Source organism: Felis catus, chromosome A2, assembly GCF_018350175.1.
Source record: "Felis catus isolate Fca126 chromosome A2, F.catus_Fca126_mat1.0, whole genome shotgun sequence".
Classification (NCBI taxonomy): Eukaryota; Metazoa; Chordata; class Mammalia; order Carnivora; family Felidae; genus Felis; species Felis catus.
In genome coordinates, this window is record NC_058369.1 from 105,472,846 (window position 1) to 105,694,599 (window position 221,754).

At 36.0% G+C, this 221,754-nt stretch overlaps 3 protein-coding genes across 8 annotated transcripts; 2 read left to right on the forward strand and 1 right to left on the reverse strand.

Annotated features, from left to right (window-relative positions):
• Positions 1-14,582: 14,582 nt before the first annotated feature.
• Positions 14,583-126,136, reverse strand: VWDE (von Willebrand factor D and EGF domains). Of its 6 annotated transcripts, none has more exons than XM_023250403.2 (31): positions 125,552-126,136; positions 83,105-83,289; positions 80,029-80,260; positions 70,315-70,380; positions 66,070-66,317; positions 65,424-65,513; positions 63,548-63,692; positions 60,495-60,712; positions 60,130-60,203; positions 58,435-58,705; positions 57,718-57,926; positions 56,334-57,295; positions 53,964-54,100; positions 50,143-50,298; positions 49,914-50,018; positions 47,962-48,076; positions 41,366-41,616; positions 40,082-40,301; positions 38,147-38,284; positions 34,159-34,299; positions 31,311-31,880; positions 29,850-29,945; positions 29,673-29,768; positions 28,582-28,677; positions 27,693-27,788; positions 26,357-26,452; positions 22,880-22,975; positions 22,680-22,775; positions 21,376-21,471; positions 18,755-18,858; positions 14,583-14,881 (listed from the first exon to the last, which is right to left on the reverse strand). In XM_023250403.2, the coding sequence occupies exons 2-31, from the start codon at positions 83,123-83,125 to the stop codon at positions 14,867-14,869; spliced, it is 5,256 nt and encodes a 1,751-aa protein (XP_023106171.2). In that variant the 5' UTR covers positions 83,126-83,289; positions 125,552-126,136; the 3' UTR covers positions 14,583-14,866. The 6 variants fall into 6 exon arrangements, with proteins under 6 accessions (XP_023106171.2, XP_044908364.1, XP_023106167.2 ...); XM_045052429.1 differs by lacking the exon at positions 125,552-126,136 and adding an exon at positions 98,413-99,771 and having other exon boundaries at positions 31,311-31,451; XM_023250399.2 differs by lacking the exon at positions 125,552-126,136 and adding an exon at positions 98,413-99,769.
• Positions 126,137-169,510: 43,374 nt separating this feature from the next.
• LOC101100954 (taste receptor type 2 member 7-like) lies at positions 169,511-170,425 on the forward strand. The gene has a single exon (XM_003982806.3). The coding sequence runs from the start codon at positions 169,511-169,513 to the stop codon at positions 170,423-170,425; it is 915 nt and encodes a 304-aa protein (XP_003982855.1).
• An 18,612-nt stretch (positions 170,426-189,037) lies between these two features.
• On the forward strand, positions 189,038-194,951 carry LOC123381251. Its single transcript, XM_045041845.1, has 4 exons — positions 189,038-189,490; positions 191,639-191,723; positions 193,154-193,296; positions 194,095-194,951. The coding sequence occupies exons 1-4, from the start codon at positions 189,062-189,064 to the stop codon at positions 194,215-194,217; spliced, it is 780 nt and encodes a 259-aa protein (XP_044897780.1). The 5' UTR covers positions 189,038-189,061; the 3' UTR covers positions 194,218-194,951.
• The last annotated feature ends 26,803 nt before the right edge of the window (positions 194,952-221,754 follow it).

Sequence of the window (221,754 nt, forward strand, 5' to 3'; positions counted from 1 at the left end):
GAGGGGGGGCGGGTTGCGGAGACTGAGTACCCTGAGGTCTCTTTCCTCCTAATGTTAGACGTACTGCTTCAACTTCGACTGTCCTGGCCCCATCAGAAGCTACAGGGCAGGGAGCCAAGGTGAGGCAATCTAAAGATCAATAACAGGGCACACAGTCAGGCAGATAATGACTAAGCACCAGAACAGATGGGTTAAAAGTCAGATTAGATAAAATTTAAAAGATAAGTAGTGATTTAGTGATAGGTTGGTAGAATTATCTGCTAGCACAGAGAGACAAGGATTTGGAAAATAAGAAATATTAGGTAACTGACATGAGGAATGTAATAGACAAATGTCTTATATTTCTAATGGGTATTCTAGAGGAAAGAATACAAATAATGGGGGGAGACAATATTAAAGGAGATGATAATAAAAGTAGTCATTTTCCAGTACTAATAGAAAACACATATATAGCATTTTCTCTGTGCTGGGCATTTGGCATTCATTTGTTAACTAATTTAATCATTATAACAATCTTCTGAGTAGGTACAGCATGAATCCATAGACGGGGAAACAATATTATCAATCAGTATAAATAAAAAATAAGCTGACATTCTGACACCTTGTAGTCAGACTACTGAATACCAACTAAAAAGAGAAAAAAAGGGAAAAGAGCCACAATAAAGTAACAACAATTAGATTAATAACAAATTTTAAGAACATTGGAATCCTAGTTCAATGTATAGAAAGAAAATAACTATGAACGTAGAATAAAGTATCCAGAAAAATTATTTTCAAGTATGAGGGAATCACAATAGTACTTTGAGATAAAAACAATGTTTACCATCAAGACTGTCACTAAAAGAGCTTCAAAATGATTGTACTTCAGGAGGAAGAAAATTGATTGCAAAAAGAAGGTCATGAGGCAAGACAGAATAGTAAGTAAATTGATAAACATTTAACTAAATTTAAGTAAATAACTGTCTTTATAAAGTAACAGTAATAACTTCTAATTTAGGATATAAAAGAGGATAAAATTAAAATACAACAATAACATGTAACTTGGAGTAAGAAAAAGTCTCTTATGTTTTTTGAAATGAGAGTGAAGAGTGATTTTTATTTTGTTCATCAATTGACAATTTCAAAGGCAATAATCAAAAGGATCAAAATATAACATATATTACTCCCAAGCCAGTTGAAGGGAAAAGATGAACCAAGAATCAAATAAAATAATATCTCAGTCAATTTAAAATAAAAAAAAGAAAGGGAGGGGGGAGAATAGTAAAAATGGGACAACTAGCAAAAAACAAAATGATAGAAATGTCAAAGTACTTCTTTCCAGTTGAAAGACTGACTAACTGTATTTTAAAAAAGAAATCCAGCTACACATTGAATTCAATTAGGCATAAAACCTAAGGAGAAAGAAAGGTTGAAAATATAGTAGAAAAAGATTAATCAGGAGGATTCCCCCCCCCCACCCCAGGAACATCCTTCTTTTAAAAAAAGATAGAGTAGCTATCAAAATAACATATAAGTAACCTTTAATAACCATTAAGCAAAAAGCATTATTAGGAATAAAGAAGTCAGAACATTTACTGGTTTATCAATAGCTGTGTGTCAACTTCTGTTATGGGCTTGTAAGTATTCACTTATTTAAACCTCATTTCAGGGGCGCCTGGGTGGCGCAGTTGGTTAAGCGTCCGACTTCAGCCAGGTCACGATCTCGCATTCCGGGAGTTCGAGCCCTGCGTCAGGCTCTGGGCTGATGGCTCAGAGCCTGGAGCCTGTTTCTGATTCTGTGTCTCCCTCTCTCTCTGCCCCTCCCCCGTTCATGCTCAGTCTCTCTCTGTCCCAAAAATAAATAAACGTTGAAAAAAAAAAATAAAAAAAATAAACCTCATTTCAATCCTGCCATGTAGGCATTATTTCTATTTCCATTTTTCAAGTGAGGAAATTAAGGGATACAGGTTAAGTCATTTGTTCAAGGTCACTCAGCTAATAAGAAGTAAGGTTAGGATTCAAATCCAGAGGGCAGTGTGTCTCCAGAGTCCATGCACTTACCACCATAACATGCTGCCTGATCAAAGGCTTACTATACTAGAACTTTCTAAGCATCTAATTTAATGGCTTCGAGAATATAAAGTCAAATTGATAAAGTTACAGGGAGAAGGAGACAACTACAAAAATGATAAAAAGAAATTTCAGTACTTTTCTAAATTAGAAAATTAAGCAGCTAAAAAACTTGTAAGGTGAAGACCTGAACAACACAAATTAAGAGTTTGCTTGAGCAGAAATTAATATACTTTGTACTCTTTATTAAAACTTTATACAAGGCAAGAATAAGATATGGGTTCTTTACTGCTGACTAACAAATCACTCTAAAGCATAGTATCTCAAAATAGCACACATTTATTATATTTTATTTCCTGTGGGTCAGGAATTTGAGTTTGGTTTACCTGAGTGCCTGTGTCTCCGGGTCTCTCTGAGGTTGCAATCAGGGTGATGCCTGGGGCTGTGGTCTCATCTCAAGGCTTGACTTGGGGATGATCCACTTCAAAATCACAGGTCATTGTCTGGGTTGTTGGACTGAAGGACTCGGTGCTGCCTGGCCTTTCTCATTCTTTACTACCTTTTCATAGGTAAACTGACCACATGGCAATTGGCTTTCCTCAGAGCAAGCCAAAGAACAAGGGGGGTGGGGTGGGCGAGAGGAGAGGGGGAAAGGGGAGAGAAAAGGAGGTAGGGAGAGAAGAGAAGCTATAGTTATTCTATAACCTAAGAAGTGACAGCCACTACTTCTCTCATATTGTGTTTGTAAAAAAGTGAATCATTAAGTGTAGCCCACCCTCAAAAGAAGGGGATTACATGAGGATATGAATACGAGAAAGTGGTAGCTACTGGCAGGCATCTTACAGGCTGCCTGGTACAGATAACAAATGAAATTCAGGGCAGTAGTTTGGGGCGGGGAGGAAGCAGGGTCACAAGAGGAGCACAGAAGTAGTTGCAATCATATTGACGTTGCATATTTCTGGACTGGATGATTGAGTTCTAGGTGTCCATTTTGGAACGTTTTATAACTTTAGACATATAATACTGTTTTCTTTTGCATGCATGAAGTATAACATATTTTTTTCAAAAAGAAAGGTACTGGTCATCTTTTGAAACAAAACAAATCTCTGCCTAGCTTATAGACTGACCTCTGACAATTTTAGTTTCTACTGAAAAGTAACTATTGTGTTTCATTTGATTAATCAGTCTTTGGGAAGGTTGCTCCATCTCTGCCTGCCTCATACTATATATATAAAATAAAAGAGCATTTTAATTCTACCTGTAAAGCAAAATGTTCATTAATTCATTTTAAAGTATCATTAAGTCATTCCTTTGAAGGTTCTAAAATTTTTACATGATAGGCACTCTACAACTTATCGGTATAAAACATTATTTTGTGGTGTATTTGCTCCCATAAACTTAGGCAAATGGGAGCTCTTTGGTTGCATTATTCAGGTAATAAGCTCAACTCTTAGCTGTAAATGTGACCCCTAAATATTAGAACTAATGCAAACAAAAGAACTTGGTTTCATCATTTTGATATGTAGCATATTTCTCTCCTGCCTAGCCCTTGCCTGATAGTATTAGAAATACAGTTTGATACATGAATCAAGCTAATAACATTAGCCTGTGACTGATTACCTGTCCAGTTTGGCCTCATATGAAAATTCTGAGCAATTAATTTTAATCTTATGATAAGACTCCTGGGACTGTAAACCATTCTCCCTAATTTAAATACAATGGTTTCCAAGTTAAATACATACGCAATAATGAATTAGCAAAATCTTTTCTCTGAAAAGAGTATAAGTACTATGGCTAAAATTTTATACAAAAAACATTACATTTTTAATTAATTTTTATTTACCCTTTTCAGTTGAAGAAAACTATATATTGGTTCTTTGATTTTCAATTCCTATTTCAAGAAAGCTGCATTGTTTGGGGCTAACTGGAGATTCTACAAAAATATAAATTACAAAAATAAGATCACTTATTTAATAAGATCACAAATAAGATAAAAATTTGGAGCAGTATAAATATATATGAAATAGTAAGTAAAATCTCACCCTCCAGCTTCTAATCCCACCTAAGAGGCAGCCAATTTTAAACATTTAATATTTTTCTTTTTAGAAATTTTGTTATTAAAAATATACATGTGTGTTTACACAGATGCAAACATATATGCATCTTAAATAAGAATGTACTATAATTACTGCCTGGAAATTTGCCTCCTCACCTTTTTCACTTGATATAACATAGCCACAAAATACAAGACACAGTTCTTCATGAATCAGTTTCATTGGGTGTATAGAAATTGTATAGATGAGTGTGTAATAATTTAACTTTTCATATTGATAGTCACTTAAAATAATATTTATTAATTTTTATTTTTTCATATTGGGAACTGTCCCACAATAAACATTTGGCAGTAGAATTATGCTAATAATTCAAATAAATTATCAGAAGAGTAAAATATCAGAGGGTATTATTTTAAACCTCCATGCAGTTTCTTAAATGGCCATATTTCTCAAAATTTTCACTGACTGCTCCCCATTTCATAGGACTACTCTTAAAATAGATGTGATAATCCTTAAATTTGATCCTCAATGAAAAGTTCACATCTTGATTTTAATTTTCATTTGTTAATTGTTATTATACATTAGCTAAGGTATCCATGATAGCATGCCAATTTCAACTACATGCACAGCTTAACAATAATAAAGCTAGTCTTAAATATTTTATCTGCTTTCGCATAAGAACTATAATATGGTAGTATAAGATTGTTTGCTCTTTTCTGACAGTTTTATGCCTATAATAAAGAACTTACTTTGCTTTTTAAAAAAATAATGAGTAGCAATCATCTTAATTAATTGCAATGCGGCTTTTACAAAAAGCTTGGAGCCTCATTAGTTAAAATCTCTCATGTATTATTTCCGGCATGAGTATTCTATCAGAAGTTACAAGCTGATTATTCATTTTGGTTTCAACCACTCTTGTCTTCTTAATATTCCCTAAGGGGTGGGGAGCCTACCAATTTGCTCTTTCTAGCAAGTTGTATCACTGGCGCTTAGTAATGGGGACTGACCAAGCCTGTAATCTGCCTGCCTGCATGTGTTGGTAAAGGATTTGTCAGTTTTAGTGGAAACTCAATATTTATTCACTTGGAAGAATATAATGGTGTTCAAAACAATTAGAAATAGGAATTTTCTCCTAATTGCTTGGCTTAACAGTGATAGGAAGGTTAGGTCATCCAAACAAAGCTCACAGGTAATGTGCTGTTTGGGATCTTTGTTTTCTCAATTCAGGTGGAGAAAAACACCAACGTATTCCTTGGCAGGCTCCCCCTTTTTAATGTGAATCTGACGTTGCAAGCTTTTTAGAATACATTATGCATCAGGACTTTATCGTTAACTGTAAACTGCCTTCTGTCCGCTCTAGCCCGCTGCCCTTCTTGATTCAACCATATGGCTCTAGAAAAATCCCACTCTTGCTCGGCAGAGCCAGGCACAAAGCCATATGCCAACCCTCAAAATGAGCAATTCAGGCTTTATGTTCTGGTAATGCAAATTTCCATTTCCTATAGCTATTTCTTCTTTTATGGGGAGACAGATGAAACTAAAATATTCTTTCAAAATACTGTCTGTGACTCATGTGACACATGATGGATTTTCTCTATAAAGGTACCCACATTTTCCACCAAGCTCTGCTGCTGTCTTGTGACTTTTTTTCCCCCTGGATTGAACCATTCTATTCTTCTATGTAGGCCACTGTGTAGGAAATGAAGTGGTCAGACTAAATATATCATCATTAATGCTTTATTCATTTCACTTGTAACGCTGCAGCAGGATGCATTTGTGACATTACACTGGAAATGGCTTCACTCTGATATGGAGAGATAAGTCAACTTCAAAGAAAGAGTTGACAATTACCACAAGAAGGGATTTGAAATAAAATCCTGTCCACTTTTACAGTGCTCAGAAATTGTCAATCAACAGTAAGAATGCATCAGCACTGAACACTGACATGACAAAAAGCAGTCAGCGTAGAGGGATGAGGCATCCTTCAGCTGCCAACTCTATTAACCAACATCAAGGCAGCCTCAAGGCCTTCTCTAGAAATGAGTGACAGGTCTTGATAGCTAAAAATACAACTTGGGACCATAGAATATGCAAACCCTACGAATCTCCTTTGGTTTGTAATCAGAGCCCTCAACCAAAAAAGGAACATCTCAGTGTAGGTAGCACTGAGCCAAAGCAGCCAAGGAAACAGATTACGATTGCGGGAACCTAGAATGAGAATTGAAATTAGATAATAACAGTATTTCTTGGCCACATTAAGAAGGATTACCACCAATTCCATGCTGAGGAAGACTGAAGTCTGATATCCAAAGCCACTCTATATATTTTGAGTATATATCTGAGGGAACTGAAAAATAAATTGGGATTATTCTCACTACAATATTTGCATCCAGTAAGGCTTATTACTTTTCTCAGATTCATAGTATGTCAGCTCAAAGATTCTTCAGGTGTTGTCATGTACAAGACACATAGCTGTGGGAACCCTACTTAATTCAGGCAAAATGATAATGCCAAGTAGGAGCCTTTTCAGCAAAGCACGCTTTACAAAGATTATTTTTTTTTTCTCTCAGGGTGTGCTATACATTGACTTATGATTCTTTGTTAATGACAAGGGGAAAAAGGGATAATTTTTAAATACTTGAAATCTGAATTGCTAGAGTTTTCCAACTTCAATGTATATATGAAAATAAAAGGTTCTCTTCTTACGCTAATACTACTCACAACCATTTTAATTCTAGTATAGATTGGGTAAACCACCAAGTCTTTGAATGAATTGTTAACTGCACTCAGGTAAGGGGCTATTATTATTGATTACCCACCAGGTGTAATGAAGACTTCAATGCTCACATGAAAGGCTGATGTTGTGTTACTAAAGAATTTCCATTTTGGAGAATGTCATGTTTACATTAAATATTTAATATGCTCTCTTACTGAAGTGGTCCTTCTGCATGTCTGGTGTGTTTCCTGGGAACTGAGGATCTGGCACCACCTGCAGGCAAAAATCTACAAAAGTTTTACAAAAGCCTTCCAACTGAGGCTCAAAGTGTTTCTCCAATGAAGAAGGCGGTCCTTACAGTAAAAATGTAAAGTGAAAATTCCATCTAGTTTGTCTTCCTTTTCTTTTATTCGCCCAGAGCATCCGCAGTGGTTATTTAAGAAGTACTCTGGTCTCAGACTTGGTATGCCACAGGCGACCACACCATGGCAGGCAGGGCCACAAGAGGCACAGCGACTAGCGTTCACAGTACTTTTAAAGGCTCAAGAAAATGTTTTAATTTCTTTTAAAATCAGAAGAAAAAATAAACTTCTAGGTCAAAGAAAATGTTTTAAAAAATAATATTAATATATTGGCCTTTTTAGCAACCCACCTGTAGAATATCATTTTATATATATTTAAGTGGAGGAAGGGGCCGGGAAGACATAAGGGCTTAGGGCCCACAGAGGTTTCCCTGGAAGACTGTTGCTCAGGGCTGGAGAACTGTTGAGTGAGGAGTAACTGCTCACAGATGAGCCAGCAGGAGCAATCAACTGAACCCTTGTCCACCACTTGGAACAGAGCCTGGCTCACACATGGCTCACAAATTTTAGTCATTATGAGCCTGATTTTAAAAACTTTTTAGTCTGGTTCTTACTAATTGTATGCCAGTCTTGATTTAAAAATTCACAGGCTCTTATTGTATCTTGTGTGCAACACACATACTGTTCCACCAATGCTTTCTTTTTTTAAAGTAAATTCTTTAATGAGGGAACAAGAAACACTAATATACAGTAATCCCTAGAAAACCGAAAACCCAAATAATGGAGTCTACCTATCGTCCTTTTCTCAGCTGGTTCCACTGATTTATTTTTAGCAACAAAAATAATAAATAAGAAATATGAATAGAAGAAATATAAATAAAAAAATAAAACCCATATATTTGCCATTTATTAGATGAGAGTCATTGTGAAAAATCATTTCTAAAAATTTCACTTTTGATTTAAAATCCCATGAAATAAATATTATTTACCTCTTATAAATGAAAGAATTAAATATAGAAGGAGGTGAGGCTCTCTGTGTGAGTCCATATCACTGGGGAGAGGTGGAGTGAGGATTTGGGGCTGAATTTAAAGTGAGTCTCCCCCAATTCTAAAGTCTCAGCTCAATGTCCTGTGGCTTCTCTGCCTTTAGTCTTATCTCTGCAAAGAGCTCTTTCTTATCAGACACCTTTCTAGATAAGGATGCATATTCCACAGCTAAAATAAAACAGGCTGCTAATTTATAAAGTCTTCTTGAAATATGTTCCTTTCAAAAATATTTTTGCTAGATGGGGCACCTGGGTGGCTCAGTTGGTTGAGTGTCCAACTTTGGCTCAGGTCATGATCTCACAGTTTGTGGGTTTGAGCCCCACATCAGGCTCCCTACTGTCAGTACAAAGCCACAGAACCCATTTTCAGATCCTCTGTCCCCTTCTCTCTCTGCCCCTCCCCGTCTCATGCACTCTCTCTCTCTCAAAAATAAATAACCATTAAAAAAAATATACCTATTTTTGGTGGATAAGTGAATAAATGAAAACGTCTTATTTTAACATGCATAGTTTTCTGTTATCAGACCATACTGTGAATTGAAAAGATACAGGGAAAGAGACGCCCAAATAGACTCCTTTATTGAAATTATCAGGTGGTCTTGAGCCATTAGAAGCCATTGAAAAATCTTGTTGTTGTTGTTGTTTTTTAATTTTTTTTCAACGTTTATTTATTTTTTGGGACAGAGAGAGACAGAGCATGAACGGGGGAGGGGCAGAGAGAGAGGGAGACACAGAATTGGAAACAGGATCCAGGCTCTGAGCCATCAGCCCAGAGCCTGACGCGGGGCTCGAACTCACGGACCGCGAGATCGTGACCTGGCTGACGCCGGACGCTTAACCGACTGCGCCACCCAGGCGCCCCATGTTGTTGTTGTTTTTTAAATAAGTGGTACTAGGAAGTTAAATAATAGGCCTAGGTTTCGGATAGATATGCATTCGAATAAAATCACTACAATACGTGAGCAGCAAGATCATGGACTATTCTGGTCTTTAGGATCTTCATCTGTAAAATGGGAAGAATCTCCCTATCTCAAAAGCTTTGTGAGGTCTAAATAATTAATATGGGTTAAAATCCCGTTAAAAACACGTTAAAATTGATGTGTTCAATACATTTTAGGTTTTTTTTTTTTTCTCAATTTGCCTGATAATTTGATAATCACATAATTGATCTACTTCAAATCAAGAAAACACTTCTAATTCTCATAGTGTGCTACTGAATAATTTACGAAAATAAAGTGGATGTTGACTGGAGATAATATCATACATAGCACTGTCCTTTAGCAGATATATTTGTTCATACCGGCTTTAGTTTACCTGCCTTAAATACATGAATTAAAAAAAAAAAACAGAAACAAATATAAGAAATCTTCCTTGACAACAATTTTTTGCCTAGAATTACCATAACTTCTTGAGAATAGGGGCCTATTCTGTCCTATTTACCTCAATTAATTTCAGCATCACAAAGATCAAATTCTGAAAACTCTGGCATACTGGGATCTTCCTGTACTCAGAAGTTATATGTCTACCTCAGAACATGAACTTCCTCATAGCCTAAACACAGGCAGCTCCACCCACAATATGACTTTTCTGGCTGTAATCATGCCTGTTTGCCCAGGGATGGACACTGGCTCAAGCCCTCTGACTGTTCATTACTTTCTGAGGTCTTTCTCACTCAAGATTTTTGAACTAAACAACATGGTTTCTAACCAATGGGTGGCTGCTATGGGAACTGAAAGATTGTCATGTAGATTTGGTGGCCATGTTGGATCCTGAGGTGGATCAATAAAGGACAGACAGCAATGGGTAGAGAGAAGTAGAGGTTGACAAAAAAGCCAAGAGGAGATAATCTATACAGCTTCAGTAAAAGAGTGGATCTCTTTTCTTAATTGCTTTCTGGTTCCCATTAAATCCAACTTCATGTCTTGCCTCACAGAAAGCTCTGTGAGATTTCTCTATATCCTTTTAGTAAGTCACCATTTTCATTGAGTTCAATCAAACTTAAACCTCAACTTGATGATTCGTACCTTAGAGAGGAGAGGCAGTTTTCACCAAACTGAGACAAGATAGAAAATGAAGGAAACTGAAAGCAGTTGTCCAATTTTCAACACCAGGGGTGGGTGGCAGTCCAGCATACTTGTCCACAGCAAACTCCAGAGCATTCCAGGCCATTGTGAACAGATGATTAGAAGACGCAGTGACAATGATGCTGTCCATTGTTTTCAACATCAAGAAAGGGTTATGTGAGGAGATCCTTGGGAGGCAAATTGAAAGCTAGGGGAAAAAACTGACAAAGTAATCAACAGGGTCAGTTCTTGCAGCCCATTTTCAGGATTAGAGGGCTGAGTTTTATGAAAAATTGAAGGTATTTAGGAAAAGGCTTTATGTTTCTTTTCTTTTTACATTTTTTGGTAATGTTTATTTATTTTTGAGAGAGAGAGAGTGAGAGCGGGGCAGGGCAGGGAGAGAGGAAGATACAGAATCTGAATCAAGCTCCAGGCTCTGAGCTGTCAGGACAGAGCCAATGAGGGGCTTGAACCCATGAACCATGAGATCATGACCTGAGCCGAAGTCAGATGCTTAACCGATTGAGCCACCCAGGCGTCCCATGTTTCTTATTCAGTATTAAATATTAGTGGCTTCGGCACAACTCTATTTTGCTGCTGTTTACAAATATACCATTTCATCCACTTCATCAGATGAATAAAAGTGTTGAGGATTTATGCAATGTTAAGACTGTCAGACTTTTCTTTTTCTAAAAACAAGAACTGACTTGATGTTTTCTGTATCATTGGCAAACAGCGACTGAGAAAATATCAGCTACAGGGCTATTCAAAGTCAATTACAGAAGAATTAATTAACACATTCCACGGAGGTCATCTACTAAGCTTTATATGAAGAGAGGGCTATTCCTCTTTTTTTTTTTAAATACAATCTTATAACTGCCTAGTATTTACTTCTTATTTATAGTTTATAACATTGTAGATACAATACAGTGTTTCTTTTTTAAGTTTTTTGTATTTATTGTTTTTTCCCTATTTAACATGTTTATTAATTTAGGTCACTCGATCTCATTTTAGAAATAACTGGCATACAGGGGCGCCTGGGTGGCGCAGTCGGTTAAGCGTCCGACTTCAGCCAGGTCACGATCTCGCGGTCCGTGAGTTCGAGCCCCGCGTCAGGCTCTGGGCTGATGGCTCAGAGCCTGGAGCCTGTTTCCGATTCTGTGTCTCCCTCTCTCTCTGCCCCTCCCCCGTTCATGCTCTGTCTCTCTCTGTCCCAAGAAAAATAAAATAAAAAACGTTGAAAAAAAAATTAAAAAAAAAATGAAATAACTGGCATACATACCCTAAGGAATGAATTATTAAAGTTGCACAAAGAAAAGCAAATTATTACATTCATTTAACTAATATAAATATACCTGGTTTAAACTCTAACACATAAATACTTTAAAAACAATTACATAATTTCAATGATATTTGTAAAATGTGTGTAATATATATATGTTCCATTATAGGCTCCAAATATTTCCAAATAGTTTGTCCTTGAAATCTAAAATTTTATTATGTATGCTGCAATTTGGATAAATTTTATAATTTGTGAATGTGAAAAATAAGATGTATTTAAAATTCTACCAAAAAGATTATGATACTTTAATATTTTAGAATAAAGGGCTGGTAGACATATTTTAAAATTTAGACAGAGAAGTTCATATTTTAAATACTGGACCAAAGAAAGGATAAGAATACTGGACAACTCAAAAATTTCATTTAAATATTAACATGAATAAACACAAAAAAGCCAAGCATATTAAATAAGGTCTACAATCTGAATTCTTTTTGGAGAATGATTTATAAGGCAAAAATTGAAAGGTACACATTTTAAAGTACTTTTGCTTAAATTGTCTAACAGTCATTATCTTCAAAGTATTATCCAAATGGATTTTGAATGAAACACTTTAAAGTTAATAAATGTGAAAATATCAACAAAAAGTAAGGAAAAATTAAATGTCTTCTCCATAAATTTATCAAATTACTCGCTTTTCTAAACTCAGATTATATTTCTAAAACGTTACTTTCATTTGCATGAGTCATTAGCTTTCATAAGAAGTGCTCTTATATAAAATCTGTAAACCATAACATTTCTTCATTATTAGCATGTACAGGCCCATTAAATCTATTATAAATGGATAGTCTACTGATTAATATTGTAATTGTAGCATGGGGTTCTTGGTGTGGATCTAGAAAATATTTATGAAAGATTTAAAAGTGTTAGTTTAGACATTTCAGAATAGATCCTTGAGTGATTATAACTTCTAGCCTTAAAAAGTATACACTGAAATTTAATTTAATAAGGCTATTGATAAAGTTGCTATGCTGTTACAGAGCAAAGGTGACAAAGAGACAAATATTAAAATTATATCTATTTTTATTACATCTATTTTTGTAGGAATTTCAATTCTAATTATTAAATTTTAAAAAGTATTTTTATCTAGAGTGCATTTTTCTTTGTGTATATATATATATATATATATATATATATATATATATATATATTTAATGTTTCTTTTGAGAAAGAGAGAGACAGACAAACCGACAGACAGCATGGGCGGGGGAGGGGCAGAGAGAAACAGAATCTGAAGCAGGCTCTAGGCTCTGAGCTGTCAGCACAAAGCCCGATGCCGGGCTCAAACTCACAAACTCTGAGATCATGACCTGAGTGGAAGTTAGATGCTTAACCGACTGAGCCACCCAGGACCCTTTCTAGTACTTACATTTTCATAAGAGTGTAAACATATAAGTACACACTAAGTGTCAAAGGTTTATTTTGCATTTATAACAATCTGTGTTTTTAATAATGAAATAAAATATAGTGAAACATTGTTTTCTTCAAAAATTCTTTAAACTACCTTTCAGCAAATATGAAATAAATTAAAATCTGTTTAATTCTGACATTGGATGCTATTACTTAAAAGGTTCTTCTTAACATTAGCATAATTTTATTCTAATAATGTCTTAGTCTTATAGTTTAAACATGGCTTAGGAACGCTCAGTATTTCCACTTAAAATAACAAAATGAGTTCTGTAAACTTGTATGATTTAAAATAAATATGTTCAAAGTAAAATAAAAGTATATTTGAAAAAGATAGTTTGAGGTCAAATCTGAGATAGGGAAGATTTATAACTGTATATAACCTATAATTATTTTATCTCAAAGACAAATGTTTCAATTATATGTATATACCTTGTTGACTTTACCCACTTCCCCAACAGTTAATGCCATTAAATTTTGCTTTCATCAAGGATTCACTTCTTTTTAAAAAAAAAATTTTTTTTTAACATTTATTTATTATTGAGAAACAGAGAGAGAGAGAGAGAGAGAGAGAGAGACAGAGACAGAGCATGAGCATGGGAGGGGCAGAGAGAGGGGGAGACAGAATCTGAACCAGGCTCCAGGCTCTGAGCTGTCAGCACAGAGCCTGGCGTAGGGCTCGAACCCATGAACCGTGAGATCATGATCTGAGCTGAAGTTGGAGGCTTGATTGACTGAGCCACCCAGGGACCCCTCTTTCATTATTTATAGAAAGACTTGATTTTGTGATCTTTTGTCTCTTGCTTCTACACCCACATAGATCATGGTACCAAAAGAATGGAAAGTGAAACAGACATCTTCATGTCCTTTTTACATCTAAACACAATGAGCAAGTAAATCTTCTAAAACCAGAATTTCATTATTCCTTTCAACTTGTCCAGAAATGGTACAGGTCAGAGAAGTAGAAAGACTGGAGGCGGAAAATAGGCAAAACTAAATATGGTGTTTTTATCACAGAAGAATGATGGCTTGATCTCTGGACTATGGTCCAAAGCCACAAGATGCAGGGTATATCTTTTGTTAGCTCACTGTTGTCTCCCTGGTACTACTGTCAGTTACTTCTAAGGCTAGGACTACATTTTCCAGAACCCCCTTCTCTGTGTGTTTCTGGGTTAGGGTTTGCCAGCGAGAAAAGCTTTCCAGAGAGAGAGAAGATGGAAGTGGGAAGTCACTTTTTTCAGAGGTGTTTGCAGCTAGATATTTGGATAGATAAAAGATTCACAGTGGCTTCCCAGCAAATTTTCTGTAATGACAGCTTGAGACAGTCAGTGGAGTTTCTGAAGATTGTCAAGTATTGCAGCAGCTCCAAGAAAGCTGAAATCTGCTTGGTGCTTTAGGCTAACATCTTCAAGAACAACCTCTCTGACCTTCAGCAGTTGCTTTCCCGACCTCTACCTCCTCCTGTCCCCACCCTTACCCCCAACCCTTCCAACAATCCTGAGATTTCCTAATTCTGCTTTAAATACTTTATATCTGGGTACATCACATGGTTTCTGTTATGCTGACTGATCCCTAATGATAAAGACACCAACCATCACAGTAAGAATTGGGAGATATTCAGTTTATTAGATAATGTGAATGTCTTGAATATCGGATGCATCATCTCAATACGTCAATATCAAATCACATTTCAAAGTCAATTCAAATGACCTGGATTTCTTCTTTGCTTTTCTCTAACAATGACCAGATAACAGCATTCTACATTTGATTAGTTTCTTCAGTCTTCAAAATAATTTTAAAAATGATGTTCAAATAAACTTCAAGTAGTTATCTTCAACTTTTTCTGAATAAAATTTCCATTCTTAAGACAGGCTTGTGATATACTTGATATTAATGGCGTTTTGTCTGTAGTAAGAAGTGGGAAACCAAGTTTCAATGAATACAGGAAAACCACTTGACCCTTATTCATTGTTTGCTACCTCTTCCTCTCTGACGTGATACATAAAGCTTTTGGTTCTACATTTGCTACTAGAGACCAAATACTGCTTTCATAAAACTGAGGTCTAATCCAGATCTTATTTATTTAATTCTTTTAATGTTTATTTATTTTTGAGAAAGAGAAAGAGCACAAGCAGGGGAGGGGCAGAGAGGGAGACACACAATCCAGAGCAGGCTCCAAGCTCTGAGCTGTCAGCACAGAGCCTGACACAGGGCTCAAACCCACGAACCGTGAGATTATGACCTGAGCCGAAGTTGGACATTTAACCGACTGAGCCACCCAGGTGCGCCCAGATTATATTTAAGTATCAAAATAGTTGTGACTAAATGGAGCTTGGATATTACTTGACTCCACCTTGAAGAAAAATTACATTCAAGAAACATCCCTGCTCAATAAAACCAAGCACGTTTTTTCCTGATACCCTTCAGGAAAAGACTGTTTTCAATGCGTTGCAATATTTCTCTCCAGTCTTTTTCCTCATCCTTTTCCTTCTCCATGGCTCTCTATTCCTCTATTCAATGTAATAACCAGTAACAAACTGACATAGTGTTTTCTACACACCAGGCACATATGTGAACATAGTTAGTCCTTTAACAACCCTATGATTAGGTGTTATTAGCACCATATGACAGATGAAGAAGCTGAGACTTAGAGGGGTTCAATATCTTGCTGAAGGTCACAGAGTGAACAAGTGGCAGGTCCAATGCTAAATGTAATTAGCAGCTGGGCAGCACATTCTGAGGCCTCTCAAAGCCACCTACCCCTCCTTAGCACCACTTTTGCCCATTTCTCCTTTCTTTGTATTCTTTGTTTCTGGCTAGTAATTCTCTGCTGTTGTTTTCATTGAAATTCTAGCAACCCAACCTAATCACTATCTTCCATTTCTTTTTTCCCCTCACTACCTCAGGATGCTTGAAGAAGGGCCAGGAAGGTAGGCCTGAAGGGAGCTGGGAGGAGCCAGGGAGGGTTCTGAATACCTAAAACGGTAGTTGTTTTATTATTTTTTTTCCTGCCTAAAAATTTGTTTTTTACCCTATGTTTTGGAGCCCAAGGAAAAATAAATAAGTAAGGAAGTAAATAAATAAATAAATAAAAGCAATGACACCAATGAACAACTGAATAAAGCTCAAGTGAGAATTGAAGTCAAGAATTTGGACGAACAGGTTATAGTATTCAGGACATGTGGTCCCTGAGCTAGTCTCATTTTATTTTCCTATTCCTTCTCCATGACTCTGTTCTTTCCTTCCTTAAAATGGCTCCAGGTGCAGTCTGAGAAGCGTCCCCATTAGAGGAGATGAAGATTATCTGAGGAAGGATTCAGGTAGTAAAGAAATAGATTAAAATAGATTACAGAGAAATCACCTAATTTAGTATGTCAAAGTGGAGTTGAAAGCTTTTGAGCTCATGGAACTTTCTGTGCCATAAAAATCTCAAATAAAATGAAATAATACATGTGTAAAAGCTCCCTTTGAACCAGGGAATTCACATTTTTATTGTTTTTATTGTTCTCAACAATAGCTGATCAAACAGGCACTCAATAGCTTTTGTTTTCTGGCTTTCAAACCACAGTACTGTTATGAACTTGTTTTTGTTTGTGTTTTCAAAATGGAGGCCATATCCAACCAGGATGGATACCAGTGCAAGGAGAAACACATGTGCACGTCCACTTTGCCTCTAAGCTAGACTGATCCAGTATCACGCTTCAAAAAGAAAATTCCTTATCATTTTTCAAATTACAGTACTCCAGGATACTCTGATACTCACAACCCTTGGGCTTTCTGAAGTGCTAAATAGCATATAATTGCTTTTAAAATTAAAACCAATACAGATTAGGGGCGCCTGGGTGGCTCAGTCGGTTAAGCATCTGGCTCTGGATTTTGGCCCCACGTCGGGACTGTGCTGACAGCGTGGAGTCTGCTTAGGATTCTCTCTTTCCCTCTCTCTCTCTGCCTCTCTTTTTCTCAAAATAAATAAATAAACATTAAACAAAAACCTAATACAGATTAACATTAAGAGATTTTTGAGAGCTCTGCTGCATTTGTGCGTATGTGTGTGTGTGTGTGTGTGTGAGAGAGAGGGAGAGAGAGAGAGAGAGAGAGAGCAAAAGAGAGAGATTAGCACTACCCTTGTACATGTAGGAATTAGGACTGAAAAATTCCTTGGCTTTTGATATTTAGAAATTTAAGATTGGAGACAAAATAAAATACAGTTTAATCTTAGCACAGATTTGATCACAGAAACTTTTAAAAAAGATGTTTATGTAGCACTAGCCTTCTAACGAAGTGTGGGGCAATTTCAGGAAAGTGAAAGTGTCTATTTTTCCTTTGCTTTCTTGATTTCTTAAGTAAAAATAAATCCTAATCCTAATGATATGAAGAGTTTTTTATTGCTTTCCCTGAAACAGATTTTAACAGGGAGCAAATAAAGAGCAAGAACTACTATCTAGGAAAAGAGTGAGGACAGATAAGGCTTTTTTGGCACATACATCCTCAAATCAGTGAAGCAGTGGATTTAAAAGTGGTGGATTTAAATAAACTGGAGGGAGGGGTGAGGGTAGTCTTTTTATCTAGTATTTGACCAAAATTTGTGGTGTCAAATACTGTGGTGTCAAATATTTGTGGTGTCTTCTTTCCTAAAGAAGACATCCAGATGGCCAACAGGCACATGAAAAGATGCTCAACGTCGCTCCTCATCAGGGAAATAAAAATCAAAACCACACTCAGATACCACCTCATGCCAGTCAGAGTGGCCAAAATGAACAAATCAGGAGACTAGAGATGCTGGAAAGGATGTGGAGAAACGGGAACCCTCTTGCACTGTTGGTGGGAATGCAAACTGGTGCAGCCGCTCTGGAAAACTGTGTGGAGGTTCCTCAAAAAATTAAAAATAGATCTACCCTATGACCCAGCAATAGCACTGCTAGGAATTTACTCAAGGGATACAGGAGTGCTGTTGCGTAGGGGCACTTGTACCCCAATGTTTATAACAGCACTCTCAACAATAGCCAAATTATGGCAAGAGCCTAAATGTCCATCAACTGACGAATGGATAAAGAAGATATGGTTTATATATACAATGGAATACTACTTGGCAATGAGAAAGAATGAAATATGGCCCTTTGTAGCAACGTGGATGGAGCCGGAGAGTGTTATGCTAAGTGAAATAAGTCACACAGAGAAAGACAGATACCATATGTTTTCCCTCATATGTAGATCCTGAGAAACTTAACAGAAGATCAGGGGGGAAGGGAAGGGGGAAAAAAAACAAGTTACAGAGAGGGAAGGAGGCAAACCATAAGAGACTCTTAAATACTGAGAACAAACTGAGGGTTGATGGGGGTGGGGGGGAGGGGAAAGTGGGTGATGGGCATTGAGGAGGGCACCTGTTCGGATGAGCACTGGGTGTTGTATGGAACCAATTTGACAATAAATTATATATAAAAAAATATTTGTGGTGTCTTAAGTCCATTTTGAGGAATATTATCCTCTTTCAGTTCCAGTGCCATAAAATAGAATAGTATTACACTTGAAAGTCATATCTACACATTGAAATCCTTTAAGTGAACATCAGAATTTTGAATAATAAGGTAACTCTACAATGACACAAAAACGATACTGTTTTTAGTTTCAGAGGCAAATAGTAAATCTCTGCATGTTTTTTATTTGGAAATCAATGAAAATCAAACAATAACACATAGATGTCAATTGCTAAGCAAAATATCTGAGTAGATAGCAGATAGCAATATCTAATATTTATTTTCCATTTAAAATTTAAAATACCTGTACTTTCTTTTCACATTTGGGTCCAGAATATCCATTGCGACAAGAACACACATTAGGAAATACACATCTGCCTCCATAAAGACACTTTTGTTTGCAAATTGCTGGAATATAAAAAAAACTACAATGACCATTCTTTGACACAAATGCTTGTGACATATTCTCTTCTGGTGGTCTGAAGCATGGTCATTAAGATTTTATGAATGACCAATGGTACTCCCATTCTTGTGCAGCCAAAACACACAGACACACATACTCACACACATCAAAAAACAAAACACCCAAAACTCAACACAACAGCTTCACAATTCTATAAAGATATTATTAAAGCAAACAAAATTTTCATCGGCTACCTTTTAAATTTTTTTTTTCAACGTTTATTTATTTATAGGACAGAGAGAGACAGAGCATGAACGGGGGAGGGGCAAAGAGAGAGGGAGACACAGAATCGGAAACAGGCTCCAGGCTCTGAGCCATCAGCCCAGAGCCTGACGCGGGGCTCGAACTCCCGGACCGCGAGATCGCGACCTGGCTGAAGTCGGACGCTTAATCGACTGCGCCACCCAGGCGCCCCACGGTTACCTTTTAAACAGTGGCTACATGTTTTTGTTTTCTTTAGAGAGGAGATTCAAATCAGTAATATAAGCATTCATAATTTGCTTAATAATTTAGCAAAGATTTAAAAGACACAATGCAGTACTGGCCAGTGTATAGAAAACTGACAATTTAATATGCTATCATTGCAAGTTTAATGTGAAACAACTGTATTAGAAACTTCCTAAAGATTTTTACACCAGCAATTTCTTCCTCAGAATCTCTCCTCATGAAATTTAAAAATACCTATATCTATCTCAATATAATTCAATATCAGTCTAGTTATCTATTATCTACCTAATATATCCACCTATGTTATCATCTATATACCTACCTACTTATAGAAAGAAAATGCTTATTATAGTAATAACTTGTAAATGACTACAATGTTCAACATAAGGGAAAAAGTCAAGTGAATTATATATCTATCTATATATTATATATATAGAATAGATATACATACAGTGGCATAGATTATATAATACTTCGTTCAAAGTTATGTGTTGAAGGACACAGAAAATGCTTTTAAGTCATAGTAAGTGAAAATATGTATAATATAAAATTACATACAATACAGTTATTTTTCATGAGAGAGGTATCTGCTTCCAGAGTTCATATTGAAAGCTTGCAAAATTCAAGAACAATATTCTCTTTGGTGGAAGTGCAGCATTCAAAGATTACGTTTTTATCAGTGATGCCATGTGTAGCTGGGCAGGCTGTGCAATACACAAAGCCCCACAGCTGAGGGAGTACTTTTCACACCACAGACATCATAGATTTGCATATTTGTTACACTAGCTCTCCAGCAGACGGCAGTCAGGCATCTTGGTCAAATAATGTCAATATATAGTTTCTGGAAGTTGGAAATTAAGTATTTTGAGGAAAGGGACTTTGAAAAATTCACACAGAAGTGCTGCAAGGTGCAAAAATAAAGTGCACATCTTCAGGCTGTACTCAGAGTACCTCAATCCACACTTACTGGAGCACGTTTCCACATTAACGTGCTTCTAATATCTCATCGTTCTCTTTCATGGTCCACAAAGACCTCTCTCCAGAATAAGCAGCCCAAATTAAGGGTGATGGCTCTTTTTTCTACCATTTTATCGCATATAACTCCCAATGAGAATTAGTGATTTTTGAGCACATATTTCTTAAGTACTAGAAGTGAATTCTTTGATAATATTTTCCTAAGATGAAAAATGTATAAATTGTAATAGCACTTACTAATAAAATACACTCTAAAAGTCATGAAAATTATATGTGAAATCTGTGATATATGGAAACAAGTGTGGTTCATAAGACATCAAAAAGCAGGGCAGGTATTTTTTGTAAAAACACATGGTCATTTTGCAACTGTATAATTTCAGTTTACAATACACTTGGATCACCAGTTTTAAGAGGATATAATTATTGATCAATTGAAAATATTTGGAGGGAGAGACTTCTAGTTTTTCTCATGAAGCTAATCTTTGTTAATATTTTAACATGTTATTTCAAGTTTTCATAAATTTCAATATTAGATCATTGATCTTCCTCAATACCCTGAGGTCCCATGAATGTAAAATTTTTAACTAAAACAAAAGGGAAATATATTAAAATACTAAAATCACAACAGGAATTTCTTTTGGATGGTAGAATGTGGGACAATTTAGTTTTTGGAACTTTTTCATAGTTTCCATGATTTTCATGAGTGGTATGTATCTTTCTCATAATCTGAAAAAATATTTAAAGTTTATGCTAAAAACCTTCTTCACACCTGAGAGAACTTCCAAGGCAGCCCAGAAACCATAATTTGGAGTTATCTGTGTCACACAAAATATTAACATATTTTACCAAATTTTCTTTTTTTAAATGGATATAACAATGAATGAAGATTTCCTTTTATTTCCAAAACCCTTTTTTTTTAATGCATAAGCATTATGGGATTTTTTTTTCTCTATGATTTCTCCTCACATTACACTTTGTTTAATAACTGAAACAGATTCAGGTTCAGAACATAGAGTAAAAAACAAATTTTGTAGGCTTACGTATTTGACACTGCACTCCTTCCCATGCGGTAGGACAGTGGCATATACTGGGAGCTATACATTCACCACCATTTTTACATTTCTGAAAGCAGATAGCTGCAAATAGAAATACAAACAAGTTAACAGTTTAATTTGCCAGTCAAGTACTCACATAAACCACAAAAAATTTCACTGAAGAAAAAAAAGAGAAACAGTTAAAAGTTAATGACTTAAAGGAGCTTTTCCCTTAACATTTTATCAAGAACATTTTCCAATGTCACTGCTGATTCTTGAATAAGGTGATTTTAATGGTTGTATAATGTTCCACTGATCGAATGCATCGTGATTTAACTTTTCCTCAATTTGTGGGACATTGGTGTTACGTCTTATTTTTCACCTTGACGAGCACATGATAATAGCTGCTAATTTTATAGAGTAATTTATAAAAAGGGGAAAAAGTGAAACGTTTGAATGAGGAGAGCTGTTATCAACTCTAAAACTAGCCAGAGTTGAAAGTAGTGTGACCCACCTTGGAAGGTTCTGAATTGGTTGGTCTGAGATGCAGTCATGGAATCTGTAATTTTCTTTTTAACGATTTATTTTTATTTTTAAGAGAGAGTGCACGTGAGTGGGGGAGGGGCAGAGAGAGAGAGGGGAACAGAAGATCTGAAGTGGGCTCTGTGCTGACAGTGGAGAGCTCGAGGTAGGGCTCGAACTCACAAACCGTGAGATCATGACCTCAGTCAAAGCTGGATGCTCAACCCAGCCACCCAGGTGCCCCAGAATCAGGAATTTTTTACACCTTCCCCTGACCCTTCCTTAGAGAGGGAGACAGGACTTAAAGAACTTGTCATTTATCGTGGCAATCACAGTGGACAGACTGGAAAATACAGCATATCCTCTTTCTCTGCTAGCCTGAAGAAATGAATTCAGAGCAGTTGGCATTTCACTCCAGTTCACAAAAAAATCCCCTAAAGTAGGAACAAAGAATCAAAAATAAAAACAAAACAAAACAAAGAAAATGCCCTGTGTAGTAAATTCTGCTTGATGTTCTCATGTGGATGTAGCATTTAAGAGTATTCCTCTTGGGGCTCCTGGGTGACTCAGATGGTTAAGTGTCCGACTTCGGCTCAGGTCATGATCTCACGGGTTTGTGAAGTTTGGGTTCCGCTTTGGGGTCTGTGCTGACAGCTCAGAGCCTGGAGCCTACTTCAGATTCTATGTCTCCCTCTCTCTCTGCACCTCTCCCCACTTATACTCTGTCTCTCTCTTTAACGTTTAAAGCAAATAAACATAAAAAATTTTTTTAAGAGTATTCTTCTTACGTGTGTTGCATTGTTTCCCTCTCCAACCAGAAGGACAAGAGCAAATGTTTGGTCCTACACATTTTCCTCCATTCATGCACATGGGATCACAGATACCTTAAGGTAAAAGCATGAAATATCAGCCCTCAAATGGCAATAGTTTAGCTATTTAATGTGTTTGCTTTACCTGTAGTCAAAAAACACATTTAGTGGTATCTTACTTTTTTGGCATCTCCTACCAGTGTATCCTTCACGACAGGTGCACACATTATTTCTCATGCAGCGGCCACCATTCTTACAGGGAGGGTGACAGATAGCTAAAAGAACACATGGCAGCAATCTGAGAATACTCCATATTCAATTATTATATATTACATATTGCATCATGTGCTTGTTATCTATGGGGCCATAAAGCAGAGAAATGTGCTATTAAAATAAAAGATCACATCTGCAAGTCATTAACACTATCCTTTCTAAATCATAAAAATCCAATGCTTATAGCTTTAAGCAGCTAGTGGATTAGCACAATTTGAAAGGTATTGATGAAGTATTCATAACAAATGGCATCGTTGATATTATAGTGCTTAAATCACAAACCTTATCTTATGATTCACCTTTCTTAGAAGTAAGAGTAAAATGATCCAGGCAGAACCAAGAAAGTGAGTTATAACCTAGCTCAAAATAAGAAATGCACCTATTCCTGTGGAAAATAGAAAAATCCCAACAATATATCATATGATTTTTAGAAAATAATTTTTAGTTGACTTTTGAATACCTAACTGAGGTCATAAAGGCAGAGCTTAGTATGTGACTTACTCCTAAAAAACTTAGTGAAAAATCCTTTTAACAATAAGTCCCTGGCTTTGTTAGGAATATTTATCAGATAACCTTGACTACATTGTACTAGTATCTTCTATGTATATGCTTCTGCTTCATGGAATTCAGAAGTTAATATTTATCATCTTTTATGAGAAGATTTACATTGCTTCATGTTTCTTGCAGATATGACAATAAATGCCTTTATTTAAAATAATAATACATAGGCAAACCTGCCTAAATAGAAATTTATTTTTTTCTATAAATGATAATTAAGTGGATTTTAGTTTGTATTTTAAAAACAAATGTCAAATTAACTGATTTTGGTAACAAGGCTATCGTAGACTAATTCCCAGTTTTGAATTAGATCCATCTTTAAGAGCTACTTTATTTCCAGTCTAAGAAAAGAAATCAACTAATTTCAAATGGATTCAAAACTGAAAATAATTTAGTATTTTATATATAAAAACAAAATAACTGAATGATTTTAGCAAATGGATAATTTCCACTCTTTTAGTTTGAACCTTTTCTGATTAATGCTTCAGTCTACTTTCTCTGGTGTTTATTTGGTACTTTTTATAAAAAGTACATTTTCTGCTTCCTAGTCTTAATACAACTTACGATTATTTCTAGTATTAGAAAAAAATGTATTTGTTCTATTGCAAAAACAGTAGGAAATACTTATGGTTAGAAATTTAAAACTAAAACAAAAATAAAAAACCAATATATAATGGGTAACCTTGCTATAATCAATACTCATCCATACCACAAAACTTGAGTGTAGAGATAAATACTACATTTACACAACAAAACATATGTAAATAAAGTAATATAAAGAGATTATATATTAATATAAAGGTTTGATCTTCTCCACATCTAGTCCCATTTTAGGAAAAGGAAGTTTAGGAGAAAATCCACCTACATATATACCTATATATTCTCTAGGCCTCACACAGATATTCCATGAGACTCCAAAGGGAGCTAAGTAATCTAGCCTCACCTACCATGTGGAATGGACTCATGACATTCAAGGATTTGAAGGATATAAAATGTATTTAAACAACTCTCCAGTGACACATTATAAGCCTTGATTATGAATGGAGTAGTTTAACTCTTTCGTTATGTCTCTAGTTCAATTTTTATCTTCCTCATTTGAAATCCTATAGAACACACAATATCTTGTGTGGATAAATACTTTATCCATTTTCTGCCTATTTTTATTCAGTGCCTTTGAATGTGTATACCATTTTCCCTTTCCACCATTTGGGCTCACAGAGGCTCATGAGAGGATGTGATCTGATAAGAATAAAGCTAATATTTTTTAATTTCTTCTGCATCTCCTGTAGCATTTCTTAAAAACAATTGTACTATTATTCATGGTAGCCAGCCATGCACTTACAGTATGTACGTCTCGCTCCTTATGGCAACTGTGTGGTTCAAATCTAAAAAGTCAGGAAGTATGATGCTGGAGACTTTGATTTCAAAATCCATGCCAGCTAGGAGGTTTTAGAGGCTAGCTAATTCCAAAACCTTTTAACATATGTTCAACAGATACTTTTTAGTTCAATACTTAATAATTTAGAGATTTCCTCCTTTCTCAGTAATACTGCTGGCACATAAGTTTTAGAGACATTTTCTCACTATATCTTACATCTACTGCAAGGAGCATGAGAGATATCAGCTTTTATATCCCTCTTAAATTCTGAGTCAAAACTATACCTGTAACTCAGAAATATGGGGTTAGACATAGTCACTTGGTTTTCAAGGTTTGCTTTAACGTGGTTTTTACATCTTCCCATTTCACAAAGTGGTTCCTTGAAGGAAATCTTAACTAGAGGAACTCATTTGCTACGCCTGTACTTCAGTGGTAGTTTGTTCTCTACCTCGTCTGCAACCTAAGAATCCCAGTCAACCTCCAAATAAAAGAAATTAAATCACTTCAAAGTATAACATGCCCAAAAAAGAATGTTTTAGGAATTAAATTAGGACAGCCTCTGACACGTTTTACTAAAAAATCTATTCTGCATTTTGCAAAAGTTCAAAGATACGAAGATGTGGAAAATACATTTTAAATTTCATTTATTGACATTAACTCATACCTACACTGTCAGCCTCAGGACATGCTCATTATTCTGAAAAAATCCATCACATTTCTATATCAGCGAAAGTATTGAAATAGCAGGCCACGAAGGGGGGAAACGATGCATCTGTATGACCTGATATCACCTTGCCCAATGCTGTGCATAGCTAACTTTTCACAAGTGTTTAATAAAACTAATGTTGAGAGATCATGAGGTAATAGTGGGCATTAGTGGACCATAAATCAAACATTTTTGCTGTGAGGGCAGAAAAAATGACACCATTGCACGCAATAGACTCCAAGAGAATTTTGCTTATTTGGTTCACACCTTGATCCTACAAAACTGCATGGACAAGTGCCAAAATTGGGAGCCTAATGTATAGTGAATAAATATAAGTATTTTATTTAAAATTTTTTAAATGTTTATTTATTTTTGAAAGAGACAGAGACAGAATGCGAGTGGGTTGGGGCAGAGGGAGAGGGAGGCACAGATTCTGAAGCAGGCTCCAGGCTCTGAGCTGTCAGCACAGAGCCTGACACGGGGCTCGAACTCACAAGCTGTGAGGTCATGACCTGAGCTGAAGTTGGATGCTCAACCGACTGAGACACCCAGGCACCCCAAATATAAATATTTTATATAATAACTCATACATTTTCAGGATCTGGTCATTAAGCAGCCACAACTGTAACATCACAAGAAAGAGAGAAAAAAATAGCACTGTCCCCTTTGAGACTTGTCTTGTGTTTACTCAGAGTTCTGTTTATGCCTTTCTCTTTGTATTCATAAAGAAAGAATAATTACCATTCTGACACTGCGCACCAAAGAATCCATTTGGACAGAAGCAAGTGTTTGGCTTATCACAGGAACCACCATTGAGGCAAACAGGGTCACACAAAGCTAATGAACAGCAGGGGGAAGAGAGACCATAAAAGTTTTATTATTTAAAAAATGAAAGCTGCACTGAAGTACAAAATGGTGCCTAATGAAATATTTTATTTTTACTGCAAGGAAAAGCCATAACCTATAATTAATTTGACTTTGCCAAACATAAGAGGAATAAAATAAGTGGATAATAGCTTTGAAAGTCTGTTCATTAAGTTTACAAACAATACCAAGCTAAGAATATGGAGGTTATGATTAGAATTCAGAATGCCCTCTGCAAGCTGAAAACAATGATGGGAAATTAGAAGACATTTCAGCAGCACTAACTGGACAGTCTGTAATCCACTCAAATACACTTCTTTAGGCCATCTCAATTCAAATAGGAACACTGTGCTCAAGTCCTAGCACACTTAAAAGCATTCTGCTTAGCTTCTTTACCTTTGTTCCCCTTTGAGAGGTACCCCTAATTCCATTTTCCAACTCAGACTTTACCATTCTCCAAAGTCTACCTCAATTATATCTTCTTCCAAACTGCACTTGCCAGAATGAATTTCTGTCTTCTCTGCTTCCAAGGAACTGTGCATTAATTACATTACTTATTATAATCCAACTTGTACCACAGTCATTTAAAATTATTGTATCCTGTGTCTTCTTCACTAATGACATGCTACTTGAAGTCAAAGCAAAAATCAAATTGATCTTTGTTTCCCCTTGGATCATGCTTCACACAAAGTTCGCAAGCTATAAACATTAAGTTAAACTTATGTTGAGAAAAGTCATTAGATCACAATGGATTAAATTAAACACAGATAACTGCAAACATTGCTGGCAAAAAATTAAGCCTGATACTCTGATAAAGAAATGGAATAGAGTGATGGTGTCGTTTAACTCAACTGCTTGAATGTTTCTTGAAACAGAATGTCTGTGTTGTGATAAAAAAAAACTTGAAAGAGATTGAAGATTGAGATGTAACACATATTTGTTTCTCTCCATTATAAGGCAAGTGTATGATAAGAATATAAAGGCATAAAAAACAAAAAAAGAAGTACTGGCTGGGCTAGATAACACTAAAGCTGAAATATACTCTATGGCCTGATACAGAAAGAAAAAGAATAAAAATAAAAGATACTTTTATTAAAACTTCATACTAATCTTGTCAGATTAGTTTAATGCTTTTGGGTGCTGGTTTAGGACACTGGTGCATTTAACATTTTTTTTTAACTGACTTATTCATTGAAAAAAATCCTGATTTTACCTGTACCACAAGTAGGTCCCGACCAGCCAGGCTTGCACTGGCAAATATCTGGTGTAAGACATTCACCTCCATTTTCACAGTGCCTGTTACAAATCACTAAGATCACAGAATAAAAATAAAAGCAAGCTAAATTAGGCTTGGAATTGGTCATGTTATTGGGTACTATCTAGGTAGCTCATAACTGCCAATCATATCCTCTAATGAATAAATTCAGAGAGAAAAATAAAAATAACCTATTCTTCGACTTTAAATGGTCTCCAATTGTCACATTCAGTTACTTTTTGGTAACAGAGTTGGGGAAAGAAGAAAATCATTGAGCTGAATGGTAAATAAGAGTTGGCTATTTAAGAAAATTATTAGTTACTAATGAAAATAGTTTTAGATATAAATAAACAAGATAAACTTATAGGCAAATCAACAAACTGGAATTCTTATTATCTCAAAGAAATGGTCATGGATAGGGTAAGGAGAGAGTTGTTTACAAGAACAAACTTCTTTATCTTAGTACTGGAATCCAGTGTTCCCAGTGGCATACAGAATAACAACTGTCATAATAAATCATGAATGTATGTTTGTTCGTTTTTTTAATGTTTATTTATTTTTGAGAGAGAGACAGAACGTGAGTGGTGGAGGGGCAGAGAAAGAGGGAGACACAGAATCCGAAGCAGGCTCCAGGCTCTGAGCTGTCAGCACAGAGCCTGACACGAGGCTCGAACTCATGAACTACAAGATCATGACCTGAGCTGAAGTCGAATGCTTAATCGACTGAGCCACCCAGGTGCCCCAGGAATGTATATTTTTTAGTGTTTGGGTTTATCTTAGTATTAAAGGCATCAACTATTAAAAGGAGCAGTTTCATTACATTAGGCTACAAGAGAGTTTTGCTTACTTGTTTCACACCTTGGTCCTACAAAACCATAAGGACAAGTGCAGAGATTTCCAGCCAAGCAGGTGCCACCATGTCGACAAGGTGGACTACAATGTTCTACAGACAAAAATTATGTTATTAAGTGAGATCCTAATTAAGAATATGTTTGTTTATATTTATGAATCATAGCCACAATAAACTGTTGTAAAAGCAATTTATAATAAACTCGGCTTGCTTTTAGTATGAAATTTAGTTCTGTGGGATTGACTATACAAGTTGATACTCTCAAAACACCAACAAATCATCATCATGTTTTGGTTTATAAAACTGTTGGTTAACTGAATGGAAATATACCATGTTAGGTTTCTTCTGCAAAGTGAGACACACACTCCTCCCCTAAAAATAGAATACTTCTATATTTCCATAATTATTTTCCTATGTAATCGATAATACATGTTTCTATTAGTTCACTCTGGATTTATTTTAATTTGTTATTTTGTACCTTGCCTTGCCATGGAAGTATTTAGTGTGGTTCTTAGATTATTAATATTTATTTGTACTGTCTATCAAAGTATATTCTTTAAAATATTAAAAATAACAAATGTGCTTCTTTAAAATATTTAAAAAATGTCATTTAATAAACTCCCCTCTTAAGATTTCAACCAAAGTAATAAAATTATGTGCCTATAGACATGTTTTTAAAAATCACTTTTTAGGATTCTTTTTACTACCTAATATCTTCTAATTATTTGGTATTTAGCACTTTCTTGGAGTCATGTTTGACAAGTCATTCAATAATCAGGTGTCCTTTACTTGAAGCTAAAATATATGTAGGGATATGGCACTTTAAAACCAAATATCCAAGATATTTCCGAAGACAATTTTACCAAGGACAAATAAGCTATTACTCTTTGGATTTCTAATGAAATTGAAGTTTTCAAAATCTTCAAATAAATTATTTTTGGAAAACATTAAAAAGCTTAGACATCCTCTCCAACATTAATGAATATATATCAGTAAAGACACAGTAAAACAGAATTATCTTTTTAAAAAAGCTTTAAAAAAGTGTTTTATCTTGGCTCTATTATTTGATTTTTAATTTGAATTATCACCTTCATCACAGGTTGCTCCAGCACGCCCTGGGGGACATTCACAAATGTTAGGCTTAATACATTTTCCGTGGTTTTTGCAATCAGGATGACATAGAGCTGTACAAAATAAAGCTCAGGTTTTAGAAATATCAATTATCAATTAAATTCATTATGCAAACTAACAAGTTTTATACCCACCAGTTTGGCAGTTAGAGCCAGCATAACCAGGTTTACATTTGCATATGTTTGGGGCAACACACTCCCTGCTTTTCCCACATGGGTGTCTACAAATGGCTGCAAAAATCAAAGGAGAAAGGATGAATTGTTGATACATGTTGCCCATAGACTTACGTGTAAGAAAAGTAAAAATCTCTGAAATTTGAAAATTTTGATGCTGCTTATTAAAGCAATAACCATTGCATTTATCCATAAAGTTATTTCCCCCCTTATATTTGTTTTACTATTAGAATGACTGAAGAACATGATTAATATGGTCAGAAATAAGTGTCATAGGTGGTAATTACTCCCTTTGCGAGGCCTGATGTTGAAGATGGCTGCTAACCAGAAATGGGATTCCAGTCTTTTCACAGAGGTCAATAAAGTTCCAGATACTGATCAGATAAATGCTGGTAAATGTCAGAAATAATCAGAATTTCAAAGAGCAAGATACTAGGACCACATCTTAAGTTTACAGGTTTGTATTCCTTAAGCTTCTTGAAGCGCTTGATATGTTCTAACTATTAGGCATTTAATGTTTTTCTGAGGTGACCAAAAAGTATGTGGTTGTTAATATGGAGTTTTATATTATGAACATATAAGTCCTGAAAGTCATTATTATCACTATTCCTACAAACAAACAAACAACGTACCTCTCAGTAATACCGACAACAAGGGAATATCCCAACAGCTCTATTGCTTAAGTTAGTCTCAAACAAATCAAAACACAAGCAACACAAAACAGTAATAACAAAATAACAACACAAAATAGCTTCAACAGTGTTAAAACTAAAAATTTGAGTTGCATCTAGGAAAACAATACTGATAATTATGAAAAGAAGTAAACGCTCCTTTCAAAATTAAAGTGATGCCCAACTTGTTTTTTCCTCAAGAGCTGGAAGAAATACAGAGAAACATAGTTTATGCAAATAAGCAAATATGCCAGAATTAGTAATTTAAAGTGCTAAATGCCCACTGTGAGATGAAAAGAACCCAGACAACAATGTTATTCACATCCTTATTTTATCTCTTTAGCTGCTTAATGCTAGGAAAGTCAGTTAGCCCTCTAAGGCCCTGTGTTCTCATCTGGATGATGGGAAAAATCACACTCAATACATGGAGTCTTTATGGATTATATGACATAATTGATACAGAATGTTTCTATAGACCTTGGAACACAGTAGATACCCAAAAACATATTTATACTATATTATATAGTTTATAGTACTATATAATAGAAACGTTCTTTCTAAAAATAATGCAGGAACACCCATGTTAATTTTTTTGAAATGTGAAGAGGGGATACACAATAAATAAATAAATAGAAATTGGTGAAATAAATGGAGTAAATAGAAATTAATACATAAAAAAGAATCTCTTCTTAATTACTTAAATGTGAACTAATTAGTTTTCTTTCTATCTTCTAAAGAATTTTCATACTACCTCTGCAATTGATACCATCTCCGTAATATCCAAAGGGGCATCGTCCACATCGGAAATGACCATCTGCGGTTGGCACACAGGAAACACCAAGAAAACAAGGCGATGCAGCACAAGTTGATATTTTGGTCCATCCAGGCTTTTCTGGCAAAACAGTGATGGCTCTAGTAACTGATGATGTAAACTCATCCTCAAATTGCATGTAACCTTGTGCAGACCTGTTGATTTGAGAATTATGCCCTCCTGCCTCTGTTTGGATGGTACTCTGTATAACATCCTTTGCTTTACCATGGGAACTGTTTGGGTTAATGCTTAAGGAACTTGGGTGTTTCACAGAAACTACCAGTTCCTCCAGACTGAGATTTGTAGTGATAGTATGATCTGCATGTTCAAAACCTGGTATCTGATGGGAAATAACTTTCTCTGAATTATTCATCTGAGAGGTAACTGCTTTTAATGAGAAGCGTGAGATGTCACTGGTTGTGTCCAAGAACTTTTTGACAGTAGCAGGACTGTGGGTAAAGTTCACACCAATCAGTGAATGATCTGTTGATGGTGGCGGAAATTTTATACCTAACAACCAAAAAAGAAAAGGAAATGTTAGTAACATTTATTAATGTTCTGCCCTTCCCACTATATTTAACATTAAGTAATTCATTCCTTCACATAATGTCTGGTGCATGTATACCATTACACTAGGAGCAATGTGGTAATAAGAAGTCATCATACAGTCCCTGCCTTCAAGGGATTTATAATCTTTTTGGATACACAGGAACATAGAATATTAAGCATTATAAAAGTTAAAGAACAATAAATAATAATTTTATTTAAGAGTTAGAAATAGCCAACAAACATTACTGACCACTTCATACACCGAAGCTCACAGCAAAGAAAGCATAGTGCTGTCAATAATGGACATGTGAGCAACTCATAATGATAATCTGAAGAAAATTTTTATTATATTTTACTTATTTATTTTATGTTAGTAGGCTTCATGCCCAGCATGGAGTCCAATGCAGGGCTTGAACTCACGACCCTGAGATTAAGACCTGAGCTGAGATCAAGAGTTAGATGCTTAACTAACTGAGTCACTCAGGTGCCCCAGAAAAATTTAATTTACACAAACATACTATGTATAATTTTAAACTAAGAAGTCTGAGATCTTGATGAGATAAACACATTTTTTTTTTGCAAAATATAAATGATTAAACTGGTGGAAGAAAAAATAGAGGAGTTGATAGAACAAGTACCATGAAAGGAAAAAAAATAATCCAAAGTCGCCCCCAAAAATGATGCCAGGAAGGATGATCTAATGGAAAAAAATTACCAAATAATCAAGGAAAGACTGTTTTACAAAACTCTTGCAATGCAGAGAAAGAGATGAAAATTTTAAAAACATTTGATGAAGTGGCATAATCGTCGAGTCAATATTATTTATTAAAATACATAAGCATTTAATGAAATACTAGCAAATCAAATGCAGCAGTGTGGTTACAGAGTACTACATCAGGATAAATAAACTTGTATCTCTACTAATTGAATTATATTACATAATTATATAATTACATTACATAATAAAGAATGCAGTGTAAAATAATGTTAAAAAATGATCTGATAGCATTTTCTGTTGAAAACATTCTAAAAAAGTTAGCCTAAGGAAACATTAACAGAAACTGCAGCAAGTAATAAATGCTGAAAAACTGATAAAATTTAAAAACTACTTCTAATTTAAAACTAAAGAGAATTCTGAGAAATCAACAAATAAAAGGAAAATTCTTCAACTGGATGAAGGATTTCTAGCAGAAGTCTACTGTGGTATCATACTTAATGGTGAAACATGAAAAGAATTTCCATTAAAACCATTAAGAAATAATTCCCTGCCTAAACACTTTGCACTGGAGGTCCCAGCCATTACAATGAGGACCCAAGTTTGAGAACTGAGACTCTATAGTCAGACTGCTCAGGTTCAAATCTCTCTTCTTTTACAACGTCTATCAGCCTGAACAGATAACCCATCTATGGCTCTGTACAGATTAGTAACTTCCACAAAATGGAAATAAGAACAGTTACTGTCTATAGCTATTGAAAGGACTGAATAATATATAAATAATATTTGTCTAGAGCTGATATGCTGTAAATACAGGCTAACTTGTAAATACTATTATAATGAGAAAGTAAGAGGAAGAGACAAATTGGCAAGCAGTATTGTCTATTTATAAAACCAATAAAGAGACCCAACTATAAAAATAGCGTAATATGAGTGTTTAGTAAGGCAATTGGATGTATGAATAAATTAAAATCAAGACAGCTTTCCTATGTTGCAGTAATCTACAATGATATTCTGCAAAACAAACAAGTGCAATGGTATCTCACAAGATGAATAGCTAATGTTACATAAGGCAAAGGCATAAAGAAAGCTATTGTAAAATCTGTAAGGCCTTTATACAGACAATCAGAATATTAACCAAATAAAACAAGACTTATAAAGACAGCAGAATGGAAAAGGAAAGGCTGTATGAAATAATGAGCTTCTTATTATTTTTAGAGTTTGAGCAGATGTTGGAAGACCAGGGAGTTATAAAATGTAACTTTAAAATGGTCACTTCCAACCATAAGCTTCTCTGAGATCACCTTAAATAACATTTGTTCATTATACAACATGAATCATTTTTCTAGAATATAAACCAAAGAAGTCAATGGATTAGCAAGAAAAAGAATAATTTGTAAACCACATTATATAATCTTAGGTGATCTTTATAAAAAAAATTCCTGAAATAAATAATGTTAGTGTTCTGGAAAATGAATGGGAGGTATTACTTGTCATTAGCTTTTAACTAAGACCATTACTTACTAGAGGCATTTTTGCTTGTTGAGTTAACACGCCTCTCTCTCTGCATGGCATTTTTATCATTCTCTTCCTTAGTTTCACTTTCATCAGAACTTGTAAGAACCACAGTATGTGTCGTAGATTTGTGTAAAAGCTGTGTTTCAACTGTAAATGTATGCGTGAAAAACAGATCAAACTATTGTAAATCCAAAACACTGTGAATGAGAACATACCATAAAAATGTCACTTGCGGGGAGCACCTGGGTAGTTCAGTTGGTTGAACATCCAACTCTTGATTTCTGCTCAGGTCATTATCTGAAGTCCTGCATAAGGCTCTGTGTTGAGTGTGGGGCCTGCTTAAGATTCTCTCTCTCTCTCTCTCTCTCTCTCTCTCTCTCTCTCTTCGTCTGCCCCCTCCCCTCTTTCAGCTCTCCCTCTTTCTCTGTCTCTCTCTCAAAAAAAAAAAAAAAGTCACCTGGATTGAACTCTTAGCAAATTAGATTACAGAACTAGCTTAAATTTCACCTCTTCAGCAAATCCTTGGGTTATGGATTGAATTGTGTACCCCCAAATTTATTTATGTTAAAGCCCTAACTCTAAATGTGACTATATTACCTTAAAGGAGGTAATTAAGCTTAAATGAAGTCATGAATGGGGCCCTAATCCACTAGGACTGGTGTCCTTTTAAGAAGAGCAGGAGACACAAGGGGCATTGCACATGTGAGACACAGTGAGAAGGTGGCCATATCTCAGCCAAGGAGAGAAGTCAGAAACCAACCTGATCTTGAATTTCCAGCCTCCAGAACACTGAGGAAACAAATTTCTGTTGTTGATGTCACCCTGCCTGTGCTATTCTGTTATGGCAGCCCGATCTGACTAACAGATATTCCTATAGTACCGCACTCACCCAACCACCCAACTTCATCTATCTGTGTTCTCCCACAGAGCTTTGTCCTTCACGCTATTGGTTTTTATGTGTCTCCTTCCTCTTCTCATTAGCAACCTCAAGAATAAGAACTGTGCTGCATTTACTTTAATGGTTAGTGACTCTGTTGCCTGCTATAAAACTAAGTAAACAATACCAACAATAAAAGAAATATTTTGTATTAACAAGCATCTTCCTAAAATACACAAATGCTTCTGACAGAGTTAAGAAACTTAATAGTCACTCATGTGTAATGGGATTTGGTTCAACTTGCTTTCCTCTTAAATTCCATTTGATACAGGTTTTATTCAGGGAATGAGTCTTTGTTTGCAAAAGGCAGATGTTAGATAACTTTAGTGTATGGAGTGAAGGGTGTGATATGGTTGAGTATTTGGAACTGGATATTGAGGGGGAAATGTGAGTGGCTGAGCTACTCATGAATTCCCCTTACCATCCAGCACTATACTCCTCAAGTCTGTTAGCTCCAGGACTAGATAGTCCCACCTCCATCTGAAGCACAAAGTAACATTACATCACTAATATATGTTTTTCATCAAAATGGGGTCTTATTCACTGGTGCAGCCACTCTAGAAAACAGAGTGGAGGTTAGTAAAAAATTTAAAAGTAGAACTACCCTATGGTCCAGCAATTGCATTACTAGGTATTTACCCAAAGGATACAAACATACAGATTCAAAGGGGGTACATGCACCCCAAGGTTCACAGAAGCATTGTCAACAATAGCCAAACTATGGAAAGAGCCCAAATGTCCATCAACTGATGAATGGATAAAGAAGATGTGGTGTATAAACACACACACACACACACACACACACACACACACACACACACACAGGAATATTACACAGCCATCAAAACGAATAAAATATTGCCATTTGCAACAACATGGATGGAGCTAGAGTATGTTATGCTAAGCGAAATAACTCAGAGAAAGATAAATACCGCATGATTTCACTCATAAATGGAATTTAAGAAAAAAAACAGATGAAAATATGAGAGTGGGGAAGAAAAGAATAAAGAGAGAGGGAAACAAACCATAAGAGACTCTTAAAGATAGAGAACAAACTGAGGGTGGATGGAGGGATATGGATGGAGTATGGGCTAGATGGGTGATGGGTATAAGGAAGGCATTTGTTATGATGAGTACTGGGTGTTGTATGTTAAGTGATGAATCACTGAATTCTACTCCTGAAATGAATATTGCACTGTATGTTAACTAATTAGAATTTAAATAAAATTTTGAAAAAAAAAGAAAATAAAGAAAAAATTATGTGGAAAAAAATGGCGTCTTCTTCACTTAATGATACCAAAATATAGTTCTTTCATACTGTCTTCTATAATTTGCTTTTCTCTTTTAAGCTTTTAAAATGTTGATATCCACCAATTTTTTGTCCTTCTTTCTCTTAGTGTTATCTTTGGGTAATTTCATCCATGACTGATGACCCTAAGACCTGTATCTTTAACTTAATCCTCCCTCCTAAATTCCACTTGGATATTCCATAGTCTTCTCAATCTCTATGTATCCAAACTGAACTCATTATCTTTCCCCTTGCAAATCACTTCTTCTTCATGTGTGTGTCTTAACTCAGCTGAGGCTGCCATTACAAAATACCATAGACTGGATGTCCTAAACAACACGAATTTATTTTCTTACTATTCTGCAGGTAGCAAGTTCAAGATCAAGATGAAGGGCCATTCAGTTCTTGGTGAGAGCTCTCTTCCTGGGTCCCAGACAGTCACTTTTTCCCTGTGTCCTCACAGGGCAGAGAGAGAGAGAGAGAGAGAGAGAGAGAGAGAGAGAGAGAGAGAAAATAAGCTCTCTGGTGTCTCCTCTTATGAGGATACTAATGCTATCGGATCCTAATCCTCCCTTATGACCTCATTATGACCTTAATTAATTCCTTACTCCAAATATAGCCACAGTGGGGGTTTGGAACCCAACCTATGAATTCTGAGGCCACACAATTCAGCGCATAGCAAAGTGAATGCCAATTCTACACACTCATTCATGTAAACTGAGCTTTTGGAATTTAGTAACTCTTTACCTCGCCATGCTAATCCCAATCATTGACCGTGGACAATCAGCTTGCTTCTTTGGTGTTTCTTTCAACCATGACCTCCTCACCCAAAGTCAGAGTATCTTCCCATCTTTCCTATTTTTTTTTCTTTTTTCTTTTGGTGGGGGGAAGAGGAGCAGAGAGAGAGAGAGAGAGAGAGAGAGAGAGAGAGAGAGAGACGGATAGATAGACAGAGATTAAGAATCCCAAGCAGTCTCCACACTCAGCGCAGAGCCCAATGTGGGGCATGATCCCAGGACTCTGGGATTGTGATCCAAGGCAAAATCAAGAGTCAGATGCTCAACTGACTGAGCCACCCAGGTGCCCTACATCTTTCCTATTTATTCGTAATATTCTCTTAGCTTTTCTTCCCACCTTCAGGCTTGCACAGTTTCTTACCCATAAGTGGTCCATCCACCATTATGCTCAAGTAGACTTCTCCGATATGAATCTTATTAAATTTCTCATAGTTTCTCAGTGATCTGGCCACTGGCTAGTTCTCTAGCTTCATTTCTTATAGCAGTTCCTCTTACCCTCTATATTTTAAGCACATTGAATTATTTATAGTGGCCAAGTGTGCTGTGATGTTACATATCTCTCCACCTTTGTTCATGATGTTTCTTCTGCCTAGAAAGCCTTTCTTTCTTTTGATTGGATACATCAGATTTAGCTGTAATGACACTCGCTTTTTAAAACTTTTCATTATCCCTCTAGGTAGACACAAGTCTCTGTGTAGTATTCCTATTATTCTCTACAGACACTTCTCACGAAAGACACAGAACACCATATGAACCTATGTGATTACATGTCATACTGGTATTACACTCAAACCTATTAGGTCAGAGGACATGTTTTACCTATTTTTGCATCCTCTGCATCCAGTTTAATGCATGACACTTAGTGAATACATACTGAATGAACACATGAGTAAAAGAGGTAATAGAACTGAGTGATTTTGATTAAGTAAATGTAGCAACAAATATTTCATGGCAGAAAATAGGGACTTTTACCATGACATATCTTTCCATCACCATAAAATCCTTTTGGACATGAACTGCAATGATAGGAGCCAAAGGTATTGAAGCACTCTGCTCCTGGAAAGCAAGGTCTGGATTGACACTCATCAACATCTTCCTGGCAATTTTTACCTAAACAAAATACAGATTGAGAGTTCCATTTATTTATTTTGAAAAACACTGTATATCCCATCAAGTGTTCCTTATTTTATTTCTTTTACTTAAAGTACTTTACTTCTACTTTACTTAAAGTATATTTACTTCTTTTACATAAACTCCAGAAAAACTGTCATACATTAAGAGGAATGCATGTATAAAGTCACCAATTAGAGGGGCACCTGGGTGGCTCAGTCAGTTGAGCATCCCACTTTGGCTCAGGTCATGATCTCGCGGTTTGTGAGTTCAAGCCCTACATCGGGTTCTGTGCTGACAGCTCAGAGCACAGAGCCTGCTCTCGATTCTTTGTCTCCCTCTCTCTCTGTTCCTCCCCCTCTCACACTCTGTCTCTCTCAAACATAAAATAAAACGTTAAAAAAAATTTTTAAGTCATTAATTAGATTCTATTTAACATTAAATAAGACCCTTCAAGTGCATAAGATTTTCCTTATAAAAAAGACAACAGAAGGCCCTTGGTACTCTAAGGCAAAAAATTACCATATCATAGCAGCAATTCTCACTTTGTTAAAAAAAACTCAATGATTTTTTTGTAAAAAAAGTTAGTAGGGGCGCCTGGGTGGTGCAGTCGGTTAAGCGTCCGACTTCAGCCAGGTCACGATCTCGCGGTCCGTGAGTTCGAGCCCCGCATCAGGCTCTGGGCTGATGGCTCGGAGCCTGGAGCCTGTTTCCGATTCTGTGTCTCCCTCTCTCTCTGCCCCTCCCCCGTTCATGCTCTGTCTCTCTCTGTCCCAAAAATAAATAAAAACATTGAAAAAAAAAAGTTAGTAGAATGATTGCTTAATTAGCTTAAGGACAGCTTATTCAGTGCGGTGACTGCATTAGCTGTGAAAACCCATGAAAATTTTACAGCATGTGAGGAAAGTCAGTATGTCCTCCATAAAGTTTTTTGAGATGAAGTGTTCTTTGAAATGTTTAAAATCTTAGTTGAATGAATATATTCAGTCATTTATGATGGTTGCTTCCATTACAGTAAGATCCACGAAGCACTCAACACGAATTGTTTCAAATGAAGTCTGTAGCACAACAGTCCCAACTGATAAAATTTTTATTTTAAAATGCTGAAGAAAATAATAAATGTCTTGCTTAGTTCAATTATAATGTTAAAGTAAATGCCTTCAAGTAAAATATAAGCTCAGTAACTGCATATTTACTTAACATTTATATCTGTTTAAATTAGAGGAAATATTGGTATGACTCTTAAAAAGCCTTGGGAAATTATAAGTCATTCATATACTTATTTGAGGTTTCTAGAATAAAATTTTTCAGGATAATTAACAAGTTAGCAAACATGCTAATATTTCCTTTCATTTCACTTTAACATTGTATCATGATCTTTTTAAGTTAATGAATTATCAAGTTTTCTTAAATGATAATGTTTATATTTCTCATGGCAAATTTCTTGATTTTTCCATGTTATATTTCAATAGTAATACATTTAAATATATTTCTACCTAGCAAATATAGACAGAAATGTTTAAGAACCTGCAAAGTACAATACAGACATAGAATACTGCCATTAAAATTATAAAAAATTGGTAAAATTGTAAGAGTATATGTAAGCAATGTACGATAATAGAAGGATATGAGTAGCAAATGTATTTGTGATGACTTTTACTAGATTTTAAAACATATATTAAAATCTTTAGGACGATACACATGCTTGAATAACCTGTATATTACTTGGAAAGCCAAGGAACTTTCCCTTCTAATTTGTTCACATACTAATTTCGTTCATGAAGAACCAAAACTTACCTTTGAGTTCAGGCGGACACACGCAAGAATAACTGTGAAAACCACTAATACATCTGCCAAGGCCACAGGGGTTTGATTGGCACTCGGTGACGTCCACTTCACAAAGACTTCCCTGAAAGCCAGGCAAGCAGACACACAGGTGCACTCCACTTCCTGGAGGAAATTTAATATCTGACACACATGATCCACCATTCAAGCAATCACAAGACTTCACAGTCACCTCCAAAAGAAACAAAAAGTAAATGCTTTATTCTTCAGTAAAATAATCTTCAGTTTATGCCTTAGAAATTGTGTTAGGCATGTACATTTAGGTGGAAGTAGGACCAGATCACAAGTTTTGAAAAGAAAAAAATATATATATATATATATTTAATGTAAAAGAGTATTTTAAAATATAGTTTAATAAGGTAACCTTGCCAATTTTCAAGAGCATAATCAAAATATAAATGCTATGGGTAATTTTTTTAAAATGTTACAAGATACAGGTGTCTGGGTGGCTCGGTCAGGTAAGTGTCCAACTTCAGCTCAGGTCATGATCTCGTGGTTCATGGGTTTGGGCCCTGTGTCGGGCTCTGTGCTGACAGCTCAGAGCCCGGAGCCTGCTTCGTGGATTCTGTCTCCCTCTCTCTCTGTCCCTCCCCTGCTCATACTCTGTCTCCCTCTCTCTCAAAAATAAATAAAACATTTAAAAAAACGTAAAATGTTACAATTTCTATGATGCAATTGGAACAACTGGAAAAAAATCCTTAAGGGGCAAAGCAGTTAGTCACATGACTTATCCCAGACTATAGGGAGTAAACAGTCATTTGAATTATCTGGTTAGCATGACATAATACACAATTGCCCTTCATACCATTACTTCTCTGGGAGTGTGTCTCAAATTTCAAGTGAATACAGGGCACAAAAACAGTATTAATAGCTCGTGACTGATAATATCAAAAGAATAGCCAATAAAAAATGACTTCACTTGAAGGAAAGGGTATAATTCTCAATCTTAGGTTTATCATAGATCTTTCAGACAGGTAGACATGAATGTATTCTTTACTTAAGTAAACTTAAGTACAGGAGCAAATGGTCTAGGAATTCGTCACATAGATCCGTGCTCTGGACTTGAGACTCTACCGAAGATTTTAAATTCTGACAAAAATAGCATTTTGGCAGTTTAATTTTCCACAAAATGTTGAATAATTTAGTTCCTCTTCATGAAGAATTCTATTTTAAATTTCAAATAGTTACTGATACTGTTAATTAATTCAGTGGCATTTACGTAATTATAAATATTACCATAATCGTGAGCCTAGTTTCAGCATTGCAGTCATCGGTAAAAAGTAGAGTGAATTGCTGTGGAGTTTGGGACTCTGCTTTCCACATAAGAAGTCCCGTAGAAGAAACATTTGCTCCCTCGGGACCCGAGTCCAAGGCAAAATGGATGTCAGAGCCTTCAGGATCGACAGCTGTGAACTGGAACACAAAGTTCTCCCCGAAAAATGTCTCTAATTTGTCTTGTGGCATTTGAATCAGTGGGGGTTGGTTGTCTGTCAAAGAGAAAACAATTACTTTGTACTTGTGTATAAAGAAAAAGGAAAAGGGAAAGTAAAGTATGATGCAAAGACCTCAGACTGAAACATTTTGATGAATTTCAAACTCCCCTAAAACTTCCATTACCTATGCTGGCTCTTTTTCTTTTTTCTTTTCTTTTCTTTTCTTTTCTTTTCTTTTCTTTTCTTTTCTTTTCTTTTCTTTTCTTTTCTTTTTATATTCTGAATAAATTCAATTGCATTCTTAGAAAATGTAAAAGTAACTGACAGGTGCAAGACTTCAAACTTTGCTACAAGGGTGTAACAGCACTTTGAACACAGCATAAAATACATAAACATAGCTGCATTTCCCAGACTGGATGCATCTCTTTTTCTGTCTGGAATTATTTCTTGGTGTTGACCAACTCATTGCTTGCTCTCTCACTCTCTCTTCTTCATCCTCTACCCTTTTCAGCTTTACTTTCCCCTCAACACCTCCTTTTATTTCCCCTTCACTCTCCATGACTGGATTGTTCATTTAACCCCCCCTCCCCACCAGACCTTATCTTCCTCACTGTACCTGCCTCTCCAGTAGGAACTGGAAGCCATATAAGTCACAGCCATCCTCTGCTCCTCAGAGGCATTTCCCACTGCCAAGCTCAAATAATGGAACGGTGGTTATTTCAGAGGACAGAGAAAGCTCCCTTTGCGCTCAAGTAATGCTTTAAAACACTCTTTTTATATTGTCATATTAAAAAATGTCCCCCTTCCTTGGCTTAACACATGGAGGTAGAGACTTTTTCATCACACTGGGCACAAACACTTTCTGCTTGCATCGACAAAGCACTGATGCCAAGAGAATGTGGTTCTGGCTCCCATTCTGCCATCATATATCTTTATACAATTTACTGGTTTTAATTTCCTCACCCCTCAATATGAGAAATTGGGATAGATGATTTTTCCAGCCTCCTTAAATCCTTGAACATTGCAAATCTATTATGAGTCAGTCATACTCAAGCCATTAAAAACATAGACACCAATTCAGAAGTTATATTGTGTTTCCCTTATCTTTTGCACTTAATTCTTCTCCAAATTTGTACTGTCTTCCCATAACACCCCATGAGTCTTGCACCTGAACAATAAATTATCTGAAAAATGGTCTAATACAGTAATGAAATTTGTATACACAAAATATAAATAGTGATGTTACAAAGCACTGTATAAATACAAGGTTTTATGATTCCTTAGCTAAAATTACATGGGGATAGGAGGAGGGAGTGATTATATCTTGTATTTTATAATGCCTGCTTGGTCTTTGGGATGAGGAAAGAGAATGAAGAAACAATTATACGGAATTATGTATAGCTGTAGTTAAGAAAGTGAAGACATTACAGCCCAGAAAGGAACGGCAGGAGATCTTCAAAGTGATGGACAGAAAAAATATGCAGCTGAGAATCCTTTATCCAGCAAATCTGTCATTTAAAATAGAAGGAGAGAGAAAGGTCTTCCCAAACAAACAAAAACTGAAGGAATTCGTCACCACTAAACCAGCCCTACAAGAGATCCTGAGGGGGATCCTGTGAGACAAAGTATCAGAGACATCGCTACAAGCATGAAACCTATGGACATCACAATGACTCTAAACCCATATCTTTCTATAATAACACTGAATGTAAACGGACTAAATGCACCAACCAAAAGACATAGGGTATCAGAATGGATAAAAAAACAAGACCCATCTATTTGCTGTCTACAAGAGACTCATTTTAGACCTGAGGACACCTTCAGATTGAGAGTGAGGGGATGGAGAACTATTTATCATGCCACTGGAAGTCAAAAGAAAGCTGGAGTAGCCATACTTATATCAGACAAACTAGACTTTAAATTAAAGGCTGTAACAAGAGATGAAGAAGGGCATTATATAATAATCACAGGGTCTATCCATCAGGAAGAGCTAACAATTATAAATGTCTACGTGCCAAATACGGGAGCCCCCAAATATATAAAACAATTACTCACAAACATAAGCAACCTTATTGATAAGAATGTGGTCATTGCAGGGGACTTTAACACTCCACTTACAGAAATGGATAGATCATCTAGACACATGGTCAATAAAGAAACAAGGGCCCTGAATGAGACATTGGATCAGATGGACTTGACAGACCTATTTAGAACTCTGTATCCCAAAGCAACAGAATATACTTTCTTCTCAAGTGCACATGAAACATTCTCCAAGATAGATCACATACTGGGTCACAAAACAGCCCTTCATAAGTATACAAGAATTGAAATCACACCATGCATACTTTCAGACCACAATGCTATGAAGTTTGAAATCAACCATAGGAAAACGTCTGGAAAACCTCCAAAGGCATGGAGGTTAAAGAACACCCTACTAAAGAATGAATGGGTCAACCAGGCAATTAGAGAAGAAATTAAAAAATATATGGAAACAAATTAAAATGAAAATACAACAATCCAAACGCTTTGGGATGCAGCGAAGGCAGTCCTGAGAGGAAAATACATTGCAATCCAGGCCTATCTCAAGAAACAAGAAAAATCCTAAATACAAAATCTAACAGCATACCTAAAGGAAATAGAAGCAGAACAGCAAAGACAGCCTAAATCCAGCAGAAGAAGAGAAATATAAAGACCAGAGCAGAAATAAACAAAATAGAATCTAAAAAAACTGTAGAGCAGATCAACGAAACCAAGAGTTGGTTTTTTGAAAAAATAAACAAAATTGATAAACCTCTAGCCAGGCTTCTCAAAAAGCAAAGGGAGATGACCCAAATAGATAAAATCATGAATGAAAATGGAATTATTACAACCAATCCCTCAGAGATATAAGCAATTATCAGGGAATACTAAGAAAAATTATATGCCAACAAACTGGACAATCTGGAAGAAATGGACAAATTCCTAAACACCCACACTCTTCCAAAACTCAATCAGGAGGAAATAGAAAGCTTGAACAGACCCATAATCAGCAAATAAATTGAATCAGTCATCAAAAATCTCCCAACAAATAAGAGTCCAGGACCAGATGGCTTCCCAGAGGAGTTCTACCAGATGTTTAAAGCAGAGATAATACCTACTTCTCAAGCTGTTCCAAAAAATAGAAAGGGAAGGAAAACTTCCAGACTCATTCTATGAAGCCAGTATTACTTTGATTCCTAAACCAGACAGAGACCCAGTAAAAAAAGAGAACTACAGGCCAATATCCCTGATGAATATGGATGCAAAAGTTCTCAATAAGATACTAGCAAATCGAATTCAACAGCATATAAAAAGAATTATTCACCATGATCAAGTGGGATTCATTCCTGGGATGCAGGGCTGGTTCAACATTCGCAAATCAATCAACGTGATCCATCACATTAATAAAAGAAAAGATAAGAACCATATGATCCTGTCAATCGATGCAGAAAAGGCCTTTGACAAAATTCAGCAAATTTTCTTAATAAAAACCCTAGAGAAAGTCGGGATAGAAGGAACATACTTAAACATCATAAAAGCCATTTATGAAAAGCCCACAGCTCACATCATCCTCAATGGGGAAAAACTGAGAGCTTTTTCCCTGAGATCAGGAACACGACAGGGATGTCCACTCTCACTGCTGTTGTTTAACATAGTGTTGGAAGTTCTAGCATCAGCAATCAGACATCAAAAGGAAATCAAAGGCATCAAAATTGGCAAAAATGAAGTTAAGCTTTCACTTTTTGCAGATGACATGATATTATACATGGAAAATCCAATAGAATCCACCAGAAGTCTGCTAGAACTGATACATGAATTTAGCAAAGTTGCAGATACAAAATCAGTGTACAGAAATCAGTTGCATTCTTATACACTAATAATGAAGCAACAGAAAAATAAAAAAACTGATCCCATTCACCATTGCACCAAGAAGCAAAAAATACCTAGGAATAAACCTAACCAAAGATGTAAAAGATCTGTATGCCGAAAACTATAGAAAGCTTATGAAGGAAATTGAAGAATATATAAAGAAATGGAAAGACATTCCCTGCTCATGGATTGGAAAAATAAATATTGTCAAAATGTCAATACTACCCAAAGCTATCTACACATTCAATGCAATCCCAATCAAAATTGCACCGGCATTCTTCTTGAAACTAGAACAAGCAATCCTAAAATTCATATGGAACCACAAGAGTCCCCGAGTAGCCAAAGTAATTGTGAAGAAGAAGACCAAAGCAGGAGGCATCAGAATCCCAGACTCTAGCCTCTACTACAAAGCTGTAATCCTCAAGACAGCATGGTATTGGAACAAAAACAGACACGTAGACCAATGGAATAGAATAGAAACCCAACAACTAGACCCACAAAAGTATGGCCAACTCATCTTTGACAAAGCAGGAAAGAATATCCAATGGGAAAAAGACAGTCTCTTTAACAAATGGTGCTGGGAGAACTGGACAGCAACATGCAGAAGATTGAAACTAGACCACTTTCTCACACCATTCACAAAAATAAACTCAAAATGGATAAAGGACCTGAATGTGAGACAGGAAACCATCAAAACCCTAGAGGAGAAAGCAGGAAAAGACATCTCTGACCTCAGCTGTAGCAATTTCTTACTTGACACATCCCCAAAGGCAAGGGAATTAAAAGCAAAAATGAACTACTGGGACCTTATGAAGATAAAAAGCTTCTGCACAGCAAAGGAAACAACCAACAAAACTAAAAGGCAACCGACGGAATGGGAAAAGATATTTGCAAATGACATATCGGACAAAGGGCTAGTATCCAAAATCTATAGAGAGCTCACCAAACTCCACACCCGAAAAACAAATAACCCAGTGAAGAAATGGGCAGAAAACATGAAAAGACACTTCTCTAAAGAAGACATCCGGATGACCAACAGGCATATGAAAAGATGCTCAACGTCGCTCCTCATCAGGGAAATACAAATCAAAACCACACTCAGATATCACCTCACGCCAGTCAGAGTGGCCAAAATGAACAAATCAGGAGACTATAGATGCTGGCGAGGATGTGGAGAAACGGGAACCCTCTTGCACTGTTGGTGGCAATGCAAACTGGTGCAGCCGCTCTGGAAAACAGTGTGGAGGTTCCTCAAAAAATTAAAAATAGACCTACCCTATGACCCAGCAATAGCACTGCTAGGAATTTACCCAAGGGATACAGGAGTACTGATGCATAGGGGCACTTGTACCCCAATGTTTATAGCAGCACTTTCAACAATAGCCAAATTATGGAAAGAGCCTAAATGTCCATCAACTGATGAATGGATAAAGAAATTGTGGTTTATATACACAATGGAGTACTACGTGGCAATGAGAAAGAATGAAATAGGGCCCTTTGTAGCAACATGGATGGAACTGGAGAGTGTGATGCTAAGTGAAATAAGCCATACAGAGAAAGACAGATACCATATGTTTTCACTCTTATGTGGATCCTGAGAAACTTAACAGAAAGTGAACTTAACAGAAAGGGGGAGGGGAAGGGAAAAAAAAAAAAAAGGTTAGAGTGGGAGACAGCCAAAGCATAAGAGACTCTTAAAAACTGAGAACAAACTGAGGGTTGATGGGGGGTGGGAGGGAGGGGCGGGTGGGTGATGGGTATTGAGGAGGGCACCTTTTGGGATGAGCACTGGGTGTTGTATGGAAACCAATTTGACAATAAACTTCATATATTGAAAAAAAAAAAAAGAAAGTGAAGACGTTATACGACACATAACTATGATTTGGGGTGGTTTTTGGGAGTGGAACAAAATATCCAGACATTATCTGTACCCACTATTATACTAATGAGGTCCCAGAATGGTAGGGCTGGAAGGCACTTAATAGATTATTGAATCCCGATAATCTCATTTAACAGGTGATGAATGCATAGCCTTTGGAATTTAAATAGCTAAATGCCTTGTCACAAAACAGTAAAGAAGGCTAAGAGCAGGATATAGAGCTTTACTTTTGGTCTGAAAGTAATGTCTTCTTTCCACTAAACCCGCCAACCTTCACTGATGGACGTTTTATGTGTTTACATAGTGGCCATTCTGTTGGTAGCTGTATGACTTGTACAAACTGTGTGTAGCTGAATTAATCATTCTGATTTCTTCCATTAATAATTCACATTTGCTTTCAGGATCAAATACTGAAAGGAAAATCCCATACCCTATTATAGTATAATCACGGAAATTACATAAAATAACATGTCATCTTATATTACGTTCAAGCAAAGTAAATCATGCAGTTAGGAAAGATGCTAAATAAAGCACAGTGTTCATCTTAAACACATTTACATAACTCGTGTCTTAAAAATCACTTAAAAATTATCTTGTAGAGGAAATATTTGTATTAATAAAGAATAACTTACTTTCTAAAAATGACCAAGTAAATTTTGAAATTTTTGGTCTACAAATCAAACAAGGGCTGGTAGGATTTTTATCTCCTTCAATGTAGCAGAGCCCATCGATAATGCAAACATTTTCCTAATGGAAGTTTTAAAAAGAGGAAAGCAATTAGGATATCGTTATAGTTAGTGTGTAGGAAAAAATGTACATAGAAAGATAGCATCATATATGTTGATCATTCCAGGGTAAGCATGTTATAAGTCTGTTTTGATTAGGAAACATTTTTTCATGTGTCCTAATCATAAATGTGTGTTAGAAAACAAATCATTTCCTTTTTGTGTAATTGCCCATGGAACTGATCAAGAGAGAAGGAATAAGAAAATACATATAGCTGTATCTCTGTGTAGAATTTTAGCTTATAAATAACATGGGAGACAATCTGTCTTTTCTTCTGGTCTTTCTTACTGCTAAGTCAGGCTGGAAGTGCTCTATTTATAAAGAAATGAAACAATTTTTCCCCTTGCTCATCTTACAGAAACACATTCGTTTATAGCTATTTTCCCTTCCTCTAGGATCCCACTATGTCCTCTGAACAGAGCATAACTGAACCAGAACCTTGGCATAATGATCCACACTTGACAATGGATATGCTTATACAAAATAGTGGAAAGAGAGGCTGATCTGCAAAAAAATAATTTTAAATGTAGCAATAATTTTCAACCTGGGAAGAAGACCAAATTTTGTTCAGCATATATAAGCTTTGCCCATTTAATGTAATCTCCTTTGATGTCACTTGGAACACTGCACAAAAATAAGAACAGAACAGTCGCAACAATGTAAAACAATTTTGAATTACAAAGTTTTAAAAGTACTTACTGTAAGACATGTGGAAACAGAATATTTAGGGGAAAATAAAAATCAAACAACTTTGTAAAAACAGAAACTTCTGGGGCACTTGGGTGGCTCAGTCTGTTGAGCATCTGAATTCAGCTCAGGTCATCTTGTGGTTTGAGTTCGAATCCCGCATTGGGCTTTGTGCTAGCAGCTCAGAATCTGGAGCCTGCTTCAGATTCTGTGTCTCCATCTCTTTCTGTCCCTCCCCTGCTTGTGCTCTGTTTCTCTCTCTCTCTTTCTCTCTCTCTCTCCCTCAAAAACTAAATAAAACATTAAAAAAATTAAAAAAATAATTTAAAAACCCCAGAAACTTTTTACTGACATGATCTAATTGCTAATCTCAAGGGAAAAAAAAAAGATTTAAAATTCAAAATAATGATACTTTTCATTTTTATCTACATAAATATTATTTTATATGCTTCTCGATTTTGAATAGCCAAGTAATATTACTGCCATGGTATGTATTAAATCAGCAACTGGCATATGAGAAAGATATGGTGATAAACCCAACAGACTGCACATAGATTAAGAGGGTGTGGCTGTGAGGATGCAGCTCAGGCTGGGGTGTTCTGTAATCTCTTAAGTAGATAATTGCATGGTTCAATGAATTTATTTGACACACACACACACACACACACACACACACACACACACACACAAACTCCCTATAAAAGTGGTAGCCTTACACATTTTACAAGCTCCATCAAAACGCATGTCATTTGCCACAAAGAAGATTAGGCGCGAGCAGAGAGACATCTAACTGGAAAATCTTTATTACTTTTTAAAAGGAATGTAGTAGGAGTTAAAATTCAATCTGAACCTCCCCTTTTAATTTTTTTTTTAAGAAATAAATAACCAGCCACTTGAAAACATTAGAGGTAGAAATCTCCTTGCCATTACACCAAGAGTTACTGGCAGAGTAACAATTTCAGTTAACCTCATATAAACTTGAGGAAGGCTTTTCTCTATTAGTATTTCTGATATGAAGGTGAAAAAAACTAATATGCCTTTAATATGCCAATAGCATGGGAAATGAAAATACTTACCATGTAAATGTGAAAATAAGTGAAAAGCTGCTTACCTTTATAGTACATGAGTCTTTTCCATAGAGACCGCAAAGTTGACAAGCCCCATCATAGATGATCATTATTTTGGGATTACTGAACCTGTAACCATCATTAGATACCTGTAAGATGTAGTTTTATAATAAGATAATTTGTTCTAAATGTGGCTTCATAAATTCATTATGAAATTTTAATACATAAATATTTACTTTATTAATAAATATGAGACTATCTTTTCTTTTTTACCTTTAACTGCCACTTCGCAATTGGCTTCTCACCCATCAGATCTAAGGTATCAGACTGCTGAACATCAGGGGGCAGCTGACAATCAATAGTTCTGCTATTTTGAAAAACAATATGCGCGTAGACAGCTTTTCCAAGGACCCATTTACTGCTATTATACTAAAGGCATAATAAGAAAGCAATTAACTTCTGTTTAATTATGGAAATTCCTTGCTAATAAACTACATATAATCAAAATATAAATCTTAAAAAATGCATGGCTGGTATAATGGAATATATTATGAATGAAGTAATAAAACTGACATCAATAGTGAATTTTATCCAGAATAATGAAAACCATATATACCTTAATTAGACGTAAACTGGTTCTAATGCCTCATGCATTTCTTATAGGTGTAAATCAAAGAAGTTATCAATATTGGTCATGTATAATGAATCGCCAAGTAATGAGTTTTGTAGCAAGAGGAAACACATTTGACTATGTAGCTGACACACAGTGGTTTGATTTTCTGCCCAGAAACTCTCTCATTTCTTCTGCAAAAGTTCTTAAACTTCTACTTTTACTTGAAATTACTGTTTCGGTCCTCCATCCATATGGTTCTCAGGACCTTCTCATGTTTTTACATGACCCATCTTCCTGGCTATGCTTGATTGCTCTGGGGGTGTATCTAAGCTGAGTCAATGCTTTGATTATTTGGAATGTTTCAACTTTATACCAGAGGGGATACTGGGCCAGTATGCTTCTGGTAGCTTCACATGCAAGATAAAAAGTAATGGAGATGTGGGTAGCTGTATTTTTCACTATGTGTAGGAGGCTAGTATATAGTAAAAGGGAAAAATGAAGCCCACAGAGAAAAACAGAACTGAGACAGACAGATACACACACACACACACACACACACACACCCACACAAATTCAGATATACTGAGTCTTCGTGGTGTTCAAGTCCCAAATTCAAGTTGTTCCTGAGAATTCAGCAATTACATTCTTACCCTGATTTTGTGAAAAACACACTACCTTAATAATAAATCCTATTTTTGATTAAGGTAATTCAAATGAATCTATATAACTTGAAACTAAATTCTAACTGGTTTACTCTATTTAATAACTCAGTGGCATATCATATTTAATCTACACTTAAAGTATAATTTTTTAGTATTAAAATGTATTGGTATTAAATGTATTAAATTACTAAATGTACTAAATACATTTAGTATTAAAATGTATTTAGTATTAAAATGATCTAAAGAGGAAAAGCCAGAAGAATTTTCTAGGTACTAGTAACTACATAGAAAGCTAAAAGGATATATTTTATTGCCAATATTTTGACCTAGATTTTTCTTTTAAGTTTATAACTGTATAATGTTTTCAATTGCTCAGAAATGGTCAAGGACCATGTTGATGCTTCAATATTGTGAGTCTGCAGGAGAAGGGAAGGAAGGTAAGAACATGCTCATCTGTGGCTAGCGGGAAGTATCTTAAGATCTGAAGATTGAAGGAGTAGGCCACAGTACAAATCTCCATGTTTGAGGGGGGTATGTATAGTCTGGCCAAACAGATCAGTGGTTTCCCTCTAGCGGAGGGTGACTGACAACAGTGTCTCAGAGCAGTCATGATAAGGACACTTAGATGGATACAGGGTTTTGTGTATTGAAACAAGATTCCAGCCAAGTCCAGAAATCATTTCCCCTCCTGTTTGGAGAAGCCAACCCCAAATAAGGAATAAACGGAGTTATATTTATTTTCCATTCATCAATATTTTGAGAGTACCTACATGTGCTGAGAATTTCCTGATGAAGAAAGATCACAGAGGAAAGGACAGACAAAACAATTTTAATACTGCTATAACCAAGATTCAAGTTAAGTTCAGTGAAAGAGAAAGAATCCATTGTGTCTATCACGGTCAAGGGAGGCTTTTCTCCCTGAAAGTAGAAGAGGAGACTGCCGTTTGGACACCTGGAGCAGAACTGGAGAGACTACACTTCAGTGAGGCTGGAGGGAGTAGCAAGTGAAAAGGGAGGGATGCATGAGACAGCATGAGATTTTAGTATAGTGTATGCAGGCGGTTCAAGGTTACAAAAATAGACAGGAGCTGGATCACAAAGGACCATTCATTTCTAGGAAAGCTACTTGAATTTAATCTTACAAGTATTTAAAAACTGGATTCTGTAAAGTTCTGGCTGCTTTTCGGAGAGGCAGAGAGTGAAAGAAAGGATTGGGTGCTTGGATCTCCAGATAAAAACGTGTAAAATTATTATTGCAAAAGTAGAAAAGAGCAGCCATAATATGCTACCTTTCATGTAATAAAAGAAGGGATTCATCTGTTCCTTTAGCAAAAGAAATGCAGTAAGGACAAACCAGAAAATAATGAGAGTGGATACCTCCAGGGATAGATGGGAATGGAATGGAAAGAAAGGGTAATGGACAGAGCAGTATAGATGAAAAGACAGTGATATTTTTCTGTGTGTATCTTCCGTACGGCACCAACTCTCAGAACCATGATTTTTTTTGCTTACTTTCCAAATAAATAAATAACTAAAATCAACTAAACTGTGGAGGAAATTTAAAGCGGAATACAAATATTCAAAAATAAACTGAATGGTATTACAAATGAAATAAACATCCTGAACGGGATGCAAAAAATATAAGTAAGTTTGGCGCTGGCTAGTGAACATATATATTTTCTTTCTCTAGTTCTGTATAGTGTGTTAGAGAATTTCATAGTGTGCTCTTTATTTGTCAGATTTTTAGAAAAAGTCGTATGAGAATAAATATCACAGTAAATAATACATCTGAAAGTAAGTACAAAATGTACTTTCCAAGAGAATACAAACCTATAAAACTTTTTGGCAAATAACTTAATTGTACTGTGATGTCATTTGATTTATTCTGCCACAAACAGTATAATGTCTAGTCTCTTGAGGAATACTGAAGTGAATAAAATTATGCATACATTCCATTTTCCATTGTGTGTCTTATTTTTTCATTGGGATTAAAATATTTCATGGCTCATTTAGAAAAGCTCTACTCAAAAAATCCTGAAATAAGAATATTTTTCTTGTATAATTCTTTGAAAAAGACAGACACAAAAGTTATTTCCTCCTTAAATTCTCAATCCCAGGATCACATTTAGCTTTAGCAATTTAGAGAAAAAGTATAAAGAATGCTAAAATGTGATTTTCTGTTTTAAGTTTTCAGCTTACCCCAGTATTTTCAAAGGGATTTCCTTAAAATAAAAATCCACTTGAATAAAGAAAAGGAAGACCAATGATTGATGATAAATAATCATCAAAATAAGATATAGCTTGATATAGCAATGTTCAAACTGAGTGATTACGTCTGTCGTTTGTAGCCCCAAGAAAGAAAAACACTATTTTTATTTTGAAATCCATAGTAAGGGAAATATAAAGGATGAGTGCAATTAATCTTCACTTTTTGTTTGGTAAAAGGGAATTGTTCATATCTCTACATCCCCTAAGTCATACAGATTTGTCTTGGGTAAAAATGATCTCTATTTGTTGTGGTTTTACATTTTAATAAATGCAGAAGCTTACATATCAAGCTTAATATTACTTTAATTTCTTATTATGACTGGAATATGAGCCAATACTGCAATAAAAATTATAGAAAATATTTTAATATGGTTAATGAATAGGAAAGAAACTTTAAGGTTAAGCAATGTAACCATATTCTAATTGAGCTCTCTGTGGATTTGACATCCTTTGGGATTATGTTGTTAACTGATAGACCAAATTAATCCAAGAAAAAATTAATCTTAATAACTCATAAACTTAATTGTTCTTCAACACTATAATTAACATACCTGCAGTTTAGTAACTTCACATTTAGTTGAAGGTAATTCTTTGAAGCCTTGACCAAACACTCTCACTGTCATACAATTATATTTTCGAATATTACAGAATCCAGCATTCCCAAGTCCTAAAATTTCAGGAGCCTTGTCTTTGGACAAAAATGATAAAACAAATCCATAAAAATAAACTAATTATTTGCAAGGTCCAAATTAAAAGCATATGGAAAATAATATTTTGAAGTCTAACCAAATATAAGTACCTTAATTAAACTATTAAATATTAAGAGTAACCTGGTATTTAAAAAAGTGTCACTTACCATCAAGCCAATAACAACAGCATTAAAGATACTACCAGTGCCCAAATACACAGATTTAATTGATGTTTTAATAATGTTTAATACCAATTATTTACAAGTATTAGCAAATTACTACTACAATGGTCTGTGTTTTGCTTTTGCCATTTTGGTTTGTGCCGTAGAGGTGGGTTATAGAAAAATACTTCTGCAATAAAATAGTGTAATTAGCAATGTAACGTATTAATATTTTTAAAAAATCTTAATTTAAACAGGAATTATCAAAATTTTATGAAAATGAAAATGTTATTAATGTTTTTATTTATTATTGCTATCTTACATGCCATGATAATCTTAAGTGTACTTTCAATCACAGGAGAAAAAAATTCTCCTAGTAGTCAGAGTTAACTGATTTTCACAGTTATATCTTTGGTTCTGGTCTTGGTAAGATCACACATCATCTGTACCAGCAAGATCTGGTTGTCAAAATAGATAAATGCAGCATATGAAAGTAACTGAGTCCTCTAAGTACTGGCAAAATGTAAGTGAATATAACTTTACTAGCAGGAGAATATAAAATCATAAATTGTATACTCAGAACACTAAAAATGCTTATGGAAATTAAAAAAAAATTTGTTTACTCTTTCATATTCAACAAATGTTTACTGAAGAATGTTCAGTACTTTTCCAGATGTTATTCTAGGTACTGAATACTAGGTTTCTTTATGTAAAGAGAACAAGTTCCTGCCTTCATATAATTTACATTCTAATATGGGAGGACAAAAAATAAATAAATAAATATAAAGTGTATCACACAAATGTTTTCAAGACTATGGAGAAAACATATGTACTAACTATATTAAGTGAGATAAAGACTATGTGATTGTGTGAAGAAAACTACTTTATTTTGAAAGACTTTGGAAGAAGTCTGAAATAATACAATATTTGAACAGAGAAGGAAGTTGATCAGGAATCTATGAATTGGAAGAATGCTCCCGTGAAAGGGAAAGTAAATTCAAAGGTCCTGAGGTGGGAGCAGGCTTGGCCTCTTTGACAAACAGCAAAGCAACCACTTAAGAACACTGGGGAGCAGTGAACTACGGAGAGAATGGTAGATGAGTTCAGTGAGAGAGGAGGCTCAGACTGCATAGGGTCTTCTAGACCATGGTAGGGAATGTGGATTTTACTCGGAAGGAGAGAGAGAGAGCCATTAGAGGCATTTAAGCAAGAGTTCTGTGATCTCACTATCATTTCAAAGGGATCTCTTTGGCTGTTATATGCAAAATAAACTTTGAGAGAATCTATAATAATCCAGGTGAGATATAATAGTAGCTTGGACTAAGTTATTGCAGGGAAAGAGATGAAATTCTTCACATCTAGAGCTGGATTTGCTACTAAAACATGAGGCATGAAAAAAAAAATGAGAAGCCAAAATGACTACAAGTTTTTAACATGAACAATCAGAGGAGTGAAGTTTACATTTACTGAGATGGAAAAGGGCAGGATGGTGGGGGTAGAAGGAAAATTGGGAGTTACTGGTTTAATAGCTAATGAAATCCAATTGACTTTTAGAAATTTCTTTCTCTTATATACTGAGATACAAAATAGTTTGTGCCACGTAGATGGGTTAGAGAAAATATTAAGCAAATTGGTATAATTAGTAAAATATTATAAACACAGTACTCAAAATACAATGAATGTGAGTTCTAGAGAAATAATGATTCTCTACCAGTAGAGGGATGAACTGTATGCAAAGGCCCTGAGGTCAAGAGAACCTAGTGTTACAGAAACCAAAGTGGGTGGAGTAAAATAAGTGAGGGTTTTAGTTGTAGGGGATGAGTTTGAAGATATATGGTGTGCCTGAACATATTGTGCTTTATAGGCTATTATCAGTACCCCAGCTTTCACTATAAGTAAGATGAGACACTTTGGAAGAATTATTACTAATAGTATTGCTTAATATAATTTACATTCTTTTCCCAACATAATCTGAAGGAACCCTGTCAAAATACAGAAGGTAAAAGAGAACAAATAAGTTTTCATAATCAAATAACATACACAGTATCAAAGTTGGAGGGTACTTACTAACCATGGGAATCACTGCAATCATAGGAACTAAAGCCTGGGGAACATACACATCCCCATTCCATACACTGCCCATTGCCACTGCATAAATTGGGGCATTTTAGCACTGAGAGAACGTCTTCAATTGACTTGCCATATTCTTCGGTGTTGTATTTCCCCTCTTCCAAAATTCTCCTTTCACATTCATTTTCTAAAAGAGCCACAGCTGCTTCTGTCCAGCTAAGATCATCTTTTAGGAGAACATCCTTAATGCACATATCTATAGCGCTGTCTAGGCTCTTGCCCAGAAAGGCAAGACAGTGTCTTCCTATGCTGGAGTTACCAAGAGTCTGCTGGCACAGTGCCAAGGTGCTGTATTCAGTGAGTCCAGAGGGTGTGGGCCACGTAGGGACAAACTCTTGGTGGACATCCTCAGAATGGTCCTCAGGGAAGAAATAAGTGAATTCTTCTAGGTCACTTTGGCTGAGACTTCGTAAAGCAAACATAGGAAGAAACTCATAATTTATGTTTTGCCGTTTCCATCTGTTTTGTGGATCCCACCTCATCTCTTGGCTGCGGCTACCCTGGTCCTGGGTCTGTTTCCCATTGTCCGAAGTGTTTGGTGTCTCTTGTTTTTCATTTCCAGGATGTGTTTGTAAATCTAAGTCCAGTTTGGTTAGGTTCACGTGCTTTTTTTCTTGAGGAAAGAAATTCAAATTACTTTCTTCAAATGCATACTCATTTATCCCTCTGGTAAGAGCTTCTGAATTAATATATTCAGAGGTGACATCTAGTTCTGGTATCAGGAAAGAGAATTTGACATGTTTGAGATCTCTGCAACCTGAAACAATCTCTGGTTGAGAGACACTGTCCAGGTGATCAGAAGGATATAATGAATTAGTCAGTGAGCAGCTACAATAGGATTGTTTTCCAGGTGATGGTGGAGAAATTGGCATTGTGTCAAACATGCTTTTCCCTGGCAAAATCCTTCCAAGTGCAAAAGAGAAAAGAATAGTAATTTGGACAAGAACATTTTTTTCTCAGTAATGTGTTGAAAAACAAACAAACAAAAAAAACCCAAAAACAAAAACCCGCAGAATACTGTGTCACCATTCATTTATTTATTTTTATTTTTTTTTAATGTTTATTTCTTATTGAGAGACAGAGAGAAACAGAGCATGAGCATGGGAGGGGCACAGAGAGGGGGAGACACAGAATCCAAAGCAGGCTCCAGGCTCCGAGCTGTCAGCACAGAGCCCAATGAGGGGCTAGAACTCACAAAACGCGAGATCATGACCTGAGATGAAATCAGATGCTTTAGTGACTGAGCCACCCAGGCGACCCCATGTCACCCTCACTTAAACTCTAACGTGAATACAATAACAAATGAAAATAATTTACTTTCTTACCTCCATTCATTAATAAAAGCAACACAATCATTAAAAGTTGAACTAATTTTGGTTCCATTTTTATTATGGAAATCATTTTCTGGGTTTTCATCAAAGGTGCCACAAAGTCCCAAAGTGTTTCTATAGTCTAAGCTAGGGGCTCGGATTGTTAAACTCATGCCCCACTCACTAAGATCAGCACGGATAAATGCTCCAGAAGAAAACCAGATCTGCAATACAGAAATAAATCAACTGCATTAAGAGTTGGTATAAAATAACACATTAAATACATTAAATACAAAACAGTGTGTTGAATTTATTTATATATGTTCAATATATCTTGATGCAAGAATAAAACTCTGTATTTCTAACTATTCCTGAATATTTATTCTTAACTATATATTTAATCCCTAATATATGATTTATTAGGCACTGTGAAAAAAATTTTTTAGGAATAACTTACCAAGTTAGCATATTGAAATCTTAAAATAAGGCTGCTTAGATTTGACAAAGACTTAACTATGTTGTGTCTAAATGTGTACGGAAAATTGAAAAAAGGTATTATTCCTTCTTAGATCCTTCCCCTAAAGCTTTATTTAGGGGGAAAAAAAACCCTAATGCAAAAAAAAAAAAAAGATAACTCTTAATTTAATAGAGATGAAAACAAGTTCAGAAATCAATCCAAAATCTGTAGGAAAAAAAGGAAAAATACTTTCAACCGTGAAGAATCATACATACTGTGACTTTTCTTCCTAAGTAAGATTCACTTATCTTGATATTGCTGGTTGCATCTTGGCTCTTTACAGATAAATATGGCTGTGATTCATGTAGCTGGCCACTGCACATATCAAAAGTAACTATATCACCTTCTTCTTTGGCAACAAACCCACAGTTACAGGACACAGGATAGTGAAGGCTTCCACAGTCCCACTGGCGTACATGGACTTCAAAATCACGTGACATACTCTTATAAAGCACAAATGTTCCAGTCTTGAAATTATCATATACCCTGGCATTAATAAAAATCAACTGCATTAAGAATTGGTATAAAATACCACAATAATACGTTAAGCACAAACAATGTGTGTTAAACTTATTTATAAATTTACTTACTTATTATAAGTTTACTCAGATACACTATGCATTTTACTTATTAATCATGCATATCTCTCTTTTGCTTTATAGAAGTAAGCTGCATGAGAGAGGGCACGTTTGTTTTATGCCCTGCCACACCCCCAGCATTTAGAACAGGGATTGTCACTCCTTGCACAATTAATCTTGTTGAATTATAGCTGATTAAATCAATCTCACTATTCTTGGAGGTTTTTCCACTAAAATTTTTAAGTTTTCATCATAACCATAAAGGATTCTTGAAGGTGGGATCAATTTCTACAACTTTCTAATACTTATTCAAACTTTCGGAGTACCACTTGCTATGGAGGATTTCTATCTCTATTTGTTCATATTGAATAATTTTACGGACAATGATGACATTAAAAATATCTTAAAAAGAAGGGTGCCTCGGTGGCTCAGTCAGTTAAGTGTCTGACTGCAGCTCAGGTCTGAATGCACCATTTATGAGTTCGAGGCCCACACTGGGCTCTGTGCTGACAGGTCAGAGCCTGGAGCCCACTTCAGATTCTGTGTCTTCCACTCTCTCTGCCCCTCCACATTCGCACTCTGTGTGTCTCTCTCTCTCAAAAATAAATACCCTCCCCCCAAAAAATTAAAAAAAAAGATCTTAAAAAGAATAAATTACCTTATATCATGAAGAAAATTTTGACTCACCAAAGAGGTGTTCTTAAAATTTTCTTAGGGACATCTTAAAATCACATATTCCCCAGAAGAGTATAAACTGAGTTTAAATCCTTATAGGCAGATATCAATAGCAAGATAGCTTAGATTACTTTTTGGCCATCTAGCCCATTTTATTTGCATTCTAGAAGCAGATATTTAGGTATTTATGATAGCCACAATAGTTTTCCCCCTCAGTATCATTGTCATGAATTAGAAGTGTTTAGTTTTTTAGAAGTGTTTAGCTTTTTAAATAATTATGTGTTAGTTTAATCATCTTGCCTAAACCAAAAAGATTATTTCAGTATCTTGCAGAAATGCAATATAGTAAATATCTCTAGAGCAAATATTTTAATCATTATTAAAAATAACTGAATGATCAAATTAAAATGACTATTCATATTTGTAAGAATCTTCATTTTTACAAATACAGACTCACTTCAAATCTGTATATTTGCCAAAGGCTAAAGTTTAAGGCAAAAACATTTCACACAAATAAATCAGTATTTTGAAACAAGCCAGTGTTATCTATACATGCCTTCCTTTCTAATCTTTCAGTGAATAGGACTAGGAACAAAACAACAGCAAATTCCAAAAGAAGCAAAAACTATTAAAAGAAAAAAACTTTCAGGAAATTACCTGCCATCAAATGTAATTATATGTGGGTCAGTAAATGAATAGCAGTAAGCAGTTGGGACATCCTTTACTTTGATCTTAAAAGCAAAGATATTTTTGGTAAATATTATCATTAATTGTATTTAGTGACATACAATAAATAGCTTAGCAATCTCAATGAATTTTCAAATAATTGCTTTTATCATAGTTATAGAAAACTGAATCATTTAAAATGGAAAAAAACTTATTAAGTACTTTTGAAATGAAACGTTTATGAGATGTATTGCTCAAATAAATATATCTTTTTTAAAGCTTCAATTGTGAAGCTTCAATCATTTAAAGCTTCAATAAAGCTTTTTTAAAGCTTCAAATTACAAAAATTTGTCAACCTGGATGCTGTCTGGAATGTATCTGTTCCACAGGAAATCCTCATTAACTATAGGTTCCACTACAATGTTTGTGATTCTATCTCCGTCTCGAGAAAAATCTGTTACAGCAGTGTAGGACACAAAAGCATGGTTACAGGATCCATTAGCACAGGATGATGGCTGGTGAAGGTCCACGTGACAGGAAGACAGTGCCAAGTTTAAGCCTAGCTGTTCTGTACCTATTTTGTGAAAAAATACATTGAGAATTTTTGTAAGGAAATATACCAACAAAAGCATGTAATAACTTTATTAACATGGAAAATTGAATCGAGATATTATTCTCATTTTCTCTTATTTAAAAAATATGGTTGTAATTTTGTCTGAATGTGTAAATTTTGTCTAAAGGTATTGAACTCTATTTGATTTTTATAAGTAATTAATCAACTTCAATATATATGTATGCATAGTACTATTTTCAATAAGGTTATAAATCCATATGCACCTTCATAAAATTCAAAGCAATATATAAAATTTATTGTTTGTGCAAAAAAATCATAATTTCACCACCAAAAAGCAAAGTTTGATGTCTTTCTGCCTAACAATTGTGCCTTGGGTCCAGATATATCTGTAATATTTCATAGGGTTTGTACTCATGTTCTATCCATCGTTGAGTGATAGCAATGATTATTAGTACAGATGATTATTGGATCATCAACTTAAAAACAGAAAAATTAAAATAAATTAAGTAATTCCACACAAGTAATAAACTCTCTATTGCTTTATATCTCCCAAATGTCTCAATATATCCAGAACCTTGAGAAGCTTCCTTTCCTATGGAAAAAAGGACAGAAAACAATAATTTAGAAAAAAAAAATAGTAACAGAAGAGAGAAAGGAACTTCAGGAATTTGTGTAAGTAAACAAAAAGGATAGATTATTTCAAAAACCGGTAACAAGGGAAGTCTGCTATCATATCTTATTAGTAATTACAAAATCCTTCTGAGATCTAGAAAAAAGTAGCTGTTGGGGTGCCTGGGTGGCTCAGTCGGTTAAGCATCCGACTTCGGCTCAGGTCATGATCTCGCGGTCCGTGAGTTCGAGCCCCGCGTCGGGCTCTGTGCTGACAGCTCAGAGCCTGGAGCCTGTTTCGGATTCTGTGTCTCCCTCTCTCTCTGACCCTCCCCCATTCATGCTGTGTCTCTCTTTGTCTCAAAAATAAATAAACGTTAAAAAAAATTAAAAAAAAAAAAAGAAAAAAGAAAAAAGTAGCTGTTGTTGAAAACTTTCTATCGTCTTTTCTTCCACACATGATTTTCAGGTGTAAAATTATATTGGTCTGATGTAGGACACTGCACTAGATTCAAAATTACTGAAAAAAAAGTATCTCTTTATGCATTTTTTCCCATGGAAATGCATACTGTTATTATGCACATAAAAAATAACAGAAACATCCAAATTTTTAGCTGGCTCCCTAAAGTCACTGTGGAATATATCTGGCTTGGATATAACCCCTGACATCATTTCCCCTGGTCCATGGTATGAGGGCCAAGCATTGCTCTCTGTAAGCCTGTGAAAAAGCAGCATAGTAGTTGTGGAAATACACTAAGAGATATCCACTTGAGCTCTGTGGAAGTAGATATGTAATGAAAATACACTTAAAAAAGGTAAGATGAAGCAAATCCAGAATGAAATCCAGAAATTCTTCTCCAGAAAAAAAGGGAAATTATTTTTAACTGACAAATAGCAGGGACATGCAAACTCCTAAAATGTAGATATATATTGTTTTTGTATTATTATAATAATGGCTTTCTTGCTGCAAGAATTGAGAGCACACAAATATAGTTTAAAGTATACTTGCAGCTGAAGAAAATCTCTGCCTGACACAAGTTTGAAAAGGGTCATATTAACATCATCCTCTTCCTATTCTCCCCCATAAGCTGTAGTAAAATTTACCAAATATACTTTTCACACGTAGTTTGAAGTAAAATTATGTCAAACAGTCTGAGAGAGAGGGTTTAACTGCATATTTCTGTGCTGAATTTCAAAACACAGTGTTGCTCACAATGCTCCTGAAATCTGAATGAGTGGCTGGGCATTTATTATCTAAGCCTGTTTACTGTCGCCTGTCTTGAGACAGCATCTCCCAATGCTTCTCTCTATTTGTACGTCCATCTCTTTTCTGGGTGTATCATTCCCATGGGACTCTCTCTTCAAACATTTTTATCCTTTGCTTCTCTGATTTAATTAGGTATAATAGAGACCTGAAGACCTAGACACATCGTATTTGGTGTATTTATTACATAAAATTTTATGTCCTATGGTGAAAAGGTATGTAAACAGAATCTCTCTTAAAAGTCATATTCTAATTTATATATCTCTTATGTGCTTTGGTTTCTACCTCAGAGTCTTAGGGGGAGAAACAGAATTCAACTAAACCCAATCACCGCCATCCATGCTTTGTCCTCTCATAATCTATCGTGTCCTTTGGGAGAATTTCATCTCTCCCTATATGGCTGTGACAGTGACATATGTGCAGCCATGCATCACACAATCTATGTAATTTGTAATTTAAATAGAATTTTATAACAAAAGGTCTCAAACACAAGCTTACATTAAGGAGAGAAGTATAAAGACTGTATTAGGAGACCCATGTTGCATAAGCTTGAATTTATGTTAATATAACATATCATACCTCCCTAGTTAGGGATATTTGGAAAATCTTAAAGAGCAGTTTGTCTCTCCATCTCTGAAAACAAAGCAAAGAAAAAAGTGAGTGGGAGGACGCGAATGAAAAGGAGGAAGAAAAAGATGATGATGAGGAGTTGTTCATCACTGTTTTTTTTTTTTTAATACATGCTATGAGCTCAGGAGGGATAAATGTGAATTACAACATAGACTGTTTTGACAGTCAATAATATGGACCCATATCATTAATATGGCTGAGCTATAATTTGGTGTAAACACACAACATAATTCATTATATGCATACTCTCCAGTGACTTTTTCTAGAAGAAAAAAAAGCATTAATTATTATTTGAAATCCAGTAATAAAATTAAGTGAATTTAGTGTATTACCTTGATCAACAGTTTTCAGTTTTAATGAGATTTTGCATTCCTGGTCAAGCTCACTGAATTCAGAACAAATGACAGGTACTGTGCTCTCTATCTTCAGGCGATATTCTTTCCCATCTTCTGATATAGTGCTTAATTCAGGGTGTAACTGGTATAAGAAAATATGTAGTCATATCAAAATAGAATTTATTCCTAAGATAAAATTTTACAAGAGCATTCTTCTTAACAGCTCCTATTTTGCTAAATAAGCTGGGAGTATTAACTTAAGCCCTGAAATTTTCAATTTAATAAGATCAATTAAAACCAAATCTTTAAAAACATTAGCACATAGCAGAGTACACGGAGTCACTGTACTGCCCTGAGCTGAGGGATAATTTGGTTCCCCAACATGGTAGGCAGTCTGGTAGGAGTCTGCCTTGATGATTCTGGTTCTGGGATGGGCACTGGGGAATGGGCACAGACAGAGAGAAGCCTATATTCTTTCATTTGTTTAACATTTACTGACTCACAAATGAGTGTGTTTATTCTGAGAGATTAATATCACCCTTAACATAAGTTAGAAATCTAAGTATTTTTGCATATATAAATCAAAATATCATTGTCACCTCAAATATCTCAAGCTTATGTTGCAGCCTCTGTCTTCCTTAGTTGGATTACTAACTACTGAAGTCTAGGACTGGTCCCATCCCAGTTCATGGGCCAATCCTTTTTTGAGGCAGGAAGTTTTTACTCCGTCTGAATTCTTGGCTAGCTCCCTACTAGCCTAATTAGAAACATCCCCTGGGGGCTGACCAATGACCCGGATGTTTTTTGTTGAGCGTTCACCAATGGAGATCCAAAGGTTCTGCCTCCCTGAGGTATGAACTCTTCTCTCCTCCTACTGTGATTATACTCTTCTGACAACATGGTTACTCTTCTCACTCCTTCCTTGGTTCCTACTGTGTATAAATGGACTTTCTCCAGACCAGTTTTTGTCTTGGCTCTCACAATCTATTATGAGTCCTATTCACACAATCTATTGACTGTCTCATCTTGTCCTTGAACTAGAGATGAGTCCAGGTCAAACTCCAGTCCTGTGGCTGAGACCACAGGGGGTGTACAGTGCCTGTCTGCCTAGACCTCATGATATTGCCCCATTCATTCCACCACTTCTGGATTCCCTGGATGACTGCTCATCTGCTGTAATAGCAGCAGATCCTGTGCTTGGACCTCCCATGATACCAGCAGTGACCACAGACATTGCCTTGTGTAGTTACCTCCATCTTCACAGTTCATAGAGCCCAGATTTCTGGGTCAATTTTACTCTAGTCAGAGGCTCCAGTACCTGACCTGGTACTTGTCTTCCGACCTGCATGCTAACTAAATATCAATAATCTAACTTTTAGACATGTGATAGAATGAATTATGGGAATAAAGCTTTCATTTTTAATTTTTTAAGTTAATTATTTTGACAGAGAGAGAGAAAGAGAGAGCAAAAATTCGGGAGGGACAGAGAGAAAGAGAGGGAGAGAGAATTCTAAGCAGGCTCTACAATGTCAGTGGAGAGCCCAATGCGGGGCTCCAGTTCATGAAGTGTAAGATCATGACCTGAGCCAAAGTCAGACATTTAACTGACGAGCTACCCAAGTGCCCCACTTTTATTCTAATTTGAGCTATTTCTCAAAAAATATGCAAGTATATTCCAATTTTAGTTCATTAACAGGGGCCCTCGAACAGTGTTGTGTATTAGAATTATTTGGGTAATTTTTCAAAAATATAGACTCTCGAATCTCAGTGTTCAGTCTGTGATGAGGTCTTGGAACCAGCATCCACAGATCACAGTATAGAAAACACAGTGATAGAGAAGTAATCTTTCTGATCCATCCCCGTGGCTACATACCTTAATGCCTGCAAAAAATTCTTGGCTTTCGATGGCTAAGCTTTGTACATGTGGATTCTCCAACAAAAAGATGGAAGCACTACAGAATATCTATGAACACAGTTATGAATAATCATTTAGCAATGCAATTATGGAGAAAATATGTGTAAACTATTGTAACTAAGTACTTAACTTATAGTAGATTGTGCATAAAAGATAATAAGAAGCTAAACAATTTGAAAACTTGCTTGAAAATCGAGAAAAATTCCACAATTTAAAAATATTACCTATTCAAACCTCAACATAAATCAAAGTGTTGTAGACTTTGTATTTAAGATATATTTAAAAGTGGATAAGTGACATCATCATTAAAAAAATAAAAATATTTTTCAAGAATAAAAACATATCATTTTAAAACCAGAAAGAGGCATCAAGTTATAAGGGTTCATTGATAATTCAGCAAATGGTAACAGCAGATATTCATATGTAGTCATTAAGATACTGACTCATCCAATATCATTTGAGTTGGCACAATTGCCAAGGAAAAAAGAAAAAGAAAAACATTAGTGCTTGGTATTCTGGGGATGAAGGTATTTTTAGGATATGTTAAAAAACTCATTTTTTAAAATCGATACATTCACAAAAAGAAAAAAAAATGTGAACATACCCTATCTCCGAGTCTGAGATTTATTCCATCCAGCTCTAAAAGAGAGAATGCCTGAACTGTGGTCTCTTGCTTCAGCTCCTCTTTGATTTCTTGAGAAGAAAGCCTAGACCAAGTTATGAGAAATCCCACCGAAGTGCTTGTAGGGGAAACATCAAAAGCACACCTACAGAAAAGCCTGGATTCAATCAGCTCCACCACAACTTCTGGCCTTCCTGGGGGTGGTGGTGGCACTGAGACAAACCGCTGACCTGAGGGGAAAAAATGCATAATCTGTCATCAATCAGGCATCTTAAAGAATGGATAATGACAAGCAGAAAGCTCATGGAGACTGCGGCTCAGGGATTTATATTAAGAAAAGTAAAATACATTCAGAAAGATAACTATTATCTAGCAATCAGCAAAGCAGCACATTTTTATTTTTGACCCAATAATCACAGAAATATTGATAGCAGAGAAACTTATCAGCTCATCAAGCTTATATTAATGTACTTTGGATGTGTCTACCCTTGAAAAAAGTCTAGCTCTGAGCATAAAAGTAATTCACCTCCTTCGAAGTGATTTATGAAAGATTTCCCTTTCTAAAAGATTGAACAAAGAGATAAAATTAAGGTTTTTTTACGTTATAATTTCTTGCTTAAAAAATAGTCATTTATAGGGGTGCCTGGGTGGCTCAGTCGGTTGAATGTCCAGCTTCGTTCTGCTCAGGTCATGATCTTGCGGTTTGTGAGTTCCAGCCCCGCATCGGGCTCTGTGCTGACAGCTTAGAGCCTGGAGCCTGCTTCGGATTCTGTCTTCCTCTCTCTCTGCCCCTCCCCTGCTTCCTCTCTCTCTCTCTCAAAAATAAACATTTAAAAATAAAAAAAAAGTCAATATAATGTAAACTCAAAAGGCTTACTATTTTCCTCTTATAACTCAACCCATCATTACTCTGGGTTGAAAGAGCAGCTCATTACGGGACTGATTAAACTGTTGAGTGAAATACATCAGGGGTTAAACAACAGTCTTACTCTTTTCATTTTTCTGATGTTAAAAATGTTTGAAATTTTCTCTAGGAACTTGGGAAGATTTTGCAATTTTCATCTCTGGTCATTCGTAAGATTAAATTTAGGGATCTAAAATGTTTCTAAATGAGTTTTTTAAATTTCCTTTGTTTTAGAAAAGAGAAAAATATCTAAGTGATAAATTTTACTAGATTTAAAACATGTGCTAAAATGTACAAATTTTTTTTAGGATATACATGGTCATTTTACAATAGTTGCAAAAGTAATTTTTTTAGTCCTCTCATAGATTTTTGAAAACTCTGAGGGATTCTAACCTAAATATAAGGGAAAAAATAACCTTGTGTATTTTAAGATGTTTTAACTTGCTATTTTGTTAGATATTCAATTACAAAATCCGAGCAGCAAATGAATTTTTTTCGAATTAATCTGAGTAATAAATATTGTTTTGTTTTGTTTTTTGAGAGAGAGAGAAAGAGAAAGAGAGAGAGAGAGAACACGCAAGCAGGGAAGGGGCAGAGAGAGTACCAAGCAGGGTCTGTGTTGTCAGCACAGAGCCTAACTCGGGGCTCGATTTCACAAACTATGAGGCCATGACCTGAGCCAAAATCAAGAGTTGGATGATTAACTGAGCCACCCAGGCACTTCTAATCTAAGTAACAAATACCTTGCCAAACATCTTAAACATGAGGTCAAATCATTATGTTCACATTTGAAAGAAACAATAGACTACTCTTTAGTACATTGGTTTTTTTTTAAATTTTTTTTTCAATGTTTTTTATTTATTTTTGGGACAGAGAGAGACAGAGCATGAACGGGGGAGGGGCAGAGAGAGAGGGAGACACAGAATCGGAAACAGGCTCCAGGCTCTGAGCCATCAGCCCAGAGCCTGACGCGGGGCTCGAACTCACGGACCGCGAGATCGTGACTTGGCTGAAGTCGGATGCTTAAATGACTGCGCCACCCAGGCGCCCCAAGTACATTGGTTTTTAAAAAAATTATATATGAGGGAAAATTTCCTCTTACATAAATTAGGAAAAAGAAGTTCAACTTATTTCCAAACAGGGAAGAACTATCTATGGAAATGATTATTTAGAGTAAGAGATGACAGATAACTGAAAAGAAAATAATTCATGAAAATTAAAATTTTGAATCACTATTTTAAATGGCATCAACTATCTGGGTGAAAAAACAGATCATTGCTCACAACAATGTAGACGAAAGAAACTTTGTCAACATATATTTAAAAGAAAAGTTTGCAAAAACAAGAGATAAATTATTTCTGCTTGTACCTTTTTGTCAATTCTGATATTAACAGTTGCTGGATATGTTAACATATTCTCTACTTTATCCTGAAGCTGTTGACTTTTGATCCAATATTTCCATTCAAGGGTTATCTCCCCAGATTGTGTATGATCTTGTATAGCATTTTTTTCCAATAATTGCATAAGCCTTCTGTACAACATACATACATAGCTTAAATTTATTGCTTATTCAGAAAAGAAAAGCGATTTCACTATAATATATGTATATGAGAAAGATAATCCAAACCTATTATGCAGGTTATATATAAAGTATAACAAATATACTTTATGTTTAATATTACTGTTATTAGGGATATTGTTTTGTTCTCTTAAGAACTTAAATCACAGTGTTTAATTAAACTGAGACTTTCAGATAAAATAATAACTTGTTTAAAGAACAGTAGAAAAAGGAGCTGGAAAATCCATTTACAATTGGAATAGAACATAGAAAAACAACTCAGAGGGATTTACTTTGAGTGCTATTTTGTTTTTTGAGAGAGAGTGCAAGTGAGGAAAGGGCAGAGAGCAAGGGGGAAGAAGACTATTAAGCAGCTTCCACGCCCAGCATAGAGCCCATGTTGGGGTTTGACCTCCCAACTGTGAGATCATGATCTGAGCCAAAATCAAGAGTCAAATCCTTAACTGACAGAGCCACCCAGGCACCCCTTATTTTGAGCATTATTATAAGGGTAGTTTTCAAAAGCAAAACATATTAATTTTTAGAACTGGTATCTAAATATTATATAATCTATCCTAATTTGTTTTTTGTCATTATGGTTTATTTTATCAAACACTTTAGTTAATTATATGTCAACAATCCCATATTCATTTATCATATTCTCATACCATCATCAATATACTTGACCAATATATCCCACAAAAACGCTAAGGTTTCAATAATAATTTTAATCTCTTCTCATCCTTTAAGTAAATATCATAAATTTATTAGATGATCTATTTAGAGTTATTTTAAGAAATATTGACATAGGATATTTTTAGTTTGTAAACAATTTCTAAAAATTTAATTTAGAAAATACAAAAAATACAGATTTGAAGGAGGAGAAAAATTACGAGTACCATTAACATTTTTGGTGTTTATCTTTCAAGAGTTATTTGGTATAAATGCAATCGCTTTCAGAAAATAAAAATGAGATTGTGCTACATATTTTGATTTCTTAACTACAGTATTCTATTAATATTTACTAATATCAAAGAATGTATTCCTGAATTTTAATATTGTTTATAGAATATTTTATCATGGGTACACCAAAAATACTGAATCATCAGCAGTTATTGTATATTTGCAATTTAGTTTTTCATATTATTAGAAAAATGCTGTTTTAAAGAGAGTACTTACATGCTTCTTTAAATATTTCTATAAGCTAGACTTTTGAAAATGGAATTGTTGAGGACAAATATACGTGCATTTTTAATATTGTTGCGATATGCTGCCAAATATTTCCCCATATAAGAATTCTACCAGTATCTGTAGGGTATGACATGCCCAACTCCATATATTTGCTAATTCCAGAACTATTTCTTACTGGCAGGATAAAGTGATTTTTATTTTTGATAGTCACGAGACTGAGGTGAAGTCAAATAGCATAACTAACATCTAAGTAAGTTACAGAACATAAAAACCCTTTGAAATGGGGGCACCTGGGTGGCTCAGTCAGTTAAGTGTCCAACTCTTGACTTCAGCTCAGGTCATGATCTCACAATTTGTGAGACTGAGCCCTGAATCAGGTTCTTGGCTGACAGCACGGAGCTTGCTTGGGATTCTCTCTCTCCCTCTTTCTCTCTGCCCCTCCCCCTGCTCATGCTTGTGCGCTCTCTCTCTCTCTCTCTCTCTCTCTCTCTCTCTCTCAAGAGAAATGAATAAACAAAACAACTTTGAAATTGTAAGTTTATAAATTGTTAAAAAAATAAAATTTGATACTTACGAACACAGTCACCACTAATTTCAATTTCATCAGGGTCACATGGGTGTAATTTTGCATCAGAAATAGCTGCAAAAGGTTAAGGTTTGTATATTTATTCAGTTGAGCATAAAGATTTAAATACATACATAAATATCTGAAATGACAATTCCTCGGAGAAGTATGTTTCAATAGACTAAGACTTACTTATTCTCATTTTTATTTATAATAAAATTTTCCCTTTTCAGGATGAGATCAAATAGAGATAATTTAGAATCATATTTTAAAACAACTAAAGCTTTCATGTCTTGTTTCCTAAATTTTAGTCTACACTATTAAGTAATGAAACTAAAATTTACATAAATTTATACAACAATTGGTTTGAACCACTTCTGTGGAACTTGTTTCCCCTATAATCATGTGCAGGGTTACAGAAATGAGTTGACAGCTGTCATGGTAATAACTATAACCCAATGCCAAACTGGGTTCATTGGAACAAAGGTAACTACTCGAAAAAAGACAGGCTCATCAGATTGCTTCTTGGAAGAATTTAGAATTTAAACTGAGAGACAAGGACTTGAGAGCAGAGTCAAGTCAATGATGACATTCTACAGGAATGTGTATAGACTCTTGTTGCTAACCTCATGGGAGGTGCTCTAATGCTTACATCTTCTGAGGCCTTCTTATTTAACTCTTTCTCAGATTCAATGACACATCCTAAAATCCTTAGAGTTCATGATTTTTAAACATTATTTCAACTTGTTTTCTGTTATTTGTAACTCAAACTAATGATTCATTGTGAGTTATACCTTTTTAAAAAATTTTTTTAACGTTTATTTATTATTGAGAGACAGAGACAGAGCATGAGCATGGGAGGGACAGGGAGAGAGGAGGAGACACAGAATCAGAAGCAGGCTCCAGGCTCTGAGCTGTTAGCAAAGAGCCCGACACAGGGCTTGAACTCACAAACCGTGAGATCCTGACCTGAGCTGAAGTCCGACACTTAACCGACTGAGCCACACAGGCACCCCTTTTGTGAGTTATATTTTTATACGCATTTTGATCACAGTTCATTTTTTTAAATTTGTGTATAAACGATTTGTTGAAACTACTGTCCTTTTTCTAAAGAATTGACTATATTTAGTGTTGAAAATCAGTTGATTATACGTGTGTTGATTTATTTCTGGGCTCTGTTCTTATCCACTGATCTATCTTGATGCAAACATAACACTTTACAGATTAACTTTAGAATAAATCTGAAAGTCACTATAAATTGCCCAACTCTTTTCCTGATCAAGGTAGTTTGGGGTATTGTAGATATTTTGAATTTCCATATAAATTTTAGGAAAATTTGTCAATCTCCAAAAAAAAAAAAAAAGCTTGCTGAGATATTGACTAGGACTGTTTTAGAGCTATAAATTACCTTGAGAATTGGTTTCTTAACATTGATCTTTGTTCCATAAACATGGTTTATCTCTCCATTATTTTAAATTTTCCAATTTTTCTCAGCAAAGTTTTACTGTTTTCACTTTATAGGTCTTGTGCATCTTTTTCCATATTTATTCCTAAGTATTTCATATAGTTGGTACTATAATTAGTATTTTTAGATAAAATTCCTGCTAGTACGTATGTAAAGAAATACAAATGATTTTTATATGTTTATCTTTTTTCTTTCAGTATTACTTCTTACTAGCTCCAATAGCTATTTTGTAGATTCCACTGGATTTTCTAAATAGATGATCATACCATCTGCATTTATATGTATGACGGATATAGTTTTCTTGAATGTCTGTGTCTTGCTTTTACTTTGAGAGTATTATTGGCTCTACAGAAGTTTTTTGGTCCCTACTATTCATTTTTCTGGAAAAGTTATGTAAAATTGGTATTATTTCCTCCTTTATTATTTGGAAGAATTCCCAAACCATCTGGGCCAGGGTTCTTGTTTGTTTGTTTTATTTTATCTGTGGAATGGATTTTAACTAAAAATACAATTTGTTTAACAATTATAGGGCCATTGAAATTATTTTTTCTTTTGAATGAGCTCTAGTATCCGTGTATTTCAAGAAATTTGTCTACTTCATTTAAGTTGTCAAATGTATTGGCAGTTATTCATAATAATTCTTTATTCTTATAATTCTTTTAATATCTGGAGAGTCTGTATTTTATCACCTCTCTTATTCCTGATATTGGAAACTTCTGCCTTTACTTTTTTCATTTTGTGTATTATTCCATTGATTTTCACTCTGATCGTTATTTCCTTTATGCTTACTTTGGGTCTCATTTGTGCTGCTTCTAGTTTCTTAACATATAAACTGAGTTTGTTTTTTTTTTTTTTTACAGATCCCACAGATCTGTAAACTCTCTTGTTTTCACAGTATATTTAGTGGGTTTTTTTTTTTTTACTAACATCAAACTTTTTTTTATATTCTAATTCCCTTACTCTAGGGCCTAGCATGTAATCTATCTTGGTAAATGTTTCTGGTGCACTTGTAAAGAATATGGGTTGTTCTGTCATCTGTGGAATCTTCTCTAAATGTCATTTAGATCAAGTTGATTGATAGAATCTTTCCACTCTCCTCCATTTTTTTTGTTTTTGTTTCTATGTGCTCAATTATTGACTGATGAGTGTTAATCTCCAACATGAACCATAAATTTGTCTATTTCTTCTTAAAGATCTGTAAGTTTTGCTTCCTGTATTTTGAATTCTGTTATTAGGTACATAAGTATTTAGAACCATTTTATCCTGTTCTTCAATTGATCCTTTTATCTTTAGGAAATGACCCTTTGTCTTCTAGGTGATATTCTTTGTTCAATAATTTACTTTGTCTGATATGTACAATGCCACTCTAGATTTCTTGTCATTTGTGGTACCTAAGTCAATCCTTTTCTTTCCTCATATTTATAACCTCATTTTTCTTTATGTTTAATATGGGCTTCTCTGGGCAGCCTATAGTTATAGATGGGTGTTGCTTTTATTATCCAATCTGAAAATTTCTGACTTTCAATTGGGGTGTTTAGATCACATATATTTAATATAATTATTGATATTCTAGGGTTTGAATCTATCATGTTGCTATTTTCTATTTGTCCTTTTGGCACTTTTCACCTGTTTCTGTATCTCTAAAAGGTGTATTTTGTGTATCTTATCTATTTTATTGGCTATTAGATACACACACATATTTTAGTGGGTGCTGTAGGGTATATAGTATATGTCCTCAACTTCTCATGGCCTACTTCCAATTGATATAATGCCTCTTTGTATAGCATAAGGACCTAATAACCACCTTGTTAAGTACAAACATGGAAAATATGAAAAAACATTTTCCAATGAACTTTTCTCAGTAAATAACATATATAAATCTTTTTTTTTTTTTTTTTAATTTTTTTTCGACATTTATTTATTTTTGGGACAGAGAGAGACAGAGCATGAACGGGGGAGGGGCAAAGAGAGAGGGAGACACAGAATCAGAAACAGGCTCCAGGCTCTGAGCCATCAGCCCAGAGCCCGACGCGGGGCTCGAACTCACGGACCGCGAGATCGTGACCTGGCTGAAGTCGGACGCTCAACCGACTGCGCCACCCAGGCGCCCCAAAATCTTTTTGCTTGAATGGCATTGATTATAAGTATAATCTTGAATTAACATTTCTTGTTTTCTTTGCCTTATAGAAATTGTAGATAAATTGTATGAAAATTATATGTAAGTTATAAAAAAACAAAAGTCATAAGAATATATTATTAAAATGGTGACAATTTTCTTTAATTTGTGCTGTTTTTGATAATGTTCAAAAATTTTTTTAATATTTGTTTATTTTTGACAGAGAGAGACACACACACAGAGCATTAGCAGGGGGAGGGGCAGTGAGAAAGACACACACACACAGAATCTGATGTAGGATCCAGGCTCCGAGCTGTCAGCACAGAGCCCAACACAGGGCTGTAAGAACTCATGAACTGTGAGATCATGACCTGAGCCAAAGGTGGACGCTTAACCAACTGAGCCACCCAGGCACCCCTGTTTTGATGATTTTTAAGCTAAATATACCTGATGGATTGTTGCCTATCCAATAGCCTATTAGCTGGTGACAGAAATATGTCCAAGTAAAAAAGGAGATTTCACAGATTGCCTCTGAAGACAGAGATAAGCCAAAGAATTCTTCTGAAGTAGTTGTGATAAAACTTCTTCCAAATAAGCTCCTTAAGGGGAGGTAAGTTCCAGTTAGCACAAGCTCTCTTTTTATCCTTTGGGCTTCCCCTTTTATCCTGTCTAAAATGCACATAAAGAGCAAAAACTGGACCTTCATCTCGTCACTGTGAAGAAAAAGCCTAGAGACTCACAGAGACCTCAGCCTGACATTGTAAATGGCCAAGTCATCATCAGCCCAGAACATCTGCTTCAGATTCTTGGTAAGCAAGAGAAAAAGACACTTAAGAGGATTATGTGATTCATTTCTGTTTGCTATCCAGGAATTCTAATTCAAGTTTAAATAGTATTTCAAGGTAAGCTTTTATTGGCACATCAGAGAAGATAATTCATGTGTATATCGATTAATAACTTATATACAAAAAGTAAAAAATAACAATCTTCTCCCAGAAATTCTCTTTACTTAAAACCAGTAGGAGGACATGAATATGAAGAATAAAAGAAATACTTTTGAATATTCAAACTTGAGAAAATGAATGGGCGGGAATGACATTAATAGGACATTTTTTTTAAGTATTAACAGCATGTCAAAAAATGCAAATTATATGTATTGAGTTTTTAAATTCAATGTAAACAATATTTTTTTTAAATTTTTTTTTCAACGTTTTTTATTTATTTTTGGGACACAGAGAGACAGAGCATGAACGGGGGAGGGGCAGAGAGAGAGGGAGACACAGAATCAGAAACAGGCTCCAGGCTCTGAGCCATCAGCCCAGAGCCCGACGTGGGGTTGGAACTCACGGACCGCGAGATCGTGACCTGGCTGAAGTCGGACGCTCAACTGACTGCGCCACCCAGGCGCCCCTCTAAACAATATTTTTGTCTAAGTGATTGCTTTTATGATATTCCGTGGTATAAAAGTTCTGTTTTCATTTTTAATAGTAATCAATATTTCTTAAAAAATAATGTAGATATGTTGTTGTTTTTTTTCCCATTGAAATACCTATACAATTTTCCACAAATACTTGGTAATATTATTAGAGATTTTGTAAAAATTAACTATTTTGATGACAAGAATACTGAAAAATACTAAAAAGACATTTTTCAAATCTCTCACCTTGGCTACTCAAGATGCATTTCTCTGGATTCTCTCCTTCCTAATGGATAACATTAGCTCTATTAACTGAGCAGTTGCTGTCCTTCCTGAACATACTGCTATCAACCAGGTTTAGCTGGCTAGCAGCTGTGTAAGAAATGTGAAGACTTACTGGCTAAAGCTCTCAGGATAATTCTCTTAAGACTTCTCAAAGCACAGACTAAAATGAGAGTTCCCTAACTAGCAGACCCTGCTGCCTTTCCAGCCTATGTCTTGTAATACTCTGCTCACTCTTTGCGACCCAACATCTCTGTGCTACTTTCACTCTTGGGAGCAACACCACACTTATTGCCTTAAGGCCTTTTACGTGCTGTTGTTGTTGTTGTCTGGGATGTTGTTCCCCACACTTTTTATCTGACCCAGGACTGTTTACCCTCAAACTCTCAATGTCAATGCCCTTTTCTCAGAAGAGGCTTTCTTCTGTGGTTCCTCATTATAAATTTCACCCTCCTTCACCTTTGGTATTCTCATCTACAGCAACTTTTTTTTCTAATTTTCATTTTAGAGAGAGAAAACATGAGTGGGGGAGAGGAGCAGAAGGGGAGAGAGGGAGGGAGGGAGGGAGGGAGGGAGGGAGAGAGAGAGAGAGAGAGAGAGAGAGAGAGAATCCCAAGCAGGATCCACACTCAGCACAGAGCCCAATGTGGGGCTTGATCCCATGATCGTGGGACCATGATCTGGGTCAAGACCAAGAATTGGACACTCAACCCACTGAGCCTCCCAGGCGCACCTATAGCAACTTTTAATCTTCTCATTCACACCACTCATTGCAATTTGTGGTTCCATGTATATTCCTAGCCATTGTTTTGCCATATCTCTTATTTGTAGTTTTTTTTGTTTTTTGTTTTTGGATAATCTAACAACCTCAAGATGAAAATATTCATAGCTATTACTAATACGATTGTCACTGTTTGCTAAATCAAGTGTTTGGCCTAGTTTAAGAGCACTAATCCAGAACAGTATCTCCTAGCATTTTCAGTCTCCTACATATGGAGGAATCCAGATAACATAGTAGAGGGATATTGGTTTCCTCCCATAATTTGGTCACATATCAGCAAACTTTCTCCATCCCCAACCAAGAATAAATCCCTCAATTATCAGCTTCATTCCTGTCTAAGCAGTCCAAGTAAAAAATCACCATTATGGGGGCGCCTGGGTGGCGCAGTCGGTTAAGCGTCCGACTTCAGCCAGGTCACGATCTCACGGTCTGTGAGTTCGAGCCCCGCGTCGGGCTCTGGGCTGATGGCTCAGAGCCTGGAGCCTGTTTCTGATTCTGTGTCTCCCTCTCTCTCTGCCCGTCCCCCGTTCATGCTCTGTCTCTCTCTGTCCCAAAAATAAATAAAAACGTTGAAGAAAAAAAAAATTAAAAAAAAATCACCATTATGTAGCTTCTTTCCATTTTGAGCTCCTTGTATCTGAGGAGTTGGGTCACTAGTTCTATTAAACACTTCTATTAATGTGCATTTATTGTGTCCTTACTTGGTACTGGGCATGAGGTCATGAGACCTTGATATAAAGGGTACATTGTCTTCAAAGAGTTCACAGTCATAATTGAGCACAGAGAAAAAAAACCCAAAAAACTCATTAAGTTCAATTATCTATTGTGAGCTCCATGATGGTGTATTATGGGAACTACCCTCTTCTCCAACATCCTTAGTCAACAACATGGTCAGTGGCAGGCTCATGAATCTGCTGTGCATTTTATGTCTGTATATCTCATGTCCTCTCTTAGATAACAAGCCAAAACAGAACGGTTCATTCCTTTCTCTCCCCAACTAATGTTTTGCTTTCCTATCTCAGCTGCTCAAGCAAAAAACCTAGGCCTTGTCCTTGGTTCCTTTCTTTCCACCTTCTCTCATATCTAATGCATGAGCTCTGCCTCCAAAAGACATCCGAACTCAATAACCTCTTTTCTTTGCCACTAGTCTAAACCATTTCCTCCTTCTCCAAACTTTGAGCCACCACTGTCTTTCCACAGCCTCTTCAATGGAGTCTTTTAAATACAATCTTTTAAATCTTTTAAAAAAATCTTTTAAATACAAAGTTTATTTAATTTATTTATTTTGGCGGGGCAAGGGGAGAGAGAGAGAGAGAGAGAGAGGTAGAGAGGTAGAGAGAGAGAAAGAGAGAGAGAGAGAGAGAGAGAGAGAGAGAGAGAGAGAACCCTAAGTAGGCGCTGTGCTGAAAGCACAGAGCCCAATGTGGGGCTCAAACTCACAACCGTGTGATCATGACCTGAGCTGAGATCAAGAGTCGGATGCTTAACCGACTGAGCCACCTAGGTGTCCCAGTTAGGACTCTATTCTTAAATAAACTGAAAAGTCTATTTGGATTTTACCAGTTTCTGCTAACATTCTTTTCTGTTCCAGTATTCAATCCAGGATATCATCATATTGCATTATTCATCATGTTTCCCTAATCTTTTCCAATCTCTGACAGTTTTTTCACTCTCTCATGACTCTCCATGATTCTGACACTTTTGAAGAGTATTTTTCACAGGTGTTTTGTATAATATTTCTCACTTTGGATTTGTATGAATTTTCTCATGATTATACTGGGGTTATGGCTTTTAGGGAAGAACACCACAAAGGAGAAGTACATCTTATTGCATGTTATCAGCAGGTAACTGATATCAACATACATTATCACTCATGATATTAACCTTGATCACTTGATTAATACAGTGCCTACTACGTTTCTCCCTTATAAAATCACTGTATTTTCCTTTCTATACACTATTATTTGGGAACAAGTCACTAAATACTGCTCACAATCAAAATGAAAGGAATTAGGCCCCATATTCTATGTGGGATACTAACTACAAATATTTGCAATTCTTCTTTAAGGAAGGTTTGTCTCCTTTCTTCCATCAATTTATTTCTCTAATCATGTCTTTTTTTTTTTTAGTTTTTTTTTCAACGTTTATTTATTTTTGGGACAGAGAGAGACAGAGCATGAACGGGCGAGGGGCAGAGAGAGAGGGAGACACAGAATCGGAAACAGGCTCCAGGCTCTGAGCCATCAGCCCAGAGCCTGACGCGGGGCTCGAACTCACGGACCACGAGATTGTGACCTGGCTGAAGTCGGACGCTTAACCGACTGCGCCACCCAGGCGCCCCTCTCTAATCATGTCTTGATGTAGTAGGGACTCGTGGATATTTATTTTATTCTTTGAGTCATATCCAGTTTATTTTTCTATGTCTGAGGCACTCCATTAGAATGTGAGTTCCATGAGGGAAGATATCTCATTTGTCTTGTTCATTACCATAACCCTAAGGCCTAAAATAATTTCTGGCAAAGGATAAACATTCAATCAATATTAATGAATGAAAGACCAAATAACTTAAAACACATTTGCATGATATCTTTTTGTGTGGAATAAGCTTAGGAATTCCCTGAGCTTGCACACATGGGTTAACAAGGCATAAAGTAATAGGAAGCCACAGAATGAAAGCATCAAAGACTAGGTAAACAGGGAAAAGGCCCCCAGTATATGACAAAGGTATAGGAATAGGAAATTTCAGGATGAAAACATCCAAGATGAGCTAAACAAGATTAGGTATTCAGGGTGGAAGCAGCCCCCAACATAGTACAATAGCAGAAAGTTGCTTTCACAAGAAGGAAGGACCAAAATAGGTAAATAGGTAAAGAGGGCTATGGATGGCAGCAGGGCAAAGTTGCCCAGAGTGGAGCTAATTAGCAAAAGAAAGGTGCCTTGTTGACCCTGATGGTAGCACGCTCTTTCTGTCTTATTCCCTAGGCTAGCTAAGATAAACAGACTCATGCCTGCCGTAAACAACCATCTGCCTGGCACCAGGACTTTGTTTTGTATTGACCCAAACCCCTAACGCCACATATATTCAAAAGCCCCTTTCCCTCACACCCATGAGTTAATGTTCATGGTTTCATGGTCTCTTTGTGCATGTCCATCAAGCTTGTAAGCCTTCTGATCCTAATAAAAATGAGCAAGGACCCTTACTCGCGTCTCGTCTCTTCCTCGACATTAGCCTCTCTCGCATTTCAATCCTGCGTCGGCTCTCTTGCTGGACAAGAGAGAACTCCAGACCCAGAGTCTACGACATCTTTCACTCACCATCCTCATCCTTTAATTAAAAAGGGTGAAAGGGCATGAGGAAACCAAAGAAGTTTTAACAAACTCAATCATTATGTTCAATGGGAGGAATGGCAAGAAATCTACTTTGATACTTTCACATCAGCAAATATTTCTGATATTAGCTCACTTAAAATCTTGGCAAAAAATCCTAAACAGATTTGGCCAATTTAAACCAGAAATTTAGCTTCACTCTAGCAATAGTGGCAGACCAAGACTCAGTGAGATTTGTATTATCTCAACACAACCTATCCAGAGAATGGCCCAAACAGAGCAACACACACAGTTCTGTGACTAGTAGTTCATGGATATTACTCATGTTTTCTTACCTTCTGCACAATATCCCATACATCCTTGAGTGGGCTGTAGTAAGTACACAAAAAATTTTCCACAGTTTCTTACAGACACTGGGATTTGAAAAAGACAGCAGTCTTTTGTAGCGTTAAACAAAAAATGCCATGTGGCACAAGCTGTCAGTTGCTTGATCTCTCCAGGTGAAGGCAGTGTCTCTGAATCTCTCAGGGATAGCCAGATGGGGGCCTGTGTTCCACAGTGATTCATCTTTTGCAATAGAGAAAACAAAAGTTGAAAATCCAAGTTATTTTCACATGTGATAGATAAATCAACTTCGCATTTTTTTTCTGAACCACCTTTAAAATATTAAGTTATCATTTAAAAAAATCTAATAACTTGTACCTGTACTATAAAAGTAACTTTATGGAATATTAAATTTAAGGTAGATTGCTCATAATTAATATAACCTTACTCAATTTAAATTTATTCTGTGTTACTTTTGTATTATGAACAAGAGAAATTCAGTATCAGATAACTTACTATCATAGCAATATTATTTTAAGGTAAGATAGGTGAATCTGAAGTTATCTTAATACAGAGCAAAAAGATAAACTCACCTTGGAGATTTCTTCTGAAATTACTAAATATAGTATATGTAAGAAGTTAATGCATGGTTCAAGAGGTATCAAAAATCAGGGGAGAAGGAAAGAACTGTTCACAATTTGGTGATGAAACAACTGGTTGGTGATTTGGGGAAAGAAAGGAAGTTAAAGCCTCACTTGAAGCCAATTAGCAAAATCGCTTCCAGATGGAAAATGGAATTAAACAGAAAACTAATCCAGGAAAAATAAGAAGAAACTATATATGACTTGGGAAGGACCCAGGCACTTGCTAAATGCATGACCTTGGGACAGGAACTCAACATCCATCTTTTCCTTTTGTTCTAGGTGGATTGCAGAATGTACCACACTGTACTATGGTGAGCTATAAACATAATTATGTACACAACATAATTTCTACATAGCAATGGCTCAGTAATTATTAGCCAGATTATAGCACTCAGTATTATTATTATCCCCATGCTTAATAGCAAAGGAAATCATAAAGGAAAAGACTAATAGTTGTGTTTAAATAATAATTTTAAAAATATAAGACAAATAAGAATTTAATAGGAAATATTATTTAATAGGATTATATTGTCACATTATTATACTTATTTTATTTTAATGATATATTATTACCCACTTAAAAACTAAGATCACGGGGCGCCTGGGTGGCGCAGTCGGTTAAGCGTCCGACTTCAGCCAGGTCACGATCTCGCGGTCCATGAGTTCGAGCCCCGCATCAGGCTCTGGGCTGATGGCTCAGAGCCTGGAGCCTGTTTCCGATTCTGTGTCTCCCTCTCTCTCTGCCCCTCCCCCGTTCATGCTCTGTCTCTCTCTGTCCCAAAAAAAATAAATAAACAACGTTGAAAAAAAAAAAAAAAAAAAAAAACTAAGATCACAAGGGCACCTGGGTGGCTCAGTAGGTCAAGCATTTGATTCTTGGTTTTGGCTCAGTTCATGATCTTGCAGTTCATGAAACTGAGCCCCGTGTCAGGCTTTGCACTGACAGCACTGAGCCTGCTTGGGATTCTCTCCCTCTCTCTCTTCCCCTCCTCTGCGGTCTCCTTCTCTCTCCTCTCTCTCAAAACAAATAAATATTATTAGAAAAGGTACTTTTATCTACTGCTACTGAAGTACTTTTATCTACTGAAATGAAATATTAGCATTATATTTTCTAAAAACAATTATATGTATCAAAAAGATACTAACCTCCACTAATTTTACTTATAAAAATAATCTTACTAAATACACTAGTGATAGAATATTATGTTCAAAATTAATTTTAAAGAATATTCAACAGCATAGGAAAATGTTAATGCTTTAATGGTACTTGAAAAAAGCATGTTATGCAATTTAACATGTAGCATGAAACTTAAGGAACAATATGAAAAGAGGGAATGATAGAAAAATGTGAATGGAGGTATGACTGTGTGGGTGGATGATGAATGAATGAATGTTATTCTATTAAATGTCTCTTATTTTCTAAGTTTTCTGTAGTGCACATAAATTACTTTAAACATTATAACAGACATTTATTTACACAGACATGTATTATCCTGTAGAGTTAAAAAAAAAAAAAAGATCACTTCTCCAGTTCGATGCTGCAAAGCCTTGGTTCAAGTAGGAGATGAAAGAGTGGGGGCAGAGAACACTTCCTCATGGGGGCACAGACCCAGCGGAATCATCTCATCTTTACATTTGTGTCAGGTTCTAGATTCAACTATAGTTAGTTCAGCCAAAGAAAAAGAATGCAAATATTTAAGGATGTAGTGAATTTCCTGTAATTTCTTCAAATTTTACTTTTAAATTCTGATTTTTTTTTGTTTATCACAAACAAAATGCCACAAAAGTGACAAGCAAATAAACAAAAAGGAAAAAATAAGATAGCCACAATGTCACCACTTAAAATTAAATATTGTTAAAATTTGGATATTTTTACTGAGGTTTTTTACATTGTGTGTTTAAAAGGGAAAATAATTCTTGTTTCCGCATAATTCACAAAAGGTGAGTAACAATAAGGGGAATGAACCTTCTATTTAAGACTGACAAGAAATGAAGTACTTGGAATACACATTATTTTACTGTTAGCAGGTTACTTGTGTGTGGTTCAGGACATGAGCTCCGGGAACTGGTGGTCTGTGATCAAAACTTAGGTGTTTGGGTAGCTGGGTAACTCTAGTAGGAGTGTTTCGCCTAAGAATCTATGTTTCCTGTGCTATATGATGGAAATAATGATGACAGGTTACATTGTAGAGCCATTGTAAAAACTACATAAGATATTATAGGTAAAAACCCTTGGTGGACTGCATGAGCATAACATTAACCATTGCTATTACTATTACCATGAGAACAGGGAACATGGAAATACCTCTTTGGATTAACTCAATCTTGATACACAAGCAAAATAATATTTTAGAGTGAGAAATAAACTGGTTGTAACAAGATTCGACCCTCATGAAAACATACATAAGGAAAAGCACATGTAGTTCTTAGTGAGTTGAAATACCTCAACACATTTGGTTGGCATCTCAGCAGGTTTGTCAAAGATGAGAAACCGATACCATCCGGGAGACAGGGAACGGTCACACACCAGGTTTTGAAAGGGAGAATGCTGGAGTTGCAACGAGTCAAAATGCACACTTCGGTAAGGGCTCTGAAGAATCTGGTGCCCCCCAGGAGAGCACTCCTGAGCTAGGAGGGAAAAGACAGTATCTTAAGTACGCGTTTCCTTCATTAACATGGGTTAGTCCTCAATTAAAATTGATTCTTTCCCCAAATTAAACAAATAATCCACAACTGCACATAAGGACCATCAGAAATGTTAGGGTCTCTTAGTGAGTCAAAGATGACTTCCACTTTTCATAAAGGCAATAATCCAGTCAGCAAACTGTAGGATGTGCTTTTGAGGTACTTGAGCTTCAAGACTTTTATTTCCATTTAATTTGGACAGTCAATATTGTTATCACTGTTGACATAGGTTTTTGTTTTTGTTGTTGTTTTTGTTTCATTCTTTCCGTCTGAAGTTACAGCCCCTATAAGCCTCCTCTTGAGGATGGCCTTCCAAGTTTGAATGCCATTACTGACCCTCCATGACCTGCTTTCCTTCCCAGTAACTATAGGTCCCCCAATATCCATCTCTACCAAGTCCTGAAAGGCAACAAAGTAAATTAAGCTTTTAATGCTAATCTAATTTTTGCAAAATGCCCTCCTACTGAAGCTTCCTGCATTCTTCAGTACAGGAAAGAAGATAAAGTTGTCAAGCTTTTTTCTTTCTTTTCTTTCTTCCTTTTTTTTTTAAAGATAAAGTATTGGAATACCTTTTTACTACCAAACACAGGAAAAGGAATGGGGTTCAGGGGTACAGTTTTGAAGGAGAAAAAGAAGAGTTCCGTAGTTTTTTGGGGAAGTTGTCTTAGCAGCACTTGGCCTGGGAGATACTTCTGTGAAACCCACAGAGGCAGAACATCGGGCTCCTCTTCCCATCAAGAAGAGAGAAGCAGGGGCGCCTGGGTGGTTCAGTCGGTTAAGCGACCAACTTTGGCTCAAGTCATGATCTCGTGGTCCGTGACTTTGAGCCCCGTGTTGGGCTCTGTGCGAACTGCTCAGAGCCTGGAGCCTGTTTCAGATTCTGTGTCTCCCTCTCTCTCTGACCCTCCCCCGTTCATGCTCTGTCAAAAAAATAAATAAAAGTTAATTTTTTTTTTTAATAAAAAAAGAGAGAAGCAGATATCAGAAGAAGAGACGTCCTAGAAATATGACTCTTGTTTGAGCTTCCTGTACTCTCGCATGATAGGGAGCAGAGAACTGCCCTTATTTGGGTACCAGAGTTTCTTGTTGACACAGTAGGTAGAAAATCTCCAAATATTAGCTATTACATACACTGAAGGAAAGCACTATAATAAAGATAATATCCATGAAATTGAAACGGGAAAGAAAAATCCAATCATTACTAAGGTACCTCACTGTGGGACAAATTTATCTAACTGAACAAAACTCTCAAACATATATACATAATTTTAGGTTACAGAGGCGTTTTCAATCAAAATCAATTTCTGAACTTAAGGGCATAAACTAGAAATACTAATTTGCAAGTAGATATCATAAATGTAGCGTATACAATTTTTTATTATGATTTTTTGCTGTTCATTTTGTCGTTTGTAGATATTACAATTAAATTGCACAAAATGTAGTGTTCTTAAAGAATTTTTAGAGTAAAAAAATTTAGGAATAAGCACAAAAGTTTCCTCTTCCTTTTATCTCTTGCTATACCAGTTTTAAATTTCCCAAGAAGAATGTAATCCAAAAAGCTCTATTGACTTTAATGATCTCAATCTGTCAACACTGGATAAATATTTCATAAAATGTGTATGGATGGAACTCAGGGGATGTGCTATCATTTCATCTAATTTTGAAATAACTCTAAGGTCCTATCAATACCAGAACACTGTACCTGGTTAGAAACTAAGGAAATATTTAAAAAGAGATTCTTAGTGAGGTATGCATGAATTATTGAGATGTTTTCTCTGTTCTCTTTCCTGCAGTAGAATTTTGTGTTCAAAAAAGTCACTAAGTCCATCTTTATTCTGTGTGGTATTTCTTCTTCCTAAGTGCTTCTGTAGCTCTCACATTTTCTCTAATTTTACACTCTCAATAACTGTTTTCTAGTCCAAAGCTGAAGATGTAATAAATACAGTAACAATCACAGTGTAACATCAGCAATACCAAAGAACTATATAATATCTACACAGAAATTGTTAGACCTGTATTTATTTTTATTTAATATTTATTTTAGAGGAAAATTCTTAAATCATATAAATAATAACAGCCCATATTTTTTATATTGATCATTTCAGTTTTTTCTAAAAAATCTACTTGTCTTTTTAAAAATGTTCACGGTCTCTGTAGAAAATTTTTAAATCTTATTAGTAATGAACAAGCCACACTCTTAAAAATCTCATGACAGCCTTAACTTTAGAATGCAGTACACAATTAACAAAGTGAGAATTATAAGGATAGTTTTGGTTTCCATTTGGAAATGTGGGGACTCAGCTCCTCAAATACTAATAGTTCTACAAGCCCATCTCACTTATTCATGACGTGAATGATGTGCTAAGCTTTCTAGCAAACTTCCAACAAAACTTTTCCCTCATAAAAAAGTACATATAAAATATTCACTTAAATTTACATATCCATTTATTTGAATCCCAATAGGATTCAAATAAGTGAGACAGCATATAATAGGATTTAATAGGATATAATACCTGGATTTCAAATACTATAGGAGAATGTGTCAAGTTATAAAGGACACATAATGATACAGTATAAAAAAAAAACTTTTCTAGTTTTATTTGTACATAAAAGGTAACCTGTACTAGATTGTTTTCTAGTTTAACACAATGGCCAGGATTCTTTAAGATTCATAATTGGTAGACAAAAAATTTGTTAAGAAACTAGATAAATCACTGTATTTTTAAGAGATGAATAGGCTTAATGCCTGAAAACAGGGACTTCATAATATTTGAGTTTATAATTAAAAAACCTTTGGTATATTGCCCTATGGGAATTTCAAATATTTGTAAATTTTTGAAAATCTGCTAGCTTCCCTAAAGCTTCTGATATTCAAAATAGAACTGTGAGTTCTGCAACAACACAAAAGGCTGAAAAACAAGGTCAGAGAGTGTCTAGTTTGCTAAATCTCTTTACCTTGCCCTGCTTTGTATGTCAACAGGCAAACTGAATGCTTCTTGTAAAGAATACAAATAGATTGAAAGTAAAAGTATGGGCAATATCATGCAAACAGCAACCACAAGAAAACTAGATTGTCTGTATTAATATCAGACAAAAAAAATCTTTAAAAATATTACCAGAAATAAGGAGGGGCATTTTGTAATGATGAAAGGTTCAATCCATGTGGAAGATATTCAATTACGAATACACACACACACACACACACACACACGCACACACACCCCTAATAAGAGAGCGTGAAAATATATCAAGTTAAACCTGATAGAAATGGGAAAAAATACATACTTCAACAGTAGTAGTTGGGGACTTCAATATTCCGCTTTCAATATGAATATAAAACTGGGCAGAAGATAACAAAGAAATAGAGCTAGAGCTGTACTATAAACCAACTTGACCTAAAAGACATCTATAGGACATACCTGTCAAAACCAGCAAATATAAGTTCTTCTGAAGTACATATGGAACATTGTCCTGGATGGACAATAAACTACACCACAAGATAAACCTCAATAAATTAAAAAAAAAACCACACAAGTCATGCAAAATATGTTCTCTGACCATAATGGAATGAAATTGTGAAACAGCAAAAATAAATTTAATTAGCTTACAAATACGTGTAAATTAAACAACCCAGATAATTGATGACTCAAAAAAGAAATTAAGAAGGAAATGACAAAATACACTGAAAAGATTAAAACAGATACAGTATATTTATGCGATGCTGTCAAAGTAGTACTTAGAGGGAAATTTATAGACATATATCCTTACATTAGATAAGAATAACATCTCAATGTAATAAACTAACCATGTACCTTAAGACACTGGAAAAAGAAGAGCATACTACATCTAAAGGAAGCAGAATGAAGGAAATTTTAAAGATTAGAGAGGAAATTAATGAAATTGAGAATAGAAAAACAATGGAGAAAGTCAATGATATCAAAAGCTGGTTCTCTGAAAAAAATCAACACAACTGGCATATCTCTAACTAGACTGAGAACAAAAAGACTCAGTTACCAGAATTTGAAATGAAGTAAGAGACAGCACTACAGATCTTATTAAGGAATATTATTACAGACAGGTATATGTCAATAAATTAGGTAACTTAGATGAGATTGGAAAGTTCCTAAAAAGACACAAACACCAAAACTTACTCAAGAGAAATAAGCAATCCAAATAGATTTGTATCATGTAGAATACTGAGTAAAAAAAAAAAAAAATACAACACAACACACACAATAAAGACCAGATTCAGATGGCATCAATGCTGCATTCTACCAAACATTTAAGGAATAAACCATTTCTTCAGAAACACTTCTAAATAATATATAAGGATGGATTACTAGGGGCACCTGGGTGGCTCAGTCAGTTGAGCATCCAAGTCTTGATTTCGGCTCAAGTCATGATCACAGGGTCGTGGGACTGAGCCCCGAATCCTGTTCCATGCTGAGTGTGGAGTCTACTTAGGATTCTCTCTCTCTCTCTCTCTCTCTCTCTCTCTTTCTCTCTCTCTCTCTTTCCCTCTCACCCTCTGCCTCTCTCCCCTGCTTGCACTCTCTCTATCTCTATATATAATAAAGTTCAAAAAATTAAAAAAAAATTAAAAGGATGGAACACTTCCAGACTCATTCTAGAGCCCAGTATTACTGACACCAAAACCAGAAAAAAGGTATCACAAGAAAAGAAGACTCCAGACCTATGTATCTTTTGAATATGGATGCAAATGTCCCCAGCAAAATATTGGCAACATGAATCTAGAAATTAGACAAAGAATTATAAACCATGACCAAGTGGAATTTCAACCAGGTGTGCAAGGTTGATTTAACATCCAAAAACTAATCAACATAATATTCCATATTGATATAATAAAAAAATAAAAATCCATAAGTGATTTTCAATATCCAGAAAAACTCATTTGAGATAAATCTAACACTCTTTATATGTGTGTGTGTGTGTGTGTGTATACACACATACATAAAAAGACTAGGAGTAGAATGTAACTTCTCCACCTGATAAAGACAATCTACAAAAAACCCTACAGGTTACATCATACTTGAAGAAATACTGGATGCTTTCTCATAAGATCAGGAATGCCTGCTCTCACTGCTTCTATTCAACATGGTATTTCAGGTTCTAACTCTGACAACTAGGAAAGATAAATAAACAAAAGGAATCCAGATTGAAAAAGAAGAAGTAAAACTATCTCTATTCACATATGACATGATTTTTTATGTAAAAATTCCTAACAAACCCACACATACAAAAATTATAATGAACACATTTAGAAAGATTTCAGGATACAAAATCAAGATACAAAATTTAATTATACTCCTACACATGTGCAAAGAATAGACTGAAAATGCAATTTAAAAAATGATTTGAGGGTGCCTGGGTGGCTCACTCAGTTAAGCATCTGACTCCTGATTTTGGCTCAGGTCATGATCTCACAGTTTGTGAGATTGAGCCCTACATTGGGCCCCACTTTGGGCTCTGTGCTGACAGTGTGGAGCCTGCTTGGGATTCTCTCTCTCCCTCTCTATCTGTCCCTTCCCCTCTCACGTGCATGCATGTTCTCATTCTCTCAAAATAAATAAACTTTAAAATAATGATTTCACTTACATAGCTTCAAAAGAACAAATTACTTTGGGATAAATTTAATAAAAAAGTGTAAATTTAAATATCACAAAACATTGTTGAAATAAATTAGAAATCTATGTAAATGGAAATAGATCCACATTCTTAGATCATAAGATTTAATGTTGTTAAGATTGCAATCTGCCCCAAATTAACAAGAAGGTTCATCCTATCAGAATCCCTATCAGAATACCATGTGACTCCTTTGTAGAAATTGGCAAACTAATTCGAAATTCATTTGGAATTCCAAGGGACCCAGAATAGCTAAACCATTTCTTAAAAAAGAAAGACAAAATAGGAGGAATTATATTTTCCTATTTTATAATTTACTACAAAACATCAGCAATCAAAATAGCATCATGGTGACTAAGGATAAGTATAGATCGGGTGCCTGGGTGGCCCAGTCCATTGAGCATCTGACCTCAGCTCAGGTCATGACCTCACGTTCTGTGGGTTCAAGCCCCGTGTCAGGCTCTGTGCTGACAGCTCAGAACCTGGAGCCTGCACCAGATTCTGTGTCTCCCTCTCTCTCTGCTCCTCCCCTGCTCATGCTCTGACTCTCTCTCTCTCAAAAATAAATAAACATTAAAAAAAAAAAAGGATAAGCACAGATCAGTGAATAATACGGAGAGTCCAGAAATAAACCCATGTATGTATCTATGGTTTTCAACTGATTTTCAGCCTAGGTGCTAAGGTCATTTCATGGGAAATAACAGTCTTTTTCAACAAATGGTGCTGGGAAAATTGGATATTCACATGTAAAATAATAACCTTGGACCCTTATGTTGTGCCATATATAAAAATTAACTCAAAATGTATAATCAAAGACCTAAATACAAGATATAAACCTATAAAACTCTTAGAAAAAACATTGGGGTAAATCTCCATGACTTTAGATTTGGCAATAGATTCCAAGAAATAACAACAAAAAACAAGCAACAAAAGAAATGATAGATAAATTGGATTTCATTAAAATTAAAAACTCCCATGCTTCAAAGACATCATCAAGAAAGTGAAAAGACAAGTCAGAGAATGGGGAAAAATTGCAAATCACATATCTAGTAAGATAATTGTATTTATAATACATAAGTAACTCATACAACTCACCGGCAAAGCATCTGAGTAGTATTTCTTCAAAGAAGACATACTGGTACCAATAAACACATGAAAAAATGCTTGCCATCATTAGCCACCAGGAAAACACAAATCAAACCACAAAGAAATGTCACTTCATACGAAATAAGATGGCTAAAATCAAAATCTCAATGTCAACTGGGATGTGGATGCATTAGAACCCTCACACACTTCTATGAGACTATAAAACATGCAGCCACTTTGGAACTAGCTGTTCCTCAAAAGGTTAAACAGAATTACTCCATGATCCAGTAATTCCAGTAATAAACATGCTTCTAGGTATATCCATGCCTAAGAGAAATGAAAACAGGTGTGCACCCAAAAGCTTGTACCAGGATGTTCACAGTAGCATTACATATAATGGCCCAAAGGTGGGGGTGCCCAGGTGGCTCAGTCAGTTAAGCCACCGACTCTCGATTTTGGCTCAGGTCACGATCTCACAGTTCGAGAGTTTGAGTCCCCCTAGTCAGGCTCTATGTTGATGATGCAGAGCCTGCTTGGGATTCTCTCTCTCCCTCTCTCTCTCTCTGCTCCCCCCCCCCCACAAAATAAATAAATAAAAACTTAAAAACGTGGCCCAAAGGTGTAAACACCCCAAATGTTCATCAACTGATGAATGTACAATGTAAATACTTAGAGTGGAAAATTACTCCACCATAAAAAGAGATGAAGTACTAAATACAGTACAATATGGGAAGAAGCGGCAAGATGGCGGCTTAGGAGGACGCTGGGCTCACCGCGCGTCCTGCTGATCACTTAGATTCCACCTACACCTGCCTAAATAACCCAGAAAACCGCCAGAGGATTAGCAGAACGGAGTCGCCGGAGCCAAACGCAGACGAGAGGCCCACGGAAGAGGGTAGGAAGGGCTGCGAGGCGGTGCGCGCTCCACGGACTGGCGGGAGGGAGCCGGGGCGGAGGGGCGGCTCGCCGGCCAAGCAGAGCCCCCGAGTCTGGCTGGCAAAAGCGGAGGGGCCTGACGGACTGTGTTCCCACAACAAGCGCGACTTAGCGTCTGGGAGGTCATAAGTTAACAGCTCTGCTCGGAAAGCGGGAAGGCTGGAGGACAAAGGGAGGGAGAGCTGCTGAGCCCCCTGACAACAGAGCTCAGCTTGGTGGGGAACAAAGGCGCTCGCCAGCGCCATCTCCCCCGCCCACCCCCCAGCCAAAATCCCAAAGAGAACCAGTTCCTGCCAGGGAACTTGCTCGCTCTGCGCAAACACTCAACTCTGTGCTTCTGCGGAGCCAAACCTCCGGCAGCGGATCTGACTCCCTCCCGCTGCCACAGGGCCCCTCCTGAAGAGGATCACCTAAGGAGAAGCGATCTAAGCCTGCCCCTCCTGCCCCCGTGCACCTTGCCTACCCACCCCAGCTAATACGCCAGATCCCCAGCATCACAAGCCTGGCAGTGTGCAAGTAGCCCAGACGGGCCACACCACCCCACAGTGAATCCCGCCCCTAGGAGAGGGGAAGAGAAGGCACACACCAGTCTGACCGTGGCCCCAGCGGTGGGCTGGGGGCAGACATCAGGTCTGACTGCGGCCCCGCCCACCAACTCCAGTTATACACCACAACACAGGGGAAGTGCCCTGCAGGTCCTCACCACGCCAGGGACTATCCAAAATGACCAAGCGGAAGAATTCCCCTCAGAAGAATCTCCAGGAAATAACAACAGCTAATGAACTGATCAAAAAGGATTTAAATAATATAACAGAAAGTGAATTTAGAATAATAGTCATAAAATTAATCGCTGGGCTTGAAAACAGTATACAGGACAGCAGAGAATCTCTTGCTACAGAGATCAAGGGACTAAGGAACAGTCACGAGGAGCTGAAAAACGCTTTAAACGAAATGCATAACAAAATGGAAACCACCACAGCTCGGCTTGAAGAGGCAGAGGAGAGAATAGGTGAACTAGAGGATAAAGTTATGGAAAAAGAGGAAGCTGAGAAAAAGAGAGATAAAAAAATCCAGGAGTATGAGGGGAAAATTAGAGAACTAAGTGATACACTAAAAAGAAATAATATACGCATAATTGGTATCCCAGAGGAGGAAGAGAGAGGGAAAGGTGCTGAAGGGGTACTTGAAGAAATAATAGCTGAGAACTTCCCTGAACTGGGGAAGGAAAAAGGCATTGAAATCCAAGAGGCACAGAGAACTCCCTTCAGACGTAACTTGAATCGATCTTCTGCACGACATATCATAGTGAAACTGGCAAAATACAAGGATAAAGAGAAAATTCTGAAAGCAGCAAGGGGTAAACGTGCCCTCACATATAAAGGGAGACCTATAAGACTCGTGACTGATCTCTCTTTTGAAACTTGGCAAGCCAGAAAGAATTGGCACGAGATTTTCAGGGTGCTAGACAGAAAAAATATGCAGCCGAGAATCCTTTACCCAGCAAGTCTGTCATTTAGAATAGAAGGAGAGATAAAGGTTTTCCCAAACAAACAAAAACTGAAGGAATTTGTCACCACTAAACCAGCCCTACAAGAGATCCTAAGGGGGACCCTGTGAGACAAAGTCCCAGAGACATCACTACAAGCATAAAACATACAGACATCACAATGACTCTCAACCCGTATCTTTCTATAATAACACTGAATGTAAATGGATTAAATGCACCAACCAAAAGACATAGGGTATCAGAATGGATAAAAAAACAAGACCCATCTATTTGCTGTCTACAAGAGACTCATTTTAGACCTGAGGACACCTTTAGATTGAGAGTGAGGGGATGGAGAACTATTTATCATGCGACTGGAAGCCAAAAGAAAGCTGGAGTAGCCATACTTATATCAGACAAACTAGACTTTAAATTAAAGGCTGTAACAAGAGATGAAGAAGGACATTATATAATAGTTACAGGGTCTATCCATCAGGAAGAGCTAACAATTATAAATGTCTATGCGCCGAATACCGGAGCCCCCAAATATATAAAACAATTACTCATAAACATAAGCAACCTTATTGATAAGAATGTGGTAATTGCAGGGGACTTTAACACCCCACTTACAGAAATGGACAGATCATCTAGACACACGGTCAATAAAGAAACAAGGGCCCTGAATGAGACATTGGATCAGATGGACTTGACAGATATATTTAGAACGCTGCATCCCAAAGCAACAGAATATACTTTCTTCTCGAGTGCACATGGAACATTCTCCAAGATAGATCATATACTGGGTCACAAAACAGCCCTTCATAAGTTTACAAGAATTGAAATTATACCATGCATACTTTCAGACCACAATGCTATGAAGCTTGAAATCAACCACAGGAAAAAGTCTGGAAAACCTCCAAAGGCATGGAGGTTAAAGAACACCCTACTAACGAATGAGTGGGTCAACCAGGCAATTAGAGAAGAAATTAAAAAATATATGGAAACAAACGAAAATGAAAATACAACAATCCAAACGCTTTGGGACGCAGCGAAGGCAGTCCTGAGAGGAAAATACATTGCAATCCAGGCCTATCTCAAGAAACAAGAAAAATCCCAAATACAAAATCTAACAGCACACCTAAAGGAACTAGAAGCAGAACAGCAAAGGCAGCCTAAACCCAGCAGAAGAAGAGAAATCATAAAGATCAGAGCAGAAATAAACAATATAGAATCTAAAAAAACTGTAGAGCAGATCAACGAAACCAAGAGTTGGTTTTTTGAAAAAATAAACAAAATTGACAAACCTCTAGCCAGGCTTCTCAAAAAGAAAAGGGAAATGACCCAAATAGACAAAATCATGAATGAAAATGGAATTATTACAACCAATCCCTCAGAGATACAAACAATTATCAGGGAATACTATGAAAAATTATATGCCAACAAATTGGACAACCTGGAAGAAATGGACAAATTCCTGAACACCCACACTCTTCCAAAATTCAATCAGGAGGAAATAGAAAGCTTGAACAGACCCATAACCAGCGAAGAAATTGAATCGGTTATCAAAAATCTCCCAACAAATAAGAGTCCAGGACCAGATGGCTTCCCAGGGGAGTTCTACCAGACGTTTAAAGCAGAGATAATACCTATCCTTCTCAAGCTATTCCAAGAAATAGAAAGGGAAGGAAAACTTCCAGACTCATTCTATGAAGCCAGTATTACTTTGATTCCTAAACCAGACAGAGACCCAGTAAAAAAAGAGAACTACAGGCCAATATCCCTGATGAATATGGATGCAAAAATTCTCAATAAGATACTAGCAAATCGAATTCAACGGCATATAAAAAGAATTATTCACCATGATCAAGTGGGATTCATTCCTGGGATGCAGGGCTGGTTCAACATTCGCAAATCAATCAACGTGATACATCACATTAACAAAAAAAAAGAGAAGAACCATATGATCCTGTCAATCGATGCAGAAAAGGCCTTTGACAAAATCCAGCACCCTTTCTTAATAAAAACCCTTGAGAAAGTCGGGATAGAAGGAACATACTTAAAGATCATAAAAGCCATTTATGAAAAGCCCACAGCTAACATCATCCTCAACGGGGAAAAACTGAGAGCTTTTTCCCTGAGATCAGGAACACGACAAGGATGCCCACTCTCACCGCTGCTGTTTAACATAGTGCTGGAAGTTCTAGCATCAGCAATCAGACAACAAAAGGAAATCAAAGGCATCAAAATTGGCAAAGACGAAGTCAAGCTTTCGCTTTTTGCAGATGACATGATATTATACATGGAAAATCCGATAGACTCCACCAAAAGTCTACTAGAACTGATACATGAATTCAGCAAAGTTGCAGGATACAAAATCAATGTACAGAAATCAGTTGCATTCTTATACACTAACAATGAAGCAACAGAAAGACAAATAAAGAAACTGATCCCATTCACAATTGCACCAAGAAGCATAAAATACCTAGGAATAAATCTAACCAAAGATGTAAAGGATCTGTATGCTGAAAACTATAGAAAGCTTATGAAGGAAATTGAAGAAGATTTAAAGAAATGGAAAGACATTCCCTGCTCATGGATTGGAAAAATAAATATTGTCAAAATGTCAATACTACCCAAAGCTATCTACACATTCAATGCAATCCCAATCAAAATTGCACCAGCATTCTTCTCGAAACTAGAACAAGCAATCCTAAAATTCATATGGAACCACAAAAGGCCCAGAATAGCCAAAGGAATTTTGAAGAAGAAGACCAAAGCAGGAGGCATCACAATCCCAGACTTTAGCCTCTACTACAAAGCTGTCATCATCAAGACAGCGTGGTATTGGCACAGTAACAGACACATAGACCAATGGAATAGAATAGAAACCCCAGAACTAGACCCACAAACGTATGGCCAACTCATCTTTGACAAAGCAGGACAGAACATCCAATGGAAAAAAGACAGCCTCTTTAACAAATGGTGCTGGGAGAACTGGACAGCAACATGCAGAAGGTTGAAACTAGACCACTTTCTCACACCATTCACAAAAATAAACTCAAAATGGATAAAGGACCTGAATGTGAGACAGGAAACCATCAAAACCTTAGAGGAGAAAGCAGGAAAAGACCTCTCTGACCTCAGCCGTAGCAATCTCTTACTCGACACATCCCCAAAGGCAAGGGAATTAAAAGCAAAAGTGAATTACTGGGACCTTATGAAGATAAAAAGCTTCTGCACAGCAAAGGAAACAACCAACAAAACTAAAAGGCAACCAACGGAATGGGAAAAGATATTTGCAAATGACATATCGGACAAAGGGCTAGTATCCAAAATCTATAAAGAGCTCACCAAACTCCACACCCGAAAAACAAATAACCCAGTGAAGAAATGGGCAGAAAACATGAATAGACACTTCTCTAAAGAAGACATCCGGATGGCCAACAGGCACATGAAAAGATGTTCAGCGTCGCTCCTTATCAGGGAAATACAAATCAAAACCACACTCAGGTATCACCTCACGCCAGTCAGAGTGGCCAAAATGAACAAATCAGGAGACTCTAGATGCTGGAGAGGATGTGGAGAAACGGGAACCCTCTTGCACTGTTGGTGGGAATGCAAATTGGTGCAGCCGCTCTGGAAAGCAGTGTGGAGGTTCCTCAGAAAATTAAAAATAGACCTACCCTATGACCCAGCAATAGCACTGCTAGGAATTTATCCAAGGGATACAGGAGTACTGATGCATAGGGCCACTTGTACCCCAATGTTCATAGCAGCACTCTCAACAATAGCCAAATTATGGAAAGAGCCTAAATGTCCATCAACTGATGAATGGATAAAGAAATTGTGGTTTATATACACAATGGAATATTACGTGGCAATGAGAAAAAATGAAATATGGCCTTTTGTAGCAACGTGGATGGAACTGGAGAGTGTGATGCTAAGTGAAATAAGCCATACAGAGAAAGACAGATACCATATGGTTTCACTCTTATGTGGACCCTGAGAAATTAACAGGAACCCATGGGGGAGGGGAAGGAAAAAAAAAAAAAAAACAGGTTAGAGTGGGAGAGAGCCAAAGCATAAGAGACTCTTAAAAACTGAGAACAAACTGGGGGTTGATGGGGGGTGGGAGGGAGGAGAGGGTGGGTGATGGGTATTGAGGAGGGCACCTTTTGGGATGAGCACTGGGTGTTGTATGGAAACTAATTTGTCAATAAATTTCATATAAAAAAAAATAAATAAATAAATGCTTGCGCCCTTAAAAAAAAAAAAAATAAAAAAAAAAAATAAATACAGTACAATATGAATGAACCTTGAAAACATAAAGCTAGGTGAAAATAGTCAGTCACAAAAGGCAGGCTGCTGTATGATTCCACTTATTAAAATGTCCAGGATAGGCAGATCCATAGAACAGAAAGTAGATCAGAGATTGCCTATGGTTGCAAAGGTGAGACGGTAATGGAGGGAAGAGGGGACAGAAAGCTGGAGTACAGTATCTCTTTTTCAGATGATAAAAATGTCCTATAACTGACGGCAGTGGTTGCACATATCTGTGAATATACTAAAAAGCAGACCACTGCATACTGCAGTAACTGCTGCACTCTGTAAATGAGTGACTTATATGGTACAATAAACTGTATTTCAATAAAGCTGTTTGAAAAAAATAATATTTTCTATTCCTCTCTCCTTCCATCTTTATTAGATATAAAAAACTTATCAACTTTACCAACATATGAACTTAGAACTTGGTAAGGGTTAATATTTGCCCTCAGTAGGGAAATTATAAAGCTATTATATAAAGGCAACAAGGGGTTTTGTGCTGTATGGCAAACATTGAAGCAGATACTCTCTATAAATATTAGTCATTTTTCTGGAAATATTTTATCTAACTATAATAAATGCATATTTAATGCTTTTTATGTTTAACAGTTCTTCATGAAAATCTAGTGAATCTGAAAGCAAACGAAAGAAGGTACAGACTAATGACACCTTGTTAAAGTATCATTTCAGGAAATAATATATTGGGTTTTAATATTCTTTTTAAAATTTTACATGGGAAAGTGCTTTCTCTCCCCCCTCCTCTTTTTACAAAGCAAATTCACCTTAGTAACATACATTGAGATCAACAAGATGATAAGACTAAATTATACCCTAAGCAATTACAAATGTATTTTTTTTCAAGGGGCAGATATACACAGATCAGATTTCTGAAAACATATAAGGAAATTTACAATATAATAAGTCACTTTCATTTAATATTCCCAACTATCCGCCCACAAAAAGCAATCAGGAAGACCTAACTAATGTTTTAACTTCCCTGTATTCTAAACTGTCCTCTTTTTAATGGATTAAAGATGCAGGAGTGGTGCTATTTTCTTCGTAGAGATCTCTTCTACAGCAGCAAGAGGGATTGTAACAGATATACTAAAATATCATACACAGAACTTAACGTATTGATTTATTGTAGAGATAAAATGTTCATCAATTACTTATTTCCAGCGGTGGGGTGGGAGTGCAGTAGATGTCCAGCAGTTTGGAACTTAACTCTTTGCGGGTAATTCGGCTCCACTTGCCAATAGGATGCTGGCAAATCCAGCAAAAGTTTCTTACAGTAGACACCTTAAAGAGCAGGATATCAGCAGGAAACAGAACCGACGAACACTAACAGGACTGAGGGTCCTAGAGCGGGAGAAGAGGAGGCGACAAACTCCTGAGCACGAAGAAATCACACAGAGCCGAAGGGCTGCAAACGGACCAAAGAGGGCAGAAGGGCAGGGCAGAGGTCGGTGAGGGTCAAGTATCAGATGCGGCCATAGGATGCACAAGGACGCTCCAGTGTCATCCAGGAAGTCAGCCCCCTTCTCCCTAAGGTCCGAGTGGCGCCCCAGCGCTCCCTTCCGCCTGAACCCTACCTCGCCAACCTTGTCCCGGGGCCAGGAGCATAAGCGCCAGCGCCAGAGCCCAGACTCGGCCAAGCATCGCTGCCGCCGCACTTGGGGTCCCAGGCGTCGCAGGGCCCGGGCCGTGGGTGTAAGCAGGCTGCGGACACCTCAGCCCTCCTATCACAGAACTTTCTCAATCCGTTCCTGCTCAGTCTTCAGGGACGCTGCATGTCCCCGCTTGGGGGAATCAGCTGTCCTTTCCTGGGACACAAGCGAGAGTCTTCCGCGCAGCCCCTCGGCGGCGACTCTCCTCCCACAGAAGCCCCGCCCGTCCATCGGAAAGCCACGCCCACCTTTTCCCGGGGAGACCAGGTCCTGCAGGGTCCAGGCTGTAGCACACCCACCACCTTGGATCTCAAAGGCAGTCGTACATCCAGGGCAAGCTCACGGGATATAGCTTGGCACCTCGAGTCTCACTGTCTTAACAACGCTTTAAGAAAAACTGATAATCCTAGAAATTGTTCAGATGGATCTCCAATAAAAGCAGCTTTGTGAGGTTCTGTTGGAAGGGGCAGTGCCCGTGGTTATCCCTGTAGATGGATTCTTAACCTCGCAATTGCGGGTGCTGGTTTGCCCCGAGAGGAGCATATGCTTCTCAGAAATTGCTCCTGTCACCTCAGGCCTCATTGATGAAGGATGGGAGGAGGGAGTGGAGATTAATGGCACAACACTGGTAGCTCTCTTCCTCTGCTTTTAAGACAGTTGTGAGAAGTGGGAGGGAGGACATGGAGACTTTCAAACATGTGGAGTTAGCCATTGTAATTGCTGGTGATCCCCAAATTTTTTTCAGGTGCTCAGTGGTGACCCAGTGACTCAGGATATGGTCAACATATGGTCCCATGATTCCCAAGGTTGCCTTGTGGATGGTGTCCAATGTGAAGTTATCTTCACATGCCTGGTTGGTTCTGCAGAGGGAGCAGGCCCCCACCTTTAAAAAAAGGAACAACTGATATTTTTAGGTAGGCTCCACACGCAGTACTCACAATGCTGAGCTCAAGACCCCAGCTGAGATCAACTGGACACTTAAATGACTGAGATACTCAGGCACCCTGATTCTGCATCCTTCTATGTCATTAAATGAAACCTCACTTTCCTAGGTTTTCTTTGGAAGTCTCCTTTCTCTCAAGAACCTTATCTATCACCTGGCACTTTGTCTTCAGAGCTGGTATTTGAGAGGAAAGAAGACACTGGATAACAGAAGGTAGTTCCAAGGTCCTGATGGGCTCCAGGATTCAGGCCACAGTACCACCTATAGATCTGGAGGACTGAGGCTTGGATGAGGCATGGTGGTAAAGGCAGAAGATGTCCAAATGCATAAAGAAGTTATTTTAAAAATAGTTTATATTTTTTTTTATTTGAAAGAGAAATTACAATTAAAAATTTTTAACTTTGTTTCCAAAGTGTAAGTATTAACTCATTTTGGGAGAAAAAACATCTTTGTTATGCAACGTGTAGCCCCCTTTTACATGCAATGAAGACATCCAATGTAAAACAAAAATGAAATACAACTTTTTGGTGGGGTTGGACAGATGATTTTCATCTTTGGGCCTAATTATGGAAGAATAAGGTGAGCAGAATGAAAACCCTGAGATATTTTTTTTAAATTTTTTTTCCACATTTTTATTTATTTTTGGGACAGAGAGAGACAAAGCATGAATGGGGGAGGGTCAGAGAGAGAGGGAGACACAGAATCGGAAACAGGCTCCAGGCTCTGAGCCATCAGCCCAGAGCCTGACGTGGGGCTTGAACTCACGGACCGCGAGATTGTGACCTGGCTGAAGTCGGACGCTTAACCGACTGCGCCACCCAGGCGCCCCAACCCTGAGATATTTTTAACGTATGTCTTTTTGCTTCAGCTTATAAAGCCCTAATAAAACTGAAACAGAAAAGTAAACATCAACTGTCTCAGACTATTTGTGAAATAACCAGGAATAAAGTAAAGGCTATAATCAAGATTTAATTACAATAGGCTTTTTATAATTTATTTTTGTCCAGCAATATGTGCAGAAATACAACCAACTTTTATACTTTCTTGGAGGACATTACTTACCTAATTTCCAACAAACCCTGATTACACAATTTAAAGTACAGTGGGTCCTATTTTTCCCTTCAGGTTTTGACTTATGAATACTATTTGATGAGTTTACAATAGGCTTGTTAACAAAGAACCAATTTTCCTTGATGTATGTGAGTTAAAATGGGAACAAAAGTGCTCTTAAAATGTTTTTCAAATCTCAATGGAACATTTACTTGAACTGGTGTGGTTCTGGAAAAATATACCAAATAATAATTAGTTATAAGATTGTGGAAAAAACTAAAAGGTAATAAAAATAATGTTTTCATATGTATCTGGCGAAGTACATCAAAACTGGTATAAGATTCAAATATTTTTAACTTTATTTTTGAAAAGGAGAAAAAAAACAATGGATATATGGTACCCTTACTGTAAATATCGATGGCGCTAGTAAAATGCAATAGATATCACCAAGAGACAGAAATAATACAGAATGTCCGAGGAAAGATGAAATGAAGCCAAGGGTTAATAAGTACAATATAACCAGAATGAAGAAAAAAGCCCACCAACAGAAACTTTCAAATGATGATTTTTTTTTTTAAAGAAAATAACTCTGCTCTTGTCAGGTTCTTTTGCAAAATGATGATGGGCTTGTCTGGGTAAAACCCCCCAAATTCAGGGGGCAGAAAGACACAGCTATTAAGTGCACAAACCTTAGGGTCAGGACACCTGGATTGTAATCCTAGATCTGCTACCTATTTACTGGCTGTGTAACTTGGACATCACACTTAATCTCTTTTAACCTCATTTTTCTGTACAGTGGGAATGATGATAATAATACCTACTCCACAGAGTTTAAGAAACTAAAGTGTATATATGTGTGAGGAATGGTCTGGAGGATGAGTCTGAAGAGAAAGCACTTAGATTCTGGCACAGAGTAACTAAAATGAATGTACATTATAATTTATGGTTAATAAAACAAAGGTGCAATACCACATAATTATACTTTTTCTTATATCTTGTTATTATATAAAGGTGCATAGTTTCTCAGTGTTACCTTATGCCAGTGTACAGGATAATTTGGAGTAAACTTACTGAAAATACACATTTATAGCTCGTATGAATTCCTTGGCCAGTATGTATTTTACTAAATAAAAGAGTCTGGCTCTTTCCCAGATACATCTATCTATCTATCTATCTATCTATCTATCTATCTATCTATCTAGCCAGGGAGAGGGTTAACAGGAAATAGCATCAGGGGGAGATAATGGCATCCCAAATCAATACTTGAGCTTCATAAATTAGTATCTTGGCTTTGGCTCTCAGTTTATATTCAGGAAGTTATTGCTCCCAAAGAGACACACCAAATGGAACAGACATTTTGCTCCCAGCAACAGCAAATCCTTTCTTAATGAGGAATGAACTAGAGACTTGAAACAGTAAAGAAAATTTATTGAGAACATCCATTAACTGTGAATTTTATAATGTTTATTATGGCACGCCTCTAGGGAATAAGGTGGAAAGGCTGGGAGAGGGGAGCTGACTGCCTGGCATGAATACTGGTTATAAGAATCAATCTTTTCACGTCTATGTTTGAAGCAGCATTACTCATAACAGCTAAAACACGGATGAAATCCAAGTATCCACTGATGGATGAATGGTAAGCAATGTATGGAATATGAATACAATGGAATATTATTCACTTTTAAAAAGGAAAGAGGGGCGCCTGGGTGGCGCAGTCGGTTAAGCGTCCGACTTCAGCCAGGTCAGGATCTTGCGGTCCGTGAGTTCGAGCCCCGCGTTGGGCTCTGGGCTGATGGCTCAGAGCCTGGAGCCTGTTTCCGATTCTGTGTCTCCCTCTCTCTCTGCCCCTCCCCCATTCATGCTCTGTCTCTGTCCCAAAAATAAATAAACGTTGAAAACAAAATTAAAAAAAAATAAATAAATAAAAAGGAAAGAAATTCTGATACAATATAAACATGGATGAACTCTGAAGACATTATGCTAAGAGAAATAAACCAGTTAAAAGGATAAATACTGTATGATTCCACATATGTGAAGTACCCAGAGCAGTGAAGTTCATAGAGACAGAAAACAGAATGGTGGTTCCCAAGGGCTGAGGGCGGGGGCAGGGGCAATGGGGAGTTACTATTTAACGATTACAGAGTTTCAATTTGGAAAGATAAACTTCTAGAGATGGACAGTTATACCTGTTGCACAATACTGTGAATGTACTTATGCTACTGAACTGTATATTTAAAAATAGTTAAAATGACAACTTTATGTTATATATATTTTGCCACAATAGGGAAAATTAAATAAAATGAATGAATCTTTCACCCATCAGCCAGAAAGCAAGCCCTTTATTTAAACAGATCTCAACATTACCAGCTCCAAGGACATTTCTTGAAATGTTCCGTAGAGTAGAAATGGCTTAAACTGTGATTAAGTTTACAGAACATAAACTCACAGAGGTTAACAAATTGATTACACGTCAATCAGTCATGCAAAACCACATAAATTGAGACATGGTAGCATAAGATTTACCAGCTAAGCAGTTTTCCTATCTTGTTGATCAGTAAACAGAATTCAGAGAAATTACTTTTCAAAGATTTCTTTCATTTTTATGAAATGAAAGCAACTTTTATGAATAGCTATTTTAATAAAGAAATTAACTTATTTCAACATAATATGTTCCATAATGTGATGTACAAAATGAAATTGGAATACTAAAGTTCCTTTGAAGGGAGTTGGAAAAGGTGTATATTATCCCTTTCAATAGCCATTCATATACATAAGTAATAGTTTGGATCAGAAGTATATATTATAAAATGCCTTTATAACCGAAATGTCTGCCTAGTAAACGTCATGATTATACTTGAATGTTATTTAGATTCTTCTATAAGACTTAAATAAAATGTTGTAGCAGGTGGGCAAGCTATGTAACATTTCTATTTTTGTTTATATGATTTATGATTACCATCCCTTTCTAAATCATGAAGCATTTTGAGCCTCACAATTATAACTTGTAACATGTAATTAAATTCTGTAACTACAGAGGAAACATTTGATAATATTGGAGAAGGAATTTCATTATTTAGGAAATGGATAGTTTGATTTATGAACAAAATCTAATAAATGTCAGTAAATTTAGTTTTTGCCCAACTGTCCCACTGACCCTAATCCAATCTGAAATAAGCCAGGATTTTATAAAATACAAAATGATTTTTTTTTACCATAGCTCTATTGAGATGTACTTTACATAATATTCACCTGTTTTTACTGTATAAAACATAACCGCACAACATCACCACAGTCTAATTTCTGAACATTTCCATAGCTCTAAAGATAGACCTCATCTCAACTTGTGGTTGTTCTCCATTCAAACCTCAAATTTTAAGCAACAACAAATCTCCTTTCTGTTTCTATACATTTGCCTTTTTTTGGGACATTCTATAAAAATGGAGAATATGTGTACTTTTGTAACTGGGTTCTTTCACTTTTTGAGATTATCTTTGTTGTAGTTTTATCAGCACTTTATTCCTTTTTATTGACAAATGATATTCCATTGTATGGATACAGTCTATTTTGGGTAGCCATCAATTGACATTTTGGGTTGTTTCCACTTTTTGGTCATTGCAAAAAATGCTGCCATGAACACTTGAGTGTAAGTCTGTGTGGGTACCTATATGCTCACTATTTTAGATGGAGTTGTAGGAATGGAATTGCTGGGTCATATGATTAATCTATGTTTCCTTTTAAAGAAATTTCCATATTGTTCTCCAGACAAGCTTGTTTTAAGAGTGAAAGCAAATTTGTAATCACATGTGTGTTCTCAGCTTATATATGTTTTTCTCCAAAATAAAAATCCCTCAGAGATTGATCAAAAAATTAAGTCTCTTGGCTTTTTACATAACTTAGTTTTGAAACTTTACTGGTAAAATTGTTATAATACCTTAAGTCATGATTTAAAAAACAAAACCAATTACTTAAAAAAAATGTCAAAGCATTTTATTTGATATTAGATGGGGTAAAGTAAAACCTCGTAAAGATTTATTCATATAAAATTGGGATAAGTTTTGAAGTCAATCTCCGAAAGGTTCTCAGGTTCTTATATTGCCAATATTTCTAAAAATTTTAGCAGTTTTTTTCATGAGTGATTTGTTTATCAGCAACCCTTTGAGATTTCAATTAGACTGAAATTTAGATTTTAATTTCAATTAGAATGCTGAAAATGTTAGAAGAAAAAAATTAAGTTTCTGGATTTCCTGACATTTTAGGTACTGGGAAATTAAATCTTATGCATACATATGAATTCTCATGACATGGGAAAAAAGAACAAATGTTATTATATTAGACCAAATTTGATTCAAAATTGGGATCTGATACTTTCTTTTTTTAATTTTTCTAAAATTTATTTATTGAGAGAGAGAGAGAGAAAGCATGAGAGAGGGGCAGAAAGAGAGGGAGAGAGAGAAAAATCTGAAGCAGGCTCTGCACTGTGAGCATGGAGCCTGACATGGGGCTCAAACCCACGAACAGTGAGATCATGACCCGAGCTGAAACCAAAAGTCAGATACTTAACCGACTGAGCCACCCAGGTGCCCCAAGATCTGATACTTTAAAAGCTGTAGGGCTTTGGGCAAGTTTTTTGATAGCTCATAAAATGTATTTCTTGATTTGTGAAGTGAGGCTCATAACCCCAAGACTTCCTAGACAGAGAGGGCTCCAATAATTTCTAATTGACGGCTACATTCGCCCCACAACTTCCTAATGTTTTGCATTTGGTGACTTGGTTGCAGCTGATTGGACCAGTGATCCCTGCTTAAGGGACCTGGCATCACAAGTCTGTCCAGTGAAAATCTCCATGTCACTGCCAATTCTCTGAACCCATCATGTCCACACCTTTAGAGAACTGAAATTCTCGACATGAGAAGTCAGCTACCAGGACTCCATTGCTCAGAGAGCTAGTGTATTGTACTGAGAAGGCAGAACAAGGTGAGGCATGGTGAATACCTCAGATTCTGGGATGAGAATGCCTCATTTGGAAAACTGTCTTGCCAATTCCGATCTAGGCAAGTCTGGATAAGATACTTATCTTTTCCTCTGTTTCTTTATCTATAAAATGGACTCAATAATAAGAGTATTTGCCTAATAAAGTTATTCTGTGGATTAAACCAAACAATATATGAGGAATGTTAGCACATAAGGGGTATTGAACATGCTCTACAAATGGCTGAGGCTCTTGTTATTGTCAATATTGTCATTTCTCATGTAGTCTATCAATGCAACCCCATTACCTTAGCACATCTAGTCACTGCAGCCTGAAGAAGATAAAATTACAGGAAATTGTCAGGGAACTTAGAGACTGCCTATGGCCTTCATAAATCCTCACTCTCTCCATCCGATTTTGCTCCTATGCTACATTTTTATAATTTAGTCGAGACAAAACCTCTAGTAAATTTTTCTGAGCTTGAAGGTTGGGCAAGAGTCCCTTTCCTACCATATGCTCCTGTGACTACTTTGTTACAGTGATGCCTGGATTTAAATGTGACGTTAAGCGTGTTACTTAAACTATCTGGAAAATGGAAATAATATTGTTGTGTTTATCACTGTGATGGTATAAACATTAAATAAATTGCAAGTACATATTTACATATAATATTTAGCATAATTCCTGTCAAATACTAAATAATTGACAGAGCTACTCTGTGTATATTTCTAGGTTATTTATAAGCATGATTACTGAAATATCCTATTCAGTATTTTGTGATGGAGTAAATGTGCCAATCGGAATATGAAATCTAAGTGGAGAGGGACACTGTCTTGGCCATCACTTAATGTTAGCAAACTTTTGTAATGACTTAGTCCCAATTGACCTGGAACCACTCTGCTCTATGGGTGCTGCCAAGATTTTGCCTAGATTTGGCACACTTTTTCTGTAAAGGGACAGATAGTAAATATTTTCAGACAATATGGTCTCTGTTGACACTACTTTCCCATCACTGTAGAGTGAGAACAGTCATAGATGATACGTAAATTGTCGGGTATGGCTGTGTTACAGTAAAACTTTATCCCCCAAAACACACTGCAATCAGATTTGAGCTGATTGCAGATAGTTCACAGATCGCTCACAGTTAGAAGATTGTATGTATTGTTATCTACTCACCTTGCACATAGTGAATTTCTTTCTTCCTTAATTTTTAAGTATATGATCTTGCTTTTTGTTTTCTTGGAGCATTTTAAGCCTACCTTAGAATTTCTATATTTTCTTACTTTATACTAATAAAGATAGTAAAAAAAAAAGATATTCTAGTTATATCTGAATAAAAGTTACCTATTTTAGAACTGGAAAAGTCATCAAGATCAATGATTTTTAAGCTTATTTTAAGACAATTTGTCAAAAAAAAAAGTATGTATCAAAGGCTTTGATTAAAGATGGAATGGAAGTCTTGAAGCCCTACCCAGAAGCTCTCCAAGGACAGTTTGGGAAACATGGCTTGAAGTCAGGGTACACACCCAGAATTCCACAGAGGCAGAGCAGGAGAGATAAATACGTGACAGTGGTTCAGTGCAAGACAAGTGGGGGAGGCAGGAGTAGGGCATGAAGTATGCACTGATTAAAGAAGCAACAGCTGCTAATACCAGCTGATTGTTGTACTAACAGAATTTGGATCTGTTTTGCTGGATAAACTCTTTTTTCTAAAAAGTCAAATTTTTTTTTGCTCAGGATCAAGGTTCTCATTTTATGGGTAAGAATATGGAAGATCTGAAATCATGACTCAGGTAAAGCTGGCATATATTCTTTGACTTCAGTGTCCAAATGCATTTTTCACTAACACTTTGTGATTTGGGAAGAGAACTGGGCTGATCATGTAGTGGGTAAGAGCAGACTTTGCAGCTGGGCAGATTTGTTCTAGAAAGCCCAGCTCTGGATCCTATGATATCTCATTCTTCATTTGTAACATAAAGGGATAAGTGCATACTTCCCAGGGTCATAGTGAGGCTTAAATGGGATAGTGAGTACAAAGCACTGAGTCCCATTTCTGGCATACAGGAAGCACTTGATTAACGGTGCTAGTATTAAAATTTAGAAGGTAGTGAAATTTTTGATGAGTTAGTGTGAAAATATAGGTCTAATTCATTGGTTAAGTGTAACTATTCCCATATACGCATTTTTATCTTTCTGAGTCAATAGACTAAATGTCTCTAAAAATTATTACACAATCAGAATTGCTTAGTTATGTTAATTTTCTTTTTTTTAAAAGCTTCTCGCATTAAAAGTTTTTAATGTTTTTTTTATTTTTGAGAAAGAAAGAGACAGAGCATGACTGGGTGAGGGGAAGAGAGAGAGGGAGACACAGATTCTGAAGCAGGTTCCAGTCTCTGAGCTGTCAGCACAGAGCTGGATGCAGGGCTTGACCCTATGAACCACGAGATCATGACCTGAACCGAATTTGGACACTTAACTGACTGAGCCACCCAGGCTCCCCTAGCTACATTAGTTTTTAATAAAGAAAGCAACTACAACAAGGTGAGTGCTTTTGGGAGTTCCCAAAGGCGGATGGAAAGAGACTCCAGGCCTCCACATATGTAACATTGACAATTCACGTGCAACCAAAGTGGTTCAGGGGAACTTATCTGTCAAGTGTCAGTGAAAAATGAACTATCTCAGTTTCATGTTTAATGTTGTAATGCTTAATCTAGATGAGAAAGGGACTACACCTCAAAATAAGCAGACACATGACTATATTTCACCACAAAAGGAGACTGAAAAGAACTGTCATGTTGAGGGAACATATGGCTTCTTGTAAATTATGTCATGTTGAACAATGGTTTTAATGAGAGACTTCCAATAAAATAAATGCCTTTGAAAAGACCTCTTTCTTCCCCTTTAACTACCAAAGAAAATCCCCAGTCTTGCTTCAGGGAACTGAATTTCCTGTTTGTTATTTCTTAGAGCTACAAGCTGTTTTTATGGAATGGCAATTCCAACTTCAGGCAGTAATGAAAAAGGCCTATACCACCAAAGCACTGTAATAAAAGGATTTTGTGGATGAGAGAGGACATTATCTGAATTAAATAAAGGTTTCAAAAAACAAATCACCATGTTCATGTTTCATTTCCTAAAATCAAGTATATAGCTCACCATTAGAAGCAGGATATAAAACAAGAAGACCCCCAGGAGTCCTTGGCAGAACATTCTCTTTTTATGGTACTCTTTAAACCTAATTATTTAAACAGTGATCAGCTCGCTTAAATAAATTATCATGACCTATTCGTAATGATAATCACTCGAAACAATAGAACAGAGTAAGTATCAAACCAACAGCACAGTTGTGTTTTATAATCTAGTTCTATGAAAAATTCCTAAGAAATCAAAATGGTAATATTTATTACATTTTTCATTTAAATAAATTCTTACATTGGCTGTGATTTCTTGGGTACTGTAGCAGAAACGGATATGAATAATACCTGGGCCACTTAAAAAGAGTGATAAAGCTGTGCCCATCAAGTAGCAGGTCTGGAAACAAATGACACTGTGATGTTGTTAAGTAAGGAAGGATTTAATGGAGGAACTGGATGCTCCTGAAATCATTTCAAAGGCTGAGAAAAAGACTCCAGTCTGGGTCCCAGGAATCTGGCAGCACAAAGATCTGCCCTGATAAGGTGGCTTGTACCTCTGCCATTGTCAGAAATGTGAGTAATCACGAGGATACCTTGGAAATACCAACTTTAAGGACCCATTGCCTTCTAAACAAAGGAGCACAAACACTCCTCCAAATAGCCAAAATGTTGACAAATGGAAAATGGAACTCTGACCACTAGGCTCACTATAATGCCCCTAAACACTCAAGAAACTGAAGATGGGGCGCCAGAATTAAGCACTGCTACAGAAAAGCTGTTTGGGAGGTCCTTTGAAGGTAAAACTGTTTTTGAGACATGATGTTTTCCCCAGGGTTGGCTCAGTGCCTGAGACATCACAGGCAATACAAACACGCCTAATTAAATTAGTTCTAGCAAAACTATTAATTGTATTGATGTGGAATGGAAGGTCAAGATTCTTAGTGGACAAAATTATACAGCAGGCTCATGAGAAAAATTCAGAATAAGCCTCAAACCTGGGCTCCAGTGCTCAGAGCAGCCTGTTGAGAGGTTGAGAGGTCTGGCTTCAGATGCGTGACTACCTACCTACATACACACTAAACTTGCTTTGTCTTCTCAGTTAAGTTGTCCCCTTCAAATACTTAATAGAAAATCTTCATTTATGTATGTGATCTTTGCAAACTGGCATTGTTTCTAGGCCCTGTTAGGCCTAGAAAATATTCAATAATTGAATATATTTTCAAGAATCTGTTATTTTTTTTAAGTTACAGTATAGTCACTTCCAAACCACACTTTCTGAGCTTGAGACCATTCAGAATACAGATTTTTTTTTTTTTTTACTGACTAGTCATGTAAAATTTCAATTATAGTTTAAGTAAGTGGCAAATCAATAAATTAAATTAAAATATAATACTTGGAATGTCTAATTCTAGAGAGTTTAATTAGAGCTAGACTGCACATGAATATATGAAAAATGATTTAAGTGTATATAAAACTATGATCTTCATTGTGGATATGAAGCAACATTTTTTAAAGTCAGCCCTCTAAAATAACCTAAAAATGTGTTCTGGATAGTTAAATATACTAAAATTATAAGGGAAATTCTTCAAAAGAATGGAGAGTGACTCTACTCATGAACTTGTGTTATGTAATTATACAGAATTACTTATAAATATATTATGAAGTAATAATCTTAAAAACAAAGGAGAAATAATATTAAATACATAAGAGAATTTGAGAAGCAAGAAGTAGGACATTTCAAATATTTGGGGAAATAGTTTTTAAGCTTATTTAAGATGAAGAGTAATTTATTCAAGGTTAATTGCTTGTGACAATGACTATGGTTGAAGGAGGTGTGGGAGTTCTGGAGTCCTACCCACTACCTATGCAGAGAGCAGTTTGGAAAACATGACATAAGGGCAGGATAGATACTCAGATATCAACACAGGCAGTGAACGAAATGTAAATGGGCGACTTCTGTTCAGTGCAAGGTAATGAAAAGTGGTAGGAATTAGGAAGTCAAAAGTGCATTACCAATTTAAAGGGAGCAGCGCATCCCAACCGGCTGTTGCACTGAGGGAATGTGGCCCTATTTTGCAAGATGGCTTGTTTTTTTAAGAAAAACTAAAAATATTTTCTTTTTACTCTTTTCTTTTTGTTATTTATAGTATTTTAATTTTTGACCTGCAATTAATTTTAAAAATTAGACACAACAAAGAACAGCTTTTGAGTCAGCTGCCAGTTAGCAATTTGTACTCAAGAGGGTATAGATAACAGAATGGAGAGTCAGAAATCTTCATGACTTGGGGCCCCTGGGCGGCTCAGTTGGTTGAGTGTCTGACTCTTGATCTCAGCTCAGGTCATGATCTCGCAGTTCATGACACTGAGCTCTGCATCAGGCTCTGTGCTGACAGCATGGAGCCTGCTTGGGATTTTTTTCTGTCTCCCTCTCTCTCTCTCTCTCCTCCCTCCTCTCTGCCTCTTCCCAATTCACTCACTCTCAGTCTCTAAATAAATAAACAAACAAACAAACAAACATTAAAAAAAGTTAAATCTTCTTGACTTGAGGAAGTCTGGCATATAGTCCTATGACCTCAGGATCCAAATGATAGTTCAAGAACACATTATTTTTTATGAGAAGAGGTTTGAACTAATCCTGCAGCAGTTAAGAGCATGGATTTTGTAACTGGACAGAACTTTCCACAATTCCAGCTCTGGATTCTATTGTGCCTCAGTTTGCCTATTTCTAACATAATGTTTATAAATGCGTACTTCACAGGGCTGTGGTGACGACGAAATGGGATAGTAAGTGGAGAGCATTATCCCCACCCCTGTATACAGTAGTCACTTGATAAACTGAGCTATTACTAAATTCTAGATAGAAATAAAAAATTGAGTGTGAGTCAGTGAGAAAAAAGAAACTACAGATCTAATCAGCTTCACTGGGTAAGCATGAACAGAAATATACCTGTTTTTCCCTTGGGTCTAAAGGATACATTTCTCCAGAACTTACTGCATAGATCAGAAATATATGATCATGTATTCTTTTGCAATAAAACAAACACCTACCCATAGGTTTATGTGGATCTTTCTAAAAAGAGATGGGATGAGACTACAGTTCACCACACAGATAACACTGAACATTCAAGTACACAAAAGTCATACGTGAGAACCCATCTAGCAGGTAACAAATGACATTGAATGTCTCAGCTTCACTCTTCCTATTCACACCTGTTTAATGCAGAGCAAGAGGAAACTGCAGTTCAAAATGAGCAAGCAAATGAATGTAATACTCTACAAGAGTATTAAAAAAATATTGAGGAAACATGGTACTTATTATAAATAATATCATTGAACAGGGCTTTAATTATACATTTTCAATGAAATGAAGCATTTGAATAGACCTCTTTCTTCCCCTTTAACTACCAAAGAAAACTCCCAGAACTCCATAAAGGCACTAATACATAGGCTGACTATATGTCTTATATTAACTAGTGTTAGTTTTTATTTATTATATTATATTAAGTACTATTAGTTCATATTAATTGAATGTTCCATGTTCCATTATAGTACATTATTTCATATTAATTTTTGAAAATTATCATCAAATACATTAAAAATACAATGTATGATCTATTCTGTATGCTGAATTTTACATGAAGACTTTCTGGAAAGGAACCTTGTGTTTTGGGGGTTTTATTTTAGATTTTATTTTTAAGTAATCTCTACACCCAATGTGGGCTTGAACTCACAACCCTGAGATCAAGAGTCACAAACTCTTCCAACTGAGCCAGCCAGGCACCCCAAGAACCTTATATTTTATCAAAATTTTTTTACAAGAGTCTAAAATAGAGTACAGCAAGAAAGTCTCAAAGTGCCCTCCTGTTCTTTATCTAACTCTTTCCTGAAAGGTATCTTGCTATGCTGATTCTTATTTGATGATGTTGTTAACTTCCTTCCTTGGCCCATTGTTCTTACTTTCTGTGTGTTGGTAGTATTTTTGCACTATCCATCAATTCTCATGGTTTATCTATTTTTCTTGTGCACTGAATTACAAATGTGTTTCTCTAGTCCTGACTTTTTGCCTGAGCTTTGGTTTCATATAATCAGAATCTGCCTCCAACTGACCAAGACTTAGCTCATTTATAATGTACGCATTCGTCATGGTCTGTGTGCTGTGGGTAACTAACTGTGTTACTAACTGTGTGTAACTAACTCCTCAGCCTCAGCTCCTCATACTTCTTGCTTCTCACTTCGACACCTGGTTCAGTAAAACTGAACTCTGTTCTAATCTGAAGTACATTTGTTTTTATCTAGTGGCATTGAGACTTTACCCGTTTCGAGTTTTAACTCACCACCCACTAAGCTCTACGCTCCTTGAGGAGCAAAGCCTTATTATTCACCTTTGAAATCCCAATGCCTAACTTAGTATTTAATACTTATGATAAAAACATTGTCGAATTGAATAGGACCAACTAAAATTTATCTATTTCAAACCTACATCTGAATTCACAGCTCCAGTGCCTACTGAAAGTTTACTGGGGTATCCTAAAGGAAAAGTGTTAATACTCTATTCTATCCATAGGTGGTATAATACTCTACTCATAAAACTAAGGAAACAAAGGTGTAAATGGGCTTTAGGTACAATTGAGCACAAAGATTAAATTTATAATTTTTAAACTAAAAATTAAGTCTACCCTAAGACTTAATTATATAAAGACTTTTAAATTATATTTATATCTATTACATACATATAACTATAATTATATTTAAGACTTTACATATATAATTTAAGTCTATTTTATATATAAAATAGTAACTGTATAAACTTTCATTTGCCGCAAATTGTAAGCAAGGAGAAAAGAAGACAGTCTATTAAAGTGGGAGCTCTTTGAAGTGAAGTTTTTCTGTCTTAAATAGTCAAGATACCTAGGGTTACCTACAACATTTCATTGTCTTACATTTTCCAGCCTTTTCATTTTCATATAAACTTTGTGCTAGTTTTACCCAGACCATGTGATGGTCTTTCCCCACAACGGTTAAGGAAAAATAAAAGTTCAGTACAGACAGCTCAAATCCCTCTTTTAAAAAAAAATCACATTCTGTGGGTAATGTATAACAAGGATACACAGCATTAGATGTGAAAATTTGACTTTTTTTCATGCTGATATAATTATTTTAATGTAAACACAATTTCTCCCTAGATCTAATTTATAGGAATAAACATTATTTATTTAGCTATGACCTTAAAGTAGCAAGTGGCTTATTAAATGAAATGTTATAGTACGAAATCATTAAAAACCAAAATTGTTTATTACTAAAGTTATCAAATAATATGGCATTCACATTTTATCTGGGTTTTCCAGTTTATCAAGGCTTACTGAAAATACCTGTTTTTGTAAAAATCTTCCTACATGGTTAAAAGAAATTTTTTCTAGTCCTCAAAATTATTATTTCCCAAATAAGAAAATTTTTTGACACAGCCTGGAGCCTGCTTCGGATTCTCTGTCTCCCTTTCTCTCTGTCTCCCTTTCTCTCTGTCTCCCTTTCTCTTTCCCTTTGCGCTGTCTTTCCCTCTGTCTCAAAAATAAATAAACATTAAAATTAAAAAAAAATCACAACCAAAAGTTCCACAAGATTTCACCTTTGCTTTCTTTCTTAGGTAACCAATTTTACCATGTTTTATATGTCATTCTATATACTCACATACACTTAAAATCACACATACACAGACACACACACACACACACACACACACACATTTATAGGCACAAGGGAGGCTTGGGGGTTACTGGTTTTGTTTTTACAAACTGAGGTTATGCTGTTTCAGCTATGCAACTTGTGTTCTTCCTGAAAACATATGCTGTGCATTCCTCCATGTCCATATGTATAGATCTAACTCTAATTTTAATAGCCACATGGTGAACACATCACAGTATATTCAACATTCCTCTTTCCATGAATAATCAAGTTGATTTCAGCATTTTGATGCTCCCTACCCAAAATGCTGCCATAAAAATCTCTTCCAGATACACTTAATGTGGACTTTTTATATCTCTGGAATTTATATTTAAATGAGGAAGTGCTCACTCAAGGGTATATTTACAATTTTTGTCTCATTTTGTCAGTGAATTCCTCAGAAAGCAATAATAATTTGTACTTCAAACAATGCATGAAAGTTGCCCTTCTTCACATTCATGGCAGGATCAGATAGTATACTTTTTAACTTTTGTCAACGTTTTAACTTTTACATTATCAATTAATGATAATATCCCATTGTTGCTTCATTTGTACATTCTCAATCACTGGAAAGGATGAGCATCTTTTCATATTTATGCATCATTTAGATTTATTAATCTATTATTTCTTTGATGTTAACTCTTTTTTATAATGAGTTGTCTTTTCTTATCAATTTTAATACCTATAGGAATATTACTGATATTCAATTTTTTTGTATTGTCCTTCAATTATCCACATATGAGGCAATTTTTTTCCTTCCTTCTCTCATTTGTTCTTTGAATACTAAAACTTTAAACATCAGGGGACACAAAGACTGACACAATTCAGGCTATTATGGTGGAAAATATTACTACCTTTCTGAGTGTACTTCACTTACACCTTGTAGGTAGTTCATTTAGTCCAGGATATGCAGTCAACTCCATTTATACTCTATGAGGGAAAAAGGAGGTTTTGGAGAGAAAATAGACAAGGTGGGTAAAACAACTCACAAAGAATACCCTAGACTACTAATTTATATTTCCATATTTTTGCTGATTTATACATATATTAAAGTGTATAAATCTTAAATGTACAGTTTGATAAACTTTTACAAATGAAACATGCCGGTGTAACTGCCACTAAGTTTCAAATGTAGAACATTATCATATCCCAGGAGCCTCCCTCATGCCTCCTCTCAATCACTACCCTGCCAAAATAAAGTACTATTCTGATTTCTCTAAATATAGATTAGTTTTGGCCCGTTTTGAATTTTATTCAAATGGAATCATTCAGTACGTACTCTCTTCAGTCTTGCTTCTCTCATTTAACATCATATTGGTGAGATTTACCAATGTATCGACAGAAGTTCATTAGATTAGAAATCCATGTGTGAATAAACCACAACTTAATTAGAATTCTTCCGATGACTGGAATTTGGGTTGTTTCTCACAATCTTTGCTTAATTAAAGTATTATGTCATTTACACTGAATGAAATTTCTTATCTTTTTGTTTAAATCTCCCAAATTACTATTTGTTTTATGGTTTTCCTCATCTCTTTGTTGTCCCTTTTTTCCCTCCTTTTCTTTCTTTTGGAATAATGAAGTTATTTTTCAATATGACATCTCCTTTGTTTATAGTTATATATTCTTTTACTATTACTTTATAGGTTATCCTAGAGATAAAACGTTCTCTCTTCTTTTTTTCTCTTTCCTTCCCTTCCTTCCTTCCTTGCTTCCTCTCTCTCTCTCTCTCTCTCTCTCTCTCTCTCTCTCTCTCTTTCGGACAAAATAAAGAATACATTGTTATTTTTTAATGTGGCTTAAATACAGATTTTCCTCTCTCCTGGGTAAAAGATTAGCTGTGTGTTAAAATAACAGAACTACCACATAAGTGATTATGACAAATAAAACCAGCTACAAAAATTAGAAATGAAAGACAGACATCTGCTTTCCTTAAAATGTCTAAAATGATAAAAGATAGTTTAAATAATAAACAACTTTGAAAAAGATACAATGTTTTCAAGTCCACTGATACAGATGAAATACACTTTACTTGGAATCCACCATTTTCAATGATGGCAGAATAGGACATTATTTGTTCCACTCTATTATTACAATAGGGCATCTTTTTAAATAATAGCTTGTATTTGTAACTTATCAGCAATAATACAGTCAATATTTTTGGCTATATGCCAATGGAAGGAAGAAGAAGTAAAAAAAAATCCTCTAAGACAGTAACCTAGAAATCACAAATAACTCCTCTGGAATGCACTGTATTATTCTGACTTTAAAACGTAGCAGAAAATGTACCTACCTAAAAAAAAAAAAAAATCTGCAACTGATGAAATCATAGAAATATGTGTGCTCTAATGCAACATGGCAGAAAGCTCCCTAACTTTATATGGGATGTACTATCCCTTAATCAGCACTGGAAAAGTTAAGTGTCCTTTACCTGGTCAACTTAAAGGAGAGGGGTCCTCATTTTAAACTATGCTGACACAGTGCTCTCCCCAGCAGCCATGTCTACTCTGTTCAAAAATATTATCAAGTTTGTGATTTCTGGTCTCCAGGAAAGACCAGGATGATTGTGAAAATCAGTTACCATTATAGGAGACGCCTGACATAGCAATAAAAACCAGGTCACAAACTGTTTCTGCCAAAAACCACTTGCAGAAACCTGGTTAAAATCACTAAGTGGATCACCTTTATTCAAAAGCAAAACTATTATACCTTTAAAAAACATACAGTTGGATTAAGCCTGAACTTCCAGCCTGTGAAAAGAGGCTATCAAGCTAGTGTGAAATGCAGAGAATGCCACTGACCTCAACAGAGGACCCTGAGGAAAAGAAACATTGTTAAACAAGTGGGAAGCCTCTCAGGCTCTCAAGGCTTCTGAAGCCCAGAACAAGAGGGTTACACGTGAAATTCTAATACAACAATGGTGCTGGTGGACATGGGGTTCTCTTAAAGAATAATATGAAACTAGATGAAAGTAGATACCAGAATTGCATCTATTCTTATGCTTTCGTGTAGCAGATAAGACAAGGAAAAGGTCACAGTCTAAGTGGAGCCTAGTTCTAGCAATTTTAACATGGCGTACAGTATTAACATACCCCTCACACTTACTTTAAAAGAATATCTGCACTGAAATAAGAAAGCAGATGTAAAAGAAGTAACAAAGCACCAGGAATTCTGGTGCTACAGAGAAGAGGATGGGAGAACAGGAAGCTTCATGACTTGAGTAAGGCACAGTTGGGTAGCATAAGTTCTGTGACTTCTTGTCCTGGAGTCACAGTTTTGGGTTCTGTTTGGGTCTCAGCTTCCTTATTCATAAGAGAAGGAAGTAAACTGTGTTTCATAGTCTTGTGATGCGAATTAGGTGAGGTGACTAATGGGATGCACTGAGCCCCATTTCTTACATACGTTAATCGCAATAAATAAAGGTATTAATAAATTTTAGATCCAATGAAAATTGGATGTAAGTTAGTGAATACAGAGAAAGTACAGGCCACACTACCTCACTGGGTAAGTATGACTGTGGACATGTATTTTTTTTTTTTACCAGCACTTAAAAGGCAATATTACTTAATTATATAAACCATATTAACTAATATTAATTATATTTGCTATATTAACTACTATTAGTCAATATTGAATGCACATCCTATTAAAACACATTATTATATATTAATTTTGCATTCTGAAGTTATCTTCAAATAAATAAAAGTATAATCCACGATTTGTTTTTTATGCAGCTTTTTGCATAAAGATTTTCTGGAAAGAAACCTTACATTTTTTTTTCTATCTTCTTAAAAGGATTCTGTAACACAAGATCCTCTGGAAATGCCCTTGGTGTATTCTATTTTTTCGTTACCAAAACTATTTCCCAAAAGATTTCTTGCTTCTCTCCTGACTCTTAATCAGTGGTGTGGTTAACTTCCTCCCTTGGCCCATTTTTCTTCTCACTTCGCCTGTTTGCCATTCTTTTTTTAAATGTTTGTTTATTTTTGAGAGAGAGTGGGGCGGGGGAGGGGCAGAGAGAGAGGGAGAGGATCCCAAGCAGGCTCCACACTGTCGGCATGTTGGTCTCTATCCCATCAACCATGAGATCATGACCTGAGCTAAAATCAAGAGTCGAATGCTCAACCAACTGATCCCCCCAAGGTGCCCTGACTGTTTACTGTTCTTACATGACTCATATACAGTCCTAGCTTATCTACTGTTCTCATCCACTGACTCACAAATGTGTTTCTCTAATCCTGACATTTTTCCTGAGCTTCAGATTGATATAATCGACATCTCCTCCCAAAATGACCAAGACAAAACTCAGCTATAACACACATTTCTCAGCGTCCATCACTCACACTTCCTGCTTCACACACATTATGAAAACTGATCTCTGCTCTTGTCACAAGCACATTTGCTTTTGTCTCATGGAGTTGAAATTTTCTCTCTCGAGATTTATCTTACACACTAGGCTACAAGCTCCTGGTGATCAGAGCCTTTTTTAATTAATCTTTGAAAGTCCAGTACCTAACTCAGTATTTAATATCAATAACAGAATCATTGTTGACCTGAATTACAATATCCTGGTAAAAACTGTAATTCTTTATTCTTATCAATCTAAGGAAGCAAGCTGCTAAAATGAGGGAGGAATGGTTTAAATGTGTCTTAGATATAACTTACCGCACAGGTTAAAATAATTTTTTATATAAAACTTAGTCTTTATGTGAACAGAAGCTGAATAAGCTTTTATTTACCACAAGTATTAAGCAAAAAGAAGAGCTCAAACTCGGAGCTCTCTAAAGTGTGTTTCTCTTATTACTCAGGATCCCCAAATCACCTACAAAACCTCATTATCTCGCTGTTTCCAAGGCTGCCTTTTAGTATAAACTCAGAGCCAGTATCAGTGCCCATACATGATCAGAAGAGGTTTCCCAAACTTTTAATTCATTGGAGAGTTAAAATCCCTGCTTTTACCACACTATCTAGATAATCTATAATAAGAATACACAGCATTTGGAATAGGTAAAAAGCTGACTTTTTTCCCTGACGTTGAGCAAATATAATTAATATAACTATTAATTATATTTATAATTATATTATATTTAATATGAATATTAATTATAATTCTACTATAATTAAATATAAATATAATATAAATATATACTCAAATATAATACTTATTATATTTAATATAAATACTGCATTTACATTAAATTTATTTGAATAGTTAATTATTAATAAATAGTTAATTAATTTAATAATTTATATTAAATATAATTAATACAAATGTAATATTTTTGGCCTAAGAATCCATTTTAACACAATGAATCAGTGTCTACATAGATATGATCATAAAGTAGTAAAGTGATTCACGAAATGAAATATCATATCATCAACTTCTTAAAGACCACAGTTGTTCTTCACTAAAGTTATCAAAGACAATATTGCATCCACATTACATCTGGGTTTCCTAATTTATCGACTTCCTGAAAACACCATTTGTTTTGTGAAACAAAACAAAACCAATTCTTACATCATTTAAAATGATCTGGTCTTTAAAATGATTGCTTACCAAGTAAGAAATTTCTGTTACCCTGCAAACAGTTAAGCTCGGGGGATTAGTGTGTCATGGGCAGTGGATATTTCCTTATAAAAGAAATCTATGTGTAGGCTTTCTTCTTTGATGGTACCTGAGCAAAATTGTGAATCTGGTTAAATTTATTTTGGTAACTGATCTCTATCCCCTGACAGACGAAACAAAACAGAAAACCTTCTCTTTGGCCAGCCCTGAAGGCTTTATCTTCATTGCAAATAGCTTTTTCTTGAGTATTCATCAATTAATTTCTAACAAAATATACAAATACAGATTATGTACTCTGAAATATTTGTATCATAAGATGTCTCTATGAAAACAAAAATACTACAGGATTTTATCTTTCTTTTATTTCTTAGGTTATCCATTAGTACCATGTCTTCTACATATTCATACACTCTCATAGAAACCACACACACACACACACACACACACAGGCACATGAGAAAAACTTTTGGGAGTTTCTATTTTTGTTTCTACAAAATTGACATCACACTATAGTTATCTATGCAAACTGTTTTCTCCACTAAAACATATAATATCCATTCCTCCATGTGCTTACACAATATTCCACATTGTGGACCTATCACAGCCTATTCAATATTCCTTTCTCAATGGATAATGAAACTGATTGCTCCCTCACGCAAAATGCTGCCATATAGATCTCTTACAAATACCACTTTATGGGCATTTTAGTCTGTGCTACTATATATATACACACACATGCAGAAAGATTAGAAAGAGATTCATACAAAGGATTGGCTCACTCAATTATGAGTCTGGGAAGTTGCACAATCTGTAGGCTACAAGATGAAGGCCTAGAAAAGCTGGTGGTATAGTTTCAGTCCATAGTCAAGGGTGGGAGAACCAGGAGGACCCATGTCCCAGGGCAGAAGACACAGTGGTATCATTAGGTATATATTACTCATTTTACAGATGCAGATACTGAAACTCTGGGAGGGTATGACATACCCAAGGAATAGCATTTTCTAAGTGCCAGACCTAACAACAGAACACAGAACTTCTGGCTCCTAACTCAGCACTTTCCACAATACCACATTGTGCTACCATTTAAAATAAAACCAAACCAACTTTCTTGTTGGCCTACACTAATAATTTATATTTTTATAAACATTTCTATTAAGTATACATAAAGAATATACATTTTAAATGTACAGCTGGATGATTTTTTTCAAGGTAAACATACCTGTATTACCACCACCTGGTTCAAATTTATAACATGATCACCTCCCAGAGCCTCCCTTATGATCCTGCCAAAGCTAAATCGCTCTTCTGATTTCTTTCCCTGTTTGTTATTTATTTTGTGATTTTGAACACTATGCACATGAAATAGTTCATTATGCACGTACTTCTGCATTGTTTCTCTCAACATTATATTGGTAAACTTTATCTATTATAATGCATTACAGCATAGAATTTCATCATGTGAACTGACCATAATTTAAGTGTCTATTATTTTATTGATGGGTAAGTAGGCTGCTGTCTGACAATCTTTTCCTCATAATTGGAATATTTATACCACTTACATATAATGAAACTACTGACAGTTTTTTATTTAAATCTATCAAATTGGTATTTGTTTGCTAATTTTTCATCTTGTATTTTTTCCTAATTTTTCTTTCCACCATCAGAACCAGGAAGCTATCCTTCAAGACACTTTCCCCTGAGTTACTAAAGTAAGTTCTCACTTCTCATTGATTTATTAACACCTCAGTTATATGTAATAGGAGCCTAATTGTTATTGTCAAATCTACTTTATATTCAAAGTAATGTTTGGAAGTAGATTCTTGTATTAACCAAGTCACAAATAACCATATTCTTACTTTTGATTTATTTTCATTACAATTGTAGTCCATAAAGAATCTTGATGCTTATTCTTTTCATTAAGCCCACAAACCAACAATGTTTAAAGAAATCTCACTATAAGAAATCCACACAACCTAGAGAGTAAGAGAGCTAAGTAGAAAAACAACACTTACTAAAGGTGAAGATCAAGGATAATGGTGGAGTTTTAGAATAACAGTAATAAGATGGTGATAAGCATTCTTTTTGTCTAAAGATAGACTGGCTAACCTAATTTAGCCTGCAAAAACTCCATATATATCATTTGTTTTGCTCAAATTGGATTGGGCACATCCTGGATAGTTATAAGATTTGGTAAATTAACCATTTTAATCATTTAATCAGCCAACAACCATTTACTGAAACTACTGGGTTCCTATGATTCTAGCCCCTCCCCATCATCAACACACTATATGAATTTGAGATGTTTCTTATATCTAAAATTGTCCCAGTTTCTTTCCAGTTCCTATTCCATTTAAATCTGTAAATAGGCTCTATCATGATATAATGCTAACAGCAGCAACAACAGCAACACAAATTAAAACTCCAAAACCATCAATATCAAAATTTTCAATAGTCACATGTATCATTTTGCTTTCTTCACTTAGATATACACTGGCCTGAAAACAGAGTACTTGGAGAATTTGCATTGCTTTGCTTTTTCCCAATTCATGTATAATTTCCTCCGGAACTAACATACAACAGGTGCTTATACACAAGTTGAATTAATAAATGCATTTTGTTGATTTAGTTATTCATGAAGACATGAATGCAAACTCTGAATGTACAAAACAGAATACCATGAAGAATCATAAAGAAAAAAGTTTATCAAACATAGTGCTACCTACAAAAACAAGTAAGTTCAAAACCAAAACCACCGTCACTTTGTTCTGATAAGACCAGATAAGATTCTTCAGTTAAGTTTGAGAAAATTTTACATATCAAAAACTTCATGATATATAATGTAAATTAAAAAAGTTCAAAGTCTGCTTTAAGTTTTAGGAAACTCTATTTAAAATGATATAAATAAATGAATGCCAAAGTAAAATTCCTTTGCAGCATTAAATATACTCCACTTTTCATCATATAATACAGTGCAAAGTACAACTCTTTTTGATAACTGTAGTTATCAAAAAAAATCCCAATATGGAATACAACAAAAATAGCTCTTTAAATGTATATTCTATTACCAATGGCACCCAAGTTTAAACATATGAGATTGGAAATGAAAGAAAACGCTTTTGTTGTTGATAGTACAAAATCATCTAGAATATTTTTTTAAAGATGAACAAAAAGACTCATTTGCCACATAATATTTTGTGCTAATTCCACTCATTTTCTGATGTAAAGCATCAGATCTTGGATATTTTCACTTCACTTTTGCAGTGGTGGGTGTGTACAAGAGAGGAGAAAAACAGATGAAGATTACTTTCAAATCTCTGTTAGTTCTGCCTATGTTTGAATGAATTCCAAAGTAGTATTGGTTCGTAAACTAAGAGACTGTGATGATTGCAAATACTTAATAACATCATATATTCTTGTTGGGCTATCTGTTCAAAAAACCCATGAGAAACACACAATAAGGAAAGGACACTATTACCCCCTTACATGTGGACAAACAAAATCTTAAGTGAACATACATAAGAGAATGTTCCCCAGTGCTTCCTGTATGTCTACAGAATATGTCTCACAATTAGAAATATGTTAACTATTTTAACAAAATCCTCATCTTTTGACTTATAGTTAATTACTCTCTACAGCTTCTCCTGCAGAACAGATGTAAAATAGCTTAGTCCCCATACAAATGTTTTCGTATGGTCTGAGTTGGGATTTCAATGAAAACTGACTCTATTTTATTTCATTTTGATATTAAAATGCAGTATCAGCTGTAATTCTATGATAATATTCTAGTAAAGAAACTATGACAATATGAAAAGGCATTGGCTCCATTATTGCTTGCATATACCATGCAACTAAGGTGTTCTCTAATGTCACGTCTCAAAGATAAATCTTCTATATTTCTGATGCTAGTGAGTTGGGTTTTTTTAAGTTTATTTATTTACTTTTGAAAGAGAGAGAGAGAGAGCTCTCATGTATGCCGGGGAAGGGCAGAGACAGAGGGAGAGAGATTGGATCCCAAGCAGGCTCCACATTATCAGTGTGCAGCCCAACGCAGAGCTTGAACTCACGATCTGTGAGATCATGACTTGGGCTGAAATCAAGAGATGGAAGCTTAATCGACTGAACCACCCAGGCGCCCCTGGTCCTAGCGACTTGTAAATGACTCAACCATGCTTCAACTGAAACTATATTCCAGTTTAATAAAGATTAATTATTTTAATGCCCTTATAGTGCTTACTAAATATGAAAGATATTCCATAAACATTCCTTTCCTCTCACTTCCCCTTATGTCTCTACTCGATTAAACAAAAGGGTATTATCCACTTCACTTTTATAGGAGCTTAGAACCTGGTAAGTGATAACATTTGTCCTAGAGAGATGTCGTTACTATTTATGTGAAGGCTGATAACGAGATGTAGTTAGAGTAAAAATTGAAATACCTTTCCTTATTAAATTTTGGACAAGTTTTAAAAAAAATATTTCATCTAAACAAAATTAATGCACAATTTACTATATTATATGTGTGTATTTTTAAAAGATGTGCATGAAGACATGGTAAATCCCTGGTACATTTGCAAAAAGGAGGCGCCAACCAATGATACCTGGAACACTGAACCCTGTGACAATGCTTGCCTGAAGTAGAGAGACGACAAGGCTACTGAAGGCTCAAAAAAGGATATGTGGTCTACAGTAAAAATATTATAAATTTTGAAGTCTCTTGCCTTTTTAAAGGTTGGTCAAGCATTTCCTTACAAAATATTTTGTGTATTTACAGTAAATACATATTTTACGTATTACATAAATCCACTTGTAAACATTCTTTTTGAAGACATGGTATTTCTGCTGGAGAAAAATGGAAAGCACTTACACTCAGGTGTGTTATTTTTGGACATACCTAATAAATTGAGTCTAATGCTCATTTTTAAATCGTGTGGTGGGTGAGATAATAGCTCCTCATTTTTACAAATCGAACCAGCCAAAATAAAACGGACGAAATTCAGTACGACATAAAAAGACAAAATCCTAAACGGCTATTAAGTCTTCCACGTGACCTTTTTAAAGTTGTAGAGAGTTGTACGTCCCATATATAACAGATGTAGTTTTTGTGAAACATAAGGGTATTTGGAAGATAAGAAAAAAAGTACGTTTCCTTTAAAATTCCTGTCTGTATAAGTATTGAACAGTACCCGGGATGGCTAATGAATACTGTTCCTGTTTTAACAGCACTGTGTATTAAGCTACGCTTTCTTTGCCTAAATTAAAGCAGTTGGGGGTCTAGAGTCTTCCCTCAATGGAGATCTAATTTACAGCAGTAGCAAAAGGGATCCTAACAGACTCAGCGTCTGATTCTCCTGTTTGCTAAGCACAATTTCCTGCCGCTAGGATGCTTCAGAACCGGGTTGAAGTTTCTCAAAGACGCTTAAAGAGATTTTAAGGAGCGAGGATATCAGCGGGTAGAATGCAGGCCAGCGAGCAGGACACAACTGCGGCCAGTACGCACAGGGAAACTAAAACCACCGGGAGCAAAGTGACCACGGCAAAGTCAGGGGAGGGGCCGGGTGACGGCCGGTCACGACCAACCACAACATCCTGCCGTACATTAAGATGACCCGTGACACTCGTCCTGTCACCTGACAGGCCCCCACGTCCACACCACCCGACGGCGTGCGCCCCACTCAGCCCCCTACCTCTCCGACCTTGCTCATGACCTGGCCCAGGTTCAGCCGCTCGCTACTGCGGCGGCGGGCGGACTTCCCAGCTGTTCTGCTACGTTTTGGGTGGGACGCGGGTCCCGGCTCGCGCCTCTGCCACCCCTGGGCGCGGAGAGCTACGTCCGCCTGCGCGGGGTCCTGCGTGGTTCCTGCCCAGGAGGTCACGCAGGTGGGGGAGCGGCGCAGCCCGCAGCGCGCGCGCCAATCCCTCCTGCTGTTTCCCGCCCTCGCATCCCCTGGGCGCGCGCAACCAGAGGGAAGGCTCGCCCCTGGGGCTTGGCAGGCGCACCTCGCCAAGCGCAGTTGTTTGAGGAGGGCGTAGTAGTTCTAGAAACTGCAGAGAGGAACTTCCAATTGATGTGGCCCCGGATGGTTCCGTTGGAAGGGGCAGTGCCCCTGATTGTCCCAGCAGACAGATCCTCCAGTCAATCCTCTGTGCCGGATTGCTTACGAAAACCAAGCTTCTCAGAAGAAGCTTCTGCCACCTTCCTTCTCAGTGAGGCAGTGAAGGCTCAGGTTGCAACAGCAGCATTCTCTCCTTTCCCTGCAGCTTTCACAGGATTAATGAAAGGAACAGCCTAACTCATGCTTCAAACACGCGGCACTAGTGACCACTGTATGACGCTGAGTCCAGAGTTCTTTCAGCATAACCTCTCTGCTGGCTCCGTACCAGGAAAACCAAATGCCGATGGAACAGCTGCCCCATGGTCCCCAGATCCAGTAGGCCCATCCCTCCCTTGATTCACAGACCTGCTTCAAAATTCGCTTTTCCATGATTTCCTGTCTTAGGAATGATTCCCTCGCTTCCTCTCAACTGGAAGCCTGGTCCTATTCATTTTGTTCTATAGCCACCAATCCCCGAAAAATATCTATCTGCTCCTTTAACAAAACTCAATTCCATCCATCTTCTTCCTTTATTCCTGACACTTCTTGTGCAGACAGCCATCACCTCTCTTCTGTGTTATCGACAATATGTCTTCTTGCTTTCTTGTTTGCCTGTATTTCTACTTAAATCTGTCAATTAACCCAATGTCCTTTGCATAAGTTCCCGTTCAAAAGATAAGCTGCAAGAGTCTTCACCATGGACTCCCCTCCATCCTTATTTGTTCTTTTTCTCTTATCAGCATGTACCCACCCCCGACACACACACCTCATACAACAGCTTACAATTTCCTGATATGACCAGCCTCATTTCTTTCATATAATAGGTCCCTGACCTGAAAGTAAGTTTTTCTGTTTCTTCTCCTTCTTCTCCTTCTTCTTCTTCTTCTTCTTCTTCTTCTTCTTCTTCTTCTTCTTCTTCTTCTTCTTCTTCTTCTCTTCCTCCTCCTCCTCCTCCTCCTCCTCCTCCTCCTCCTCCTCCTCCTCCTCCTCCTCCTCCTCCTCTTCCTCCTCCTTCTACCTGGCTATGACCTACTCAGCTTTAACTTTCACCTGAGGCATCACTTTTTCCAGTGTTTCCTTAAACCACCAAGAAAGACTCCCATAGTTCCATGTACTAAATATTCTATGTTCTTCTCTGCTTGAAAATTTCCCATTTCCTCATCTGCCTATCCTACCAAATTGGAAGATCCTTGAAGTTAAGGATTGTCTGGGTCAACATGTTATCTCCAGAGGATTGCTGAGTAAATGAGACATTGATGACGCTCGAAAAGTACTTGCCTGATTAAATTGAACCTGGTAACACTGTGAATTGTGCTGATGAGGGAAGGTAGGTCAAGGGTCTGAGAGAACACAGTTATTAAGTAGGTTCATGGGAGAGTTAGGAATAGGCCCATTGTTGGTGTCAGAAGATGGTTTCTTCTGCAACATCAGCTGCGAGACTCAGCTTTGATATATGACGTTGTTAAATAACCTGTTTAAAAACTCAGCTGCTTTGTCCTCTCACTTTTTTCACCTACATATATTTAAAACCCAAGCTGATACATAATCACTGCCAATTGGCTCTACCTGCCCCACCAAGTTGTTGGAGGAGAGCATCAAGAGGACCGGACCTCTGCTTGACTTGAGAGCTGCACCTGTCTCCTCATCTCTTCCTCTGTCCGTGGAATGTGTGATCTACCCACCATTCCCATAGCTGGGGCTGTTTCAAGGACACAACCTGGAGAGCGTAGTGTGTTATTGATACCATATGGATGTTATATGTGACTGAATCCAATGAAGGCCTCTGCATAAACTTTTAAGATTCTAGCAGGTACATGCAGAGATCTACTTGTCTTGCAGCCGCCCAACACAAGTCTTGTTCCCTTGCTTATTAAACCTCCCAATCTGGAGTGGTCTGCCTCTGTCTTTATTCCCTCTTTGCCCTCATTGCACAAGGGCCAATTTATGATCCAACGCTCAGTAATTAATCATATACAAAATCCACCATTGTTTTTCAAGTCGCTGTATAATTCCAGTTATATACTTGCTTAGCATGATATAACTCAGTGGTATTATATTTAGACTACAGAATATCAGATGATGGCGAGGTCTTGTGTTTGGATTAGGAAACTGAGATTGATGTACACCATTTTCTATAATTACACTGTATTAGATTGTGACACCAAAATGTGCTACATGTCCTCACATGGCCATACCCTTGTTCACACTGTTTTCTTTGCCTAAACTGACTTGCCCACTATTTATTACTGACAAGATCCTCTTCATGATTCAGCTGAAATAAATCCAGCGATAAAGGCATTGTAAATTCCATGCCAGGAAAAGTAAGTCATCTCCAGAGTGTCACATTCATTGCTCTCTATGCCCCTTCATTGTTGCACCCATTAATCTTCATCCATACTTGCATAGTAATTGTCAGGCTGTATTTTAATAAACTTTATATGTCTCTCTCCAACATTAAAAATGATTTATTTCTTGCAAATAAGCGACACTGGCAGGCTGTGTTTGGAAAGAATGTTGCCGAACAGGTAGCACTAGAGCCATAAAGCAAATATGGCATTTTTATAAGGATTAATCTCAGTTCCACTGTGCTGTGTGAAAGTAGACAGATTCAAATGGCTACACACTGTTAGATTTCATTTACGTGTCAGTACTGCAATGACGGTACTATCTGGTCAGAGAGCAGATTAGCAGTTGCCAGGGGCAGGAGCGGGGAGATCTGTTGAATTTCAATGAACAAGAGGTACATTTTGGGGTGAGATACCTGCTTTATATCTTGCGAGAGAGGTAGGTACACACAGAACATGTTTTGAAAATACTCAGAGCTCTACACAAAGAGGGTACATTAAGTATATGGAGGTTGTTATTTTAGAAGGAAAAATATAAAAGCGTTGGGCAGCAGTCACATTGGTGATTCATGCCCATAAACCAAAATTTTATTTGTAGTCCAGCTTCCCAGCACTGCAAGGGGTGAGGAGGTTAAGGAAGATTTGATCCCAATTGGCTTTCTCTTGGTTAAGGTGCTGTAACAGGGAGAGGACTTTGTGCTCACACAGTCACTGTGTACTTTGGATTTACTTACAATTATGTGTGTCGTATGTGGCATTTACAAGCTTCATACAATTTTAAAAATCTAAGCCCCAAATAATTTCTTTCTTAAATATCAACCCATGAAAAACTACATCCCAAGTTCAGTGTAATGTGGAACAAATCAAGAGCAAATTCTGAGATAACATGCGTAACTGTAAATTTTGAGTAGCTCACAGAATTCAGTAAACATAGCAGCAACTGATGTATCAATGTATTGTTTCTCGCCTGAAATGACTAAGTGAGAGATGGGATAGCATGCCCTAATTCCTAACAAGTCCAGAAAATGATGGGAGGCTGGTGTGGGAGGGCTAAATAAGAAAATGTACCATCAATACAACAAAGTCATTTGTGTGTGTGTGTGACAGGAGTTTTTTGGAAAACAGGGGAGGTCTTGTTTGTTTGTTTGTTTGTTTGTTTGTTTTTGTGGGTACAATACCATGGTGTCATCAGGGAGCCCTACACTGTTGGAAAGTTTCACCAGGGAGGGATTTTCAGCTCTGCTGCGCACATCCTGCAACAGACATTGGCTTAGCCATGATGGATCCATAGGTCCTCCCAGCTTGCTACTGCTTCACAGCCATTTTGGGGGCACTGGAAACTTTCTTCAAGGTGATCTTAGTTTTTATGCCTAGACCTGCCCTACAATCATTCCCTAAAAGTCTCTGCCCTTACCTATCGTTCTTCTCCCTTTTCTAAATCAAGAGGAGCCTGGTTAGGGTATGCACACGTCTTTGTGTTTGTACAGAGTGATAACTGAAGGAGAATATACTGTTCTCACCTTCTTTTTCCCCAAGATACTTTATTCACTCTCCAAATTCCCTCCTCCAAGATTTAAGCTTTTCAAAATAAAAAGCTAGAACATACTGGACAAATTTCTTGTTATCTTCCTGTTGTATCTAGTCGCTCAGAGATTATACAAAGAGCCTAGTTCAAGGAAAGAAAATTTCCCCCAAATGAAGGAAACAAAGATTAACATCTTAAAATATTATATTTTCATAAATATTGACAAGTTAAAATATCTAAAAACAAGTCTAAAAATAAACAGGCAGCACATGGATAAAAAAGTTCTAAAGAATATATAAAAGGAGTCTTTTTTCTTTTAATGTTTATTTATCTTTGAGGGAGAGAGAGAGAGAGACAGGGTGTGAGTGGGGGAGGGGCAGAGAAGGAGGGAGGCAGAGAATCTGAAGCAGGCTCCAGGACCTGAGCTACCAGCACAGAGCTTGATGAGGGGCTCAAACTCACAGACTGGGAGGTCAAGACCTGAGCCAAGGTTGGATGCTTAACCTACTGAGCCACCCAGATGCCCCTGTAAGGGAGGTCTTACTTTAATATATATGTTTGCTCTCCTGTGGATGTGAGCCAACTTCTCTAAACTGGTCTATAAAATTATTACTAAACCAATAAACAACTTAATATATTTTGCTGGGACTCAGGGGGGAAAACTCAATCAAATGACAATGGATGCATCTGCAAAAGATAAGCATATCTTAAAAATGAAGAAAATTCTTAAAGAGAATGAAAAAACAAAACCCTAACAAGTTTTTCTAGGATTTTGTTGTTGTTTTGTGGGTGTTTTTTTTTGAGGGGGAAGGAAGAGGAGGTTCTGTTACCTTTAAACCAATCATTAAATTAAATATTAAGTAACTTTTACAGATCTTGATCTTATATAGAAACAGACTTTAATGTTTCAAGTATCTCCAGCTGGTCATGTCAAACCTCAATTATCATTAAAATAATTGTCAACCAATTTATTCCTTTAAAAATACAGTACTTATACAATAGAATTCTAGAAGGTCCAATGGAATGCAAATAATATATTAATAAGAATTATATTTCAACCATTTATATTTGGAAATCACTCTCTTAGGAATTATATAAAATTTTGAAAGATAACATGCATCATCAGCTACACTCAAAGGAACTCAACCCTGGGGCACCTGGATGGCTTAATTGGTTAAGCATCCGACTTCAACTCAGATCATAATCTCAGAGTTCGTGAGTTCAAGCCCTGCATCGGACTCTGTGCTAACAGCTCAGAGCCCGGAGCCTGCTTCAGATTCTGTGTCTCCCTCTCTCTCTGCCTATTCCCTACTCATACTGTGTCTCTCTGTCTCTCTCAAAAATAAATAAACTTAAAAAAAAAAAAAGAGCCGGACCAACTGAGTCACCCAGGTGCCCCCACCTAATCATATTATTAAGAGCTGAGGCTCTTGACATTGATTGCGTTTGTTTAAATGTGATCTTAAGTATGTTACAAAAAAAAACCTAAGCCTCATTTTATCCTCTTAAAAATGGAAATAATATATAATCACTTATCATTAAGTTAGTATAAAATTTAAATAAAAAGATGCATATACAATGTTGAGCGTAATACCTAGTTAATACTAATTAACAGTGATTCCTACCGTACTGTTGTTGTTGGGTCATTATTACATACATGGTGAATGGAATATCTTTTTCTATTGTTGGTGACAGAGTAAACATGCTAATTAGAATATAAGATCTAAGAGGACACAGAATCTGTGTTAGTCAACACTTAGCCGAGGATTTCTAAGTACTCCCTAACTGAGATAGAATCTTTCCACCTGATAGGTAATGTCCAGCTTTTGCTGTAGGTTTGGCAAACTTTTTCTGTAAAGGAGAAGGTAGTAAACATTTTTGGTTTTACTTACTAGTCTTTTGCAGAAACTACTTATCTCTGCTGTTGTGAGGCAAAAGCAGTCATACACAATCTGTAAACAAATGGGTATAGCTATGTTACAGTAAAATTTTATTTACAGGTACAGAACAGCTTCATTGGGCATACTAGCCACAGTTTGCTAACACATTCCTTGGAGATTACTGTAATAATTGTCCACATGTCTTCCGTAGACTGCCTGGCTGTCTCCTTAATTTTACCTATATGGTCTTATTTTTTATTATATTGAAATTCATATCAAATCTATTGGAGAAATCATCTAGGTCAGTGTGTGTCTACAGCTTTTGTTGAAGATGAAGTGGGAGTCCTGAGTTACCTTCCCTAGTTCTGGGACAGCTGCCAACTGGCAAGGACACGTCCTTAGTAGAGTAGACTTTGAAATGAATCCTCCGTCAGGTCTTAGAAAAATCTGGTGTCATATTACACTTGTTTACACTTTTCTGGCAAATTAGCCTACATAGTCTGTTTCCTATATGTGGCTATGTTGTTTTATGAGACAGCATTTTTAGTTCTTAAAAGTAAATATTAATGTAAAATATTAATTTAATATAAAATATAATATATTTATTTTCCACACAGAAGTCTACCTTGCAAATTGAGACTCAAAATATAACATCCTTTACTAAACTATGCTTTTTCTTTGTTTCCAAGTTTCATTTCTGTACTTGAAAATATAAAACTACAGTAACAAGGATGGAACTATTTGTTGATATTGCTTTATGTTCCATAACTGATTGTATGAATGATATTAAATTCCACAAGTTGATAGTGATTATATTTTTTATACTGTACTATTTGTTAACATTATATATTCTATTTAAAATTATTTTGTATTGATTTTACATTTTGAATTTATTTAAAAGAAGTAAAATAAGCACAATACCTATTTTATTCTTTGTTCTTTATGCAAGTTTTTTGTATTCTTCTGGGAAAGCATCCATACATTTTTATCAAACATTTTTAAAGAATCCTGTGACACAGGAAAAAAAAAATAAAAATCCCTTTTCAGTGCCCTAGGAGTCTTCTGGTTATACCCTTATAAATTATCTCCTGGCAGGTTTTTTTTGCCCTTCTCTCTCTTTTTTTTTTAACATTAATTTATTATTTATTTATTTATTATTTTAAAGAGAGTGAGTGCACTCATGCGTAGGGGAGACAGGCAGAGGGAGAGAGAGAGACAGGGGTGGAGAGACAGAGAAAGAGAATCTTAGTCAGGCTCCCTGCTCAGCAAGGATTTGGATGTAGGGTTTGATGCCACGACTCCAGGATCATGACCTGAGCCGAAATCAAGAATTGGACACTCAACTGACTGAGCCACCCAGGAGCCCAACTCTTCTGACTCTTAATACATGTGCTCCTGACTCTTCTCTTTGCCTCATTGTTTGTCTCACTTTGTCCATAGTATTATTTCATGATTCATTCTGTCATGGTTTATCTATTATTCATGTCCACTGGCTCATAAATGTGAATATCCACTCCTGAACTTTTGTCTGAGCTTCAGATTCATATGATCAGCATCTCCATCCAACATCTCTAGGATTTAACTATTTTATATCACTCAGCACGCACACACACACACACACACACACACACACACATGTTGTATTAATTTACATGAAATATTTTTCTACCTTAAAACACAGTTTTCCATGATCTGGACTTTGTCATTAGGCAAAGACGTAAGTCTCACCCTCTACTCCTCACAATTTCTACTTCATCTTACACATTATCAAAATTGAACTCTGCTATTTTCCCATAGTACATTTTCTTCTATCTCATGGTATTGAAATTATGTCTTTTTCTAGGTTTATCGGTCAAGTAGCTACTATAAGCTCCTTGACAATCAAAGCCTTATTTATATATGAATGTCCAGTGCATAATTTGATGTTTAATATTGATATTAAATATTATTTGAACTGAATTGAACTTAACTAAAATGTACGAAACTCAAATGTGCATTTGATATTCACTATTGGACAGTGGGAAGTCTTCATGCAGACTGTCATACTCTACTCTTATCCATAGGTGGCAGCAAGCCTCTAAAATTAGGGGGAAATGGTCTGTGCATAGATTCAGTTGATCACAAGATAAAATGGCATACTCTATATTTTGGCCTTTACATGAAAAACAACTATGTAAACTTTAATTTTACAGAAACACTAAGAAGAGAACACAATCTATTAAGCTCCTTGAAGTGAGTGTTTTCCTGTCTTAATTACTCATTACCTCCAGAGTCATTTACAAAACCTCATTGTCTCACTCCTTCCAGCTTATTCTATGTAGAGTCTGTCATGCATGCCTCTACATTTTTGTTCGTTAGGCATTGAGCAAAACTATGAAGTGGATTAATTTCTTTTTGTAACAATATTTTCCCTTGACTTAAGAACCTCTCTTTCTGACTATTCCTCAAGTATTTATTATTCATTCCCTAATGAATGTACTCATCAATTAATTTGTAATTAAATATTACTTACATATTCTGAAAAATTTATACCATTGTGCAAGACAATCTTTAAAAGATTAATAACAAAAATTAGCAAAGTTTTTCCATCCTTCTATTTTCTAGGTAACCAATTATAACTACATGGTATGTATCCTTCTCCATACTTAATACTTACAGAAATACACATACACACATGCATGCACACATAATATTTAGGGTAGTTCTGGTTTTGTTTTTATAAAAGTGAGCTTATGTTGTTAATATATGTATATATATATAATATTTTTTTTACCTGGAAACAGATCATGTACATTTGATCAGGTCCATATGTATATATTGAATTATTTTTAATAAATTCAAACTATTCCACAATGCATACATATCAAAATATAGAAAATATTTATGGATAACTAAGTTGATATCAGCTTTTAATAATGCCTCCCCTCAAAATACTCCTCTATAGATATTTTATAATTTACTCTTAGAAATGGTCCTTTTGTCTCTGTGAAAACCATATATGAATAGGAACGCAAAAGTACTCATATATTTAATGTTATTGATATTACCAAAAAATGCCTGAAAAGCAAAAGTAATTAATATTCCCAACAGCATTATAAAAGCCATTTCTGAAAAACTCATAGCTAATATCATACTCATTGGTGAAAGACTGAAAGGTTTCTCCCTAAGAGCAGGAGCAAGACAAGACGCCTGCTTTCACTGCTGTGATGTACTGGTAGCTTTATCAGGAGCAATTAGACAACGAAAGGAAATAAAAGACATCCAAATTGGAAAGGAAAAAGTAAAACTATCTCAATTTGCAGGTGATATGATCCTGTATATAGAAATTCTCAATGGGGCGTCTGGGTGGCTCAGTTGTTAAGCGTCCGGCTTCGGCTTAGGTCATGATCTCACGGTTTGCAAGTTTGAGCCTTGCATCGGACTCTGGACTGACAGCTCAGAGCCTGGAGCCTGTTTCAGATTCTGTGTCTCCCTCTTTCTCTGCCCTTCCCCCACTCATGCTCTGTCTGTCTGTCTGTCTCTCTCTCAAAAATAAATAAGCATTAAAAAAAATTAAAAAAAAAGAAATTCTCAAAGAATTCACGAGAAAGCTACTAAAGCTAATAAATGAATTCAGCAACATTGCAGGGTGCAAGATTAACACACACACACACACACACACACACACACACACACACACACGAACAATTGTTTCTAAATACTTGCAGTGAACAATCCCAAAAGGAAACTAATGAAGCAAATCTATGTACACAGCATCTAAAAGAATTAAATACCTAGGAATAAATTTATCAAGAGAGTGTAAGACTAGTACACTGAAAACTAAAAAATATTACTGACAGAAATTAAAGAGACTCTAAATAAATGGAATACATCTCATGAATAGGGAGACTTAATATCATTAAGATGTCAGTATTAGCCAAAGTAATCTATAGATTCAATGCAATCCCTATCAAAATTTCAGCAAGCTTTTTCCATAAATGGAGAAGTGGATTCTTAGATTGATATGGGTAATCAAAATATTTTATTTTATTTTTTTATATGAAATTTATTGACAAATTGGTTTCCATACAACACCCAGTGCTCATCCCAAAAGGTGATACCCTCCTCCTCAATACCCATCACCCACCCTCTCTTCCCTCCCACCCCCCATCAACCCTCAGTTTGTTCTCAGTTTTCAACAGTCTCTTATGCTTTGGCTCTCTCCCACTCTAACCTCTTTTTTTTTTTTCCTTCCCCTCCCCCATGGGTTCCTGTTAAGTTTCTCAGGATCCACATAAGAGTGAAACCATATGGTATCTGTCTTTCTCTGTATGGCTTATTTCACTTAGCATCACACTCTCCAGTTCCATCCATGTTGCTACAAAAGGCCATATTTCATTTTTTCTCATTGCCACGTAATATTCCATTGTGTATATAAACCACAATTTCTTTATCCATTCATCAGTTGATGGACATTTAGGCTCTTTCCATAATTTGGCTATTGTTGAGAGTGCTGCTATGAACATTGGGGTACAAGTGGCCCTATGCATCAGTACTCCTGTATCCCTTGGGTAAATTCCTAGCAGTGCTATTGCTGGGTCATAGGGTAGGTCTGTTTTTAATTTTCTGAGGAACCTCCACACTGCTTTCCAGAGCGGCTGCACCAATTTGCATTGCCACCAACAGTGCAAGAGGGTTCCCGTTTTTCCACACCCTCTCCAGCATCTACAGTCTCCTGATTTGTTCATTTTGGCCACTCTGACTGGCGTGAGGTGATACCTGAGTGTGGTTTTGATTTGTATTTCCCTGATAAGGAGCGACGCTGAACATCTTTTCATGTGCCTGTTGGCCATCCGGATGTCTTCTTTAGAGAAGTGTCTATTCATGTTTTCTGCCCATTTCTTCACTGGGTTATTTGTTTTATGGGTGTGGAGTTTGGTGAGCTCTTTATAGATTTTGGATACTAGCCCTTTGTCCGATATGTCATTTGCGAATATCTTTTCCCATTCCGTTGGTTGCCCTTTAGTTTTGTTGGTTGTTTCCTTTGCTGTGCAGAAGCTTTTTATCTTCATAAGGTCCCACTAATTCACTTTTGCTTTTAATTCCCTTGCTTTTGGGGATGTGTCGAGTAAGAGATTGCTACGGCTGAGGTCAGAGAGGTCTTTTCCTGCTTTCTCCTCTAAGGTTTTGATGGTTTCCTGTCTCACATTTAGGTCCTTTATCCATTTTGAGTTTATTTTTGTGAATGGTGTGAGAAAGTGGTCTAGTTTCAACCTTCTGCATGTTGCTGTCCAGTTCTCCCAGCACCATTTGTTAAAGAGGCTGTCTTTTTTCCATTGGATGTTCTTTCCTGCTTTGTCAAAGATGAGTTGGCCATACGTTTGTGGGTCTAGTTCTGGGGTTTCTATTATGTTCCATTGGTCTATGTGTCTGTTTTTGTGCCAATACCATGCTGTCTTGATGATGACAGCTTTGTAGTAGAGGCTAAAGTCTGGGATTGTGATGCCTCCTGCTTTGGTCTTCTTCTTCAAAATTCCTTTGGCTATTCGGGGCCTTTTGTGGTTCCATATGAATTTTAGGATGGCTTGTTCTAGTTTTGAGAAGAATGCTGGCGCAATTTTGATTGGGATTGCATTGAATGTGTAGATAGCTTTGGGTAGTATTGACATTTTGACAATATTTATTTTTCCAATCCATGAGCAGGGAATGTCTTTCCATTTCTTTAAATCTTCTTCAATTTCCTTCATAAGCTTTCTATAGTTTTCAGCATACAGATCCTTTACATCTTTGGTTAGATTTATTCCTAGGTATTTTATGCTTCTTGGTGCAATTGTGAATGGGATCAGTTTCTTTATTTGTCTTTCTGTTGCTTCATTGTTAGTGTATAAGAATGCAACTGATTTCTGTACATTGATTTTGTATCCTGCAACTTTGCTGAATTCCTGTATCAGTTCTAGCAGACTTTTGGTGGAGTCTATCGGATTTTCCATGTATAATATCATGTCATCTGCAAAAAGCGAAAGCTTGACTTCATCTTTGCCAATTTTGATGCCTTTGATTTCCTTTTGTTGTCTGATTGCTGATGCTAGAACTTCCAGCACTATGTTAAACAGCAGCGGTGAGAGTGGGCATCCTTGTCGTGTTCCTGATCTCAAGGAAAAAGCTCTCAGTTTTTCCCCGTTGAGGATGATGTTAGCTGTGGGCTTTTCATAAATGGCTTTTATGATCTTTAAGTATGTTCCTTCTATCCCGACTTTCTCAAGGGTTTTTATTAAGAAAGGGTGCTGGATTTTGTCAAAGGCCTTTTCTGCATCGATTGACAGGATCATATGGTTCTTCTCTTTTTTTTTGTTAATGTGATGTATCACGTTGATTGATTTGCGAATGTTGAACCAGCCCTGCATCCCAGGAATGAATCCCACTTGATCGTGGTGAATAATTCTTTTTATATGCCATTGAATTCAATTTGCTAGTATCTTATTGAGAACTTTTGCATCCATATTCATCAGGGATATTGGCCTGGAGTTCTCTTTTTTTACTGGGTCTCTGTCTGGTTTAGGAATCAAAGTAATACTGGCTTCATAGAATGAGTCTGGAAGTTTTCCTTCCCTTTCTATTTCTTGGAATAGCTTGAGAAGGATAGGTATTATCTCTGCTTTAAACGTCTGGTAGAACTCCCCTGGGAAGCCATCTGGTCCTGGACTCTTATTTGTTGGGAGATTTTGGATAACCGATTCAATTTCTTCGCTGGTTATGGGTCTTTTCAAGCTTTCTATTTCCTCCTGATTGAGTTTTGGAAGAGTGTGGGTGTTCAGGAATTTGTCCATTTCTTCCAGGTTGTCCAATTTGTTGGCATATAATTTTTCATAGTATTCCCTGATAATTGTTTGTATCTCTGAGGGATTGGTTGTAATAATTCCATTTGCATTCATGATTTTATCTATTTGGGTCATCTCCCTTTGCTTTTTGAGAAGCCTGGCTAGAGGTTTATCAATTTTGTTTATTTTTTCAAAAAACCAACTCTTGGGTTCTTTGACCTGCTCTACAGTTTTTTTAGATTCTATATTGTTTATTTCTGCTCTGGTCTTTATATTTCTCTTCTTCTGCTGGATTTAGGCTGTCTTTGCTGTTCTGCTTCTATTTCCTTTAGGTATGCTGTTAGATTTTGTATTTAGGACTTTTCTTGTTTCTTGAGATAGGCCTGGATTGCAATGTATTTTCCTCTCAGGACTGCCTTCGCTGCATCCCAAAGCGTTTGGATTGTTGTATTTTCATTTCAATTTGTTTCCATATATTTTTTAATTTCTTCTCTAATTGCCTGGTTGACCCATTCATTCTTTAGTAGGGTGTTCTTTAACCTCCATGCCTTTGGAGGTTTTCCAGACGTTTTCCTATGGTTGATTTCAAACTTCATAGCATTGTGGTCTGAAAGTATGCATGGTGTGATTTCAATTCTTGTATACTTATGAAGGGCTGTTTTGTGACCCAGTATATGATCTATCTTGGAGAATGTTCCATGTGCACTCGAGAAGAAAGTATATTCTGTTGCTTTGGGATGCAGAGTTCTAAATAGGTCTTTCAAGTCCATCTGCTCCAATGTCTCATTCAGGGCCCTTGTTTGTTTATTGACCATGTGTCTAGATGATCTATCCATTTCTGTAAGTGGAGTGTTAAAGTCCCCTGCAATGACCACATTCTTATCAATAAGGTTGCTTATGTTTGTGAGTAATTGTTTTATATATTTGGGGGCTCCGGTATTCGGCGCATAGACATTTATAATTGTTAGCTCTTCCTGATGGATAGACCCTGTAACTATTATATAATGTCCTTCTTCATCTCTTGTTACAGCCTTTAATTTAAAGTCTAGTTTGTCTGATATAAGTATGGCTACTCCAGCTTTCTTTTGGCTTCCAGTCGCATGATAAATAGTTCTCCATCCCCTCACTCTCAATCTAAAGGTGTCCTCAGGTCTAAAATGAGTCTCTTGTAGACAGCAAATAGATGGGTCTTGTTTTTTTATCCATTCTGATACCCTATGTCTTTTGGTTGGCGCATTTAATCCATTTACATTCAGTGTTATTATAGAAAGATATGGGTTTAGAGTCATTGTGATGTCTGTATGTTTTATGCTTGTAGTGATGTCTCTGGGACTTTGTCTCACAGGGTCCCCCTTAGGATCTCTTGTAGGGCTGGTTTAGTGGTGACAAATTCCTTCAGTTTTTGTTTGTTTGGGAAGACCTTTATCTCTCCTTCTATTCTAAATGACAGACTTGCTGGATAAAGGATTCTCGGCTGCATATTTTTTCTGTCTAGCACCCTGAAAATCTCGTGCCAATTCTTTCTGGCCTGCCAAGTTTCAAAAGAGAGATCAGTCACGAGTCTTATAGGTCTCCCTTTATATGTGAGGGCACGTTTACCCCTTGCTGCTTTCAGAATTTTCTCTTTATCCTTGTATTTTGCCAGTTTCACTATGATATGTCGTGCAGAAGATCGATTCAAGTTACGTCTGAAGGGAGTTCTCTGTGCCTCTTGGATTTCAATGCCTTTTTCCTTCCCCAGTTCAGGGAAGTTCTCAGCTATGATTTCTTCAAGTACCCCTTCAGCACCTTTCCCTCTCTCTTCCTCCTCTGGGATACCAATTATGCGTATATTATTTCTTTTTAGTGTATCACTTAGTTCTCTAATTTTCCCCTCATACTCCTGGATTTTTTTTATCTCTCTTTTTCTCCGCTTCCTCTTTTTCCATAACTTTATCTTCTAGTTCACCTATTCTCTCCTCTGCCTCTTCAAGCCGAGCTGTGGTGGTTTCCATTTTGTTATTCATTTCGTTTAAAGCGTTTTTCAGCTCCTCGTGACTGTTCCTTAGTCCCTTGATCTCTGTAGCAAGAGATTCTCTGCTGTCCTCTATACTGTTTTCAAGCCCAGAGATTAATTTTATGACTATTATTCTAAATTCACTTTCTGTTATATTATTTAAATCCTTTTTGACCAGCTCATTAGCTGTTGTTATTTCCTGGAGATTCTTCTGAGGGGAATTCTTCCGCTTGGTCATTTTGGATAGTCCCTGGCGTGGTGAGGACCTGCAGGGCACTTCCCCTGTGCTGTGGTGTATAACTGGAGTCGGTGGGCGGGGCCGCAGTCAGACCTGATGTCTGCCACCAGCCCACCGCTGGGGCCACAGTCAGACTGGTGTGTGCCTTCTCTTCCCCTCTCCTAGGGGCGGGATTCACTGTGGGGTGGGTGGCCTGTCTGGGCTACTTGCACACTGCCAGGCTTGTGATGCTGGGGATCTGGCGTATTAGCTGGGGTGGGTAGGCAAGGTGCACGGGGGCAGGAGGGGCAGGCTTAGATCGCTTCTCCTTAGGTGATCCTCTTCAGGAGGGGCCCTGTGGCAGCGGGAGGGAGTCAGATCCGCTGCCGGAGGTTTGGCTCCACAGAAGCACAGAGTTGGGTGTTTGCGCAGAGCGAGCAAGTTCCCTGGCAGGAACTGGTTCTCTTTGGGATTTTGGCTGGGGGATGGGCGGGGGAGATGGCGCCGGTGAGCGCCTTTGTTCCCCACCAAACTGAGCTCTGTCGTCAGGGGGCTCAGCAGCTCTCCCTCCCTTTGTCCTCCAGCCTTCCCACTTTCCGAGCAGAGCTTTTAACTTATGACCTCCCAGACGCTAAGTCGCGCTTGTTGTCGGAACACAGTCCGTCAGGCCCCTCCGCTTTTGCCAGCCAGACTCGGGGGCTCTGCTTGGCCGGCGAGCCGCCCCTCCGCCCCGGCTCCCTCCCACCAGTCCGTGGAGCGCGCACCGCCTCGCCGCCCTTCCTACCCTCTTCCGTGGGCCTCTAGTCTGCGTTTGGCTCCGGCGACTCCGTTCTGCTAATCCTCTGGCGGTTTTCTGGGTTATTTAGGCAGGTGTAGGTGGAATCTAAGTGATCAGCAGGATGCACGGTGAGCCCAGCGTCCTCCTAAGCCGCCGTCTTGCCGCTTCCTCCAATCAAAATATTTTAAAATAAAGAGCAAACTTGGAGGACTCACAACTCAATTTCAAAACTTACTGCAAAGCTACAGTAATAAAAATAGTATGTAGTGGCATTAGAATAGACAGAGAGCAATGGAATTGAATTGAGAGTTCAGCAATATACCGACACACTTACAGTCAATTAATTTTTGACAAAGTTGCAAAGTCCATTCAATAGGGAAAGAACAGTCTTGTCAACCAATAATGCTGAGACAACTGGACATGCAAAGGAATTAGATTGGGCCTCTACTTCACACCGTCTATCAAAATTAATTCAAAGTGGATCAACAACCTAACTATAAGAGCTAAAACTACAAAACTCTTAGAGGAACACAGAGAGGTAGATCTTCAAGATCTTCAATTGAGCAATAAATTCTTAGGTACGACACCAAAAGCATGAGCAACAAAAGTGAAGAAGAGATTAATTGGACTTCGTGAAAATTAAAAAACTTCATGTCTCAAAAAACATTATCAAGGAAGTGAAAATACAACCTACAGAATGGGAGGAAATATTTGGATATCATATATCTGATAAAGGTTTGATATTCAAATTATAAAAATGACCCTTACAACTTAACAACAAAAAGATGGCCCAGTTAGAAGGCAAAGAATTTGAATAAACATTGCACCAAAGAAGATATGCAAATATGCAGTAAGTCAATAATTGAAAAGATGTTCAACAATATCAGTTGTGAGGAAAATACAATAAAGAGCACAATGAGATATCACTTCATACCTACTAAGATACCTATAGTAATCATTTGTAAAAACCTGAAAAGCAACAGAGAACAACTGTTTCTGAGAACATGGAGAAATTTGAAATCCTTGTTCATTGCTGATGGGTGTGTAAATGGTGGAGCCATTGTGAAAAGCAGTTTGGTGATTCATCAAAAAGCTAAAAAGAGAATTGCCACATGACCTAGCAATTCTCTTCCTAAGCATACACTCCAAAGAATTGAAAACAGGGACTGAGCACATATGTGTATGTCAATGTTCGTTGCAGCATATTTACAAGAGCGAAAAGGTGGAAATGATCCAAGTGTCCATTGACAAATGAATGTGGTATGTGCATAAAATGGAATGTTTTTCAGCCATAAAGAAATGAAGTTTTGATCAACGCTACAACATGAATGAACTTTGACGGCTTTATGTTAAGTGTAATAAGCCAGACCCCAAAAAACAATTACATAATTCCACTTATATGTAATATCTAATATAGGCATGTTCATAGATTTAGAAAGTAGGGGTTAGATGGAAGAGGTTATAACAGTTAGTGCTTAATGATTGTAGAGTTTCTGTTTAGGGTGATAAAAGCTTTAGAAATCAAGAGTGGTGATGGTTGCACAACACTATGAATGTAATTAATGTCATGAATTGTACACTTAAAAATGGCAAAAAAAAATGCATGAGCCTTTCCGTTTCTTCACATTAATGACAACACTGAAGAGAAAAACTTATTAACTATCAACAATCTGATGGGTGAATAATGATATTGCTTCAATTTGCACTTCTCCAACCAGTGGTGAGAGAAAATATTTTTTCATATTTACTGACCACATGTGTTTCCTCATCTATGATTTTTCCTTCATATGTTTTCTTTATATTTTTTGCCCATGTTTTTTATTTATTTATTTTTGTGGGGGGAAGGACAGAGAGAGAGAGGAATAGTCGGAGAATCCCCAGGCTTTGCCCTGTCATAGCAGAGCCCAACATGGGGCTCAAAACCACGGACTGTGAAATCATGAGCCAAAATCAAGAAATTAAGGGTCGGATGCTCAACTGAGCCACCTAGGTACCCCTGTTCTGCCCTCTTTTTATATTTGTTTTCTTATCAGTTTGTAAGAACTCTTGTAATATTATGAGTGTCAAGATAATCTCCCCTATGTATCACAATATTTTTTTTCTCTTCATTTATTTTTCCTTTGAAACACAAACCTTTAAAAGTCAATGAACATACTCCATACAGCTATGGATAGAAGTTGAGAGCGTTCTTAATACTAGTTTCCCAAAAAGATAACATTAGATAGATGATAGATAGATAGAGTATATAGACATAGTTTGTATATATATAAGTATAGGTACAGGTATATGTAGGTATAGGTATGGGTATGGGTATAGGTATAGAAAAAGATATATTTTGGGTGCAATGAAGAAAGGAGCATGGTGTCAGCAGCCTATTTCCTTAATCTTAGACTCTTTTCATGGAAGTCGTTGAAGGCTGTCTTTTGGATTTGACTGATTACAAAAACGGCATAATTGATCTCTCCATGGCTACGTCTTCTAGTACTTCAGGGCACCCTGCTTTCGTTTATAGTTCAAATGGAGAGCCAAAATGTTCGGTCCTTACGTGGAACTACAATAATTGTCATGTTCAATGCAAGTGTCCCAGTCAGGCCCTGAGGATCAGTCTTCTCCCTCTGCTCCCAAAATCTGTTCCCACCACCCAAAGCAGGAAGCTCCTCTTCATGGAAGGATATTCTACACAATTTTTGTACCAAAATCTAGGTACTGTTTCTAACTAATTGAATAGTATTGTTGTTGGCAAAGGTACTTGTTAGTAATTTGTAGAATTAAATTTTTGTATAACAAGTCAGGTCATAAGTAACCTGATTGTTACTTTTGATTTGTTTCCATTATAGATGCCACCTATAAAGAAACTTGATGTTTTTACCCTTTTTTATAAGTCTCCAAAGAAATCACAAACAAAAAAACTTTCCCATAATAAATAATCTATACTGGCTAGAGAGTGAAGATGCCACCAAGTAAAACATAATAGTTTACTAAAGAGGAAGATCAAGGATGATGAAGAAGGTGGGAACAACAGCAATCTGATGGTGATGAGCCTTCTCTTCCCTAAAAGAGGAGAGTGGCACAGAATATTTTATGCTGTTAAAGTTCCATAGATAGTATTTGTTTGATTCCAATAGAAACTTCATATTTGTGATAGTGTCTTTGCTAATAGTGAGTACATACTGGATAATCATACTTGTCAAATAATCAATTTTCATCTTTTATTTAGTCAATAAACATTTGCTGAGATTATGGAATCCTAGGATTCTACTCTTTCTCCAATATCAGCATAGTGTATGAATTGGGAAATTTTATATCCACAAAATTGATAAATTTCTTCTGCCTCCTTTGATACTTGACGAGGTAGTGAGGCTCTGTAATAACCAGCATTGTAAACAACAGCAGCACTGTAGCAATAACAACAACATAATTCTCACTCAGCACTTTTTTTTTTCCTTTCTTAACACTGTTTGAAAGAACAATGTATTAACATTATTTATTTGAATAAATCAGCATTAAACTTTTCCTTCTGACATATGAGTTAACATTGCCAATCATTTTACTAAGAAATACCTAATGCAGTGATATCACCTCTCACTGGTTTGTATATACAATTTGAATAGTTATATGTTTATGGTCATTATTTAATAACATGATTGTATTCATATTGCTTAAATCATAAAATAAAAATGAAGTTTTTCTGAAGAAAAAAATGAAGTCTGAGAATGTTTCAAATGGAACAGGGTAAGAAGAAAACAGCTTCGCATCTTTGTGTGCATTTGTGTGTGTGGTGTCAACTGACTCCTGTAAATACTTTTGGTTTTATTTTATTTTTTTTTTAATTTTTTTTCAACGTTTATTTATTTTTGGGACAGAGAGAGACAGAGCATGAGCGGGCGAGGGGCAGAGAGAGAGGGAGACACAGAATCAGAAATAGGCTCCAGACTCTGAGCCATCAGCCCAGAGCCCGACGCGGGGCTCGAACTCACAGACCGCCAGATCGTGACCTGGCTGAAGTCGGACGCTTAAACGACTGCGCCACCCAGGCTCCCCAATACTTTTGGTTTTAAATGCAGCATGTTAACTTATAGACCTGGTATCTGACTTTTGTATGACATACTCTAATTTATTTTATACCATACAGCTCATTTTATCATTCGTTAAAATCCGGCATGCGATAAATCACCTCTGGTTATTGTATTACTTGTGGATCAGTGATATTACTTGTGGATCAGCAATCACTCATTCATTTTTTTATTAATTTTTTTAATAATTTTTTTAACGTTTATTTATTTTTGAGACAGAGAGAGACAGAGCATGAACCGGGGAGGGTCAGAGAGAGAGAGGGAGACACAGAATCGGAAACAGGCTCCAGGCTCTGAGCTGTCAGCACAGAGCCCGACGGGGGGCTTGAACTCACGGACCACGGGATCATGACCTGAGCCGAAGTCGGCCACTTAACCGACTGAGCCACCCAGGCGCCCCAATCACTCATTCATTTAAAAACATTTCATTCAGTCAATAGTTTCCACAAAGAAGTTTCAATGAGTAAGTTTAATGTCTATTCTTTAGATAGAAATAATAAATGTAATTAGTTAACCTATCCTCAGTTTTTTAAATTTTGCTTTATTTTTAGTTAATACCTATATATTTTGAGAACAGCAAAGGGAAGCTTGCGTATGTATGTATGTATGTATGTATGTATTTTTTAATTTATTTTGAGGGAGAGAGAGAGAGACAGAGGGAGACAGAGAGAGCAGAGGAGGGGCAGAGAGAGAAGGAGAGAGAGAGAATCCCAAGCAGGCTCCTCACTGTCAGCACAGAGCTCTACTGGAGGCTTGAACTTATGAACGATGAGATTATGACCTGAGCCTAAATCAAGAGTTGGATGTTTAACCAACTGAGTTACCCAGGTGCTCTGCCCGACCATAAGTAACAATATTATATTAAGGTTTACACTTATGTAGAATAACATCATTTATTTTCCCTTTTCTTATTGGCTTACTTTGCTTTTAACAATAATAGAAATACAAATTTTAAATAAATATTTTGGAAAGTCCAATATAATTTTAAGGGCTAGAAAATATGATTTATAATGTCGACAGCCAGAGGCAACCACTGTTGCCATATTGTCTTTATTCACTTCCTTTTTTATATCCCCCTTTTTACATCATGCTTTGTCCCTCAGCATACAACAATTGTCTGTAATATTCTTTTGTTCCAAATTGGTAGAGTCGGAGTAGGCAGCCTTCTCATGTGGTGGCTGGATTATCTCAGAGCAAGTATCCCAAGAGAAGCAGGTGAAAGCTGAATGGCTTTTTCTGACCTAGCTCGGAAGTCACATAGTGTTATTTTTACTGTTAACGATAGAAGCCACCATAAACTTCTGTACATTCAAGGCAAGAGCCGAGACCCCCACCTATCAGTTGTAAGAGAATAAAAAAAATTTGTTTTGATTTAAAACTACTACAATACAATAAGACACAACTGTAAAGCAAAACCATAACTGGCTTTATTTTAATACAAGAAAATATAAACACTTCTACAATGGAAAAGCCTAAGCTGTTTGTCATCTTATTTCACTAAGAGCTCATTTCACTAAGAGCTCATATATTTAGTATGTGAGGATTTTTATAAACTTTCCTAATAAAATTGGAGGTCATGGTAGCAATGCCGAAAAGGGAACAGATTTTAGAGATACTTTAAGGGCAAAAATTTGAAATGTTGCTCCTTATATTGTTCTGAATGACAGCTAAAATTACTGAGAATTTGCTTTGTGCCAGGTAATTTCAAATATAATGATATGTGTTACCTCATATAGGTTTCCTAAGATACTTGAAAACATTGTGAGACTGTGGAATATTCCGTAATGGAATGAATTGGATCTGACACGTTTATTTTCTAGAGATGTCCATTATATATCAAGAGAAAAAGGAAACTCAACAGTTATATATACACTATGTGTATGCATATATAATATATATAATAGAAACATGTCTAAGGATACTTATCAAATTGTTAAACTTGGTACCTTAAGGAGTTGAGATTGGAGTAAAGAAAAGCACTTAATTTTTTTATAGAATTGTTAGATCAAATTGTTAGAACACACATACATTGCTTCTATAATAATAAAACAAAATTAATGTATTTTTTTTGAGGGAAAGAATTGAGACAAAGGAAAATTGAAAGTAAGAAATGTAAAAGGAAGCCAGGAGTCTAACCAGGGAGACATGCAAGACTTTCAAGCCAGAGTACAAGGTGCTTTAAGAACCTGACGGAAGGAATGTTAGATCCTGCTGTGTTTTCCTTCCTTTCTTTCTTTCTTTCTTTCTTTCTTTCTTTCTTTCTTTCTTGTTAAATTTTTATTTTATATTTGAGAGATACAGAGAGATAGAGCATGAACAGAGGAGGGGCAGAGAGATGGAGACAATCTGAAACAGGTTCCAGTCTCACAGAGCCTGACGCAGAAGTCGAACCCACGAACCGTGAGATCATGACCTGAGCCGAAGTCCGACACTTAACCGACTGAGCCACCCAGGCACTCTGATTCTGCTGTGTTCTCAAGAAGAAGTTCTGGACAAAAGCATGGTGAAGGAGCCCACTTGCACAAAGACATGGAGAAAAAAACCCTGAGAACTAAGAAAGCTGGCCAGGTTCAGTTTTGTAGAGGCAAAATGTCACTGAGCAAGAGAATGGCAAGTAAAGACACTGGATAAGCTGGGATGAACCCAGTTGTGAAGGCTTTGCATTTGGGCAGAATAATTTTTTTGAAATATTATGCTAACTTCTCTGTCCTCCCTCCGATATTTTTGCCTTTTATCTTTAGACTTTAAGTACATAGTTTTCTCTATGTTCATTGCTTTAAGGAGAATTCTGAGACACAAAGCTAGAATATACTGAGAATCTCAGCTTTTGCTTTAATTTTACAAATTCACAGGAGAATTTAGCAAATTACAATTCAGAATGAAAAATCTGTACTTCATGGATAGAATGATACCCTTGTACCTATGTACTTCATGCAAAAAATATTCCATGTGGCCGGAGAGGAAAAAAAGGTGGGTAATGACACATGCACAGAGAACGTGGGTTAGAGAGCTGGTCATGTTCTCTGTCATCATTCCAATGGTGAAGCAGGACTAGAGAAGCAAATACCTTATGACTGATTATTATTTTTATATTAACATTTCTTTTATCTTGTCAAATCACAAAGTTATTACAATTAGAATGACATCTTCTCTTGCCTGAAGCGGCAGTCTTGTTCTCATGTAATTAATATGCACTCTCCATTTCATTCTCAAAAATGCCATGGTTGGAGCAATAACTTATACAGTCACTCTAATTATAACCAACACATATCAAAGCCACTCTCTACTTTGTGTGCTGCCACTCTTCCTTCTCCAATTTTCTCATTTTCAAAAGCGTTTGAAGCATCTTTGTTAATAAAGATACAATAATATAAAAAGGTGAATATGTTGAGTGTGAACACCCGAAGATATGAAGTACAATGAAGCCAAGAAACAAGTCAACACACAAGTGAATAACACACAGTTCTGTGTGGTTCATGCATCTAAATCATGAACACGTTTTTGTGTCAAAATCAGCAACAGGATTCATAGTATGGGTAAGATAAGAAAGCAATAGCTCAGTGCAGGACATCAACAGGAAACACGTGGGGGACTGAAGTAAGCTAATGGAAGTGAAAAAGTTTGACGGTTAGATGTTATCAAATTTTTGCTGGACGCATGCTTTAAACCATGCATGTCACCAAGGTGAAAAAAGCCAAGTTCTAGACCTCATGAAACTTAGGTTCTATGAGCAGAAACAAAGTCATTCCATTTTATTTAACAAGAAAGGTAATGAAACTGGTGCTAGTTTTAGGTTGAGGTGGCAGGAGGCACAATTTGTCAGATTCAAGAATAAAATATAAAATATGGGGAGGATAAGGTGGTTGAATATCCTTTAAACAAACTAATACTCTCTGGAAATGAAAGACTCAATTAAGCATTGAGCAATCTGTAACTTAAAACAGTATTTTGGACATACACATTTACAATGAACCTGCAAGTGATTATGATTCTCCACTTTGATTTTATATACTTATTAACTTTTACATTTAACTTTAACTCAAAAGAGCTATATTTTTATTAAGATCTAAGTATACCTGTTTAAACTAGAAAACTGAAAGTATGAGGAAAGAAATTGCCAAGTAATTACCAATAAAAATATTTAATGTAAAAAAGTTTAATGTACATCTTTTCAGTTTTTGTGTGTGTGTGGCTACATACCTTTAACACCACTAGGTTACTATTCATGTGCTTTGTAGGCCACTTTTTTATTTTGTGATTTATTTTTATTTTAATAGAGAGAACTATGTATCATGCCCTTATTTGATTGCATACTCCTGTATCATTGTGTGGATTGTATGGATGTATTTGTTGATTTTTTTTTAATCATCTTTTAGGATAAGAGCTATTTCAAATTTTTGTCATTTAATAGCTGTACTTTAGCATTTAGCATGAAGAATTTTAGAACCTGGTTGTATTGTGTTTGAAATGACATAAAAGATTGTTACAAGCAGAAACCCTACTAAGTCAATGGCCAGGATATTTGGAAATAAAATTTCTCCTTTTAAAGAAGGAAATTAAGCATTAGAATTTTGGGGAGCTGAAAATGTTTGACTCGTCTGGCTTTGGCTCAGGTTGTGATCTTGTGGTTTGTGAGTTTGAGCCCCACATCGGGCTCTGTGTTGACAGCTCAGAGCCTGGAGCCTGCTTGGGATTGAGTCTTCCTCTCTCTCTGCTCTTCCCCCACTCATGCTCTCTCTCTCTCTCTCTCTCTCTCTCAAAAATAAATAAACATTAAAAAATTTTTTAATGTACACTAAGCTAATAAAAACAAATTTTAGTATACATTGCTTACTGCATAGTCACAAACTGTCAACAGATTTGACTTTTTTAATGTTTGTTGAGAATGTAACAGTTCATTTAATTCTAGAGGTTATAAACAGACACAATTATTCAAATTCTAAGATACATGTTAAGTTGAATCATATATCTGTTATATGCATCAAATGCATTTTATGTCATTTCAACTCTTTTTTCTTCTCAAATTTTAACAGCTAATGGTTATATGAAATATAAAGGTGAGCAGAGACAATGGCACCTAAACTTTTTTTTTTTGGTAGCTTGAAAACTGTGTTTTGGGGAAATTACAAACAGATCCTGTCACCTGGGATAGAGGCAGTGTTTTGTCTTTTACATAAGTACTTTATTCTAAGAAGGATCCCTTTGTTAGGGCCTTTTAGTAGCTGCTATTACTTCCTCATTGTTCTGGGGGAGTCATAGTGTGGTACCAAGTATTAAATCAGTGCAAGGACAGCTCATATCCTGAAATGATCAGTTTTCTTCTGGGAGAGAATCTTAGCCATGTATTTTCCCACAGCGTATCAGGGATCATCTTCAGTCCAGACTGGAGCAAAGAGTGCTCTTGGAGGAATAGGATCGAATTTGGAATGGAGCATCATACCATGGGGACGAGACTGTCTGTGCCGCATTAATGTTACATTTTATCTTCACATTCTACCCAGGTCTCTGTAGACTTCTTTGAAGTTTTACTAAAATAGGCTATGTATTTCTTAGATTTTGTCATTCATTCATTTGCCAGAATTAACTGCACATGGCCTGGATGCCAGCTGTCCTGCCATCCTCTGGCTCCTGCATCCGTGCACTCCCCGGAACCCAAATCTTAGCTTCTGTTCAATACCTCCCCAGAGGAATGCAGAGGCATCAAGCCTGTACATCAAGCCAGAGACTTTTCTTAACATTCTCACACCGGAGCAAAAAGAAGGAGGTTATCATGGGCATTTTATAATAAAATAACTGAGCTTTTATTTGTCCTTCTGGGTCCTCCATCCATCCTGTAACCCCTTCTAGAGTTTTCCTCGAGAAAGTAAGTTCCTGAACCTATAATAAAATCCTTCCTGCTAAATGCTTGAAATCCAGGCGGAGCAGGCTTCTGAGGGCTCAATTTGAATCCCAAAGCAGGTTTACTAAATCATCTCCTCCACCAAGAACAAAGAGAAGCTGTCCCTTCAAGGGATCTTGCTACCAACAGTTAAGAATGTTCTCCCGACATGTGAGTAGGATTTAAACCCCACTATGAAAATAACCATAATGTTTGATGAAGGCAGAAAACAAGGGAAAGAAGAGACGTGAAGAGATAGTTCTATTGTATCTGGAAGGTGGTCTGTCTTTTGTGGAGATGTGGAGGAATGTGAATTTAGCAGCACCTCCCCAGAGATGGGCCTTTGTCTCAGTCTGCTCAAGCTGCTATAACAAAATACCATATGCTGGGTGGTTTAAACAATAAACATTTGTTTCTAACAATTCTGGAAGCTGAGAAGTCCAAGATCAAGTTTCCGACAGATCCTGTGTCTGGTGAAGGCCCTCTTCCTGGTTTGCGGATGGCTGCCTTCTTTTTGCTGTACCCTCACATGGCAAAGAGAGAGCAAATTCTCTGTGTCTGCTTGTTAAGTGTGTTAATCTCATCATAAGGGCCCTGCTTCATGATCTCATCTAGACCTAATCACCTCCAAAGCTGCACCTCTGAAAAGCACCACATTGGGGCCTAGGATTTCAACATACAAAAAGGGAACACATTTAGTCCATAACAACTTTTAACCTCAATCATCCCTCACTGTCCTCCACAGAAAGTCCCTTTGGATGAGGAAGGGCCAAAGAAGGACATGGGGAGAGGAAGATTCCTCAGGTAGTCAGTCCAATGTTTCTCCACTGACTGCTCAGATAGGGTAAGAGATTCAAGATAATTTACAAGAAATAAGCTGTGTTTCCTTCAGAAAACCATGCTTTGTAACACTGAATATTTAGCTCACGTTGTATGATTTTTTTCAGGGCTTTTTTTCATACATTTTAAAAATTAACACTGTAATATGAATGAATTATTTGGATAATTCTAGGGCCTGGCATGTAATATTCCATAATCTAAATTTAAGATCAATTTGAACTGAATTTATGGCAACAAAGATAATTTTCACTTTGTGCTTAAGCCAAGTCCTTTAAAATAAAACCTTAATTAAAAAAAATAAAACCACACTTACAATGTATAAAATAAACATAAGCAATGTCAAAAGAATATGTATTTTAAAAATAAAAAGGAGAGGGGCGCCTGGATTGCTCAGTCGGTTAAGAATCCGACTCTTGATTTCAGCTCAAGTCATGATCTCGCAGTTTGGGAGATTGAGCCCTGCGTCAGACTCTGGGCTGACAGTTTAGAGATTGCTTGGTATTCTCTCTCTCCCTCTCTCTCTGCCCCTCCCGCACTCGCTCGCGCTCTCTCTCTCTCTCTCTCTCTCTCTCTCTCTCTCTCCCCCCTCTCTCTCTCAAAATAAATAAATAAACATTAAAGAGAGAGAGAAACCAAGAAACAGACTCTTAGCTATAGAGAACATATTGATGGTTACCAGAGAGGAAGTGGCTGGTGAGATGGTGAAATAGGTGATTAAGATTAAGAGTACACTTATCATTATAAGAACTGGGTAATTGCCGAATCACTGAACTGATTCGAATTGCTGAATTCGAATTGCCGAATCAATTGCACACCTGAACCTAATATAAGACTGTGTGTTAACTCTACTGGAATTAAAAACCTAAGAGGAAAAAAAATATGTATTTTTAAAACCACCCATCATACTACCATACAAAGATGACTCACTATAACAATGTTGACACAAACTTTCTTCTTTGGAAGGAATGGTGACAAGGCACAGAATTTCAAAACAAAAAAGAAATCTATTTTCCTGAAGGCTAATTGTAGTGCCAGCATCAAGAAACAAGTTAGAAAGCCATAAGAAAGGGGTGGCTGGATGGCTCAGTTGGTTGAGCATCCAACATTGGCTCAGGTCGTAATCTCACGGTTCATGAGTTCGAGCCCCGCATTGGGATCTCTGCTGCCAGCACAGAGCCCACTTCAGATCCTCTGTCCCCCTGTCTCTCTGCCCCTGCCCCGCTTACTCTCTCACTGTCTCTCAAAAATAAATAAACCTTGAGGAAAAAAAAGAAAGCCATAAGAAAAAGGTCACTGAGAAAAAAAGAAAAAGATAAAGGTCACTGGACTGCTTCTTCCTTCTTGAAGATTCTCTGGCCCAGAGTTCTTTATAACTTTCTCAGGTAAGGGTGGAACTAGGTTTAATGAGACCTAAAGTTTATATAATCTGGGCCCTCTTTAAAAAATAATACAAATTTATGCATACAAAATCAGACACAAGTGAATATTTTTTAGAAAACAAAAATCAGAATACATTACATATTTTAAAAAGCTGGCAAATACTATAAACATCACAAAATGCAAATAAAATGCATATTTTTAGTAATAACGGCCTCACACATCTCTATAATTCTACTTTCTACATTTTTTAGCTGCATACTCTTTAACTGCTTCCTCACATGAAACGATGTTATAGTAGTTTCTGTAAAGAGAACGGGAAGGTAATTCAATCATCTAGCATAGTTGAACAAATCTTTTATTAATGCTAATAATTTAGAAAATTTTCTTTTAGATTCACAGCTCATCATTAGTGCTTTCATGTAAAGTTTTAGAGTTGTTGTTTCCTTCATTTATAAGCTGTAAGGTTTGAACACATTTCCATAGACTAGCACTTGAGTATGTATATTTCAAGACCAATTTTTTTTCTCCATTTCTCTTCTAGGGTCAGATGCTGTTGGACATGTTTATGGAGTAAGATGCCTCTGTCTCAGGTGTTTACATCCTTGTGGTATGACACCAGCCTAATTGGCATGATGGATGACAGAAAGCCATTCCTACACAGAGACAACTAGCAATGGCATAACTATTCATGCTAGAGACTGTGAATCTCGTTAGCTACGTGCTATTTAACTCAATTGCAATGTATCCCCAACTCAGCTTCCTCTCAGACAGATCTCAAAACTTTCTTCAATTGTTCCAACCCCATTTACCCTGAGGAACGCATAAAAAAGGCAAAGTGAATAGAGAACAGTCTTAACTGCTTTCAGATAAAATACTTTACTTTTTCAAAAGTTATAAAAGCATATAATTGTTCCCAATGCTACAGATCCCGTGTAAGGCCCTGGAAGTAGATGACCAGTCATATATTAAGAAGCCCAGAAGCTTCTGCTTCAATGGCTTCCTGGTAGATCCACCTCTGCCTGGAGAGTTGTGTTTGGTTTTACCAAAAGTTAGTTTCCTAAAATTTCTTTCTTACCCAAAGTGGAGAACTCCTCATAGACATAAAACTGTGTCGCATAAGGCATTCACAAAGTTTCATAAACATTTATTCAGCTAAGTAGATCTCTTTTCATACCAAAAGTTACATCAGTATTTCAGAGTATTGGACTAATAAGTTTAATACTGAATTTAAATTATGGTTATGTGTTTATAGTATGGTGGCAAACAACAATAATAGTTAATTCACCTATAATAATGTTTCCTTATATTTATATGATATTTTAAACTTTTCAATGTACATTTCCATAAAGCACTATGGCTATTAACTAGATTCACTGTCACCGGTAAAAATCTAGATAATACATGTAAATAGGGATTAGTAAAAAGATCTGTCGTCTCACTTATTTACATAGAACAAAACCTGTATTTACCTACAGTACAATAATTTAATGTGTAAGCAGACACAACAGGAACTACAATCCCTCCCCCATGTAAATATGTGCCGTTCTGTATATACAAACCACCTCTACAACAAAATGAAGATTAGATAAGTGGGATTAAAAACCATAGTTCATGATTTTATGTATAAACTATGTCAGTTAAGCATTTCAAGTATTATTTGGAGACTTAAAAATTAGCCATCTCTTTTATTACATTGTATATTTAGTGATCTTATAACCCAGTTACTATTAATGATACTATTATAACTTGCTTAAGTGACAATTCATGTCAATAATCAAAAGTGTGTCAGTTAACCAGGAAAGAAACCCAGAATATCACTTGAACTGGGGGAGCAATAAATCAGCTGTGCTATACCGCTTGTTGAATATGGTAAATGTTCTGAACCGACCTTATATGACACCAAAATCCCGTTTTTTATAATCAAAATGTGAATATGATTGTGTCTGGATGATTTCGTGCAGAAAAAATTGATTTAAGAAAGTATGCCATAAAAACCAGTCTTAGTATTCACAACTGATGCTTTTTAAAGACTTTCTTTTTAATACACCAAAGAAAAGAGTATAACATGTCATTCAACTAACACTAAATTAACCAGGGTCTTATCAGTTTATTTAAAATTAAAATTAAACTTGAATATAAGCAAATACACTTCTGACCCAAGGAATTTTTCAATGACCTACCACTGATTTTGGCTCACATTTTCATTGAACTTTATTTATTGAAATTTTTGTAAAGATAAATCCCACAAATAAATGACCAAAGATCTCTTTATCACTATGCCCAACATGTTAAAATCCAGTTATTTTAAAAGTTAACTATTATGACCTCCTAATATTTATATTGGGTTTTCCTTGAGATAAGGATCTTAATCTGTGTCTATAATTAGTGAATCATGCTGAACTTCTGTCAAACCTCTGAAATTATATCCATAATTTTTGGGGGGAGTAGTGATATTTTTAAAGGAAGGTAGTTCATAGAGTTCATCAGACTCTTAAAATGGTCTGTGACCCACAAAGTTTCAATACTTAGGTGATATCACTGTCGGCTGGAATATAAGAAAGTGAAAAACTAGAATCTAAGAAAGTCACTGGAGTGTTTTGAGTGTCTGTATCCAACTGGGTTTTCATATTTATAAGTTAATTTTATGTATAGTTATTGTTTATTTCATTCAAGATAGATCCCCCTCTTCCTTCCCAGCAAACCAAGCATGTATCTTAAATGAAGTATACAGAATCACTCACTTGGTATTTTTGAAAATTACTAAAATCTAAGGCTATATATTATTTTTCAGTTCCAAATAATTGTGTAACAAGAACTGTAATTTATGTTAAAAGTAAAGAAAAAGGAGTCCCAAAAAGGTTCACTCATTTTGTCATACTTAATATAATAGGCTACTTAAAAAATGGGAAATAAACATTACTTTTTCTTTCTGTGTTGTGTTTGTGTCATTTGCTAAAGAGCCTGGGGCACCTGGGTGACTCACTCAGTTAAGCTCTGACTCTTGATTTCGGCTCAGGTCATGATCTCATAATCTTGAGAGAGATCAGGCCTGTGTTGGGCCCACCAGTGGGCTCAACGTTGGGCTCCGCACTGGGTGTGGAGTCTGCTTAAGATTCTCTTTCTCCCTCTCCCTGGGCCCCTTGTGTGTGCAAGCTTTCCCTTTCTCTTGAAAAATAAAAGAATAAAATAAAATTAAGTTAAATTAAAGTAAATTAAATTAAAGTAAAGTAAAATAAAGCAAAATCAAGAGCCTACATAAATACATAGTCCGCCTTTGTTCTTTCAACTTAATGTTCCATCACTCTGTTACAGAGTTACTAAAAAGCCATTATAATTTGCTTTTTATCCTATTTCAAGCACATTAATTGCTGGTGTCCATTTATATTTAAGTTGTTAAAATGGGCAATTGAAAACCTTCCAATATATAGAGGCAAGATTTCATATTTTAAGATATTATTTTTAGAAATTTATTTTAGAAACAAAAACTTTCTGTGTTGCATGTTAATTTCCCTAATTGAAGAGGGTACTCCCTTTCATTATTATTTTGCTTTTTTGGTTTGTTTTGCTTTATTTGCTACTCCTAAATGTGTAAAACACCTTTGTCCTTTTTTTCCCCTGAGGGCCATATTTGCCTTCTAAGCAGCTTTGTATAGAAGTTGCAATATATATAATGCATACAAGAGAGTTGTAATATAGGTATAATATATTATATATTTGTGATATATATTTACTTGAGTATAAATATTTATACATATAACTTATTTTTATATGATTAATATATATAAATATTTTTAATAAATTTTTATATATGTTTTTCTCTGAAGAAAGTAAAAATATGTATTTTATTCATATTTCCGTTAAAAATTTAAATCAGAATAGCCAGAATTTGAACAAAGTACACACAGTCTTTTTGTTTACGAACAACAGAATAATCTATTGGGTCTACCAGGTTCTTCCGTGTTAGTAATAGTATCCTTAGATGGTTTCATTCATCAGTCACTCATTTTCTGAGTTAATTAATTTGAGATAAAAAATTGCAGCTTTTAAAAAACTTATCAGTCTCAAGGGTTTCTTTCATACTCACCAGATTTCCAATGTACTCTGAGCTCTATCTTTAGTGGTGTTTTTAAAGGTATCGTAAAAGATTAAAAAGCAAAGCTTAATAGGTAAATTAAAGAGTTATTGTTAGAACTGCTTTTACAAATAATGCAACACGTTCATCTTCTGTCAAATAAATATGTAATGACTTATAGCTACATGTATAGAATTAAGTTTGCCTTTCTAATTAAGAAACTGTTTAAAGCATAAAGATAAAAGGAAGTTCCCATATCCTTCAATTAAAATAAAAATATGAACAGGCAATGGATATAAAATGAGTCACAGAAGAGAACAGTTAAGTGGGTAACACATATATCTAAGAAAATTCAACCACACTTACACTAAAAATGAAAATAAAAATTAAAAGTCATTTCACTATCAACTTAGAAACCATCTTTAGAAAAACCACAAAATGCTGATAGATGTACAGTAAACAGAAACAATCATATCCTCCTGATGGGATATAAACCGGTACAGTTTCTCTGAAAACAATGTAGATCATGAGCGTAGAAATAGTCACAAACTTTGATACACTTCTATATCCCAATCCAAACAGGTAATCAGAAATAAAATCAAACACTTGCATGCAAAAATATTCTATTTAATATTACTTACATAACCAAAAATTGGGAATGATACAAATATCTAATAAATTAAGAATAATTAATTATTGTATGACTGTACTATGAAATTTTATTTACCTATTGGAGATTATGTTTTGAAAAACTATTCTGCAAAAAGGTAAATGCTCACAATATAATGGGAACAGAAGCTGCTGTATCAGTGAGTCAATTTATCAGTTATTTTTGTTTTTATTTTATGTTATTATTTTTTAGTTGTTATATTAACAACTGTATAATAGAGTGACTCAACAATTCTGTACATTACTCAGTGCTCATTACCATTATACTCTTAATCCCTTTTACTTATTTTACCTATCCCCTACCCACTTCCCACTCACACGGAACTCCTTTTATACTAAGTGTATATAGAATGATTATAGAAACGTCATTCTTTTCAAAAGAGAAACAATGTTAAATAATTGAAAGTTTATGCAATTATGATTCTAGACTCAGATTAATCAGAATCTATATTTGACCAAAAAAAAAAAAGTTTAACTATCAAAGAGCTTACATTTTTAGAACTATGACTAGCCTTGACTGAAAATCTTGGTTTTCATTTAGAATACTGTCAGCTAGGAACAAAACAAAACAAGAAAAAACAAAACAAAACCAACCAAGCAAAAAAAAAAAAAAGTTCTTTTAACCAATGCCAAAATACAGAGAAGATTCATTCATAAGTAATTTGTCACTATCAGTGATCACTCAGGAGACAGAGCAGAGTAGAAGGGAACTAGTTTAAACTCAACATGGGTGCCTGGGTGGCTCAGCTGGTTGAGAGTCTGACTTCAGCTCAGGTCATGATCTCCCATTTTGTGAGTTTGAGCCCTGTGTCAGGCTCTGTGCTGACAGCCCAGAGCCTGGAGCCTGATTTGGATTCTGTGTCTCCCTTGCTCTCTGCACCTCCCCCACTTATGTTCTGTCAATCTCGCTCTCAAAATTAAACATTAAAAAAAATTTTTTTTTAAATAAAATAGACTCTACAAAGCAGGAAGACATGTTGATAGCAGTTCACATGAAGTTACTCGCTGACTTACATAAAGGGCATAACCAGGTTTAGATGCTTATTTCATAAGCTAAGGTGGTACCAACCATAATCTAAAATATTACATTGTATTTAGAACTTTGCAAAACTATGTTCTGACCACAGGAATGAAATTTTAAAAACTAATAACCATATTATTAATAAAAAATGATAGAGAAAGAAACTTGGCTTTCGCTTTCGTACAGGAATCTGTGTAATAAAATCCATAGTTATATTGAGTTATGTTTTTAACATATACTCTTAAACCTCCTAGAAAGAATAGGGTCACTTCAAAATTTGAATCATATTTATTAGGTTGATCATTGATAACTACTGAGTGATTTGATCGAGCACTCAGGGATACATTAATTTTCAAGATTTACAGTGAATAGATATGTGCTCTCCTTCACTTGGAGACAGAACTGCTTTACCACAGATACATAAATAAAAGTCTCAAGAATATTCCCCATTTCCTTTACTTATTACCAGTGATTGCAGCGGGTTAAGAGAATCTGAATACAGACATTTAAAGGAAGCACCCCACCTCTAACCCAATGAAAAAATTCAATGCCAAAAATCCAGTTATCAAAATTTAAAAGCAACTAGAGTTACCCTATTTCCTAGAAGCCATATTATATTTCCAAGGGGTAGAACCAGCAAGACGGCACTAAGTAAGTACACATATTGCCACACACACACATGCAAAAATGTACACTGCATGTAATCTGGAGCAAGAAAAAATTTCTACTTTCATCACTATTTTTTAGATGTCACAGTCCTAAATATAAGAGGTTGATATTTCAGGTTCAGAAGAAATATGTCTCTTAGGAGTGCTGACATTTTTACATGTGGATACCTTTTGAGAAAAAAACTCAATTTGAACACACTGCTGGGAACACAATCTATTTTTTCCCCCCTGAGGCCCACCTGATCACGTCATATGTAAACCAAGGAAGTGTTGCACTAGTTTTTCTCCATTTGTGAAAGAATTGCTTCATATGACCTTCTGAAAGGCCCATATGTTGCCACTTGGCTACATCAGGAGTTCTTTGGAAATGTCAGTGTCACTAAAATTGAGCATGAAACTCTTTAGTTTCTACTAATGTTGTCTCAAGGTAACATCAGCTAGATCTCCAACAAGAAAAAAATATCATTTGATTAACTTTTCAAAACCTGTCAAAAACAAAGGACATGGAAAAAAAAGGAGAGAAATCGATCTTGATTATGAACAGCCCAAACAATCAGATGAAAGCTAGGGGCATGTGGATAGCTCAGTTGGTTAAAGGTCTGACTCTGGCTCTCATGGTTCATGGAAACAAGCCCTGTGTTGCCGTCTGTGCTGAGAGCACGGAGCCTGCTTGGGATTCTCTCTCTCTCTCTCTCTCTCTCTCTCTCTCTCTCTGCCCCTCTTCCACTCATGGTCTGTCTCTTTCTCAAAACAAATAAAAAAGTACTAAAAAAAAAAAAAAGAAAGCTAAAAGAGATAAATGGTGCTGTTGGAGTTATAACTCATTGCTAATTGGTTTATAGCTACTACAAATCATTCCTTTCAATCATTTATCTTTGAAAAGATCAGGAAAATAATAACAAATGGGTCATTCTTCAACAAATTGCTGTCTCGTTTCATTTTGAGTCCAGAGTGCTTCTGGAAATATAAAGATATCCAGGGTCTTACGTTGGAATGTGGTCACTTTGAATATGGAATGGGTATTGAAAATTAAGAGCAGCGAAGAAAGGACAGACCACAACCAAAATATCTAAACACTGTTTGTTTATTCAAATTTATTGAAACAATTTGGTCTTCAAAATGCACTAAAAAATAGCAGCCTTTCATGATTTGGGGGTTGTTATTATGTGTTCTAAGCCACAATTTGGAGTTACATTCTTTTTACAGTTCACATTATGAAATGGCTCAACTGTGAAGAAAATGTGGTTTGGTATACCTAAAAAGTACCAGTTGGTGTATATGGAGATCACAATTTATTTCTACTCTTTCATGGATTGTCTGATTAAATTTAGGTAAGTTATCTAACATTGGAAAATGACAGTTTCCCATCTCTACAGTAGAGATATTTCTTTCTTTCTTCTACAAATATCGAACAGTTTTAATAAGTTAAATGAGCTTTTAGCACTCAGTATGTGGCTAAAAAATGTATCACTCAATTATCCTCCATTTGCTTATTCTCTCATAAATTATTTTATGAAGGTCTCAATCCGGGGGAGAACACTTATGCTATTGCCATAATTTGTGCTGTCAGCTACTTTTCCTCATGCGTGTCACTATGTAATGTTAGGCATCTGAAAGTGGGCTACAGTCCATTTCAGGATGGAAAGGATGGAGATATAATAGAAGGCATGTTTTACTGTTACTTGGACTGCATTGTAAATACTTCTCTCTGACTCTTAGACAACTTTTCTTGTTCGGTCTACTTCTGTTATTATTTAACATTTACTCAATTGCAATGAAAACAATTAAAATGTCCCTCCCCCAGATTTATCATTGTTCCATTATCTTTTTTTACTAAAAAATTTTAAATATTTATTTTTGAGAGAGAGTGAGAGAGAGAGAGAGAAAGAGAGAGCACGAATGGGGAAGAGAGAGAGAGAGAGGGAGACACAGAATCCGAAGCTGGCTCCAGACTCTGAGCTGTTAGCACAGAGCCTGATGCAGGGCTCAAACCCACAAACAGTGAGATCATGACCTGAGCTGAAGTCAGATGCTTAACCAACTGAGCCACCTGGGTGCCCCCTCTTTGCTCTATTATCTTAGACACATATCTGTCATATTCAGCCAATTCATAACCACTAGTTTATACTTCATGTTTTTTTGCAATTTTCAAAAGCATTGCATCCTTAATTTCCTATTGGTTTAAACTGTCCAGTGGAATAATGAAAGTTAAATTTTAGTGATATGGTAAGAAAATAATGAAGTCCTTAATTATTCCTTATAGTGTCTCTTTGAGAAACTAAGCTCTTCTCTACCTCATCATTCAGTGATAATCTGAGATAAAAATTATAATTTCACACAGGAAGGCCTTCAAAGCAGAATGACAATAAGCATTAGAATATTAGTTGGGGTGGAGTGTGCTGACAAGAGTTGGCTCACAAGCAGGACTTTAATTCAATACAGTCATCAGTGGATCATGAAATCCTATTCTTTGTCTGTCCTAGAGGGACATATGCAAAGGTAATTACACTGTTTCATGGTTTTGGCAGAAGATGATCCTGAAAATGTTGACAAAATCAAACTTGTGGCCATTCATTTTTTTCCATACACTTGTTTTGACTAAGAGGAAATATAAGCCCAGAAAATTGAACTGACCTGATAAGCTCTGCCTATTTTTGCTCATTTAAACCTGCAATAAGCCTACTAATCTAGAGGACTTCAAAATATTTTTCTCTGTAAAATGGGCATGGTTGTGGTGGGATCTGATTTCTTTTTTTTTTTTTTTAATACTTATTTATTTTTGAGAGAGAAAGAGAAAGAGAGGGAGAGAGAGAGAGACAGAGAAACAGAACATGAGAAGGGGAGGACAGGGAAAAAGAGAGACACAGAATCTGAAGCAGGATCCAGGCTCCAGGCTATCAGCACAGAGGCTGATGTGGGGCTCCAACCCACAAACTGAGATCATGACCCGAGATGAAGCCGGATGCTTAACCAACTAAGCCACCCAGGTGCCTCTGATTTCTTTCTTCTACCAATAAGGTTTTTATGAGTCCTGGGAGTTCTATAACTTTCCAATGAATGGAGCTGTGTCTCATTTTCCACAAAAATATCAATAACTATTTATTGAATACTTATTATTAGATTCTATTTGCTGTTTTCCATCTCAGTTCTATAGTATACCGTGGGATATGCTAATAATTCCAACTCCATAGCTTCATCACTTTACTGATGTGCTCTTAAACAAATGGATTATATTCAATTTTTTTCCCATTAGTGTATATGTGTAAAGAAAAATGGTGGCTGTTAAACTGTGATTCTCCAGCTAATTTCATATGTATTATTTTTTAAAATATTTTTTAAACAAATTTTTTTAACGTTTATTTATTTTTGAGACAGAGAGAGACAGAGCATGAACGGGGGAGGGGCAGAGAGAGAGGGAGACACAGAACTGGAAGCAGGCTCCAGGCTCTGAGCCATCAGCCCAGAGCCCGACGCAGGGCTCGAACTCACGGACCGTGAGATCGTGACCTGAGCTGAAGTCGGACGCTCAACCGACTGAGCCACCCAGGCACCCCTAAAATATTTTTATTATTATGTTTATTTATTTTGAGAAGAGAGAGAGAGAGAGAATGTGGGGGAGGGGCAGAGAGAGAAGGAGACAGAATCCGAAGCAGGCTCCAGGCTCTGAGCTATCAGCACAGAGCCCCATGCAGGGCTCGAGCCCACTAGTGTGAGATCATGACCTGACACGAGGTTGGATGCTCAACTGACTGGGCCACCCAGGTGCCCTTATATGTATTCTTTAATAATTTTGGTGAAGCAAAGTATTCCAATCACAATATATGTAGTGTGTTGGTTGACCACATGCTCTCCAGACAGAGACAGAACACCTGTATTCAAATTTTTATCATACTGTCCTGAAGCTTCAGTCTTGGAACTTCACTGTGTTCCTCAAATGAGGCAGTTCCATAATTTTCCGGTAAGAATTAAATGACAGTAAGTTTATAGAAGAACATCTAAAATACATTTTAAGAATAAAATCAGTGTTTACTAATATCGCAAAGCAACTGATACATTATTGTCAAATCTGAGTACAATTAGAAAATTTACTCAATTTCCATTGTGTAAATTTGATGTCTATTTTTTTTTTTCAGAGAATTACCCCGTGAGTGTAGTATAACACATAAGGACATAATTTTGGCAGCTTGGATCATGAGCCTGATGCTCACACTCCTAGGGTCCTCCTTCACTCTCCTGATACTTAATATCCTAGAAACTTGAGGAGGGAATTCAGAGAATAAACTTAATAATAAGTTTAATAATAAATCAATTTGTCTCCAAATTCAAAATTCATATAACCTATGGGAATACTGAAATCAACTCAACATAAAAGAAAAACTACATTGAACATACGTGAAGGTATATTGAATGGATTTTAAGCCATTGTTTCTCCAGTGATTGGAATCTGGTCTCAGCAAGGATGCAGTGGCCCAAATGCTGCCAATGCACGAACAAGGTCCACACATGAACATGGGTTCTAAACGCCTAGACTCCTTTCATTTCCTGTAACCGCATCATGACAACAAGATAGACGATAAGTAAAATTTTGTGTCAGTTCTTTACAGAAGGCCAAAAAACATTTTGATTTTTTTTTTACAGAAATAAGACAATTCAATGCATGAATTTGGACCAATAAAGATTCAATATTTAGAGCCAATGCTCTGCAAAATTTCAATATCAAAGCAAGAGTAATGGAAAAATTATAAACAAAAATATTTTCAACTAAAGTAATGAAAAGAAACTTAATCTTCTTAGGTAAAGCACCCACCTTAAACACTAGAAAGTACTAGCAATTCATTGTGCTTCTTGAAAAAACTCAGACATTTATACAGTTATAAACAAGGAGAACCAAATAAGCTGATCTCTGTTCATGGGAAATACCCAGTCACAGTGTCAACATTTAAAGTTCATTCTAATTTTTCAAGCCATTTGTGAACACCTTCTTAGAATCCAGTGACTCTCACCACATTGTTCAAAGCAAAGCAAAGAGAGAGACAAAAAACTCCATGGGAGGTGTACCAATTCTCAAGGTTCATGTGAGCCTTTAGAATATATATTGAGTGAAAGACGTCTAAACTGAAATTTGTTTAATAAATTACAAAAATTCAATGTCTCTTGGCAGCTATTGTTATTTCTCTTTGAAAACAAATTTATTTTTAAGTAAAACTTTCAAAGATTATTTAATTTGAAAATCATCTCTTCCCATTTGGCCACTGCTTTTCCCAGACCTCTGAACAAGCCTATGAATTATTAATTTCAAGACTGTCTCACTCACCTTTAACTTTTCCGAGATCTGAGGAGGAGCTCTTCACCAAAATTTTCTTCCAAAATGGATTCAATAAAGGCAAATGCAAAACAGTCCACATATGACAGGAAAATCACAAATGCAAATACTAACCAGGTAAATTGTGGCTGAATGTCAATTATACCTTTAGAATAGTTCTTGAAAAATTCAAGCTTTCTCTTCAACTAAGTAATGTATTTAGGGAAGCAAATGAGAGCTAGATTCCAGGATTTCAGAATGCGATAAGTTCTGGGTAAATTCAAATCACACAGCAGAATCGTATAACTCACAGCGTCTGCCACCAGCTGCACCTGTATGAATGTGACAAATGGAAGGTTGTTTGAAACTAACTCAGCAAAAAACGTGAAATCACTTGGACACTCAAGAGGAACAGTTTATAGCTTATGCATTGCGTATTTGTCTAAGAAAACAGATTCAAAATAATTGTTTTAAATGTTTTGTGTGATTTCATATTTTAAGGTTTTACTTACCTATAGCATTTGTGTCTTCTGAAGTAGCTGTTATAAATGCAGTTTTAAAAATGAAATGCTTTGGGGCTCCTGGGTGTCTCAGTCAGTTAAGCATCTGACTCTTGGCTTCAACTCAGGTCATGATCTCACGGTTCATGAGATCTGGGCTGACAGCACAGAGCCTGCTTGGGATGCTCTCTCTCCCTCCCTCTCTCTGCCCCTCCCCTGTTTACACACACACTCTCTCTCTCCCTCAAAATAAATAAATAAACATTTAAAAAATAAAGTGCTTCGGGGCGCCTGGGTGGCGCAGTCGGTTAAGCGTCCAACTTCAGCCAGGTCACGATCTCGTGGTCCGGGAGTTCGAGCCCCGCTTCGGGCTCTGGGCTGATGGCTCAGAGCCTGGAGCCTGTTTCCGATTCTGTGTCTCCCTCTCTCTCTGCCCCTCCCCCGTTCATGCTCTGTCTCTCTCTGTCCCAAAAATAAATAAACGTTGAAAAAATATTAAAAAAAATAAAAATAAAAAAAATAAAGTGCTTCTTAAAAAGTATTGTTACAATTATAATTAATCTTTATTGTAAGAAATTAATCTGATTACAATTAATTTGTTTTTTTTTTGGCTAATAACAGTTTCCATATATTGCTCCATATTTTATTACCCTAGTTTATCACTCGAAAATGAAGAAAATAATGTTATTGCTGTCTCCCCAGATGCTGATTATCATGGTGAAGATATTTGAAATACAAAAAGATCCCCATTGCTGCACTAGAATAGGATGTATTTCAGGTATATTCATATATCTTTTCTGTAATGCCTTGTACCAATATAGGCAAGAGGGAATAAACATTTATGATAATAAAAAAAATTCCCCAATAGTCAGTATATCTTAAGATTTTCAGTCTAACATTGCACAGTTAATAATTTGTCATGTAAATATCAATTGGCTGGTTATGTATATGCTAAATTGTTCTACACCATTTTCTCAGTCACCTTTAATTCAACAAGCTCACTGAATGAAACACAATTATTAAAAAATTTTTAAAGAATTCCTGGAAATGGAAGACTATAATTGATTTGATTTCTAGTTTAACTAAGAACTAGATTCTGTAGAAGTAAACAGAAAACTCAGTTATCAGATCCTTTTAAATGCTTCATTCAATACATACAATCAAGTCCCAGAGATGTAACTTAGGACACAAAACTGTAAACTGTACAAATTTCATTTTCTTTTCCTCATGTCAATCATGACACTAGTCTAGAGTTTTAGACTTGAGATGACACTTTTTCACCTGTACCTAGAACTGGGAATAGACTCCTGGAGGCCATGGGGCTGGCTAATACCATTCACTGGGCAAAGTCAAAGTTTGTAGACAAGGAGGATGGCAAGTCCAGAGACCAGAGGCAAAATTGATGTACAGGTCACAAAACAAGCATTTTAGAAAAGTTAGAGATGGGATAAGTCTTGCTGCATTTTTAACAGCTATGATGTGTAGAAGATAGGTGGAGAAGGTGATGAAGCTCTCAGGGGAATGTTTCAGACGTAGCACTGACATTTACCTTCATGGCTAGTGAATGTACATTCTAGCACTGACCTTAAGAGGCTTTAAAAAAACATGAATGGGTGTGGACAATGGGTGGCAAATCCAGTTATTTCCTTTTTGAATTTTTAATACTCTTAAGTATATATATATATATATATATATATATACACACACATATATATATATATATATACACACACACATACACACACATTAAAAAAATTTTTGTTCAGAGATGTCTGGGTGGCTCAGTCAGCTGAGTGTCCTACTCTTGATTTTGGTTCAGGTCCTAAACCCAGGGTCATGAGATCAAGCCCTGTGTTGGGCTCCACGATGACCATGGAACCTGCTTACAATTCTCTCTCTCTCTCTCTCTCTCTCTCTCTCTCTCTCTCCCCCATTCTTCCCCTCTCTCTCACTCCTGCTCTCTCTCTCTCTCTAAAATAAAAAAAAAATCAATTCATTTAACTAAAAAAAAAAAATTCACCCATTTGTCCCACTTGCTACTCCTTGCCTTTTGCAACAACCAATTTGTTCTCTGTATCTATGAGCTTGATTTTGTTTTTTTTGTTTGTTTGTTTTGGGAGGGGTTATTTGTTTGTTTTTAGATTCTACGTATAAGAGAGATTATACAGTATTTGTCTTTTCCTGTCTGACTTATTTCACTTAGCATAATGCCCTAAATGTCCATTCATGCTGTTGCAAATGAAAAAATTTCATTATTTTCTATTGGTGAATAATATGTGTGTGTGCGTGTGTGTGTGTGATGTATCACAATTTCTTTATCCATTCATCCATTGATGGACACTTAGGCTGTTGCCATATCTTTTATAAATAATGCTTCAATGAATATGGGGGTGCATATGTCTTTCTGAGTTAGTGTTTTTGTTTTCTTCAGATAAATACCCAAAAGTGGAAATGCTGAATCATATGGTAGTTTTACTTTTAATTTTTTGAATAATCTCTACACTGTTTTCCATAGTGGTTGTACCAATATAAATTTCCACCATCAGTGAATAAGGGTTCCCTTTGTTCCACAACTTTGCCAGCCCTTGTCATTTCTTGTCATTTAGATAGCAGCCATCCTAACATGAGATATCTCATTGTGGTTTTTATTTGCATTTCCCTGATAATTAATGATTTGCTCATCTATATGTCTTCTTTAGAAAAATGTCTATTCAGACCTTCTGCCCATTTTTTAATCAAATTGGGTGGTTTTTTTTTTTTTTTTGCTTTGGTTTTTGGGATTTAGCACATGTAATGTATTTATAATTCAGTAAGATTATGTGAACATCTCTTTGTAATAATAGATTCAATAACTTTTTCAAATGATACTCTTTAACAGGAGCATTAGATGACGTCAGCATGAGAATTTTATCCTGGTTATGCACTACTTTTATTACTGCAGTTTGCTGAAGCTCGGGTCAGAATTCTACAAATAAAACTTTAAAAATATGACAGCTCATTTAAGGGAATGAAGGATTCTTCATTTCAGGAAATAATTTTCAAGTCTAGAGAAGAAATTGCCTTTGTGGGGTGGGGGGAGTAGGGAGCGGGGAGGAGGACATTTTGTAAAGTGTCTTAGAATTATTATTAGGAAAAAAAAGTGTATTGGGGAAAGAGGCATGTCTGAGGTTGGATACTTGTGGCAATAATAAAAATAGTTGTCTGTCTTGAGGATGTATCATTTGTCATTTGGGAAAAATAAAAGGCAAAAAGGAAATAACAGTACGCTAAATAAAATATATTTATAATCATATTTTTCAGCAAAATTGAAAACGAATGAGAACTGATGAATGCCAATATGGCATTTTTCCCCAGGATGTAATTGGAAGACCCAACCTTCATTCAAATTTTTGGATTTGCATTGGCAGTTTCTTGTGAAGAGCACCAGATTCAAAAAGTAGTCCCTCTGATTTTCTTCCTTCCGGTAAAAATCTAGTGCAAGAGTCTACTTATGATCCAGGAATTGGCAGAAGGTCAGATTTCTCAGTGCTCTATGTTCCTATCTGCAAGATCATCCGGTGGAGGTATTTAACACCTCCACAAGAAAAAGCTAAGATTTATGGTAGGGAACATGGCCTCCTCTTTGTCAGCGATTCCTCACCTTATCATCATGTCAGCAGAATTTATCACAGGGATTACAGTAAATGGATTTCTTGTAATCATCAACGGTAAAGAATTGATCAAAAGCAGAAAGCTAACACCAATGCAACTCCTTTGCATATGTATAGGGATATCGAGATTTGGTTTGTTGATGGTGTTAATGGTACAAAGTTTTTTCTCTGTGTTCTTTCCACTCTTTTATAGGGTAAAAATTTATGGTGCATCAATGTTGTTCTTTTGGATGTTTTTTAGCTCTGTCAGTCTTTGGTTTGCCACCTGCCTTTCTGTGTTTTACTGCCTCAAGATATCAGGCTTCACTCAATCCTATTTTCTTTGGCTGAAATTCAGGATCTCAAAGTTAATGCCTTGGCTGCTTCTGGGAAGCCTGTTGGCCTCCATGAGCATTGCCGCTGTGTCTTTGGATGTAGGTTACCCTAAAAACATGAACAATAATGATTTCCTCAAGAATGCCACGCTGAAGAAGACTGAGCTCAAGATAGGGCCAATTAATGGAGTGCTTCTTGTCAACTTGGCATTACTATTTCCACTAGCCATATTTGTGATGTGTACTTTTATGTTATTCATTTCTCTCTATAGGCACACTCATCGGATGCAAAACAGATCTCATGGTGTTAGAAATGCCAGCACAGAAGCCCATATAAATGCATTAAAAACAGTGATAACATTCTTTTGCTTCTTTATTTCTTATTTTGCTGCCTTCATGGCCAATATGACATTCAGTATTCCTTACGGAAGTCAGTGCTTCTTTGTGGTAAAGGACATAATGGCAGCATTTCCCTCTGGACATTCAGTTATAATCATATTGAATAATTCTAAATTCCAACAACCATTCAGGAGACTTCTCTGCCTCAAAAAGAATCAATGAAATACAAACAATCCTGAAAAAGAAGAAAGGTTCAATGAAGAGCAGAAGCAATGTTGAATATTGTGTATTTGTTTGACGTGGATTCGATAGACTTACATTTTGTTTTTGTTTACTTATGTATTTTGTGTGCTCTCTTTCTGGCAATTTCCTTCTCCTCTTCTACCCCCAGGACATGTGAAGCACTAATTTTGATGTTGGATGGATAGGATATTTTTTCCCCAGGGACTGTATACTTAAAACATATATGAATACATATATACATAAAATATATAAGTATTATGATACTAATACATTCAAATAATTAACATTTTCAGTAGAGTGGCAGTTGTATAAAAAAAATCAGAGAAGTAAAAAGACTTCATTTGGTTAACCAAAGTAGTTCTGTTATCTGTTTACTCAGGTCACTGAGAATCTTCTGTTTTAGATGAGCAAAATCACATTGATTTAGGCTAAGACATGTAACAGTATAACCAATTTGTCTGTTTGGTTAAACATAACTATTTTTCAAAGAGCATCATTAGTGTAACTATTGTTAAAATTCAAATTATATATTGAAAGTTTCTGTATGTCATGGCAATGAACCCAGATATGCAGATTAAAGTCTAACTTTGCTTTTGATACCAGTTACTAGTTCAAATTGGTAAATGAGAAGATGCAAATAGAGCTAGCATTTATGTGCATATACACATACAATCCATGGTCTCCATCTCTTACAAGATGAAGAAATATTTTCTCATCCCTTGAAGTGTTAAACTCCTGCCCAGAGAGAATAGGAGTGAGGTTGTTGACATTGAAGTCTCGGTAGGAAAATGTTTAGCTGATGTCTTAACCCCTTAACTGGTGCGTCAATTTCTTCCAGCTGGAAATATTGCCCAGGGTATGGCATCAGCAAAAGACTTGAAGATCTAAGGTAAAAGTTTTGAAACATGTTGGTAGAGTTGAGTGATTCTGCTCTATAAAGATCTTAAACAGTCTTGCGTTAGGAAAGAAAAATAATTTTTGTCATATTTTACATCTCACGATATCTATTTTGAATTTGTGAAACCCTCACTGACACCTAAACAAACAAATAAAAAGAATTGTAGTTACTTTTATTTGTAAATAAACTGTGATTAGGTGACTTAGAAGTTGCAAGGATGAAAACAAAAAAAAACAAACCTAGATGTGTGTGTACATGGATTTTTTTTTAATGTTATAAAATATTTTTACACACAATCGTTTGCTTCATTCTCAGAACATTGTATAAAATAGGCAGGGCAATTATCTCAATTTCTGCATGCAGAAGTAAGGTTTGAAGAGGTCGTTACACATACCTAAAGTCCATCAGCTATACTCACTGGAGACATTGGAACTCAAATGTGGCTCTTATGTCTCTAAAGCCAGTGTTCTCTTATTTGGTTTTCTTCCCATTCTTATTTATAGAACTTTAGATCTTGAAATTTATGATAAAAAACAATCAATGTTCAACCTATAATCAATGATATCCTATGACCTTTCTGTATTATGTTCTTAAACAGTCAACTTAAAAATATTTCAAAATCTCTGAATTATTCTATTATTTGGTCAAATCCTTTATTTTTTATATTTATCTCATATTTGGTTTGCTAATAGTCTGAAGTGATCTGAACATAGGTCCCCCAATTTACAATTTAGTATCACTTGACTCCAGGAAATTACCATGCCAGGCTCACTCGTTATGAGTCAGGTAAAACTAAAGTCTCCCCTGGGAAAAACTGGATTCACTGTGTTTACAGCCTGAGTTCAGGACAATTGGGTAACTGGAACCTACTCCTTAGGTTATTCAACAACCTGTGCATCATCCTGGAGAAGCCCCATGGCCCCTTGTTCTAAGGCCAAGCTGAAAGTCTCACTAGTGCCAGTGCCTGAATTACATAGGTAGTCATGACAGATATTTCCATATTGAGGTCTGATACCATTGGGCCACTTATATCCTCTACTATGTTCATTTATTTTTTTCATTTAAAAATAATTTTAATAATTGTTTTTTAACTTGTAAAATAATACATAGCTAATGTAGAAAATTGGAAAAATAAGAAATGTAAGAAGTGAACCTGATAGAATCCCATGTCAAATTTTCATATACATTCTTCCAGCATTTGACATCCATGTATATACATATGCAAATACCACTATACATGTATGTGATGTAATTTATGACATTATGGAGATTGTGCTGTGTATATACTTTATGCTATATTTTGATGTAAATCACATGTGTGAAATTTTGCATTTGTAACAACTTCATAATGTTTCATTTTATGGATGTAATTTTGTTTCTTGTTTTTAATTTTTTTAATGTTTATTTACTTATTTTTGAGAGACAGACAGAGTGCAAATGGGGGAGGGGCAGAGAGAAAGGGAGACACAGGATCTGAAGCAGGCTCCAGGCTCTCAGCTGTCAGCACAGAGCTTGATGCGGGGCTCACAATCATGAACCGTGAGATCACAACCTGAGCCAAAGTCGGATGCTTTACTAATTGAGACACCCAGGTGCCCCTGTAATTTTGTTTTTAACCATTCATGTATCATTAATTTGTATTTCCATTAACAAAGAGAACAGTAGAGTTGAAAATAAAGTTTACATTACTGAAGAAAATGAAAAGGAGAGCGCTCAAACAAAAAATGAAATTAAAAATCTACAATTAAAGAACAAGGAGAACCTTTTGTTATTGTTACTATCTATACTCTTGTTATTATCATTATTATCACTAGTTATAGTAACCTAATTGGTACTAATGCCTTGAAAAATTTTGGCACGAGAATTCCTTGACATAGGTCTATGGGCATGGGAGCCCTTGGAATGAGCCTATTGGCATGGGAAACTTGTAATGATGCCATGGGCTGGGAATTCCTTGGGTTGGGGCTGTGGCATGGCAGGCATTTCAGGATTTCATCAAGTCTATATGAAAAGGCACCAATGCATTTATAAGGAATTCCAGTAATCAGGTAATTAAACTTTTATTCCAGAATTGCTTTATTTTTGGTGTATATTATCTCACTGATCGTCTCAACCCGGTAGAGAGTATTATTATCTGTAGTAAATATGAGGAAATCTAAACTTGGAAAGACAAAAGAATAGGTTACTTATCTAGACCCAAATCAGGCCTTCTAAATCTAAATTCCTAATTTTTTTCTAAACATAACTGTGCGTCAAAGTTGCCTGGTGACTATTTTTAAATTGTGGATTTCCAGGCTTATCCTAGACTTGCTGACTATAGTCTCTGGGGATGGAGCCCAAAAATCTATATAGTAACCATGTAGGCGATTGTGATGTAACTTGTTTACTGACTAGGGTTTGTGGTCCACCACATTACAGAATATTAATGCTACTAATGGAAGCCTTAAAAATATATTTATGTCAATGTAAAGTCTTTCTTGGGAGAAAAATTTTAAGGCATTTAAAAGACATTCTTTTCCTTCACAAAATATTCAAGTTATAGCTCAACTTTCATTTAGAATTTTTTGGTTGAAAGGGACTGATTCACATTTTAGTCACCTACTGTACGAAGGGACCTGCGGAATGCACATGAAATGATAAAGAAGAAACACTGTCATGAAATCCAAAAATAAAAGTGAAGCCAGCTGAGTAAAAGGAAACTCTATAGACAGAGCTCAACAGCCATAATTTGTGGAATCTCTTCTAATGCTCATCCAATATTATGAGTCAACCTCTCCCTGCACACCTACTTTTCCTTCTCTCACTATATATGGTTGAAAAAAAATACTTTTTTTCTGCTTATACGTAACTCCTACTTCATCATAAATACAACTAACTCTACTATTCTGGACCTTGACTGTACCTCATGACTTCTTTCTATTTTATACTTGAACACATACTGGCGTGTGTGATTTGATTTATTTCCCTCAATTCAAATTTTTCTAGGGTGTATCTGATTACACATCTGTCATTGTTGTCAGGCTATCATTAGGTTCCCTGGCATATCTAGGTACTGGCTATACTTGGGTCAGGGGTCCAAATCTGAACCAATCAGACTCAATCTGGAAGGTAAAGCCACTGGTCTACCTAGGGCTCCCTGTAGCTTCAGCTGGGCTGTGAGCAGGGAAGTTTCTCTGAAAGCATCTTGGTGTATCGGGCACCATGATTATTATGAATCCTTATGCTTCCATAATACCTCATTTTTCAGGACTCAGATAAGGCAAGGGATACCCACAGATCCCATGAAGACTTTTCAAGTCATTGAGAACTTAAAACCCACAAATAAGAATTTGATCTATCTTCCCTGTGGATATTTGATCTTTCTTTCCCATAGAAATTTTATGTCAAAGAAGACTTTTGATATATGTGGATGAGGTCTTTTACAATACGAGACTAAATGTACACTGCTCAGTAAATAAGTAAATATTAAGAGTCAATTATGTAGGCACACTGAAAGGTCCACGTGTTTGCATGTTTATAGTTCTTAGGCACATCACAGCTGTTTCAAATCAGAAAATGAGTTTGAGAACATCTGTGTTTGTTCTATTTCTTCTGGCTTCTTCCTCAATAGACACAGGTCCTTGTTACTCATCTCAACACTAGACAATGTATATTTCTTTTTTTTTTTTTAATTTTGTTTTTCAACGTTTATTTATTTTTGGGACAGAGAGAGACAGAGCATGAACGGGGGAGGGGCAGAGAGAGAGGGAGACACAGAATCGGAAACAGGCTCCAGGCTCTGAGCCATCAGCCCAGAGCCCGACGCGGGGCTCGAACTCACGGACCGCGAGATCGTGACCTGGCTGAAGTCGGACGCTTAACCGACTGCGCCACCCAGGTGCCCCTAGACAATGTATATTTAATTAATCAATAAAAAGTTTTAGTTTTAACCATTGGAAATAAGTTACCAGAAAGAAGGCTTTTCCAAGTTAATCCTGCTAATCCTGTACTTATTCTCTGGCACTACTTAAATAGTTACATTTTTTAAAATTAAAGTCTTCCTCCCAGGGATGCCTGGGTAGCTCAGTCAGTTAAGCGTCCGACTTCGGCTCAAGTCATGTTCTCACGGTTCATGGGTTTGAACCCCATGTCAGGCTCAGCACCGACAGCTTGGAGCCTAGAGCCTGCTTTGGATTCTGTGTCTCCGTCTCTCTCCCTCTCCCTCTCCCTCTCCCTCTCCCTCTCCCTCTCCCTCTCCCTCTCCCTCTCCCTCTCTCTCCTCCTCTCCCACTTGTGTGCTCTCTCTCTGTCAAAAATAATTAAATAAACATTAAAAAAAGTCTTCCTCCCATATACCCACACATATTTACCCAAACTTTTGAAATAATAAGAATTGCAAAATCTTGTATGAGAATTCCTTCCATTTTATAAGACAAGATTCCTGGATTCTACTGAAGGGATAAATAGGAAAATTACCAATAACTTTCACATAAGTAATTTCAGGATTAAAAGAGGTAATACAAATTTCTCTGGGGTTATGAACAGGCTATTGACACCTACTAGTGGCACCTAATATGATATGATATATTGTTTTCAGAAGGAGATAATCTGATAATAGCACGGATTAGCTCTATATCAGTTGGTTGGCCCCTGATTTCATGGAGAAAAGAGTAGATCAATTTCAATAAGGATGTGCGCTCTGGCAAATTATTTCTCCATGTGTTTGACTTGAATGGGATGATCTCAGTATGATGTCCAGGGACAATGGGAAATAGAAGTATCTTATACTAACTTTGCAGATTTTGTCTGGGGTTCTGCTGTGTGTCACAGATTCCTCAGTACAGAGGCTCCCTGACACATGGAAAATAACAGCCAATTTCATGCTTCAAGTTAAGGGGAGTTAGTCATTAATGGAATTCTTATAACGTTGTGTTATGAGGCCATGTTATATGGGAAAGATGAATGTAAGAAAATATTTAATTTCTAACTCAGGGAAATTATAACAACAGATGCCTTACAGTGTCACTGAGCACACAGCATTTTATGCTCAAAATACATAAGTTACATTAATAAATGCTCTTTCAGTGTATGCCAAATATTGTTCTCTAATTTCCCTAAGGGTATATATTTTTACAGAGGTGATAAAGACAATGGAAATGACACTCCATGGAATTAATGGGAATTAGGAAGGATGGGGCTTTATTGACCCAGTTTTCTATGTGATGATTCTGAACTTTCCAATTTGTTTGCATTTTCAGAGACCCTGGTGGTTGCGATTTGTTTTACTAATTAGTTTAAGAAGTTGCAAAGTCTGTGCTTATGTCCCTTTTTAAAAATCTTACTTCCCCATCATGGTCTACTAGAGTGTTTTCAATACCTAGCTTCATGGAAGTAAAATAAAATGACAATTCTTTTTCCTTAAACCATCTTTAAATTATTAATAAGTTTTGGTTTTGCTTTTCAAATATATACTAAGTTTTCTAAGAAATTTCTGTAGCTCTGCCAGTATTCTCGAGTGTTGTACTACATGTGCTATAATGTGTTAAAGCTTCTATAATAATTTTAGTTATGAAACATGTTTTAAAAAAGCAAGGATTTGCTACCGTACAAAAGCAATTTTAGAATCTACACCAATAATTCCCTCACTATTCTCTAAAGCAGAGCTTCTCAAATTTAAGCAGACAACTGAATCACCTGGGGGGTTTGTTAAAACACAGTTTGCTGCATCCCACCTCCAGAGTTTCTGACTTACTAGAGTTAGAGCCTGAGGATTAGCATTTTTTTCTTCTTTTGAGAGAGAGAGAGAGAGAGAGAGCAGGCACACACGTGTGCAAGCTGGGGGGGGAGGGGCACAGGGAGAGGGAGAGAGAGAGAATCTTAAGCAGGCTAAGTGCCCAGCGCAGAACCCAATGCAGGGCTCCATGTTGTGGCCGTGAGATCATGACCTGAGCCAAAATCAAGAATCAGACGCTTAACCGACTGAGCCACCCGGGTGCCCCAAGAATCAGCATTTCTAACAAGTTTCCAAAAGGTGCTCATGCTGGTGGTTGGGGACCACACTTTGGGAACTAAGGATTGAGAGTCAGTATATTGTAAAGGCTATGAACCTGGCCTCTGAAGCCAAATTGGATGGGTTTTCATCGTGAGCCATCTGATTACTAGTTGTGTAATCTTGAGCAAGTCATTAGACCCGTTCCTTCAGTGTGTCCTTATCTGTCAAATGAGCTAATACCAGTACGTATTTCTAAAGCTTTCTGTGAGATTGAGTGTGTTAACAAGTGTAGAACACCGAGGACAATGTCTAGCATAACAGCAAAGACCTTGTATGTCCAGATATTTAATAAGTCAAGAAAATAATTTAATTTCCACTATGTGGAAGGCATGAAGATTATTTCTTAAATAGAATTTTCTATTGTTTTGAAATTGGACAAATAGAACTAAAATTCTATAATGATTCTTTGAGAAAAGAGGTAAAGTATGCTTTAGTTTAGAATGACAAACAAGGTTAGTATTTTGATTTGGCATAAAGGTAGGAAAGTAATTTTGGCCTCTATAAAAAGCAGTAGGCTGACTGATGTGGTAAAACAGGAAGTAGTAACCACCAGAGGGAGGAACCACAAAAGTCAATAGCTCCTGAAGATGGGAGTGAAGGAAGATATCAAGAGGCTGAGGGGTATGATAGAAAGCCGGATGAGAAGGCAGTGTTCGCCATCTTGCTGGGTTCTCGTTTCAGCTGTGGGGTACTGTTGTGTATTGTAGATACTTGACCTGGTAATTAAATATGGAATCAGGTTAGTCCTTCTTTGAAACATCACTCCTACTTCATCAAGGGATCATGTTTCTATTGGTGTGATTTGAACATAGATGACTGATGGAGAAAGTCTTTAACTATAGTAAATTTGAGAGGCCCTTTAGAAGAAAGGAAAACAAACAAACAAACCAAAACACAAATCAACAGACAAGCTTTGAACATAAATAATACCAACCCAGGCATTCTTGGGCTTAGGGTAGTACAGCCAATGTAGGCACAGCGTGAAGGCCTCCCATATAGTTAGAGTTACTTTATTCATACATGGCCCTGTGTTGGAAATAAACTTACCATGGATGTATCTTCATTTCTGGTAGTGATCAGAAAGCACCACTTCCCTACAGCAATAACTAATCATGTTAGAAAATCTATTCTAAAATTTACTGAGGTTCTGTGGTACAACAAGCATGGCTGTCTTAAAATGCCCTTGAGAGCTCACCTTGATCTACCTGGAAAATGAGACAATTAGCATAAGGAGGCTCCTCCCTCCTCCTAACAGGAGGGGTTGCTTCCAATCTCAGCTTCCCACTAGATCCTTAGTATTTTTCTCAAAAAATAGGAATGCAATTTTGCACACACCTCCAGAGCCATCAGATGCTGAGCATCTGTCTTTCCTGGACAATCCTGTGAACAGCTGGCATCCAAATTCAGTAAGGCTGGTGCCCAGATAATTTGTTAGTCAGTTTTCTCTGGCCCCACCCCCTTTGATGAAGTTGCTCTCAGACTTGCTCTGCAAAAGATAAGAGCAGTAGGAGGAACTCCTATCACCCAGAATGTTCACTCGCAGTGTGTCTAAGATCAGGCCCTGGCCCTCATCATCTCTCTAGAGGATACTAGGGGATCAGAAAACTCAAGTCCTCTTTTCCTCCGATCTTTGCTTGTCTAGTTTTTACCCTAATAAAATCCATTCCCCAATCCACACTGTGTGACATGTCAGGCGGCGAACACACAGAAGCCTGCCTTGCACTACTGAGTCGGGGGTAAACTCAGGCATGTCTCATCTCCAGGATCTACTTTTTTTTTTTTTTTTTTAATTTTTTAAATGTTTATTTACTTTTGAGAGAGAGAGCGGGGGTGGGGGGAGGGGCAGAGAGAGAGGGAGACACATAATCGGAAGAAGGTTCCAGGCTCTGAGCTGTCTGTACAAAGCCCAAAGGGGAGCTCAAACTCACATACCATGAGATCAGGACCTGGGCCAAAGCTGGTCGTCAACCGACTGAGCCACCCAGGCACCACCCTTCCAGTTTCTACTCTTATACAACCTTGTCGCTTAAGGTTTCAAAAGATGCCACCTCGTTTCCTACTGCCGGTTCTCCCATTGTTCTTAAATGTAATGCATTTAAGTCTTATGGACCTGAATTCATGTAAATAACTATGTTATTTTATTATCTCCTCATCTCTCTCAAGCTGTAATTCTTTCCTATTCATGTTTGTTATTTTCAGTGTGGAAATTATTCCCTTTGATAAAGAAAGGAGATGAAATAAAAGCTAATCTGTTTAGCTACCTTATGGTATCGGTTAAGATAATTTTTTTCCTGCCCAAGTGAAGAAATTCCCTCATTCTTATTTTCTTATTCTGAGCATAATTTAAAACCTATTTTACTTCCTTCTTAATTTATAGTGTATTTTGAACTGCAGTTACTAGTTATGTGACAAGATTATTATTCCAGTGGATTTTAATATTATTCATTTGTATAAACATATGTTATTCTGGTAACTTCTTTACCAGAATACCACTTTACAAGTGTGCATATTCCTTGGTACCTGGAAACATGAAAGTGAGAGTGTGGAGGTTTTACTTTGCCATAACATGTTACCTCCCTAAATTTATGGAGGCCCTGCAACAGATTCTCGGACAGCCCACAGATACTCATGTGCAGTAAAATTTTATTATAAACTCAAAATTATCTACCAAAGAATAGATTTTTGGACGGTCCCACACATAACTCAAGACACTTAACTATGAGATAATATTTCCCACTCAGAATATTCTGGAAAGGTGCTCATGAAAGCATTAAATAGAATTCCAGTAGTTTGTATGCTGTTTGCCCATCCAAACCACCTTCCTTTTCTCTCCTTTTTATTAACAAGGATCAGAATTGATCTTAGTTGCTCTAAGAAATCTTTGGAGATGTTCTCAAACTTCCACGATCTATCCTCATTAGTTTTTCATGAGAGTAACTGTCAGGACTGATCTCTTGACATTTAGTACTTTGTTTTGTGATGTGTTCTCATAGGTTGTATGTTTTCTAGCTATTATTATTTTCTTGAAACCTGGGGACACACTGTATGTATTTTGGCAACTAATATTAGTAAACTAAACACAAATAGACACACCTGAACATATATTTTTGAGAAAGAATCATGCATCTCTATGCAAGAAAGAGAAAGAAAATTAGGTAGCATAAAGATAGGTTAATTTTATTTCCAAAATTGTAGAAAATTTAGTACGTTCAATTCTACTGTCATTTTCATAAAAATAAAAAAAAAAACAGTAAAATGGAACACTGGGAAAAACAATACAGGCAAATTGATCTTTGTGGCTTAGGTTATAAATGGAGATAAAATTGTAAGTAACACACTGCCACCCAGTGGCAAACTTTCACTCTAAATAAAATAATGGTTTATAAAGTCAAAAGACTCCAGCCATTAGGAGTCATTGGTCAGGAAATTTAACATCCCATTAGAAAAATTTGAAGGAAAGAGAAGTTAACACTCAGATCATAGGGAATTTCAAACTAAATGAGAGTATATATCTAGTCCAAATCAAGCAAACAAATTTAAAAAAAAGTAAAAATAAAATTATAAGCTAATTGGAAACTTGAATTTTGCCTAGATACTCAATATCAGTGAATTGTTATTCATATTTTTGGATATCGTAGTGGTGCTGGGCTTACGCTTTAAAAATAAAATCATTTTTATCTTTTAGAGTGAACATTCCAATGTAATCACTGATAAAATGATGCAATACATCAAATTAATATGCAGAATGGAAGGAGATACATTGGAGCTATATGTGAATCAGTTTGGGTTATAAATTGAAACTTTTTAAAGCTGACTTATGGTTCCATGGTGATTCACTACACAATTCTATTTCTGTACATGTTTGAAATTTTTCTATAACATTTTTTTTTCAAATTTCCCCAGACATTTATTACCATTAAGTATAGGATTTGATTAATAAAAACAGAGAGATTTCTCCATAAATTATTTCACAGAAATCAGTAGGTTAGGTCATGAGTTAGGAAGAACTTCTAATCTTTGTTTGCCTTAGAAATGAACATTGAGGAGATTAACTGGAACCTTCTTAAGCCCAAGCTAAAAAGAGAGTTGAAACAACTGCTCAAATCATGTTTGTATCAAGTGTCAAACTCACGTTGACTTATAAAACAGATTACCAAACAAATAACAAAAGGTGAATTGTAAAGACTTATTATTTAGTAAACTGCACTGGAGTGCAATTAATTTGTCTCTCTCTTCTCTCAATATTTACTAAGTTTTGGGCTTCCAAATATGCTGATTTTCCAGACTTTCAAAAAAGAGCAAGGGAGTTGTTGCCTTGTTGCTAGGTTTTAGACAACAATTAGAGGTCCCACTTTCACTTTTTTTTCCTACTCTGACTTGAGTCCTTTAGGAAATTAATTCAGTTTCTTAGCAACCCAGATGGTTAAAACTTAAACACACTTCGGGTTGTTTTGTAAAGCAAAGGCTAGTTTCCCTTATAAACTATGTGTTTGTTTAGTCCTGCTTGGCTTTGCAGAAAAGATTTGCTGAGACATACTGCCCTAGAAATTTTTACAAAAAACTCTCAGTTTCAAATGGTGAGTGAAGTTGTTGATTTTCTAATGAATGCTCCTGCTTTCTTTTTATTTTTACTCTAGTTTGTCAATTTGACTAGCTCTTTGAAATATATGTATTTTATATGAAATAGATGAATTTATTCATGAAAGAAACAATTTCTTTATATATAACATTGTAGAAGAGAAATTATGAAAAATACAGTAAGAAGGAGAAAGCCAAGCAGGAAGAAAGTGCTGAATTTTTTTAATGAATTTATAAATATGCACAAATTTGTGGTTCCCTGTGCTCTTAATAGCACACTATTTTACAATGCTTTTTTGTATGTTGGCAGCATTTATGTGTCAGATATATATCTAGATCAATCTATTTATTTATCTATTACCTCAAATACTTAATATTACAAAATTAAACTCAGATATGTAAGCAAAAGAAGATTGCATTTCCATACATTTGCTAACCAAAGAAATGTATTTCTTTTTAATTAGCAGCTCATTAAAAACAGATAAAAATACTTTGTGACTCTCCAGTTGAAAATATTTGAGGGATAAATTTAAATGAAAGTTGATATTTTTATATTGCCATTACTATTAACAAGTTTTCCATTATTAGGAAAAATTATGATTAGATATTCGGGGTTTTAGATACAGTTTTCAAAACGGAATCGAAAATTTTCAGATTTTGGCTAACACAGAGCACCTATTATTCTTCTTATCATTGGACCACATAAAATTTGCATTTTTGTAAGATTGAAAAATGGTTGAATAACAGCAATTTCACACGGCTCAACTCAACATGTGCTGAACCCTATGTAGGATTTGTAAACCTAGAAATCCTTGTCTCAACACTTTTATAATCTAATTTTGAGGCAGATTTTGTTTTTTGGGTCTTTTTTTAGGTTTATTTATTTATTTATTTATTTATTTATTTAGAGAGCAAGAGCGTTCATGAATGGGAGAGGGGCAGAGAAAGAGGAAGAGAGAGAATCCCAAGCAGGCTCTGTACTGACAGCAGGACTCGACCCCATGAACAGAACAGTCAGATCATGACCTGAGCTGAGATTAAGAATCAGACACTTAATTGACTGAGCCACCCAGGTGCCTCTGGGGGCAGATATTGTAAGTAATTAATTTTAATACAAGATACAAGGAAAAATGCAGTTTCAAGCTCCATTGCTCTTCAGAAGGAGGGATGAATCCTATAGGGGGATCTGGGAATGCTTTTATTGGAAATGGCATTTAAACTGGTCCTTCATAGATAAGAATAATTTCATAGATGAACAGTAACTGTGCTTACTAAATTCAATTAAGCTATTCGTTTACTTTCAGTGAGACATCTTGTCCAAAATATAGATTCTGTAATATCAACATTTACCATCAAACATTTGACTGAATAAGAATATTGCTAGTTTATTTTTTCTGAATTCCTCAACCACACATCTCATAACTTTATATTTCATAGGTTATAGTTTTTTTTTCCATTTAAAGTAAGTGTGATGATGTGATATCACCATCTCAGACTTCAATCATTTGACTAGATCTCCAGATGATTTCCTTCTTCTGGCATACCTAGGGTCTAAAACGATAACATGCTAATACATGAATTGTGTACTATAAAAACCTAATGTTGTATACATATTATTCAAATGAATAGTATTTAATACTAAATAAATAAACACAAGACAAAATGAAGCATGGTAAAAACTGGACAGAATTTATTACCATTTAAAATATGATGAATAACAATTTTCTGGTAGTCAGGAAGCCCGGAGACATATAGAGACAGAGGCATGTATCAGAGGCAACAAGGTGACTGATGAGCGCGTCTACTCCCAGCTACCTAGTCAAAAAGAGATCTAGATCAGCACTACGTTCCCCAACCACAGCCTCTGATTTTGATGGCTGTCGAGCTTTCTTACTGCCAAGATACTTTTTTTTTTTTAATCAATTAGACTTCCAGGGTCTTGACCTATTTTTATTCTTCCAGTTTATGATTGTCCTGGCATCAATTTCTTTCCAACTGTGTGTCCTGGTGAGATAAATTCCCTATCTCACTCATTGACATCCTCAACCTCAATGTCTTTTCATTCTAACAGTTTACAAAACCCTGATTATGAATCAGTTCCCTTGTGCAGCCAGAATTCTGAGCCCTGTAAGAGATAGCTACATGCACCATTTTCTCCAAGGCTAAGGCTTCAGTGCTCCTCAGAAGTTAAAATATATATTTTTACAGAAATTTGTAGGGTCATGAGTGAGGCAAGAGTGTAATTTAAAAAAAAAAAAAGCCATGTACCTGGAACAAATTAACCATTTGACTGGTAAGGACTTGATTTTCATCAACTTTAGTGACTTCAGAAGAGTCCAACGTAAACACCAAACATGTAAGCTGATTAAACTCCCTGAAAAATAAACCAAATAATTCATATTTTCTTTGTAGCTCATTATCTTCCAGTAGATTACTGTACATGTGAAGTCAAACTACAATCTAACTGTGATTTGGTGAAAATAAAATCTGAATAAGGAGAATTAATTAAGTGGTTTTTATGTTAAAGAGCCCAGCTTATGAGAAATCATGCATATCAATCTCCTAAGTATAGAGAGCTGTGATAACAGAAATAAAAATTTCAAGTGTGGGCCAGAGTACTCTTCTCTCCAAAAGATTCTTGAATGGGGACAGTCAACCTTCAAACTCACCTCCACCTCTTTTTAAATGTATTTTATTTACAAATCTCTTAAAATTCTATGCAGACATTCGTATTATTTACAGTATAACACAAAAGCATGATATTACAGTTTTTTTTATTTTACTACCCTTTATATTTTAGGCATTGCTCAGAGAATAATATTCCTACATCCTTATTTCCACATACTTGGTTAATTAATGTGGTATTTTGATAATTTAAGTTTAATTTATTTTACAATAATTTTATAGAGAATGTTAAGAGGCTCCCTATTTATAAAATTTGTTTTATTTTCACTGTATTATTTATCAACAGAACAAAACATGTTTTGAGTATTTGGGGAACTTGTAACTTTCTTACTCATGTAATGAACATTATTCTCCCTCTTTTTTTTTGTTTGTTTCTGTTCAGTTATTTTTTGATTATAGTAAGAACAATTAAAATGAGATATACCATCTTAACAATTTTTTTATTTTTTATTTTTTAAGTGTATTTAGTTATTTTGAGAGAGAGGAAGAGTGAGAGTGATAGGAGAGGGGAAGAGAGAGGGAGAGAGAAAATCCCAAGCAGGCTTTGCACTGTCAGCACAGAATCCAACGCTGGGCTCGAACTCATGAACTATGAGATCAAGACCTGAGCTGAAATCAAGAGTCTGATGCTTAACTGACTGAGCCACCCAGGTGCCCCAACAATTTTTTTAAGTGCATAATACAGAGTTGTTACTGTAGGCAAAATGCTGTGCACTATATCTCCAGAACTTACTCATCTTGCATAACTGAAACTTTATACCTGTTGAACAGCATTTCTCCATTTCACCTCCCCCCCCCCAACCCACCCAGATCCTAGCAAGCACCACTCTACTTTCTGTTTCTGAGTTTGACTCTTTTAGATTTCTCATGTAAATGGAATCATCCGATATTTGTCCTTTTGTGACTGGCATATGTCACATAGCATAACGTCCTCCAAGTTCACCCACGTTGTTGCATATGGCAGTATTGCCATCTTTTTAAAGCTGCATAATATTCCATTTTGTGTATGAGCCACATGGATAGAGATATTCATTCATCCATCAGTGGACTTCTGGATTGCTTCCATATCTTAACTATTGTGAATAATACCGCAATAAATATGAGAGTGCAGGTATCTCTTTGAGATCTTGATTTTAATTCTTTTGGGTAGACACCCAGAAGTGTCATTACTGGATCATTGGCATTTCTGTTTTGAATTTCTTGAGGAGCCTTCACACTGTTCTCCATAGTGGCCACACCATTTTGCATTGTCACCAATAGTGTAAACATGTTCCAATGTCTCCATATCAACACAAATACTTAATGCCTTTTTATAATTGTTATTATAGACATACTAACGTGTGAGATGTTATCCTGTGGTTTGACTTGCATTTCCCTGATGATTAATGATACTGAGAATCTTTTCCTGTGCCTGTTTTCCATTTGTATAACTTCTTTGGAGAAATGTCTCTTCAAGTATTTAGCTCAATTTTTAATCAGATTATTTGTTTTTATTGGTATTGAAGTGTAGGAGTTCCTTACATATTTTGGATTTTAATCCCTTATCAGATAAAGAGTTTGCTTTCAAAATTTAACTAGACTCACTTAGGTAACACCTGTGGTTTTTTTTTTTTTTTTTTGGTAAAAGTTTCTTTTGTGTATATTAAAATTTATTCAACCTGGTTTAATAGTAAATTTGTCTTTTTCTAACTGAGATAAAATTCACTACTTACCAATCTGAAGTGTACAATTTAGTGGTTTTTAGTATATTCACAACCTTGTGAAACCATCATTACTATCTAATTCCAGAACATGTCCCTCTCCCCCCACAAAAAATCTTGTACCTGCTGGAAGTCAATCTCAATTCTCTCTTCCCATATCCTCTGGCAAAAAATAAAAGATTTTTTTTACTTTAAGTCCCTGAGTTTGTGATAATTTGTTATAAAGCAATATTGCAGATAAGTTGACTTCGCCACAGGTCTATAATTACTGTTATATAATGCACGTATATTTTATTTAAATCTATTTATTATGATGATCTTTTTCTATGTACTGTTCCTCCTTTTACATTTCTCACCCTGATTAAGTAATTTTCCATTATCATTGATATGTTCGAATTTCTTACTGTGACATGAGAGACCTTTGCTAAAATAACCCCAAATGATTTTTCTTTTTAAAACTTTTTCACGTTTTTATGTATTTATTTTGAAGGAGAGAGAGGGAAAGAGAGAGAGCAGGGAAAAGACAGAGAGAGGGAGAGAAAGAATCCCAAGCAGACCCCGTGCTGCCAGTGCAGAGCCTGATGTGGGGCTGGAACCCACAAACTATGAGATCATCACTTGAGCTGAAACCAAAAGTTGAAAGCTTAGCCATCTGAGCCACCCAGGTACCCCCTACATGATTTTTCCAGCTTTCTATATCATACTATTTTCCACTGTCTCCTCACATACGTAGGCTAAATTCCTGCCACATTGTGCTTCTTGCTTTTCTCTCAATGTGCCAGTCATTTTAAAAAGTAAAAATATTTATGTTAGAATTTGAAAAGCAATTCATCATTTTATTTTACAGAATATTTATTATTAATTTGTAAAAGTTGACATTTTCAATGTATCTTCAAAGTTAATTTCTCTTCATTTACAACTTTATCTTACTGCACATTAGCATTTAGAATTCTGAAGATCCTCTGTTTAATGTTATTGTCAAACAATATAAACTGTAGCACAAGAGAAGGAAATTCATACCACCTCATTTTCCCATTCCCAAGAACCAGTCTTGTTATATCATTTCCACCTAACCAAATATAATTTAATTGGTATGTATCCCTGTTTCCAAGGAGATTTCAAATTCATTGGCATTTTCCAGTAACATATTGACAAACACATTAAATCCTAGAAATGTGCCATTACTTTCCTTGCCCTGGTCAGCCAAAAGCAAATCCACCATTCCCATCCAGAGTCTAGTAACAATAGCTACAATGCACTTGCGGAGGTTTAGGTGGCCATAGGTATCCCAGAAATAGCTTACAACAAATTTTACCTTCTGTGCCTTGATGAAATGTTGTTTACTTCCTTCACAACCTGGAATATTTTTACTTATTCTTCAAGATTAGTCCAAATGACTTCCTGTGAGGTCACTTCTGTTTTCCTGATAGAGTTAGCCCTTCATTCTCCTTGCTTCTCACAGCACTATTCCAATATCTATCACATGAATAGGTTTTATGTTTTTGTTTTCATGTCTTTCTTCCAAATAGCCTCTCATTTATTTAAGGACATTGATTTTAAGTTAATTATCTTTGGTTTCCTAGCCCTAGCCCAATGAGTGCTGGGACAAGGGTGCTGAATAGATGTTTGCAGTAGCCATGATGCTTCCCTCCCCTCTCTAACACATGCACCCATCATTTATTTATTTTTTATTAATTAATTAATTTTTAAATTTACATCCAAGTTAGTTAGCATATAGTGTAACAATGATTGCAGGAATAAATTCCTTAATGCCCCTTACCCATTTAACCCATTCCCCCTCCCACAACCCCTCAAGCAACACTCTGTTTGTTTTCTGTATTTAAGAGTTTCTTATGTTTTGTCCTCCTCCCTGTTTTTATATTACTTTTTCTTCCCTTCCCTTATGTTCATGTGTTTTGTATCTTAAATTCCTCAGATGAGTGAAGTCATACAATATTTGTCTTTCTCTGACTAATTTCGTTTAGCATAATACTCTCTAGTTCCATCCATGTAGTTGCAAATGGCAAGATTTCATTCTTTGTGATTGCCGAGTAATACTCCATTGTATATGTATACCACATCTTCTTTATCCATTCATCCATTGATGGACGACATTTGGGCTCTTTCCATACTTTGGCTATTCTCAATAGCACTGCTATAAACATTGGGGTGCATGTGCCCATTCGAAACAGCACACTTGTATCCCTTGGATAAATACCTGGTAGTTCAATTGCTGGGTTGTAACATAGTTCTATTTTTAATTTTTTGAGGAACCTGCATACTGTTTTCCAGAGTGGTTGCACCAGTTTGCATTCCCACCAGCAGTGCAAAAGAGATCCTCTTTCTCTGCATCCTCGCCAACATCTGTTGTTGCCTGAGTTGTTCATGTTAGCCATTCTGACAGGGGTGAGGTGGTATCTCATTGTAGTTTTGATTTGTATTTCCCTGATGATGAGTGATATTGAGCATGTTTTCATGTGTCTGTTAGCCATCTGGATGTCTTCTTTGGAGATGTGTCTATTCATGTCTTTTACCCATTTCTTCACTAGATTATTTGTTTTTTGATGCACCCGTCATTTCTGAGTTTGTTTCTTGTTTCATAAATCTTTCAGAAATTACATTGGCCTGGAGAAAATATATTCAATATCCCATTGTTATAGTGGTAAACCTCAGCATTGGTATGTCTGTTGCAGATTCCTATATGTGAAAACACTCTTCACCTAATGTACCTTGACTCCCAGAAAGGCAACAGAAGCAGAGATGTCACACACAAAGAGTTTGGAGTATCGCACACAAGACCTCAACTCCAAATGGAAGAAAAAGTCCTGCAACCACCACAATCTGAAATGAAAGTCAACATATGGGAAATAAAGTCTCCTGATTTCAGTTACAAACTGTATACATCTTTGAGATTTCCAGAAAAACCATCAAGGATTATTAAGGAAAAACAAGGGAGGGAAAAAAAAGTTAATTTCCCAGAAACAATGCTTCACCTGCCCAGCATAAGGAATCATCCCAAGAAGGCCATATCTCCAGAGTTTATAACTACATTCCCACATATGGATTCAAATGAAGTGAAGTTAATGTTTGTGAAGAGTGGAAAGTATCCAAATGGTGTATACCTCAATCCAAAACCACACGACTTTCGACAGGTACAAAAAGCATTTGAATCAAGAAAACAAAACAGATAAGGAGAAATACATATTATTTTTTACTCATTTCTTAATTATGACTACTATTACATGAGCAAAAAGGTATGTACATATAATATGTGTAAGTCTGCATCTTGATTTCCCAAGAAACAATACAGTTCAAATTCAGCAATAAGTGACAGAAGAGAGAGGTAGGACCCTGGTTAATGTTTCTGATGTGGTTTTATCTATCACGTAGATGGCCTTTCTTAGTTTTGAGAATAGTTCGGGCTTAGATGTGATTGGAGAACAGATCTCAATTGCCAGTTTACAATCTAGAAGTAATAGAATCAATTCATGGAATGAATCGATGAATAAATAAAAATTGACAAAGGCAGTATTATATTACTTTCATTAATCTTTCCAGTGCTTAATAATCTAAATAATATGTGGGCCAGAATTAGATTCCTAATTAAAATGATGGCGGGCAACATATATTTAAGGAGATTCAAATGATTCAAAATGTTGTTCCTCTAGAATATGAATATATTTTATCCTTAGGTCTATAATTTAACACATAAATATGACTCTTGCTTAGTAATGAGAGAAGCAATAGGACTGATAAAACAAACAAGAAAAATAGCTACAAAAAAGAATAAATTTATTCCAGTGGAAAATATAAGAAAATATAACTTGCCCTCTGGGATCAGTTTATCTATCCTTGCTCTCTAACTTTCTAATAATTTTGGACAAGTTATTAAGCCTCTTATTTATAACATGGGGTAACAATACTTCATATTATATGGCTCTTTTAAGTAATGAAGGAGACAATTATACATAAAGTGCTTACAACAGGGTCTTCGAGGTCTGTTGAGGCATTCAATGAATGTTAACTGTTAGGAGCTCTTAGGATAAAAGCTAGAAGATTCAAGAAGCCTTGATCTATAACCTTCTTTACTCATTTAAAGCATGTAAATCTTTCTATTTGCAGTAAATGGAGTATATTATTTTTGGTCGCAAATGTCATTGCTTTATTCAAAAATTGTACTAGTTACGGTTGCAATTATAAGACATGAATAAGTAAAGTTCAAGGAATGGGAGACATTCTAATTTTCGCTGAATTAATTTGTTTTTATGAAAAAGTGAATTGGAGACAGTGCAATATAAACTGCAACCACCAGATGTCAGTATAATGTTTTTTAAACTAACAGTGCTTCAATTGTATTTGACTGAAGAGTGAAAATCTTGTATCAGGATTTCTGTTGAGACTTTGAATATTTTCCTATTTGCCTGGGGCAGAACCTAGAGTCATTCACTAGGATGACTCTAACTTCTGCTCGATCTCATCTTTTTATGCCACAATGATTCAGCTTTCAAACAGAGACGTTTGTGGTATTTTATTTAATTTTAGCTTCTGGAAGTATACAGATGCTATTTCAGATCATATTAGTTCATTTAAACCGTCTTTAAAAAGGACTTTGTGGTATAGTTTGCTGAAAACAACCAGTAATTACTCTATTCCAGTCTCAGCAAATTCTTTTAGCTTTGTTAAATATTACGTCCTTGAAATAAACTTAGCTCCAGAAATAAAACATGTAACCTTATTGGCATTTAAGATTAAATGCAAATTTCGATTAGATTCCTTTAATTTCATGCTGTTTAAAATGTTATTTCTGGGGGCGCCTGGGTGGCGCAGTCGGTGAAGCGTGCGACTTCAGCCAGGTCACGATCTCGCGGTCCGTGAGTTTGAGCCCCGCGTCAGGCTCTGGGCTGATGGCTCAGAGCCTGGAGCCTGTTTCCGATTCTGTGTCTCCCTCTCTCTCTGCCCCTCCCCCGTTCATGCTCTGTCTCTCTCTGTCCCAAAAATAAATAAACGTTGAAAAAAAAATTTTTTTTAAATAAAAAAAATAAAAAAAATAAAATGTTATTTCTGATTTATTCACATGAGGATATTTGAAGTACTCTGTTCTACTATAAAATGAATTGGTTATACAGTATCTTGAATTGGATTATTCTTTCAGATGTTCATACACAAGTTTTAAATGCTATAACAAAATCATCAAAATTGCATTTTACCAGTGAAATAATTAATACTTGTAAAAATCACATTCCAAATGTAATGTTAGTAATAAACAGTATTTATGTTTAATCTTCTCTTTACATATCTAGTATCAACATAATTTACCAAACTTTGTGACAACTTTTGAAAGGGACCCTTTTGGATTAAAATTTAAGTCCAGACACTTAAGTACAGGTAAGTCATTATCATGAAGTTATGAACACAGCAAAAAACAAACTTTCTGCGTTATATCTTAATACTAAATCTTGTAAAAACATATCACTAAAATGGTGTTTTTAACCTATCACCTTTAATAATATGGTAATTTTTTTAAATGCCCACTTAATTAATGGAAACAATGCACTTTGTTATCTACAACTTTGAATATGCTGTTGAAGATTGAGTTTTTAAGTCAAAGTGTTTTGTATAGAGAACCAATAGAGTAAGTGCTTCGGAGTATAGACCAAGAAGCAAGCTGCATAGCTTTGAATCTTGTCTTCACTATCCCCAAGTTACCTAAACTGTCTATTTATTGGTTTACCCATCTATAAATGGGAATGGCAATAACTGAATCTCTATCATGGAATTATTGTGAGCATTAAATCTATCATACATATTTCGATCATATATAATGTTTACATAGCACATGTTGTCGTGTACATGGTAAATACATACAAATACACACTTTATTACTGTGGTGCCATGTGAATAGTGCTTGTCTAGAGTTAACTTGTATTATCCAGTGTTACGTATTTGGACAAGAGTGATAATACATGCATGCTATATTTACATACTGTAGTTATATATCAGTTAAAAAAAACAATATGATCTTAATGGTGGTTGTCTGTGAGTAATGGGAAAATGGTTGAATTTTATTTTCTTCTTTTAAAAATTGGAATCAAGTATTTAAACAAAAATTTTTAATATTTATTTATTTTTGAGAGAGAGAGAGACAGAGCATGAGCAGGGGAGGAGCAGAGAGACAGAGAGAGAGTCATAATCTGAAGCAGGCTCCAGGCTCCAAGCTGTCAGCACAGAGCCCGACATGGGGCTAGAACTCATGAACCATGAAATCATGACCTGAGCCGAAGTCAGACACTTAATGACTGAGCCACCCAGGCACCCCTAGAATCAAGTAGTTTTACAATTATGAAGTTAAGATAATTTATTTCTAAATGACGTACATGTTTTAGCATAGATTATATTGATAAGTCTTGTCTGTGTGTGTAATTACAATGGGACACGTCAACTTTTCTTACTATGTATATAAGTCACTATGGAAAAAAATGCCAAGGAAACTTTATAAGACCCAGACTCTGATATCAAGAAATTTGTAAGTAAAATTAAAGGTAGAATGCAAAATATGCCATTCAAATCACAAAGCACTACTGAGAAGTTTAAAAAGAGATTTCCAGGGAAATAAAAGGTGGCATTAGAATTAGAGTTTGAAGAACATTAATTCCTGTAGAAATGGTGGGCAGGATAAGCAACATTTTATTTAGATCTGCATTATAAATTGTCCATCACTTTGTCGCTCCTAGGCCCTGATTTCCTACTATATTCTGAGAGATATGAACAAAGACCTATGTAATTATTATGTTTCTCATTTGTCTCCATATCTCTAGTACATGGGTGTCAGTCGCTGAAAGATGATAAACAGAAGAACAATATAGAAAGATTTATCACTTACAAGCCTCATGAATGCACCTGGGACCCACAGCTAATTTTACCAAAAGCCCCATGGCCCATTCAATCAGCTTCATACACGGTGAGCGTGACTCTTTTTTTTTTAAAGTTTATTTATTTTTGAGACAGAGAGAGACAGAGCATGAACGGGGGAGGGGCAGAGAGAGAGGGAGACACAGAATCCGAAGCAGGCTCCAGGCTCTGAGCTGTCAGCACAGAGCCTGACGTGGGGCTTGAACTCAGGAGCCGTGAGATCATGACGTGAGTCGAAGTCGGACACTCAACTGACTGAGCCACCCAGGCGCCCCATGAGCATGACTCTTTTTCTACAGCTGTTGGGAAATGTCTCCAACACTGTTATTAATGATTGCCTTGATGTAGGAATTTTTAATTTATTGTTAGCGTATATAGTGAAAGATATTCTTGTTTTGTAAAGTAAAGAAGAACTATCTCTGCTTTTTCTTAAAAAGCAAACAGGGAAATATCTAGAATTTTGGATTTCTTTTCTTAGTACAAAGATAGTTGGTAGGGTGGATTGAGGCCTGCACATTGTGAAGAATTTTCCCCAAGTTTACTCCCACCTCATTTGGAGCAGCCCATTGAGTGAATTGCACTCAAGTAAGAAGGCCTGACAAGAAGACTTTGTCATACAGTCATTGCAAGATGTTGAGAAAACAAACGTTTACCGGGGCTCAAATTCCACCCTGGACAAGTAAGGCTGCTTTGTATCCCTGTACAACCAAAAACAGCAAGATGTGCATGTGGCACACAGAGCAAGCTTTTAAAGCAAAGATCATTACATAGCAATTTTAAAAAGATAAACAATTAAAGTCAGTACATGTTTGTTTTCACTAACTTCCTTTGTGTAATCTTCCTTAAGAGACACAGAAGGCAACGAGATGTGTACAGTGCATTTATGGATCGTGTGGAAGAGAAGTTTACCCAAACATGCAAGAACAGGTGGGCAAACACTTCAAGCTTTGTTGCTGAACACTTACATTAACTTGTTAGAGTTGCTGCTCAAATGATCCTTTCAATAATACGTTCTTTATCCCATAGAAGCTCTATCACAAGAACTATAAATGAAATATTTGCTTGATGATTAAACCATTTTAAGTGGAGTCTGAAAGAATCCAATTCCTTGATCCAAGATGAATTATTATTTCTCCCAGGTTCAGTGGAATCCTGGAAAACTGTCAGTGACTGTGTCTGTCCATATCCCTTCAGACTTTATTATTCTAGATCATTTCTGCCCACATGCCAATAGTTAGCATCTGCACCTCCTTGCCCAAGGCTCTCCCTGGCTGCGGTCAGAAGTGCTGGGGGTTAATATCTCCCAGCTGCAGCCCTCAGGTAATAGTGGAGGCGATTGTTTTATGCTGCTCCCCAGCGTCCTCCAGGTGGCTAACCTCCAGTTGTTCTGTAGCTACTTCACTCTGTTGGCTTCCTTCCTATCTCACTGGCCCATGTGCTTACCTTGCCACCATTTTACCTTCATCTGAAGACCACCTCTGGTAGGACCAGAGTTTTGGCTAAGCATCTGCTTCTGGGGAAACCTAAATCATGACACCCTAAGGCAGTAGTGTAATGATCTTAGAAGGCAGAAAGCCTGGCTTTGAATCCCAGCCTGGCTACATGATCTTGGACCGATTATGCAACCACACTCAACCTCAGTTCTTCACCTGTAAAATTTGAATAATATATGCTGTCCCAGATGCAGACAAGGGGGTGGTCACCTTATAGCTGACTCACCTTATAGCTTCCCTTACCTCTCTTTATTAGCTTGTAAATATCATCTATGGGAAAGAGGTGGGAGGGCAGATTAATAGAATGGATAGAGTTTGGGTTTGAGATTTGGTCAAAATGGATTCAAATTCTAACCAAATCACCTATAAATATAATCTTGGATGATCTGCTTAAGTTTTCTGAATCAATCTTTCTTAGGTTTTAGGAGAATTAAGTGAAATAGTATATATAAACTACTGGTAAAGACCCTCATATCTTTTGGATTCACTTATTATTGATTATTATTGTTAATGATAATATAGAGATAGGGCTTTGCACAACCATAGAAAAATTACTTAATTGTCTATGTCTCAGTTTTCTCATCTGTAAAATGACAATACTAAAAGCACAAATTTCATAAAGTTGTTGAAAAGTCAAAACTTTGTAAAACACATGGAACATGGTAATGACACTGAGTGATTACTATGTTAAGCATTTGATTAATAAAAATTAAAAAACTATGCATCTTGCCTGTGTAAAACAAGTTTCCAGGAACTAGTCAAGAGTTGACTGAAAATTAAGAGAGGAAAAGGAGTTGTGGGTGGAAAGGAGAGAGAGAGAGAGAAAGGCTCTTTAGTAAGATAAACCTATGGACTTATGTATATGCAAGGAACCCAGAGAATGAACAGTCAGCAGACAGCTATCTCTAAGAGGAACAGATTACAGATGAATATATAAAGAGATCAGTGTCCAGAAAAGTGTGTTCAAATGGACAAGACTTTATTTTATGTTTATATGTGGTAGATATGAGATCACTCCATGAATGACGTAGGATGTGGACTTATTCTTACAAAGTTTACAAAGTGGTTGTTTCAAATTGCAAAGATCCTGCTGTGCATGAGTGTAGACCACCATAGCAATAGCAGGGTCTTCTCCTCTATAGATGATTTTTTACTTGAGCTTAGTAATTAGGGGCCCCATGCTAACTGCTGTCTTAGTCAAATACAGGCTCCACTTACAAAGGAAATGACAGGGCAGTCCATCACCACGTTACTTAAATCAGTTTCAGAAAATCATAGACTCCTGCTAACTGCATCATTATAAACTAAGTGGCTTCATTCTTCACAAGAATTTCACCCTTCCTAGCTGCCACTGGGAAGCATCTTCTCTTAACTTGAAGAGCAAATCTACCTCGATATCCCACAGGTTTCTCAAAATTAAAGAAAATAATAATCTGAAATTATAGTCCCCTCTTATTTTTTTTTTTTATATACTTAGCATATTGAACCCTGTGATGGTTCAAACAAATGACTTTATTTTTCTCAAACATGACTTTCAAATGTGCTGTGTTGGGTCTTTATCTCTTCACCTTGAGAACATCTTTGGCAGATCCTATAGATTTTCAATAATTTTATTTGTACCAGGAATGTGTTTTCTGTAATTCCAGCTCACATTAAGCCATGAAAAAGCTCAGGCTATAATAAAAGGTATATGCGATTCCTGCAGTACCTGGGTGGCCCAGTTGGTTAAGTGTCTGGCTCTTGATTTCAGCTCAGGTCATGAATTCACAGTTTGTGTAACTGAGCCCCACATCAGGCTCTGTGCTGATAGCACAGAGTCTGCTTGGGACTCTCTCTCTTTGCCCCTTCCCTACTCTCTCTCTCTCTCTCAAAAAAAATAAATAAACATTAAAAAAAGGTATATATGATTTCTTAACCTCATACCATGCATAAAGAAATTAATTCATATGGATTATAGATCCAAATGTGAAAGGAAAAAAAATAATGCTTCTAAAATAAATTTTGGGAAAATAAGTGATATCTTAAACAGGACCAAAAAAAGGGGGTGGGGAGTTATCCATAAAGAAAAAAACTTATGAAATGCTCAACTTAAGCATTAAAACTCTAAACTTTCATTCATCAAATGACATGAATAGGAATGAAAGGCAGCTATAGAACTCATGCAAATAAATATGAAATAGACAAGCAGTTCAAGAGAAAATAGTAGGGGGTTCACAGAAGAGGATATCTAAATGACTAGACTTATGAAGATGTGCTCATCTTCATTGGGACTGGTACTTTGGAAAACTATTTGGCAATATATTCTAAAGTTGAATGTGTGTATAACACATGACATGACATTTCATTCTTAGTGTATTTATCTAAGACATATACACAGTATATATGCGTGTACTTTTAGATATGTACAGGAATATTCATAGCAAAATTATTTGTTATAATCTTCAAACTAGAAACAAGCCTAATGCCAATAAATAGTAGAATGGATGAAGTGTGGTATATTTACACAAAGGATTACCCAACAGCAAAGAAAATGAACAGAGTGTTACTATTTGCATCTACGTGGATGAGTTTCACAAACATACTGATGAGTAAAAAAAAAAAAAGATAGATGCATTATATACCTTATATAGTTATTCCATTTTATAGAAAAAAAAAAAAAACCACTTGCCTATGTGTAAGAAATCAAGAAGTTGATTTCCTTTGACTCAAAGGGACGGAGTGCAATGAGGAGTTTCTGGGCCCTGGAAATGTAACAATTCCTGACCCAGGTGGTGGCAATGTAGACGTATTCCATTTGTGATATTTCACAGAAATACACATTTAATATGCATACACTATGCCGCATAATATAAAACTTTAATAAAAAGTTAACAAGGGGAAGTTTTCTTCTAATTGCCTTAAATTTCACAAATAAATAAATAATAAGGCCTCATCTGTTCTAGATTAAAACTTTAATCTCACAACTAGTTTGTTCTCCTCACCTCAACCAAAGCCTACCCTGTGGCTCAGGGCTTTACAGTGATGAAAGGAACATCATGTCTTTTTTCTCTTTCTACACTTCTCCCATCACACACCATTGCCTCTTGGTCTGCCTTTTATCTGCAAGGCGTTGGTGCCCAAAGGAGAAGTGGGAAAGGCAAAGGTAGCAACAGGGACAAAAACCTCAGGTAGGAGAGACAGTTGTAAGCAGACAGTGACATTGCCTGTATGGCAGATGTCCACACAGTTACTTGCTTGTGGAGCCCATTTTGGGCATGCGTCTTTGTCCTACATGGGGACCTCATTCTGTACAGTCCTTTGATAGGGACTGAACTTCAGCATCTCACTATCAGCAGTCCACCCCACTACTTCTTACAGGTAGACCCACGTCTTGTCCAGACAGCCTTCTTGGTAGGGCTACCCACAAGATGGCTGGAGCCTAGCTTTCTCATGAGTCTTGTGTGTTCAGGGAACACTCCATACAGCCCACCAAATGCGAGCATGTGGATGGCCCCATATTGTCCTTTCTCCTTTCCCTGATACTGTGAGCCACCCTTCTTTTAATCTCTAGGTAAGAAGTACGCACCCTTCTCTATGATCAAATGCATACCTTCTGAAACCTCCTGGGGCTATAGACAAAACTACCCCTCCTCCAGGAATTCCCATACTGCCTTCTGCTGAAGGACACCGCAGTGGTGTCTGCATTTTCTGAAGCTCAGCAAGAAGCCACCCATACATACCTGCAGGCTTCCTCCTCTTATAGGCAACCACCGTCTCTATTCGCCATAAATGGTAATGCTGAGAATTTCTGAATTGGCTTTGAAGGGTTCACTATCTTTCCTTTCTCACAGGAATAAGAATGTGTACTCTACAATGCTTCCCCCCAAGGATAATGATGCCTACTTAAAGAAAAAAAAAACCATACATTTAGAGTTTTAATCATTTATTTACTTAATGAGGATGAAGTAGAAAGTGACAGTATGAGACAAGGAAAATATACCTTTTAAAAAGTCCTGTGGGAATATGTCTTCTAGCAGTCTGTTTCCTTGTGTTTTCAGCTTTGGGGATTTTGTCTCATTTCAAGACAACAGGAAAGATACCATTTCTACCTGATTAACACTTGTGTTCCTTGCCTCACTGAGCTCCTACCCTTCTTGTCTAAGTGAGAAGCCTTGGGCACACTCTTCTCAAACTCCTCACATGGCTTCGGCCATTTCCTAGGAATCTTCCTGTCAATATTTTTCCTCTAGCCCTTCCTTCCCACCTGTTTTATTTCAATACCCCCATCCATTCAGAGGCAAACACCACCCAGAGCATATATATATCTAGCATAGCTTTTATCACACGCTTGTGGGTGATGTAGTGCTCTTTTCCCCAACGAGGTAATAAACAACTTCACAGCCAGGCTTTTGCCTGATTTTATTTTGTAGGTGAGTACCTGGAGTGTGGTACTTATAAAGCTTTGCTTAATGAGAGAATAGAAGACAGTGGTTGAGGTTCATTGTGAAGCATTGATACAGATTACCGGAAATTGGAGATAAAATTGCTCATTCTAACGCCCTTCAGTTTCACCCTAAAGCTGCTGATGGAAGGGAGCTATTTAGCTGTGATACATGGTGTATTTAGGAGTCCCTGACTTTTGCATTGTTTCGTCGTCTTTTACAAATCAAACTCGGCAATGTGCAATCACTTTCATAGGCACAGCACTCAGTTCCCTCCAGAGCACATGGTGATTACTTAGGTATCTTTATTGTCCTCATTATCATTCTAATTTTGTGAACTAGGAAACCAAAGTCCTCATTAGGAATGGAATATTCGCAGCACTTATTCACCATGAGGCTCTAAAACACAATGAGTTTCAGATCTCAGTGGCATATGCATACTTTCTGATAAATAACCAAAAATAAACTTACATGACCAACGTGGTGTAGTTCTCATTCCTGATCAGAGTTGTGATCATGCTCAAAGATTCCTATTGTTATCATGTTGTTCTGAGCTTGGTTTCAGATGAATGGCTTTATAATAAGACAAGAGGACTGAACATACCATGCACGGCATTTGCAGTCAAGTTTCTGGTCCTGGGAGTGTCATACCTGGTAAACTTCACCCATTTATAGAAGCTGATTCAGGAAATTCTGGTCTCACACTAGAGCTTCCTGAAATCTCTCCTGAATGAGGGAGATTCACCTTCTGTGCGTTTCCTTTTGAGACCATCAATGGATTTTGATATCATGCTGGATTCTACAGAAATAGACACTCTCCCAAAGTCATAAGAAAGTTCTAAATCTACAAGTTTTTCAAACTGAAGTTGCTTAACTTGAAATTGCTTTGTTGCAACATAGATAAGAATACTGTTATCAGACTTGTGATTTGTGAAGGTAAGATCTTGCACCTATGAGTGAAAAGTTGATAAAACTTAGATCTTCTGTTAATGCCCAGAGTTCAAGAGATGCTCTAGCCTTGGGTTAAGCTAAGAAGAGACAGGTAAATAAGAATAATCCCTACTAAATTTGACCACCAAGCTTCTCTAAGGCAGACACTGTAAATTTTATTTGCATCCTTCACAGTAATAAGAATTCCCTATACATAGCATATATTTTCTTAAAAGATGAATATTATATCTTTTGTGGGGATACAGTTGGTTAAAGGTAAAAATTTTTAACCTAAAAAAATAGGGAAAATGTAGCAATAAGAATTGAAATAGTTCACATAAATTGGGTACTTTTCTAGTGGGATATTACCCAAAGAAAAAAATTGAAGATAAATTTGTGCCATGGCATTTTTTTCTAAAATTTAAATTGTTTCCAGAAGTACATTTTATTTTCAGAAATCTTGAGATGCCAGATGGCCTGTAATGGCAATTATTTCTTAAAAAAAAAAAACCACAAAAACTCAAGAATTATACGTAGAAACTTTGTGTCCATTTTTACAAAGTAGCATGGGCTAACACAATAAAAATTTACTTTGCATATTTATGGCATATTGAATGACAATCTGAATCTTTATTTTTCAGTTTTTTCAATATATATTTGAAGTTTATTTACAAATGAGAAAAAAACATGTCCTTCTTGAAGATCATCAGGCTTGGGGAATTTATAGTTCTGGGAGCGGGGGGGAGACTTTCTTTTAACATATTAAAATAATTTTCTAAAATTTTGTTTAAAAGTTCTGTGGGAAAGAAAAAAATGATCTGAAATCTCTTTGTTTCTGATCAAGATTTGATAGTTTTCATTTTAAATAAAAAATGAAAAGGGTAGAACCTCATGCCACTCACATTTTTATCAAATGAATTGCCCTGTCTCCTTTCCAATTTCACTGTGGAAACTGATTGGAATGAAGTCAAATATGGATTTAATAGCTCTGTTTACATAAGCAACATTAGGTGGAAAGATGAGGCAATGAGTTACATCATTTCCCCAAGGATGTTCTGAATAATTCAAGTTCCCTGGAATTGTAGTAGGTAATCTATGAAAAGAAAATGTATTCTTTAGAAAAATAGATGTAGCAGATACTGGATTAAATACATCAAGCAGGTGAATTTACTCAGGACATGTGAGTAGAAAGGTGAAAATGCTCTTGGATTCATTTCTTGGCCCCAATCTCTTTCTTATTTATATGCACCCTTGGTGATCCCATCCATGCTTGTGACTTTAAATGTCACCTACATGCCTAATACTTCCTAATGTATATCCCTAGCCCTGGCATCTTTCTCCTCAACTCCAGACAGACTACTCGACATCTCCCCAAGATATCTAATAGTCCTCCCAATCTTACCATTGTTAGAACTGAGCCCTGCTTTTCTTGCTCACTTCCCTTACAGTCTTGCCTAACTCATTAAAGAGCAACTCCATTCTCCCACTTGCAAGGGAAAAAATAAAAATAAAAATAAAACAGTCTCTCTCCCCCTGTCTCTAGCCTGTATTTCACACCATGTATCAACAAATCCCATCCTTTATACTTTCCATTATACTATGACCTCAACTCTTCTGCGCCATCTCTAGTAAATACATGGTCAAGATCCCCATTATCTTTGGCTAAATTATTGTAATATTCTCCTGTCTGAGAGTATCCTGGAGGCCCACCCTTACCTTAGTATATTCTCAACAGAATAGTGGAGTTGTATGACTCTTATAAAATGCAATTCCTGATATGTCTTTTTTCTGCTTAAAACCCTCCAGTGTCTTTTACATCTTAAACCAAAGTTCTTTCAATATCCTACATGGTCTTTTGCTATCTTGTCCTGGTTGCTTGACTGAGCTTATCCACTACTGTCTTCATTTACCCTTCTCCAGCCATTAGGGTCTCCCTACTAACAGGAAAGGTGAGGATTTTGTCAGTGATCACTGCTGTGGCCCTGTGCCAAGTATAGTAGCTGCTGTATAGCAGATGCCCATTAAAACTGTGTTGAATGAATGACTTCACTGGAATAATCTGAAAGCTGAATAAGGCATGGATGACCTAGTTGTTGATTCCCACTCATAGAAGCCAATGAAGCTAAAGGTATTCACCAGGAGCTGAAGAGTGCTGAAGTATGCATACGTTCTATTTACCTTTTCTCTTCTAGCTTACAGTACGTGAAAAATAACTTTGATTTCTAAATTAATATCTTTGTGGAGTAGTATGTGCTTACATTGCTTTGTTATCTGTCAAGAATGTTGAAATTGTAAGATTCCTGTTCATTGTACTTGAAATGGAAATACCATCCCTTGAGGTAAGAAATGAAGCTTTTAGGGAAAATGCATGCACATAAATGATTGCGAAGTCTTTTCATCATAGCCAGAAAAACATAGGCTCAGCGTTAAGTCTTGCTGAGCACGTTAATGATTAAATGCTCAAAGATGCATGAGAGAAGTGGTCTAATTAACATAAATCTCTATGATACTGGGTTTACATCCTTGCAGGCAAGGGATAAAGGTCACACCATAAATTCCTAGTTAGATTTCTCTTTGCGAGTTGTTTGTGAATTCTGAGTTGTAAAGCGACTTTCAAAACAATGTTAAATTGTGTCATAGCTGAATTTTAAGAAAAACATTATGCAATTAATTCACAAGAGAAAGATTGTAAAAGCCAAACTAATTCAAAGATGTTAAGCATAATAAGAACTTTTTTCTATCAAAGTATAATTTTCAGAAAGTTAAAAATGACTTTCAATCTCTTCTGAACCATATCTATTAAATCATTAGAGGTTTACTAATTCACTAATGAAGGTGTAAAGAACATGACAAAGCTGGTTAAAAGATCATTATAAGATTCTGGGTACTTACACACATGTTTTAAAAATGTTGTAATAAGATTCCTAAGTAATTTACAAAACTGCATCCTTCAGGGCAATAAATTCATAATGTGTGGGGTTATGTTTTCTACCAGAGAAATCATTTGCACTCCTAGTGGAACTAAATCTACCAGTTAACGTGTATCTTCACAGAGGCCAGGACTTAGTTAATAGTAAAGAGTGACTCACACAAGGCTCTATTCTGTAGATCAGCACAATCCACTAGAGATAAAATACTAGCCACATAAGTAATTTAAAAATTTCCGGTAGGCACATTGAAAAAAAAGAAAAATGAAAAATACTAAAAAATTATTTTCAGTGTTTATTTTTGAGAGAGAGGGAGAGAGAGAGAGAGAGAGAAAGAGAGAGAGTAGGGGAGGGGCAGAGGGAGAGAGAGGGAGGCACAGAATTGGAAGCAGGATCCTGGCTCTGAGCTGTCAGCACAGAGCCCAACGAGGGGCTTGAACTCGGGAGCCGTGATATCATGACCTGAGCCAAAGTCAGATGCTTAATTGACTGGGCCACCCAGGCACCCCAAAAATATTTTTACTAATAAACTTTAGGTAACCTAATAAATGAAAAAACTATTTATCAATTTAACACATAAATGACAAATTATTAATGAGATATTTTACATTCTTTTTTTCTCACTAAGTCTTCAAAATTTGGTGTTCATTTTATACTTAGAGCGCATCACCTCTGACTAGCCATATTGTGAGAGCTCAGTAACCACACATGGTTACCCTATTAGACAGGGTAGTTTTAGATTATTTAAATAATCATTGGACAGACTTGTTAAACAGTGCCCTAGGATCATGTTGAAAGGTTGTGCTATACTTCTTTAGCTTTATTTCCAAGTTTTACTTAACGTTTCCAACCAGGAATTCTAGTCTTTTTCACTGGCTCCCAGGACATTGAATGATAGCAAATAGAATTTTTCTATAGCACGTAAATGTGTCTTTAAAAGTTATTTTAAAGGCATTTTTGTTTATGATATATATCACGTTGCTTAAGCTTTTAGCTAATGAGTCTTTAAGTTTTAATTGACCTATTCTAACAAAATCTATCATGGCACAGAAAATTAAGCTGCATAGAGGGTTACTCTGAGCCAACTACGTTAAATATCTTATATTAGTTACCTAATGTAAGTCTCACAAAAATTCTTTAACCTATTATTACCATTTTAGAGATGTGGAAGCTAGAAGAGAGTTTATGTAACTTGTTAAAGGCCACGCAGTTTTTAAGGAGGAACTGGAAATAAAACCCAGGCTTCCTAACTGCAAAGACTGAACTATTAACCACTATGCTATACACAGGGATGACTTCAAAATTAATTATTTCAAACCATATTAATTAGATACTAAACACTTGCTAAGCAAATTAAAATTAAGGATACATCATTTTTTCTTTACACACGCAAAAAGTTTTTTCCTGTTTTTCCAAAATGAGTAGGAAGAACCTATACAAAAAAACACACAAAGTTTCTGCAATTATAGGAACATACTATTTCTTTACTCTAAAAAATCAATTATGTTGTTTACCTGAAATTAATGTAACACTGCGTTAACTCTATGTCAATAAAAATAAGTTAAAAATTAATAAGGGAAAGAAGTTGTTCATATTAAATTTTCTGTAGTGGAGTAAAATCCAATGCCTTTGTTCTCTCTCATTCCTACTTTATAGGTTTGGTTTGTAAATTGCTCTTATTTCATAGGAAGAAAGCATAAGGGGGTGATTCTGTTCTCATTATCACAGAATACAATTTGGAAGACCTTTTAAATTGAAATGGAAATAGAAAATTGAGATAGAACTGGAACTAGGGAAAAAGGGCCTTGCTTAATGATTTTTAAAGGCAAAGTTCTTGAGAAAATGTGGCCAACAGAAATAAAATGTGGCCTCGTAACAAGAGTTTGGCATTTTTTTCTCTTTTTCTATTTTTTGGTTCAACTTGTATAAACTAGAAATTAGTACTGTTCCTTGAATCTGTGGTAGGAATTACCTATAAATTTCTACTTGTCTGGTGCTTTGTTAGACAGAAAGCTCCCAACTATTAATACAATATATTTAGTGGCTATTAATGTATTCAAGTTGCTTTTCCACCTTTTATTAATTTTGTCACATTACATTTTTATGTTGTTTGTCCATTTAACTTAGTTTTTCTAATGGGTTGTTAAATCGTTACTTACAGCACAATTTGATAAGTTTCAACATTTTTTTTTTATACCTTTAGTTATTTCACTTACTTCATTCTGTGTTTTGTTTGCTTCCATTTCCCAAATCACTTTTTTAAATGTATGTCTAGCTTACTGGTATTTAGGGGGGACAAAAACAGCTTTCAGTTTTGCAAATCATATCTTTGTCTCCCATGTCATTCAATGACATTATCTTTATTATCTTCATGATCTTCTTGTTTCATATTTTGTTGGTGTTTGTTTATTCTGTTAATCTTTTTCTATCTTCTTTATTTGAAGGCTTATATCATATATGTATACTCTTTGAAGTTTTAATTTTTTTTTACTTTCTAAATAGTGTTTTCAAAACCATACATTTACCTTTGTTCATCACTGTGTTAGCTCTGAATTATCTCCTAGGATGAGAGGTACACATTCTGTAACAGTTCCTTATGTTTTCTTAGATCCATTTGCTGTATTGGTCTGTTTTTTTTTCTTTTTTTTTCCCAAATACTTGTCTCTTCACAGGGAAAATTTGCTCAATAACTTAAATTTGATATATAGTTATTCATTTCATTCAAGATTCCTACGGAGGCAAAATACTATGCTTCTTTTCTAGAGTTGTGATTTTCCTTGGTAATTTGGCTGTTACATTACTTAGCTTTCTCAAAGAGTGAGGAACAAAATATAAAGGTTTAAAATTCAGAAAAAAATTTAAAAATTAAAATCACATGAAAGGGATACATTCTTTCTAAGGGCCATGCAGATTATAGATTGAACTACCACTAGTCTTCCCAGATTTAATGTTAAATCTCATAATTTTCAACTACTATTTTAAATAATAAAAGGGAATTTTAAAATGAAAAATCATGTTCAATATACTAATTCTGTTTAAAAATAACTTATGTGTACATATAAAGATTAAAAATAAAGGGGTGCCTGGGTGGGTCAGTTGGTTAAGCGGCCGACTTTGGCTCAGGTCATGATCTCACGGTCCGTTACTTCGAGCCCCGCGTCTGGCTCTGTGCTGACAGCTCAGAGCCTGGAGCCTGTTTCGGATTCTGTGTCTCCCTCTCTCTGACCCTCCCCCGTTCGTGCTCTGTCTCTCTCTGTCTCAAAAATAAATAAACGTTTAAAAAAATTAAAAAAAATATATAAATAAAGTGATTATATCAGAATGGAACGTTTCTTTATATTTTTATGTATTATCTAAGTTTCCTTCAATTTTTATGTGTTACTTTAGTAAGTAGAAAAGAAACAATAAATGCTAATAAAGTAATGCTAATTAAAACCATGTTAAAAATCTTTCCTCTGAAAACAAACTTGTACCACAGATTATCCTTTTGAGATTATTGTCAAGTGTGCCAATATATGTATATTTTAGGAATCAAATTGCATATTTTCTTGCTTGAGCCTGGCCTTACACACAGAATATTAAAATTTTTATTTTCAGAAGAAGGGTGGAGCCAGACCAAAAGTTGAAGAAACTCTCTCAGTGCTTTGAAAATCTGTATTTGTTAAAAAAGGTGCAAAAATCATTCCTATCTATCTGAAATAATTCTGTAAACCCTGTGATTTCAGGGAAGGGAAAAAATATCTAGAAGAGGAAGATAAACATGAAAATAGTACCAGCCAAATTGCTTAAGACAGACCCATGTGGCAGGAAATGTCATGGCAAGAGGCAGTCGGGCCAGTTAAAGCAATTATCAGACCAACCATCAAGTCTAACATTCACATCAAATTACTGTAGGCTGAGCCAAGCTTTTTGGTTTTCTTTTTGGGGGACTTAGTCATCTGAATGGCAAGATGCGACTATGGATGGAGTAATATTTAAAGTCTTATCCATCTCTCAATTTCTAGCTTGGATTTCACATGTATTTCACTATGAGGAAATTGGCTCCCAATATATATAAAGCTCTATACTCACACCACCCTGTATCAAAGTATTTTATATGCAGACTAAATACCTAAAGAGTAAAAATGAAGCTATAAATTGGATAGAAGACAATATGAGAGAATATTGTCAATTTGGAAAGGCCCACTTAAAAAAAAATCTAGACACAACAACCAACATGCTGGGATAAAATATTTGTAACACCTACATGAGAAAATGAGTTAATACTATGAACATACACAATGATTAAAGAAAGATGAGAAAAAGAACCCACACAAAATAAAATATATAAATAAGATAAAAATAAAAGTTATAGAATACCTATAGGCAGTCAAAAATTATTTTTAAAAATGTGCTCAACTTCACTGTTAACCAGGAAATGCAAATTAAAACCAAATGCAATATAATTTCATACCCATTGGATTTGCAATTCTTAAATTAATAGCATTAAGTGCTGAGTAGGGCCTGTGAAAATGAATAGTCTTTCATTTTCATGAATTTTCATTTTCATTTCATTTTCATGAATGGCTTTTAGAAAAATAAAATGGGCATGATATACTTGAATAATACTGTAAAGTATCTATCAAATTTTTAAAATAGAAATATAATTTGATCCATCATTGTCACTTCTATGAATGTATTCTTCAGAAATAGTGTATTCATATGTGAAGTTGAATATAAAAACCTGTAGCTTTAAGTATTATTTGTAAAGCAAAAAGCCTAGAAAGAAAAACTAAAGGTACACCAATGTAAGTTTAGTACATCAATATAATGTGCTATAAGACAGCAATTTTTATTTTTTAATTTAACTAATTAATTAAGTAAGTATTTTTGAGAGAGAGAGAGAGAGAGAGCACGTGAGTGAGCAAGGGGCAAAGAGAGGGAGAGACAATCCCTTCAGGAGCAAAGAGAGAGGGAGAGAGAGGCAGAGAGAGCGCAGAGCCTGGAGTGGGGCTTGAACCCATGAACTGTGAGATCATGACCTGAACCGAAGTTGGATGCCTACGGACTGAGCCACCCAGGCGCCCCAAGACAGCAATTTTTAAATGAGATAAATCTTTTTTACTTCCTTAAAAAAAATTAGTGTATGTTAAGCAAAAATTGCAGGGTAAAACCAAAAGGCGTTTGGTTCACATATGCATATTTATATGTATGTGTGTGCATGTGTGTATATATGTATTTATATGTATCCTTATAACAATGATGATGATGATATTGATGATGATATAGCTAACATGTAGTAGGCACTTACTTTGCACTAAGTCCTATCCTAAACACGTTACATGGATTGACTCAACTAATCCTCAGAACTACCCTACCAGCTAGGGATTAGTATCTCCCCATTGTGAAAAACCACAAACAACTTACCTAAGACACATAGTAGGTGACAGAACTAAAAGTGATTTCAACAGTTTGTCTCCAGAATCTGCATCTCTTAAACTTTTCATTGAAATTCTCTAAACAGGTCCAGCCTGAAAAAGAACAGCAAACCATCCAGCCTGGTTAGTGTTGTCAAGCTCTCAGAATTCCAGGGATCCTAGATTTTCCTCTGAGCCATCCAGGAGCATGTGGAGAACTCTTGTGATTTTTGTAAAGACCTAGGCTCCTTTTCTTCTCCAACAATAGGTAGTTGGGTTCTACCTTGGAAGTATATACTTGGAAGTATATATACTTGGAAGTATATACTTGGAAGTATATACTTGGAATTTATACTTCTAGGGAATAAAACGGAAAGTCAATGAGTATAATACATTAAGTTCCTATTAGATAAAGAATAGCTTTGGGGGAAAATACTGGCACTTGTCTGATGAGAAGCATTTTATTGGAGACACAGTAATATTGATTTAATTCTGAGGTAGGTGGGAATATTAATAATTAAGAATTGAAAGCACTGAGGAAAAATGTTCTATATTTGAGTACATTTGCACGACAGTGGTGAGCAAGGGATGAGCCTGTTCACATTCTTAAAGTCAGACAATTGCATTAACAATCGATAAAGGCTCAAGTATAACCTGCTGCTTATATTTCTCTTCGTGAAGGTTTTGAGCAATCGAGTGACTATCCAAACAAAACAAAGCATTAAATGATGTCATTGTCAGGGTTATGTGGAGATTATCAAGCACTTATTTTAGAAAAAAGGAGCAGTGATTTCCAAGGCTAATTCAAACCAGATGCAATTTGAAAGTCTAAGTATTTTCCATTGAGCAAACTGTCTCTTTCAGGGAATTTCAGGGCAATGCAGAATCATTCAACTGTGCAGATATATGCTGCAGTTTTGCCTCATTCTGTACAATAAATGTGTTTTTTTAAACTTCTTTTCAAAGCAATTATTTTGCCAGTCGTACATATCCATTGCTGTGTATTTTACATGAAATGTAAATGTTATCCCAGAGCCAATAAGAATTAATGTTTACCAGGCACATTCTATATATGTTCTAGTTACTTGTCACGTACCTTGCAAGCACAATCTCATTTAACCTTCACAACAGTGTGCATATGGACTTCATATACATGTGTTCAGCATATATTCATTATCACCATTTTACAGATGGAGATGTTGAGGAGGTCACTGAGTTTGGCCACGCTGTTGTAAATGGAGCCTCTGGAAATCAAACCCAAGTGTTTTTTTTTTCCTTTTTTAATGCAAAGTCCATATTCCAAACCACTATACTCAGTGCCTCTAAGAGTTATAACCAGGGGAGGAAATGGCCTTCAAGTGTCTTTTCATCTCTAATTTTATCTGGAATATCAACTTTACTAAACTACCTCCTAGACTACTATAAAGTATTTCACGTATTTGATTGTCTATAAAATTTGACACACATGCACAAAAATGGCTTTTTATTCTTCTCTTTAAGTTGAAGAATCTCTTTTCTGTGTTTTCTAGGATAGGACATAAAACTTAAAGCAAAGATAACTGTCATTTTTTTAATGACTGTAGAGGAACATTCAATCTTTTCACTGGTTGCAATACAAAGTAAAAATACTCAAATGTCAGAGTAGTTTCCTTTTATGGAGCTAGAACTTTAAACTTTAAAATTACCATTTCATCAAAAAACTTTAAAATTTTTCTTAACAGATGGACAGAGCACTTTCTGCAGAAAACATTCACTTTTATAGTCTCATAATCCCAAGAGGGAAAAGTGAAGGCTATGCAACTTGGTCATCCAAATGACACAAAAAACTTAACTTCCTGATGACCTACTGAAAGATGTGATCCTTTTCTAAAGAATGATCTTGGTTTACCTGATATGACAAGTGAAAGAAGCCAGCTAGGTACCTTGTCATATTGGGAAGCCTGTGTGGCACAGACCTCCAGAGCTGTTGTCAGCCTTTCGACATTTTCCTTCAGATTTTAGTACTCATAATTTAAAATGTTTGAATTGTCATAAACTTCAAAATACGTGTTACTGATTTTCAACTTGTATTTTAATATAGAAAATCCTCCTTAAAGCAAATGACGGGGGGGGGGGGGGGGCTGGGCGGCTCAGTCGGTTAGGTGTCTGATTCTTGGTTTCGGCTCAGGTCATGATCTGTGGTTCGTGGGTTTGAACCCCGCACCAGGCTCTGCACTGACAGTGTCAGTGTCTCCCTCTCTCCCTGCCCCTTCCCCACTCGCTCTTTCTGTCTCTCTCTCAAAAATAAAAAAAAAAAAATAAACTTAAAAAAAAAATAAATACAATGACTTGGTTTAAACTGTGTGAATAACATTAACAATTTCATTCACTAATCTCCTTTTGGGTTAATTGTTTTCTGTAGTGTGTTTTGGAAATTGCAAAAAAAAAAAAAAAAAAAAATTCCAAACCAAGCCCAAGAAACCTTTCTCTTACTTTACAAGGTTACTTGATTATAATAAATATTCATTACTTCCCAGTTTAATTTGGGGGTTGCTCAGTGAGATGGAAAGCAAGATCTGTAGACACAAACTCAGAGAGGAAGAAAACTCGCCAATGGTTATTACCACACATAAGGAAAAGCAGCCCACACCTGCCAGTTGTTTCGGAAATGAGAGACAAGTGTCAGGCCATACCTCTTCCTGAATGTGGCTGGCCTTTTGGATGGCATCATAAACTCTTCCAAATGCATCCAGCCACACAGCTCTAGGAGCTTCATTCATCTCATAAGTATTTCAGAAGGCATTTATAGCAAAATCATTTCTAAAACCACACAAAGCCCAAGATTATTATTTTTTAAGAAAAACATTTTAAAATGGAGAATTGTAATCTTACACAAAAGTTCACCTAATAGTGAACCCCTATATGCAGTCACTCGACATCAACAACTAGTATCACTTTACCAATTTCATTTTATCTCTCACTCCCCAGCTTCCTTCCTGGAGTATTTCAAAGTAAATTCCAGACATTGTGTCATTTTATTCGTAAATATTTTACTATATATCCAAAGGAAAATAAGATGTTTATACCTTTATCTTTAAGGAATATATACATATAATATAATATACATGATATATAATATATAAGGAATATATAATATATAATATATATTCCTATATAATTGTAATTATACATTATATTTACCATATAATAATATAATATATTATTATAACATACATTAATGTATATTATATTATTACATTTTATATATTATTTATTATCATTACTTATTTATGATATTATTATATAATATATTATAATATGTATAATATATTATTATATTATATTATGTTATTATTTATTATATATTTACATATGTAAAGTATTTATATTACTTATTATATGAGTATATGAGAGTATATGAGTATTTATATTATTTATTATATATAATATATAAGGTATATATAATATTATATGTATAATATATAATGTATATATTGCATTTTTGCCATTGCCTAAATAATTAAATACTGCAGTCACATAATAAAGGCTATTTATGCAAGAGGATAGTAATTAGGACCATCAGAATATAGCTGACAGGGAAGAAATACTTTCCTCTTTTTTTTTTTGCCTTCTCTTACCTTAAGTACTCACTGAGCTTTTTCCTCTTTGCTGTTCTCTTGATTCAATTAGTAGATACATTCTGGGGGTCATTATAAGTTTTGAAACTAGACCAAAAGAAAAGCTAATATATGCAACATAAAGCATATTTTCCTTAACAATCATTGAATGTTTTTGTAGTGATAGTTCATAAGGCTGCAAGATTTCAGGTCATAGAAACAAGTATTTTTCTACACACTGTTAAGCCAGACGGTAATAAAATAGTAAATTAGTAACCCAGGTTTTACAATTCATGTGAAACACTTCCTGACTTAAAGGTTTTTCTTTTTGTCACACAGTTAAAAGAATATATAGGAAAAATGAGAATTAGAACCACTATATTCATCTCCAATAATTCTACAGGTCCCCCTAATTTCTTTAGATCACTACATAATTTTTATTATAATAGCTCTAAGTTCTATATAACTTTTATATGTTGACATGCCAACATTAAAAATATATAAATCAGATAGATTTTTAAATTTTTGTTGGTGTTTCAATTTATCTATTTATTTTATTTGCGTTGGGATTTCAGAATTGAATTGATTGTGCTCCTTGGGTCATGGCAAATTTTTATTGCCAACCAGTGTTTTATTTCATGATCCTTCCCATTCATTCTGCCATCATCTAGCCCCTTCCCACACCCACCTAGCACCCACTCACAGGCTTGCACTCTTTCAATCGACATTCCTCATAGTTCATGGTCATTTGCAAATACGCACGTCCATGAAATTTATTTCTAACATAGGTATGCCTTTCATGGCATAAAAGGTGTCACATCCTATTTCTTACTGTTTTATTCAGTTGTTTAGTTTTACAATGTAGTCACACAGCTGTTTTTTCCATGTGACTCATTGGCTCTGACACTGTACAGTATTCCTCACATGCTTATCCATATGCCACATTTTATGTGTGTCTGCAGATGCCTATTTTTGAATTCCTAGGTTGCCTTCAACTGCTTTCTACCACCATATGCTAAAGGGTACATCATTGTACGTGTCTTCTGGTGCATCTGCAAAGAGCATCTCTGGAGTGTAGGACCAAGAGTGAGTTTTGGGGGCACAAAGTACGCGCCTACAATTTTCACTAAATATTGCCAGAGTGTTTTCTAAATGGCTACATTGTGTTAGAGCTGTGTCTCTCACTATTATGTGAGATTTCACATTTCCCCACATCTTCACCAGACTTTCCCATTCTCTCTCAAATTTTTAGCAACCTGACGACTCTAACATTGTATGACAGCAGTAGTAGAATCATAGTGGTTGTAGAGATTAGGTGTGTGAATCAGGACACTTATATTTTAAAAGCCCTTAGAATAGTGCCTGACCATAGTAAGCACTCAAATATTGTCAGTTTATGTGGTTCCTCCAGTGAACATAAGGCTCAAGTCAATGAGCATTCTTCATATATTTAGTAGCCATTCAAATTACTCCACAGCTTTATATTACTTTTCTATAAGGTTGTTTGACATTATTCTTTCTGTGTCCCTTTTCTTTGCATATACTCTCAACATCCTTAATTTTTTATAGAAATTGAAAGGATTTTCACACAATCTACTGTTGATGATTTAATCTTCTATTTGCTGTCCTATTTTGAGGGCACATCTTTAGTTCAATGTAGTAAAGCTATTAATTTTTCCCTTTATATTTCATGTTATTTTTAGTATTGTTTAAAAAGTCTCTTTCTATTCTGAAATCATAGACACATCCAATTTTACACTTATAAAATTTATAGAAATATTTATTAAATTACTTATAATAATTATATTATTTTAATTCTTTTGAATTTGTATTTAGTTTTATGTCATTATGTCATTTTATATCATTTATATCATTCACATTCTTCTAATCATTTTATAATCTTGTTGAATTTTCTTACTACTTTACTCTGTCATTAGATTCTTTTTATAAAAAAATATTTATTTATTTTTGAGAGAGAGATAGAATGTACATGCCTGTGCACACGAACTGGGGTGGGGGCAGAGAGAGAGAATTCCAAGCAGGCTCCATGCTGGATACCAGGCTCCAGCATGGAGCCTGACTGGGGGCTCAATCCCTCAAGCCTAAGATCATGACCTGAGCCGAAATCAAGTGTCGGATGCTCAACCAACTGAGCCACCCAGGCTCCCCAGTAGATTCTTTTAGATTTTTAGGGATTTTCATATTATTAACTGCAAGTAATTAGTTTTGATTCTTCCTAGCAGCTCCTAATACATTCTATTTCCCTTCCCAGTCTTCTTGTACTGTCTAAGACTCCGTGTCCTGTTGAATAGTAGTGAAATAGCTGGTTTTGTATTTTTTTCCAATGTTAAATGAAATCCTTCTAAAATTTTTTCATTTGATATGTTATTGCTATAGTTTATTATTTTGTCATTAAAGTAAGAAAGTCCTGGGGCGCCTGGGTGGCGCAGTCGGTTAAGCGTCCGACTTCAGCCAGGTCACGATCTCACGGTCCGTGAGTTCGAGCGCCGCGTCAGGCTCTGGGCTGATGGCTCGGAGCCTGGAGCCTGCTTCCGATTCTGTGTCTCCCTCTCTCTCTGCCCCTCCCCCGTTCATGCTCTGTCTCTCTCTGTCTCAAAAATAAATAAAAACGTTAAAAAAAATTTTTTTAAAAAGTAAGAAAGTCCTCTTTTGCCTAGTTTTCTAAGAATGGTAAACAGGAGGAGATTTTATTTCTTACTAATATATTGAGATTATTATTATTATTACTATTATTTTAAAGAAAACAGTTTTTGGTTGGATAAAATTTTATTTATAATATTAGTATTGATGTTCATAAATGAAACTGAACCATATTTGTATTTTCTTGAACTACCTATATTGGAATTAGAATGCTATCATAGCATCATTAAAATAATTTTAGCAGCTGTTTTTTCTGTTGTCTAGACAAACTACTATAAAATAATTACATACATGGCAAAACTCACATGTAAAACTTTCTAGAAAGAAAATGTTTTAGAGCAATGTTGTTTATTTAAAATACATTGTTCAATTAATATTTTCTATTTCTTCTTGTGTTAATTTTGGCATTTTCCAGAAATATATCCATTTTGCTTTCAATATCAAATTTACTGGCATTTATTTATTTAGAATATTATTTTTGATTTTTAAAATATTTATGTAATTGCTGGAATCAAGAACTATATATTCCCTAGGGTCCCATTATCTCTCAACTTCTGTCTTTGATTTCAAATTTAAAGAACAACAGTCTCGCTGAGATAATCTAAATTCATGTCAAATCAATTTACTATTCCTCATAAATTAGGCTACCTCACCTGCTTAGGGCCTAGCTACGTTCCTACTGAGGCATGTAGATGTTTGGATGTTCCCTATGGTTTAGATGGTGAGCTCATGACTCAGATTACCTGGATTCAGATACCAGCTCAGCACTGAGTACAAGCATAACTTTGTGAAGTTTCTTATCTGATCTGTACTTCAGTTTTCCTTTCTTGAAAATGGAGATGATAATAGCACTGTCCACGTTGTATGATTTTTGTGTGATTAAACTGGTAATACGTATGAAAACACAGTATACAGCACACACAAGATATTCAAAAGTAATCTATGTTTATTTATAATTTAACCAAACATGAATATACCAGTTTCTATCTTCCATTTTTTCTTTCATTCAATGTTATTATGAAAAATTTTCCAATAACTCCATATTTTTCTAAAATATAACGTTTAGTAACTTCCAAACATTATCAAACCTTTTTGTACCATCCATTGATGTAATTGTGTAGTTTGTACTCCTTTAATTTTGAAGAAGAGCTTATTATTGGAATAGCAATATACAAGAATACATTTATATATATACATATATATGTATATATATACAGTTATAGTTATATACACACAAGCACACATGGGGAGACACAAATGTATCATATAGTCAATTATAAAAAGTCAATGAATAATAATTTTTTTTAATTCTGAAATATTATTGACTTACATAAACCAAGACATGACCAAATGCAAAGATTATATCAAGTCCCAGAATAGTAGACTAACCTTATGTTAAAATTTAATGCTCAACTAATGTTTTGGGGCTCCTGGGTGGCTCAGTCGGTTGAGCGTCCTACTTCAGCTCAGGTCATGATCTCATGGCTCATGAGTTTGAGCCCCACATGGGGCTCTGTGTTGACAGCTGGAGCCTGGAAACCTCCTTTGGACTCTGTCTTCCTCTCTCTCTGTCCCTCCCCTGCTTGCGCTCTGTCTCTCTCTGTCTCAAAAATAAATAAACATTAAAAAAAATTTTTAATGTTCAACTTATTTTTAATTTCACATGGAAAAGCATGTAAGAATTGGTAAGAAAATTTTGAAAAAAAATATTTAGTGAAGACCTGCCATAGCAGAAATTAAAAGGAAAAACTAATTATCATGATAAAAGAAGTATGCTACAGATAAATGAATAAATAAGTAGATTAAGTAGAAACCTAAGAAATAATAATTTTATGTATGATAAATATATTTTGAATCAATACCTACTATTTGTTATAAAACAAATCATTTTCAGAAATGTGGATATCACTTATGAAGAAAAAATTTACATTTCTACATTATATGATAACACAAAGTATATTTCACATGAACTAAGAAGAGGTAAAGAGGAAATACAAAGCTTCCAAATTATTACAGTATAGCATATTATGTGGTATTTAACATCAGGTTAGGAAGGACTTCTTAAGGAGAAAATAAAGGAGGGAAATAAATGATATATTCGTAACGCATGTGAGAGGAAAAATGTTCTTTACTTACAAACTATTGAAAATGTGTAATTCAGAAGATACATATGCAAATAATATAAATATGCAATTCTCATAAGATATACAAATATGTTATAATTACTGCAAATGGGCTTAACCGCATTAATATCACAGAAATACAAATTTTCAAAAAATGAGATAAAATCTTCACGCATCAGATTGGAAGCAGTTTGTTTTTTAATGAAAGATTAACTTTTAATGCAAAGGTATGGGAAAATGGATATTTTTATATACTATTTTAGAGAATATAATTTGATAATATCTTAACATCTTAACATTTTTTAAAATGTAGAAATTATTGGACCCAGAAATTCCAATTTTAGAAATTCTTCCTACAGAAATAGTGACATAGACATAAAAAGTACAATATACATGGAAGTTTGTTTATTGATACATTATTTGAATTGGTGCAATTTAAAACTACCAAAATTAATTACTTAGAAAAATTGTATATTAATACAATGAGGTTATTATTTTTAATGAGGTAAATCTACATATACTTACATGAAAAGTATTCATAATCTATTAATTTTTTAAAAGCAAGGCACCTATGGGGGCGCCTGGGTGGCGCAGTCGGTTAAGCGTCCGACTTCAGCCAGGTCACGATCTCTCGGTCCGGGAGTTCGAGCCCCGCGTCCGGCTCTGGGCTGATGGCTCAGAGCCTGGAGCCTGCTTCCGATTCTGTGTCTCCCTCTCTCTCTGCCCCTCCCCCGTTCATGCTCTGTCTCTCTCTGTCCCCCCAAAAATAAATAAACGTTGAAAAAAAGCAAGGCACCTATGAATGTGCACTCCATTTAGGTTGAAATGTGTGTGCTTACATATGTATTTGTGTGTGAATAATAATGTTCATTTATTGAGAATCTTAATCTCTGGCAAGATTCTTTCTAGCACTTTATCTGTGTTAACTCATTTAATCAACAACAATCATATCATATCAAATGTCTCCACTTTCTTGTTTTTTTTTTTAGAGAGAGAGAGAGGGCACAAGTGAACAAGGGGCAGAGAGAGAGAGACAGAGAGAATCCCAGGGGGGCAGAGAGAGAGAGAGAGAGAGAGAGAGAGAGAAGCAGGGCTTGTGTTCACCCAATCCAGGCTTGAACTCATGAACTGTGAGATCATGACCTGAGTGGAAGTCGGATGTTTAACGACTTAGCCATCCAGGCACCCCAAATATCTCCACTTCAGAGACAAGAAAACTGAGCTTCCGAGTAAGCCACCGCAGGCTGCACAGCTAGAACTGGCAGAGCAGGAAAGTGATCCCAGGACAGTTGGCTCCAATGCCTGTGTTCTTTACCACCACTGTGGATAGAGGTGGATGGATGGATACACAGAGATAGACAGAGGGAAAGACAGAAAGAAGATGCATGAATCTGTTTGTATCAACTCAAACATTTGGAAAGGATATGCACCTTTGGTAAAATGTTGCACCCTCTAAAAGATAGACTTCAGTGGACCAAAGACAGGTATTCACTTCTTGAATAATAACATTTTTGTCAAAATGGAGAGCAAGAAAGATGTGGTTATGTGTGAGTATGATTCCTTTATAATTTTTCAAATAAAAATAAAAGTTAAAATTATGACATACTTTCAAAGTATGGGACTTGGGATTTGTTCACGCCCAGCAAGTCAGGATTTCAGGATTTGGTGGGGAGTGTAGAACTTTTGTAAATTCTACATTGTTTACAGCCCTACCTACTCAGTGAAAAGACCTGTGTACTATAGGTGACAAAACAAATTACAAATCAGAAGATAGAGTTTCATATCATGATCTTAATTTTTTTAAAATGTTATCAGAACTTATTTATAGGTTGTGTCATAATTTGAATCTTATTCATAGTTTTATTCCTAAAGACTTCCAAAATTGTCTTTAGTGATTGTAACTATTGTAATCAGAAATATTCATGATAAATATTAGCATAAAAAATCATGGGAAAAAGTCAAAAGGGTTCTTGCTTTTGAAAAGTCTCCCAAGCACGCCAGGGCTCCACACTTTCTTTGGTGAAATAAACTGCCTTCCATTTTTCTCCAGTGGGCCTCAGCTGGAAGCATGAATACCAAGTGTCCAGACGATAGTCATTGAACAGCTTATTTTTAATCCTTGTCATTTCAGGAGAGGGACTGAGTAGACATGGGAGTGATCATGCCAGATTCAGAACAGTGTCCTCTGAAATACGTTTAAAAAAAAAATATTTCAAAAATCCTTCCAGTCAATTTAAATAGTCTATAGAAGCCTGTGATTTTAGGGAAATCTCAAAATATCAAGACAAGAGGAAGCTAAGAGTAAAAGGAATACCAAATTGCTTAATTTAGACTCATAAAAAAAGACGTTGAGTCAAGAAGAGAATTTGTTAAAGGAAGTGATTTTTGATCAGTGAGAAGCCTATCTTCAAGTCCTTAGGTTGTTTAAACAAGTTGCCATTGGGTTTAGGTGAATTAATTAACCTTATTTTTGTTAAGTACCTGCACACAAAATGATGATCTGATCACGTCTGATTTCCATCATTCTCTATGGTCATACAGTTCTGACATTCAAATATTGTAAGTAGTTGTTGACATAGTCCTTGAAAAATCTGAAGTTATTTCTCACAGGCTGGTAAAGTCAGGGCTACAAACACACAAAACTGAATGGAATGTTAACTGGGATAATTAGTAAATAGATACATTTAGAAAAACCAGGCAAAGAGAAAAAGTTCCTACAGTCTCAGGGTTTTAGCCTCAATTTTATCATATTTTAAAACCAGAATCATCTTCAGATCTCTATTTGCATCAGCACAAGCTTAAAGCAAAATTTATCAAATCAGAAATCTCCATGAGACTTTGGATCCTCAACCTTTCCTTCTGTCATAAGCATTCTTTAATATGTAAAGGCCTAAAATAATGATGGTGTTTTCTCTCAATAATCTTGCAGGGGTTTGCTATTTACTATGTAATAAAAATAATAAATGAGTTTTATATATAATGAAAATATTACGAAGAAAGTTGCTGAATCAACCCACTATGTCAAGTAGGTTTACAAGAAATGAATTATTTATCAAAATAGCACACATTCAAGACCAATAAAACCTTCACCATAGTATTGGGCCATGACCATGTCTTTATAGTATTATGTGTAATTTTAAATTAATGAAAGGGAAAGTCATAGATCCTGACTGAAATTTAAAAAAAAAAAAAGGGGTGAATTTTTTTTTTTTAAGTTCTAGTTTGTCTAGTATGGTCAAGAAGAATTTAAATACACTTCCCTAGAAAGTGCATTTTCACTTTCACTAATCACACAGCTTTGATAGGTACTAGGGCTAAGGGCCCTTGCTAATTATTAACTGTGTTTATTGATTGGTTCTCACAGGTCTGGAACACTTATCTCTTTTGATCCTCATGACACTCAGGTCTCCTGAATCCAGGCTCCATGTGTACACCCTCAATTCATTGGGGAAATCAAACAAGAGTTATTACTATTTAGCAGGACTACCAGTAAAACAAATGTATTTATAAAATTGTTTTTAATGTTTATTTATTTTTGAGAGAGAGAGAGAGTCAGAGTGTGAACAGAGGAAGGGCAGAGAGAGAGGAAGACACAGAATCTGAAGCAGGCTCTAGGCTCTGAGCTGTCAGCACAGAGCCCAATGTAGGGCTCAAACCCACGAACCCTGAGATCATGCATGACCTGAGCTGAAGTCGGATGTTCAACTGACTAAACCACTCCAGTTCCCCTAAACAAATGTATTTTTAAATGCATTATTTCATTATTATAGACAAAAGAAAGTGGATAAATGTCCTGGCCTAAGCAAGAGGAAATTCCACTTGTCCATATCAAAGTTCTTTCTTACTTCTTCAACTAGAAGGAAATTATTTCCTTTTATTTTTATTTCTTCACTAATATTTCTTCACTAACAGGAAAGAAATTATTGCTAAAACTGAAACTAAGCTTAAGTGATCACTCTGATTTTTAAGTTATCTTGTGTCCAGATCACTGGTTCTTATAATTTTTCACTAGAAGATGGAAGAGAACAAATGATTTCTACTTTACCGATTAAGGAAACTAAGACATATAATGCCTCGGTGACAATGTTAAAACTAAACTTCCTGGTGTTACATGGGACATGCTAGAGCGGAAGCTTCTCTGGGGATAAGTTAGAAGAAATAAAAATATAAAGTATATTTATGTGAGCAAATCTTAGCCAAATAATTGGACTGAAAGAACGAGTTTTGGTAAACATCATGTGTTTCTGAATGAGACTCAGTGGGCTTGAATTTCTCCTTGGCCATGCACAGTTGCAAAGCCTCAGTTTTCTCATCTGTAAAATGAGCCTCATTATATCCACTTTTTATTGTTTTGGTTAGGAGGAGGAAAGAAAGAGAATATAGATAATAATAGTTATCAATCTATAAATACAACCTATAAATACCTGACATGCACAAAATAGGAAAATTCCTAGAGTTTTTTTTTAATAGGCTATATACAGAAGTTGAAGGACAGAAAAGCCAAGAAGGAAAATGCATCCAAGGGGGTAGTTGCTAGAAACTGAAAAAAGAAAAAAGAAAAAAACCAAACACACACATACGCACCCCCCCCCCCCAAAACAGAAAAAGCAACATAGAGTTATTTGTCTTTAAAGGTACAGTGACTTTTGGTAGAAGGGACCAAGTAAATAAATATTCTGACCTCACTCTCCTCTCTCTCTCTGATTTCCAACCAACCCTAAGCTAGAGATCATCAAAGACCAGTTGCTGTAGTCCATGCAAGTCAGCCCTAAGGGAAGACCACAGGATGCAGAAGGATGGAGAAGGTAATTAGAGGAGCAAAATCAAGTCTGTCACAAAATAATAGCTAATTAGTGAATATTTTCTATGTAACAGACACAAATGATTTACTTGTGTCATCTCATTTGTACTTTTGAATTTTTCCCATAGTCACGTAATACCTGTTTAAAAACATAAATTA

Bases quoted from the DNA above. Each gene is read 5' to 3' on its own strand.
- VWDE (XM_023250399.2), bottom strand. From the start codon at position 98,479: ATGCTTGGCCGAGTCTGGGCTCTGGCGCTGGCGCTTATGCTCCTGGCC. The intron at 70,381-80,028 runs GTAAGAAAACAT...AACCTTTTGCAG, and splicing joins TATGGGATATTGTGCAGAAG to CTATTTCTGATGCAAAATTA. The intron at 48,077-49,913 runs GTAAGCAGCTTT...AACTTCCATTAG, and splicing joins AAGACTCATGTACTATAAAG to GAAAATGTTTGCATTATCGA.
- LOC101100954 (XM_003982806.3), top strand. From the start codon at position 169,511: ATGGCCTCCTCTTTGTCAGCGATTCCTCACCTTATCATCATGTCAGCA.
- LOC123381251 (XM_045041845.1), top strand. From the start codon at position 189,062: ATGTACCTTGACTCCCAGAAAGGCAACAGAAGCAGAGATGTCACACAC. The intron at 189,491-191,638 runs GTACAAAAAGCA...TTACATATCTAG, and splicing joins AACCACACGACTTTCGACAG to TATCAACATAATTTACCAAA. The intron at 191,724-193,153 runs GTAAGTCATTAT...CCATATCTCTAG, and splicing joins GTCCAGACACTTAAGTACAG to TACATGGGTGTCAGTCGCTG.